This window comes from Vipera berus, assembly GCF_964194415.1.
Source record: "Vipera berus genome assembly, chromosome: 1".
Classification (NCBI taxonomy): domain Eukaryota; kingdom Metazoa; phylum Chordata; class Lepidosauria; order Squamata; family Viperidae; genus Vipera; species Vipera berus.
Window position 1 is genome coordinate 278,914,342 of NC_138202.1, and position 288,358 is coordinate 279,202,699.

Consider the following 288,358-nt stretch of genomic DNA (forward strand, 5'->3'; position numbering starts at 1 on the left):
GGTCAGTATTCCAAAGGGCAGTGGAGTGGAGAAAAGGAAAACATAGTGCAGTCATGTGATTTCCAGCTTAGTGACCACTTCACTGTATGCCCCAATTGTGTTTACTACACCGACTACTTGTAGTCTCTAAATGGACAGAGAAAACACCAAAAGTTTCTATCAAATTTTAGTAGTGTAGTTGGGGCTGACTTCAAGAACTTTGAAACAAGAGACTCAGGGCTGCATACAATCTCATTACCATCTCAAACAAAAAGAAAAAAGCAAGCTTTATTTTTAGATTTATATGAACATTGCAACAGAATTGTGTAATACAAATTAGTGGTATTTATAGGTTCTTTAATGTTAGCCATCAATATAGGTTTATAGGTTCTTTAATGTTAATGATCAACTCTGTATTGAATGTGTTTTGTAATCATTGTGTCATTTATATTAAGGGTCGTTATTGAACTATGGTAGTTTACAACTCTGAAAAATTAGTAATATGTCAACATATTTTATATCACTATAACAGGCTTTTGATAAAAGCATAAAAATTCAAACCATGCTAACAGGAATAATTAGCATAACAAATGAACAGAATCCTGTTTAAAGCATTCAAAGTCAAATCAATAGATTTCAACAGCCTCAGATGATTTGATTAATTTCACTTACAGTACACTCTTGCATTTCTTGTTCTTTAGTTGCTAGTCGCATCACCAAGATATTTTCCCTTCGAGCTGATTCGTGTTGTTGCTGCTTCAGTTTTTCTTCGGATTCTCTCAATCCGGTTACATCATTGGCTAGTGTTAAAAAAGGAAGCAATTACAAGGTTTATTACCAGAAACCATCAAAATAGTAAGACAAAAAGATAAGCAGTAAAATACAAATGGTATCTAAACAAAACGAAGACAAAATAATGTGAATCATAAATATATTCCCTTTTGGAAGGAAATATAAGAAAGATATAGCTTCTATGATAGCACAGGTAAGACCACAACAAAATTCAGCTTATGACTATTTTCTACTGGCCTTTTAACAGTTCACAAAAGAACTGTAGATAACACAGTGTTTCCTTGGAAAGAAGACCGGGTCTTATTTGTTTTCTTTGCTATCAAAAGAGGCACCAGGCCTTATTTTCCGGGGGTATCTTTTATACTCACCTCTGGCACTCACAGTCCCACCCAGCCAGTCCACTTCTTCTGGGGCCAAAGGAGTAGCTTCATTCTGCAGCTGCATTCCGGCCTGCATTTTGCAATCAGCCGAGAACGAGCTAGGGATTCAATCCAGAGCTCGGTTCTGCAAGACCTCTGCAGCCGAGAACCGAGCTATGGATTCATCCATAGCTCAGTTCTCGGCTGCAGTGACTTTCCAGAAAAACCTTTGACTGAGAAATGTAGGTCTGGTTGCAGAAGATGCCACAGAAGAAGTGGGCCAGCGAGGCAAGGCCTGGCTGCTAGGTAACTGGGTGTGGGGCATGTGGGGCAGCTCCATCCCCCCCACCCTAGCTTGATTTTTAGGTATGCCTTGCCCCAAAACTAGGGCTTATTTTTGGGGTAGGGCTATTAGGCCCACCCCCAAAAATCAAGCTAGGGCTTATTTTCGGGGAAACACGGTAATAGTAGAATAACAATGCATACATGTTATATGAGTCTGTCGTAATCCTACTTTTCAGTCCTAATGTCATAAAGTCACCTGCAAATTTATGATGATAAATCTTTTACACCCATGGGAAAAAAGCAGCTTCTTCCATTTTAAAGGGAACAACAAATAAACTATGCAGGGTCCTTATTGACAGTGTACTCTCTCTCACGGGTTACAACTGTAATAGGTTTCTGTTACATATAGATCATTGTATGACAGGCATATCCAAACCGTGGCCCTGGGCAATTGGCCCCACAAGATCATCAATGTTGTGTTTATATACATTAACTATATATTTCATATGTGGTCCAGGACAATTCTTCCTCACTCAGTGCAACCCAGGCAAGCCAAGGACATGCCTATTGTATGAAAATGGAAGAGCTACAAACTACAATCTGCTCATTTGCACCTATCAATTCTACATCAAGCACAAAAGCATCAATAATACATGCTGCCAGAATTTTCTTCTACTTGCATTTTACTTTGAGTTTTGTCAGTCGATTCATATTAAGGAACAGGAAACAACTTTCTTTGGTACAGAAAATAGTAATCTGTCAAACTTTAGAGGCATTGCATGGCTACGAACACAGCTATCTGTCAGTCCCTAATTATTGTTTCCAGTATTAATCCCAGGGCACAAATGAAACCAATGTTTTCTCCCTAGAGGGATAGTTCTGGGACAAGGATGAATAACTTAAAATAACCTAAACTCAAAAATATATCACAGCTTAACAATCTAATTATTCTATGAAGGTTTCTTGTTGAAAGTAGTTAAATCATAAGTAAACAAGTTTGATTATCCAAAGAAAAACAACATAGTCCTAAAGTCTGTAGATGCTCTAGACTGTTTAACAATTAGATTATCTTATGTATTGTTTACATACTAAATTTGTCTGTACAAGAACATGTCACTGCTCTTGTCCAATAAGAAACATATAGAAGCCAAGTAGTAATATAAAAGTTGCCCTATATCAATTTAAGAATTAAAAAGTGAAATATAAATCATGCTTAATTTTTTATTTTATTTATTTTATTTCCATTTATATCCCGCCCTTCTCCGAAGACTCAGGGCGGCTTACAAGCTTAGCAGTAGCCTTCATTCTATGTATATGCCTGCTTATTAGGGCTTTCACACACACCCCAAGCGGCATTATTACAAAGTCAGCTTCATTGCCCCCAACAATCTGGGTCCTCATTTTACCTACCTCGGAAGGATGGAAGGCTGAGTCAACCTTGAGCCTGGTGGGATGCGAACCTGCACTAATTGCAGGCAGCTGGTGTTACTTAAGGAGGCATTAGCCCACTACTCCACCAAGGCTCTTGGCTCTTTAATGAAAATACATGTATTACAACACATTTAAAATGTACTATAAAGCAAGCAGTGCTTTCATGGATACATTATAAGGAAATGACTATCCAAAAGGGATAATCCAAAAAAGCTTCAACTATAAAATAATGAAATTTTAAAACATGCTACCTTTAACACGTGGTTTCACTTTACAATTATCACAAAACAGGTGGTAAAATCAGTTCAATTATCTGAACTACTGTGTACACATCTATCACATGTCAACTAAGAAAATATTTATGCCAATATCTGAAATTCACAAAGCTCTGCCTCAATAAATGTATTGAGTAACATGGTTTGGGTTTTGTTTTTTACACATACTAGTGAACTGAACAATATTACAGAAAAAATATCTGGCCTAATAATGAATATGAGGACCCAGATTGTTGGGGGCAGCAAGCTGACTTTGTAATAATGCCGCTTGGGAGGGGGCCGAAAGCCCTAATAAGCAGGCATATACATAGAATGAAGGCTATTGCTAAGCACATTGATTTGTGCTTTAAATTGTAAGCCGCCCTGAGTCTTCAGAGAAGGGCGGGATATAAATGGGATTAAAAAAAATATGTCCAAGGGAAAGCCTTCCATCATTTCTTATCACTAATCACTGATTCAGTGTAAAAACTTTAATGTATCATTAGAGATTCAGTACAGGTAGCCCTCAATTTATAACCACAATCTGAACCAAAACATTTTTAACAAAGCAGTGCAGTCATTAAGTTATGCATCAAGTGGCCACATCTGATTTTGCAACCTTTTTTGTCAGTCATTAAGTGAATCACCTGTGATGGTTAAGTGAGAGACATCAAGTAACTGCAATTTGTGACCTACCTCCAGTCCCACATTGACTATCATTGTCAGAAGCTAGCCGGAAAGATCACAAATGATCAAGTGACCGGAGAATGACATGATTCGTAAATATGCAACAGTTGCCACGCACTGCAATCTCAGTAACATGACTGCGAGGATAGTGCAATGGTTCTAAATGCAAGGACCTTTCCTAAGTCACTTTTTTCAGCAGTCACAGCTTTGAACAGCCACTAAACAAAGGGTTGTTAAGTGAGGACTACTTGTATCAGTTTTATGCTAGATACTTGTATCTCCTTTTCCCAGTAAGTTTTTTTAAAAAATTTGCACAAATAGCTCAGATATTAACTTCTCATCACTGATTCTTTTGTGTGTGATTCTAAATTAGCTTTAGGAAAAACTATTAACCAATTACTTTGAAAAATAAAGATTAGCTAGAAACAACTTACTACAACTTGCTTCAATATATACTGATGTATTAGTATATAATCTTCCTCAAGCAGGTGATAAATATTAAGTTCCCAATTTGTGAATTAATAGGTTCAAACTTACTTAAAAATGTATAAACGTAGGAATATATTTTGGTTGCTATGCCCATAGGTCGTCCAATAATTCACTTCCCAAAAACCCAATTTTTTATTATTACTATTTTTCAAAAAATATGGCAGGATCTAATTATATATTCAGTTGATTTTCAACTTACAGTTTAGATCGGTGTATTTCCCCTCAAGAGCTTGCACGTATGCTTCATACTGCTTCCATCTAACGAAGAAAAACATTTCTGAATTGCATATATGATAAATAGCAGTATATGATTAAACCCACCTTACAGCTTTCATTAAATTCTTTTAATTACTTATCATTATAATGTATGTATACCCAAGAACACCCTAAGTAGCTACAGGAAACATACCAACAAGTCTCTATTTCAAATTGTGGTCTGCTTTTAAAAATAATCCTTTCTTTTGGTGAATTTGCACATCATCTTAAGCCAAAAACAAACTATATAATTACCTTAATGTGTGAGCCAATGCAGAGGCAATATTGTTTGAACAGGTTTACAGTTAACTGTAATAATTTTTATTTTTTTTCAGTATTTTCATCTCTGGCTAAAATACAGATATACATACTCATCACACCATTCTTTTTCAGGGGATAAGAAACATAATGGAAAATGCAGAAAAGAAGTAAAGGAAAAGGAAAATAAAGACATAACTGAAAATCAAGATAAATATGGCCTACAACAAAATCATATACCTTATCTCCCCATACTTTTTTATCCTTGCAAACTATATTTAATAGATTTCAATGGCTCAGTGAAATTGTTAACTGTTTTCAATCACCTATTAGAGCAGAAGATGGGGCAAAAATAATTCTATAAACCAGGGTCCCCAACCCCCAGACTGGTCTGTGGTCTCTTAGGAACCGGGCTGCACAGCTGGAGGTAAGTGGCAAGCAAGCAAAAGCGAAACCATCCTCCCCCAGCCCATGGAAAAATTGTCTTCCACAAAACTGGTCCCTAGTGTCAAAAAGATTGGGGATGCTGCTATAAACAACTGGCTCAAGATCACTAAATTGAAAATTGAATTGAGGTTTTTCTCATGCTTGTTTAGCCCAACCCAAATATATATTACATGCACATACTTGTACCTTCAAACTAATTTCAGATATGCAAAGAAAAAAGTATTCCTACACCTGCATTAAATCACTTGTTTTGGCTGAGTGCAATGTGCAAATCTAACCACTGTGCTTTCCAAATTATCATGCATGAGATAAATCATTATGTGTTATATAAATCCAGATTAATAAAAACAATAGCCTAGTGCAAGATGTGGACCCTATACCCTTTAAATGGGTAAAGATTTGACTGAATAATCCTTTTGTCCTGGTGACTTTATACACTTCCACGTAGTGTTGTTTAGCAAGTGACTTGTCACTGACTTCTTCCAAGTTGTCTTTTTCAAAGTCTTCATCTAACAATAGCTCTTAGCTCTCCTGGCAGTCTTCAATTCAAATATTAATCAGGTGAATTATCAAGCACTTCAGATTTGATTTAGAAGAGGTGCTTCAAAATATTCTTGTTTTCACGCCTGTACTTCAAAAGCCTCCATACAGCAATTGTACAAACTCATAAAACACAGCTGCTTTAACACATTGCAGAATGACTCTATATTTGTGAATTCACATTTCAAAAGACCTCTTTTAAACTGAATCTTATGAACACTGATTTTTTTTTAAGATAAGCCAAAAATGGCTAGGGCCACTTATGATCAAAAGAGTAGGGGTTTGGATCAAACTGCAGGTAATTCTTGCTTAATGACCATTTGTTCAGTGACCATTCAAAATTATGACAGTGCTGAGCAAACGGACTAATGAGCTGTACCTGATGTTATGGTTATTATAGTGCCTCTGTGGTCACATGATTGTAATCTAGGCTCTTGGTAACCTGTTCACATTTACAACTGGTTGCCAAGCACCTCACAACCATTTGATCGCCATTTGCAAACTTCTGTGATAGCTTCCCCAGAAAGTCAACGGAGAAGCTGGCAGGGAAAGGCACTACTGCCTGCTAAGAGAACTCCCCCTGGATTCTGGGCACCGGCTAAAAAAGGTCTGCCTTGAGATCCAAACAAGGTTTCAGAGAATTTGCAACCAGACCAAAGAAATCAGAGGATGCCCTCATCTTTCTAAGTTGTCTGCAAACAGTCTCTTTTGAGAGTGAAAGGGCTGCTCACCAAACAGATTCAGACCCATATGGGGAAAGTCCCTCTGGTGGGCAGCTCTTTTTGAGTACAAATGGGCTGTCTGCAAGAGAATTTTGACTCTGCCTGGCCAGATTCCCCCCAGCAGCCAGCTATTTAACAGCAGGGTCACCTCCCTCCAGCAGGCAGCTTTCTCTCTACCCAGATCACTTAATGACCACAACTGGGAGTGCTGTCTTTGAGCGAAGCAGGCACATGATGTCTTGCTTAATGACTTCACTCAATGATTAAAGATTCTAGCTTCAATTGTGGTCATAAGTCAAGGACTACCTATAAATAATGGGATACTTACTTTTCCTCTTTTTGAAATTCTCTTTGAATCTCAATATATCACAAACTATAAAATTTGGCATTTTAAGCCTTTAATTTCCCCAAAAGTCTGGTTTAGCTTAATTAAACTTAACATTTTCATACTCAAAAATGGTTACTATTAGTCCTCCTTATACAATAAGCTATTGTGAAGATCCAAATTATTCTATGTAAGATTTGAGAAATGCATTTTTGCTATTATGAGATAGATCATTATTTTACCTTAAGATCAATTCTTCTCTAGGTAGAACCTTGAAGTCTGTTTCACTGAGACGGGCCTGTATAAAAATAATTTCATTGAATTATTCCATCTAGCACTGACAAAGGAAAAGTAATAGTAGAGTACATGTTTCCAGATTACCTTCTTTGGAAGTGGTTCTTCATTAGTCATTGTGAACTCTGTAGAAGAAATAACACTATTATTATTTTACCCTTACAAATGTAACTAAATCTGTATATACCTTAAAGTACAAAAGTTCCAATCAGTTTGAGTACATGTAGTACATTTTTATAATAGGTTTGGAAAATAGTAAACTTTAATTTCAACAATTCATGTACAGCCATTTTAACTCTTGAGAAATGTATCAGTTAAGCTCTATTGAGCTTTATATTGTAAAATATGTTCTTTTGTGGATAATGAAGACATTTATTTTCAACAATAATAAACATTTAAATCATTTTTGAGAATGCATGAATATACATGAAAGCTCACTACTGTTTGTATAATACAGATTCATGCAGTTACAGATAACTCTGTCCCACTAGATTTATGGTTTTTGCCATTTCAGGAAGTAATCAACCCACCATCATATTTATTGACTTTCAAATATTAGTATTTTTCTGCACCATACAGGCAATTCAATAGTAAAAACGAATATTTTTCACAACTAGTAGAAAGATGTCTGTATTGTTTATAACATGGGCAAATATATAAATGTTTTAAATAAATATATACTAGAGAAAATATTTTGCTCAAAGTTTTAGAACATTGATAATTGTAATGATCAGCATCAGACCAGAACTCTGAAACCTTAGTTTTAACCAGATGAGGCAGTCACTATTTTTCAGGTTGATCTATTTCACAGGACTGTTGCAAAGATGAAAGAATGGCAACAAGCATGCAGCAACTAACAATTGTTTTATATAATGCCATATAAATTCACTCTGAATAATGCTTTACTTAAATTATCAGCGAGGAAATAATTTTTAGAAATGGCAAAAAACAAAAACATCCCTAAGCATAATTTTATATACAGAACCCAATCGAACTTACTCCCAAGTAGAAATACAACCTTATAAGAAAGCAGTTGTATAAGTCTCAATTCCTCAATAGATCAATGTAGGGTTTTTTGGCAACACTACAGAACTGGCTTACTTTCTCACAGGATGTTTGACTTCCCAGTCTACCCTCAGCCCTGACTGTAATTTTCCATCCAAATGAGTTCTATTTTAAAGGTTTTCCCCCCACCTTAAGGATCAGCCACAGCTCACTGCTTTTTTTTTAACAAAAATTTGATCAACCCATACTTTCCATAATTTGTTTCAAACTAATTACAATAACAAACTGTGTAATTGTTTATATTCAGTAGTTTATTGAATTTTTCTTTTCTCTATTGAAAATAAACATCTATTTTCATATCAGATGACTTCTAATTCTATAATAATTGTCTTCTCTTTGCATGCTAAGATGTATTTAGAACAGATTTAGGGACTTTAGAAATTGAGATATTGTTCTGCATACTGCATTCATCTCTTATGTACAACCCTAAAATGTAAGAACATGATCTGACATTAAAGTTGTATCTATAACAGCCTCAAAAATGCAAGATTTCTCAAGTAGAATAGAAATTATGTTTTGTTAGACATTATGCTATAGGAAACTGCCGAATTATTAATAGAACAGAGCATTTAAGATGAAATGTTTTTCTCAATCTCTTTATTGAAATTAAATTAACTAAGTCAATTTTTGCTTATTTCAGAAAAGTGAATTTTAAGTAGCATGTTATTTCCAAGTATATCACTACCAATTACAATAATTTTTAGTGAAAAATATGTTTTTCTTTCCTCATAATTACTGGACTGAAATAGATATAATAGCAACTATGGTTAAAAAACTTATCAATATGAACTGTTTTACAAATACCTCATATCATATAAACCTGGCTATATAATCTGAAAAAGAATGCAATCTTGCTCTTAATACATTGATTTGTACTCTGGGCAGAGGCACCACCAATATATTAACTCTGTAATGAACAGCTTGGTCAATACAATAACTACCTTTCTACATGATGGGGCATGCAACTAATTTTTACATGGGCAGTTTATTCATAGCCAACTGGATCACAACTGCATGTAACATATTCTTTGCAATGTAGCACATCAATGATGATAATTCTAAGCAACCTGTAGAATGAACAAAAATACTGTGTCTGATCTATGTACATATTCCAGTCTTCTCCAACTTGGGTCTTCTGCAAGTGTACTGGTCTACAATTTCTATTTCTACCAATTACAGGATATGCTGAAACAGATGATTTATAATTTAACATAGGAAGAGGAAATCATTTTAAAGAGTCATATGCTATGTGGAAAATAACCAATCACATCTTAAAGCTTTATACAACTTTTGTCTGCACAGTGGCAAAACTGCCAAGCAAGTAAAACTAATAAAATCTATAGTCAGTTTAAGGTTTTAAGGGTAAACCAAACTAGGTTTTCCTCCTGAATCACCATTAACTTCCTAACAAAATATAGCAAATTAACCTATTTTATTGAAAAGGATTGTTAAACCACAAAAATATCGACAAACTTTTCAATATTTTGTAAAATACTGACAAACTTCATTTTTGCAAGCTAAGGTCGTCTTCAAAACACAAGCACGTCACGCACAGTCCAATTCAACCCACATACTCCGAATACTTCGACGCTCCCGTAAATTATCACTTTATAATTTTTAAACGAACACGCAGAAACGTTGCATTTACATTTATACTTCAAGCTTCTCAGACAATATCTTTTTTTTTTTTAAAAAAAAAGCACGCGTTTCGAACTGTTCTGCAAGCGAAGAATACACTGCTTTAGCCCCTCCTCGACTTATGGCCGTCTCTAGGTAAACAAATCGGATTCTTCCCGAAAATCAAGGTGGCCTGTCTAAAAACGGGCCTGCGGGAGGATGGCGGCGAACACGGGCCGAGGCGGGCGGACGACAAGCAAGGAAGATGCTACAGGCGTGGCGACGTCCGACCCCCACGAAGGGCTGCCGCAAGAGCCGTGTGGCCCGATTCCCCCGATGCACATCAGACGGCCTTCCAAATCTCTTCCTTCGTTCATTCCGGCGCAGAGCTGCGGTCTTTCCTTAAGGCTGGAGTTGGCGGCGGCTCGCGCGGGAAGAGGAAGAGGAGGAGGAGGAGTAGGCCATCACTCACCTCCCGCCGATGGCGGCGCCAAGGCGTCGTGTCCGTAGAGCTCCAGCTACTTCCAAGGAGGGTCTCTCCCGTCGCAGCGAATAAAACTAGAACCACCGCCCCGAAACGGTCACCATCGCCGCCGCCGCCACATTCCGCTTCCCGCCCGCTCTATTATTCCGCTGCTTCGGCTGCGCTACAAAATGGCGCCCGAGAGGGAAATGAGAAAAGCCGCCTCGCCCCTTCGTCGACTGCCGCCTCGTCCCAGCCAGAAGGCAGCGCCACCGCAGCGCCGAGCCAACCGCTGCCACTCAACTCCCCGGCCCCTCCCCCACACGACTGCCGCCGCCCGCGCGCCCCCTCGCTCCCACCCTCGCGCCTCCTCCTCCTCCTCCTCCTCCTCCTCCTCCTCTCTTACCGGCCCAGCCAGCAACTGACTCCGCAGCAGGCGCTGCGGCGCTCGCTCGGCGTCGGGACTACGCTTCTCCGCTTGCTTCTTTTCAGCCCCCCCCTCCTCCTCCCACCGCCGCGCGCGGACGGCGCTTCCTTCGTTTGCTTTCTGTGGGGACGAACAGCCGTTGAGCGGGAAAAGGGAGAGAATAATTAATGGGGGGGGGGTTTGGGTGGGGGGGGAAACAGGGTAAGGAGACGCCAAACGGTCAAGTCGGTTTACTCCTCCGTCTGTCAGGATGCGCAGTTGCAAAGCATGCTGGGTAGGTAGGGGGGGGGGGTCGGCGGAAGGATTCGAAATCATACTATATAACCACCTGCAAGAGTGAGGCTGCTTTTGGCGGAAGGAGACTTCGGACGAAATGAGAAGAAAGAGCGTCGAATCTTCCACGTCTGCTTTCCGAGTCGCGTGTGGATTTTGCAAGATGGTTCAGTGATTGCGGTTCGACTCTCCTAAGGCCCCGTTTAATATTGCGCAGAATGCAGAACTATCTAAAACAGTTAACCTGAAATTGGTGCAAAGCTTGCTTTTCCCTGCGTAGGAGCGACCCCTTTTTCAAGATTACCGATTTGTTTGTAATTGAGAATTTGGCATGTTTTTTGTAGAAAACTGTTAGCGAAGAGTTTCAGAAATGATCAATTGTTCGTACGAGTCATTACAAAATATTTTTTTTTCTACAGGATATGGTGGACAGTGCTGCATCAGTAGTGTGAGTAAGGTGGAGGAACTGAGATTAACTGGATTTATTGTGCTAAAACATACTGGTAAAAAGTGTTTCTGAAACACCGACAGCAAGGTGCGCACAACGTAGTAAACCAAGGGATTTTGACAGGCGAGCTTTGACGGGAGGGTGGTAACTTGTAGAAGAGGTCGTATTTTTTTTTTTAGCTGATAAGGTTGAGTAAATAAAGCAGCGGTGCTTTTAAAGTTTCTGTTTTTCTGGAGAAGCCTTCAGCACCGCTAGGGGGACAGCAAAGGTTGAGATTTTTTTATAATTGTATATATATACTCGTTTTATTCCAGGTAACGATATAGCAAAATATAAGAAGCCCCTTGTAGTGTACCGTATAATTCACATTATTAGTTATTTTTGCAATTTTTATTTTTATTTATTATATAAAATACAAAAAAATAGAAATAGGAAATTAAGGAGGGAAAAGGAGAGGGGAAGAGAAGGTGTGAGGTACAAGGGGGAGAAAAAAGATGTTGACTTCCTACTCTTTACTACAGTACTAAATAAAAACACTCCAGCCTCAACTTTTTTTATATACATTAATATATAACTAGCCATTTCTATAATGACAAATCTATCAACTAAACCAAAGACAAAAGTTTCATATATTTTTTTTCATCACAAGCACAAAATCCAGAAGTGATATCCAGAAGTGATATCCATGAAAAGTATGCTCAAATATATTCTCCTCTTTGAATAGAATGATCAACTTAACCATTCCTGTTTTATCTTCCTTGCTGTGGAAATAGTATATATTTCTATTTGCACCTAATAATCTTTGTAATTCACATTATTCTGACAGAAGAATCAGTCCAAATCATTCAATTTTATAAAATTAGGGATTCAAAATACCTTCAGTATGGTCAACACAGAAATACCCAAAATCTTATTGATCTAAATTAAAGATCTTCTCAAGTAGGCTTAGCAGATGTAAAATACAAAAATTTAGACTATCACTAATTAGCAGTGAACAGATTTTGCTTCCTGTATTTTTCACTGTCAACTAATAATTGTCTAGATTTTTATATTTTAGATGCAGTAGCTGAATGCCACCTGAATATAGTACAAGACTATAGCATTGCTTTGAAACTCAAGTACTACAGTGTCTCCCTACCTAGTTAGTATAAATACTATTATGTCACAGTAAATTAACTCATATAATAATTATGATGATGAAGTTGTAAGGGACCTTGGAGGTCATCTAGTCCAACCCTCTGCTCAGGCAGGAAACCCTATACCAGTTATAGTGAACCTTTTAGAGACTGAGTGCCCAAACTGCAACCCCAAACCCACTTATTTATCGCAAAGTGCCAGGGCTGCATCAACATTGTGGTGCCCTCGGGGGCATGGCCCACTAGGTGGGTGTGGCTACAATCATGGTAGACTGGGTGGGCGTGGTTATATTTGTTGCTTGGGGGATGCCTGTGGGGGCCGGGCAGGGTTGGGGGAGATCCAGGGGGTCTCTGGCAGGTGGGGCAGTGGGCAGGAGGCTCATCCTGCAGAGTGAGATGAGGCAAAGGGCATGGCATTGCAGCGGGGCAAGATGAGGCAGGGGCCGGGGCGGCTGCTATCTGACACCATCAACCCCCACACAAAGAGGCCAGAGAGCGCATAGGGGCCGACAGTTTCCATCAGCAGCCACAGCCTGCCAGCCTCTCGACTGATGCACTCTGGGGCTCCGCTGCCAATACCGGGCCAGCCCTCCAGCAGCAGGCGGAATAGGGGAGGGGGGATGCACGTGATGCAGGTCGCTGGATGCGTGTATTCCATCCCATCTGCTTGCAGTTGGAGAGCAGGTCGCTGCTGGTCATCTCCTCGCCCCCCTCACCGAACTTGGCCTTGGCCCATGCATGGAGCCTGTTCCCCTCATGCACCTGACACACCTTGATTCTGCCTCTGTCAGCAGCTTGTGCAGATCCATTAGGCTGCTGCCACCATCCAGACTGCCTGGCCTACCCAGCACAAAGGAGGCAAAACAGCCGGCTAGCAAGCTTGAGGTGGTAGAGCACGCCCACGCCCAACAAGCCAAAGACCACCCCAAGCGGGGAAAGCCAGATCCCCGTTGGTGCCATAGCCCCCCAGTCCCAGCTAGGGTTCTGTGCCTCCCCCACCAATCAATGCTGGGCCTGGGCGGCCATGACGCCAATGGGGACCTGGCTTTCCCTGCTCGGGGTGGCCTTTTGCCTGCTGGCCCTGGGTGTGCTCTACCACCTCTACGCAGGGCTTGCTAGCCGACCACTTCACCTCCTTCATGCTGGGCGGGCCTGCAGCTCTGGGCAGCAGCCTAATGGACCTGTGGAACAGCTGGCAGCCACGGTAGGTACAGAGGTGTGTGAGAGGAATGCGCTCCACCTGCGGGCCAAGGGCAAGACCCTTCAGTGGGCTGAGGAGATGGCCAGTGGTGACCAGCTCTCCAATCAAAAAGAGATGGGACAGAGTAGGCATATCCTGCGATCCACATCACGTGCTGCAAGAAAACAACCAAGTTCAAAGCACTAAAGACCCCACAGTTTAACCCTGAGCTACAAACATTGTCTTCTGTTAGTACTAGCATTCCTGTGTTCACCATCAAATGCAAACTGCAAAGACACACAGACAAAAAACAGAAACAACAAAGATGCCGCAACTGAAGCAGACTCGTTTTCAGCTGCTTCTGCTTCCCATGATTGGATCTGGGAGACAAAAAGGAAAATAATTTTTCTCCCTAGTTCTGATGTATGCAGTGCAATAAGTGAGATGATTACAAAGCTATAACCATGAAACACACAGTTTAAAAAGGTTAGTAAACCAGCAATCTTTTTGAACTGAATGCCAATGAAGACAAAAGTGTTTAGGACACACAAAGATCATAATGTAATTAATTCAATCAGCAGCCATATAATAGGCAGTGAAAGTATAAACTATATGATTTTAAAAAATGGAAAGAGGTTAATCTTTGTTTTATCAACTGTCATGAATATACTTTGGAATATTCTGAATGTTGTACGTCTTTGGACATCAGTATTGTAACTGCTGATGTAAGATACGATTATTTGAACAAGAAGAGTCTACAGTTGCACTCTAATTCATCAATGCTATTAGTCTTATCTAGTCCTTAATAGGTACACACTGTGAATTTTCAACATTTTGCTGGAATTCAGTTCAAAAAGATTGCTGGTTTACTAATCTTTTTAAACTGTGTTTCATAACATGACTAGGAATTAATCCCTTATTTGATGTATGGCAATTGTTTCTAGCAGTGACATGTCATGACATCTTTATACTTTAGAACATAAATTTCCTGCTTTAAAAAATCCTGTAGAATCAATAATATTATATACTGCAAATTGAGACTTTTTAAGTTGAATGATATTCCTTTATTTAAGGCCTGTTTTCTCAACAAACTGAAGTACATAGAGGAGAAATAATTTGAGCTACTATATACTGTAATAGTTTCAACATGTTCATCTTATGGTAACCAGAATCTATTATAATTTAAATACCTGAGAATAAAAACTTTGTTGTGAAATATAGAGAATGGTTTGCCTGATAAGTGTTGGTATAGTTGGGTTAGATTGATATGGAGACAGCTGTATCATTTATTTTTATGGTTGTAGCTTTGTAATCATCTCACTTATTACACTGCATACATCAGAACTAGGGAGAAAAGTGATTTTCCTTTTTGTCTCCCAGATCCAATCATGGGAAGAAGAAGCAGCTCAAAACGAGTCTGCTTCAGTTGCGGCATCTTTCTTGTTTTTCTTTTTTGTTTATATATTTTTGCAGTTTGCATTTGAGAGTGGAACAGGAATGCTAGTACTAACAGAAGACAATGTTTGTAGCTCAGGGTTAAACTGTGGGGTCTTTAGTGCTCTGAGTTTGGTTGTTTTCTTGCAGATGTTTCTTTGGGTAATGAGAGCTCAGGGCAGTGCAGAATATAAGAAACCAGCATGGCTGCACAAAGATCTCTCAGACAAACTGAAAGACAAAAAGGAAAACTACAAAAAATGGAAAGAGGGACACATACTGTAACTAAGGCTGATTATCAGCAGACAGCCAGAACATGCAAAGACAAAGTCAGGAAAGCAAAGGCTCAGAATGAACAAAGACTTTCTACAGAAATCAAGGAGAATAATAAAAAGAAGTTTCTTTCAACATATTAACAACAAGAAAAAAATCAAGGAAACTGTAGGTCCACTAAAGAGAGAAGATGGTGGCAAGGAAGTAACAGGCAATAGGGAGAAAGCAGACAACTCATTCTTTGCATCAGTCTTCTTCACACAAAAATTATAGTCCAACATACCAGAAAAACTACTGCAAAAAAACTAGAAACAAAAATTAGAATAAGAAAATGGTAAGAGAACACCTATTCAACCTTGATGAATATAAATCACCCTGACCCAACAGATTACATCCCAAAGTTCTGAAGGAGCTGGCAGATGTTATCTCAGAACCATTGCACCATATCTTTCAAAACTGCTGGAGCACCGGAGAAGTACTTGAGGATTGGAAAAGGGCCGATGTGGTTCCCATTTTCAAGAAAGAAAAAAAACAGACCCAGGAAACTACAGACCAATCAGTCTAACATCAATACCTGATGTAAGGTCCCAGTCCCTTACTTGGATTTAGGTATCATATCAATCTAATCAGATAATCCCAGCGGAGACTCCTTGATCAATCAGCACTTTATTTGATCAAATTAAGCAGCTGGGTGGCATACAATCTGGAACGCTAGCTGAGTTACGTCCAGAAGTGCCACACCTTAGAAAGTTAGTAGCATTGCTTTATAAACTTTGTTAGCCAATGAAAATAAGACAACAGAGCCATTACATCATAAGGAAGACATCAACCATTCCTGTACACTCCCTTATTCCCTCCTTCAGTACATTGCATCCATGTACATGTTTCCCACGCTTGCATGAGATTTCCCTGGTGCAAAAGCCGATTACAGAAAGAAAGAAAGCAACATTTAGACTAAACAATTTCCCTTTATTCCAGTTACAGAACCCTTCACTGGGAAGATCCTGGAAAAGATAACAAAAAAAAACAGCTGCAAACAACTAGAAGAAAACAAAGTTATAATTGGTAGCCAGCACAGGTTTGTTAAAAACAGATCATGCCAAACCAAACTTATTTCATTCTTTGATAAAGTGACTAAATTAGTAGACCAGCAAAACATTGTGGACATAGCAGACTCAGATTTCAGTAAGGCATTTGACCACAATCTACTGCTTGGTAAACTGGAAAAAGGTGGACTCTAGTTGTATCAGTATCCTTCATCAATGCTACAAGTCTAATCTAATCCTTAATAGGGACACACTGTGATTGTTTTTAACATTTTGCTGGCATTCAGTTCAAAAAGGTTGCTGATTTACTAACCTTTTTAAACTGTATGTCTGATGACATGATTAGGAATTCATCCTTATTTGTTGTATGGCAATTGTTTCTAGCAGTGACATGTCATGACATGTTTATACTTTAGAACACAGGTGTCAAACTTGCCATGTCATGTGACGTGTCGCAACGTATCACAACTTTTTTTGCATTGCTGGAGCTGGGGTTAGCGCAGCCTCCCTATGATGCAACTGGCCCGTGGGCTGGCAGTTTGACACCCGTGCTTTCGAACGTAAATTTCCTCCTTTCAAAAAATCCTGTACAATCTATACTGCAAATTGAGACTTAAGTTGAAAGATATTCATTTATTTAAGGCCTGTTTTGTCAGCAAACTGAAGTACATAGAGGAGAAATAATCTGAGCTGCTATATAATAGTTTCGACATGTTCATCCTATGGTAACCAGAATTAATTATAATTTAAATATCTATGAGTAAGAACTTTCTTGTGAAATACAGAGAATGGTTTGCCTGATACGTGCTGGCTTAGTTGGGCTTAGATTATTATTACTATTACTACTACTACTACTACTACTACTACCACTATTATTATTATTATTATTATTATTATTATTATTATTATTATTATTATTATTATTATTATTATTATTGTATTGTATTATATTCAGTGGTGGGATTTAAATATGTGAACAACCGATTCTCTGTGTAGATGTTGCTTCCAGAAGTCCATTCTGGGCCTGAATCCCACCACTGATTATATTATATTATTATAGCTTAATATGGAGACATATTAAGGTGCCGGGAGCGAGGATGTGCAGCCTCTTGGGCTCCGGCTGGTGTACCTGAATGCCAGGTCCGTGGTTAATAAGGCTCCCCTTGTGCGGGATTTGGTGGAGGGTGAGCATGCGGACCTGGCTTGTATCACTGAGACCTGGTTGGGTCCAGAGGGTGGGGTCCCTTTGGTTGATCTTTGCCCACCAGGTTTCCGAGCGCTACACCGGCCTCAGGCTCAAGGTAGGGGCGGGGGAGTGGCGGTAGTTATCAGGGAGACCTTATGTCCGCGGGAGACCACCGTTCCTCAGATAGTCAGGTGTGAGTCTCTCTTTTTGAGGTTTGGTCCGGGGGCGCAGTTGGGCTTGCTGCTGGTGTACGTTTCGCCTAGTCACACAGCGGCAGCCCTGCCTGAGCTACTCGATGTCCTCTCCGGTTTGGTGATTGAGTTCCCCAAACTTTTAGTTTTGGGTGACTTCAATCTACCATCCCTGGGAGGGTCATCTGAGTTAGCCCGGGAGTTCATGGCTTCCATGATGGCCATGGACCTGACGCAGGTAATTTCTGAACCTACTCATGAGGGAGGCCACACCCTTGACCTGGTTTTTTTATCTGGACGGTGGTTGGATGATCTTGGTGGGGGCTCTCCATTTATTATGCCCCTGTCATGGACCGATCATCACCTCCTGTGGCTGGTCTTCCGTTTTGCCACCCCCCGCCGTGGGGATGCAGAACCAATTAGATGGTACCACCCCAGGAGCTTAATGGACCCTGACGGGTTCCAGGCAGCGCTGGGATCCCCACCTGCCTCTGTCGCTCACAACTCGGCGGATGCCTTAGTGGAAGCCTGGGAAAGGGCAGCCACTGAGGCACTGGACCGAGTTGTACCCTTGCGGCCCCTGACCCGGTGCAGATCCCAATGAGCTCCATGGTTTTCCGCGGAGCTCCGGGAGATGAAGCGTCGGAAACGGGGCCTAGAGAGCCACTGGAGGTCCAGCCGATCCGAATCCGACCGGTTGCGGTTAAGAACCTATATTAGGTCTTATCTCGCAGCGATGAGGGCGGCGAGGTGTAATTACTTCTCTGCCCTCATCGCGTCCGCAGATAATCGCCCAGCCGCCCTGTTTAGGGTGACTCGCTCCCTCCTTAATCAGGAGGTGAGGGAGGATCCCTTGCAGGGTCGCGCCGAGGAGTTTGGTCAACATCTGTCGGATAAAATCGCTCGGATTCGGACCGGTTTGGACTCCAGCTGGGCGGAGTCTGACGATCAGGACACGGGCGGTCTTGTCAATGTTATCTGGGAGGAGTTTGATTCTGTGACCCCTGATGAAGTGGACAGGATTATGGGGAGGTTGAGCTCCACCACATGTTTATTGGATCCGTGCCCTTCTTGGCTGGTTTATGCAGCTAGGGAGAGGACACAAGGCTGGTTCCAGGCGGTTATATCTGCTTCTTTGAGTGAGGGTAATTTCCCCACCGTCTTGAAGGAGGCGGTGGTGAGACCCCTCCTCAAGAAGCCTGCCTTGGACCCAGCTGTGTTGAACAACTTTCGCCCAGTCTCCAACCTTCGCTTTCTTGCGAAGGTTGTTGAGAGTGTGGCGCATCAGCTCCCTCTGGTCCTGGATGAAGCGGATTATCTGGACCCGTACCAATCGGGTTTCAGGCCCGGGTACAGCACGGAGACGGCATTGGTCGCTCTGGTGAATGATCTCTGGAGGGCCCGGGACAAGGGATATTCCTCTGTCCTAGTCCTATTAGACCTCTCGGCGGCTTTCGATACCATCGACCATGGTATCCTGCTGCGGCGTCTCAGGGGATTGGGAGTGGGAGGCACAGTTCTTCGGTGGTTCTCCTCCTATCTCCTGGGACGTTCACAGTCGGTGTTGGCAGGGGGGCAGAGATCGGCCCCTAGGTCTCTCGTTTGTGGAGTTCCTCAGGGGTCGGTCCTCTCGCCTCTCCTGTTCAACATCTACATGAAACCGCTGGGTGAGATCATTCGTGGTTTTGGAGTTGGGTATCATCAATATGCCGATGATACCCAACTTTTTATTTCGACCCCAAACCACCCCAGTGATGCCCTCGCTGTGATGTCCCATTGCCTGGAGGCGGTTCGGGTCTGGATGGGGAGGAACAGACTTCAACTCAACCCTGACAAGACTGAGTGGCTGTACATTCCGGCATCCCGGGACATTCAAAATGTTCCATCGCTTTTTATGGGGGGTGAGTCTTTACCCCCCGTGGATAGGGCTCGCAACTTGGGAGTCCTCCTAGATTCACGGCTTACCTTAGAAGATCATATAGTAGCCGTGACTAGGGGGGCTTTTGCTCAGGTTCGCCTGGTGCATCAGTTGCGGCCCTATCTAGACCGGGATGCCCTGTGTACGGTCACTCATGCGCTCGTGACCTCTCGTCTTGACTATTGCAATGCTCTCTACATGGGGCTTCCCTTGAAGACCACTCGGAGGCTCCAGCTGGTGCAGAATGCGGCCGCGAGAGTTGTCTTGGGAGTTTCCCGGTACTCCCATGTTACACCTTTGCTCCGCGAGCTGCATTGGTTACCAGTTGTCTTCCGGGTGAGGTTCAAGGTCTTAGTGATGGTTTTTAAGTCCTTAAATGGCTTGGGTCCAGAATACCTCGGGGACCACCTGCTGCCGGCGTCGACTCCCCTCCGCCCTGTGCGTTCCCACAGAGAGGGCCTCCTCAGGGTGCCTCCGGTCAGAGAATGTCGGCTGGTGGCCCCCAGGGGGAGGGCCTTCTCTGTGGGCGCCCCGGCTCTGTGGAATCAACTGCCGGTTGAGCTCCGGATGGCACCGGATCTCCGCTCCTTCCGGCGCGGGTTAAAGACCCATTTATTCGATCAAGCTGGCCTGGCCTGATGGGTAGTTAACTTAGGGTTTTAATATTTGTATATTCTTTTTGTTTTATTTTGGGCAATAATTTAATTCTTTTTTAATTTTTGTACTTTTGTATTTTTTATTATATGCCCTGTTCACCACCCTGAGTCCTTCAGGAGAAGGGTGGTATAAAAAATTTAATAAACTTAAACTTAAACTTAAACTTAATATGGAGACATATCATATCATTTCTTTTTATGGTTGTAGCTTTGTAATCATCTTACTTATTGTACTGAATACATCAGAACTAGGGAGAAAAGTGATTTTCCTTTTTCTCTCCCAGATCCAATCACGGGAAGCAGAAGCAGCTGAAAATGAGTCTGCTTCAGTTGCGGCATCTTTGTTGTTTCTGTTTTTTGTCTGTGTGTTTTTACAGTTTGCATTTGAGGGTGAAACAGAAATACTAATACTAACAGAAGACAATGTTTGTAGCTCAGGGTTAAACTGTGGGGTCTTTAGTGCTCTGAGTTTGGTTGTTCTCTTGCAGATGTTTCTTTGGGTAATGAGAGCTCAGGGCAGTGAGGAAGGCTCAACCTTTCTCTGTCTTACGCATAGTATCTTTGACTCTGAATGGGCTACCTCATTTTTTAAAATTAAAATAAAAGTGGAAAAAACAGGCGGAACATGTCAGTGCTAGGTGGCCAATGAGCACAGAGGTCACTGCTATGCCAACCAACAATAAAGGTTGTTGGTGCACTACAGCCAAGTGTGGTCTGCTGTCGTGGCTAGTATACAGTTGTAAGAAAAAGTATGTGAACCCTTTGGGATTATGTGGAGTTTTGCATGAATTGGCCATAAAATGCGCTCTAAACATCATGTAAGTCACAACAATAGAAAAACACAGTCTGCTTAAAATAATACTACACAAACATTAGCTGTTGTCATGTTTTAATTGAACATAAGATGGAAACATTCACAGTGCAGGGTGGAAAAAGTATGTGAACCTTTGGACTTAATAACTGGTTGACCCTCCTTTGGCAGCAATAACCTCAACCAAACGTTTCCTGTAGTTGCAGATCAGACCTGCACAACGATCTGGAGTTATTTTGGACCACTCCTCTGCACAAAACTGTTTCAGTGTAGCAATATTCTTGGGATGTCCGATGTGAATCGCTCTCTTAAGGTCATGCCACAGCATTTCAATCGGGTTGAGGTCAGGACTCTGACTGGACCACTCCAGAAGGCGTATTCTGTTCTGTTTTGTTGAATTACTTGTATGCTTTGGGTCATTGTCCTGTTGCATCACCCATCCTCTGCGGAGCTTCAGTTGGCGGACAGATGGTCGTACATTTTTCTGCAAAATGTCCTGATAAACTCTGGAATTCATTTTCCCATCAATGACAACAATCCGTCCAGGCCCTGAGGCAGCAAAGCAGCCCCAAACCATGATGCTCCCTCCGCCATGTTTTACGGTGGGGATGAGGTTTTGATGTTGGTGTGCTGTGCCTTTTTTTCTCCACACATAGTGTTGTGTGTTTTTCCCAAACAACTCAATTTTGGTTTCATCTGTCCACAGTATATTTTGCCAGTAGTGCTGTGAAACATCCAGGTGCTCTTTTGCAAACTTCAAACGTGCTGCAATATTTTTTTTGGTCAGCAATGGCTTCCTCCGTGGTGTCCTCCCATGTACTCCATTCTTGTTTAATGTTTTCCTCACTGTAGATGTGTCAACAAAAATGTTAGCATGTGCCAGAGATTTCTGTAGGTCTTTAGCTGACACTCTAGGATTCTTCTTTACCTCATTAAGCATTATGCACTGTGCTCTTGCAGTCATTTTTACAGGACGACCACGCCTAGGCAGAGTAGCAACAGTGCTAAACTTTCTCCATTTGTAGACAGTCTGTCTTACCGTGGACACATGAACATCAAGGCTTTTGGAGATACTTTTGTAACCCTTTCCAGCTTCATGCAAGTCAACAATTCTTGATCGTAGGTCTCCTGAGAGCTCTTTTCTGCGAGGCATGGTTCACATCAGACAGTGCTTCTTGAGACCAGTAAACCCAAAACAGGTGTGTGTTTTTAAAGGGCAGGACGGCTGTCAGCGACACATCCAATATCATCACACTGATTGGAGTCAAGGTTGGCTCACTCCTGGCTCCAATTAGCTCTTGGAGCAGTCATTAGGCTAGGGGTTCACATACTTTTTCCACCCTGCACTGTGAATGTTTCCATCTTATGTTCAATTAAAACATGACAACAGCTGTTTGTGTAGTATTATTTTAAGCAGACTGTGTTTTTCTATTGTTGTGACTTACATGACGTTTAGAGCTCATTTTATGGCCAATTCATGCAAAACTCCACGTAATCCCAAAGGGTTCACATGATTTATTTTAAGACAGATTTCATATTGTGCTCATTACCATTTAATACCTTACCATGGTATTTATCTGGTTAGCTGCTCTTTATTACTGTATTCTCTGGACAACCAGTGACCCTTTGGCTTAATAACCCTTTGTCAAGAGTTATTTCCTTATCAGATTCCTCAATGCTTTCAACAGTGGCAGAGCGCTCAAGCTGCTGGCCGAACATCAGAGCACTATACAAAAATGGATGGAAGCATGGAGTAGCTATACCTCCCAAGATATTTCTGAGCATATTAATCCTAATAATATACCTCCAGGATTTAATCTACCCCGACACATATGGGTGACATACAATAGAATTAGAACGACTCATGGGGTGTGTGCCGATTCTCTGTATAAATGGGGAAAGACACCTTCAGCACAATGTGATTGCGGGGCTCCCCGACAGACTATCCAACACATAGTGAGGGAATGCACTAATATTTATTTATTTATTTTTGGGACTTATATGCCGCCCTATCTCCCGAAGGACTCAGGGCGGCTAACAGCAATAAAAACAACAATACAAAAGTTAAAAAAATTTAAAAAACAGCCCCCAAAAATTAATTACACAGTTAAAAATTAAAACTTTTTCAAAACCCATCATCAATCCAGGTCAGCCTGATGGAAAAGGAAAGTTTTGAGGTCGTGGCGAAAGGACCGAAGGTCCGGGGCCATCCGAAGCTCAAGGGGGAGTTGGTTCCAAAGGGCTGGCGCTCCCACAGAGAAGGCCCTCCCCCTGGGGGTCACCAGCCAACATTGTCTGGCCGACGGCACCCTGAGGAGGCCCTCTCTGTGTGAGCGCACTGGGCGATGGGAAGTCGTCCCCGGCAGCAGACAGTCCTGCAGATATCCCAGGCCTAAGCCATGTAGGGCTTTCAAGGTAAGTACCAGCACCTTAAATCTCGAAGATACCCAGGAGATTTTAAGGACTTCCTCTGCGTAACAACGGCAGCTACTGACTGGATCTCCAAACTCGACATTAAACTCTGAAATGTTATTTCTGTTTTCCTCTTAGGTTTTATAATTGCTTCTTTTTTTAAAAAAAGTGTTTTAACTGTTCTAACTTGTAAATATGAAGTGCTTTTAATTCTGTGTGTGACCAGCCATACGCTAAATAAATAAATAAGAGCTTCTAATATACTTGAAAAATTCTTTAAAATTCAGGGAGATACTCAAAGATGTATCTGCCTTGAGAATAGCCCACATTGAACTGTATAGCACAGTCAAACAATAGAAGCTGATCACAAGAAATGTTTTATGCCGTTTTGTGTTGTCATAAAGTACTTTATAATTTTCATCTCATGAAATTTTTATAACATTTGCCAAACCTCTGTACCACAGGAGTCATATGTCCTGTATTTTGGACACATTCTGTACGTTATCTCATTTGTAGTGCCTTGATTAAAAATCAAGTACCTTGATTAAAAAGAAGCTTCTGGGATGAGAAGTGAAACGTCTTCAAAGAAAACAACAACAACAAGAAAGTCCAGTTGCCTCATGAAAAATGTTTTACCCTATGATGCACCAATTTGCCCAGTTCAGGTTTATAGACACATGAGTAAATGCTCCATTTCACTATGGGACTGAATTGTGATTGTTGCCTGTAAAGTTAAAACTACGGTACAAACCTCTGAATTTCTCTGCCAATACAAAAGCCTGGTTGGCTAGGTGTTTCTGTCACGTGACGACGATCACCCTTTCGGTCTACTCTAGCCATCCTAGTCAAAGTAAGAGATGGGCGGGGCCCAGGGTAATCAATGAGATATTTTAGGGTGTGCATCAATGAGATATTTTAGGGTGAGTATAACAGAGGCGCTGGGAAGTTTGCCCAGAGAAAAGGAGCGACGGGACTTCTACTACCTTGAGGCATCATGAATTGCGAGGACGAGGACGTTGTTTTCGTTGCTGCTGCAAGGACCCCGATCGGTGAGTAGAAACTATTCCCGGAGCTATTTCATGCCTCGATCTCGCATTGCTCTGAAACGCGCGTTTTCATGGACCGACGTTACGCTTGCTCCCAACCTTGAGTGGTCCATTCATTCTGATGCCTGCGGGAAATTTGCCTTCGCCCATTCCCCCCCCCCTCCCCCGTCTATGCTGCCTGTTAGGGGAGGAAATTCTGTACTTTTTTCCTGCTCGTGGCAGAAAGAGAAGAAAATGAGCCGAGGTAGTAGGATTGTGGTAGGAATTGTACTACGGATGTCCCGCGAGAGGGCTAGAGAACTCTAGAACTCCGAGGGCGAGGATGTATGTAGGGCTTTGTTACCTGCTTACTTAACTGTTAAGAAGTATTTGGATAACAGATTGGAAATGGACACCCTGTCTAACGCTATGTCTGGAAATCCGACTGAGTTTAAACAAGATTGAAATGTAGCTACTCTATGCAAAATAGCAGGCTAAATCGTTCTTCTAACCTATTTTCTTACCGCTCAATGCTACACTGACATTCCTTCAATCTGTCCTCCACAAAGCTCGAGCTGGCTTCGCATCTTTGTTTCTTGGCTCCCTTATTTGTCTGCAGTCGAGATATTTCAAAGGGTGGAAGTCACAGCAGAAAAAGGCTCTTTTCCTGGACCCCGCCAGCCAGAATTTCTTGGCTGACGGGCGGGGTCTGCTGCCTTCTGATGGCATGGGTACAGTTGGCCAATTCTTTTGGCCTTTTATATTTCATAAGACCTTTCCTAGGGTTTTGTATGTTAAGATTTTTTTTAAAAAAAATCTGAAATCAGGTTCTTAAACAACTATGTAAGACATCGAGGTTAGATATATGAATAATTCTTGAGTATATTTAACAAAACAATGGAGTCTCTTGTACGCATAATTAAAAGTTAGACTGCCCAGGTTTTTCTAATTGAAAGAGCTGCAAATAAATTTTATTCGTTCAAATAGTTTGAGTCCTATTTAGCATAAGGATGTAAGAAATAGATACACAAAATGCATTTATTGAACTTTACTAGGTATGACAACTGGAATAGTGTTCTCCCTATTAAAGCCTTCTACTGTAGGATGATAAATGAATCTAGTGGTTCTGTTTAATTTTTGGCATAGAACTGACTTATGTATATATAAAAAGGTATAGGTAAAGGTAAAGGTTCCCCCGCACATGCGTGCTAGTTGTTTCAGACTCTAGGGGCCAGTGCTCATCTCTGTTTCAAAGCCGAAGAGCCAGCGCTTGTCCAAGGACATCTCCGTGGTCATGTGGCCGGCATGACTAGATGCCAAAGGCACACGGAACACTGTTACCTCCCCACTATAGTGGTCCCTATTTTTCTACTTGCATTTTTACGTGCTTTTGAACTGCTAGGTTGGCAGAAGCTGGGACGAGTAACAGGCGCTCACTCTGTTACGCGGCACTCGGGATTCGACCCGCCAAACTGCCGACCTTCTGATTGACAAGCTCAGAGTCCTAACCCACTGAGCCACCATGTCCCTTTAAAAAGGTATACACTACACATAATTATACATAACTCTGGAAGACCAAGAAAATGCTACCATATTTGAAGAATCAGGTCTTGACAGTACATTAGACCAGATAATAAAATAAAATGCCAGGCTTTTAATGAACAATATAGATATAACTTAAGCCCCAAGTATACCCATAAAAATATAATATTTGTTTACTTTCCTAGAATTGTAATCTGTATTTGTTACCTAGAATGCTTAAAAGAAGAATAGAATAAAAGGAAAGATGGAATAGAGTAAAATTAAACATCTATTTCTGATTTTTATCTTTTATCTAGGATCCTTCAATGGTGCCTTGTCAACCCTGCACGCCCATGAATTGGCTTCAGTAGTCATTAAAGAATTGTTGGAGAGGACAAAAATTGATCCTAAAGAAATATCTGAAGTTATACTTGGACAGGTATTGGCAGCAGGTATGAACTTGATGAAGCATTTATCCAGGATTTTGATGTGGCCTCTTCTGTTCATTTTTGTAATGCAGAAATTACACACACGTACACACAAAATGAATTTTACTTATTATAAATTGTACTTTCTTCCCATATATTCTAGGTCTCACACAATTCTGGGTGTGTTAAATCAGCAATGTGTCAGTCTGTTCTATCTGCCTGTATTCTTGCCCCTACTTTTACTGCTTTGCATCCCATTAGTCTTTTTCTCCTCAGCCTTCTCCAGTTTCTTGACATGAATATGCTTCTCTATGAGAGTCAGTATGGTGTAGTGATTAAGGTGCTGCGCTAAGAGTGAGGAGATCTAACTGATCCAGTCCTCAGAAACAGAAACTATTTGGCTGATTTTGATCATAAAACGTGGGCAAATTCCTATGAATGCAGACAGCCCTTGGAATAAACTTCACATTCCCATTACACTGAAGGTTAAAAGCAAAAAACCAAAACAATACACTGCCTTCACCTGTGCACAGCAGTGTTGAAATATAGCCCAAAGACAATGAAGGTCAGCCTAAGAGAATTCAGAATAAAAGTAACTTGTAAAATTAAGACATGGGCATTGTAAGGAAGAGTCAAACATTCATTTTTACAAAGCAGTGCCTAGAAACAAGAGTCGGGTTATTAATTTAAAACTCAAACTGGTTATGAGTAACGTTACAGGCAAATAACATGGGCACCTGTCTGGCACTAAGAGGTGAGGTAGGAGAATGAGCTGAAAGAATTTAGCATGGTTGTCCCTGTGTGCTTATGTCTGCAGGTGCTGGCCAGAATCCTGCTCGACAGGCCAGTGTCAGGGCAGGGATTCCATATGAGATACCAGCTTGGAGTTGTCAAATGATCTGCGGATCAGGCCTGAAAGCCGTATGTCTCGGGGCTCAGTCTATTATGACAGGAGATTCCAGTATTGTGGTGGCTGGTGGAATGGAAAACATGAGCAAGGTGAGGCTGCTTGATGTTCATAGAGGTTAAGGCTTGCTGCTTCTAGAAAGGTTATGCCGTAAAGGCACGGAAGAATGATTTCCATGGGTGAATTACTGCATTAAACAGTACACAAGCTGCACATTAGGCGTTTATCAAGGGTGACTTCTATCTCGCCAGCTACATTCCCAATCAGTAAGAGGTTGGGCTTCAGTGGACTGAGGCTGAACAGAATTGGGCCATGTCCAGCCCCTCACTGATTTGAGATACTTATTGGCACAGAAGCTTAAGCCAGGGTTATTAAACCACAGTTTGCTAAACAGAGCATGGCTCGATGCCAAAAACAAATCATATATGAACATCACCAATATCCAAACCTTCGAGTGATGAAATTGCTATGAATACAACTCTGGAGATCAATCAATCAATTTATTATTACAGCCAAAGGCCAACACATAAATTAAACATTCAAACACTGGAGATCAAGTAATCCTGCTTTGCGAGGTTACTTCCTGATTCATGCAAGGTACAAAAGCAAATCTGGAATAAACCAGGATATTTTTGGATTAAGATATAAGGACATATTTTGGTGGGTTTATAAAGCTTCTTGAAGTTTAAAAAGTTTATAAAACATGGTGCAATTTTTTTTAAAAAAACCCCACAGCCATGTTATTTCTTCAGAAGGATTATCACTTTGCGCTAAATAGTTTAGCACTTCATGCTCCCACCAAAGGAAGTAATAATACATAGGGTTAGGGTTTTATATATATAAAAATCATTGCATGCATACACAAACATACACATACACAAACACAATCAGCAAAGAAGAGATACTGCTGTTTGGCATTCCTTCATGCTGATGGCATTTGGAAGTTGGACATTTCATCTTTGAATGGGACAATGACTTCTGAAACTTCCATGGCAGAGGCCGAACTGTTCTTCTGATCCCTTTGTGTCACTGTTGCTTCTGATAAAAAATAGCAGGGAGATTATTGTGCATATAGTGGGTGTGTATACTTCTTTGCACTGGATATGCCACTAATCTTAAAGTGAAATATTCTTCAGCTCATTTCAAGCCTTCACCTTCCTCTCAGCTCGAATCCAACAATATAAACACAAGGTGGAGAACCACCTAGCAGACAACAACCCAAAGCAAGTGTGGCAGGGACTGCAGCACCTAACCAACCATAAGGGCAACATGAGGAACATGGTTAATACCGATGCCTTGTTGGCAGAGGAGCTGAATATCTTCTTCGCTCGCTATGAGGTGAAAAGACCAGACCCCGTAACCTTTGCTGGCCGGCCTTCTGATTCTCAGCCACTCACCTTGTAGGAACATCAAGTGAAAGCTGTATTGGAGGCTGTGAATCCCAGCAAAGCTGCAGGCCCAGATGGGGATAGTGGTTAAGAATTGTGTCGATCAATTAGCAGGGGTTCTGACAAGGATCTTTAACATCTCCTTGCAAACAGCCTGTGTACCATCATGCCTGAAAGCAGCTACCATTGTCCCAGTCCCGAAGAAAACAACAATTGAGTGCCTGAATGACTATAGACCTGTTGCATTGACGACTGTAGTGATGAAATACTTTGAAAGACTGGTTCTCCAACATCTTAGGAAATGCCTCCCACCGGACTTCAACAAACATCAGTTTGCCTACAGGGGGAATAGGTTGACAGATGATGCCATAGCTACTGCTCTACATTCTATAGCAAGCCATCTGGAGAAACCTGGAAGCTATGTCAGGATGCTTTTCATTGATTATAGCTCGGCTTTCATCCTTATGAAAAAGCTGACTGACTTGAATTTTTCCCCCTCCGTCTGCAATTGGATTAAAGACTTTCTAAGGGACTGGCTACAAACAGTGAGGGTCAGGTCTGTTTCTTCCACCCCCTTGAAGCTTTACACGCGCTCGCCACAGGGCTGCGTGCTTAGCCCCTACCTGTACTCACTGTACACATACGATGGTGCATCGTCTGACCCATCCACTGCGATCATTAAGTTCACAGATGATACCACCGTAGTGGGTCTTATTACAGGTGGAGATGAGACAGCACACGGGGGAGGTACAAAAACTATCCCTATGGTGTTTAGAGAACAACTTGCACCTGAACATCGGCAAGACAAAGGAGATGGTGCTAGACTGCTGGAGGAAAAGAGAGGAACCTGCCCCACTACATCGGGGGGGGGGGCTGTGTGGAAAGAGTTTCTTCCTTTAAATTCCTGGGAGTCTACCTCTGTGAAGATCTTACCTGGAAAGTCAGTACAACCCAGCTGGCCAGAAAGGTCCAACAGAGACTCTACTTCCTCAGGGTCTTGTGGAAGAACAGGGTAGAACAATGGCTAATGACCTTCTTTTACCAGTCTACTATAGAGAGCATCCTCTCGTACTCCATTGTGGTTTGGTATGCTGGTTTGACAGCCGCGAATAGGAAAGCATTACAGAGGGTGGTGAGCACAGCACAAGACATTGTAGGCTGTCCCCTGACACCACTGGATGACATCGCCAGGGCTCGCTGCCTTGGAAGAGTGAGGAAAATTCTCAGGGACAACTCACACCCTGGTCGGTACCTCTTTACTCTCCTACCATCGGGTAGGAGATACAGGAGTATAGCCAGCCATACCAACAGGCTGAAGAACAGCTTTCATCCATGGGCTGTCAGGCTCTTGAACGGGAAATAACTTTATGTATGATTGACTTGCGAGGCTGGTGTGTTGTGCAATTAGCTCACATGGTGTAACAAGATGGTGGGTTTGTTGTCACTGTGAGCTGTGGTGGTGGGGGCACGAAGGGAGGCTCAGCCAATCTCAATGTATACAGGTTGTACTTTGACAATAAAGGTTCATTCATTCAAGCAATATGGAAGCTTCTTTTTTCTTACTCTTTCGCCTTCATACATATCGTGTGATTCTTCTACTGGGTAATATCGGGGATCGAAGCCAAGACCTCATGCGTACAAAGCATGTGCTCTACAACTGAGTTGAGATTGCTTCTGTATATTAGATTTACTAATGGCAGTTGAACAGAGAGTCATACAGTGAGAATGGGCACTCCAGAGATTATTTCTATCCAGTTGCAACGAAATTTGCTTTCAATGTTCTAAATGGATCAAAAAAATTTTTTTCCCCAGGCTCCTCATGTCATTCATCTGCGTGGTGGGGTGAAGATGGGGGAAGCCTCTTTGCGAGACAGTCTTATCGTAGATGGCTTGACAGATGCTTTCTACTGTTATCACATGGGTGTTACAGGTAAGCCACGTGGAAATAGCTTTTTCAAAAAGGTTAGATGAAAGCGTGTCCCAACTTGATTTCATCAAAAAAAGGAAGAGTGGACAGAAAGCAAACATTACAAGGATGAGAGGAAAACTGGTACGAACGTGTGAATATTTAGTTGAGGGTGAGCATGCGGACCTGGCTTGCATCACGGAGACTTGGTTGGGCTCAGAGGGTGGGGTCCCTTTGGTTGACCTCTGCCCACCAGGCTTCCGGGTGCTACACCGGCCACGAGCTCATGGTAGGGGTGGGGGAGTGGCGGTTACTATTAGGGAGACCTTATGTCCGCGGGAGTCCACCGTTTCTCAGATAGTCGGGTGTGAGTCTCTCTTTGTGAGATTTGGTTCTGGGGCGCAGTTGGGCTTGCTGCTGGTGTACATTTCGCCTAGTCGCACAGCGGCAGCCCTGCCCGAGCTGCTCGATATCCTCTCGGGTTTGGTGGTTGAGTTTCCCAAACTTATAGTTTTGGGAGACTTCAATCTACCATCCCTGGGAGGTTCATCTGAGCTAGCTCGGGAGTTCATGGCTTCCATGACGGCCATGGACCTGACGCAAGTAATTTCAGAACCAACTCATGAGGGAGGCCACACCCTTGACCTGATTTTTTTATCTAGACGGTGGTTGGATGATCTTGGTGGGGGCTCTCCATTTATTATGCCCCTGTCATGGACCGATCATCATCTCCTGCGGCTGGTCTTCCGTTTTGCCACCCCCCGCCGTGGGGACATGGAACCAATTAGATGGTACCGCCCCAGACGCTTAATGGATCCTGATAGTTTCCAAGCGGCGCTGGGGTCCCCACCTGCCTCCATTGCTCACAGCTCGGCGGATGCCTTGGTGGAAGCCTGGGAAAGGGCAGCCACTGAGGCACTTGACCGGGTTGTACCCTTGCGGCCCCTGACCCGGCGCAGATCCCAGCGAGCTCCATGGTTCTCCGCGGAGCTCCGGGAGATGAAGCGTCGGAAACGGGGCCTAGAGAGCTGTTGGAGGTCTAGCTGATCCGAACCCGACCGGTTGCGGTTAAGAATCTATATTAGGTCTTATCTCGCAGCGATGAGGGTGGCGAGGTGTAATTCTCCACCCTCATCGCGTCCGCAGATAATCGCCCGGCCGCCCTGTTTAGGGTGACTCGCTCACTTCTTAATCAGGAGGTGAGGGAGGATCCCTTGCAGGGTCGTTCCGAGGAATTTAGTCAACATCTGTCGGATAAAATCGCTCGGATTCGGACCGGTTTGGACTCCAACTGGGCAGAGTCAGGCGATCAGGACACGGGCGGTCTTGTCAACGTTACCTGGGAAGAGTTTGACTCTGTGACCCCTGATGAAGTGGACAGGATTATGGGGAGGCTGAGCTCCTCCACATGTTTTTTGGACCCGTGCCCTTCCTGGCTGGTTTATGCAGCTAGGGAGAGGACACGAGGCTGGCTCCAGGCGGTTATATCTGCTTCCTTGAGTGAGGGCTATTTCCCCACCGTCTTGAAGGAGGCGGTGGTGAGACCTCTCCTCAAGAAGCCTGCCTTGGACCCGGCTGTTTTGAACAACTTTCGTCCAGTCTCCAACCTTCGCTTTCTTGCGAAGGTTGTCGAGAGTGTGGTGGCGCATCAGCTTCCTCTGGTCCTGGATGAAGCGGATTATCTGGACCCCTACCAATTGGGTTTCAGGCCCGGGTACAGCACGGAGACGGCATTGGTCGCTCTGGTGAATGATCTCTGGAGGGCTCGGGACAGGGGATATTCCTCTGTCCTAGTCCTATTAGACCTCTCGGCGGCTTTCGATACCATCGACCATGGTATCTTGCTGCGGCGTCTCAGGGGATTGGGAGTGGGAGGCACAGTTCTTCAGTGGTTCTCCTCCTATCTCCTGGGACGCTCGCAGTCGGTGTTGGCAGGGGGGCAGAGATCGGCCCCTAGGTCTCTCGTTTGTGGAGTTCCTCAGGGGTCAGTTCTCTCGCCTCTCCTGTTCAACATCTATATGAAACCGCTGGGTGAGATCATTCGTGGTTTTGGAGTTGGGTATCATCAATATGCCGATGATACCCAACTTTTCTTTTCGACCCCAAACCACCCCAGTGATGCCCTCGCTGTGATGTCCCGTTGCCTGGAGGCGGTTCGGGTCTGGATGGGGAGGAACAGACTTCAACTCAACCCTGACAAGACTGAGTGGCTGTGCATTCCGGCATCCCGGGACATTCAAAATGTTCCATCTCTTTCTATGGGGGGTGAGCTTCTACCCCCCGTGGATAGGGCTCGCAACTTGGGAGTCCTCCTAGATTCACGGCTTACCCTGGAAGATCATATAGTGGCCGTGACTAGGGGGGCTTTCGCCCAGGTTCGCCTGGTGCGCCAGTTGCGGCCCTATCTGGACCGGGATGCCCTGTGCACGGTCACTCATGCGCTCGTGACCTCTCGCCTTGACTACTGTAATGCTCTCTACATGGGGCTTCCCTTGAAGACCACTCGGAGGCTCCAACTGGTACAGAATGCGGCTGCGAGAGTTGTCTTGGGAGTTTCCCGGTACTCCCATGTTACACCTTTGCTCCGCGAGCTGCATTGGTTACCAGTTGTCTTCCGGGTGAGGTTCAAGGTCTTGGTTATGATCTTTAAGTCCTTACATGGCATGGGTCCGGGTTACCTCAGGGACCACCTGCTGCCGGCGTCAACTCCCCTCCGCCCTGTGCGTTCCCACAGAGAGGGCCTCCTCAGGGTGCCTCCAGTCAGGGAATGCCGACTGGCGGCCCCCAGGGGGAGAGCCTTCTCTGTGGGCGCTCCGGCATTATGGAACCAACTGCCGGTGGAGCTCCGGATGGCATCAGACCTCCGAACTTTCCGTCGTGGCCTGAAGACCCACTTATTTGAATTAGCTGGTCTGGCCTGACGGGGGATTATGGGTTTTAAATTGCTGTTTTAGAATTGTATTATTGTTTTTAACTGGGCATTGATTTAATCTTTTTTAACTTTTGTATTGTTATTTATATATGCCCTGTGAACCGCCCTGAGTCCCTAGGGAGAAGGGCGGTATACAAATTAAATAAAACTGAAACTGAAAACTGAATATTACGTGCTGGAAACAATGTATTCTCTCTCAGTATTTGAAGATTCAGAGTAATAAATGTAATAAGTATACAATAACTGCATTGTGATTAAAGTATCTACTGTATTTTTTAATTGTTTCAGCTGAAAATGTGGCCAAACGATGGAAGGTCAGTCGAGAAGAACAAGACCAGCAGGCTGTAATGTCTCAAAATAAGGCTGAAAATGCCCAGAAGGGTGGATATTTTAATAAAGAGATTGTACCCGTTTCTGTACCTTCTAGAAAAGGTCAGTGAGCAGTTTGACATACTGGACAAGGGACTGGGACCTGTTTCTAAGTATTATGACCCACTTTTGTATTCATTTTTATTTGCTTCAATTCTTCCTCCCTCATAAATTAGAATTGTTGTATTGGGAAAGGGACACTTAGTAACCTCAAGAGTAATTACTTAGTCTTTACTGCTAGATGAAGATAATTTATGAATGTAACCATTGTGTCCTGCCAGTTAATAACTATCTAGATTTTGGAAAGAGAAGTATAATTACAGATCTGGAAAAAATGTCATCTAATATTCATTGCTGCCACAGTGTCAATTTTGAAGTGGTTCATAGATTGAACCAGTTTCTTCCTGATAGAATACCATGTATTTTTGTAAAAAAAAATGTATTACCGGTAATTTAATAGTAATTTAAAGAATAATCCCCCTGAATTTTAGAATTTCTTGTGAATTAATTTCAAGACATACTAAATCAATGTTTGGGCCCTTATTATGAGTTTAATATATTTTTCTACGCTGTATTTTTTTTAATAGTGATCTATTGAATAAATCACAGCAGATGAACTTTACATCTTATGCTAAGCCAAAATCAACCAAACAACATAAACTGGGTTCATACTGTATCTAAAGCCCAACGTAGAACTCTGTGACTTAATATATTGCTGCCACATTGTCAATTTTGAAGTGGTTCATAGATTAAACCAGTTACTTCCTGATACACTAATGTGTATTTTTTTAAAAAAAAATTGTATTAATTTAATAGTAATTTAAAGAATAATCCCGCTGAACTTTAGAATTTCTCGTGAGTTAATTTCAAGACGTACTAAGGCAATTTTGGAGACCTTATTATGAGTTTAATATATTTTTCTATGTTAAAGTTTGTTTAATAGTGATCTGTTGAATAAATCACAGGAGACAAACTTTACATCTTATCCTGAGCCAAAATCAGCCAAGCAAAATAGATTATTAGGTTCATACTGTACTTAAACCCCAAAGTAGAACTCCTATGTCAAGTTCCGGCTGAGAAGCCCAACGAAGCAAAACACCAGAGGCACTGCGTTCTGTAACGTTAACTTTATTAGGCATTAGCAAACCGGTACGATAGAATTAAAGCTATCTCTGAGAAAATGGTGGGAAGCAGTTAATTAAAAGAATGAAACTTGCCCTTCCCCCTCTGACAGTTCAGGTCACATTGTACAATATATCTTCCAGTAATTATTATGAGAAATATACTTTAGTTCGTCAAAACAACTCTTCAACAGTTTCCGCTCTCGCGTTGATAAAGGAACACCTGTGGATTCAAAAACTCTTGCACAGTTGGCAAGCTAGAAGCATGCAGCAATCCTAAGGACAGCAGGTTTCGTAACTTGACGCTCTATGGTTTAACGCATGAACTCAGTTTATCACTTCTAGACTAGAACACAAGGAATGAAGAAAATTGTAGTCACTGAAAAGTTGGCTAATAGTCATTGTCATACAAAGAGAAAAATAAGTATAATATTAATATTTTTAATAAGAAGAAGCATATAGTATATAGCTTGTGAACTGGACATTAGAGGTTCCAGGATAAAATGCTACTGCAGATGACTCTTCTACAATTGTTTATTGAAGGGCAATGCATTTTTAAAAAAATAAAAAAATAAAAGTTTATTAAAAGTGTTAACGAATAAAATGTAAGAAAATAGAAAAATAAAGAAGTAGAAAAGAAAAAGTCAAGGGAATAAGGTTAGGTGTGCAGAAAAGGAAAAACAGATGGAAAATTATGACTTCCCACTTTCTTTGCTAGAGGTACAAACGTAACATACTGTAACCTCTAAGACTAACAGTAACACACAGTACTTCTATAATCATGAACAGTTCTAATTGTCAAATGCCAAAATCAAAGTTTCATTTGTCTTGGGTTTCAAGCAAAAAAATCTAAAAGTGGTTTCCAAGTGGAAACAAAGCTAGATAAGAGTCTTGTCTTTGATCAAAGTGTTTTGCCATCTCCGCCAATTCCATTCATTTCACCATCAATTCTTCCGTTTGCAGGTATCTGTGTGTCCTTCCATCCCCGTGCATACAAAAGTCTTACTGATAAATAAAAACAGACCCATTTTTTTCAAAGCGTTTATCTATCAAGCCTAAAAAAAATTTCTGATTTCAATTGTGCATTTATTCCAAGAATTCTCTGAATACATATTTCATCCCAGTATTTCTTAGCCTTTTTACATTTCTACCAAAGATGATAAAACTGCTAGTTACATTTCCAACGTATGTTTGCCACACCCTTATACATCTCTGACAGTTTATCAAATGTTAAATACCATCGGTAAGGACAGTGTGTATCTTTGAAAAAAAGCATGAGAACTAGAATTTCTAATAGGAAAATTGTACTTTTCCTTTTTTGCACCAAGTATAAAATGGCTGCTGCTGAAATTCTTGTTTTTGACAGGTCCCACAGAAGTTAAAGTAGATGAGCATCCTCGCCATGGGTGCAACATAGAAACAGTGGCAAAGCTGAAACCTTGCTTTGTAACCGATGGGACAGGAACTCTGACTGCAGGAAATGCCTCAGGTTGGTTTGTTGAGCAATGTAAAGATAGGCCATAAAATCATCTATTCCAGTTTTAGCAATCTAACTTTATTTCACTTGGATGAAGGGGGGGGAGACATTTTTCTAATTCAATTAATATAGTTTGAATTTAATGGAAGAAACATGAATTATTGGAGTGTGGTGTTGTGATTAAGGTCTTGGATGAAGAATGCAGAGGAAGAATGCAAGTAGATTTAACTAAAGCAAAAACAAAAAAAAACCATGCAAATTTATACCTAATTCTAAGACCATCTTCCTCAAAATGGGGGGGAAAGGAGAAGAAGGAGAAGGAGAAGGAGAAGGAGAAGAAGAAGAAGAAGAAGAAGAAGAAGAAGAAGAAGAAGAAGAAGAAGAAGAAGAAGAAGAAGAAGAAGAAGAAGAAACAACTGTGCTACTGATCATTAACTACAATTGCAAAAATTTTGATTCTGGTACTATCTACTCTTCAATTAAATATGAACTTTTTAAAAAGCATCTATATATCCAACCTAAAAAGTTAATATATTTTTTTTCTCTTCAGGTATAAGTGACGGGGCTGCTGCTGTAATTCTTATGAAAAAATCAGAAGCAGTTAAGCGAAATCTCACTCCTTTGGCACGGATCGTGTCTTCAGCTCAAGCTGGTATTGATCCTGCATTTATGGCGATAGTACTCATCACGACAATAAGAAAAGCTGTAAGTAGGAACAGTGTCCATTCACTGAATTAAAGCATTAATTCTGAAAATTAAATTGTTTTTTAAGCATAGTATATTCATACCATAATATGTATAACCTGTCCCAATCCTGATGAATTATGATAGCTTTACTAATGTTTCATTAACTCTCTGTTACTGAATTTTTCCAGGTATTTTTTTTCCTGCATATTAAATTGTGTGTGTGTGATTGTGCATGGTCACCTATGCTTTTGTGGAAAGAAAACAATTGCATCCATCATTAGTGAAGATTGAACACTCAAGAGTTAATTGAATTGTGCATTTTTTCATAGCTATAGAAGGGGATGAATCCAGCATCAGTGGAGACATTGGAATTGTATGCATTTGTGGGCTTATCCTGTGTGTGTTGTTAAATTTGAGATTAGAGTTTATTTCAGCACGATATCTTAAATACTGATTTGAGCATCATTGTTTATTAGAAATGAACATTGTGTTTGTAACCAGAATCTCATTTATCTATTAAGTATTACAAATATATATTTTGGGGGGGGGGAATAGAACTTTCTAACAGAATTCAGCCATGATTTTTTTAACCGTGTTAATTGAACAAGCTTCTTGATCTTCTGTAGGTTGAAAAAGCTGGTTGGACATTGGATCAGGTGGATCTGTATGAAATCAATGAAGCTTTTGCTAGTGTAGGTGTTATAATACCAAAAGAACTAAAACTGAACCCAGAAAAGGTATGTTCAACATTGCCATAAAAACACAATTACTGCAAATCTGTTTGTTTATAGCCTGGAATGCATATGCTGCTCCAGATGAATAGGGCACGGAAATATATTTTGTTTGATGCAAACCTGCAATATTTGCTAGGTGGGATGGGAAGGGTAACATTCAAAGCAGTTTGTCATCTGAAATAATTTGCAGGATATCAATTTGAGGAAACTTGACAAATAATGTAGATGGGGGATTCCTTCCAGTGCCAAGAGGTACTTCAGTGATTAAGAGCTTATCTTTCTTTGCTGTGATCCAGAACCTCTGAGTCTTATGTTCACTTTTAAAAAATCATCTTGTTAAATGCAAAGATGTATAATTAGGTACTCAGTGATGCTAGTATTCAAATAAAATTTCGTTGACTTTGGGGGGGGGAGAAAGTTGAGCTGTATACTTCTAGAAGCACTTCACAATGAAAATAACAAACCACCATGGCTGCACAAAGATCTCTCAGACAAACTGAAAGACAAAAAGGACAAGCACAAACAATGGAAAGAGGGACACATACTGTAACTAAGGCTGATTATCAGCAGACAGCCAGAACATGCAAAGGCGAAGTCAGGAAAGCAAAGGCTCAGAAAGAACAAAGATTTGCAACAGAAATCGAGGATAATAAAAAAAGTTTCAACATATTAACAACAAGAAAAAAGTCAAGGAAACTGTAAGTCCGCTAAAGAGAGAAGATGGCAAGGAAGTAACAGGCAATAGGGAGAAAGCAGAGCTGCTTAACTCCTTCTTTGCATCAGTCCTCACAGAAAAAGAAATAGCCCAACATACCAGATAAACTACCGTATTTTCCGGCGTATAAGACGACTGGGCGTATAAGACGACCCCCTACATTTCCTGTTAAATTATAGGGTTTGGGCTATACTCGCTGTATAAGACTACACCTCTTCCAACGCACACCAAATAAAAATTAAAAAACATCAGATTTGATTTTAATATGGTAATTTTAATTCAAATGCTTATGACATGCAGGTGCTTAGTAGGAAAACTGTCACTTATAAACATAAGGCTGTTTGTCATCAAACATGTAAACATAAAACAGTGCAAGTGGATTAAATAATAATAATAATAATAATAATAATAATAATAATAATAATAATAATAATAATAATAATAATAATAATAATAATAAGAAGAAGAAGAATAAGAAAAATAAAAAGGAAAAGGAAAAGAAGAAGTAGTAGTTGGAGGGGACCTTGGAGGTCATCTAGTCCAACCCCCTGCAAAGGCAGGAAACCCTATACCATTTCAGACAAATGGCTGTCCAGTCTCTTCTTAAAAACTTCCAGTGTTGGAGCATTCACTGCTTCTGGAGGCAGGTTGTTCCACTGGTTAATTGTTCTAATTGTCAGGAAGTTTCTCCTTAGTTCTAGGTTGCTTCTCTCCTTGATTAGTTTCCATCCGTTACTACTTGTCCTGCTTTCAGGTGCTTTGGAGAATAGCTTGACTCCCTCTTCTTTGTGGCAGCCCCTGATTCCAGCAACCATTCCTTATTTTCCTAATTCATTTTTTCACTTTTCCTAATTCACTCTAAAGCTTTCCCTGCGCAGAGCCTTAAGTAACACCAGCTGCCTGCAATTATTGCAGGTTTGCATCCCACCAGGCTCAAGGTTGACTCAGCTTTCCATCCTTCCAAGGTAGGTAAAATGAGGACCCAGATTGTTGGGGGCAATAAGCTGACTTTGTAATAATGCTGCTTGGGGTGTGTGTGAAAGCCCTTTTAAACAGGCATATACACAGAATGAAGGCTATTGCTAAGCACATTGATTTGTGCTTTAAATTGTAAGCCACCCTGAGTCTTCGGAGAAGGGCAGGATATAAATGGGATTTTAAAAAAAAAGAGAGAGAGAGATCCGCTCCAGGTTTTCCAGCCAGCCCGCCTAGTTCCTGAGTCAAATGTGTCCTTAGAGCTAAGCTGCTGCTCTGGCTGCTGGCTTCCCCACCTGCCTTTCAAGTTGGGATATACTACAGCTGGCCTTCAACTTTAGAAGAAAAGACGCCCAGACCCCAGCCTGTAAAAAATCACAGACTGCAGCTTCTTCTCCAATTGGTCCCGCTTTCCCTGCGCAGACTAAATGGGAGATCCGCTCCAGGTTTTCCAGCCAGCCCTGTCCCTAAATTTTCTGTATAAGACGACCCCTGACTTTTGAGAAGATTTTCATGGGTTAAAAAGTAGTCTTATACGCCGGAAACTACGGTACTGCAAAAAACTAGAAACAGCAATTAAAATAAGCAGGAAAATAGTAAGAGAACACCTATCCAACCATGACAAATATAAATCATCCTGACCAGACAGATTACATCCCAGAGTTCTGAAGGAGCTGGCAGATGTTATTTCAGAACCATTGCACCATATCTTTCAAAAATCCTGGAGCACCGGGGAAGTACCTGAGGATTGGCAAAGGGCTGATGTCCCCATCTTCAAGAAAGGAAGAAAAACAGACCCAGGAAACTACAGACCGATCAGTCTAACATCAATACCTGAGAAGATCCTGGAAAAGATAACAAAAAAAACCAGATCTGCAAACAACTAGAAGCAAACAAAGTTATAACTGCTAGTCTGCACGGGTTTGTTAAAAACAGATCATGCCAAACCAAGCGTATTTCATTCTTTGATAAAGTGACTAAATTAGTAGACCAGCGAAACGATGTGGACATAGTGTACTTAGATTTCAGTGAGGCATTTGACAAAGTAGACCACAATCTACTGCTTGGTAAGCTAGAAAATGGTGGAATAGATAACATCACCACCAGATGGCTTTATAGCTGGCTGACAAACCGTACTTAAGAGTACTACATCCACATGGAGAGAAGTAAGCAGTGGGGTACCACAAGGCTCCATCTTAGGGTCAGTAAGCTTCAATACCTGGAGACTAAAGCATATGATGAAGGGCTGCAGGACTTGGGTTTGGCTAGTCTAAAGAAAAGAAGAAATAGGGGTGATATGATAGCAGTATTCCAGTATTTGAGGGGCTGCCACAAAGAAGAGGGGGTCAAATTATTCTCCAAAGCACCAGAGGGTGGGAGAAGAAACAACGGTTTGAAACTGATCAAAGAGAGAAGCAACCTGGAATTAAAAGAGAAACTTCCTAACAGTGAGGACAATTAACCAGTGGAACAGCTTGCCTTCAGAAATCATGGGCACTCCAACACTGGAGGTTTTTAAGAAGAGACTAGATAGTCACTTGTCTGAGATGGTATAGGTCCTCCTGCTTGAGCAGGCGGCCAGACTAGAAGACCACCAGGGTCCCTTCCAGCTCTATTCTATTTTATATCTGGGCATTTCAGTCCAAAAAGGATATCAAAAAATTAAAGCAAGTTCAGAGAACAAACGTCTACGTGGAACAATTGAAGGAACTGAATATATTTAGGCTGTAGAAGAGAAAACTGAATGAATGTATGGTAAGAATCTTACCTAAAGGACTGTCCTACAAAGGATTGGATTGGTTCTCCATTTCCCCAGAGGCGGGATCAGAATCAGTGGGTTGTAAGTCCTGGTTAATATTCGGGCTGGATATCAGAATGATTTGTCTGACAGTAAAAGCTATTAACAGCAAGTTTACTTCATTAAATAGTATTCATCCTTTCTCTGGAGGTTCTCTGGTGGTCCATTTACTCCAAGTGCATTAGCAGATTCTACAACTGAACAGTATTATTGCACTGCAAGATATATTACCTTCCTGATAATTTTGGATCTCTCATCATTCAGACATAACTGATTTACCTAGAACTGCCAAAAATTATGATCACCATTTTATGCTAGCTCCAGAGCGTAGGGGAGCAGTAAAGTTGGAGGTCCCTGGAGAACGTTCCTTCCACAAATTTGGTGGTTGGGGATAAAAACTGTATAGCCAAATAGGAGGTGCTTGCTTAAAAAAATGCTAAGAAAATGTAAAGGTATATTTGAAGTAGAATCAGGCAAGCGTGTTGTGTAAGTAATGGCTCAATCAGAGACACACTTTCCTCTGATCGCAACGTAAAAATGAGTCTTGCCCACTTCACTATAAAACCTATTGTCAGAGGTTTCCAATCCTTGATCTAAAGATTAAGTCCCAAAATAGGAAAGGAAGATTTCTACATTTAACAGATACTTCTGATGTATTATTTGTTTGTTTTATTTATTTTGGCAGATTAACATTGAAGGTGGGGCTGTTGCCCTTGGCCACCCCCTTGGAGCATCTGGGTGTCGAATCCTTGTTACACTTCTGCACTCACTAGAACGAACAGGTGGAAAACGAGGAGTTGCGGCTTTATGTGTAGGAGGAGGAATGGGCATAGCTATGTGTGTAGAAAGATAAAAGGAAACTTTTCTTTGATTTTGTACTACTTTGTAACATGATTCATCTTTATTAGTAAGTAATAAAGAAACAATATTAGGCAATACTGTACTTATTTCTTGATACTAGGTAAGATCTAAGCATCCTGCTGTCAGTTTAAATAGAACTTTCTTCAACAACCTACTTGGGACTTTCTTGCCTCAGATTCCTCATGAAGAGAAGGGATCCACTGAATCTTTTAAAAGCAGAAGGCAGCTGATACATAGCATTCACACCAACCCTAATACCTGCAGATAACTTCATCCTGCCTTTGAGAAAAACAGCCATTATAACTTTTCCCCCCTTCTGCAATTCTAGCATAAAGCTACGGCCACAGTTTGTGTGTACACAGAGGAGGCTTTTTGTATTCTGCTTCATTATTCTCTGTCGCACAATACTTAACAAGAAACGCACCAAAGGCTAAGTGTTTGGCTGCAATTTGACTTACTGCTGAAGCCTTCAGGTTTTCTCCAACCTCCTCCCCTTTTACATTCTGCGTTATGATACTGATGCAAATACAAAATATGGCCATATTTCATTTATTTTCTAGTCATGCAGAAGCCTTACAGCTCGCTTTCATCAACAAACTAGTTACTACAGACTTGAGAGCATTTCACAGGAATAGGCAAATAAAAATTCACTTAGTTTTCAATTGCTCCAGATTGAACTGCGTCTTCATAGCATCCTCCTTTTTCACCTTTACTTTCAGGGTGCAACTTAATAAGATCATCAATTCGAAGAATAGTAATTGCTGCTTCTGTTGCAAACTTTAAACTCTTTGTTTTGACTATAGTAGTAACAATCCTTTCTTTCCATTGGTGAAGGGGAAAATCTGTCCTAACAAAGCACTGTTGGCTTCATTCTTTACTTGCTCATAAACACCTGCTTGCATCTAGGTCCAAAGCCACCTTTCCAGCTGCTTGTTTTGGGGGGCAGATAACAGCACTCCACCACCATAGTATTCTCAGTGAAAGGGCTCTCTATCTGTTCCTCATGACTGACAGGAGAGGTCATCAATATTTGAAAAATGATATGTGGGCCATCAATATTTGAAAAAATGCTATATTGATTAAAGAAAAAATGCATTGAGTGATACTTTGAAACTTAATTGTAAAAGTTAACAGGCAAATTTTATACAATTGCTCATTTGAAGTGCTTCAGTAGGTCTTACTTGCAAGCAAGACGATATCCACTAATGACAGAAGTCGGACGTATTTTCTGTTTCACCAATTCATCTGCATTTTTCAAAAGTTCTGCAGCAACAATTACCTATGAAAGAGAACACTTAATTTAAAACTACTCTGCGAAAGTTATGCCCTTGATACAAACAGTAAAAAAAAACCCACATAAACTTTCACTCCAGCAAATGAAAGACATTCTTGGAAAACTTACAAATTGCATTTATAATCACAAATTAATCAGAAGTTGAGATAGGATGAACCCACCAAGACAAAAAAATAATCTGAAAATAATTTTGCCCCATTGAAGACAAGGAAGCACACAGGCCTTTAGCTGACGTTTTAGATGCTGTTGACTGCAACTAAAAGTCTGAGCCAGAATAGCCAAGGACATTGGCATGTACTTGCAAAAATATCCCCAGGGGACCTCTCTTGGGAAGACTACCCTAGAGTTACCTCGGGAGCCTAAGAACATTTTCTGGATTTAAATTCTTGCATCACAAACTATTTAATCCAACATTAGAGTTTAAAATTTAATTTAATAATTTAATAATTTAATTTGTATACCGCCCTTCTCCCGAAGGACTCAGGGCGGTGAACAGGGCAATACACTATAAACATAGAATACAAAAATTAAAAAGCCATTAAACATTATGCCCATAAAATTAATACATATTAAAATTAAAACTATTTATAAAAACCCAGCCCCATCCCATCAGACCAGGCCAGCTTGTTCGAAAAAGGAAGTTTTGAGATCGCGCCGGAAGGAGCAAAGGTCGGGGGCCATCCGGAGCTCAACCGGTAAGCGGTTCCAAAGGTCTGGCGCGCCCACAGAGAACGCCCTCCCCCTGGGGGTCACCAATCGGCATTCTTTAATCGGCGGCACCCTGAGGAGGCCCTCTCTGTGGGAGCGCACTGGACGGAGGGAAGTTGACGCCGACCGCAGGTGTTGCCATAGGTAATCCGGCCCCATGCCATGAAGGGCTTTGTAAGTCATCACTAACACCTTGAACCTCACCCGGAGAGCAACCGGTAGCCAATGCAACTCGCGGAGCAAAGGTGTAACATGGGAGTATCGGGAAACTCCCAAGACAAAATGATTACTTGTCCTCAGTAATTGGGACCAGGGACACTGTCACTAAGTAATGTGGTCATAAAAGCACACTTGCATGACCATGCCAACTTACAAAGCCATTTCCAGCTGCAGTTATAGGCGAATCCCATCCAGTTGCAGCGTCACAGTCCGGTGATCACCATTTGCAATCTCCTGCTGACTTTTCCTTTGATTGTGCTTGTTGGAAGCCAGCAATAAAGATCATAAATGATGATCATCTAACTCTAGAATCTGTGACCATTGTAATTGTGAGTCAGTTGCCAAGCACCCAAATCATGATCACATGATGACAGGGGACACTGTGATGGTCACAACTTCAAGAACTGGCCATAACATCTTGTTCAGCATCATCATATCTTCAACAGTCACTGAACAAATGCTTTATTGTATATAATTGTTCTATATTATGTTCTGGCAAATGCTGTCTAACCCACATTTTCCTATCTCACCAAGTATTAGGGTGTGGTCTACTTTATCAAATGCCTTACTGAAGCCCAAGTAAAAAAAAAATTTTTAATCCCATTTATATCCCGCCCTTCTCTGAAGACTCAGGGCGGCTTACAATCTAAAGCACAAATCAATGTGCTTAGCAATAGCCTTCATTCTATGTATATGCCTGCTTATTAGGGCTTTCGGGGGCCCCCCAAGCGGCATTATTACAAAGTCAGCTTATTGCCCCCAACAATCTGGGTCCTCATTTTACCTACCTCAGAAGGATGGAAGGCTGAGTCAACCTTGAGCCTGGTGGGACGCAAACCTGCACTAATTGCAGGCAGCTGGTGTTATTTAAGGAGGCATTAACCCACTGCTCCATCAAGGCTCTTTTATATCCACAGCATCCCTCTGGTCCACTAATTTTGTCATCTGGTCAAAGATTTGTGTGGCATGACCTCAAGACTTGGCTCTTTGAGCTCTCTGGCCCAGGCTGAGAATTTTTAACTGGGGTTTTTATTTTCAGGGATAATTTAATCTTTTTAATTGTTTTTTAACTTTTGTATTTTGTATTGGTGTGATTTTAAAATGCCCTGTAAACCGCCCTGAGTCCTTCGGGAAAGGGCGGTATATAAATCTAATAAAATAAAATAAAATAAAATAAAATTTTTGACAAACTCATGTTGGCTTTTGGTAATGACTTTGTTTGCCTCTAGGTGTTCGCTGAATCGTTACTTGATTCTCTTTTCCAGAATCTTCTCAGGTATTGAGATCAGGCTGATAGATCTTAAGTTTCCTGGATCCATTTTTCCCTTTTTTGAAGATGGGAACTACATCAGCTCTTTTCTAGTCCTCTGGTAGTTCCCCAGTGCTCCAGGATCTTTGAAAGATATAGTTCAGTGGCTCTGAGATCACATCTGCCAGTTCCTTCAGAACCTTGGGGTGTAATCCATCTGGTCCTGGTGATTTGAACTTGTCTAAGGTGGACAGGTGCTCACTTACCATTTTCTTGCCTATCTTGTTTTTTACAGTACTGTTTTTGATAGGTTGGACTGTTTTTTCCCTTTGTGTAAAGATGGATACAAAAAAACAAGTAGTTCTACTTCCTCCCTGTTGCTTGTTACCTTCTTTCCACTTTCCCACAATCATTTCCTTAACCTTTTTCTTGTTCTTTACATGTTGAAAGAAAATTTTGTTGTTATTTTTGACTTTTGTTACAAGCCTTAGTTCCTTTTGAGTAGGCTCGGGCTATTTGCTGATATTCTGCCTTAGTTATGTGCCCCTCTTTCCACTTTTTATACTTGTCCTTTTTGTCTTTCAATTTATCAGTGTTCTTTATGCACCCATGCTGGTTTGTTTTGAGAGCTGTTATTTTTCTTCTCCGTTGGTATTGTGCTAGACAGGGCTTTTATAATCTCACTTGTCAAAATTTCCCAAGCTTCTTGAGTTGTTTTCCCCTTGAGGATTCTCATCCATGGAATCCTTCCCAAGCTCTGTTTGTTGAAATTAGCTCTCTTAAAGTCCAAGTTTTTAGTTTGACTGTGTTCTATTGTTTGTGCTTGCATAATGTTGAATTCCAATATTGCATGATCACTTCCCCCACAAGGTTCTATCATTTCATCTCGGTTAGTGAGAATTAGGTCCAATATGGCTGATCCCCTAGTTCCCTTTTCTACTTTTTGAGAGACAAAATTGTCTGCTAGGTTTGTCAGAAATCTGTTTGATCTTCCACTTGGTGCAGAGTTTGTCTCCAGTTGATTCCAGGGTAATTAAAGTCCCCCATTACTATTGTGAAGTGCTTCCTACATACCTTAGTTAACTGACTACCAAAAAGTTCATCTATTTCCTCTGTTTGGTTGGGTGCCAATGTCATTCCCCCGCTTATATTGACCCAAATGCATTCAAGACAGTTTTCATGTTTGTTATGCTGTATTTCTGTAGAGATGTAGTTATTTCTTATATAGAGAGAGAGCAACTCTGCCTCTTCTTTTATTTGGTCTGTTTCTTTTAAATAATTTAAATCCTTCTAGCTGTGTGTTCCATTTGTGGGTTTCATCCCACCAAGTTTTCGTAATGGCAAAAATATCATATCTGCCCTCCTTTACCTGAATTTCTAATTCATGCAGTTTATTCGGTTTATTCATTCTGCACAGAGAATACATCTTTTTGGGACAGATCGTTAGTGCCAAGATGTACAATAGCATCCACATCACAGTCCTTGCTGGCATTCTTGACTATTTTAAAAATATGCTTCTTGTCCCTACTGGCAGTAGCACCTGGATAGGCCCATACATACGACAGAAGTAGTCCCATCTCCAATTTCTTTCTCTTGCAACTCTGCTAGTTCACACAGTACTTTTGCAGCAGGATGCTCTACATCCAATGATAGTTGCACCATCATTAGCAATGGCCACATCCTAATATTCCAAATACACAAAAATCATTCATGTACTCTAATATAGATTAGGACCACGGAATATAATAATTGCCTTTCAATTAGTGATGTATTTAGCTATTTAACAATCATATATCTAACAATCCACCTGTGCTATTAAATGATAGCTGGTTTTTTTTTTTTTTGCATAATGTATACCCTAAAAACCATGGTTTTATCAATGGGCTTGGTGACTATAAGTGGAGACAGAGCCAATCAAGTGGATGATTTGATTGTGTTGTTGATGCTGTGGGGGGTGGGAGTGGAGGGGGTTATATGGTGGGTTTTTTAAATTTTGTAAGCCATCCAGAGCCACCTATGTTGAGATGGGTGGCTATATAAATTTATTAAAATAAATAAACATGTAAGATCCTCCTGTCCTTATTAAGGTCTAGAATTAATATTTAGTTTCATCCCACCTGTATTATTTTTATAAATAACATACCTAATCCTCCTTCCTCTTCCTATTTTCCATACAACCACCAAACCGTGAAATGGGTTGGGCTGACTGGGACTGGCCCAAACTGACAGAAAATATTTTCCCGATATGGAAACATCAGTGTGAAAGCACCTCTTTCAAACGGAAGCCAAAGAAGCATCTCTCTTTCCCTGCAGCAAAGGAAAAGAGAGGGAGGGGAGCATGCATGCCAACTCTGGCTAAAAAGTTGACCAAAAGTTTCTTTTTATTTCATTCTATTTATCCTGCTTTTCTTTATTCTGTTTCTATTTCTCTCTCTCTTTTTTTGGAATACAAAATTAAAAAATAAATACTGACTTGGTGAGGCAGTCCAAAACCTGCTACCAAGGCTTTTTTGCTATTCTGGAGCAAAAGAAGAGGCTACTAGTTTGGCCATTTGTGAGAAGATTTCTGAGTATCCTAGGCTACTTTTTTGACACCTGTGTGAAGACTACATATACATAGAGGAAGGGGTAAGGGATTTTTTTTCTTCTTTCCCAGATTAGGGAGACGTAAAGAGGAATGTTGGGGTGAAGAAAAATCCTTCCTATCCATCCTCCCATCATATTACTTAGCTACCTTGAATAGAAAGAAGCTGATATTCATTCATTTATTCATGTATGATTAGCATAAATTGTGTTTCTGAAACACTGACAGCTAGGTTCGCACAATGTAGTAAGTCAAGGGATTTTGACAGGTGAGTTTTGACAGGAGGGGTTCTAAACACTTGTAGGAGGGGTTGTAATAGCCTCAATAGCCTACACCCCAAAATACAATTCACCATGGAAACAGAAGCTAACAATCAACTTCCCTTCCTTGATGTCTTAGTCTACAAGAAATCCAACGGTTCCCTAGGACACACTATCTACCATAAAAAAAACACACAAACCGCTATCTGAACGCACTCTCACACCACCACCCAGCACAGATCAACTCCGTAGCCAAGACACTCATCTCCAGAACAAAACACCTAGCTGACAAAAAACACCTAAAAACCGAACTACACACTCTCACTAATGTACTAACAGCCAATGGATTCCAAAGAAACACGATTACCAACTTAATCCGAAGAGAGACACCCACAAAAACCCAAGACAGAGAACAAGAAAATGGCAAAGCCCTCCTCCCATACTTAAAAGGGACCACAGACAGAATCAGCAAGATCCTCCAAAAACACAACATCAAAACAGCATTCTACACAGACAGAAAAATATCCACCATCCTAAGAAACCCCAAAGACATAATTGGGTTAGAAAACCAAGGAGTATACGAAATCCCATGCACCACCTGCCCCACCACATACATCGGACAGACCAACAGAAGAATAAGTGCACGCATTGAAGAGCACAAAAACTCACTCAGAAAGGGAGAACAAACTTCATCCCTGGTCCAACACTTTGAAGCCACAGGACATGAAATTGATTTTAAAAAAACCAAAACTATCGCCAAAATAGAACATTTTAACAACAGAATAATCAGAGAAGCCATTGAGATAGAAAAACGCCCCCACAGCATGAACAAACGAGATGATACCTCTCGCCTACCAGCCATTTGGAAACCTGCCTTGATTGACAGACGAGTCCCAACCACCAAGAATGATACCAGACCCAAACTCATGATAACATCACATGACATCACCACCACACAACCATTCAAAAAGCAAATCCGAACCCACAATGATAACGACGCACAACCACAAAACAGAAACCTAACTACAGCTGCAACATCAGCCACTTTAAACCCCTCCAAACCACACAATAAGCAAACTGACACCCACTATAAAAACATGGCACCACCACAAACACGAAGCCGAACAAAAGCAGCACAACTCACCAGCTCAGGTCTAAGGCTGGCAGCTGAGACCAGCCCATCCACTCAAAACACACCCCCACCCAATCAGAACACCCCCACCATTCAAAACACACTCCCACCCAATCAGAGCACACCTCCACCCACAGAACACACCCGCTCTGGCAGTTTAAAAAAGAGGAACACACAGCCACTACCACATGCTTCTCCCAGAAGAAGGAAGCTGAAGCCACCAGCCTGATGATGACGGATGGGATTCCGTCGAAACGTTGCTCCTACACCTTCAATTCTACGTGGGGAAAAACCCGAATGACCAAAGATCCACACACACACACACACATATATATATCCATACATATACATATATACATATATGCATATATACATACAGTCAGGTCCAGAAATATTGGGACATCGACACAATTCTAACATCTTTGGCTCTATACACCACCACAATGGATTTGGAATGAAACAAACACAATGTGCTTTAACTGCAGACTGTCAGCTTTAATTTGAGGGTATTTACATCCAACTCAGGTGAACGGTGTAGGAATTACAACAGTTGGCATATATGCCTCCCACTTGGTAAGGGACCAATAGTAATGGGACAGAATAATAATCATAAATCAAACTTTCCCTTTTTAATACTTGGTTGCAAATCCTTTGCAGACAATCACAGCCTGAAGTCTGGAACACATAGACATCACCAGACGCTGGGTTTCATCCCTGGTGATGCTCTGCCAGGCCTCTACTGCAACTATCTTCAGTTCCTGCTTGTTCTTGGGGCATTTTCCCTTCAGTTTTGTCTACAGCAAGTGAAATGCATGCTCAATGGGATTCAGGTCAGGTGATTGACTTGGCCATTGCATAACATTCTACTTCTGTCCCTTCATAAACTCTTTGGTTGCTTTTGCAGTATGCTTTGGGTCATTGTCCATCTGCACTGTGAAGCGCCGTCCAATGAGTTCTGTAGCATTTGGCTGAATGTGAGCAGATAATATTGCCCGAAACACGTCAGACTTCATCCTGCTGCTTTTGTCAGCAGTCACATCATCAATAGATACAAGAGAACCAGTTCCATTGGCAGCCATACATGCCCACGCCATGACACTACCACCACCATGCTTCACTGATGAGGTGGTATGCTTAGGATCATGAGCAGTTCCTTTCCTTCTCCATACGCTTCTCTTCCCATCACTCTGGTACAAGTTGATCTTGGTCTCATCTGTCCATAGGATGTTGTTCCAGAACTGTGAAGGCTTTTTTAGATGTCGTTTGGCAAACTCTAATCTGGCCTTCCTGTTTTTGAGGCTCATCAATGGTTTACATCTTGTGGTGAACCCTCTGTATTCACTCTGGTGAAGTCTTCTCTTGATTGTTGACTTTGACACATATACACCTACCTCCTAGAGAGTGTTCTTGATCTGGCCAACTGTTGTGAAGGGTGTTTTCTTCACCAGGGAAAGAATTCTTCGGTCATCCACCACAGTTGTTTTCCGTGGTCTCCCGGGTCTTTTGGTGTTGCTGAGCTCACCGGTGCATTCCTTCTTTTTGAGAATGTTCCAAACAGTTGTTTTGGCCATGCCTAATGTTCTTGCTATCTCTCTGATGGGTTTGTTTTGTTTCTTCAGCCTAATGATGGCTTACTTCACTGATAGTGACAGCTCTTTGGATCTCATCTTGAGAGTTGACAGCAACAGATTCCAAATGCAAATAGCACACTTGAAATGAACTCTGGGCCTTTTATCTGCACATTGTAATTGGGGTAATGACGGAATATCACACACCTGGCCATGGAACAGCTGAGAAGCCAATTGTCCCATTACTATTGGTCCCTTACCAAGTGGGAGGCACATATGCCAACTGTTGTAATTCCTACACCGTTCACCTGAGTTGGATGTAAATACCCTCAAGTTAAAGCTGACAGTCTGCAGTTAAAGCACATTGTGTTTGTTTCAAAATGCTTGTTAACTATTTAGATTACCTTGCTAGGCCCCAAACATGGGACAAATCTTTATTTCCTGTGTCAGCCTAACCTGAAGGCCATCGACAGGCAGTAGTCACACCGGTGACAGCTCATATTTGTGTAATTTTTTTTTAAATTGCTAACAAAGAATTAAGGGAGACTGATATGTATATATATATATATATATATTTATTTATTTATTTATTTATTTAGTTGCATTTATATACCGCCCTATTCCCTGAGGACTCAGGGCGGTTTACAGGGAATTAAAAATCCACATATAAAAGTTAAAAAACCAATTAAAAAATATTAAATTACCCTGTATACATTAAAACCCGAATTAAAAATTTCTCCTCAGCCTGGGCCTGAGAGCTCAAAGAGCCAGGTCTTCAGGCCCCGGCGGAATGATCGGAGGTCGGGGGCAGTCCTCAGCTCCACCGGCAGCTGGTTCCAGAGGGCAGGCGCTCCCTGGAAACATATATATATGTTTCAAATGTTAACTATTTAGTTTACCTTGCTAGGCCCCAAACATGGGGCAAATCTTTATTTCCTGTTTTCAGCCTATCTTGAAGGCTATCAAACAGGCAGTAGTCACACCGGACAATTCATATATTTGTGTAAAATTTACTAACAAAGAATTAAAGGGAAACTGAGATGCATTTCTGACTCCTTAGTCGTCTTCAGCCAGCTATACCCTTCTGAGATTCGAACCTGGGCTGATTTGCCCCATGTTTGGGGCCTAGCAAGGTAAACTAAATAGTTAACATTTGAAACATATCTTCCCTTGCAGAAAAAAAGCTAACAGAGCGAGAGGGACCTTGTGGCTTAGAGGCAAATAACACTGCCTTGTATGCAATCAGCCCAGGTTCGAATCTCAGAAGGGTATAGCTGGCTGAAGACGACTAAGGAGTCAGAAATGCATCTCAGTTTCCCTTTAATTCTTTGTTAGTAAATTTTACACAAATATATGAATTGTCCGGTGTGACTACTGCCTGTTTGATAGCCTTCAAGATAGGCTGAAAACAGGAAATAAAGATTTGCCCCATGTTTGGGGCCTAGCAAGGTAAACTAAATAGTTAACATTTGAAACATATCTTCCCTTGCAGAAAAAAAGCTAACAGAGCGAGAGGGACCTTGTGGCTTAGAGGCAAATAACACTGCCTTGTATGCAATCAGCCCAGGTTCGAATCTCAGAAGGGTATAGCTGGCTGAAGACGACTAAGGAGTCAGAAATGCATCTCAGTTTCCCTTTAATTCTTTGTTAGTAAATTTTACACACACACACACACACACACACACATATATATATATATATATATATATATATATATATATATATATATATATATATATATATATATATATATATATATATATATAAGCTGATGAGGTTGAGTAAGCAAAGCAGCGGTGCTTTTAAAGTTTCTGTTTTTCTGGAGAAGCCTGCAGCACCGGTTGGGGAACAGGAAAGGTTGAGATTTTTTATAATTCTACATACTCGTTTTATCATTCCAGGTGACGATGCAGCAAAATATAAGAAGCCTCTTGCAGTGTACCATATAATTCACATTATGACTTTTGACAGAAGAAGCAGTCCAAATTATTCAGTTTTATAAAATTAGGGGTTCCAAATACTTTCAGTGTGGTCAGTATAGAAATACCCCAAATCCTATTGATCTAAATTAAAGACCTTCTCAAGGAGGGTTAGCAGGTGTAAAATACAAAATCTAGACTATTACTAAGTAGCAATTAAGAGATTTAGTGTATTTTTTTCCACTGTCAGCTAATGATTGTCCAGATATTTATATTCTAGATGCAATAGCTGGTTGACACCTGAGTATAGTACAAGACTGTAGCATTGCTTTCTTCTGGAAATACACAAGGATATTCCTCCTTTTAAACATGCCTATCTATTTATTTTCCCTTATTTTTACAAGCACCTTTCTTCAAGTTCTGAATTCCACATTTCTAAAATCAAACCTTTGTGTGTGGTGTGTGTGTTTAGGCTATAAAGAGCAAACTTTGAAACTCAAGTACTGTAATGTCTCCCTACCTAGTTAGTATAAATACTATTACATAACCGTAAATTAACTCATTTAATTGCTTACTCAAAATCAATGTGAAAAAATAAAATTGGAAGCTTCTTCAATACATTATTTAAATTAGGTTATTTATTTCCAAGTAAGCAGTTAATAATTTAGTTTATATCTACTGTAATGGCTAAACTACCATGAGTTTGGTGTAGTTTACAGCATAGTGTGTGAACTCATCCAGTATAACTTGTAAACCTTGGTTTATGCCTTAGGCCTTTTCCAACAACCAGAGCTCCCCCCAACAAAGTGTGCTCCACCTATCCTTAAAGGGATAGAAAACTATTGCTGGAATGAAATTGGCTGCTCACATTGCCTATTTTTATTGTACTTTTTGTCTTGAAAATATAAATAAATAGATAAATAGAATAAATAGAATTAGAATACATGTAAAATATACATGTAATTCAGTTCAAATGAAAAGCTCAGTCATATACTAAATGTCACTAGGGCTATTAAATTTTCTTAACAATTTTCACAGGAGCATGCTATATTAAATTACACAAACCTAAAAGGGAAAAGTAAATATTACATTTGGATAGCAATGTTTCCATGTATAAGTACAAATTTATTACCTAAATTTTAATTTTATAATGCTTTTAATGTGAAGTTCCTGGATTATTTCATGAAAAGATGAAAATCAGTTTCATCTTTTAATAACCCAAAACTATTGTTTTGTTACAAAACAATAAAAATATCATTTACTATTCCCTATGTTTCTATAAAATGCAATTAAAACACTGAAAATCATATTAAATATGTTTAATACTATTTATGAAGAGAGGAAACCAATCAAGACAAAAGTGGTTAGGACACACAAAGATCATAATGTACCCCTGCTGGGCAATGCAACCCCATTCAGAACCAATGATAGAAAATTCCAAGATCTAAGGAGACCTAGAATCCACAGCCGCTCGGCTTACAAGGGTTGAGTTTAAGCCGAGTTCTCCTTACCCATGCTCCCATAGACTCCAAATACTGAAAAGAACTTTGTTGACGTCATTTCGTTGGCCAGGTTTAGAGACATACCACTAAGTATTACCAGCTTTACTTGAGTTCCCATAAGTGATGGGACTTAGTATGTCATGATATCACATCTCCCCTTTTGTGTTGTTGCAACAGACTTCCTAAAGGATCAGAAAGTTAGGTTCTATGCTATGAATAACAGTGCTATATAACAGGTAGTGAAAGTATAATCTATATGATTTTAAAAAAATGGAAAGAGGGTACCGTATATACTTGAGTATAAGCCGACTCGAGTATAAGCCGAGACCCCCCAATTTCACCCCCAAAAACTGGGAAAAGTTGTTGACTCGAGTATAAGCCGATCCGCCGTTCTGCAAGCCTCCGCCGCCGGCGGAGGCTGGATCCGCGCTCTGCAAGCCTCTGCCGCCAGCAGAGGCTCGATCCGCCATTTTGCAAGCCTGAATACACAGGAATACCCTGTGTGGCCGCGGCTCTCGGGGAAGCCCTGGCTGTCCGCTTCCTCGCTCCACGCTGCCATTCGGGGCCCGCGCGTTCCCCGGGCAAATCGCGGCGCCCAGCAGGCGAGGAAACACGCCCGCTCCAGTCGCCCCCCCTTCCCTCAGGAGACGCGAAGCAAGTGACCGCCCGGAGCTTACCGAGGACTTGCTTCGGTGCTTCCAGGATCGCGCGCACCTCTCCCAAGCCGCCGCCGTCCGGAGACCTGCCGAAGTTTGGGGAGGTTTGGGGAGGTGCGCGCGCACCTCCCCAAACCTCCCCAAACGTCGGCAGGTCTCCGTTCCTCCGCACAGACCTGCCGACGTTTGGGGAGGTTTGGGCGCCTCCCCAAACCTCCCCAAACGTCGGCAGGTCTCCGTTCCTCCCGCCGACGTTTGGGGAGGTTTGGGCACCTCCCCAAACCTCCCCAGGTCTCCGTTCCTCCGCGCAGACCTGCCGACGTTTGGGGAGGTTTGGGCGCCTCCCCAAACCTCCCCAGGTCTCCGTTCCTCCTGCCGACGTTTGGGGAGGTTTGGGCGCCTCCCCAAACCTCCCCAGGTCTCCGTTCCTCCGCGCAGACCTGCCGACGTTTGGGGAGGTTTGGGCGCCTCCCCAAACCTCCCCAGGTCTCCGTTCCTCCTGCCGACGTTTGGGGAGGTTTGGGCACCTCCCCAAACCTCCCCAGGTCTCCGTTCCTCCGCGCAGACCTGCCGACGTTTGGGGAGGTTTGGGCGCCTCCCCAAACCTCCCCAGGTCTCCGTTCCTCCTGCCGACGTTTGGGGAGGTTTGGGCGCCTCCCCAAACCTCCCCAGGTCTCCGTTCCTCCGCGCAGACCTGCCGACGTTTGGGGAGGTTTGGGCGCCTCCCCAAACCTCCCCAAACGTCGGCAGGTCTCCGTTCCTCCTGCCGACGTTTGGGGAGGTTTGGGCACCTCCCCAAACCTCCCCAGGTCTCCGTTCCTCCTGCCGACGTTTGGGGAGGTTTGGGGAGGCGCCCAAACCTCCCCAAACGTCGGCAGGTCTGCGCGGAGGAACGGAGACCTGGGGAGGTTTGGGGAGGTGCCCAAACCTCCCCAAACGTCGGCAGGAGGAACGGAGACCTGCCGACGTTTGGGGAGGTTTGGGGAGGCGCCCAAACCTCCCCAAACATCGGCAGGAGGAACGGAGACCTGCCGACGTTTGGGGAGGTTTTGGGAGGCGCCCAAACCTCCCCAAACGTCGGCAGGTCTGCGCGGAGGAACGGAGACCTGGGGAGGTTTGGGGAGGTGCCCAAACCTCCCCAAACGTCGGCAGGAGGAACGGAGACCTGGGGAGGTTTGGGGAGGCGCCCAAACCTCCCCAAACGTCGGCAGGAGGAACGGAGACCTGGGGAGGTTTGGGGAGGCGCCCAAACCTCCCCAAACGTCGGCAGGTCTGCGCGGAGGAACGGAGACCTGGGGAGGTTTGGGGAGGTGCCCAAACCTCCCCAAACGTCGGCAGGAGGAACGGAGACCTGGGGAGGTTTGGGGAGGCGCCCAAACCTCCCCAAATGTCGGCAGGAGGAACGGAGACCTGGGGAGGTTTGGGGAGGCGCCCAAACCTCCCCAAACGTCGGCAGGTCTGCGCGGAGGAACGGAGACCTGGGGAGGTTTGGGGAGGTGCCCAAACCTCCCCAAACGTCGGCAGGAGGAACGGAGACCTGCCGACGTTTGGGGAGGTTTGGGGAGGCGCCCAAACCTCCCCAAACGTCGGCAGGTCTGCGCGGAGGAACGGAGACCTGGGGAGGTTTGGGGAGGTGCCCAAACCTCCCCAAACGTCGGCAGGAGGAACGGAGACCTGCCGACGTTTGGGGAGGTTTGGGGAGGCGCCCAAACCTCCCCAAACGTCGGCAGGTCTGCGCAGAGGAACGGAGACCTGGGGAGGTTTGGGGAGGCGCCCAAACCTCCCCAAACGTCGGCAGGAGGAACGGAGACCTGGGGAGGTTTGGGGAGGCGCCCAAACCTCCCCAAACGTCGGCAGGTCTGCGCAGAGGAACGGAGACCTGGGGAGGTGCCCAAACCTCCCCAAACGTCGGCAGGAGGAACGGAGACCTGCCGACGTTTGGGGAGGTTTGAGGAGGCGCCCAAACCTCCCCAAACGTCGGCAGGTCTGCGCGGAGGAACGGAGACCTGGGGAGGTTTGGGGAGGCGCCCAAACCTCCCCAAACGTCGGCAGGAGGAACGGAGACCTGCCGACGTTTGGGGAGGTTTGGGGAGGCGCCCAAACCTCCCCAAACGTCGGCAGGTCTCCGTTCCTCCGCGCCCTGCCTGCCTGCTTCTTTCCGCTGCGGAAAGAAGCAGGCAGGCAGGGCGCGGAGGAACGGAGACCTGCCGACGTTTGGGGAGGTTTGGGGAGGTGCGCGCGCACCTCCCCAAACCTCCCCAAACTTCGGCAGGTCTCGGACGGCGGTGGCTTGGGAGAGGTGCGCGCGATCCCGGAAGCACCAAAGCCTCGGCCGCGCACAAGTCCTCGGTAAGTTTTTTAGTTGACTGGAGTATAAGCCGAAGTGGAATTTTTCAGCCCAAAAAGTGGGCTGAAAAATTCGGCTTATACTCAAGTATATACGGTAATCTTTCTTTAATCAACTGTCACGAATGTACTTTGGAATATTCGGAATGTTGTACCTCTTTGGACGTCAATATTGTAACTGCTGATGTAAGATGCGATAATTTGAATAAGAAGAATCTGCAGTTGCACTCCAGTTCATCAATGCTATTAGTCTTCTCTACTGTGATTGTTTCAACATTTTGCTGGCATTCAGTTCAAAAAGGTTGCTGATTTACTAACCTTTTTAAACTGTGTGTTTAGATGACATGACTAGAAATTCATTCCTTATTTGGTGTATGGCAATTGTTTCTGGCAGTGACGTGTTATGAGAACTTTATACTTTAGAACAGGGGTCAGCAACCTGAAACAGTGAAAGAGCCACTCAGAACCGGTTCCCTCACAAAAGGAAAAACTGGGAGCCTCAAAAAATGTGTGTGCATGCGCGTATATGCGCACATGCGCAGAACAGGGTTTCACTGAAGAGTGGAGCCAAGGCGAGATATGCACCTACCCTGCATATTTGAATTGATTGGTTGAAATTTTTTAGTCCCACTTTTTTTTTTTTGGACTGCACATGGCAGAGGACTGGGAGCCGCAGGAGATGGGTGAAAGAGCCGCATGCGGCTCCGGAGCCGCGGGTTGCAGACCTGTGCTTTAGAACATACATTTCCTCCTTTAAAAAAATCCTGCACTACGGCCAAGTGTAGTTTGTTTTCGTGGCTACTACAGCTTTGAAGGATAAGTACTGTAATTATTAGTGTACAACCATGTCTTAGTTGCTCTTATTTTGATGCATTATCAATATCACTGACCTCCTTGAACATCCACCATATAATCCTGCTAACCTAAAAAAAACCCTCCAGTTGATTATTAAATTTGCTTATGTCATTAAGTGGACTTTAATTCATGCTATAGAATTAGTCCTCAACTTTCAACCATTCATTTCATCACCATTCAAAGTAACAGTGGAACAGAAAAGAGTGACATGGCCGGTTCTCACACTTATGACCACTGCAGCATCCCCACAGTCACATGCTTGGCAACGACCATGTATTTACAATGCTTGCAGCATCCTGAGATTATAATCTGCAACTTTCCTAGGGAGCTTCTAACAATGGGGGAAGCCGTAATTGCTTAATGAACACATTTCACTTAACAACTATAGTGATTTGCTTAACCGTGGCAAAAAAGTTATAAAAAGGGGATATGACTCTCTTAACTGCCTTGCTTAGAAATAGAAATTTTGGACTCAATTGTGGTCATAAAACGAGGACTACCTGTAAAAAACCTTAAAGTGGCCTTAAATGGAGAATTAGCCATGTGCACAGATCCTTTGAATTGCAAAAAGTCTGAAGCATTAAGAGAACTTTTGAATTCAAGAGTAATCCCAGGATATATAATTTGTGGCAACCACAAATCCTAATGTAATTTTTAACAAGTTCACTCAGGATTTCAGTGTGATGCACCAATTGACCCAGTTCAAGTTTATAGAGTAGATGTTCCAAAATTTCACTATGGGACAGAATTATGATTGTTGCCTGTAAAGCAACTTTACATTTCTGATATGTTAAAAGTACCGTACAAACCTCTGAATTTCACTGCGAATATAAAAGCCTTGTTGCCTATATGTTCCTTGGAGTTGATCTGGCACATCTGAAGGGCATCAAGTTGAAGAAGACTGCCCTAAAATTCTACATATCTTGTTCAACATGTCGAAAATTAGTGTAATTCCAGAAATGTTGCTGTGTGGCATTTAGCAACCAAAATAAGGCTTTTATGGGGCCTTACAGAGGTTGGGTTAAAAGGTGGGACCCAAACAGATCCAGGGATTTATGTGTAAATCTGAGGGCAAGAGACAAAAAGCTGCAATTAAACTTGGAGGGGGGAAAAGATGTGACCCTCAAAATAACTGTGATATCTGTAAAGAAAGTCCAAATACGGTAAGTTAGGCAATTTGGTCTTACTCTTTTGGAGGGAGACTCCAGCATAAAATACAGGAGGGAGGAAAACTGGTACCAACCTTCAGGACGATTTTGTGATAACGCATTTCATATTGATAGATATTAACTCCTCGTGCTTTCTCCTAGGGAAAGAGCTCCCATTATCATATTATTATTATTATTATGTAAAATGAGGACCCAGATTGTTGGGGGCAATTAAGCTGACTTTGTAATAATGCCGCTTGGGGGGGTGTGAAAGCCCTAATAAGCAGGCATATACATAGAATGAAGGCTACTGCTAAGCTTGTAAGCCGCCCTGAGTCTTCGGAGAAGGGCGGGATATAAATGTAATAATAATAATAATTAATAACAATTATTATTATTATTATTATTATTATTATTATTATTATTATTATTATTATTATTACAGTGACCGTAACGAATAAATAGGTTTTCATAGCTGCCGGCGTAGAACCCGCAGTATCGGCGCCGAAAGGGATGGAAAGGCCGGCCTTCTCCTCTCGATTGTCTCCGATTGAAAAGTCCTCCATCAGCCATAACCCAGTTTCTATCACGTGACGACGACCGCCCTTTCGGACTCCAGCCCTCTCCCAGGCAAAGAAAGAGGTGGGCGGAGCCCGGAGTAACCAATCAGGACTAGGGTGCCCATCGCTGCCTGGCTATAAGGGAGGCGCGAGGCTGTTTGCCCAGAGCAAAGGAGCGACGGGTCTTTTACTACCTTGAGGCATCATGGATTGCGGGGACGAGGCCGTTGTTTTCGTTGCTGCTGCAAGGACCCCGGTCGGTGAGTAGAAACTACTACCGGTGCTATTTCGTGCCTCGATCTCGCATTGCTCTAAAACGGGCGTTTTCATGGACCGACGTTACGCTTGCTCCCAACCTTGAGTGGTCCATTCATTCTGATGCCTGCGGGAAATTTGCCTTCGCCCATTTCCCCCCCTCCCCCGTCTATGCTGCCTGTTAAGGGAGGAAATCTTGCACTATTTCCTTCCCATGGCAGAAAGGTAAGAAAATGAGCCGAGGTAGTAGGATTGTGGTAGGAATTGTACTACGGATGTCCCGCGAGAGAGCGAGAGAACTCTAGAACTGCGAGGGCGAGGATGTATGTAGTAGGGCTTTGTTACCTGCTCACTTAACTGTTAAGAACTATTCGGATAGCAGATTGGAAACGGACACCGCTGTCTAACGGTGTGTCTGGAAATCCGACTGAGTTTAAGAAGATTGAAATTTAGCTACTCTATGCCCAAATAGCGGGCTAAATTGTTCTTCTAACCCATTTGCTTACCCCTCGACGCTACACTTCAATCTGTCCTCCACAAAGCTCGTGCTAGCTTGGCATCTTTGTTTCTTGGCTCCCTTATTTGTCTGCAGTCGAGATTCATTAGGCGAACAGTTTGACACACGGGAAATGATTAGCAGAGCGAGTGTTGGAATCTGTGTTTGCCACTCGCTAAGCTCCATGTTAACGTTGGGTGTAAGTTGCCCATTTGGTTTATTTATCAAATGTGTACACCTCACCTAAGTGCCTCTAGACGGCTTACAATATATATATATATATATAAGGTTAATGCTAGTACGGGAGGATAAACGATATAAAAAACGAATCCCCTCTTGTTTGGCCCGTTGGCTTATTCACAGCAAGTTGCTTTGTTTGTTTTTTGCGTAGTACCGAAGGCTCCTCCCTCGCCTGTACTTTCCTTGCAATGATTGGGCAATGAGTTATAGAGCCACCGCGTGAAGATGCGCCGTGATTGCCTGGCGACTCTTGCTCAAGAGTCCCTCGTCCTCTGATTGGCGTTTGGTCGGTAGAACCAGGACTCTGGTCGCCGGCTCTCGTTTCCTTCCATTAATAAAATCAACTCCTTTGGTCTTGCAGCGCAAAGAAAAACAGTGAAGAGCATCTCGTCAGCCTTGGAGCCCTGGCTTCCAAACACGGCCTCGCATCTTAGCTTGGGTTTTGGTCCCCGGCCTCTTTGATCCTTCTTTCCTCTTCTGATTAGTTATTCCACGTTTTTATTTATTATATTTATTTGCCGCCCATCTCACTGTCAAGTGACTACGGGTGGCTTACGCTATCAAAACAATAATATAAAAACAATTACAGCATTAAAACAATTAAGCATGATAAATGCTTTAAAAAACGAGAACGTAGAAAGTAAACAAAACTGGATAAAAGGGACGTAAATGGGGTGAGGGTGGGGCTTTCTCCTAATCTAGGAAACAATTCCAGAATAGGATGCCCCCATTGGGCCACCAAGCCAGTTGGCAGAACCAGGTTTCCAGTTCCTTTCAGGAGGGCAAGACGGGAGCAGACCTCACCTTGACTGATGCAATATTTCAAAAGGTGGAAATCACTTGGTCTGCAGCCTGCCACTTCTGATGGAGTAGGTGCAGTTGGTCAATCCTATGGGGCTTTTATATTTCATAAGGCTTTTCCTAGAGTTTTGTATAAGAATTAAAAAAAAACCTCCTTAAATCAGCTTCTTAAACAACTACGTAAGACATGTAGTTAATTGCATTTGCACTTAATCCTTGTATACAATCAATGTCCTGTTATTGCTTTTTTTCAAGCTTTAATTTCCCATCAGTATTCAGAGTAACACTATTACTTATGATTTCCAAGTATTTTATGTTTAGGTGACCAAAGGTTTCCCTTATCTCAACTTCTCCTTTTTTCCCTTTTCATACCAAACTCTAATATTCTCGTTACACATCTATTTAATTATAATATTGCTCTGTTTTCTAAAAGTTATCTATTTTCCACCATGTTAAGTGATCTAATTGATAATACAGTATCCCCTAATAAATCAAAACCCATTATAGGTTCAGTAATATACATAATTTTTTAGTTTAAGTCTAATATTAGAACATCAAATACTTCCTCTCTCTTTCCAATAATATCTGTTATCTCATATTGGGCAAACACAATTCTTATTTTCAACTAAGTAGAAACATCTTCCTTACATTTATCGATAATTTTTAGCCTATACATATCTTGATTGTGTTTGCACTTAATGTCCTTGTATAAACAATATCCTGTTATTGCTTTTCCCCAAAAAAACATTTAATTTCCTATCAAATATTCAAGAAAACACTATTATGATTTTCAAGTACTTTATATTTAGGTGACCAGAAGCTTCCCTTATCTCAACTTCTCCCTTTTTCCCTTTTCATACCAAAGTTTAATATTCTATTTACACATCTTATCTATCTAATTATAATATTACTCTATTTTCTAAAAGTTATCTATTTTCCACCATATTCAACCATCCAATTGGTAATATAATATCTCCTGTAATAAATCAACACCATTATTTTCTTCAGCCTTAGTCTGGCTTTCTTCCTTTGCCAGCTAGCCTTCCATGTCAGTGCCTTTGAAACATCAAATAGTTCTCCCTCTATTTTTATATATATTATCTGGAATAAGAAAGACCATTTGGCTAAAGGTTTTTTTGGAAGAACAAGCCCATTGTTATTCATTAAGCTGCCTCCCTGTTACTCCAATTTCCCACAGTTATCCTGATAACTTTATCTTCCATTCAATCCGTTCTTCTTCCTTTTCCTCAAATATATTCTGATTTCTTGATTTGTAAAAAGTCTTTTCCATTTTCAATGTTGTCTCTCCATTTTCTGATTTTTCAGTTGGCTAGGTCTGTTGGTCAGTTGGGTCCTCTGTCTTAGCGTTTAATTGTTCCAATTTTCCTTTTGTTTTCTGCATTGTTTTTCTAATTGAAAAAGCTGTAAATAAAATGTATTTGTTCTAATAGTCCGAGGTCTATTTAGCACAAGGATGTAAGAAATAGATACACAAAATGCATTTATTGAAGTTTACTAGGTATGACAACTGGAATAGTGTTTTCCCTATTACAGCCTTGTACTGAAGACTGATTTCTGATTCATAAATTAATCTAGTGGTTCTGTTTAATTTTGGGGATAATAGCAGCATAGAACTGACATGTATATGTGTGTGTGTATGTGTGTATGTATGTATGTGTATGTATATATGTGTATGTATATATATATATATATGTATGTATGTATGTATGTATGTTAAATGCTTGTTAACTATTTAGATTACCGTATTTTCCGGCGTATAAGACGACTTTTTAACCCATGAAAATCACCTCAAAAGTTGGGGGGGTCGTCTTATACGCCGAGTCGTCTTATACGCCGGAAAAATACCTCTCGGATCTTTTCTCTTTTCTGCTGGGCGGCAGGATCGCTGGGTGAATGGAGGTAGGCATGGCGACCCGTGGTAAAGCGGCTGACGGCAAATGGGTGATGGAGGGCAAACTCCCGTTAGCTTCTGGGGCGGCTACTGCAGCTGCCGCCGTTGCTCTCTCTAGGACTGGCCATGCTAGCGCCTCCAATGCTGGCTGTCAGGTCCCCGATGAGAGGAGGGGCAGGCAGTCCCCAGAGGCGCCCCGCTCGACCGTAGGAAGGGAGCACCTTTGCTCCCGCCGAGGCACCGCCTGACTCGCGCCGCCCAGAACAATTGCTTGCCCGGTCACGGAGTGCAGAACTGAGAGCAGCAGCGCACCAGGCGAGAGAGCTCAGAGAAAAGAAGGCGAGGCGCCCATTTGGTGGGGAAGGAGCAAAGCGGGGCAAATCACAGAGCAGGCGAAGCAGAGAAACGTTACAGGGAAAAGGGGGCGGGGTTTAAAAGGCAAGGCGGGCGGGACGTGGAGACGTTCTGCAGTTAGAAGTAACGAAGGAGCCTCCGGGCGCTTTTTGGATCGGATTGTGCAAACTGAGCGTGCCGCTACAGTCCTCGTGTTTCCCAGGGTTGCCTGTCATGCCAGAGGTATTCCCTGTAGCCCCAGATTCTTTAGCTCCCCACTTTCCTTAATTCGGGCGAATTTTGTGCTCTGTGGAGAAACATTAATACGCAAATGCCGTTTGTTTAACCGCGCAAAACTCGGGGGAAACCTTGGTATTTGGGAACGGAAAGGCTTAAGCCTTTTCATTTCTGTTTTATGCACGGGCTGGGAGGGTCACGAAGTTTGCCTCTTTTATTTTAGCAACATCGTGGCACTTATAAAAAAGGGTACTAACGCTAAACGAGTTGTTAATATGCAGATTGTGTGCCAGGAAGTGAAATATTGAGTTATTAGCCCAAACCCTATAATTTAACATGAAAAGTAGGGGGTCGTCTTATACGCCGGGTCGCCTTATACGCTGGAAAGTACGGTACCTTGCTAGGCCCCAAACATGGGACAAATCTTTATTTCCTGTTTCAGTATTTGTGTAATCTTTTTTTTGGATTGCTAACAAAGAATTAAGGGAGACTGATAATGCATTTCAAACTTACTTGTTCTCATCAGTCAGCCATACCCTTCTGAGATTCGAACCTGGGCTGATTGCACATTAGGCAGTTGTTTTAACCTCTAGGCCACAGGCTCTTTCTCACTTTGTTAGCTGAGAAGCAAGGGAGATATGTGTTAAATGTTTGTTAAGTATTTAGATTACCTTGCTAGGCCCCAAACATGGGACAAATCTTTATTTCCTGTTTCAGCCTAACCCAAGGCTATCCACAGGCAGTGGTCACAGTAGTGACAGCTCATATTTGTGTAATATATATATATATATATATATATATATATATATATATATATATATATATATATATATATATATATATATATATATATATATATATATATATATATATATATATATATATATATATATGGCAAACAAATATATATATATGTATAGGTATACACTACACATAACTATACATAACTCTGGAAGACCAAGAAAATGCTACCATATTTGAAGAATCAGGTCTTGACAGTACATTAGACCAGATAATAAAATAAAATGCCAGGCTTTTAATGAACAATATAGATATAACTTAAGCCCCAAGTATACCCATATAAATATAATATTTGTTTATTTCCCTAGAATTGTAATCTGTATTTGTTACCTAGAATGCTTAAAAGAAGAATAGAATAAAAGGAAAGATGGAATAGAGTAAAATTAAACATCTATTTCTGATTTTTATCTTTTATCTAGGATCCTTCAATGGTGCCTTGTCAACCCTGCACGCCCATGAATTGGCTTCAGTAGTCATTAAAGAATTGTTGGAGAGGACAAAAATTGATCCTAAAGAAATATCTGAAGTTATACTTGGACAGGTATTGGCAGCAGGTATGAACTTGATGAAGCATTTATCCAGGATTTTGATGTGGCCTCTTCTGTTCATTTTTGTAATGCAGAAATTACACGTACACACAAAATGAATTTTACTTATTATAAATTGTACTTTCTTCCCATATATTCTAGGTCTCACACAATTCTGGGTGTGTTAAATCAGCAATGTGTCAGTCTGTTCTATCTGCCTGTATTCTTGCCCCTACTTTTATTGCTTTGCATCCCATTAGTCTTTTTCTCCTCAGCCTTCTCCAGTTTCTTGACATGAATATGCTTCTCTATGAGAGTCAGTATGGTGTAGTGATTAAGGTGCTGCGCTAAGAGTGAGGAGATCTAACTGATCCAGTCCTCAGAAACAGAAACTATTTGGCTGATTTTGATCATAAAACGTGGGCAGGTTCCTATGAATGCAGACAGCCCTTGGAATAAACTTCACATTCACATTACACTGAAGGTTAAAAGCAAAAAACCAAAACAATACACTGCCTTCACCTGTGCACAGCAGTGTTGAAATATAGCCCAAAGACAATGAAGGTCAGTCTAAGAGAATTCAGAATAAAAGTAACTTGTAAAATTAAGACATGGGCATTGTAAGGAAGAGTCAAACATTCATTTTTACAAAGCAGTGCCTAGAAACAAGAGTCGGGTTATTAATTTAAAACTCAAACTGGTTATGAGTAACGTTACAGGCAGATAACATGGGCACCTGTCTGGCACTAAGAGGTGAGGTAGGAGAATGAGCTGAAAGAATTTAGCATGGTTGTCCCTGTGTGCTTATGTCTGCAGGTGCTGGCCAGAATCCTGCTCGACAGGCCAGTGTCGGGGCAGGGATTCCATATGAGATACCAGCTTGGAGTTGTCAAATGATCTGCGGATCAGGCCTGAAAGCCGTATGTCTCGGGGCTCAGTCTATTATGACAGGAGATTCCAGTATTGTGGTGGCTGGTGGAATGGAAAACATGAGCAAGGTAAGGCTGCTTGATGTTCATAGAGGTTAAGGCTTGCTGCTTCTAGAAAGGTTATGTCGTAAAGGCACGGAAGAATGATTTCCATGGGTGAATTACTGCATTAAACAGTACACAAGCTGCATATTAGGCGTTTATCAAGGGTGGCTTCTATCTCGCCAGCTACATTCCCAACCAGTAAGAGGTTGGGCTTCAGTGGACTGAGGCTTGACAGAATTGGGCCATGTCCAGCCCCTCACTGATTTGAGATACTTATTGGCACACAAGCTTAAGCCAGGGTTATTAAACCACAGTTTGCTAAACAGAGCATGGCTCGATGCCAAAAACAAATCATATATGAACATCACCAATATCCAAACCTTTGAGTGATGAAATTGAGTGGCTCATGTAATTGCTATGAATACAACACGAGATCAATCAATTTATTATTACAGCCAAAGGCCAACACATAAATTAAACATTCAAACACTGGAGATCAAGTAATCCTGCTTTGCAAGGTTACTTTCTGATTCATGCAAGGTACAAAAGCCAAATCTGGAATAAACCAGGATTGTTTTGGATTAAGATATAAGGACATATTTTTGTGGGTTTATAAAGCTTCTTAAAAAGTTTATAAAACATGGTGCAAGGTTGTGTTTTTTTAAAAACAACACCACCACCATGTTATTTTTTCAGAAGGATTAGTACTTTGCACTAAATAAACTGCTTAGCACTTCATGCTCCCGCCAAAGGAAGGAACAACCTAGGGCTTTAGATTAGCTGCTATTCATGCCAGAATGTCCATAAAAACCAGTAGAGCAAGAATAAAATAATTTTACAGGAAAAACAGGTTGTTGCTAAACCTTGGAGAGAAACTAAGTTGAAATAGACACAAGTAGTCATTTTTCGGGGGGAGAGGGGGATTGTGCAGCTGTGGTTTAAATGACACTGGATAACTAAGATGCAGCCTGTTTGCTGTGGTCTTATTGTTTTAAAATAACCAGAGTTATTCGAACCATGGTTTATAGTGAAATGAACCTATCCATTCTGTCCCTTGACTTTATAGTTTATATGAGTAGAAGAAGTAGGGAAAGCACTTTGGCCAGAGAGAAAGATAGCTGAACAGAGTCTATTTAATGTACGTGTCTGTGTGAATGTACATAGGGTTAGGGTTAGTTTTATATATATAAAAATCATTGCATGCATACACAAACATAAAGATACACAAACATGCACATACACAAACACAATCAGCAAAGAAGAGATACTACTGTTTTGCATTCCTTCATGCTGATGGCATTTGGATGTTGGCCTGAGATTTCATCTTTGAATGGGACAATGACTTCTGAAACTTCCATGGCAGAGGCCGAACTGTTCTTCTGATCCTTTTGTCTCACTGTTGCTTCTGATAAAAAATAGCAGGGAGATTATTGTGCATATAGTGGGTGTGTATACTTCTTTGCACTGGATATGCCACTAATCTTAAAGTGAAATATTCTTCAGCTCATTTCAAGCCTTCACCTTCCTCTCAGCTCGAATCCAACAATATAAACATAAGGTGGAGAACCACCTAACAGACACCAACCCAAAGCAAGTGTGGCAGGGACTGCAGCACCTAACCAACCATAAGGACAACATGAGGAACACGGTTAATACCGATGCCTCGTTGGCAGAGGAGCTGAATATCTTTTTCACTCGCTACGAGGTGAAAAGACCAGACCCCGTAACCTTTGCTGGCCGGCCTTCTGATTCTCAGTCACTCACTCTGTATGAACATCAAGTGAAAGCTGTATTGAAGGCTGTGAATCCCAGCAAAGCCGCAGGCCCAGATGGGGTGCTGGGGATAGTGGTTAAGAATTGTGCCGATCAATTAGCAGGGGTCCTGACAAGGATCTTTAACATCTCTTTGCAAACGGCCTGTGTACCATCATGCTTGAAAGCAGCTACCATTGTCCCAGTCCCAAAGAAAACAGCAATTGAGTGCCTGAGTGACTATAGACCTGTCACATTAACGTCTGTAGTGATGAAATGCTTCGAAAGACTGGTCCTCCAACATCTTAGGACATGCCTCCCACCAGACTTCAACAAACATCAGTTTGCCTACAGGGGGAATAGGTCGACCGACAATGCCATAGCTACTGCTCTACATTCTGTAGCAAGCCATCTGGAGAAACTTGGAAGCTATGTCAGGATGCTTTTCTTTGATTATAGCTCGGCTTTCAACACTATTCTGCCGAGCATCCTTATTAAAAAGCTGACTGACTTGAATTTTTCCCCCTCCATCTGCAATTGGATTAAAGACTTTCTAAGGGACTGGCTACAGGGTCGGGTCTGTTTCTTCCACCCCCCTGAAGCTTTGCACGGGCTCGCCACAGGGCTGCGTGCTTAGCCCCTACCTGTACTCACTGTACACATACGATGGTGCATCGTCTGACCCATCCACTGCGATCATTAAGTTCGCAGATGATACCACCGTAGTGGCTCTTATTACAGGTGGAGATGAGACAGCACACGGGGAGGTACAAAAACTATCCCTATGGTGTTTAGAGAACAACTTGCACCTGAACATCGGCAAGACAAAGGAGATGGTGCTAGACGTCTGGAGGAAAAGAGAGGAACCTGCCCCACTCTACATCGGGGGGGGGGGGCTGTGTGGAAAGAGTTTCTTCCTTTAAATTCCTGGGAGTCTACCAGAAAGGCCCAACAGAGGCTTCACTTTCTCAGGGTCTTGCGGAAGAACAGGGTAGAACAATGGCTAATGACCTTCTTTTATCCGTCTACTATAGTAGACGGATAAAAGTATATAGTAGTATAAAAGCTATAGTAGTATAGCGTCCTCTTGTACTGCATTGTGGTTTGGTATGCTGGTCTGACAGTCGCGAATAGGAAAGCATTACAGAGGGTAGTGAGCACAGCACAAGACATTGTGGGCTGTCCCACAGTATGGAAGCTTCTTTTTTCTTACACTCTTTCGCCTTCATACATATCGTGTGATTCTTCTACTGGGTAATATCGGGGATCGAAGCCGAGACCTCATGCGTACAAAGCATGTGCTCTACAACTGAGTTGAGATTGCTTCTGTATATTAGATTTACTAATGGCAGTTGAACAGAAGAGTCATACAGTGGGAATGGGCACTCCAGAGATTATTTCTATCCAGTTGCAATGAAATTTGCTTTCAATGTTCTAAATGGATCAAAATGCTTTTTTCCCCCAGGCTCCTCATGTCATTCATCTGCGTGGTGGGGTGAAGATGGGGGAAGCCTCCTTGCGAGACAGTATTATCGTAGATGGCTTGACAGATGCTTTCTACTGTTATCACATGGGTGTTACAGGTAAGCCACGTGGAAATAGCTTTTTCAAAAAGGTTAGATGAAAGCATGTCCCTACTTGATTTCACCAAAAAAAGGGAAGAGTGGACAGAAAGCAAAAATTACAAGGATGAGAGGAAAACTGGTACGAACGTGCTGGAAACAATGTATTCTCTCTCAGTATTTGAAGATTCAGAGTAATAAATGTAATAAGTATACAATAACTGCATTGTGATGCATTGTGATTAAAGTATCTACTGTATTTTTTAATTGTTTCAGCTGAAAATGTGGCCAAACGATGGAAGGTCAGTCGAGAAGAACAAGACCAGCAGGCTGTAATGTCTCAAAATAAGGCTGAAAATGCCCAGAAGGGTGGATATTTTAATAAAGAGATTGTACCTGTTTCTGTACCTTCTAGAAAAGGTCAGTGAGCAGTTTGACATACTGGACAAGGGACTGGGACCTGTTTCTAAGTATTATGACCCACTTTTGTATTCCTTTTTATTTGCTTCAATTCTTCCTCATAAATTAGAATAATTGGTGTATTGGGAAAGGAAGGGACACTTAGTAACCTCAAGAGTAATTACTTAGTCTTTACTGCTAGATGAAGATAATTTATGAATGTAACCATTGTGTCCTGCCAGTTAATAACCATCTAGATTTTGGAAAGAGAAGTATAATTACAGATCTGCAAAAAATGTCATCTAATATTCATTGCTGCCACAGTGTCAATTTTGAAGTGGTTCATAGATTGAACCAGTTTCTTCCTGATAGAATACCATGTATTTTTGTAAAAAAAAATGTATTACCGGTAATTTAATAGTAATTTAAAGAATAATCTCCCTGAATTTTATTTTATTTTATTTTTTATTTATTTTTATTAAATTTATATACCACCCTTTCCCGAAGGACTCAGGGCGGTTTACAGGGTATTTTAAAATCAAAACAATACAAAGTACAAAAGTTAAAAAACAATTAAAAAGATTAAATTATCCCTGAAAATAAAAACCCCAGTTAAAAATTCTCAGCCTGGGCCGGAGAGCTCAAAGAGCCAGGTCTTCAGGTCCCAGCGGAATGATCGAAGGTCGGGGGCAGTCCTAAGCTCCACGGGCAGCTGGTTCCAGAGGGCAGGCTCACCCACAGAGAAGGCCCTCTCCCTGGGTGTTATCCGCCGGCAATCTTTTACCGGCGGCACCCTGAGAAGACCCTCCCTATGTGAGCACACTGGACAAAGGGAACTTGATGCTGGCAGCAGGTGTTCCCTCAAATAACCCGGACCCAAGCCATTCAGGGCTTTATAGGTCATCACCAGCACCTTGAATCTCACCCAGAGGGCAACCGGAAGCCAATGCAGCTCGCGGAGTAGAGGTGTTACATGGGAGTATCGGAAACCCCCATCACAACTCGCGCGGCCGCATTCTGCACCAGTTGAAGCCTCTGAGTGGTCCTCAAGGGCAGCCCCATGTAGAGAGCGTTGCAGTAGTCTAAACGGGAGGTCACGAGCGCATGAGTGACTGTGTGTAGGGCATCTCGGTCCAGGTAGGGTCGCAACTGGCGCACCAGGCGAACCTGGGCAAAAGCCCCCCTGGTCACGGCTCCTATATGGTCTTCAAAATTGAGCTGTGAATCCAGGAGGACGCCCAAGTTGTGAGCCCTATCAACGGGGGGTAACACCTCACCCCCCATCGTTAGAGGTGGAATAATTTGGTTAACCCAAGATGCCGATATGCACAGCCACTCAGTCTTGGCAGGATTGAAATGAAGCCTGTTTCTCCCCATCCAGACCTGAACCGCCTCCAGGCAACGGGACATCACGGCGAGGGCATCGCTGGGTTGGTTTGGGGTGGAGAAAAAAAGTTGGGTATCATTAGCGTACTGATGATGCCCCACCCCGAAACCACGAATGACCTCACCAAGCGGCTTCATGTAGATGTTGAACAGGAGGGGCGAGAGAACCGACCCCTGAGGGACTCCGCAAACGAGGGGCCTCGGGGTGGATCTCTGCCCTCCTGTGAACACCGACGGCGAGCGGCCCAGGAGATAGGAGAACCACCGTAAAACGGTGCCTCCCACTCCCAGCCCCCTGAGATGCCGCAGTAGGATACCATGGTCGATGGTATCGAAAGCCGCTGAGAGATCTAATAGGACTAGGACGGAGGAACAACCCCTGTCCTGAGCCCGCCAGAGATTACTCACCAGCGTGACCAATGCCGTCTCCGTGCTGTGCCCTGGCCTGAAACCCGATTGGTACGGGTCCAGATAATCAGTTTCCTCCAGGAACAGAGGAAGCTGATGCGCCACCACACTCTCAACAACCTTCGCCAAAAAGCGAAGGTTGGAGACTGGACGATAGTTATTTAAAACAGCCGGGTCCAGGGCAGGCTTTTTGAGGAGGGGTCTCACCACCGCCTCCTTCAAGGCGGGGGGGAAGACACCCTCCTTCAAAGAAGCAGTTATTACTGCCTGGAACCAGCCTCGTGTCCCCTTCCAGGCCGCATAAACCAGCCAGGAGGGGCACGGATCCAACAAACAGGTGGTGGAGCTCAGCCTCCCCATGATCCTGTCCACATCATCAGGGGAAACAGGGTCGAACTCAGTCCAGATGACATGCTCAAGACCGTCCGATTCCTCCGCGTCAGACTCCGCCCAGTCAGAGTCCAAGCCGGCCCGGATCTGAGCGATTTTGTCCGTCAGATGATGACTAAACTCCTCGGCCCGTCCCTGTAAGGGATCCTCCCTCACCTCCTGGTTAAGAAGGGAGCGAGTCACCCTAAACAGGGCGGCCGGGCGATTATCTGCAGACACGATGAGGGCGGTGAAGTAATTGGCCCTCGCCGTCCTTATCGCATCAAGATAAGACCTTATAAAGGTTCTTAACTGCAATCGGTCAGATTCGGAACGGCTGGACCTCCAACCACTCTCTAGACCCTGTCTCCGACGCTTCATCTCCCGGAGCTCCACAGAAAACCATGGAGCCCAACGGGATCTGCGCTGGGTCAGAGGTTGCAAGGGTACAACAAAGTTGAGTGCCTCAGTGGCCGCCTTTTCCCAGGCATCCACCAAGGCATCAACTGGGCTGTGAGTGAGGGCGATGGGTATAGACCCAAGCGTCATCTGGAACCGTTCAGGGTCCATTAGGCGCCTCGGGCGGAACCATCTAGTTGGTTCCGCCGCCCAGCAGCGGGGGGTGGCATAACGGAAGACCAGCCACAGGAGATGATGATCGGACCATATCAGGGGGGTAACAACCGGTAAACCCCCTCCCAAATCATCCATCCACTGTCCAGACAGGAACACCAGGTCGAGAGTGTGTCCCCCCACATGAGTCGGGCCTTGAATTACCTGGGTCAGGTCCATGGCCGTCATGGAAGCCATGAACTCCCGGGCTAGCTCCGATGACCCTCCCAGGGAAGCCAGGTTGAAGTCACCAAGCACTATGAGCCTGGGAAACTCCACCGCCAACCCTGAGAGGGTGTCGAGCAGCTCGGGCAGAGCTGTTGCCACACAGCTGGGCGTAAGCAACAAGCTCATCTGAACCCGAGAACCACATCTCAGGAGGAGGGACTCACTCCCGCCAATCTGGACAATGGTGGTCTCCCGCGGGCATAAAGTCTCCCTGATAACCACCGCCACCCCGCCGCCCCTACCCTGAGTCCGTGGCTGGTGTAGCACACGGAAACCTGGGGGGGCATAACTCGATCAGAGTGACCCCTCCCTCCGAGCCCAACCAGGTTTCCGTAATGCATGCCAGATCCGCTCGTTCCTCGATCAAGTCATGAATGAGGGGAGCCTTATTGGCAACGGATCTGGCATTAAGGTAAACCAGCCGGAGCTCAGGGGCCTGATCACCCTCACCCCCGGGCAAAAGGGTGCTAACTGGAGGGTCGGAGCACGTCACCGCTCGCAAGCAGCGGGGGCGCGATCCCGGATGTCGATACAGCCCTCCGTGCACACACCTACTGCCATTCCCTATCGTCGTGGGGATTTGAAGCCCCACCCCAACACATCCAGAACCAGCCACCTCTAACCCACGCCCCGACCCGCCGGGACCCCAAACCGGCCCGGACTGAGTGCCGGTTAGTAATCCCCTCCCCCCCTCACCCTCCCTAACCTTTTAAAATAACCGGCTAAAAAGAGAATCAGAGGCCTCTTAAAACGTCTCCGCTTGAGGCCCCTGTCTAAGCCCAATTTTAGAATTTCTTGTGAATTAATTTCAAGACATACTAAATCAATGTTTGGGACCTTATTATGAGTTTAATATATTTTTGTACGCTGTAGTTTTTTTTAATAGTGATCTATTGAATAAATCACAGCAGATGAACTTTACATCTTATGCTAAGCCAAAATCAACCAAACAACATAAATTGGGTTCATACTGTATCTAAAGCCCAACGTAGAACTCTATGACTTGATATATAAACTCAGTTCATCACTCCTAGGCTAGAATACATGTAATTAAGGAATGTGGGAAACTGCAGTCACTGAAAAGTTCTAATAGTCATTGTCATACAAAGGGAGAAATAAGCATAATATTACTACTTTTTAATAATAAGAAGCATATAGTTTATAGCTTGTGAACTGGACGTTAGAATTCCAGGATAAAATGCCACTGCAGATGACTCTTCTACAACTCTATTGAAGGGCAGTGCATTTTTAAAAAAAAATGAAACGTTTACGTTTCATAAGAATAAAATGTAAGAAAATAGAAATATAAAGAAGTCGTAAAGAAAAAGTCAAGAAGGGATCAGGACTAGGAGTGCAGAAAAGGAAAAGAAAATAGGAAAAAAAATAACTTCCCACTGTCTTTAGTAGAGGCACAAAAATAACATACAGTAACCTTTTACTCTAAGATCAACGGTAACACAATATTTCTATAGTCATAAACAGTTCTAATTGTCAAATACCAAAATCAAAGTTTCATTTGTTTTGAATTCAAGCAAAAAATCAAAAAGTGTTTTCCAAGTGGAAACAAAGCTAGAGTCTTCTCTTTAATCAAAGTATTTTTTTTTTGTTTCCACCAATTCCATTCATTTCACCATCGATTCTTCCGTTGTGGGAATCTGTAAGTGCTTCCATTCCTGTACATACAAAAGTCTTGCTGATGTTATCATAAATAAAAACAGACCCTTTTTTCCCCAAGACGTTTAATCTATCAAGCCTAAAAAAAAATCTCTGGTTTCATTTGTGGATTCCAGTATTGCTGTGCCTTTTTCCATTTCTTCCAAAGATGATAAAAATGTACCTTCAGGCTGATTACATTTCCAACATATGTTTGACACATCCTTATGCATCTTGACAGTTTATCAGATGTTAAATACCATCGGTAAGGGCAGTACATATCTTTGGAAAAAGCAAAAGGGGCTGCTGCTGAAATTCTTGTTTTTGACAGGTCCCACAGAAGTTAAAGCAGATGAGCATCCTCGCCATGGGTGCAACATAGAAACAGTGGCAAAGTTGAAACCTTGCTTCGTAACCGATGGGATAGGAACTGTGACTGCAGGAAATGCCTCAGGTGCGTTTGTTGAGCAATTTAAAGATAAGCCATAAAATCATCTGTTCTGGTTTTAGCAATCAGGAAGGAAAGAAAGAAAGAAAAAACCGTGCTAGTGATCATTAACTACAACTGGAAAAGTATTGATTCTGGTACTGCCTACATATCCTCCTGTTAAATATGAACTTTACACTCTTTAAAAAGCTATAAGGTAAAGGTAAAGGTTCCCCTGCACATGCATGCTAGTCGTTTCTGACTCTAGGGGCCGGTGCTCATCTCCGTTTCAAAGCCAAAGAGCCAGCGCTTGTCTGAGGACGTCTCCGTGGTCATGTGGCCGGCATGACTAGACGCCAAAGGCGCACAGAACGCTGTTACCTTCCCACCATAGTGGTCCCTATTTTTCTACTTGCATTTTTACGTGCTTTCGAACTGCTAGGTTGGCAGAAGCTGGGACAAGTAACAGGCGCTCACTCTGTTACGCGGCACTCAGGATTCGACCCACCAAACTGCCAACCTTCTGATCGACAAGCTCAGCGTCCTAACCCACTGAGCCACCACGTCCGTTAAAAAGCTATATATCTAGCCAAAAAATGTTTCAGAGGTAAGCAGTGTTAGCTTAAAGGAGTAGATATTTTCTGGGGGAAATTTCTTTTCCTTTCATGCCTCATCCTGGCCAAATCTAAAAATTTCCACTGGAAATTACTGCTTTATGATGGATACGTCCATGAAGATAAAGCTGGGCAAAACTGATATATCTGGAGGTATCAAGCTTTGTTAGATACTTTAAAGCTAGGTTTAGTTCTTTTTCTCTTCAGGTATAAACGATGGTGCTGCTGCTGTAATTCTTATGAAAAAATCAGAAGCGATTAAACGAAATCTCACTCCTTTGGCATGGATCGTGTCTTCGGCTCAAGTTGGTGTTGATCCTTCAGTTATGGGAATAGCACCCATCACGGCCATAAGAAAAGCTGTAAGCAGGGAAGAGGGTCCATTCCACTGAATTAGTGTTAATTCTGAAAATTAAACTCTTTTTAAAGCCTAGTATATTCATATCATATGTATAACCCGTCCCAATCCTGATGAATTATGGTAGCTGTGCTAATAAATGTTTCATTAACTGTTACTGAGTTTTTCCAGGGTTTTTTTTTTGGATATTAAATGTGCGTGTACGCACTTGCATATGTGCACACACTTTTGTGGAAAGAAAACAAGTGCATTGGTCATTAGTGAAGATTGAACACTCAAGAGTTAATTGAATTGAGCATTTTTTTCATAGCTATAGGACGGGATGACGCCAACATCATGCATTTGTGGGCCTATCCCCGTATGCGTGCTTAAATTAGAGATTAGTTTATTTCAGTACCATATCTTACTGATTTGAGCGTCAAATTTTTTATTAGAAATGAACGTCGTATTTGTAATCAGCCTCATTTATCTCTTTTATTACAAATAATTATATTTGGCAGGGGGGGGATAGAACGCATTTTCTAACAGAATTCAGCCATGATTTTTAGCCATGTTAATTGAACAAGCTTGTTGGTCTTTTGTAGGTTGAAAAAGCTGGTTGGACATTGGATCAAGTGGATCTGTATGAAATTAATGAAGCTTTTGCTGCTCTAGGTGTCGCAATAAGAAAAGAACTAAAATTGAAACCAGAAAAGGTATGTTCAACATTGCCATAAAAGCACAATACCTGAAATATTGTAAATCTGTTTGTTTATAGCCTAGAATGCATATTCTGCTCCAGATGAATAGGGCACGGAAATATATTTTGCTTGATGCAAGCCTGAAATATTTGCTAGATGGGATGGGTAACATTCAAAGTAGTTTGTCATCTGAAATAATTTGCAGCGTATCTATTTGAGGAAATTTGACAAACTATATAAATGGGGAATTCCTTCCAGTGCAAATTAGTACTTCAGTGATTACGAGCTTATCTTTCTCTCTGCAGTGATCCATAACCTCTCTAAATCTTGTTCACTTTTTAAAAAAATGCTTTTTAAATGCAGACATATTGAACATAAGATATAACTTGGCACTCAGTGATGCTAGTATTGAAATAAAATTTCATTGACCTTTGGAAACAAAACTTACGTTGAGTTGTACATCTCTAGTAGCTGTCCACAGGGAATATATTTAGGCACTGCAGTCCAAAAAGGACATCAAAAAATTAAAGTTCAGAGAACAAAGTTCTACGTTGAACGATTGAAGGAATTGGATATATTTAGGCTGTAGAAGAGAAGACTGAAGTGTATGGAAAGAATCTTACCTAAAGGGCTGTCCTACAAAGGATTAGATTGGTTCTCCATTTCCCCAGGGGGCGAGATCAGAATCAGTGAGTTGTACGTCCTGGTTAATATTCAGGCTGGATATCAGTGATTTCTCTGACAGTAAAAGCTATTAACCATTTACTTCGTAAAATAGAATTCCTCCTTTCTCTGGTGGTCCATTTACTTCAAGTGCATTAGTAGATTCTGCAACTGAACAGTATTATTGCACTGCAGGAATTCCCTCATCATGCAAACATGACTGATTTACCTAGAACAGGGCTTTTCAAACTTTTCACCCATTGTAGCACTTTTAGGATATGGCAACATCCGAGTACCACCAGTCGCCTAGCAAGGTGTCAATAACGTGATGACCAAAAAAAAAAAAAAAAGGAAAAGTGATGTACAGGTAGTCTTTGACTTACAACAGTTCACTTACTGTTCGAAGTTACAATGGCACTGAAAAAAAAAGTGCCTTCCAAGCCACAGCTGAGCAAGACACCTGCCTGCCCACCTGGCGGCGCTCTTTCTCCTGTCCGAAGTTTTCACTGTTGTGAGCATTTCTGTTGAGGATTGGCAGTGGGGGTGGGGGTGTTTGGTTTTTATTTCCCCCATCTGCTGGATGGTTGAAGCAGGTTTTGGTCACTTCACATGACCCTGGGACACTCTGACCGTCATAAATATGAATCAGTTGCCAAGTAGCTGAATGTAAATCACAAGACCCTGGAGATGCTGCACCATTCCAGCTGATTGGCGCTTCTTCTGGGCTCAGAAGTGCCAGGATCAGCACCGAGCTCCAGCTGGAGCCTGGTGCTGATCTTGGTGCTTCCACTGAGCCCCGACAGCCCCGAAAGTGCTGATCCTGGCGCTTCCGCTGAGCCCTGCAGCTCCAGCCATCTCTTGCTTAAGCTTGTGCAGTGCTGCCACCGGTTCAGCTCATTCCCCTTCCCCGCTATTTCTCTAGGATGTTCACGTACCACCTGCCAGGTGCCAATGTACCATAGGTGGTACCCGTACCACTGGTTGAAAAGCCATGACCTAGAACTGCAAGAAGTTATGATCACCATTTTATGCTAGCTCCAGTACTTCGTAGGAGAGCAGTAAAGTTTGAGGTCCCAGCAGAACGTTCCTTCCACAGATTTGGTGGCTGGGGATAAAAACTGAATAGCCAAATAGGAGGTGCTTGCTTTTAAAATGCTAAGAAAATTTAAAGGTATGTTTGAAGTAGAAGCAGGCAAGTGTGTGTGTAAATAATGGCTCAATCACACACTTTCCTCTGATCTCAATGTGAAAAGTCTTGCTCACTTCATTATAAAATCTATTGTCAGAGGTTTCCAATCCAGTCTAAACATTAGGTTCCAAAATAAGAAAGGAAGATTCCTACATTTAACAGATACTTCTGATGTATTGTTTTATTTATTTTGGCAGATTAACATTGAAGGTGGGGCTGTTGCCCTTGGCCACCCCCTTGGAGCATCTGGGTGTCGAATCCTTGTTACACTTCTGCACTCACTAGAACGAACAGGTGGAAAACGAGGAGTTGCGGCTTTATGTATAGGAGGAGGAATGGGCATAGCTATGTGTGTAGAAAGATAAAGGAAACTTTTCTTGTGATGTTGTACTAATTTGTAACATGACTCATCTTTATTAGTAAGTAATAAAGAAACAATATTAGGCAATACTGTACCTATTTCTTGATACTAGGCAAGATCTAAGCATCCTGCTGTCAGTTTAAACAGAACTTTCTGCAGCAAACTACTTGGTCTCTTCATGCCTCAGATTCCTCATGAAGACAAGGGATCCACTGAATATTTTAAAAGCAGAAGGCAGCTGATACATAGCATTCACACCAACCCTAATATTAACACGTGCAGGTAACTTCATCCTGCCTTTGAGAAAAACAGCCATTATAAATTTTTCCCCCTTCTCCAATACTAGCATAAAGCTACGACCACAGTTTGTGTGTACACAAAGGAGGGTTTTTGTATTCTGCTTCATTATTCTGTCGCAAAATACTTAACAAGAAACGCACCAAAGGCTAAGTGTTTGGCTGCAATTTGACTTACTGCTGAAGCCTTCAGGTTTTCTCCAACCTCTTCCCCTTTACATTCTGCGTTATGATACTGATGCAAATACAAAATATGGCCATATTTCATTTATTTTCTAGTTATTCAGAAGCCTGACAGCTCGCTTTCATCAACAAACTAGTTACTACAGACTTGAGAGCATTTCACAGGAATAGGCAAATAAAAATTCATTTAGTTTTCAATTGCTCCAGATTGAACTGCGTCTTCATAGCATCCTCCTTTTTCACCTTTACTTTCAGGGTGCAACTTAATAAGATCATCAATTCGAAGAATAGTAATTGCTGCTTCTGTTGCAAACTTTAAACTCTTTGTTTTGACTATAGTAGGCTCATATACACCAGCTTGCTTATTGTCACGTGGTTTCCCATTGATTAAATCAAGACCGATCCTTCAAAAAAAGAGAAATACTTTTAAATAAGAATGTACGTTTCAAATGTCTGTTATTCTCAAACCCTAAACCTGAAGCAAGAAATCAACTTTCCAACATCGAATGCAACAGAAGTTAAATAGTACCTAGTAGTTATCTCTGCAATACCCAACCATTTTATTATATATTTTATTGCTTAAAATTTATATGCTGCCCATCTCACTGATAAAGCAACTCTGGAGGCTTTCAAAATGGTAAGGGAAAGTTTGTTCCAGAACATACCGTATATACTTGAGTATAAGCCGAATTTTTCAGCCCACTTTTTGGGCTGAAAAATTCCACTTCGGCTTATACTCCAGTCAACAAAAAAACTTACCGAGGACTTGTGCGCGGCCGAGGCTTTGGTGCTTCCGGGATCGCGCGCACCTCTCCCAAGCCACCGCCGTCCGAGACCTGCCGAAGTTTGGGGAGGTTTGGGGAGGTGCGCGCGCACCTCCCCAAACCTCCCCAAACGTCGGCAGGTCTCCGTTCCTCCTGCCGACGTTTGGGGAGGTTTGGGCGCCTCCCCAAACGTCGGCAGGTCTCCGTTCCTCCTGCCGACGTTTGGGGAGGTTTGGGCGCCTCCCCAAACCTCCCCAGGTCTCCGTTCCTCCGCGCAGACCTGCCAACGTTTGGGGAGGTTTGGGCGCCTCCCCAAACCTCCCCAGGTCTCCGTTCCTCCGCGCAGACCTGACGTTTGGGGAGGTTTGGGCGCCTCCCCAAACCTCCCCAAACGTCGGCAGGTCTCCGTTCCTCGGCGCCCTGCCTGCCTGCTTCTTTCCGCAGCGGAAAGAAGCAGGCAGGCAGGGCGCGGAGGTCCGGAGACCTGCCGTTTGGGGAGGTGCGCGCGCACCTCCCCAAACTTCGGCAGGTCTCCGGACGGCGGCGGCTTGGGAGAGGTGCGCGCGATCCTGGAAGCACCGAAGCCTCGGCCGCGCGCAAGTCCTCGGTAAGCTCCGGGCGGTCACTTGCTTCGCGTCTCCTGAGGGAAGGGGGGCGACTGGAGCGGGCGTGTTTCCTCGCCTGCTGGGCGCCGCGATTTGCCCGGGGAACGCGCGGGCCCCGAATGGCAGCGTGGAGCGAGGAAGCGGACAGCCAGGGCTTCCCCGAGAGCCGCGGCCACACAGGGTATTCCTGTGTATTCAGGCTTGCAAAATGGCGGATCGAGCCTCTGCTGGCGGCAGAGGCTTGCAGAGCGCGGATCCAGCCTCCGCCGGCGGCGGAGGCTTGCAGAACGGCGGATCGGCTTATACTCGAGTCAACAACTTTTCCCAGTTTTTGGGGGGTGAAATTGGGGGTCTCGGCTTATACTCGAGTCGGCTTATACTCAAGTATATACGGTAACTAACCACTTCCAGTTTGGGGGATAACTTCTAGGAAATTGCCAGTCCATGCACTGAATTAGACAAGTGTTATCCAGAAAGAAACCAGAACATTCTGGAATTATCAAAAACACTCCACATCTGAAAATCTAGGTTTTGCATATCCAAAATATATACACAACACTCCCATTTCTTCTAATAAAGTGATAAGTCACCTATAGAAGACCACTTAATTTAAACACATTCTGTATACAAGCATCTTAAAATAAGCATCATTTTGGGTTAGGATGCTGAATGTTAATGCCCAGTTCTGTTTCATTCAACAAGATTAAGCAAAAATGCATAAAGCAAATCAATATTCTGACACTGCCATCAATTCTATGCACACTTACCACTTCAAATTTTTGCGATCTGGATTCACTTGAGCTTCATTGTGAAATGCTCTGAGCTTTGCAACAAGGTCTATAGCATCTTGAGCAGCATTAACTGCTAATGTATTTGGAATAACTAGAAGAGATCTTGCAAATTCTGCTATAGCAAGCTGCTCCCGTGATCCCTAATTGAAACAAGAAAAATTCTATTAATATTTATGTTAATATATGATAAAATAATGGAGAACGGCAATGAAACTACACTTGCTGGATGTGCTAAAATAAAGACTGAATAGCCACCAAGGATAAAGCTTTAATATGATCTGCAGCAAGCAGGAAATAAGACTTGTTAAATAGCTCCCGCCAGTCCTTTTCATATACAGGTAGCACTGAATGTTAATATAAGTCTGATTTCCTACGAAAAACATAATTTAAACTTTAGTTAACTAAAAACTTACCATGCTAGTTGCGTAATTTTCTAGATAAATAGAAAGTGCTGCTTCAACCGCACCACCTCCAGGTACAACAGACTTTGACTCTAGTATTCTTTTGACCACACAAAGAGCATCATGCAAAGACCTCTCCATTTCATCACACATGAAGTCATTTGCTCCTCGTAATATAATGGCAGCTGAGGTCCGTGCCTTAGTACTGTTTCAGAAAGAGAGAGAATTTTTTTTCCTTGTGAAATAATTATCAAACTATAAATCTCTAACCTTGAGGGTAGGGAAATGCTAGAATTCTGTTTGTCCAAAGTTCATCAACCAAGTCAAGACATTTACTGTCTCAACATTTATAGGGGGACTAAAAGTAATTTATCCCACGCGTATAACTGCTCATACAATTTGAAAATAGCATGGCAGCAATTAAATGGGAAATACTTTCAAAGGTTGCAACAAAATGCATCCATTCCAAATTATACAATGTAGGTATTTTCTTACTTTTTAATCAAAATCAATTCGTCATCACAAATTCGTTCTTGAACCACCTCTTCTGCTTGTCCCAGCATTGATGCTTCAAAAGTTTCTTCACCTTCCAGATTTGCCAGATTAGAACAAACAGTGGCTAATACAAAGTAAAGATTTGATAAATCATCACAATTTTATATATCTATATCTACTAGCCTGAAGGAATATTAACAATAGCAATCATCTACATAATTAAGCTCTGTTTGACAAGACAAACATGATTATATTTAGAGATGTCTAATTACCTCCAGAAGCCTTAGCAATGCGTTTAAGGTCTTTCTTCAAAACTCTGCGTACTGCCATAGCACCAGCATCCCCGAAGTACTTCAGACACATATCATCAATGCCCCCAGTGGTCAAAATAACATTTGCTCCTGTAGCCAAGATCTTCTGAATTTTTTCTTTAGTGATGTCAGCCTCTCTGCATAAGAAAGTACACACTGAGTAAACAGAACTATAAACTTAAATTCAAGAAAATCACAAAAGTTTTTAATTAATAATTGGAAAGTATGTCAAAATAATGCTTTAATCATGCCTTCCTCAAAATTCCAATGTAGATGAAATCTCTGCATTGTTACACTGGATCATTAATTTCCAAAACTAATTAAAGGAAGACACTTCAGGATATTACCAGTAAAAAAAAAGAGATTACTAACTTTTAAAAATGCATTTACCAGGCAAAGAGGAAAGAGCTTAACCAGATCTTGCAAATTACAGATTAATGTAGCTATTGGATATAGAAAGAATAATATTTTGACAGAATACTGTTATATTGCTTGTCAAAATTTGTATTTAAGGGACTTCCGGTGGCGACGCGACGCTGAAAGACAGCCGTTTTTGGGCTGCCCGCTCCGCAGCTGTGTTTTTCCATCGTAAACAGCGTCGATCAGCTGTTTAGATGGATTTGAAGCCCCCTCCTCGGGAGAAGAGGAGGGGGTGAGGCCCCAGGTAGGGGTTGAGCTTTCCGGGCCGCCTGAGCTGAGAGCTTGGGCGGCTGAAGGATGAGCCCCCCCAAAGCCTGGGTTGCTCCGAGCTGCGCAGTGCCTCTGCTCTGGGATTTTTGGAGCAGAGCCAGGCGTTAGCAACCACCCCTGCCAAAAGGAAATACTTTTGATTATCAAGATGCAGGCAGAGCGGTACAGGAGGTCAAGGTGAAGTGGACTCTTTATTTTTACTCTCTAGCTCAATGGATTTATAGCTTTAAAGTGAAAGTGCGTAATAAGTGAAAGTGGGGGAAGATGGCGGCTAAAACTTCTAAAGCTCTTCGGAATGCGGGGTCTTCCCTGGTGCAAGAGACCTCATTGCAAGCTTTGCTTCCTCCTGCATCTCCCCCGGTATTGACGCTTAAGGATTTACAAGACGCTCTTGGAAAGCATGCACAATTGATGTCTGATATGATGGATGAAAAGTTGAAAAAGCTGGAGGAGAAAATGGAGAAATTGGAGAAGAAGATGGAAGAGAAGCTGAGAGCAATGAGGGTGGACATCTTGTCTATGGTTGAATCCGTAGCTGAATGTGTGCTACAGCTGGATATAAAAGTGGAGGACCTCAGTCAAAAGAACTCTATATTAGAAGCAAAGGTATTAGAAAATGAAAATATAAGGGATAAAATGGACGAAGAATTGAGCCTTGTTCAGTATAATCAGATGCAGTATGCTATTAGAATTAGGGGTTTAAAGGAGAATGGTAAAGAAGATTTAAAGCAGCTGATTTCTGAGGCTCTGGAAGGGGTACTGGGCCAGTCAGCATCTGAAATTGAGGGAAATATGGACAAAGTTTTTCGTGTAAATTCATGGATTGCAAGACAGAGGAAGTTACCCAGAGATGTGGTGGTCTATTTTACAAAGAGAGTAATTAGAGATGAAGTCATTCAAGCTGCTTATGATACTAATTTGGTAGTGGCTGAGCAAGAAGTTTTGGTTTTAAAAGAGATCCCTCCGAAGATCCTAAGGAGAAGGAAAGATTTTGCATTTCTAGTACAGGAACTTAAGAAACGTGATATTAAGTTTAGATGGGAGATTCCAGTTGGATTGGTGGCGACGCACGAAGGTAAAAGACATCGTTTGGTTACTGTGGCGCAGGCACGTGATTTTTATAGTAATGTGTTAAAAGCAACCCCCCTATCATTTTTGGAAGCTGCAAAAGGATACGGTGTGGGAAAGCTTCAAGATGTTGCAGATAGACAGACAGAGGACAATGGTGTTGGAGGGGATCAAGTCACAGTCTCATCGGTTGCTGCAGGAGGCCAGAAGATGACGCGTGCCGCCCTAAGAAGAGCGAGACGAGAGCAAGAGCAAGACCAGCAGAAAGTTATGGAATCTTCAAAGTGTGCTTACAGTGAAGATATGGGAGGAGAGCGGTCTAAAGAAGTTTTGGGGGTCATGACAGAGGTGCTCCAAAAGTTTTGGGGAGTTAAGATTGCTGATTAAATTTTTAGATTAGAATGTCAATGGAGTAAAATTATTATAGAGGAGAAAGAAAGTTTTTTTTAATATTCTACACAATTTAAGATTGATGTTATTTGCTTGCTAGAAAAGTATATTAGGGTTATGGACTTAAAGTATGTGTTGAACTAAGAATGGGTATGTAAGCTCCTAATTAACAACAAGTTGTCTTAGAGATTGCCTAAATCTTTTTTTATATACTCTTTTTATTTGAACTTTTATTTGAACTTAAGGATGATTTGGAACTGCGAGACATTTGGCGTGATACATGCAAGAACTGTTTTTGATCATAGTTTAGTTTGGTCGGAGATTATTAAGATTAACAGAGATAGGCGTTTTTGGCGCGTAACTGAGAATTTGTTTGGAAATTAGAGAAAGGTGGGAGAATGCAAATAGCAGGTGAAAGTTTTTTTTCCTTTTCTTTTTTTTTTTGAAATTAATATGAATAAGGACTGGGATTAAGAAAATTTATTTTGAGTAAAGCTCTTTTTCTGTTTTCCTCTTTTTCTTTTCTACTTTATTTGTAATATTAATATTGTTTGTACTCATTTTATATGAGCTAGAGAGAGATAGAATTTATAGTTTATTGTTAACATAGGGGTGTTTATGTTTGTTTTTCGATTTTGTGCCCTGTATTTAGCTCTGGGAAGTCGGGGGGGGAGGAGGGAGTGGGGGAGAGGGATAGGGAGGGTTGGATAGGGGTGGGGGAGGGGGGGATTAAAGTCAAAATGTATTGTAAAACTTTTTAAATAAAAAAAAATTTGTATTTAAGATGCCATTCTCTTAATACGCGTGGGACAAATGATGGAAATGTACAGATTTGTTTATATTTCCTATTTCAAAACTCATTTTAGTTTAAAAAAAGGTCTTTATAGAATACCTCTGTCTAATCTGATCCAGTTTTTCTGGGTCTGTGATTACCACCTGAACACCAAGCTTCATTTTAGTTTTCTGTAGGCTGAAATCAAGGCATGCAATTTTGGCGTTAACTATTCTCTTAGGCATACCTAAAAGAAAAAGAAATGCTCTTACAATTCCATATAATGCATTTAAAAACACAGTGATACCTTTTTTTCGTAAGTATCCCTTGGTTTGCTTCTCCTATTGACTTTAATAAGTATAGTTTATGAAAACTAACTGTATATACTTTCACAAATGGGAAAGAGGTCCCACTCCATTATAAACAGTGAGGCCAAACTAAATAATCCATCTTAAAATATTTGAAATTCACCAAAGCTTCCAAGTTTTTGAAGGAATACCATTGCATACATCAAATGCATCGTACTTCCCCTTGATTACTACCAAAATGAGAAGTTAACTTTCTGAGAGATCGTCAAACCACCCTCTTTAATATTAATCTTGCACAATCATCAATATTCTTATGTCAATTTACGGAAAATTCTCTTTCCAAAGAGATGTATAAAACAATTATTTTTCTTGTGGAGACAAAAACTTCCCCCATATCCTTTGGGGAGAGTACATTTATAACCAAGAATTTGTGTGTTCCATTCTGAATATTATCACCTTTCTCTGTCTTTTAAATATTACTTTCTACCCTGATCTTTTCAGGCAATTTAGGAGGGAAAAGCTAGAGTGAGTAATATAATGTTAAACTGAGTTAAGTTAAAGATAAACTGAGTGATATAATGGAACTCCACTTATACCTAACTGAAGTTTCATACCTTACCCTGATAGGGAAAATAGAGACCTAATTTAGGAAAGTCATCTCCATTCAAGCAAAGGGGAAGGAAACTCAATCTGAAGATACTTGCCTCAACTATATTACAAATGTGTAAAATAATTCCAACCTCTATGTCTTCTAGCCGGCTTATCAGTCAAAAAGACCATTTCCAAAAAAAATGTTTACATACAGATATAAAATTGCAATAACTTTTAAAATTGCATCCATGTTCTATTTTATTGGGGGGAACTGATCTTACCTTGGGATCCCACAACACAGTTTAATGCATAGCCATTTACAAGAATACTCTCTTTCTGACTGCGACCATGTGCCTTCAAAACATTGATAGAGCTGATAGGATAATGTGGTTGTCCCTTTTGGTCTGTGTATTTTACTGCAAGTACAGCATCTACTACCATATTGGCAAAGAAGTCACTGTCACTACAAGAACACTGTTAAGGTTAACATAGGTGAATACATGAAATGTAAATCCCCTCACACCACTGAGAATTACAAATGGTAATAAAAATGCCATTTTTTCTTCAGAAATTAGATACTTCAGTCAGTACCTGATTTCTACACAATACCAGTTCCTAATTTACTCTGTGAAAGGATACACTCCTATGATTTTGGATGACATTGATGTTTTTGCTGCATTAATAAGACAGTCTTTGCCCAGCTCATCTGAGTTAATAACCAAATTTTCATTGATGTAACGAACTGCCTCCCTGTTGGGGAAAAGAATTTTCATGGAATAGTCAGAATTCAAAACGAATGTTTTCAACTTAGAAATGTTGATTAAAGTGAATATAAATAGGAGTGTGCAAAACTTAGTATTTCAGGGAAAAACAGGAGTTCTATTTTCTTCCAGATTCTATTGTTCTGGCTATTCTGGTGAGTAGACCAACTATTTACTTCTGGAGTTTTTCAGAAGAAAAGAACCAGAATGTTCTGTCCCCCGAACAGTAAGTTGTGTACAGATTAGAAAAATAAAATATGTCAAATTTACTTTTTCAATGGCCCTGAATTTATTTCTATGCTAATATTTTAAAACATATTACTAAACATTTAAAAATCTAATTTTTTAAACATAGCATATTATATCTATATTGCACTTAATCATTAAACATATAAGCTTTGAAATTTAAAAGTTTCATGGACAGTTATTATAGATCAATTCTATATTCTAACCAAAGCCCTGACAAGATTGATAAAATATTAAAACATTAAATATAAATTGAACCAAAATTAAGTAAATTAAAAACCAGGACCAAAATACTGTGGGGTAGAGTTATAGTTATATAAAGACAAATATTTGTTTGGTCAAAAGCCATAAATGGGGACAGTATAAAAATTGTTCCCTGTCAATAGACCATTGTTGGCTATCTTGCCCCCAAGCGCTTATGTTTTACTGAATCACAACTGGGGTATAGGTAGCACAAAGAGTTTTAACAAATCTCAAACATCATGACAGTAACAATCCTCTTTCCATTGAAGGGGAAAATCTATACCAGGGGTCTTCACTTGGCCCTTTTATGACTTGTGGACTTCAACTACCAGAATTCCTCAGCCAGGCTGCCTGGCTGAGGAATTCTGGGAGTTGAAGTCCACAAGTCATAAAAGGGCCAAGTTTGAAGACCCCTGATCTATACTGACAAAGCAATGTTGATTTCATCTTTTACTTGCTCACTCATAAACACCTGCTTGCATCTAGGTCCAAAACCACCTTTCCAGCTGCTTGTTTTTGGGGGCAGATAAAGCATTCCACCACCATAGTACTCTCAGTGAAAGGGCTCTATCTGTTCCTCATGACTGACAGGAGAGGTCATCAATATTTGAAAAGTGATATGTGGGCCATCAATATTTGAAAAATGCTATAATGATTAAAGAAAAAATGAATTGGGTGATACTTTGAAACTTAATTGTAAAAGTTAACAGGCAAATTTTATACAATTGCTCATTTGAAGTGCTTCAGTAGGTCTTACTTGCAAGCAAGACGATATCCACTAATGACAGAAGTCGGATGTATTTTCTGTTTCACCAATTCATCTGCATTTTTCAAAAGTTCTGCAGCAACAATTACCTATGAAAAAGAACATTTAATTTAAAACTACTCTGTGAAAGTTATGCCCTTGATACAAACAGTAAAAAAAACAAACTACATAAACTTTCACTCCAGCAAATGAAAGACATTCTTGGAAAACTTACAAATTGCATTTGCTTCAAGAGGCAGTGATATTCAACTTTCTCTAACATTCGGTCCAAGCTACAGGTGTATAGAACTTTTTGTTTTGAGTACTGTTGAGCCTGAAGCTGTGCAGAACATCTCATTTTGAGCATTACTGGAAATTTTCAACATTGAAAGTGTTATATCATATTCTCTACGATCATGGAATATAATCACAAATTAATCAGAAGTCAAGGAGATAGGACGAACCCAAGAAGACAAAAAAATAATCTGAAAATTTTTTTGCCCCATTGAAGACAAGGAAGCACACAGGCCTTTAGCTGACGTTTTAGATGCTGTTGACTGCAACTAAAAGTCTGAGCCAGAATAGCCAAGGACATTGGCATGTACTTGCAAAAATATCCCCAGGGGACCTCTCTTGGGAAGACTACCCTAGAGTTACCTCGGGAGCCTAAGAACATTTTCTGGATTTAAATTCTTGCATCACAAACTATTTAATCCAACATTAGAGTTTAAAATGATTATTTGTCCTCAATTTTGCATTTCTTTTAGCAGGGTGGCAAGATTAATAAGAAAGCTCTAGCTATAGACAAGAAATTAAAATGTTAGTTGCTCACATGTCACAATTCAACTGTAATGTTGATTACATCACAATTAGACAAATACATGCCTTCTTTTTCTGAAAGTAGCCCTTGGTTAGCTATAGTAAATGGGACCAGGGACGCTGTCACTAAGTGATGTGGTCATAAAAGCACATTTGCATGACCATGCCAACTTAAAAAGCCATTTCCAGCTGCAGTTATTAGGGGAATCCCATGCAGTTGCAGCATCACAGTCCCGTGATCACCATTTGCGATCTCCTGACGACTTCTCCATTGATTGTGCTTGTTGTAAGCCAGCAATGAAGATCATAAATGATGACCATCTAACTCCAAAACCCTGTGACCATTGTAATTGTGAGTCAGTTGTCAAGCACCCAAATCGTGATCACATGATGGCAGGGGACAGTGATGGTCACAACTTCAAGAACTGGCCATAACTTCTTGTTCAGCATCATCATATCTTCAACAGTCACTGAACAAATGCTTTAGGACTACCTTTATAGAATTAAAATTGTTCTATGTTCTGCCACTTCATATAGGAAAAAGATAATTGTTAGGTCTTCTCCTTCAGACTTTGGCAGTTATTCCTTTATCCCATCAGCATAGCCATTTATTTTGTAGAGAAAATAAATGGTAGTTAAATGGGAAAGTTTTTGTTTCATTTTTTTAGAGGGAAACTTAAGTAGCCTTGAAAATGGAATTAGAATTGTATCTTCTCTGAGGATACATCATATTATTTCTTCCTATCCAAGTGAGACTGTATTTTAACTGAAGACAGTGCCAGAGCTAATTATCCTGTTTTGGTACAATAAGTTAGTGTTTGCCATTAATAAAAGGGGCAGAGGTTAATTTCACATACTTGCATTTTAAAATGTAAGTTTTAAATACTAATAACGCTACTTCAATGTTGATATGCCCATACATACCACAGAAGTAGTCCCATCTCCAACTTCTTTGTCTTGCAATTCTGCTAGTTCACACAGTACTTTTGCAGCAGGATGCTCTACCTCCAACAGCTTCAGAATAGTTGCACCATCATTAGTAATGGTCACATCCTAATAGTCCAAATACACAAAAATCATTCATGCAGCTTAATACTGATTGGGATCACAAAATAACTGCCTTTCAATTAGTGATGTATTTAGCTATTTAACCATCATATATCTAACAATCCAGTTGTAGGTGCTACTAAATGATAGCTACTTTTCTGCATAATGTATACCCTAAAAACCATCGTTTTGTCAATGGGCCTGGTGACTATAAATGGATACAGAGCCAATCAAGTGGCTGATTTGATTGTGTTGTTGATGCTGTGGGGGGTGGGAGTAGAGAGGGTTATATGGTGGGTTTTTAAAATTTTGTAAGCTATCCAGAGCTACCTATGTGTTGGATGGCTATATAAATTTATTAAAATAAATAAATGTGTAAGAATAAGCTATTGTCCTTATTAAGGTCTAGAATTAATATTTAGTTTCATCCTGCCCGTATTTTTATAAATAACATATTTAATCCTCCTTCCTCTTCCTATTTTCCATAAAACCAACCACCTGTGAAGTGGGTTGGGCTGACTGTAACTAGCCCAAAGTAACAGAAAATATTTTCCTGATATGGAATCATCAGTGTGAAACTATCAAACTGAAGCCAAAGCAGCATCTCTCTTTTCCTTTAGCAAAGGAATAGAAGTGAAGCTGGAAGGGACTTTGGAGGTCTTCTAGTCCAGCCCCCTGCTTGAGCAGGAGAACCAATACCATTTCAGACACGTGACTGTCTAGTCTCTTCTTAAAAATCTCCACTCATGGAGCGCCCACGATTTCTGAAGGAAGCTGTTCCACTGATTAATCGTCCTCGCTGTTTGGAAGTTTCTCCTTAATTCCAGGTTGCTTCTCTCTTTGGTCAGTTTCCAACCATTGCTTCTTGTCCTGCCCTCTGGTGCTTTGGAGAATAGTTTGATGCCCTTTTCTTTGTGGCAGCCCCTCAAATACTGGAATACTTCTATCATGCTATCTTTGGCTAAAAGGTTTTTTTATTTCATTCTATTTATCCTGTTTTTGTTCTGTTTCTATTTCTGTTTCTATTTATTTTAGAAATACAAAATTTAAAATAAATGTTGACTTAGTGAGGCAGTCCAAAAACTGCTACCAAGATTTTTTTTTTTTTGCTATTCCTACAGCAAAAGAAGCTATAATTTTGGTTATTTGTGAAAAGATTTCCGAGTATTCTAAACTACCTTCTCTGACATCTGTGTGAAGACTACATATACACAGAAGTAGGGGTAAAGGGTTTTTTTCTTCTTTCCCAGATTAGGGAGACGTGAATAGAATCTTGGGGTGGAGAAAAATCCTACCTATCCATCTCTCACCATATTAGTTAGCTACCTTGAATATAATGATTGTTCAGCTTTCTTCTTTTAAAATTAAGACAAATTATGTTCTATTGGTAGTTTCAAAAAGGAAGATCTACTTACACCAATGTCATCCACCAGCATTTTATCCAAGCCAACCGGACCCAGTGAACTCTTTACAATATTGGCAATTGAAGCAGCAGCTGTAACTGTTTTAACAAAACAGATATTTTTTTCTTCACAAACAGAATTGTTCCCTAAAATTTTAACTGATGCAATTCAAGTGCTAAATATATGCTTTTAAATATTTTTAAAAATAGCAAATAGCTTTGGGCAATAAAATTGGCAATTACTTTGTTTAGGGTTTAACAGCATAAATTTACATACACAAATGTATTTTGTAGTTGAATTTCAAAACAGACTATGCTGTAACTTACACTAAGCAGACGTTTTATACACAGGCCAGAGTTTGTGAACCAGCCATTCAGCTTATTATCAAAACTTAGACCATTATGAAGACTTTTGTGCATAATTAACTTCAGGTTCTTTGCATCAGCTACTAACAAAGGAACAACATGATTCAGTCTTAAAAATGTCAGACTTGTCTTTGTAATGCTTTGTTCTGCCATTTCATATAGAAAGAAGCTGATATTCATTCTTCTCCATCAGACTGTGACAGACATTTATTTATCCCATAAGGATTATCTCTTATTTTGTAGTGCAAATAAGAGTCAGTACAATGGGACATAACATCTAGCAATTTCTTCTAGAACTATTTTAATAAGAGAAATGTATGGCAATCTAGTACACAGGTGTCAAACTTGCTGAATCATATTTTTTGCATTGCCAGAGCTGGGGTGGGTGCAGCCTCCGTATTATGCGACAGATCCACAGGCCGGCAGTTTAATACCCCTGATCTAGTAGATTGAAATATAACAGCATTTTTTTTTAAAAAAATCTCTCATATATAGTTGGATTATGAAAATCTATTTTTAAATGTCTCTTAACACTGAAACAAGAGGCACATAAATGCATATCACCATAGGATCCAGAGTAAAAGAGACGGCATTTATGTTTTCTTCTCTAACGTGTTACTAATCAGTAAAGCAGTCTTGTAGTACAGCTGGACTCTTGGTAACCACATGGAAACATGGTTTGCTTAACACCACAAAAGTGGTTGCTGTCTCCCTAAACCTTCAAACTTTAACTTCAATACAATACTGAATAAACTGCAATACAATACTGAATAATACAATAATCAAAACTGAATCCAATACAATTTATTTTCTACGACAGCCTGCTCTGCATATATTTCTTGCAGGAGCAGAAAGAGACATGGATATTTAAATAGAAACTGTGGTAACCCTCTTTACAGGACTGTTATGTCTTTGAAATGTCTTCCAGAAATTGAGACGTTTAATTTAAACACCTCTAACTTCAAGAGAAGAACTAACATTCTTCACGAGAGATTTTGATGGAACGTAAAGGAAAAAATCTCATTCTGAAAAAATTACGGTGTAACAGTTAAGGACCAAAATGTTTCGGCTCTCAAGCTTACTTTTAAATAGCTGAACATATTCGGTCTGTTTTCTATAGCAATTTTAAAACGCTCATAGATAACCACGGATAACCTATCTTTCCCCTAGAGACCACTGCATCCAGATGGGATTAACAACGCTGCTTCTCAACTGCCAGTGTACTTTATAAGGGAAGCGATCCAGGCTCTAAACCCCGGTCAGTAAACTAACCAATTCACACGGGGCGTGACTGAAGTTCTCCCACGTGAGAATCAAGAGATAACATAGCAGCAGCCCTGCCTGAGCTTCTCGATGTCCTCTCTGGGTTGGTGATTGAGTTCCCGAAACTTATAGTTTTGGGGGACTTCAATCTACCATCGCTGGGAGGATCATCTGAGTTGGCTCGGGAGTTCATGGCTTCCATGACGGCCATGGACCTGACGCAAGTAATTTCGGGACCGACTCATGAGGGAGGTCACACTCTTGACTTAGTTTTCTTATCTGGACGGTGGTTAGATGATCTTGGTGGGGGCTCCCCAATTGTTATGCCCCTGTCATGGACCGATCATCATCTCCTGCGGCTGGTCTTCCATTTTGCCACCCCCCGCCATGGGAGTGTGGAACCAATTAAATGGTACCGCCCCAGACGCTTAATGGATCCCCAGAGGTTCCAGGCGGCGCTGGGGTCCCCACCTGCCTCCCTTGCTCACAGCTCGGCAGATGCCCTAGTGGAAGCCTGGGAAAGGGCAGCCACTGAGGCCCTTGACCGAGTTGTACCCCTGCGGCCCCTGACCCGGTGCAGATCCCGTCGAGCTCCATGGTTTTCCGCGGAGCTCCGGGAGATGAAGCGTCGGAGACGGGGCCTAGAGAGTGATTGGAGATCCAGCCGATCCGAACCCGACCGATTGCGACTAAGAACCTACACTAGGTCTTATCTCGCTGCGATAAGGGAGGCGAGGTCTAACCACTTCGCCACCCTTATCGCGTCCGCAGATAATCGCCCGGCCGCCCTGTTTAGGGTGACTCGCTCCCTCCTGAATCAGGAGGTGAGGGAGGAACCCTTGCAGGGTCGTGCCGAGGAGTTTAACCAGCATCTGTCGGACAAAATCGCTCGGATTCGGACCGGTTTGGACTCTGACTGGGCAGAGTCTGTCAAGCAGGACGCGGGCGGTCTTGTCGATATCACCTGGGAGGAGTTTGATTCTGTGACTCCGGAGGAAGTGGACAGGATCATGGGGAGGCTGAGCACCACCACATGTTTATTGGACCCGTGCCCTTCCTGGCTGGTCTATGCAGCCCGGGAGAGGACACGCAGCTGGTTCCAGGCAGTTATATCGGCTTCTCTGAGTGAGGGTAGCTTCCCCGCCGTCTTGAAAGAGGCGGTGGTGAGGCCTCTCCTCAAGAAGCCTGCCTTGGACCCAGCTGTATTGAACAACTTTCGTCCTGTCTCCAACCTTCGCTTTCTTGCGAAGGTTGTTGAGAGTGTGGTGGCACATCAGCTCCCTCTGGTCCTGGATGAAGCGGATTATCTAGACCCGTACCAATCGGGTTTCAGGCCCGGGTACAGCACGGAGACGGCATTGGTCGCGCTGGTGAATGATCTCTGGAGGGCTCGGGACAGGGGGCATTCCTCTGTTCTGGTCCTGTTAGACCTCTCAGCGGCTTTCGATACCATCGACCATGGTATCTTGCTGCGGCGTCTCAGGGGATTGGGAGTGGGAGGCACAGTTTTACAGTGGTTCTCCTCCTATCTCCAGGGACGCTCGCAGTCGGTGTTGGCAGGAGGGCAGAGGTCGACCGCGAGGTTTCTCATTTGTGGAGTTCCTCAGGGGTCGGTCCTCTCGCCTCTCCTGTTCAACATCTACATGAAACCGCTGGGTGAGATCATTCGTGGTTTTGGAGTTGGGTATCATCAGTATGCTGATGATACCCAGCTTTTCCTTTCGACCCCAAACCACCCCAGTGATGCCCTCAACGTGATGTCCCGTTGCCTGGAGGCGGTTCGGGTCTGGATGGGGAGGAACAGACTTCAACTCAACCCCGACAAGACCGAGTGGCTTTGCATACCTTCATCCCGGGTTTATTCGGACATTCCACCTCTTACTATGGGGGGTGAATTATTACCCCCCGTAGATAGGGCTCGCAACTTGGGAGTCCTCCTAGATTCACGGCTCACCCTGGAAGACCATATAATGGCTGTGACTAGGGGGGCTTTCGCCCAGGTTCGCCAGTTGCGACCCTATCTAAGCCGGGATGATCTATGCACGGTCACTCATGCGCTCGTGACCTCTCGACTTGACTACTGCAACGCTCTCTACATGGGGCTGCCCTTGAGGACCACCCGGAAGCTCCAACTGGTACAGAATGCAGCCGCGAGAGTTGTGTTGGGAGTCTCCCGATACTCCCACGTTACACCTCTGCTCCGTGAGCTGCATTGGTTACCAGTTGCCTTCCGGGTGAGATTCAAGGTACTAGTAATGGTATTCAAAGCCCTACATGGCAGGGGTCCGGAGTACCTGAGGGAACACCTGCTGCCGGCATCGACTTCCCTCCGCCCTGTGCGTTCCCACAGAGAGGGCCTCCTCAGGGTGCCTCCGGTCAGAGAATGTCGACTGGTGGCCCCCAGGGGGAGATCCTTCTCTGTGGGCACCCCGGAGCTATGGAATCAGCTCCCGGTTGAGCTCCGGACGGCGCCCGACCTTCGCTCCTTTCGCCGCGAGCTAAAAACATACTTTTTTGAACAAGCTGGCCTGGCCTGATGAGGGGATCAAGGGGGGGTGGGGGGGGTTTGCTATTGCTATTTATTAGGTTTTAAATATCTATTTTAGTATGTGGGCATTTATTTAATTTAGTTTTAACTTTTGTAATTTGTATTTTTATTCTTGCCCTGTTCACCGCCCTGAGTCCTGCGGGAGAAGGGCGGTATAGAAATATTATTAAATAAATAAATAAATAAATAAATAAATAAATAAATAAATAAATAAACTGGATGTCAGTCAGTTGCAGCGCAGACAGCATCTCAGGCAGTTATCTCAGGCCTTACGTCGTGGAGCACAACCACAACTGGGCAGCCAAGGGCCGTACGGCTCCTAAAAAGCGGCCCCTCTTTCCTCATCCTCGCCCGCAACTTAAAAAAAAGGCGCCGGCGCCGCCACCCTTCTTCCCTTTGGGGGGGTTAGGAAAACACGTGCCGCCGGTCGGCAACCACCGCTTTGCTTCCGCGGGGCCGACTTCGCACCCAGACCGGCTCATCCTGCTCGCGAAACCGCGAGTTCAAAAGACAGCATGGCCGGCCCTGGTCGAGGCCCGCGCCCACGCGCCGCCGACGGCCACCTGACCGTTAACTCTCCGGTGACTCCCGACCGTGCCGGGTTAAAAAGCCTGAGGGAAAAAAAAAAGCTTTTTGAGTTTACCGTTTTGCGTCCGGACGTTGTCGCCGGTGGTCCGCTCCCCAAAGACCGTCAAAGGCCCCTCCAGCGCCATTTTCCCGGACAAAAGAGACCAAGGCGGCAACGCGCTCGAGCCTGCAGGGATTGCGGACGGCGAGGCAAGGCCTTCTGGGTAGCTCCGCCCCTCGGCGATAAGCCTTATCGACCAATGAAACGCGAATCGGCTGTCGTAAAAACTAGCGTGACATAGAAAAAAGAAACGAACTCTCCAGCTCGGCCCGTTGGGTCTTTGAAGACGATTGGCGACCGGGCCACAAATGACCCACCCTTTTTTCCGCGGGACGACCAATGAGAACAGACGGGTGGGTCAATGTGTTCTAGAAGATTCTATTGCGGATTAGAGTAGTCGCTTCCTTCAAGTAGGGTGTTAAGGGCTGCGGCTAGCTTACGGGGTTCGTCGTTTCAAAAAGAAACACAAATGAAAAGAATGGTCCATAAAAGGAATGATCAACGACGTCTTTGTTCCTTATAACAGCCGATCAAACTAGATTTAAGATTCCGTTCCGCAAAGGCTTTTTAAAACACTGAACCAGTACATAAAGGTTACATAAAGTACGCGATCACGTGGTCTTTTTCCAAAGCAAGGTTGCACCGGATATAAATTAAGTGCTTCCTTTGAATCTCAAACTCACCTAAATAGAGAGACAAAAAAGGAAAAGCGGCATCCCAACAATTACACACTCATTTGTAGATGCTGCTTAGAGATCCCCAAGCGTTTATTAGTCTGATATTTGAATGTTTGCAATTTCGGTTATTCTTGGAGAAGTTGTAAGATCGTATAGACTAGCAATAGCACTCAGACTTGTATACCGCTTCACAGTGTTTTACAGCCCTCTAAGCGGTTTACAGAATCAGCATATTGCCCCCAACAATCTGGGTCCTCATTTTACCGACCTCAGAAGGATGGGAGGCTGAGTCAATCTGTTCACTTCCAATCGTATACAGATGTATACAGGACTACAGAGCCAGCTTTTTCTGACTCAGAATTGCTCCCCGGTTAAGATAACACAAAGGGACGCGGTGGCTCAGTGGGTTAGGATGCTGAGCTTGTAGATCGGCAGTTTGGCGGGTCGAATCCCAAGTGCCGCGTAGCAGAGTGAGCGCCTGTTACTCGTCCCAGCTTCTGCCAACCTAGCAGTTCGAAAGCACATAAAAATGCAAGTAGAAAAATAGGGACCACTACGGTGGGAAGGTAACAGCGTTCCGTGCGCCTTTGGCGTCTAGTCATGCCGGCCACATGACCACGGAGACGTCCTCGGACAAATGCTGGCTCTTCAGCTTTGAAATGGAGATGAGCACTGGCCCCTAGAGTTGGAAATGACTAGCACGCATGTGCGGGGGAAACTTTACCTTTACTTTAAGATAACACTGGATGATTTTCTAATACTGAAAAAAAGTATGCTGGCTATCTCAACAGGTAAAGGTAAAGGTAAAGGTAAAGTTTCCCCCGCACATGCGTGCTAGTCATTTCCGACTCTAGGGGCCGGTGCTCATCTCCGTTTCAAAGCCGAAGAGCCAGCGCTTGTCTGAGGACGTCTCCGTGGTCATGTGGCCGGCATGACTAGACGCCAAAGGCACACGGAACGCTGTTACCTTCCCACCGTAGTGGTCCCTATTTTTCTACTTGCATTTTTACGTGCTTTCGAACTGCTAGGTTGGCAGAAGCTGGGACGAGTAACAGGCGCTTACTCTGTTACGCGGCACTTGGGATTCGACCTGCCAAACTGCCGACCTTCTGATCGACAAGCTCAGCGTCCTAACCCACTGAGCCACCGCGTCCCTATCTCAACAGGACCACTCTCTTGATATTGCAAATTAAGGAAGATGAAATGGAAACAAACGTTTTATAAGTTCTGAACTGTCATCTTCATCATTATGATTATTGAGAACCAGTTCGGGGTAGTGGTTAAGACATCAGGCTCAAAACCATAGGTTCTGCCTTAGGCAAAAAGCCAGCTGGGTGATCCTGGGCCAATAAAACGTCATGTTCGGTAGGAACGATACTGGTTATTATTACATTGTATTATTCTCCAAAGCTCCTGAAAGCAGATCAAGAAGTAAAGGATGGATTGATAGTAACGAATTCATCCACGTTTTGGTGCAAGGTCTCTTGTTTACACTTCAATTTTACTTTTTTTTTAGAAGCCTCTATATACCTGTAAAACTTGCTGTTGAACACCATGCTTACATCTAGAGATGTCCATGAAAATATGTTGAGCTTTTTTATTTCCTTAAACGTATCCTTCGCATAAAACAAAGAACATATTTAAGGACATTTCTGGTGCACAGAAGAGGGGAAACAGGATAGGAAAACATTGCTATAGCAGTGGTAAAGTTCCCGATTTAAAAATCAAAAAGTTTTCCATTCCTCTATAGCAACGTTTTTCAAATATGCCGGCTGGGCAATTCTGAGAATTAAAATCCTCGTACCTTAAAGTCGCCAAGTTTGAAAAACACTGCTCTACAGTTAACAAATCTATAGCCACGTTCATCCGCATGGTTATTGGCTTATAGGGCCATTCTAGAGGAAATGAAGCGGATTAATATGAAGTTGACCAATCAGGCTTTCGATTTTGGGTGTGGGTGTGGGTGTGTGGGTGAGGACGGAAAGAGACCATGGGAAAATTAGTTCCGTAGAGGAAAAGATGGCGCCCCCCAGTTTCTTGTAGGTCCGGTTAGGTCCCTTCCTGTAATTTCCCAGACGTGATGGCGTTCAGGAGGTTGACTCTGCCGCTGAGCAGGGCGGCCAAGACATTCCGGGAAGCCGAGCACGGTAGAGAGTCTTCAAAATTCAGATTTTTGATGGAGAAGCATGAGTCTTTAATACGACATTCAGAAAGGCAGGGAGAGAGAAGGAAACTGAACGGTTAAGCCAGCGAGAGGTTTTCTAACTCTTTTTGCGTGGGTCTTTTTTTTGGTACAGCAACTTTATTTTTTTGAGGTTGAATCCGAACAGCGGATTCTAAACCTGCCCTCTCGGAAGCAGATCCCTTTCAAAATCTGCGCAAGCATGCAGCTCCTGCGATTATCAAAATATTTTGACAAGCCGCTATCCTTAGCCTTTTGCTCTCCGGATGGTTTTAATTTGAATTGCAGGCAAAATGCTGAATAAAATTATGATAGTTGTACTTTGGAGAGCACTCAGTTGTTTTGCTGTAGGTGGTGTTGGGATTATACTGTACTATAGCCAATCTAGAAATGAACATTTTGCAGTTAAACATTTAAGGGACATCTTTGCAGCCTTTCTAAACCACAAATTAGAAACGATGTGCCAGGTATTCTTTAATGAATGGAAATATAAAATGTTTTAAATAAGATTCAGCTTGCTTAAATTAACAATATTAAGCATTTTTATCTGTTTTCCTTATTTCCATTTCACCATCAGTCTCTGACTATAGTACATTTTCATTTATATATTATACTGGTAATCTTTTGGGTGTACATGGTTGTTTTATAGGTCCTTTAAGCATACGTTTGTTTTTCTTTATTTTCTTGCAGGAGTTAAATTTAATTCTTCTGTTCCCAATTCCATACCTCTTCCTGATGAAGTGGATACAAAAGAAAATGAGATTGTTGCTCCTGAATTCACAAATAGAAACCCGCATAATTTAGAAAGATTGGCTATAGCAAGAAAGGATCTAGGTTGGAAAACCTCATGGCCAAAACGGGATTATTGGTACAGGTAAATTAGAAAAATGCAAAATAACCAATGTTCAATAATATAGAACTTCACATTACTTGTGAAGAATTAATTTTTATCAAATATTTCTTCTATTCTGAAGAAGGCAATTATGTTGTCAGTGATATTGATGTTGTCAGCCTCAATCTTTTCTATCCTAGTGTTGATATGAATCTGCAGGAGTTCCAATTTGCTTTTTGATTTCAAATTCCCAATATTGATATTTGAGATGCTTTGACTACTAGTTATAGATCCTCCTCCATTATTGTTGTTGTTGTTGTTATTAAATTTAATATTGGGCCCAATGCCCAGTGATTCTGGATGGTTTACAACTAATTTAAAACATGAAAAGGACAATAATAAACACAAGAAATGAAAGGGTAGAGATGGCAGAATAACAAACAAGCTGGAAACAAAAGCAAACAAACCAGGATAAAAGGAGGCTTCAATAATCTTTTTACCAAAGGCTTGGATGAAGAGCCTGGTCCCTTGGAAACACCAGCAGGATGGGGACCATTCGAATCTCAGGGGTAATCTCAGAGAACAGGTGCTATGACAAAGAACGGTCACTTCCAGAGTATTAATGGATGGCATTGTTTAACTGAAGGACAGATACTATGGGAGACAGATGAACCCACTAGTAACCAGGGCCTATGTAGGGCTTTATAGGTAATGAATAGTACTTGAATCGTACCTGGAAGCAAACTGGCCACCAATGCAGCTCATGAAGCAGAGTTATTATGTGGGCCTACTGAGATATACTCATCATTGTTTGGATAACTGCATTTCATTAGTTGAAACTTCTGGATGATCTTCAGGGGCACCTCCATTATAGAGCGTATTGCAGTAATCAAGCCATGAGATGACCAGGGCATGAGTGACAGTCTGAAGAGCTATTGTATACTAGTCCTCTATCTGTTTGAATTATATAGTTCCCTACTCTTTTTCTGCCTACGTATTGACAGCAATGCCTTGTGTGAACATAGCAAGTTATGGAGCAACTCATATAGGAAGCTAATGTACTGTATTTTTAATTCACTGGGCACTTCTGCATTTGTTTTATGGTTCTCTACCTGTGGTCTATGGACCTCTGGGAGGGCTGTGATGTTATCACAGAGGGTCCACAAAAGCTTGAAGAAATGTTATGATTTAAATCTTGAGTTAAGTCTTGGGGGACCATGGCCATGATCCGTGGCAACAAAAGGTGTTTAAAGGGGGCCCATGGTGAAGAAAAGGTTGAGAACCACTGTTATAGTGCAAAACATACAATATTTTCACAGCCTGTGGCACCTGCCATAGCATGGAATGTGGTGTAGTATAGGTAGTCCTCGACTTATGACCACAATTGAACCCAAAATTTATGTTGCTAAATGAGAAATTGGTTGTGAGTTTTGCCCCATTTTACGACCTTTCTTGCCACATTTGTTAAGTGAATCATTGCAGCTGTTAAGTTAGTAACATTTTGTTGTTGTTGTTGTTAGTTGCGAAGTCGTGTCCGACCCATCGCGACCCTATGGACAACGTTCCTCCAGGCCTTCCTGTCCTCTACCATCTTCTGGAGTCCATTTAAGCTCACGCCTACTGCTTCAGTGACTCCATCCAGCCACCTCATTCTCTGTCGTCCCCTTCTTCTATTGCCCTCAATCTTTCCCAGCATTAGGCTCTTCTCCAGTGAGTCCTTCCTTCTCATTAGGTGGCCAAAGTATTTGAGTTTTAGCTTCAGGATCTGGCCTTCTAAAGAGCAGTTAGGGTTGATCTCCTCTAGGACTGACCGGTTTGATCGCCTTGCAGTCCAAGGGACTCGCAGGAGTCTTCTCCAGCACCAGAGTTCAAAGGCTTCAATTCTTTGGCGCTCAGCCTTTCTTGGCTACAGTCCCCATCTGCAGTGATCTTGGAGCCCAGGAAAATAAAATCTGTCACTACCTCCATTTCTTCCCCATCTATTTGCCAGGAATTGAGAGGGCCAGATGCCATGATCTTGGTTTTCTTAATGTTTAGTTTCAACCCAAGTTTTGCACTCTCCTTCTTCACTCGCAACAAGAGGCTCTTTAGTTCCTCTTCACTTTCTGCCATTAGAGTGGTATCATCTGCATATCTTAGGCTGTTGATGTTTCTTCCGGCAATCTTAATTCCAACTTTTGATTCATCTAGCCCTGCCTTTCTCATGATGTGCTCTGCATATAAGTTAAATAGGCAAGGCGACAGTATACAGCCTTGCCGGACTCCTTTCCCAATTTTGAACCAATCAGTGGTTCCGTGTCCAGTTCTCACTGTTGCTTCTTGGCCCGCATATAGGTTTCTCAAGAGACAAATAAGATGGTCTGGTATGCCCATCTATTTAAGGACTTGCCACAGTTTGTTATGATCCACACAATCAAAGGCTTTAGCATAGTCAATGAAGCAGAAGTAGATGTTTTTCTGGAACTCTCTAGCTTTCTCCATGATCCAGCGTATGTTAGCAATTTGATCTCTAGTTCCTCTGCCTCTTCGAAATCCTGCCTGTACTTCTGGTAGTTCTCGATCCACATACTGCTGGAGTCTAGCTTGTAGAATTTTAAGCATAACTTTACTAGCATGTGAAATGAGTGCTATGGTGCAATAGTTTGAACATTCTTTGGCACTGCCTTTCTTTGGAATTGGAATGTAAACTGATCTTTTCCAATCCTGTGGCCACTGTTGAGTTTTCCAAATTTGCTGGCAAATTGAGTGTAGCACTTTTACTGCATCGTCTTTTAAGATTTTGAATAGCTCAGCTGGAATACTGTCACCTCCACTAGCTTTGTTGTTGCTCAGCTTTTCTAAGGCCCACTTCACTTCACATTCTAGGATGTCTGGCTCGAGGTCAGTGACCACCTCATTGCGATTGTCAGGGACGTTAAGCTCATTCTTGTATAGTTCTTCTGTGTAATTTTGCCATCTCTTCTTAATCTCTTCTGCCTCTGTTAGGTCCCTGCCATTTTGGTCCTTTATCATGTCCATTTTTGCATGAAACGTTCCTTTCATCTCTCCAATTTTCTTGAAAAGATCTCTGGTCCTCCCTATTCTATTGTTTTCTTCTATTTCTTTGCACTGTTCATTTAAGAAGGCATTCTTATCTCTTCTAGCTATTCTTTGGAATTCTGCATTTAATTGGGCATATCTTTCTTTTTCTCCCTTGCCTTTCGCTTCCCTCCTTTCCTCAGCTATTTGCAAAGCTTCCTCAGACAGCCATTTTGCTTTCTTGCATTTCTTTTTCTTTGGGATGGTTTTGGTTGCTACCTGTTGTACAATGTTGCGAACCTCTGTCCATAGTTCTTCAGGCACTCTGTCTATCAGATCTAATTCCTTAAATCTATTTGTCACCTCTACTGTATATTGAGCAGGGATATGATTTAATTCATACCTGACTGGCCTAGCGCTTTTCCCTACTTTCTTTAATTTAAGCCTAAACTTTGCAACAAGAAGCTCATGGTCTGAGCCACAGTCAGCTCCTGGTCTTGTTTTTACTGACTGTATAGAGCTTCTCCATCTTTGGCTGCAGAGCATATAGTCAATCTGATTTCTGTGTTGTCCGTCTGGTGATGTCCATGTGTAAAGCCGTCTCTTGGGTTGTTGGAAAAGAGTGTTTGCTATGACCATCGTATTCTCTTGACAAAATTCTATCAGCCTGTGCCCTGCTTCATTTTGTACTCCAAGGCCAAACTTGCCTGTTATTCCAGTTATCTTTTGGCTTCCTACTTTAGCATTCCAATCCCCCATGACGATAAGGACATCATTTTTGGGTGTTAGTTCTATAAGGTGCTGTAGGGCTTCATAGAACCGGTCAATTTCATCCTCTTCAGCACCGGTGGTTGGGGCATAGACTTGGACTACTGTGATATTGAATGGTTTGCCTTGGATTCGAACTGAGATCATTCTGTCATTTTGAGGATTGTATCCCAGTATTGCTTTTCCTACTTTTTTATTGACTATGAAGGCTACTCCATTTCTTCTGAGGGATTCTTGTCCGTAGTAGTATACCTGATGGTCATCTGAATTAAATTCACCCATTCCTGTCCATTTTAGTTCGCTGATACCTAAGATGTCGATGTTTAGTCTTGTCATCTCTTGTTTGACCACGTCCAGCTTTCCTTGATTCATGGATCTTACATTCCAGGTTCCTATGGAGAAAAAATCTTTACAGCATCGGACTTTCCTTTCACCACCAGACATATCCACAGCTGAGCGTCCTTTCGGCTTTGGCCCAGTCGCTTCATTCTTTCTGGCGCTACTAGTACTAGCCCTCTGCTCTTCCCCAGTAGCATATTGGACGCCTTCCGACCTGAGGGGCTCATCTTTCAGCGTCATATCGTTTTGCCTTTTGGTACTGTCCATAGGGTTTTCATGGCAAAGATACTGGAGTGGTTTGCCATTTCCTTCTCCAGTGGATCACGTTTTGTCAGAACTCTCTGCTATGACCTTTCCGTCTTGGGTGGCCCTGCACGGCATAGCTCATAGCTTCATTGAATTACACAAGCCCCTTTGCCACGACAAGGCAGTAATCCATGAAGGGATTAGTAACATAGTTACATAGTTGTTAGTGAATCTGGCTTCCCCGTTGACTTTGCTTGCCAGAAGGTTGGAAAAAGTAACTGCATGACCCTGGGACACTGCAACTGTCATAAATATGAACTAGTTGCCAAGCATCCAAATTTTGATCACGTGACTATGGGGATGCTGCACTGGTCGTAAGTATGAAAAATATTCGTAAGTCACTTTTTCAGTACTGTTGTAACTTTGAATGGTCACTAAACAAACTGTTGTAAGTTGAGGACTACCTGAATTCCTGTTTCATTATAGTGTGCATTTGTAGACATACTTCAAGACTATATAGTTTGTTTAAAGTAAATTTGCTGGTACTTGAGATTACCTACAGCCTGTAATAGTCCACTTGTTATTTCAGCCATAGTGTTTTGAAGTTATAGTTATTTTCTTGAATCTTTTAAATTCTGTTTCTGATTATGCCCTCTTTGTAGATTCACTAATAGGATATCTATGGTTGGAAAATATAATTTAGGGAAAATATTATTATGCTAAAAATGTAAAAATAAAGGTTTGTTGTTTTGGGGGGATCTACTAGGGGGATCTACTAAGGGACGTGGTGGCTCAGTGGGTTAGGACGCTGAGCTTGTCGATCAGAAGGTCGGCAGTTTGGCGGGTCGAATCCCGAGTGCCACGTAACAGAGTGAGCGCCTGTTACTCGTCCCAGCTTCTGCCAACCTAGCAGTTCGAAAGCACGTAAAAAATGCAAGTAGAAAAATAGGGACCACTCCGGTGGGAAGGTAACAGCGTTCCGTGCGCCTTTGGCGTCTAGTCATGCCGGCCATATGACCACGGAGACGTCCTCGGACAAACACTGGCTCTTCAGCTTTGAAACGGAGATGAGCACCGGCCCCTAGAGTTGGAAATGACTAGCACGCATGTGCAGGGGAACCTTTACCTTTACCTTTACTAGAGCAAAGAGACTTGGAGCTCACTTGAGTATCTACCATCACAGAAGTTTCTGCAGGAAATCCTTTACTTAGTGGCCCTTCCCATTTATTCTAGAGCAGACATGTCAAACTCGCGACGTCATGTGACATCGCATGACGTATCAGAGCTTTTCCCCATAGCCGGCAATGGGGTGGGTGCGGTTTTGTTGCGACGCATCCAGCCCGTGGGCCGGCAGTTTGACACCCCTGTTCTAGAGGAATGATTTTTTTCATCGGTACAGCATATACTGTATGCATGCATGTATGAATCTATTTGTAATGTTTTTTGTGCCATTCAGTTGCCAAAAAATGTAAATAGTTTACATCCATCAACACATGGAATTAAAATCAATAAAACAAAATGAGCAAGTATTCTAGAATTTAACCTTTGATATGCAACCTGGAAGGGATAGATTAGTATTCAAATCCCTCAAATGTTATCTTGGAAAGCCATATATGTTTAACTCTATGAAAGCCCAATAGGAGGGTTGTGGTCCAGGTATCCAGAGACAGGCTGTTTCACATAAACGAGGCCATTGTTGAGAGAACTCAACTATGGCGACTGTGCAAATTGCATTTTCTCAGAGATGAACCTTTCATTCAAGATAACATAGTACACATCCTAATACAGACTTTTTTCCATTTATAATGTTTGAAAAGTGAGAACAAAATGATACAAATAATCTGAGATGTGTATAATTTCAAATATGAGACATAAGATTTACAAGTACAGAACTATAGGAATTTTGTTATTGCGGGTGAATTTCATAAAAAAAACATTTTGTTTTTCATATCAAACAATTCAGGTTACGATTTGAAAAAACCCAAAAACATGTGGAAGGCTACATTGAACATTGCAGCGGTCATATTGTAGTCTCTGCTTCCACTCGTGAGTGGGCTATTAAGAAGCATCTTTATAAAACAACTGGTGTGGCAGCATGTGAGAATGTGGGGCGTGTATTAGCACAACGTTGTCTTGAAGCTGGAATCAACTTTGTGGATGACAAGGCTACAATTCCATGGGAAAAACGTGGTGAAGGGGCAAGTTGATTTTGTTTTTCTTACTTTGGTTGCTACTTACCCTACATTTTATGTTCTTGACCACAATATTTTGCCGCTTACTTATAGTATGGTTTATGGCCAAAGCATTAAAAATATAAATATCAATGAATGTTTTGTCAGAGTTGGCATGTACTCTTAACATGAGAACTGCATTATTTGGGAGGAGAAGGGAATTTTAAGAGAACTGTAATATACTGTGAATGCTGAAAGTACTAATAGAACTGAGGAAATTAACAGTTATGTCTTTCTTTTTAAATGAAAATAGCTGAAACGTTTCAAACAGGCTATGACTGAAGGTGGTGTTCAACTGACAGAACTTGAAAGAATTTATAATAAATATGGTGACAAGCTGCCCAAGGAAGTACAGCCTCAGAATCCTGCAGTTCCATCCTTGGAGGACAGTCAATCACACATCGCTCTTAATACATAATACTGTTTAATCTTTTTATATTAAATAAAAATCCAACAGATGTACAACTGCTGGTGACAGTTTTTTGTTTGCTTTCTTGTTTTCATAAAATATTTATTATAACGGCATAAAACAATAACCTGTTCTAGGTGGTTCCCTAGCCAATGTGTCTATACTGTCTCTTTTTTTAAAAAAAGCCAACATTGTTATTTCTCTTTAACAATAAATGATAGGTCTGGTGTGCATTCACCTGCAGTAACAATAGGCTCTATTATTTCCTTTTGCATTTTACAATAAACCACTCGACTGTGATGAATTATTTCTTTTAATGATAGAAACAGTTGTTTTGTTGCAAATATGTATATATCAGATTTCTTTTGACAGTGTTTAAAACTTGTTGGTCCACAAAAGTGATTAATATATTATGATCTACTTAATGGAAAACATTGGAAGCTGGTGTTCCAAAATTCATTCTGGACCTTCAGCCACATGGGATTAATTAAATTTTAGCAGTCTGGTACATTTTCTGCTGACTCTGGAAGCTTCTTAATGGGTTTCATCTCTGTAATAGAAGCTTGATTAGGACTATCAGTATGCTTGCTCTGCAATATCTTCCATTTGTCTCTTTTCTAGCAAACCTCATAAACAAAAGATAAGAGATATTTGGCATAAAGAAAAGAGGTTTTATTTGTATTATAACCACAGCACCAAACTACTATTCTCTTGTTCTTTAGGAAAAAAAAATCTCATAGCTATTTGCCTAGATTGGTCATTGTTACCATGGCTTTCTGGTCTACTAGAGAAGATACCATTTGAGAGGCCTTAATCATTCCTGCAACTAGAGAAGTCAATTAAAGAAAAAAAATACATATGATTTTAACTCATTCTCAATGAATGCGTGGACACAATATATTCAGCAAGATACTGCATTAAGCCAAGGAAGTGCAGTTTTTATTTTTATTTATTATATATTGCTAAGCACATTGATTTGTGCTTAGATTGTAAGGCGGCCTGAGTCTTCGGAGAAGGGCGGGATATAAATGGGATTAAAATAAAAAAAATAAAAAAATATTTTGTTTTCTTTCAGTAAGGTAGTTAAACAGCCCTAAGAGTACAAAAGGGGAAACAACCTGCAGGTATATATTAACGGTCCAGAGTCGCTAGGAGTCATGTGGCATGTAAACATTAGTAATCTTAAGTCTTATTATATAAATGCTATCGAACTCGGAAGCCAAAACGACCCCATTTATATAATCGTGTTAATTTCTAAATAGCAGATCTGCACTTTAGCCAATAATCGTTCCAACTGTAAAAAGAGTGGCTCCTCAGCCCCTTATAATCACTGAGGGAAACTAAGCACTCTAATAGCACCCCAAAGGTTGCTTTGCTAGCTAGAGGAATAACGAAAAGCACCGATGGCCGGATTCAGACAATCATTTTTTTTTAAGCGATCGAGGAACGCAGATGCTCAGGGAAAGTCTTAAAAATGCCGAGCGAGGGAAGAGGGCGGGCTAGCAAGCGAGGCGGGGTCCCGCCCCCTTTAGCCTCCCAGGAGAAGCGGGCAGGAGTTGGCGGGCCCCGCGGAGAGAAAGCAGCCAGGGCGGGATGGATGTGGGGGCCGCGCAGTTTCCAGAAATGTTGCCTCGGTTAGAGGAGCTTGTCCTTGGCTGCGACTTTGTGGGTGAGGCAGGGGCGTGATATGGAAGGCGAACCTTCCTCATCTTTATAGGTTAACTACGAAAGAGGACCGCCCTGTTGTTCACGCACGTCTACCCTTATGCGTGCTAACTCGGGTCTCAGCTGTTATATGAATGGCGCCTGCCTCCTTAAACTTTGGGAGGTGTTTTAAATGGAGAAAGCTGTTATTGACAACCCCCCCCCAAAAAAAAATAATTGCTGGATCTACTTCAGGGGCTTACCAGGATCTGCTTACTGTAGATGGGGGACTGGATCACTGATTGGATTCCCACTTGGCCAGTGGTGGGATTCAGCCAGTCCGCACCACTCCGGCAGAACCGGTAGTTAATTTTTTTGTTGTTGCCCAGGCCCAGAATGGACTTCTGGAAGTGGCATCCACAGAGAGAATTGGTTGTTCACATGTTTGAATCCCACCACTGCGACTTGGCCCTTTGGATGACTCCAGGGTGGCTTATGGAGCCAAAAGATGATATATGAAATAGAAAATAAAATAGCCAGCCAGTGTAATTTATACATCTTGATTTTGTAAATCATACAGCTGTGGCTTGTTAAATAGCTGATGGAGCAAACCATGGTTTAGTATATGATCACAATCATCTCAACCTACTTTACAGGGTTGTGGTAAGAAGGATATAAGGAGAGGATTGTAAGCAAGTGTGATGAGTTTTATGAAAATAGGTATCCATATGTTGCTGTACATTATGCCTTCTGATTTTGGAAAGGTCATAATTTATACTCGAGAAATCATTGCAGAGCTCTTTTATTTCCATCCTAGCCAATACGGGATTTTGAGAGTTGTAGCAAGATCAGTACAGTATTTCCCTAACAGTGTTTTAAGCATTTAATTCTAAGAAAGCTTCCAGGATTATGCTAAATGAGTATGGTGATACTTTGTGCAAGAGGAGCAAAAACACTGCCTTGAATTTCATAGTTTAAAAATAAGTTATTTCCAGGGCAAATGTGTTTCTCCAAATTTGTAAAGTTTGCATTTAGTATTCCCCAGTTAAATAAATTCTTTAGTCATGTTTTTTTCCATAGTGAGATTATTTGAAGAACTTGGATCTGGCACCCTTCTTTCTCTATGGCATTCCATATCTGAATCTTATGCTTGATAGTAGAAGTGTTGCTAATATTTAAAATTGACTTATAAAGACATAGTATCAATACTTAGCACTAGCAAATATGTGAACACAAGAATTTGGTCCAACTGATATAAAGCACATTGAAGAATATATTAAATGCATTACTATAGAATATGATAGGTGAGAAGATACTGCAGATGATGGACAAAATCTGTATGTGCATTAAAATATTTGTAACTGAAAGCACTTTATTGAACAATCAAATGTATACATCTCTCAAGTTTACAAAAATCAGATCTAAATTACTTCATAATTTGGAACAAGTTAGAAGGCTGTTATAGTAGTGGGTAATCTTTTGGCTTTTTACTTCCTCTTAGCACCTTTCTTTCAACTTCACTTCAATTTCATACTCTCAGAGTGATGAGAAAGTTATTGAAATGGGGGAAGCTAAAAAATCTTATGCTTTCAAAAACTAGGATTGCAGCTGTAAGTATCTTGCACAATAGATCGTGAAGAAATCCCTCAATCCCTGTTTTAAAGTTTAGGAGCATGTTAACTACTACATCTATATATTTTCAACTCAATATATTCAATATGAATTGTTATGAATAGCATAAAAACCTAGATATGTAAGATATGTGAATTAAATAAAACTTTGTATCCATCCTGTAATAATAGTGAAAGGCACATGTTCTGTCTTTTGCAGGCCTTGATATGGAATTCACAGGTTTGCATTCTGACAGGCAGCCTAGGTAAGCTTGTTGAAATAAATATATTTCCTAGTGATGTCCCCATAAACAGACATGTCAAATCCGTGATGTCATGTGACGTTGCGCTACGTATCGGAGCTTTTTCTCCATTGCCGGCAATAGGGTGGGTGCGGTTTCCTGATGACACATCCGACCTGCGGGCCGACAGTTTGACACTCCTGCCATAGAAGTTAGGAACATGATGAACAACATGGAAATCCTTCATATTTTTCTTTTCCCCAGTCTCTTTGATTTACCTGCTGAGTGGTATCGGAAAGCCAGACAGAGTGTTCAGCGGTTTACAGTGAATCAACTTGGTGAGCTCTTCTAGTTTCTAAAAGATAGGTTTTAAGGTAGCTTAAAATGTTGGAGTCGAAATTTAGAAATAGTGTCTGAAACAAAATCCCTTTCAAGGTCACCTTAATTTCTCAAAACCTTTTTTTGTTTTTATCTTAAAAGAATACCTATTATGTAGATTTTCCCAAATGTATTAAAGAAACTGAGAGGAAAATTTTGCTATCTGCAGTATAAGAGTGTATGAATGAGCAATTCCTGTAAAGGCTCATGGTAGACCAACCAACCCCACACCCACCCAAGATGTTGATTCACAAATCTCTTACACATAAGACCAACACATTTGCTCCCAAATAGAACATATCTGATGATATATACAAAGGGGGCTGATCCACAATCCATCCCTGAAGATGCTAGTTAACACAGAAGTTGGAAAAACACAAACAAAGGAGACCCTGTGGTCAGCATATTGCTGCACGTGCAACTGCATTTTTTCTTCTTTTAGGTTTGTCCATATTTTGCAAGGGGATGTCAAATGAGTAAGTAAATTGTTTTATTGTCAATTATATTTACCTGATGGTAACTTTTGGGTCTTCCCTGCCAGTTAGTCAGCCTTAGTTATTTTGGTTAATTTTTATAGGTATATCGTGCATTCATATAACTTCTTCCTATTCCCTGCCACATTTGGCCAAATGGATTCTGAGTTCTCCTGCAAAGCATCTAGTGTTCAGTTCCTGTCTCATTATGGCTTTGACTATAACAAGGTATATTTTATGTTGTTTAATAGAGTGGAAAGGACTTTAAGTAGGAAAGAAACTAGATTTGGATTTTGCCCTTAAAATGCTTTTGAAACGCAGTAATAATAAAATATATTTTCAACATTTCATTTCCACTTGAACGAGATAGTTAATTTTTATCACTGTCAGTATCTGAGGGCCCCTTGAATTGCTTCATTCTTTATGTGAGGTCAGAGCAGGGGTCCTGTCTCAGGAGGGAGAAGATCCAGCATTTGATCAAGATTCCTCAGTAGGATTTGTAACTGGCCAGTTTCCCAGAAAGATGTCTGGAAGTTGAGTTATGGCAACTGGACTTCTTCTTTTTTTTGCTTTGAAGTATTTCATTGCTTATCCAAGTAGCTTCTTCTTCAAACTGAAGAAGCTATTTGGATAAGCAATGAAACGTTTAAAACTAAAAAAGAAAAGTCCATTTGTCATGAAACTACCTAGATGACTGAGAATCTTCATCAACATTTTCCCCCCAAAGACCATGGTGAATGTAGGGTAGAGGTTGGTATGGAATGGAAAGGTTAGCACGGTAGATAAGAGATTTTAAGGATTGCAAGTCTACTAATTGTCCATCATTCTAACTAAGTAGAATAATTTAGACCAGCCTTTTTGACTGGTATATATATACACAATTTTATGCTGTTGTGATCTATTGTGAAAATGATTTCTTCCTCCACCCTTTTTGTCAATCCACAGCTTGCAGCACTTGAGTTTATCAGATTACTTGACCGTAGGATGAACAGTGCTTATTAACTGTGGTTGATAAATAGTTCATTTTTTGTTTTTTTAATCTTGAATTTTTAATGAATACCTTATGATTTAATGTATGAATATGTCCATGTAGTTATTAGAAGCGAAGTTAAGAGAACCTTTACTTTTCTTGACTAACCCTAGTACATGATTTTCTTTTAAGTCTGGAGAAAACAATCTTGATGCCTGAATTTCATACTATGTAGCACTATTTATTTGCCTTTAGTTTCTTAAAGATGGAATCCCTTATATGAATGAAACACAAGAGAAGAAACTTCAACATCTGTTATCTGGTAATTGGATGGTCCAAAGGTAAACCTCTTCCACACTATGGTTTCTATACTAATGTTGGGTGTGGTTTTTTTTCTTCTGTGTTTCTTTATGCACTTAAGTAATTGGAGCGACAGGATTCTGTTCTTACAACAGTGGCTGTCAACCAATGGCACTCTCCAAGAACCGAAATTCAGAAATAGTCTTAAGTGAGACTTTTTAAGTCACTGAAAATCTTTAAAATGTGAATGATTAACATGAGGCCTCTAAACATACAGAAATCCTTCTTTGAAAAATTTTGTTTATATTCTATGAGATGCAGGTTCTTTGGTAGAATTATTGGTGGGCCTTAGGATAAATTAAAAAGCAATTCCTTAATAGATACAAGACCATCACCTTAATTTCAGACACTTTTTCCTCATAGTCTTCTTTATTTGTCCTCCATTCTTCCTGAATTTTTGTTTGTGTTCCTTCTCACATGTCTGTGGCCATTTTGCTTCTCTAGTCTTGTGAGCTGTTGTCCTTTATTTAACTTCAAATTCATAGCATCTGTTCTTCTCATCTTCAGTGTATGTTTTATGCTGCATTAGGCAGTTCACTACTCACATATTTCCCACTCCTTATCTATATGCTACCTGCTCTGTCCTCCTTTTTGTTACAATTTCCTAGAGGTGGATTCAATTTTCTCCATGGCAGATACATAGCATTTTTATTCAAGAAAAGTAATCGGGCTACTAATGAAGATTGTGAAGCATTTGTGAAGGCATTTTGTTGTATGAACATTGGTATCTAGCTTACCATTCTATCTGACCACTAAATGTATGGTCATTATAGGGCATAATTTGTTATTTGTTTGGTTTCTAGAAAGCATCTTACTGAGAAGCTGGACCTTTCTAGAGATTTACTGTTGATAACTAAAGTTAATTTTCTGAGAAGCTGAAGGTACTGGAAAGGCTGAGTTAGAGAATAGTATCATTCAATTTTCTTACTCTGTTTACTGTAGTTTTGATAAAGACAAAGTGAAAAAAGTGATTGATCAAGTAACTTGTTGGATATCCTCAGCAGAAGAGGAAGATTCTGTGGTTCTGCATGATATATATGGTATGAATTAATTAAGATCCTTTCATTTTTTAAAATTATTTATTGGTGCCTTGAAAATCTTTTTTATATTCTTTTAGGGAGCAGTATTCAATTTAAAGGGGATAATTATAGTTTCAAACCATTCGAACAATATGTAATAAAGACTTTTGCAGATTGATTTGCTTTATGGTATGCCTTGCAAAGATAATAATCTTCTTATAACTATCACCCCAATCAAATTCAAATTTATCATTATAATTCTTGATAGCATCTTTGTAGTTCTTCTTCCACCACCTGTCTTTCAGCGACTGCCTCAGCTGGCTTCCTATCCCAACTCTAGACTGTGAGACAAACATATTTCAGAGATAAAAATTAAAAAAGTTTTTAATTTATTTTTATTAATTTATTAGTATATTATATTAATATAAATTAATTTAATTTATATCTGTAAAGCCACTTTGTGGGCATAGAGCATGCAAATGGGTTAAAGGATTCAGTCCTTCCCCCACACAGCCCATTAGGAATTAGACCATAAGAGAGAAACAAATATCTTTATTTTTTAAAAGGAAGGAAAGATAAAATGTAAACATAATTTAAAGTTAAATATTTTTTTTTTAAAAATTAGAAATTTAGGAAAACAAAAAACATCCCTAACAGAAATAGAATATTCTGGGTAGACCACAAGTTGATTTTGGTCTGGAATAAGGAAAGAGAATATTGCAGTTCCCAAGGATACTCTATTGCAAACAATTTGGTCCTGGGACCTCTTTGCATTCTTAAAAATGATTGAGGAGCCCAGAGAGCTTTGGTTTATTTCCATTAGATCTATCAATATTTACTGTGTTTACTGAGAATTTTAAATTATTTATTTACTTATTTGACTTTGCAAACCACCTGAAAGGTCTTGAAAGGGTCTTGGGGATCCCCAGTGATCCTCAGACCACACTTTGAGAAGTACTAGCCTGGAGAAAGCAAGGATTTATTTTGGATATGCCTTCAGAATGCATAAATATAGGAATTATTTTAAGTGGTACAGAGAAATAAAAAATGTTCAGACTTTAGCACAACACAGGAATATAAGCCAAGAATGTGGTATAGATTCCTGGCTAAAACATATTAACCATTTCTACAGAAACAAAATCCCTTTTTATCTTGAATTCTCTTTTTCTTTGCTTTCAAATTTGAAATAGGCTGTGGGGGAATGGCAAACTCTCTCTTCCTTCCCAGCCTTGATTCAGAGACTTTTCTGATATTTTGTCCATTTCTCTTTCAAAACTCAATTTCTTTTTCTCCAAGTCGGTGGTGGTGGGTGATTGTTTTAATGTGCATGACAGAATTTTTTTCCTTCATGGGTGTGTATATTGGTAGCATAGTATAATAATAATAAAGTTGGAAGGGACCTTGGAGATCATCTAGTCCAACCCCCTGAGAGACTCTATTACAGGGAGCTATACCTATTAATATGTGTGTAATACAAGGACTTGATAGGTAGATAAAAATGCCAACTCTAAACATCTGGCTAGCTATGCAACCAACCATAAGAATTACAAAGCACAAAGACCTGCAAATAGAAGTAGAGCAATTATGGCAAAAGAAAGCAAAAATATTCAGTAGTAATAGGCACTTTGGGTGCAATCCCAAAACATCTGGAGCACCACTTTAACACCATTGGCATTGACAAAATCGCCGTCAGTCAATTGCAAAAGGTAGCTTTACTGTGATACATTGGCCTATCCTAGGGCCTTAGAAAGGACTCAATGGGGTGAATAAAAATGCCAGATCCAGTCTAAACATTTGGTTGATTGTGTGACCAATCATAATAATATACTGAAAAAAAGGATAAGAAAATGTGTATGAATCTCATTTCTATTGGTATGAGTGTTTCTTGTGTTCTTATTTGTGTTTCTTATGTTGTGTTAACATTTTTCTTTGGTGCTTTCTCATCTCTCAGTTGTATGACTGCGATCAGTTGCTCACTAAAATGCTTTAATGCAAGGCTGAAAAACCTTTTTAGCCACAGAAAAATATATTGTAATTATACTATTTTCAACTTTCCATTATGCTATTTGTCTTCTACTTTGTCTTATAGGCTTTCAAGTGATTGAACTACAGCTCATTCTAAGAAAAGCTTTTCCAGATATTTGGACTATTCCTTTGGAAGATGAAAAAGTGAGTTTAATATTGTAGGATATTGAGGTAAGATTGATATATGTATTAATATTCTCAAAATCAATCTGTTCCTGCCATTGAACAGGTTTCCATGTTTGTTACTTTGAGATTTCTGACAAACGTTTAGCTGGGATTATACAAAAGTAATTGTTAAATTAGGCTTGACGTATCACTGGGCACAGAACAAAATTGGCTTGTGATGTAGCCTTGGAAATTACATAAATTGCTTCTCTATTAGCGGCTTATGCTATATGTAAGGCATGGGCATACATGGAGTTACATTTAGATTCTGCCTAATTGTTAAGGAACAATACTTTTAAGGAAATATCCACTTACAAATAATTCTAGAAATTGTATTAGGAGTTTTTTTTTAAAATAACAAATGTTATTATGGAATGTTAAATGAATAAGTGTTATTGGAAAATTAAGTGAAAATACTGAATATTGAAACAATCAACTATTTGAAATATACAAGAATAATAAAGGGAGTGATTGTCTTAAGAGAAAATTTGCAGTATAATTTTATAAAGAGTTTTTGGGACCCATGTCATTGGACAAATGAAACTTGATTTAACCATGATACCAACTAGCATGAAATGAAAACAGATAAGTGGAACAGGGAAAGAAGGATTGAAGAAGAGTAGAAAGTAATGTAATTTGCCATGGAGGTATTGTTTTCACATAACAGACAAATGTGTTTTGAAAATTAAAAAGACTGAGTGTATTAAAACATTTACCCAGGCAGATGTAATGAAAGAATGAGTTACTGACAGCTACCGTTCTTATTTCTTAGTTGATGGTGAAAAAGATGAATCCACAATACCGCTGGGTCCTGGAAAACACTGCTTTCGATCCATGTCAAAGAGAACAAATTCTTTTTTCCGCAAGGGGCTTCACCAATATTTTTCAGACACTTGTGAAAGCTAAGAAGGTAAAGCCCAGTTTTCTGTTAGAAAGTTCATTCATTATATAAACCTGACCTATGAAATATTTATTATTTGTCGCCTATCTCGCCCTGGGGATACTCCAGATGGCTTACAACAATAAAAAGGAAGAAATGAAGTGAGTGACAACAAAACAGAAATAATAGAACGATGAATAAACAGTGAAAAAGAAAACAGTGAGAATACATCCATATGATAACCAAAAAAGATGGACATGTGGGGAGCAGAGAGCAAGAGGGGAGGAAGGTGGAGTCTGTCATCAAGCCAGCAGTTGCCTCCAGTCCGGAACTCCCCCATTGGGTCTCCAGGCAGAGCCAGGCTCTTGTGGAAGAATAGGAGGGTGGGGTCAGAGCTTACCCTAGAACAGGGGTAGGCAATTTTGGCTCTTTTATGACTTGTGGACTTCAACTCCCAGAATTCCTGAGTCAGCATGGCTGGTTGAGGAATTCTGGGTATTGAAGTCCACAAGTCATAAAAGAGCCAAGGTTGCCTACCCCTGCCCTAGAAGGTAGGATGTTCCAAAGGGTGGGTCCTCCAGCAGAGAAGGCTGTTCTTCTGGATACTGATAGTCAGAGTTCTTTGAGCGATGGGACCCATAGTAGGCCTTCTCTGCTGGCATGAGTAGGATGGGTTTGTCCTAGCAGGAACTATATTCACATATGTAGGACACATACATTCCACATGATTTAGAATAATCTTGAAATCTTGTTTGTGAAATTGCTGGATCTCACGTTTTGTTTGTGGAAATTATCTTTCAGTCTGAATGCATTGTTAAGTGCCACATTCTCTAGTCATGGTGTTTCCACGATGTGCAAAATTATTGTTGTTATGTGAAACTATAACAGGAGTGGACAGGCTTTCCTGGCTAAAACCTACAATTGACCTTTACATGGTATTCCAAAGGTCACGCTCTAGAAAGGGTGGACAAAAGTTAAAAAGTTTCTTTTATTTACATTTAAAATTAATTTAAATTTTGCATGCCTATAGGTCTGTTTTTTATGGAATTATTTTTCCTTCTATCAGATTGAAATTTGGTAGTGACGTTTAAAGTAAGTCACTCCAAAAGATTGGTGTTCTTGGGCTGAATGCAACCCTGGGGCTTCCGTTGCACACACTTTTACTTTACAGGCAATTTTCAAGTATCATTAGTTGCATATTGTTAAGGCAAATGATTAGCCTGTTTATGATAGTATAAGTAGTCCTCGACTTACAGCCACTTATTTAGTGACTGTTCAAAGTTACAACACCACTGAAAAAGTGATTTATGACCCATCGCAGCACTCCTCCTCCCCCCCCCCATGGCCCTATGAGCAAAATTCAGGCGCTTGGCAACCAACAGGTATTTATGATGGCTGCAGCATCCCAGGGTCATGTGACCACCATTTGCAACCTTCCCAACTGGCATCTGACCAGCAGAGTCAGTGGGAGAAGCTGGATTGGCTTAACGGCTGTGCGATTCACTTAACAAGCGCAGTGTTTCGTTTAATAACCACTGCAAACAAGGTTGGACTAGCATTGATGATGTTACCTAGTTTGGGTAATGAACTAGGAAGGAAACAAAACCAAACGCAGAAAGCCCCAAGGAGCCCTTCAAACAAGGTCCTAACATTGGGTGTGATTCACTTAATCACCCACTTGATTAGCAATGGAAATTCTGGTCCTGATTATGATATTAAGTTGAGCATTACCCGTAATTAGGACTGGCAGCTCAGTTGCTAAGTAACGTGGTCACGTAGCAGAAAATCTCACGACCACAAGTGGGCTTTCAGCCTTATTTTCCCCTTTGGTCATTAAGTGAAGCAGTGTGGTTGCTAAGCATAAAATCACATGATCACAACTTACGATTTCATTTATGTTCTTGCACTAACCTGCTTCATTTCCGTTGCTTTGTTTATGTTCTGCACTACCTGCTTGTTGGAAGCAAAAATACAAGTGAGTACTGGTCACACGATTGAGGGATATTACGGTCATAAATGCATGCCAGCTTCAGAGCAGCTGAATGGTGATCACATGACCGTGGGGCATTGAAATGGTTGTAAATGCAAGGATTGGTTACAAAAACAATTTTTTTTAGCACCGTCGTAACTTTGATCAGTTGTACGAGGCAGTTGATAAGCAAGGACTACCTGTAAATACAATGCTTTTTTTTCCTAATTCACTGGTAAAAAAGACAGAATTCTTATGTCTTAAACATCATTCATAATAAGTATATATGGGCCCTAAGTCACGTATCTAGCAATCTCTCAGTTGTGATGGAGTTGATTTGAATGCATTTCCAAATATATAATTATATACAGTAGCAACGTAAGGCTTAAGATGGGAGCCTTCCTGATTTCAAATGCGTATTCCAAGGTCAAAGCTGCTTGCAAAAACGAAAACTAAACTACAAGCTTCTTCTATCCAGCACGATTGTACATAGGATGTCTCTTACATGCTTGCTAAGTATTCCAAAGCAGAGAGAGGCTTGCCTACAAGGTGTATCCCGTTGCATTTGAATTAATGCTTTTTTTTGTTTTTAGAAAAAAGAATTCTGAAAGCTGACACCAATTTGATCACACATAAATCAGTCTGTTTCTGGGTCTGGAAAGTTGCCCCTCTGCAAAGCATAGCCCTGGCAAGCAAATTGCGCTTAGTGTTTTTAAAGGAGCAGCGCAGAACCGCAATGAGATGCTGACAATCTTACAGAGTTTTGCTTTGTTTCGTTTTTGTTTCCGCTCTCTGTAGCCGCTGGTGGGACACAATATGCTGTTGGATCTTCTCTATCTACATGAGAAATTTTACAGACCCCTTCCTGGTAAAGCCATTTCGAATAGCAGTCGTGTAGGATCTAGTGTATCCCTCTTTCAGCTCCAAGCAATTGCTCTTGATCTTTGCTATTAGGAAAGAACTGGTACAGTTTGGTCTCTTGCAAGTTTAATGACATTAGCTTAATAAATTTACAAGCAAGCATTAGAGATAGTCCTCCACTTATAACCATAATGGAGTCTGCCCGTTTTTGTCATACGCCTCGGTGGTCGCAAAGCAGGTCACCCACATGACCAATCCAATTTTACAACCCCTTTTTTTTAAAGAAATCACCACAGTTGTTAAGTGAACCCATTGTTCTCTATGGCAGCACCCCCCAATATTTTGGGTGCCAGGGACTGGTTCTGTGGAAGGTGGTTTTTCCATGGCCTGGGGAGGGGGGAGGCATGGTTTTGCATGCTGCCTGGGTCCTGCGTGAGTATGGATGGGCTCCGTTCATTTGTGTGGACCAGTTCTTGGAGGGCCACGGACCAGTGCCAGTCCACAGCCTAGGTTGGGGACCCCTGTTCTGTGGCATGTTTTTGCTGAAAACTAGAAGTAAATAAATGCAGGCCGGTTGCTGACCATGTGCCTTATGGAGGGCGGCCTTTGGAATTTCAGAACCAAGTCCTAATTTCCTTTAGGGGGGGCTCCTTCGTAACTTTGAACAGCCATTAATTGACCGATTGTAAGTCGAGGACTACCTGTAATTTGTTCTCCCTCCTTTTTCCCATTTTTTTTTACTTAACGATTTTCAGAAAAGTATGAAGAATTCAAAGATAACCTTCACTTTCTGTTTCCTGTGCTTTTGGATACGAAGAACATTTCCAAAGCCACGTGGAAGGTAATTTTCATTCTCTAGCACAATTAATTAAAAATGTTCCAGCTTGTTTTCACCTGCAGTTCTTTCTTCCTCTCAAAGTGAGGGACTATAGTTCAGTTCTTCCGTTTTTTTAAAAAAGTATGCTTAATTTCCCAGATTAAATAGCTGAAGGATCTCAGTTTGAGGCTGGGGGAAAAACAACAACAACAACACTTGTATGAGGCAATAAAGTGCCATTGGCATAAAGTGAATGGTTCTGGACTATTAGACTAAACAGATCAAGCTCTGTCACTTTTATATTACGTTTTCTTTCAAATTAAATATTTTAATTTATTCAAATAAATGAGCATATAGTCATTTCCCCCTTTTAATAAAAATCAAGGAAGTCTCCTGTTCGTTTTTTCATTGTTCAGCATTTCTTAGAGGAACAGTGATCCCAGAGTTCAGTAGAAGTGATAGATGGCAAGACTTGCCGGCCTCTGATCCTTTTCCTCATAAGGTTTATGAACCCAGTGCTGGGGGAACCTCAAGAAAGTGTTGGCAGGTTCCCTGTGAACCTGAGTACTACATTTATTAAAAGTTGTATACTTTAAGGCTGAGCAAATAGAAACTTCTTTTTTTGAAAATTAATGGGAAGCATGTAACCACTGGCTCGGCTCAAGAGTGACAGTGCTTATACCCCAGTTTGAGGGCTGCTTTGTAAGTTCCGCACACTGATCTCAACAGCGTGGGCTGCTAAGATCATTGTTAATACTTATCCTCATTGCAGAAACAGGAGTAGAGCTGTCCTTTCTTGAGTTTCAGCGTAGGATCCTATTTTCTCAGGTTTCCAGTTTTTGGGAGGGGCAGCTGATGAAGATGAGATGCGTTTTCAGAGGAACTAGTATAAACATACGTTAAATCAGTTCTGGGGCATGTAAATACCAAGCTTATTTAAGGGTCTTGTGTTTAGAGTATAGAAAATTTAATAGTAAAATGGGTTATAATCTTATTTTCCTCATAGGAAAACAAAGGTAAGAGGGGAAGACCCCGAGGACCGTATTATTAGAAAATTCCGGAACACAGTGGGTTTCACACCTTCCATCTGGCTTCCATATTCTTACTGTCTTGCCAATTGATTCATATCCACGGGACCCTAATGCTTTTTGTTTCTTTTTTCCCCCTTTAACACAGGAATTTAAGTTTCCTCAAGTTTCTTATCTTTTGGAGTTGTATGAAATGCTGTGCAGGTCAGCCACTTGCCTCTTTCTTGAACTCTTTCCTGTTTAATCACTAAATATATGATTGGTAATCTTAATAACTATTTCATTTCATTGAATTCTAGTAAAAATTCCCAGGAATCAAATGGTGTTTTATTTTCGTACTCTATCTTCACTGTTTCCTTCATTTAGACGTAACTAAAGGGCATGTTGCTCAGTTTGACATTTGAAAGAGGAATAAAAAAAAACAATGTTTTGCCCAAAAGTCTTGTGGTTCTCAGTAAAGTAGTCCTTTCAAGCAGCAGATTTTAGGATAACATTAAAGTCAATCCATCTATAGAATTTGCTGATGTCATGGTCATAAATCTATAGACTGTAGACAGTCAAAAGGATGACCTTGATGGAGACAACGGTTGCAGAATCCCAGATTTGGGGGCTGGGGGCAATAAAGTCTCAGCCAGGCATCCGTCCAGACATACACACAAACTTCACATGATAGACAAAATAGGATTGAGCAGAACATGTTCACACTTGCAAGATTGTGTTACTGTAGTCAATTTTAATAAAAGTAGTTTTAGGCCTACATAGTGCTTGTTTCTTATTCTGTTCTACTTTATAGGATTGACTTATGCATAGTTTCTAACAATAGAAATTTTATATAAATGGTGTGGTTAAGAAGTTACAGGAGAGTATAAAATAGCAGTATGAGGTCTTTACATCTGACTACTGGAGGCCTATTCTAGAAATTCTAGTCCCACTCAATTTCTCCGTTTCAAAGGAGCCACATGAGTGGAAGTGGAAGAGGAGAGAAGAAGGGAAGGGATTGAACCCCTCATGAAAAGAAAGTTGCTATGGTGCAGCAGTAGAATTTCATTGGGAGACAGATGACTTCCCCAAAGCCCAACCTAAAATATTGTCCCAACCATTGGGGGGAAGGAGGGTGAGTCTTAGGCCTGATTAGCAGAATGGATACACATATACTATACATTCACTCATTCAGCTGGTCTTTCCTTGCTTCAATTTATAAAAAAGTCCACCTAGGTTTTTGTTTTTTTTGAAGAAAAGCCAGAGAATGAAGATTATTAGTACTGTCAGAAAGAAACATGCAGGGACTAAAAATTATTTCTCCCTCTTAACAGTGTTGTGAGTCCAACCGACCAGCTTTGTCCAGAGATCTTTCACTCAGATGATTGCCTCAGATACGGTACGTCTGGTTTGGAAGGAAACTCTTATCACGGGTAAACCATTATCACTGGTAAATCTAAAGAATGTCCTTGGCTTAGTTTGAAAGAGATTTTTCATAGTCTTGAAGAAAAGATCATATTAATAGGCATAAATTTGAGAGCTGTCACACTGTTCAGTTGGCTTCATTGGAGGAGACACTCAGGTATGCTTTGAAAGAGAGTATCAGCTACCCTTCTGTTCTTTACAGAATTATCTGTTCTGTGGCTGTCTTACTCCTTATCTATAAGGAATAGCAAGGTCAACTTAATAGAGTGTGACTATTACCTACTTCCTCTTTTTTAAATAATAATTTTATTAATGATTATAATTATAAAAGTAAAAAAAAAACCTAAACAGTAAAAAGTAGAATACACAGAAAAGAAAGGAAAATGAAAAATAGAAAAGCAAAAAAGTAAAAATATAGTAAAGAAAAAGAAAAAAACTTATAAAGAAGTGACTTTCCACTTTTATCACAACAAATATGAATACTATCACCTCCTCTTAAATATAACAAATATTTTCTTCCCTTTATTATTTATAGATTTGCTTATCAACATTTCTCTTTTAATCTTTTTAACCATTTTCACTCTATGAATTACATTTATAAACTTTACTTTAACCAAATAAACCAACTTTATATTCCTTATTTTCAATTCTAACAATCTTACTCTTCAGTCCATTCAGATAATTTTGCAAAACTTTGTTTCATTTTTTTCTTTGTCCCTTGTCACCAGATTTTTTTTTTGTAAATCCATTGTAAAGAAATTATTTTGGTTACTCTCTTGGTTTCTGGTTCATATATCCTTTCTAATTATTAAAATATCAACCGGCTTCTTTTATATGTCTAGTGTAACATCTTTTTCCATGTCATTCTTGTAACCTGTCATTTATAAATTCACTTTTAACTCAGTGTTGCTCTTCTCAGATAAAACCTGTTACTCCTTCATAACCTCTTTTAGACATGATCTCGCCTTCAAGGCAGATGTCTCTGTTGGCACTATTAATATTAATTTCTAAGTCATTTTTCAAAAATATCCTTCAGTATTTCTGATGCTAGACTATTTTGCTTCATTCAGTAATTGTAAGTCGAGTTTGTGTTCTTCTCCTTTACTGGTAATCTTTAGTTTCCTTTAGTATCCAATTTTTAAAATCTTATTTTAAAAAAAATCTAAACAAAAGCAATTTTTTTCCTGAGAAAGATTCTTTACAATTAATTCTTAAAACCTTTTTTCGAATTTATCTGGGCCCTTAGTCCTTCTGTGACTTTTTAAATTCAAAGTTACAATCGCTTGTTTGGCTGTTTATTTTTTTTTAAGTTCTTAAACTTGTAGTTAAAACTTTGTTTTGCTAAGGATAAAAGAAAACTCACCCAGTGCTGTCAGATGCATTGTTTCTAAGGTTTCTAATGCTTGAAAAGCAGCTAATACAACAATTTCTGAAAGCGATTAGAAAAGGAAGTATGCCTTCTTTTGCTTCTTTTCAAAGACACTGTCTGTTGATTTGAACCAGATGGCTCTGCCCTTGTCTCTCAGAGCTCTAAAACCCACCAGATTGAGGTTTTGAGGTCTTCTCAAAAGGAGTAGCTGTCTGCAGCTCTTGTGGGTGATCTCAAGTCAATTCCTTGTTTTGAAGAGGTTTCAAAGAGCTGATCAACTTGAGAGATCTTCACTTTGCAGTGGCATTGGTCCCCTTTTAACAGAGCCATCTTCTGTCTGCCATTTCTTCTTCTGGGAGTCCAGAATATTGCCTGCTTTCTCACGGAGTTCTCCTTTGATCTGATTACCAAGTACCAAACCAAAACTGCCAGCGGAGCATATGATCTTGGATCCTGATTTTAGATTGTAATAAAATTCTTGCGTAGCAATACCGATATCACTCATATTCCACCCTATTGTGGTTTATAGCACTCTCCGAGCATTTTACAACGTCTGCATATTGCCCCCAAGAATCTGGGTTCTCATTTTATTGACCACAGAAGGATGGAAGGCTGAGTCAACCTTGAGCCGGTCAGAATTGAACTCCTGGCAGTGGGATGCAGAGTTAGGCTGCACTACTGCATTTTAACCCCTGGGCCAACATCATTTTTATGTGTTTTTTTTTAAAAAGTAGGATGAGAATAACAATAGAAAAGTTAAAATGAAAACTTTAGATTGTTTGTGTAATAAAGTGTCAGGAAACTATCTGGGAAGCTTTACCTTTTCTCTGCATTTAAAACCTTTCAGCTACAAATAAATGTCCTCACGAGGCCGGCTATGATGCATTCCTCTGTGGAGCAGGTATGTGCTTTATCTTTATATCTAATGTATTCCTTTTTTTAGGCTTTGTCCAATTCCAGATATGAACTAACCAAGGGGTGGGAAACTGGTGGCTTTACAGTTATAGCAATAGCAATAGCACTTGCTATATATACTGCTCCACAGTGCTTTTACAGCCCTCTCTCTAAGTGGTTTACAGAGTCAGCATATTGCCCCCCAACAATCTGGGTCCTCATTTTACTGACTTTGGAAGGATGGAAGGCTGAGTCAACCTTGAGCTGGTGAGACTCAAATGGCTGGCAGTTGGCAGAATTAGCCTGCATTCTAACCACTGTGTCACCACAGCTCTTTATAGAATTATGCTGTCCACTTGTTCAGATGCAACCAAGTAGCTTCTGTCCGATTTTCTGTTATAGAAAGGAAAACTTCAGCATAGTTAGAGCTTTCGCTTTGCAGCTTTTGCCTTCATAAAGGATGTATGGCTATATTAACATGTAGGCTGATATGAGAAGGATGTCTGGATCCTGACCTTCACAGCTCATGAGTATATAAAATCTGTAAATGTTCATATGTTGCTAGTGAAATTCCATGGATAACTCATTTTTTTAAAATAGATTTCTATGCTTTTCCTCTGAAAGTAAATTCCCCACTGGTAATCCCCAGATTTCCATTTGCAGACAGTCCTCATTTAGTTATCCTTCTTGGAACTGAAATTTCTGTTGCTAGTTGAAGCGGTTTCTTAGGTGAAACATCCCCTGACTGCACCACTTCGCAATGGTACAGTAGTTCTGGGAATCCCTTTGCTTGATAAAGTGAGGTCTATACTGTTCTTACGAAAAGACCTCACACTTCTCCAGTCGAGGCAGCTGCTGCCATTTGCAATGCTTTGTGTGCCTCAGCAGCAGAAGTAAGAAGGTGGCAAAGGTCAGTGAGGGGCAGCAGGAGTAGGTTTCAGAGGAGTGCAGGGTGGGCAAAAGGCTACAGATGGAGTGAGATAGGTAAGTACAGAGAATTAAAGTGCACGCTGTAGTCAGAAATAATTACACAAATTTTGGAGCCATGTTGGTGCAGTGGTTAGAATGCAGTATGGCAGGCTGACTCTGCCCAATGCCAGGAGTTTGATCCTGACCGGCTCAAGGTTGACTCAGCCTTCCATCCTTCCGAGGTCGGTAAAATGACCCAGATTGTTGACGGCAATATGCTGAGTCTGCAAACTGCTTAGAGAGGGCTGTAAAGCGCTATGAAAGCTGTATATAAGTGCTCTTGCTATGTGATCACTTAGAGGCATTGCAACAGCCGTAGCTTTGAGGTCCAGTCATGACTAACTTTGAATGGTTGCTGAATTAATGCTCATTTAGCAAAGACCACTTGTATAATTCTTTGTCTATGTTTTTTTTAAGTAAATGAAACAGTAATATTTGTGTCTCATGCAAGAGCACATGTTTCAGTCCTTTGTAAATTCTTACCTATGGAACCAGTCATAATTGTACTACTGTAGTTTTTGCAGATGGGAATACCTGAAGGGCTAGTTAGTTGGGTGCCCTCAAGACAGACTCACTTCTGAGTGATTGGGCCAATCCTTGTCACCTCCATCTGTCTCCAGCAAATCTGTACTTGTTCCAAAGGCCCAAAGCTCTTCCAAAGCTCTTAATACTTTGTATGAAATATGGTAGGGGAAGATCATTCTCTTTTCACTTAACAGTTTTCACATTTATTTTTCCAGTCATAACACTAATAGTAACTAACAATTGGTATAACTGTATATACATCCTTTCTTCTAGTTCTTCTTAAAATAGCTCATTTGCTCCTTTGCAGAAAAACTGGGTAAGTAACAGTTTGGCTTTTCAATGATAGATGTGAATGGCAATAATTTTCTTTACTGAATACTGCTTCGTGTAGAAGTTGAAGAACATCTATATAACTGATAAATATTCTAAAAGTTAGAATTTTAAGAGAGCTGATTTACATTTGCTAACCCTACCAAATTACTTATACAGTGGTTAAAAAAATTCACAACACCAAATGTCATATTCTTCACTGAGGGAAGTTTAAAAGAATTCATTTTATGGCAGGAGACAAAAATCCTAAGTAACTTTTAGGATTTGAATTAATGATAACTATTCAAGAGGCAGCCTTGGAATTTTGGATCGTTGATTGTTGAATCAGTATGTTTGTTTGCTGTGGATAAAGGATAAATTTCTTCATATTTGTACTACGCATGAAATGATACATATTTTTCTGGTACAGTCGGTAGGTATTGTAGGTTTGGAAAAAGGACATGAATAAATCAACTGAGGTTACAGAAAAATGGAGCAATGTTTGTGTACGGGAAAGGTTACAGTGTTGGAGGTAGTTTTGTTTGAAAAAGAAGCATTAAGCTTGGATTTGATCGTTCAAAAACTACAAAAAAAAAAGAAAAGAAACCGAAGAAGGAATACTGGAATATTGTATATGATGATTATTAGGCTAAAAAAGGTGCAAATTGTCTATTTTTCTTCCTTTTTTTTCAAAGAACAAATATTTTAAGCCGGACAAAAAGCACTAAATGGAAATTTGGCATTCATACACTGCAGTCATGATATCTTTGTCCAATGCAACTTTGTAAAATTATTAACAACTCACCTTATTTCATTTCATTTAGTGATCAAACAGCAGCACCCACTTTTTCTCAGTACCTTGATGTCTTAGCTGCATATGTGAATCAGGTGAACTTGATTCGAGGCGGAGTTCAGAAAATTGTGAGTATGACAAGAGACAAGCTAGCAGCAGGCTGGGGCGAGCAGCTTCAGATTTCCCTTGGAATGGGCAGGGCTAACCTTTTGAACCCTGTTTCCTTGGGGAAGGGGGTTTGGAATTAATGTAGTAAATCTTTCATTAAGGCACTAGTTGTATTCCTTAAATTCCCCCACCTCCCATCCCCAAATTGGATTGCATATTTTATCCCTTAGAGCCATTTTAAAATCAAAAAAATTAAGAACAAAAGGTCCCTCTATTTTAGATTGGCTGCCACAATGATGCCACAGCATCACAAGCAATGTCCTCTGAGAGTCTTCAGTCAGAGTACAGAGGCTGAGTTACGGTCGCCCTCTATCCCAGGCAGAAAAAGGCTGCTCTTCCGTCATCTGCTAAAATCCTAAGGGATTGGTCTATGACAGGGCTGGGTAACTATGGCCCTTTTATGGTCTGTGAACTTCAACTCCCAGAATTCCCAAGCCAGCCATGTTGGCGCAAGAATTCTGGGAGTTGAAGTTCACCGATCGCAAAAGGGTCATAGTTCCCCATCCCTGGCTTATGTAGTGGGCCTCAGGGAGAAGGAGTTTGGGGGCAGGAAGCTTGTTATAGCTACACAGTGAAAGGCTGGGATGTTTAAAAGCAGAATTTGAAAAAAGAAACATTAAAACTATTACTTCTCCACATCATCAATTGCTTATACCAGATTCCTCTCACACTCGCCCTTTTTTCTATTGGGTAGTGAAGAAACATGATTTTTATAGCCAGGGGAGCCTACCTTTTATCTTACAGAGCTTGTGCCTGTTGTGGGAGGAATTGTGAAATTAAGGATCTCTCTCTCTCTTCCCCTGCTTCTTTCTCTTTCTCCCTATATAGGCAAGGAGTTAAAACAGGATCATTTATTAAGATAGTGTTATGGGCAGCATACATGTTGTTCATATCATAGGAAGAAAGTAAATAAGTAAAGGTGCTGGTGATGACCTATAAAGCCCTAAATGGCTTGGGTCCGGGATATCTGAGGGAACACCTGCTGCCGGCATCAAGTTCCCTTCGTCCAGTGCGCTCCCACAGGGAGGGTCTTCTCAGGGTGCCACCGGTAAGAGATTGCCGGCGGACGACACCCAGGGATAGGGCCTTCTCAGTGGGGGCGCCTGCCCTTTGGAACCAGCTGCCAGTGGAGCTTAGGACTGCCCCCGACCTCCGTTCATTCCGCCGGGACCTGAAGACTTGGCTCTTCGAGCTCTCTGGCCCAGGCTGATGATTAATTTTATTTTAACTGGGGTTTTATTTGTGCAGGGACAAATATAATTTTTTTTAAATTTGTTTTTAACTTTTGTATCTTGGTTTTTTTTAATCACCCTGTAAACCGCCCTGAGTCCTTCGGGAAAGGGCGGTATATAAATGTAATAAAATAAATAAAAATAAAATAAATAAATAAATAAATGTCCAGCTTTTCTGATTAATAATAATCATCAGCACAATAATAAAGGTAGTTGACTACATGTCCTAGTTTGCAACATTTGACTAAACATTTTGCCCTAGTCCTTATGCATAGAGAAACATTCTTCATCTCAAATAGATCTAATTTAATCTCCAGGGTCTTTTGAGTAAATTTGTTTCCAGGGACCCACCTAAAATAGACTATCATGAAGTTTGGGAACACCATTAATTTCCAATGTTGACAACGGTCTGTTTTCTCTAAATATGGGCATCTGAGCAGCATGCAGTTGTGTTTTTTTACCTTCTCACTGTTTTCTTTGTCATTTTTATCCCCCCACTCTCTTGTCATGGAGGTTTTTTTTCCTCCACTCCCTCTTTTTTTTGAGTTTTAATGTGGCTGGACAGAAGTTCAGCATGCAGCAGTATACGATACCTTACGTGAAGGAAAAGAGGGAAGTGATGGCAGAAGACTCCTGTCTTGCTGTGAGGTCTTGGTGTTTAAATATATTAAGCAATTCCATTATGTAACTTTTTTAAAAACAGTAAGGATTAAATTACAGTCTGGAATTCAGTGGGAAATAGGCTACATTGCCATCCTTAATTACAGACTCGTGCGATTAGTCGTCATTTATCTCTAAAAGCAAATTTCCTTTAAAAATTCATATGATTAGCCCCATACTGAACTTATATTCCAAGAGCATTGATTCTTAATGAATGTGATTGTTTCACATTTACATTTCATGTTTTCAGGACTACAGTCTGCCAAGTGTGTTTTTACTTATCCTGAATATCAAATCCAGGATTCCCAACCATGTAGCATTATTGAAGAGAATAAAGATTCTGCTTTAGTAATAGAAACCCCAGGGCAAGGAATTGGAATATAGCTTATCTTCAAGGTCTTTTCCAACTGTTGCAGTCTGTGATGGTATGATGCCTTTGAGTTGTACTCAGTTCTTGGTGGTTTTCCGGATCAGGCCGTGCAATTTGTTTTGCAGCAATATTGCCCACCCTTCTGAAGCTACCAAGCTTTAAAAAACAAGTACCACCTGGATTTCTAGAGAGATTTTTAATGCCAATCGGATAACATTGAAATCTTGCCAAAGTAATTCTCCAGATTAACCTATACCTAGTGCAGGGGTAGGCAAACCTCGTCTCTTTTATGACTCAGTATTACCTTCTTCCCAAATGTTTTTTTTTAATGTTCCTTTCTAAACTGTAGCTCTGGAATTTCCTACTTTTTTTCCATGCAAGTATTGACCAACATTTCCTTTAGATCAGCCAAGGTCAACTGGACTTAGATTTTGCCATCAAAATGTTACTAGTATATTTAATAAGCAAGGCAGTATTTAAAGGATATGCTCATAGCTGGGGTTTTTTTTTTTTAAAAAAATTTACGTTAATTCTAAGATCCCATCACCACACAGCGTGTATCTCTTTTGTATAAAATGCCATAATATTTCAATTCATAGTCTGAAACATCTTTCTGGTGCTCTCAGTAACTGAAAATTTGTTATTTCCTCAGAATTTTTCTGGCGTGGATGACCTAACAACACGTCCTCCCCTCCTATTAGCCACTGTGAAGGGGTGGCGTGGGGTAACTGAAGAGCAGATTCATCAAGAGTTGAGGACTTTCTGCAGGTTTGATGTCCGTCGGCTAAGAGTGAACCAGTTTCTCCTGCTCGCCAATAATTTTAAAGAGTATGTGATTAAAATCCAATTGCCCCTGAATCTGCAACTTTCTGACTGTATGGGCTATCAGCCTATGGAGCAGGCTGCCGACTGTATGTTCACTTTTGATACGGATTTTCAGAGTTGGATGATCATCTATCAGTGAGGCTCTAGTGGATCATGCATTGAGCATGAGGTTGAATTAGATAATTTCTAAGATCCTTTCCTACTTTATGATTTTATGAGTAATATTTTCTTTCTTCCCAAACAATATAAGAATTAACCTGTCAAACATATTTGAAAGATGGATAAATCTTAAAATTGTCTTTACATGCTCAAACATCTTAGGACTATTCCCCTTATTTTTTTGTTTTCTTTAAATGGTCTCACTTTCTAGTTATGTACTATCTGGAACTTATCTAAAAATTTAAATAGTTCAAATTCCATTAGTTTTCTGACTTTTTGTTTCCTCTCAACCCCTGCTTCTGCTTACGTTTCTCTTTTCCCATCTCAAAACAAAACTTTTTTCTAGCTTCAAAGAATAAGAAAAATTATTGATAATTTCTCAACAATTCTGAGTCTTTCTTTTGCAGCTATTTCCTCCTTCGTCAGTGGTTTAAAGATTGGTTGAGGAAATCATGGGTTATGTGCCAGAATGGACAGGTTCATAAATCTATTAAGGCAAAACTGAATCAAGCATATTATATGCTAGCACCCTGCTTGGGCTTTTAATTTTTAATCCTAAAAACAAAATAGGGAGATGAAGATGGGCTTAAAGGAAATGAGATGTTTTGCGGGAGAAGACAAGAAATTGCTGTGGGTTTGTTCCTCCTGGTCTTTTGCTTTGGCCTAGAAAGAACAGTTAAAAGAGCCTTGGTGGAGCAGTGGGCTAATGCCTCCTTAAGTAACACCAGCTGCCTGCAATTAGTGCAGGTTCGAGTCCCACCAGGCTCAAGGTTGACTCAGCCTTCCATCCTTCCGAGGTAGGTAAAATGAGGACCCAGATTGTTGGGGGCAATAAGCTGACTTTGTAATAATGCCGCTTGGGGGGGGGACAAAAGCCCTAATAAGCAGGCATATACATAGAATGAAGGCTATTGCTAAGCACATTGAGTTGTGCTTTAGATTGTAAGCTGCCCTGAGTCTTCGGAGAAGGGCGGGATATAAATGGGATTAAAAAAAAAGGAAAAGGTGGAAGCTTGAGGGAAAGAAAGGTGAAGTCTTCTTTTCCTTAGGACAAAGGGCTATCATATAAACCCTCTGAGCTGTGAGAATGTGAGTAAGCATGTTCTGGTAGGGTTACATGGGTGGCTATAGACTTCTTCTGGCTAAGAGTGGGACTTATTTTGTAGGCAAGAGGAACACTAGCTGAGGCAACAGTTTCCCAGCATTGATTAGTGCCTGCTTCTTTTGGTAGCAAAACTATCATTTGGTTGTATGAAGCATTCTTCTTTGCTGTATATTAGCCAGCAAGCTGAGTTTCCTCTTCAAATTATTCTTACAGCATCAGGATAGTTCTGAAAGCATATAAGGCCCATCCTAACCTACAGATTTCCGTGTATCACCGTTGGAAGCATTCTCCACGAGTGGCTAGCTTCCTACAGTAAGTAAGCTTGACTTTATGCTACCTTTTGGAATGGCCATTTACAAAAAATTAATCTGAATTCAGTCTGGGTCTTGAAATGCAGAAATCTACCCCTGCTTAATTGCTTGAGTTGTTGCATTCTGCATCTGGCTGCAGCTGCTCAACTGGAAGCACATTCTTCAAGAGAAGTGTGCTACATTTGTCTGGCATGATTACTTTCCACTGCTCTCTATTGGCCAAGCATCAATCTTCAAAATATGAATGATTAAAAGCTTGTTCAGTATCGCCCAGATTCACATTCTCAGCTGTGCATCCCATTGGAGATAGAACAGCTACGTACACTAGTATGGCATACACTTGCCCAATTGCCTTTTCTGCCAGCTGGAACTTATGAGATAATTCTCAAACTATGTGTAACTGTTAAGTTTCCATCCTGGATAGCATCATTCAGGGGCTTAATTATTCAAGATGTTGAATTGATATATTGAAAACACTTCCATCTTCGAAATTGCACTGTTTGTGGAATACAGTTGGGAGCTTACCAGTGCAAAACCTGTCGGTCCTTAGCCTTAATGAAGTACAGTGCTTGAAACCATGGGAAGGTAGAACAGAATCAGGGTTGAAAGAGTGCAGAATTTATTTTAAATTTTATTGATAATGCACTCTTAAGCATGGTTCCGGCCACTTTCTAATGGTTCAATGAATATACAGCCATATTTCCTCTGGAATAAGAAATGCAGTTCTCATCATCTCTGGCCTCCACAGTTGCACAGGCCGAGGCTGAAGTGAGCTGTATTCCCACATACTTGGAAGAATCTGCTAGAGGAAGGCAGATATAGGTGATAAACTCTTTTTATATATGTATTCATTTTATTTTGCTACTTCAAGTATTGAAGACAAAGGCTGAGCAAGTAGAGAATCTGAGAAAGATTCTCAGGATTAACAGGATTGTGATAACTGGATACTGTATTCCATTATAACTGGCTTTATTTAAAATTGTTTACTTAATATGACTTAATATATTTGAAAGATTTTTATGCTATAAGCTACTTTGGGAATTATCTGATTTTATACAATAACTAAAGCATGGAATATCTAAATCAGGGGTGTCAAACTGCCAGCCCACGTGCCGGACGCATCATCTGGAAGCCACGCCCACCCCATTGCCAGCAATGGCAAAAAGGCTCTGATACGTTGCGCGATGTCACATGACGTTGCGAGTTTGACATGTCTGATCTAAACCATTGTGTAATGCCCTTGTAATTAAATTGCCCATTTTGAATGATAAAGTCGAGTGAAACTGAATCTATGGCAGATAGAACTAAGCTTTTTAACTCTTGATGTTGTTTGACATAAATTGCATTTGTGTTTATATTTTTATGCCCTTTCAGAATATGTGGCATTGTGGCTTCTTGGTCTCTGCTGGCTTTCTTGCTTGGAGGCTCTTATAGTTGTCGTGTGTAACAGCTCATCCACGAGAAATGTTTGGTTTCTTTTTCTCTCAATGTAAGCTGTACAATAATAGATTAAAACACATTGCAATGATCCCAAAATTGTGTGGTTCCTAATATGGAAAGAAGAATAGGAAAGGAGAACTTGTTCAAATAGGATGCAGTGAAAATCAAACTTCTTTATTATGAAAAAAAAATACAGAAGAATGGAAAAGAGTAATGGGACAGATATGGTGGATTTTCTTAAAGCGTAAGTATTGCACAAAATATTTTGTGCTTGCTGCTTGTATACAATCTTTTCAATGGGGATATGAAGCTTCCTGGGCAGTTCATCTAGAGAATCCAAAATAATTTAATGTATAAACTACACAAATAGATGTTAAATTCTCTATTTGATGCCAAAAATAGATGCTAACTCTATTTGATGCCAAAAAGTTAATCGTAGTAGTAGTTCATTGTTCTGCAGAAGGATATGCCCAAACACTAGACCATCCCACCTTGCTTAAAGAAAAATTCTAAATTTAATTTAGAAATATAATAGTTTTCCCCCTTCTAGGTATATAGTAAAACTTTTATGTCCTTGCTTTGAACTTTTTTTTAAAAAAATGCTGTGAATATACTTGTAACAGTGCATTACAACTATACAAAAAGAAACATAGAAAAAAGAGACAATAATTCAGAACATAAAGTGTGTGTAATTTAACAGTCTTATTAACTCAGGACTGGGTATAGGGGCAGTATGTAAAATTGTATTAAAAATACACTTATGTAATCAGTTCTCTTTGATAGCCCCAGAAGCTATGTCTTCTTCCCATTGTTCCTTCTGGCCTCTTGAGCTGAATGGGATTCAGGACCCAAGGGATGACAAATCAGGTTTCAATAGTTTTTAGTTCCCATGTAGAAAAAAAATGGAAAAATTAATTTAATATGCACCTAAGTGGATAAAAGATTAAAAGTGGATAAAAGTTATAATTTGCGTAGTTCACAGACACATATGACTCATATTTACTGGGAATTGTTCTTTCATAGAACTTCCAGTGAGGACATGGTGACCTAGGCACCTGTCAGTTAGCAGTGATGGCATTCAGTGGAGATTGGCAGCCAGGGGTAGATCTTGGCCACCATATTCTCTCTGGAGAAAGTAGAGATTGTGAGATCATCCACATGTACCCTGGACAGCAACTCCTCCTAGGTAGACTGCGGGAACTGAGGTTTTTGCAGTTGGCTGGTGATTCAAGTAGCTGAGAGCTGAAAGATCCATCTAACTTCATAGTTGTAATGTGGCCTAAATGGGCATGCAGTTTGGCTAAGCCTCATTTCTTCATCACTTTTGGTCATGTGGCCAGCATGACTATATGCTGAAGCACACAGAACACTGTGTTAATCTTCCCACCAAAATGATATCTATCTCCTTGCATTTGCATGCTTTCAAACTCCTAGGTAGGCAGAAACTGGAGCCAGTAACTGGAGCTCATCCCGTTGTTGGTGCTTGGGTCTCGAACCTGGGCTGTCAGCTTCTGGGTAAGGATTGAAGTAGCCTTTTTTTTGCCTTTAAAGCGAAATAACTTACGTGAAGCTGTCTGATGTCTTCATAACTTTTCACAAGTGGCCTGTTGGATTTGGTTGGCCCTATAAATCCATCAAACAATGTCACAGTATCCAGTTTCACGATAATTGAACATGGCATCTGAGGAACACCTTTTAAAAGGAAGAAGTGCAACAAGTTCTCCAAATATTTTTACCTTCATCTAGCCACTTGTAAGTGAAAGTCAAAAAATATCAAGATAGCAACTACAATCGTGCAATCTATTTCCCCTTTATGGTTGTTACAACACATGTCAAAAAGGGGTGGGGCTTCAGTTACATGGTCACAACTGCCATTTTAACTTCATTAATTACCACGACCCCTTGCAGACATTCCTACTCCTGTTTCTTTCATCTTTATGGTAGAATCTCCTCCCCCCGCTTGTTTTAGTAAAATGGCAGAGATGAAAGGTACTGCCCTCATTTGGGTTACATCATTAAACTGTCTTGTGAAGTATTTGAGTATTCTGTCTCCTTCAGTCTTTCCAGAAATAATTACCCAATACCAGATTTTTTTTCTTTAGATTTTTTTCCTGTCAGGTGAAGAATTGTTTTTAATTCTACCAGTTAATTTTTATGCTTCTTTTTTTAAAAAAAAATAGGCACTGCATTGGTTATCATTTGCTGGTTTTATCCTTTTATTTGGCAAATTTCTACTATTTTGTGTTTTTTTTAAGTTTACATCATCAGAACCTTTCAGTACAATGTCATCCTAGGTATAAAATTTCAAATAAAAAGTTTATGACATTAACATACAAAATCCAAAAAGTTTGGAGATTTTTTTCCCCTTTGGGAAAACCTGTCCCATGTGTTCTAATTAGGTTAAAGTCCTTTAAAGCAGTACATTGTATTCTAAAGATAAACAATTGTGCTTTCTCAATGTAGGTAACTCAGAGTCAAGATACATCACTTCGTACCTATCAGAATCTTCCAGAAGGAAATGAGGGTTAAATACTGTGAACATAAACCTCTGTCAGTCTTTAGGGATATACAAATGCCAGTATATTTCCATCTGTAGATTTTTTTTTCTTTCCACTCCTTTTGGCTTCCTTTGACTTCACAGCTTTCTCTTCTCCTTCCTCTGTTCCTTCCTTCCAATCTTCCATGTGTAGAGGCAGTCTACAGTTGCTTGTCCTTCCTTTCTTTAGGGCTCTTGGTCTTACGGTTCATAAGCACAACAAAATCTTTGTAAAATTAAAATTCTTTCCTCAGAGGAACCTCTCTTTCCTGGCCACCAACCTCTTTATACTGATTTTTTGTATGGCAGAAATAGACAAGGGGTTGTGAGCCAAATAAAGCATTTGGCTGATTTAATTAATGGACCTGGGTGATATATAATAAATGAACTGTTTTGGAACTGGAATTGTAAGTCAGTCGTGTATTCTTCTATGGGTATTTCTTTGGCTCATTTGGAAAACTGTTCTTGCTGCATTTATGTTCCTTCCACCACAGTTCCTTCATCTTTCAAAGCTCTCTCAAGAAAAACGTCAAGAGGATCAAAGCTTCTTCTCAGAAAGCCTCCAATAATAAAATACACATACGGGTTGACACTACTGCTTATGGCGTCAAATAATACCGCCACTGAAAATGTTGGTACGTGTACTGCATCAAACCAAAATTCAATAAAATTAAAAATTTTAACCGATACATCAAATACAAGAAAAAGAACAACAGTAGCCGTAATAGAGATATCAAGTGTTGCTGGGGGAGTTTGCTGGGGTTTTTTCTGCCTTCGGATAAAAATAGCCAAGGTGCAAAAGACCATGATGGGAATAAAGATCAGGAACTCAAGAAATATTTGAAATAGGTTTATGATTCTGCACTGTAAAGTATTTTCATCCAAATATATGTAGAACCTTGGATAGCAAGCGAAGTATTCCAAGAGCGATACTAGGCCAGAAAATACCCACAATGTGCTCACGAGAAAAAATGAAATATGCTCTGGCCGATGACATTGATACCAGGTAAAGAAAAAAACAGCTAAATACCTTTCAAAGCAGAGAGCTGTTAGAATATAGAAGCTGGAATTGTATCCAATTCCGTATATCAGTTCTATTATATAGGACACAGATGCATTGACAAGACTTGGTTTTAAAAATAGCATAAAATAAACATATAGATAGATTAGAATACCAAGATCGGCAATACTTATATTTAGGACATATACGGTAAACCTGGTCTTCTTAATTTTAAAGGAAAGAAAAAAAATAACCACTAGGTTTCCAAATATTCCCAAAATAGTGATGGGAATAGCAATGAGGATCATTGCTTATGTCAGTGTGCTGTGCTTTCTGTGCCACTTCAGTCTCATTTTCATTCGCTGGGTCAGCATATATGGAATATTGCTAATCTGTTCCGACACAACACTGTTCACATGTTTTGAAATTCTTCTCAACCTGTCAAAAGCAAACACAGTTTCTTGTCATTATGTTATGGGCTCTGTTCACGCAGATTTATTGCTAAGCACATTGATTTGTGCTTTAAATTGTAAGCCGCCCTGAGTCTTCGGAGAAGGGCGGGATATAAATGGGATTAAAATAAAATAAAAAAAAATAAGATATCTAATGGGATTTTGCATTGAGCTGTGGTGGCACAGTGCTTAGAATGCAGTACTGCAGGCTACTTCTGCTGACTGCCAGCTGCCAGCAGTTTGGCAGTTCGATTCTCCCTGGCTCAAGGTTGACTCAGCCTTCCATCCTTCCAAGATCAGTTAAAATGAAGACCCAGATTGTTGGTGGCAATAGGCTGGCTCTGTAAACCGCTTAGGAAGGGTTGGAAAGTACTGTGAAGAGGTATATAAGTCTAAGTGCTATTGCTAGTGCTATTGCTGGTGCTGGTGATGACCTATAAAACCCTAATTGGCATGGGTCTGGATTATTTACGGGAGCACCTGCTGCCGGCGTCAACTTCCCATCGCCCCGTGCGCTCCCACAGAGAGGGTCTCCTCAGGGTGCCGTCGGTCAGGGAGTGCCGGCTGGCAGCCCCCAGGGGGAGAGCATTCTCTGTGGGCGCGCCTGCCCTCTGGAATCAGCTGCCTGTGGAGCTCCGGATGGCTCCCGACCTTTGCTCTTTTCGCCGTGACCTGAAAACCTGGTTATTCGAGCTTGCCGGCCTGGACTGAGGGATTGGGGTTTTCAATTCCATAATTTAATTTATTTTGTTTGGGGCTAAATTTAATTTAATCTATTTTTAACTTTTGTATGTCATATTTTAATTGCCCTGTACACCGCCCTGAGTCCCTCGGGAGAAGGGCGGTATATAAATCTAATAAATAAAATAAATATTTGCAAAAAGAAAATCCGCAAACCATATTTTTTTCACATGTTACACAAAACTACAAGCAATCTTCAATAAACAACCACAAGTGGAATTGGCAATTTTGGTTGCTGAGCTGAATGAAAATGCAACTGTTCTTACAATCTTACTTCAGCTTTGCTTTGACCTGAAAAGTCATAAATGTGAGGATTGGCCATAAACATTTTCATCATCGTTGTAAATACAAACGGTCACTCTCTGAGGCAATCGCTAAACCAGAACTATTGTGTCATGTTACATGATTATTACTATTTCTTCGTTCACCTAACAATAGGGAAAGGGAATTTAAATTGATTATTTATTTATCCAAATTTCTACATAATCCTCCAAATTGTTTGCCTGGTGATGAGATGATTGATCAAATATAGAAATCATTTTTACTATAATTAGAAGTGAACGGGATCAAGTCTATTTTGTAACACGTTTTATCTAAATCAACAAATGTGTGTTAAAGTCTTTTTCTTAGTAAAATGGCTTTTCCAGAACAAAATTACAACATGCAAGGACGCCTTTTCATAAGTGGCCACTTCAGTATACAATAATACTATGTGAACCAGTGCTGCATTCTAAATACAATATCTAGATTTGTGCCTAAATGTTAAAGGTTTTATGCCCAATGATTCCCACATGAACAAGGCAATCAGCAAACAGGTGCTACAGATTCTAGAGATCAGATTGCTCATAACAATTTCTGTGCTGGACTGGGGCCTGATAGTAATTGAAATGGTTCTAGATACCTCTTTAATTACTGATAAGGTAAGTAACCAGTAATCCTTTAGGTATTATTAACTGGCAGTATCAGCAAAGGGAAGGGATGCTGGGAGATGTAGTTTAGCAACATTGGAAGGACTACAGGGTCTCCATTCTTACACTGTCTATGCTGGAACTGTCCACAGTCACCTATTAAGATACTGATTATGTAAAATAACTTGTATTGGAGCTTATCAGTATCTACTTGAAGAGACTACTTATCCAGTCACCTGCAGATCAAACTCTAACTCTGCCTCTCTGAAGCCAATAGCAAACAGGTTAAGAAAGACAGGTGAGGTCAACACATTAACCTTATTTCTGGAGAAAACACAGAAGAGAAAAGATGATTTTCATTTGCCTCAGTTCCAAACTTCCTTCCAGCTATTATAAGGACTATTCTTTTGGTGCTGTGATCTCTTTAACGGTGTGATCACTGGTTAAATATTCTTACAAATTACAGAATACATTATACAAGATTATGTTCACAAATCCCTAGAATGCCTCTTAAATAGACACTTCTTGTAGTTAATAAATTTGTCTATCAAATTAGATAGAAAAGTAAATGCTACCGTGGTTATGACCCCATATTTTTTCAACTGTCTTTGATCAAGTTTCTGGTTCATCATAAACATCTAATTCTATGACCAGGTGCCTATGATGATGTATGGACCAAGCAACAGAATGAGAATCCCATGACCTCACAGCAACTGTTAACCATAGTTTAATTGTGCTCAAAAAGAGTATCATCCTGAATCTGTTTCATTGTGAATTTTGTCTTGGTTTGAGGACAGAGTCCATCTTAATTTCCCAATAGGAATAGGTGATCTATAAAGTAAAAGAGGCAGGCCCACCATGACTTATGTTTATCATTTTTAAGGGGCATCTTCTCTGGCAGCTCAGAAACCAGAGATAACTGGAAAGAAATCACAAATAAATTAGTATGTAGTATTAAATTATAGCTTGGAATCCGTGGAGTAGTCTCATTTTAGTATTGTTGGATTGTATATATTACTCCATTTTTCTTCTAATTAGAATTTATTTTAATGTGCATTGTTTTATATGCAATTTCTCCCAATACACGAAGCTTTCTGGGTTATCTTTCTACATTTGCACCTTTTAATGAGAAATGATAGTGATTTATATGATTTATAATCACTACGGGTTGTCTGCCCCACAGGTGAATCAATTTTTCCCATTTTGATCCAATTGAAAACCATGGCAGATTTTCTTGACGCTCCAAAGCACAGTAGTTAATTATAGTGCCCTCGTCCATGTAGCTACCTACTGAATTTTATTCCATTTGAATTGCTAAATAGTATCATCATAGATTGCAATGTTTTTTCAATACTGTTTCATTATGTTGCCTATCTTACTCTGTACACCGCCCCGAGTCCCTCGGGAGAAGGGTGGTTTATAAAAACAAACAAATAAATAAATAAATAAATAAGTTTATGCTCCTTTATTTGTTTCCTTCTGATGAGGACAAATACCCCATCCCAAACCTGAGAAAAACGAACATACCGTAAGCAAATATATGCATAAAATTTCCAAGACTATTTCCATTCTATTTCCAAGAATGCTTTTAGGCTCCATAGAATATCTATCATTTGAAAATAAAATTGTCAGCTTGCCTTCTCTCTCAAACCCATTGAGGAATGCTGTTTTGTGCTTTCTTCTCAAGGAGCGCCTGTAAGGAATCAAGCATGGGTGATCCTTACCTCCATGCTGTGCCGGAAGCCAATAATTATCAGTTTTTTTAAAGATTCTGTTACGTTTCATAGAAACAAATCTGCGCTTTGAAACGTGAGGTTCAGATCCCACCTATCATTCTTGACCAGTTATTTATCTCTCAAGCTTACCAGGACAACTTTTGTGAAATGGCTCCTGGAGTAGAAGACTGGGTTCCACTTAACATTTTGAACTCGGAAATACTTTTGCCTTGCTCTTGAATGCTTGTAGTTTGCCTTCTGTTTTTCAAAGAAACATGTTTACAAGGATAGTCATTTTTTGAATGGGCAAGTCCCCTTTTTTTCCGAATGGACCTACAACAAAGTAAGATTCCAGATGATGGCTTTTGACACTAGCCCAAAATGATTGGGAATCCCAGAGACCCTGGATGCTGCTTTCAAATGATCATCATTCAATTTGTACTTTTACAGCAGAGTACTTAGCTAGAGTTCTTTTTTAAAAATAAAAATAAAAATGAGCATCTCTGAATCCTCATTTTTATGTGCTTCTAATACAGGTAGCCCTCAACTTTCGACCACAATTGAGCCCAAAATTTCTGCTGCTAAGTGAGAAAGTTGTTAAGTGAATTTTGCCCCATCTTATGACCTTTCTTGCCATAATTGCTAAGTGAATCACTGCAGTTGTTAAGTTAGTGACAAGGTTGTTAAGTGAATCTGGCTTCCCTATTGGCTTTGCTTGTCAGAAAAATCGCAAAAGGTGGTCACGTGAGCCTGGAACCCTGCAACCGTCACAAACGTGAACCAGTTGCCCGGCATCCAAATTGTGATCACGTGATTGTGGGGCATGCTGCAATGGACGTACGTGTGAAAAGTGGTCATCGGTCACTTTTTTCAGTGACATTGTAACTTTGAATGGTCACTAAGTGAACTGTTGTAAGTCGAGGACTCCCTGTATTTTGGCATTAGGGGTACTGCCTAAACTTTCTCTTCTGTAGAATTTTCATTGAATGATCAACTCTTAAGAGGTCCCTGGTTCATTCTGTGGTGGCTCAGCTGATGACTGCATAGGCATTGCCCCCTCCGTTCCCAAAGAACAGTACAAATTGGCATGAAATATGCATGTAGCTATATATTACATATATGTTTTATACGCCTGCACAATATAATTTTCATGCTGAGAATACCATACCAAGGTGATTTGTTCACCTGCCCCATTTACTATCCTGCTCTTGTTGTTGAGGAGCAATTTGAGGTCTCTGTTTTTGCTTCTTGCGGTTCTTTTTAAAAAACCATCCTGAACTAGATCACCTTCTGATGGAAGACTTTCTTTTGCAAGATAAAATACCCGTCCGCTTTACAGGTTGGTCACCTTTGCCTCCTGCATGAAGTTTGGCTGGAGCGCTTTGAATTTGTACCAGCTGATCTCCTTATCTCTGCTCATTGCCAAGAATGAGGGCTTGGTATGTTACGGGGGCAACGCACAGAATACACAGTCATACACTAGAAGTCAGTAACAGTGCATACAATATTTGTAAAGAATTTATTTTTCAGCAGAGAATGCACGTCCATTTTCTTCTATGCATGCAGTTGTTGATTTTTTCAGTTTGGGTTTGATTTTACAATCACGGCTGTTGTCTGATAAAGCTGTTCCAAGAAATGCCCAGGATATCTTCATTTTTGGCTTCTTCCAACACCCAACAATGAGATATATCAAAGGACTGGCAGAGCTGATGATAGACTCGAACAGCGTGCAAATGTTACCCAGAATATATCCATCTATGCTGTTGACCCAATACATTGAGATCCTGGCTAAGTTAAGTGGTACACTCAACATCAGGAAGAGAAGAACTGTAGCTACGATGATGACGTCTAGTCTCAGTGGAGGAGCTTCCTCTTGTCTCACATGAGTTCTAATCCATATGCCCAAAGAAAAAAATATCATACTTGGAATAAAAATTGTTTGGGTGATGATTTGTATTATGGTTGATGTTGTACAACTGTCAATGTCACTGAAGTGTATTTCTATTATTGGAGAGCAAACATAGTGGCTCACAATTGATACCAGGGAGGTGAGCCCCCACAAGAAAAAAGACACAATGGCTGAGAAATTCATGGGCCGAAACTGTTTATACCAAATGGGGAAAAAGTGAATGCACCATCTTTCAGCAGCGATAGCCGTAAAGATATAAAAGTCGACTTGATGACTGCTTACATGCAAAATATGGAAGACATGGTGATACATTAAACTGAAATTCAGTGGTCTAAAAAACATAATATACTCAAAAATGGTGCTGAAGGCCATAATGTTATTAGCAGCTGCCACACACACAAAATACAGGCTTAATTTAATCTTGAGCTTGCAGCAAAGGAGCCAAAGAATAATTGAATTTCCTATGAACCCCAAAATGCAGATTGGAAGACAGATGATTAGTACTTTTTGTTCTAAATTGTATTCCTCTGTAGCAAGAAAGCGGGAAGACAAGGGACTTTCCTGTGCCTCCATGTTGCTATTAAAATGTTTCACACTTTTTCTCAGCCTGTCAAATCAAACACAATTATTAACAGGTGGGAAACTTTGAACAAAATCACCTTTAAGATAAAAAGATGCTTTGACTGGGAAGAGCCAGCCTACTGAATACCATAACATCAAGGATTTGTTACCCCTCTTTGAGAAAACAGATGAACACCTTATGTTCTTTACCATTTTACTTTCTTCCATTCCAAGGCACAATATTCCACATGGCATGATAGTGCTCAGAAGAATCCCTAAATATTGACCTCTACAGTTTGTAATAACTTGAGTTAATTCTAGCTTCACTTCAGTTTTCAGCAAAAGAAAGGATAGAATAGGTGATCAGTCGTTGTATCAATATGGTATGCCACATGCTAACAGCACAATTTCAGCCACTGTGGCGCATTGGGTCAATGTAGCCTATGTGCCATCAAAGCCCAATTTTACTCCCAAGTTTGTGCAAACTAGAAACTATCAATATGATGTTACCTATATCCCACCAACTAAATGCTGTATCCTGATATAGTACTCAGAATATGACTTTAAGTGAACTATTTTTTAAGTCGGTATTGAGAGATATTGTACAATCTCATAAGTTACACAGGTAATTCTCTGTTAACAATGGCAATGAGGACTGGAATTGCCATCAATAAATGGCACAGGTCTAAAGCACAACAACATGCCCATGCTACTTAGTGCCAGCAATTCCAGCAATCCCAGTTGGCATCATTAAGTGAGGACTTTGTGACGGCAACTTCCAATCTGTTGGCTTCCCGATTGATTTGCCTGTGGGAAGCCAGCAGGGAAGATGGCAAATAGCTATCATATGACTGTGGTATGCTGTGATGGCCAGAATTCTGAGGACCAGTCATAACTCATTTGTTCAGCCCCATCCTAATTTTGAATTATTGCTTTAACAAGTGATTGTTAAACAAGACCATCTGTGGGGTCCTTGATGCTCTCTGAGCTTGGTTGTTTTCTTGCCAATGTAGCACTGATGACGTTACCCAGTTTGGTAATAAATGTCTGCAAGAAAACAACCAAGCTCAGAGAGCACCAAGAACCCCTCATTTCAACCCCGATGTCCAAATATTCTCTTCCAAAAGACCATTTGTGTTTGTCTTTTTCATCACATTCATCTGAGGTGAATTCTTCAGTCAATAGTATGGGAAAAGAAATGCCTCTTTTCCTTTGCTTTATTTTGGAAGATGGGCAAGAGGTCTAATGTACAAAATTTCATTTCACCAAGCAGCAAGATACATTCCTAATTATTACCTGAGGATTGCAGCATAATTTGTAATAAACACTATTCTAACTAAGGATGCATTATCTTAATTTTCAGCACTGAATTTTTTTTTCAGGGCACTTGGGGAGTGGGGGCAAGAACAAAAAGCATATTGCAAAAAACAAAACCAATCATACGTGGTTGCCAGGCAAGGAAGAAAGATAATTAAATATCTTTATGTAAAAAGTGAAAGCACTTTTTCTGCCTCCTAAAGCTTGCTTCCCAGAATGGATAAGCGATAATTTACAATATTATGTAACTAGATCACAGCCTACATAGCGTCAATTACTTCTGGATGAGAAAAAAAATTGTTTTCAGTGTATAAAATATCAGTAGGCAAGAAACATTTCCCAGGATTAAAGTGGTAGTACATAAAGTGAAGATTGGAGAAATAGATTGTAGAGCGGCAAGAGTATCTGATGAGGCGTAGCAAGGGGAAAATAGGATTGATCACAATTGATAGGGCAGAGATGAATAAGCCGGAGATAGGAAGACGGGTGGGATGCTTTCTTCCATTGAGTTGGCAAGCATGAGAAACATCATCCTATGGCCCTTATGAATGGCACTTGACTGATCTTCCAACACCACTGTTTTCCAAAGCCATAAGAAACTGGCCAAACCTCTACCTCAAATCATCTGTTGTTTTCTCATTTGAACATCAGTCTCAGTTAACTAACCCTTTAAAAAAAAAGAAGTTGTGGCTAATCCATAGTGTTTGGGTCTAAACCTTTGGCATGGTTATTACACCTCTTTCCAGAAGAGTGCCATTAAATTTCCTCAGGCTTTATTTTTGTTTTTCGTATCTCAGATGTGATGCATTCATTTCCTGTAGATCGATGAACAATCAATCCATTGACTGGATATTCTCAGGAGATACAAATCATATACTACAGTGTATTTTTGGCTGATCCTTACAAGCATCTTAATCAGTCACTTAATAATGCCGTGGCAAGAAATGCAGGTTTTAAAAGTTTAACGTAAGTATCTGTTAAACAAAATAATCAATACTAACATCAGATTCCGGTTCTCCTTTTAGTCTTCATTGATCAATCTTCTGTTTTTCACATTGCAATATAATTCTGCCAAGATAGAGCTGGCTCCACAATTATGATGTGTTCCTTGTGTAACAAATGGAATACTAGAATCTCGTGACCTCAGAGCAGTTGTTATTAACAGTATGATAAGGTTCACAATAGAATCACTTGAGACCTACGTATTTTAATCTAGCTTCAGTTTTCAGAGTCTGTCTTGTAGATGAATTGTTGTGCAGAAGAAATATATCTACTTTTTAAAAAGTCTTTAGAATACATTTTGATTTTGTCAACAAAAGAATCTTTTGGTCAGCCTGATTAGAATGGTGGTGAAGGACAAAACTTCCACCTTTGGCAGTGTTCTAGAGTATGACACCAAGACATTAATACTTGTTTGTTTGTTTACAAACGGCGAACATATCCAACACACTTTCCTATTTTCCCCACAACCACCCTGTTGGTGGGTTGTACTGAGAGAGTGACTGGCCTAAGGTCACCCAGCTGGCTTTCATGGCTAAGGCAGGACTTGAACTCATGGTCTCCCGCTTTTTAGCCTGGTACCTCAATCACTTTCTGTAAGAACTTTACCCTACTTTGGTGGGTGCTGTTTTCTCCCACAGCTCTAAGTATCAAATCAAATTATTACGGATCATGTCCAGAGCTTTAAATATCTACATTAAACTGTCATGCAGAGATTTGCAACACCTTGCATTCCATATACAGTGGATATAAGTTTTATTTTTATTTTCCCTTCTTATTTTTTTTGTATTCCTATGCCATGAGTTCTGTGGCTAGCAATCAAATTTTTTATAAAAAGAAAACAAACCTACCTCCCACCAAAAAATAGCAAGCTAACCCAGACACAGGAAAATATACAAAGTCCTGTGTTTGGCCGATGTATCCCAACATTTCATACCATGCCTTCCTCTTCGGCTAGATGGAAAAACCAAGTCTTAATTGCTCTCCTGAAATTCAGAAGGGGATAGCATAGGGGCAGCTGACTATCCTGGTATAGCCATCTTAGTGTGTTTCTTGTTGGTCGCTACATCTCAAGTTGACAGCTTTGGTTGCACTTAAAATATTAATAGCCTTATTCCCAACATTTCCTCCCTCAGATTACAGAGCAGAAAACAAGTTCTCTGCCTCTACTTTAATAGCCATCTCAGAATGATTTAAAAACCACAGGCTAAGGCTTCTCCTGTTCCATTATACTCCCTGGGCAATTGGAATACATTCACAGTTCTTAACGTACTTGCCGTCTTATCAGGTGGAAAAGGATTGAATGTTGGAGAGAGACTGGCAGACCTAGGGGAGCAGAGAATTATAGTCTAGAACAGAGTTTCCCAACCTTTCTGGCTTTGTAGACCGGTGTGTGTGTGTGTGTGTGTGTGTGTGTGTGTGTGCCCGTCGCTCGTGTAAAGGCAGTGTGCACACGCAATCACCTACTTGCACAAGGGATGCACGTGCTCACCTGCCACTTCCACAGCCCAGTTCCGAACTTCTCAAGACCTAATGGCCACGGCCTGGGGGTTGGGGACCCCAGTCTAGAATCCTTGTACGGGCACAAGAGGGTGAAGTCCAACCTCACCTTGAATGCCATTGAACCTTATCTAGTCTTACCCAGGTGCAAACAATCAGTTGGAAGAGATTCCCGCATTTAAGCATGAGTAATGTCAGCTAATTGAATTCTTCACGTGCAGACCTGGATGTTCCCACCTGACACTGATAGATGTAATAGTATGTGTGGATAACATTGGAGATGAGGGAAAGAGATGCTGCATAGGAAATGATCAGACAATGGATTAATGGGTCAGAGGAAGGAGCAGGAAAGACCCGCCCTAATTGATCAGGTGGTTAAAAGTGGCAGGGGTAATTTTGTACCTTGAGATTTGCAAGATTCTGTTAATGTAGCCTTAAAGCAGATTTAGCTGATCTAGTCATTTCCTGTCTTGTTTGCCTGGAAAGGCTGAAAATAGCTCAATTTACAACATTTTAGAATCAAAACTTTTAGGTCATATATCGTATAGAAAGGGGATTCTATGGGATCACATTGACAAACTTCTATTTGGTTTATAACAATCCTGTATAAAGATCATTGATTTTATCTTTCAAAACTTCAGTTATCTTACTCACTGCTAGTCATAAGTTGTACCATAATTTCCCCACCACCACTTATTCTAATGTTTAATAGAGCCTTAAATATTATCTAAGATAACTGAAAGTCCATCCATCGAAGATTAAATGCAAGTCTTTTTGATGTGGCGGTCCCTGTGTCTTGAAATCGTCTAAGGAATTCATTATTCATAAGATATCATTCCTATAATACAGTGGTATATGCTGTTTTATCTGAATCTATTCTTGAGGAGTAATGACTTTTTATCCATTTGTGTATTGGTTAATGCCTTATTGACAGTGTAACAGGCAGAACAAAGAGTTTAAGAGTGTTTCAAGTGGCTTTTAGCTTTAGTGTACTCAATAAATGTATTTTCTTAACTGAATCAATGAAGAAATTGGATTTATTGAATAAGGATTCTTCTATTCTATTCTATTCTATTCTATTCTATTCTATTCTATTCTATTCTATTCTATTCTATTCTATTCTATTCTATTCTATTCTATTCTATTCTATTCTATTCTATTATTCTATTCTCTGGCATTACCCTGCACATAGCATTCTTAGTGTTTCTATGTTTTCAGAAAGATGTGATGGAGGCAGCCTCTTCTAGGTGTTCTCTTTTGTCATTCTTTTTCTTGAAGTATACAATATAGAAAACACACATCTATTTGTAGAGCCATTTCCTATTCATAGGAGAAATTAACCCAGCTATAAAGGCCACACATGATGAAATGGTACAGGTAAATAGTGCTAGTTTTATTTTTAGCGAAACAATATAAACAGTCCATCTTGTATGGTTGCCGTGTAGATCATACCTTTTGATCATGCTTTTTTAAGGCATTTTCCCTGTCAGAATGGTCCTTACAATTATAAAATCTTCAAATCCCATTTTTTAAAACACAAGCTTGATTCCCCTAAAGGCATAAGGTAGTAAATTTAGTTAGAAGTAGCAAACAGTAAATATATCTGCAATGTGCCTTTATGGAATGAAAAAGTTTCATAAGATGTCTTTATATCTTTTTCATTTCTGATGCCCAAATCCCTTTGTGAACAACTATAGCTAACTGGTGTCTGGAGCATCTGTGCTTTCTTTGTCATTCAAAGCTCTCTCAAGCAACTTATACATAGGTTCTGCGGTCTTCTGTCTTTGCTGATTTCCAACGAAGAAATAGACCAAAGGATTGATGCTGGTCTTGATGGAGTCAAACAGCAGCGAGAGTTGAAATAGAGTTGGTTCACGAAGAATGTTAACCCAGCTGCTTATAAAACCAAGAGTTTGAAATGTAAAAATACAAATAAGAGAAAGAGCAACCATGATTGTGAGGGTGATATCAAGTCTCGATTTGGTCCTCGGCTTTGCAATTTTCCGCATTCTGATAAAAAGAGACAAAGCGAAAAAGGACATGATGGGGAAAAAAAACAGAAGCTGAGCAATAAATTCAAATATTAAAGCCCCATCACATAAAGAATTGCCTGAATAGAGGTATGGAAGCAACTTTGGGTAGCAGGCGACATATAGTATCAGGGCAATTAGGGAAGACCAGACCCATATTATGCAGCATAGATTTGTTGTGAGATGCTTTGGACGGTGATTTTGATAATAGAGTGGGAAAGAGACCATAAAATACCTTTCAACACACATAACTGTTAGTAAACAAATGCTGGCATTGCTTGACAATAAATTAATATTCTCCATTGCACGTGAAAAATAATAACTGATATAAAATGATGTCAGAAATACAATAAACACTATAAGGAAGTAAGCAGCCAGCATAAAGTCAGCTACTAACAAATTGAGAACATAAACTATGAATGTTGTCTTCTTCACCTTGCTGCAGAGAAGCCAAAAGACAGTTGCATTCCCAATCAATCCCCAGAAACAGATTGGAATGGATAAAGCTGCCACCATTTCCAGGAAAAATCCTTTGCTGCCTATCCGTGGCCAATTGTCTAGCTGTGTGTGATTTTTTTTCATTGTAATAGTGTGGGAAAGCAAGGTAGTTGCTTCTGTCATGTTGACATAGCCAGTGTTCAATAATTCTTCTCAAATCTGTCAAAATTAAACACAATTCTCATTATTAAGCCACTGACATATTTTACAGAAGTAAGAAACACTCAAAAGTATCCCTTGTCTGGCAATAATACTATCATTGTGTTGTTTTCACAGAGATTTATTGTAAGATAAGTGCTAACTGGAATGTATGCTGACATACAGTCTGTTTTTTGGAGTCAGAATATAGGTTTATGTTAAGATTTTAATAGGCCCCAGGGTGCTATTCTGTCTTCTGGAAATGTACTATGGCTTATCTATTATAACACTATTAATAGCATAATAATTTCACTGGAAATGCTACATTGGTGTTGTCCTTTGTCAAGCCTATTTTGCCAAAACCTGCTCCCAACAGCGTGCAGAATGCTACAAACATACATTTTTATGCATTTTGGTCACCAGCCCATTCTGAACAGATTTAGTGATAACTGAATCTACACGGCCCATTTCCCATCAATTATTAATTTCTTTTTTAAAGTCAGGAGATGCTAACATCTTTAAAACCTTATCTCGTGTATTTCTGTTATTCCCAACTAACATTTCAAGATGTGAGGCGCAATTAATGTTCAGTTAGAGGGAATCTTGCACAAAAAAACAGCCCTTTGGGACACCGCATTACTCAGGGCAAGCATTTAGGCTGAAAAATCAGCTGTACTCAGGAAACCAACGTCTATATGGTTTACATTTAGGTCACAGCAACCCCTGTTCAAGAAGAATAAAGCCAGAATTCAATCAGACTGTATCATATTTTAAGCTGAAAGGAATTGCAAGGCCCTGATAGGAACAAGGATCCAAGTGAGAGAAGAGGAAACAGTGGCCTCAAACTGTGAAGCCAGAAAAAAGGCAGAATGATTCTGGAAATTTTCCTGGCACAAGAGTTTCTGGAGGACAGGCTACTGAGGGGCTTCCCTTGCCATCTCTTTTGTAAAGTTACCCATTTTTTTCTGCATCATGGGGACTCCAACTCTGGCACTGCAAACCAGACTTGCTTTTGGAAAGATGTCAGAAGGCACAGACGTGTACGCCTATTATAGTTTGGTGTTCTCAGGAGAAAAATAAGGTAAAACATAAAAAATAACATACTACTGCAACGTGCTCTATACGGAGTTACCCTGAAAGAGTATTCAAAAGCTCCAACTGTATAGAATGCAGTGGCACGGACAGTTCTGGAAGTCGTTAAGAGTAGCCTGTGTAACACTTGCTATTATGTGAGCTGAATTACTTGGCAGTTTATTTCCAGGTCCAATTCAAGGTGTTGGTTATCATGTTTAAAGCCCTTCATAGCACAGGGTCCAGGTTATTTGAGGAACTGTCTCACCCCATTGGAATTGGTTTGCCCTACTCACTCCATCAGAAGAGCCCTTCTATGGAGTCCCATTGGCCAAGGAATTTTGGCTAGTAGAGTCAAGGAAAAAAGCATTCTCTGCTGTGGCCCATGACCTCTGGAACATCTTGCCACTGGAGGTGAGATCTACCTTCACACTTTTGGCCTTCTGGAAGGGCCTTAAATATGGCTCTGCAGGTTGGCTTTAGGCCCCAGTAGGGGTGCACTATACTGGAAGTTGTTGGTTGAGTGAGAGTCAAAAAAATCTGCCCTGTACCATTCATGCTGTTGGTCTTTAACCTCTATTTAATTGTTGTCAGTTTCAATGCTTTCACATTTATACTTTATGCCATTGTAAGCTGGCTTGAATAGCGGTCTTTCCAGCAACACAGACCAGTAGCGGCTGTGGCGGTGGAGGGGAGGGGGATGGTTTCACCCATGCAACCTATTCCTATGCATGCACAAATAGAGCATTACATACTTGCCTACCGCTTGCACAAACCAGTTTCCAATGGGCTGCAGACCGGTACTGATCTGCAGACCAGGGGTTGGGTACCTCTGGCCTAGAGTCACTTTGGTTAGTGAGGCAGGCAGCATAAAAATTTAATAAATAAATAAAATATCTAATTCTCCAGAAGGATGAACTTGGCAACTTCCCAGTCATTGTTTGAATTGCCTCCATGATTCCTCTCCATTTTTTCTTTTCACCTTTGTTACTACCTTGCTTATTTTCTTCTCAGAAGCTTGATACTGACAAAGTGTGAACAACTTTGGTGATATGTTGCAGCACAGCCAAGGTGTATGAGAACCTTATGACCTCACAGTGGTTCTCAATTCCGCTGTGATGGCATTTTCAAAGTTATCATTAATCTATTGTCTGGGGGCTTGAAGGTCAGTAGATTTCAGCAGTTAGCAGATGAGCTGGACCTAAAAGGCAAGATTTTAATTTTCTGAACAGTTCCCCCCCCCCCATTATTCCATTAATCTGTGGGATTTCTTTTTTCTGACAATGAGATTGCAAAATAGAAGTGTATCTGTATAGTGTCTCAATATTTGTGCACTGACTGATTATAAACCACAATAAAACTGAAGTTGAACTTTCTCATGGTTTCAGAACTTAATAGTAAGATGGGATGGGAATTCCTTGTTTGAACTTTCTTGCGTGATTCTATACAGTTACATTATTTAGTCTAAAAAATGTATTATTACATTCATATTCTACCTTTCCTCCAGGAGTTCAATCTCTAGTCTAGGTAATATTCTTGCCTCCAGTTAATCTCCATAACAAACCTATAGAGTAAATTGGCTGAAAGGTACCAGCTGAAAGATACAAGGATGAATTCCAGAGCACTTGACACAGAGCTTGCAGGTGTGCTGCGTGCATCTGCATGCAAAAATTTGAACACCCTGGATCAAGCAAATACAAGCCTAGTTGTTACCAATTGCTATTTTAACTCCTGCCTTTCCATATTTTTTTCCAGAACCAATTATTTTCCTTGTTGCAACATTAAGATATTTTGTAGGACAGTGATTATAATTTTCAGATAACAAAATAAAGAAACTGGTAATGACTCTTTCCTTGTTTTCTTATTCCCTTTGTCATTTTATCCTATTATACAGATTGCACGTAATTTAAAGATTCTTGAGTAATTCTACAAAAAGAAGACAATAAATAATCCAAAGGATATTTAGCTCTGTTTTTCAGTTCCTATTTCATGAATACTGGCTGAGACTTGCTCTAAAGAATCTTGATATTCCACTTACAGGTAATCCTCAGATTACAACAGTTCAAAGTTACATCACTGAAAAAAGTTGACTTATGATCATTTTCCACACTTACAACCATTGCAGCATCCTCATGGTCCTGTGACCAAAATTTGGATGCTTTGGAAAACAGGTTCATATTTATGACTGTCACAGTGTTCTGAGGTCATTGAACAACTTTTGTGACCTTCTGACAAAGTCAATAGGTAAGCCAGATTCACTTAACAAATGGGTTATTAACTTAACAACTGCAGTGATTCATTTAACAACTGTGGCAAGAAAAGTGGTCAAATGAGGCAAAACTCACTTAACAAATGTCTCGCTTAGCAACATAAATTTTGGGCTCAGTTGTGGTTGTAAGTGGAGGACTATCTTTAATTGTAAAAAGGCTTGACCATACAGTGGGAGACCTCTGGCTTCTGCCCAAAAGAGAAAAGGCACTTGGTAAATATGGAAAAAAGAGAAATAGAATAGGCAGGATAGAAAACTAGGGCAGGCATGTCAAACTCATGACGTCACGTGATGTTGCGCGACGTATCGCGACTTTTTCCCCATTGCCAGCAATGGGGAAGACACGGTTTTGTCGTGATGCATCCGACCCGCGGGCCAGCAGTTTGACATGCCTGAACTAGGGGAAAAGCCAGAATGCTACATTCCAGGAGTGCTTAAATGACAATAGATTGGATGGTGAAGAAAAGCCAACAACAGACAGGCAGAACAACTTCTTCATTCCTAGTCAGTTATGGACAATCTGAGATTCACTAAAGTTAATGCTAGTTTCTGTGGTATTCTTTTTTTTAAAAAAATATATATATACACAAAAAAGTATCTACCGGTAACTTGACAATGTATAGTTACAAGCTGATCATTTTTACCACTGAAAAAATACACTGTTCTTATCTATAGCAAGAAGGTGCTTACAGTATTTCCAAGAAATACACTGGATCTGAAAGAGCAAAATCTGTGCAAGTTACTCCTAATCTGCCAGGTGCAAAAAATCAGGACCACACATTAAACTCCAGTTAAGTTGATTTACTGCTCATGACTGTGCACAATAATGTGGGCAAATAAGATCAGCACTAAATTGGCACTAGATAAGAGCTAAGAGAATTCAAAGGGGGGGGGGGTTGGTGAGGTGAACTTGGATCACTTGTTGGAACATAATGACTCCAGCTGATTCCTATCTTGACTCTGCTCCCAGACTCTGCCTCCTCTTCTCTTACAGTCTTCTCTTTGAACAACGCTTTGAACAATCAGTTCAATCAGCCCTTCAAAGTAGACCAGTCAAGAAAGAGGCCCAGGGGTTCCAGGAATGCTATGCTATGGCATTTAGGGCATGTTAATTTTAAAACGCCATCCAAAACCTTCAGTTCCCCTTTTTAAGGTCAACAAGGACGAGGTGTGTCTTTTCTTGGTCTTTTTATCATGCTTTCAACAATCCTGGAGTCGAATAATTGTTTTACTAGCCTTACTCCTCTTTTCAATGCCAGAGCTAAAATCCTCTGTAGTATGGAATTTAAACCATATTAAGTTGTTAAATCCAATTCAAATCCAAAAACATACGCATGTATTGATGCAAATCAGTTTGAAATCTTATCACATATCCAAATTGTCCACAAGTCTAACTATGAATCAACTCTTGCCTCAGCCCACTTGAGGAGAGTCATTGGTTGAAGTTTTTCTTGGTGATATTTAGTGAGAAATGAAATAAAACCAGGGAATCCACCAATTGCTTTCCTTACTATCTCCATTCTATCTGCATGGACAGTACCATTTGCTGGCCTCACTACTAAGGCAGAATAGGGACTGGTCATCAAGGCTGCTCAAAGATCAGGTGTTGTTGTGTTTTTTATGTAGCCTTGAGGCACAGCCCTAAGTAAACGATTTGAGATGTGTTGTTTGTAGAAGAGGGTAAGCATAGTATAGAAATTTGTAGGTACATTAGAAGTAATGAGCAAAGCCAAACTTTATGCAATAAATGTAATCCATTTATTCTGGAACTCAAGGCAATAACAAATGGCATAATTTTTGATTAGCATCCCTTTGGTACAATCTTCTTGAATAAGTTCCTCCCTACCTTTCTGTTGTTCCATCATCCAACAAAGCTCTCTCAAGTAATGTTTGGAAAGGTTTTTCACAATCAGTCTTTGTCTTTAAATAGCCAACTATCAGGTAGACATAGGGGTTCCCACTGCTGTCAATGGCATCAAGAAAATGAAGAATGAGAAAGAGAATTGGAATATGGATTTTTGGAACCCAACGGGCTATGATTTCAATAATCCTCACCGAAGCAGCAAAGATAAGAAACAGAAGAACTGTGGCCACTATAGTGATATCAAGTCTTCTCAGAGGAGTTTCCTGGGATACACTCAGCATTCTTGTGAAAATAAGATATGTAGAAAAGACCATGATGGGAAGAAAAACGAGGAGGTTGATTATTACTCTGGCCATTTTTGTAGGCTCACAATGCTGATTAGTTTCCATAAGTAATGTATCAGTCTCCAAGTAGCAAGAATAATATAATATGATGGCTAGCAGGCCAGATAAGCCCCACAAAATGGTACACATGATTTCTGAGAAATGCTTGGGCCGATGAAGTTGATACCAGGCTGGAAAAAAAACCATGACATATCTTTCAGCAGTGATAGCTGTTAGCACATAGGTCTTGGCGTTGAATCCAAATGCATGTGCCAGCTCCATTATATTTAATGAATATAGACTGATAGGAACAGCTTTCAAAAATAAAACAAAAACAATAACATAGTAGATGAGTACAACAAAATCAGCCACTACCAAATTTAGGAAATACACAGTAAAGTTAGTTTTCTTGATTGAGCAGCAGAGAAGGCAGAAGATAATTGCATTCCCAAGTAATCCTAAAATGCAGATTGGAATTGAAACTACCATAATTGCTTTTTGCAAAGAGTATCCAGTTTCCAGTTCTGTTGCAACATATTTATGTTGTCCAATAGTATGGAAAGACAAAGAGTATGTTTCTGCCATCTTGCAGCTATCAGTTGATCCTTTTCAATCTGCCAAAAATCAAGCACAAAAAGTATTAGTGCAATGCGGCAAAGTATGTAGTTAGGAAAACTTCGATGAATCAGCTTTTCAGATAGGAATGCTTGTTTGAGTGTCCCCACAAGATTGGCTAGAAAAATCTCACCTAATCGACTTCCCTCCGCCCTGTGCGTTCCCACAGAGAGGGCCTGCTCAGGGTGCCACCGGTCAGAGAATGTCGACTGGTGGCCCCCAGGGGGAGATCCTTCTCTGTGGACGCCCCGGAGCTATGGAATCAGCTACCGGTTGAGCTCCGGACGGCGCCCGATCTTCGCTCCTTTCGCCGCGAGCTAAAAACATATTTTTTTGAACAAGCTGGCCTGGCCTGATGAGGGGATTGGGGGGGGGTTGTTATTGTTATTTTATTGGGTTTTTAAGATGTATTTTAGTATATGGGCATTTATTTAATCTTGTTTTAACTTTTGTAATCTTGTATTTTTATTCTTGCCCTGTTCACCGCCCTGAGTCCTTCGGGAGAAGGGCGGTATAGAAATATTATTAAATTAAATAAATTAAATTAAAATTAATCATCATCATACTTTGGCTGAATGTTTTGTACTGGATCTTCATTTAGAAGGCACACAGATAATGCTTACAAAAGATGGTATGACCTTTACAATTTAGCAGTAAGGTAGAGCATAGATCAGTGATGGCGAACCTTTTAGAGACCAAGTGCCCAAAAAACCTGACCCTAACCCCGCTCTGCCCCCACCTGTTCCGCCCCAACCCCCGGCCAACCCTGTCCTGCCTGCCTGCAGGGCCACCCACTGCCTCCACGGCCTGCCGCAGATTGCCCAGGCAACCCAGCAGCACCATGGCAGCCATGCCTGGTGCCCGCACACCACAGCATCAACTGTGCGCAATGGGGTGCAAGGGCAGAGTCTCGTCCCTGCTGCCCGGCTGCCATGTCCTTGGCTGCGCGCTCAGGGCTTTCCTCCAGGGGGTTGCTGGTGAGGAGAGGGCTATGGGGTGAGGTGGGGCTGGGGCAACGGCACACGTGCTCACAGAGGGCTCTGAGTGCCGCCTGTGGCACAGGTGCCATAGGTTTGCCACCCCTGGCATAGATGTTCCATGACTTTACCAGGAAGTGTCCCTGCAGTTTTATGGCAAGATTTCAGAAGGGATTTGCCCTTGTCTCCTTGGACTGAGAGGGAGACTGGCAGAAGGTCATCCAACTTGACTTGTGCCTAAGGCAGGACTAGAACTCATAGTCTTCTACTTTCCAGTCTGTGCCTTAAATGTTACCCCAAACTAGCTCCATTAAAATATATTAATCAATCAAACAAACAAAAAAACTATATAAAAACACAGATCCAAATAAAAAGATTTTCGCATGAGTAGGGTGGGAGAATAGAGTGGGACCTAGTCTGATGTCCCTTAGGAAGGTGTTGCAAAATCTGAAAAGCTAGTTAAACCGTTCCCTGTTGGAAGGACACCTCCTAAAAGCCTTAATGCCCAGTCTGGCATGTATATAGAAAAGTTATTTTTCAAGTAGTTTAATCCAGGAGTGGGCAAACTTTCTGAAATTTGGGGACCACATGGGTTGCTTGGCCAGCAATTCTGAGAGCTGAATCCACACGTCTTAAAGTTGCTAAAGTTGAGAAATACTGTGCTAGAGGCTGGCACCAGCTTTCTGCATGTTTTTTTTTTCGTATTAAAAAAAATCTTTTTAAATTCAAGCGGGTAGAATTTGGTACCAGCGCAGTTTAGCATTTTTGAGATCTGTAGCTGCAGTATTTGATAATAAACTATCATCCATGTTACTTGGAGATTAAATAGGACACACGATTAGCAAAGCGTAAATTGGGAATTATGACATTTTCATCTTAATAAGAACTTATGAGGCAAAGAACACATCAATTCAGATACACAACTGACAATAACTTGGATCCTTCCCTTACAGGGAAGATTAATTATCATTTGTGGAAATAGCTGTAATCCAGTGGAGATTCCTGCTAATAGGCGGGGGCAGATGATTTTCTAGTTTCTCCTTGCCTTGATAATTTCTCCTGTGCCTCCCTCTCAGCCTTCTAGAGAGATCTACAACAGAGATACAGATTTTAATGGTCACCAGGGACAAATGTGGGAGAGACAATTAGTGTTATGCCCAGTTAAGCAGAGACCTAAGATGCTGTGTGTTCTGTGATGAACATATATTTGATGTTAGTATTCCAGGATACTTGGATGCTTCATGGATAATTTGTCTCTGATTCATTCATGTAATAAATAATAATATTCCTGGGTTGAGTTTCCTATGCCATCTTTAAATTGCAGTGTAATAGGCTGATTATTTATGACCAAACTTGATGATATTGTTAAGCTGCACAAACTTTTGGATTCTACCATTGGATTGTTCTCCCCATCACAGAACTTCTAATTAATCCCCCCATTAATGCTTAAGCTTTCAGAAAACCTATCCAGAACTTGTTTCATTTTCCTGGAGATCAAATAATTTCAAATGTTCCTTCCTTTCTGAATGACAGACCTGATGTGAAATTTCACATGTTCATGCTAGTTTAAAAAAGAAATTGCAGAAACTTATCTAAAAACTACTTTCTTCCCCACTGAAATTAAAGGCAGTCCTCACTTAATAATGGTATTTGGGACCAGCAACTCCATTACTAAGCAACACGGTCTTAAAGCTGATGTCACACGACCATGCCAACTTAACACAGCAGTGGTGATAGTCCCAGTTGAAGTCTGTAGGTGAATCCTGCACAGTTAACAATTCACTGGGCCACATGATCCCCATTTGTGACCTCCTGCTGGCTTCCCCTTTGCTTTGTCAGAAGCAAGCAGAGAAGATTGCAAACAGCAATTATATGGCCTTGGGACATTGCGACATAATTGTGAGCTGGTTGCTCAGTGCCCAAAGTCAGATCCCATGACTCTAGGGATGTTGCAGTGGGCTCAACTGTCAGGACCCATTATAAGTTACCCTTGTTTAGCACCACCATAATCTCGAATGGATGTTCAGCAATGGTTTTTCAATTAGGATTGCCTATATCTACAGTTAATATTATAATGAAAGACCCATCCTTTGGAGCATCTGTGAGGGCAGAGAGTAAGAGTTGAGATGGTGCCTATGACCATAAAATCAAAACTCCCATGTGGCAGATTACATTAAAATTGGAATGAGGGCTTTGGTTTCACAGTTGTGGCCCCTATCTAATTTTTCTGACATCCTCTCTTCCCCACAGATGCCCTACGAGAACAGGAAGTACACAAGATGCAATCAGTTCATGGTCAGGATGCTATTGAGGACAAATTGGGTTTTTTTTTAATTACATATCAGTCATCTCAGAATAGAAAGAATTCTCACTTAGAATTAAGACAAGAGGTGTAGAGATTCATACTTCTAGTAACATGAAAAATAAAAAATAGTGTTTCTTTAAGGGTAGTAATGCAAAATTTGAGGGCACCGTTTGTTCCTGGCATATTCATTGCAATTATGAGTTAGGAGGCTATGTGAATAGGGAAACAAGATTTGTTAGTTCCTTAGAGTTCTAATCTAATCTAATCTAGAAAGGAGGGAAAACAAACAAAAATGGTCAAATATATGGTCATAAGTATTTTGTTTCTCAGGAATGCTGCCTCTTAGTTGTTTGTGGCTTGTTCGACAATGTGGGACACAGTCATTAGGAGATGGTCTGTTCACAGTCCTGCAGACCCCCTCTATATTAAGAAGTTAACTCTATTCCAGAAGGCATATTTGATTGCTACCAGTTCTATTTTTTTCTGGGTAGATGACTAAATCCATCTACCGTATATCTAACTGGTGGTTTAGGAACTTGTAACTTTTTTTTTTAATTTTAATTCCATTTATATCCCGCCCTTCTCCGAAGACTCAGGGCGGCTTACAAGCTTAGCAGTAGCCTTCATTCTATGTATATGCCTGCTTATTAGGGCTTTTGCCCCCCCCCCCAGCGGCATTATTACAAAGTCAGCTTATTGCCCCCAACAATCTGGGTCCTCATTTTACCTACCTCGGAAGGATGGAAGGCTGAGTCAACCTTGAGCCTGATGGGATGCGAACCTGCACTAATTGCAGGCAGCTGGTGTTACTTAAGGAGGCATTAGCCCACTGCTCCACCAAGGCTCTTCCATAACTTAATCAAGGAAGAGTCTCTAAATTATGTATCATCCAATACATTCCAAATGTGTCAACTTTCTATTGATGAAAATTAAGATTTTCATCCCTTTCATCTGTTACTTCATTTCCCTTTCAATAATCGTATGCTCAGTTATGATAGCTGGCAATTTAGCCATGATGGAGTGTTATTATAATAAAGCCACGATGATGTGGCCAATGACAACAACAACATCATTATCAATTTGGTAAGAACAGCAGCTAACTACAAAACTAAATTTTACCGTTACTGCACTCCAGTTCCCCTTCAGTCTTTTCTGATTATGCTTCTGCCTCCATATGAAGCTTTACTGCTTGCTGCAAAAGTATGGCCAACTACATGATAATGGGGGGTCCTGTGTAATAAACAGAAGATGATATTTTCATGACCTCATAGAAACTCTTAGCTGCTATGTTGCAAAGTTCACTTTGTCCTTCATATCAATTGAGGTCTAACTTCATGATTTTGGCTGAAGTCTCATTTGATCACTATGATAGATGAACTATTCTTAGAGTCAAAAAGAGCATTGGGGGTTTTTGTTTTTTTTTGCTGATAGACCTCATTTTCTCAGCAATTTTTGATGTTACCAGCTGTGAGTTTCTGCTGGGATGGCTTGGAAGCCATGAAAACAAAGATCATGAAATCGCAGTGATTCTGTTCCTTCCAGATGGGAAGATTCTATAACAATCGACTCTCTTTGAATTCTTCACTTTAAATAGGTTGCTTCTTTTATGAATTTTGGGTTTCATTAATGGAAATGAATAACATGAGACTCAAGGTAGAAATAAATTAACCCCACAAACCCATAGATGGCCAATATGTCTGTTTTGGATGGGGTCGTTGGAGGACCATATTAAGATGAGAAATACCCCAAATCCAGCATTATTGCTGGATGCCAGAAGAAAGTCATGGCTAGAAGTGTTACTCCATTAAATTTTAATCACTCCCACTTTATAGAAGAATCTGATGAGACTGCCTCTGTGGTGATGGTTATGGAAGGTCTAAAATAATAAAAGTGGCGGTGGTGACTTACTTTCTTATACCTTCCCCTTGCAGGCATGCCTACTTTTACCACAGTTTGGAATTTTCATTGGTTCGTAACCCAGTAGCCTATTTTGTTTTTCTTCTGTGCCATCATGCCAATTCTTGGAGATTGCCTGGACCAGTTCTTACAATTTTCTTGGCAAGACTTTTAGAAGTGCTTGCAATTGCCTCCTTTCTAGGGCTGAGAGAAAGTCACTGGCCCAAGGTCACTCAAGTGGCTCTTGTGCCTAAGGCAGGACTAGAATTCATGGCTTTCTGGTTTCTAGGCAGATGCTTTGGCCACTACATTAAACCGGTTCTCAGCCTAATTTTAATGAAGTATAAAGTATAATGTCAATTTTATTATGGGCTCAAATTCAAGCTATCCAAATGGGCTCATTTTAGATCATTAAGAGTTTGTTCTTTTCCCTGTCTTTGATGAAAATTATCCTGTTTTGATTAGTAGATCCATTTATATTAACATTTACCAAAAAACAGAAGTTGGTTGGGAGATTGCCTTGAAGAAGGAATGCAGAAACTGTTGAGGTCAATTTAGCCATAGGAAGGATGAGGGGCGAAAAAACCCCCATGAGATAACTCTGCCTTGATTATGTATGCATAAGAGGGAATAGAAGAAAACTCTTAATAGGCTTTGGAGATTATAAGTTATAGCAATAGTACACCTTATATCGTCTGTTCCTTGACCTGCCCCACCTTGAGAGGTTGACAATATTTGATATAATATCATGTGTTTGATATCATCGTGCTACATGTAATGTCACTTGCACTCCTCTCAAGCACATTCCTACTTCTAGAAGTTGGAATATCCAGCTCATGTGGTAGATGTGCATGGAGAGCAGCAAAAATGACACCATGTAGGACTTATACCCAAAACATGTTTAAGTCATCAGCCACTAACCAAGCTGAATTACCTTACTAGTGATTCTGACAGCACATGATCACATTAACTTAGCTGTGAACTTGGTAGCTTGTGTTTTGGATCCATGCCTCTATTGGCTGGTTAAGGCTTCCAAGAAAGTGACATGGTTGGGTGTATGAGGGGGCTGATATCTATTTTAGGGAAGGGCTGGTTCTGTCAGGCTGCAAGGTGGTGGTGAAAAGCCCCCTTCTCTAACCAACTGTGTTGAATTACTTTTGTTTTTGACTCTTGATGGGGTAGCACTTACGGAGGCAGAATTGATGTACAATTTGAAGATCTTCCTGGATTTGTTGCTCCTGCTCAAGAAGCAGCTGGCAGCTGTGGCTAGGATATATCTTGTGTATCAATCACACTCAATTTTGCACTTGGATCACCTGCCCAGGATCACTCATGCCTTGGTCACTTTCAAGTTGGACTATTGCAATTTGTTCTGCATGAGACTGTCTTTGGACACCTCCTGGAAATTACAGTTGGTCCACAATATAGCATTTGGCATGGTAATAGACACCCCTCAGTTTGCCAATAATATACCATTGCTGTGTGAGCTGAATTGGCTTCCAGTTTCTTTCTTGGTGGAATTCAAAGTACTATGGTAGTTATCACCTTTAAAGCCGGGACATTTGAAGAACTTCCTCTCTTTGAGGGTATCTGCCCACTGAAAACAATATGCAATGAAGAAGTGTATGAGAAGAAAGCGCCTGTTACTCGTCCCAGCTTCTGCCAACCTAGCAGTTCGAAAGCACGTAAAAATGCAAGGAGAAAAATAGGGACCACTACGGTGGGAAGGTAACAGCCTTCCGTGCGCCTTTGGCGTCTAGTCATGCCGGCCACATGACCACGGAGACGTCCTCGGACAAGCACTGGCTCTTCAGCTTTGAAACGGAGATGAGCACCGGCCCCTAGAGTCAGAAACGACTAGCACGCATCTGCGGGGGAACCTTTACCTTTTATATATACACATACACGTACACACACACACACATATATACATATACGTACATACACACACACATACACATATATATACACACACACATATACATATACAAACATACACACACACACTTTATACATGTTGTTTATCTACAAAAAATTAAATTAAGCAACGCTAAACTTTATTTACAAAAAATTAAATTACCGGTAAGCAACGCTAAACTTATTATAATTCAAACAATAGAAGAAAACACCAGGGAAGAAATAATCTCAAAGAAGAAGATGTCCCCTGCCAACTATTGTGCAGCTAACAAGGTCCTGCAGAGCTGAATAGCAGAAACAAATTAGCTGTTGGACAATCACATCTCTTGCTCTCTGCCAAGTGTTAGGGCAGTGATCAGGTGCCCAGAATTGGTTCTTTTGGATTCATAGACAATAAGCATACCAATAAATAAAGGGATTTTAAACTTTATTATTAGCTCAAGCAAACAGATTTAATACATAATGTAAAAAGCATACATACCAAGTAAGATGATGCCCAAATCTCTTAAAAGTTGCCAGGAGCTCCTTAATAACAATACCAGAGATACCCCAAGGAAGCTCAGTTTCCAGAGTATCCAATGCTAGGTTCTATGCAGAGGCTCCCAACAAATAACCCAAAGTTTGTTTAATCAAAATTTGGCACCATGATTTCATGGCTCTGCTGTGGTCAGTAGACTATAAGACCTGGCCTTGACTAGGTGGCACATGACTCTAGGATGAGAATTGAAAATCAGACTTTCACAGTAAGAGAGGTTTGCAGCTATGTAAAGGTTTTCTTCTCCCCACCTATTCAGTAAGCCAGAGTAAAAACCAAGCTGGTTAGTTCAGAATGAGCTCTAACCTTCTATGCTTTTTTTTAATGTAAAGGAGAAATCAAAATATGTCACTAAACTCCTCAAAATAACAATGATCTTCCACATTGCCACTATGTTTTCTTCACCGGCAACAAAAATGATCAGAAACAGGCAAATCTAGGTAAACTGGCTAATAATCAAGATAAGCCCAGATTGACATCCCCATTATTTTCAGGACATTGTAAGCAAAAGTAGGGTTGCAGCAGATATCTTGCTGCCCTTTCAGGATTGTAGAAAAATGTCATTTTCTTCTTCTCTGAATCAAATAATGCAGTTCTACTTTCCTCTTTTAGATCTGTCTGGAATCGTGGAAATGATGTTTTTAAAACTCAATAAACAATACTGAGAGGGCAAATGCTGAGAAAGAAGTTGTGGCAAGTGCTCAGTGGTGGGATTCAAATATGTGAACAACCGGTTCTCTGTGTGGATGCCGCTTCTGGAAGTCCATCTGGGCCTGGGCAACAAAAAATTAGCTACCGGTTCTGCTGAAGTGGTGTGAACCGGCTGAATCCCACCACTGCAAGGGCTGGAGAGTGACAAGTGGGAAAGGTGCTTGCTTTCAGATTGTATGGGCCTTGATGCTCTGATAGGATAATGTTGGATTAAAGAGGTATAGTGGCATGGCTGAACCCATAGAGTGGAAAGGAGGCCTTTTTTATATATCTGGAGTTCAGGTGTAAAGATCAAAGAAAAAGACACATTGTCAATGAAGAAAAGTTATACCTGTGCTTATATCTACCTTTACACAGGGGGAGTTGCAGGAAGCAAGGGGATAGGAAGCCAAGATAATCATTACATATATATCCCAGGATATTATATTTGACCATGAGTCACATTGAGTATGTATTACATCCCCTCGATTCCATCTGTAATTATTCCCCACTTGAAATGCAATCCGTTGTTTCCTAACCTTGTCCTCATCTTCTGCAGATGTTCCTAAACATATTCAGGTATTATTTTCTTCTTTCCTACAAAATAAAATGTCCTCTTAAGAAAATCAGTATCCACAAACACCTCTGACTATAATGTCACAAATGCCATTACTTTTTAGCAATATTGGAATTGAAGAGAGAGTTGTGTGGGTCCTTCTTTCTCTACAGCTACAGTAAGAGAAGCTGATTAAAGCTTATTGCAAACTGTTATTTTGCTGTTTTCAAAATGTCAGCTCCATTTTCTTTGCAAGAAAATAAAGAACAGGGACATAACATGTGACATTCAACAAGAAACAAACAAACCAAAATAAATTGCATAATGCAAAAGAAGTTTGCACATGGACACAATTAGAGCTTTGGCCAATGTGTCCATTGCGTATTGAAGGTCCAAGAGACTTCTGAAGTTAATTTGCCAAAAAAAAAAAATCAAGGTCATTGAGAAAAGCTCTCAGCTACAAACAATAATTGTTGATTACCTAAAAAGCCAATCAAAGTAAAATTATATATCCTAGTAAAGGTAAGAAAATGAAAAAAATAATCAGGCTGCAGGTAGAGAGGTGGTGTGGTTACAGATAAGGAAATCTGCCCTGGCAAATCATCATTCTGGAACATGTTAGAGAACTGACTTCTTCGTAAGCAGCCTTTTGAATGAATCAATCACTTTTCACCAAAAGGATCTGTCGAAAGCTGCTTTTCGTGGGTATGAGTGTTCATGCCACTTGTTTACTGCTTGTATGATCCAAGGTTTCATCATTGCAGGATCTATAGATCACTACATGCAAAGGGTCCTTAGAATGCCGCTCTTTCTGTCTCCCAACAAAAAAGTAAACAAAAGGATTGAGGCTGCTGTTGATTAAATTAAGCAAGAAAAAGCAATTAATGATGGTCCAATTTAAGTACATTGTTGGTTGCATGTATTGCATCAGACATAGGATCTTGTGAGGCACGGCCAAGATAAGAAACAGAATGACTGTGATAACAATAGTACGATAAAACCGAGCTGGAGATTTTGACTGTGGGTATCTAGATAATTTGATAAACAGGCTGAAACTACAAAAGACCATAACTGGCAAAAATAGCATGAAAACGATGACAATGAATATATTTGCCGGGTGTGAACCTCTGAAAGTGGTGTATTCCTGCCAACATATATAGTCTATTCCCACCATGATACAAGAGAGGGCCCACAGGACCGCACATAGTATGGTGGAAAGATGCTTTGGCCGATTAAAACGATAGCAGAGAGGGAAATAAATGGCCACATACCTCTCCACGCTAATTGCTGTCAACAGGAAAAAACTGGTATTGAATCCAAAAAAAGTCAAGCTATCAAATACCAAATAGAAATTCAAATCCAAAAAAGTGTTTTCCGAGGTAACTAGATGAATAACAAAGTATATGATGTGACAGAAGAGGACACTGAAATCAGCAATAGCTAAATTTAGCACATATACTGTGTATTTAGTCTTTTTGATTCTACAACAGAGAAACCAGAAGATAGCTCCATTGCTGAAAAGTCCCAAAGCAAGGATGGGTAGAGTAACGTATAACAATATTTTCAGACTGTCATCTTCTCGGAATAAATCATGGGTGTCATTTTTCTTGGCTTCGTGAACAGTAGGAGAGGCCTCTGTGATCAAGGCATGTATGGAGTGGCCAGTATTTTTCTCTTCCCTGTAAAAATAAGAAAGAACCCCACAATTATTAAGACTTGTCAAACTTTGGATTGCAAATAAAAGGATTTGGAAAGATCCATCTAACCAGAAAGGCTTCCGAGTCAATTCTCTCCTTGATTCCCTGTAACATTCGTGTCAACACTACATGAGTAAAAAGGTAAAGGTTCCCCCGCACATGCATGCTAGTCGTTTCTGACTCTAGGGGCTGGTGCTCATCTCCGTTTCAAAGCCAAAGAGCCAGCGCTTGTCCGAGGACATCTCCATGGTCATGTGGCTGGCATGACTAGATGCCAAAGGCGCACGGAACGCTGTTACCTTCCCACTGTAGTGGTCCCTATTTTTCTACTTGCATTTTTACGTGCTTTCGAACTGCTAGGTTGGCAGAAGCTGGGATGAGTAACAGGCGCTCACTCTGCTACGCGGCACTTGGGATTCGACCTGCCAAACTGCTGACCCCTTCTGATCGACAAGCTCAGCGTCCTAACCCACTGAGCCCCCGCATCCCTTTTACTACATGAGTAGGTGTAGTGAAATATTTCCACACTTTAGCAGATAAATTGTTTGCGAAATTTTTACTCAAGCGGTCTTTTTTCCTTAGTATTTGCAGCATATGAGTCCATCCCACCTACCTGCTCTTTTCTTCTTTTTGATTTCCAGTTTTAACAAGTTCGGAGAAATGTAATAGTTTGACCATGAGCCAATTGCAAGCTCTGCAGTAAGAAAACAGATTGCCTTATTTGTGCCATACTGTATTCCCTCCCACCCTCCCTCCCTCCTCTGTGTCTGGGTGCAGCTATTGCAGCTGGCAGCTGAACAAAGGGAAAGGTCACTTTGGCAAAACAAACTACAGCACAATACTTTTGGCTCTTTGTGGCACCTGCATGTGACCTGTTTCTCTTTCCACCCTATTCCTTTTCCTGTTCTTTCTTAATCCGTAAGCCTGTTTGCATGGAATATCTTGTTTTCTTAACAGCTCTCATCTCGGTTGCACTGAATGCATTTCTTTTCCCGAAATACACACGGGACAGGAAAAAAAATTCCCATGCATTTTTCCCCTCTGAGTTCTCATTCCCTTTTACAGCTAATCTTTCAAGCAAGAAGAGAGTTGCAAACAGTCCTCATGAGCACAGTGAGGTGTTCTTAAACTGGTTACCTCTGTTTGCAAGGCACAACTGCTTCGGTTTCTTCTAAGCTGGACTAAATAGACTGCGACCAGGAAGCTGATGGCCGTGGGTGTGCCACTCAAAACCAAGAGCTCTTTGCAGAAAGATAGCTGGTAACCTGGGATTTCCTGAAATCCCTGAACCAAAAATCCAATAACCCAGCTGGTTCAGAGGCACCTTAACACTGTTGAAGGGGAACCCTTCAATGAACCCTCTATGAAATATTTGCAGGATCTGCCTGATCATGGAAGGCTAGTTCAGCGTAAGACAAATCTAGTGTTGTTTGGTGTTAAAAATAACGAACACAAATCCCACATCTGGTTGGATGTAGGTGATTGCAGTAGACACTATCCCCCCCCCGCCCCCATCCCCTGACTCAGTTGTGACATGCAGATATGGCCACTTAGTTATTAAGAAATCTCCAACATGGTTGAATGTCCTGTTTTGGATTATACCTCATCTTTCTAGAAATCTATAGTTTTCCAGATTTACTAGGTTTCAACAAAATCCCAAAGGAAGGCAACATAAAGGAATACCTTCTTTTTTTTTAGTAATGGTGCCATTAATGTAAGCTTGCTCTTGGAAAAGTTGTAGAAATTTTCTCCTTCTCTAGAAATTGCCTATCTACCCATTTGGTACAGGTTTGGCAAGGGGATTTCAGTCCAGCTCTTGCTGAAATATTTGCCTGATCTTCAAGGCTCAAATAGCAATCCCATCTGTCATAAAAATTCATGTGCTCTACTGAAATGTACATTATATTTCCCAATAGGGGAGAGCCCTAGGTTTGATGGCAGGCATATGCGCCTTTGCTGTTCAGCCCAAAAAAGGGAAAAGATTCTTCCATTTCTAATTTTTTCAAAATCTTAGCTGAGAAATGTTTTAAGATGAGAAACCCATGACCCCAAAATGAAGGGCAATATTCAAAGGTTTTGTAGGGATTCTAACACTCCTCAATCTGGGATCTACTTATCACAGGAGACTAGTCTCTAAATTTGGAGCGACACGGGAAATTTAATAAAAGGAGTAAAAGCATTGCAGAAGGGAAAAAATGAAAATGAAGAAAACACATGTAGGGAACATACTTAGTAGCTGGAGTACTGCCTACATCTGCAGAGAACATATTTCCCAACATTCCTAACAAGCCTTTTTAATTTCAAAACTTAGTTCGTAAATCTATATCCATAATTCTAGTGCAATTCTGTTAGTAAATTAGAAAGACTAATATTGCACTGAGTTGTGTAGGTGGGGCAAATCTTTATTATTATTATTATTAATTTTATTTGTATACCACCCTTCTCCCGAAGGACTCAGGGCGGTGAACAGGGCAGTATATGTTAAAAGACAAAATACAAAAATTAAAAGAGATTAAACAAAATGCCCACAACTCTTACAATAAGTTAAAACACATTAAAATAAGTTAAAACACATTAATAAAAACCAACCCCATCCCATCAGGCCAGGCCAGCTTGTTCGAAGAGGTAAGTCTTTAGATCGCGCCGGAAGGAGCGGAGGTCGGGCGCCATCCGGAGCTCAACCGGAAGATGGTTCCATAAATCCAGCGCGCCCACAGAGAATGCCCTCCCCCTGGGGGCCACCAGTCGACATTCTTTGACCGGTGGCACCCTGAGGAGGCCCTCTCTGTGGGAGCGAACTGGGCGGAGGGAAGTTGATGCCGGCCGCAGGTGCTCCCTAAGGTATTCCGGACCCATGCCATGTAGGGCTTTGTATGTCATTACCAACACCTTGAATCTCACCCGGAAGACAACTGGAAGCCAATGCAGCTCGCGGAGCAGAGGTGTAACATGGGAGTATCGGGAAACTCCCAACACAACTCTCGCGGCTGCATTCTGTACCAGTTGGAGCCTCCGAGTGGTCTTCAATGGCAGCCCCATGTAGAGAGCGTTGCAGTAGTCCAAACGAGAGGTCATGAGCACGTGAGTGACCGTACGTAAGGCATCCCGGTCTAGATAGGGCCGCAACTGGCGCACCAGGCAGACCTGGGCGAAGGCCCCCCTAGTCACAGCTACTATATGGTCTTCTAAAGAAAGCTGTGAATCTAGGAGGACTCCCAAGTTGCGAGCCCTATCTACGGGGGGTAATAACTCACCCCCCATAGAAAGAGATGGGATATCCTGAATATCCCGAGATGCCGGTATGCACAGCCACTCAGTCTTGTCAGGGTTGAGTTGAAGCCTGTTCCTCCCCATCCAGACTCGAACCGCCTCCAGGCAGCGGGACATCACGTCAAGGGCATCACTGGGGTGGTTTGGGGTCGAAATGAAAAGCTGGGTATCATCAGCATACTGATGATACCCAACTCCAAAACCACGAATGATCTCACCCAGCGGTTTCATGTAGATGTTGAACAGGAGAGGAGAGGACCGACCCCTGAGGGACTCCACAAGCGAGAGGCCTCGAGGTCGACCTCTGCCCCCCTGCCAACACCGACTGCGAACGTCCCAGGAGATAGGAGGAGAACCACTGAAAAACCGTGCCTCCCACTCCCAATCCCCTGAGACGCCGCAGCAAGATACCATGGTCGATGGTATCAAAAGCCGCTGAGAGGTCTAATAGGACTAGGACAGAGGAATATCCCCTGTCCCGAGCCCTCCAGAGATCATTCACCAGCGCGACCAATGCTGTCTCTGTGCTGTACCCGGGCCTGAAGCCCGATTGGTACGGGTCTAGATAATCCGCTTCATCCAGAACCAGAGGGAGCTGATGCGCCACCACGCTCTCAACAACCTTCGCAAGAAAGCGAAGGCTGGAGACCGGACAAAAATTATTTAACACAGCTGGGTCCAAGGCAGGCTTCTTGAGGAGAGGTCTCACCACCGCCTCCTTCAAGGCGGTGGGGAAACTAACCTCACTCAAAGAGGCAGATATAACCGCCTGGAACCAGCCTCGTGTCCCCTCCCGGGCTGCATAAACCAGCCAGGAAGGGCACGGGTCCAATAAACATGTGGTGGAGCTCAGCCTCCCCATAATCCTGTCCACTTCCTCCGGAGTTACAGGATCAAACTCCTCCCAGATAACATTGACAAGACCACCCGTGTCCTGATCGTCGGACTCTGCCCAGCCGGAGTTCAAACCGGTCTGAATCCGAGCAATTTTGTCCAACAGATGTTGACTAAACTCCTTGGCATGCCCCTGCAAGGGTTCCTCACTCACCTCCTGATTAAGGAGGGAGCGGGTCACCCTAAACAGGGCGGCCGGGCGATTATCTGCGGACGCGATAAGGGTAGCGAAGTAATTAGACCTCGCCACTCTTATCGCCACGAGATAAGACCTAATATGGGTTCTTAGTCGCAATCGGTCGGATTAAGATCGGCTGGATCTCCAACCGCTCTCTAGGCCCCGTCTCCGACGCTTCATCTCCCGGAGCTAATCCTTTGATTACTTAACATTGAAGCTCAGAGACAGAGCATCCCTAGAATCTCTCAACAGGGCTGAGAAAGACCTTCACTAAATTCCTCAAGAACTGCTGCCAGGAACTCTGGAATATCAAAGGCGCTGAAACCCCACCTTGTTCCCCAAAAGTGCTACTGAAGTTTGGAGTCAACTTTAGTCTCTTGCCTGGCCCTTTTCATCAGCCAAGCGAAGCAAGGTTCCAGTGCAAAAGTGCAGAGTAAGATCATAGAGACCTTTGCCTATACCAGGGATAGGCAACCTCGGCTCTTTTATGACTCATGGACTTCAACTCTCAGAATTCCTGAGTCAGCAGGAATTCTGGGAGTTGAAGTCCATGAGTCATAAAAGAGCCGAGGTTGCCTATTCCCTGGCCTAGACAGTACTTCCACAGGGTCAACAACTTCCCAGAAAACATCTGAAGGAACCCCTGTAATTGATTCAGTGGCTCTTTTTACCAGGTTCAAAGAAAGTCCAACCACTGCCAATAGGCATGCAATCAAAACTGCATGCGGGATTTCTAATGGCAGAATAGAGGCCAAGTTCTATAAGCAGATGCAATGGGTAGGGTGATGGGGAAAGGATAGGCAAGTATGCAGACACATTGTTAAGGATTGTTGTGCAGAGATCTCCTTGTGCTACCAAAGAATTGCACAGACAAGGAAGGGTACTGAGAGCAGTAAGAGTCACACAGTAACCACAAGAGTACACTGAGTTGTAAAAGCAAAAAGTATTTTACTTTGAGGTGGTGTAAGAACAAAAATGCACGGTCAAAAATAAACAATCCAGGTCATACACAATAGCAACAGTCCAAGGAGTACAAAGTCTTCTTACCGGTCCAGAGGTCAATACACAGTTGTACAGGTTTATCACAGTAGTAAACCAACAGTACAGCAAAACAGAGCAAAAACAGTAATAGTAGAGAGAGCAGTGAATTCAGAGAGAGAGAAGCTAGTTCCTAGCTCTCTCTTATGGCCATGAGAACACTTACACACCTATTGGCCAATTAACATCTTAAAGTCACAACATCATGGTTAATATATTTTCAACCCAACATTGTAGGCTATCACCATATGCCTAACACACATACTTAACAACTACTTCTGCAAACTAAAATTATATTTATAGTTACAGTATTTCTCATGGAAGTAATTAACATCTTAGTTCAAGCTTTTTCCTGCTGACTCCTGGTCTGGCCTTTCTAAATTACTTTCTGATGAAAGGGATCTGATTCTGATGAAAAGGATCACAGAATAAGGAAATGGTTGAAGGACTTGGAGGTCTCTGTTTCAGGTTTCCATTCAGCCTTGGGGGCCCATTGGCTCCCTGGGGGCTAGTCTGTCCCTTTCTCAGCCTCATCTCACCTCACACCTCTTTTTGCTGTGAGAATGAAATGTGGAAAGCCTCATGTAAGTCAGCTTTTACGTTCATTTAAAAAAAGGTAGAACATAGATTCAAGGTGCTGGTGATGACCTATAAAGCCCTAAATGGCATGGGTCAGGATTACTTACGGGAGCACCTGCTGCTGGCATCAACTTCCCTTCATCCAGTGCGCTCCCACAGAGAGGGCCTCCTCAGGGTGCCATCGGTCAGAGAGTGTCGGCTGGCGGCCCCCAGGGGGAAGGCGTTCTCTGTGGGCGCGCCAGACCTTTGGAATCATTTACCGGTTGAGCTCCGGATGGCTCCTGACCTTCGCTCTTTCCGCCGTGACCTGAAAACTCACCTATTTGAACAAGCCGGCTTGGTCTGATGGGTTTGGGGTATTTTAATTGTAATTTAATTAACTTTTTTACTGCAATTGGGCTATTCTATTTAATTCTCATTTTAACTTTTGTATATTGTATTTCTATTGCATTTTATTGCCCTGTACACCACCCTGAGTCCTTTGGGACAAGGGCGGTATAGTAAATAAATAAATAAATAAATAAATAAATAAATAAATAAATAAATAAATAAATAAATAAATAAATAAATAAATAAATATGTATGTATGTGAAGTGCAATTTAAGAAAAGTGAGAGACGAAATAACATTTTAAAAAAGCTAAAGGGCTCATGAGATGAGTTTATACATTCAGTGTATTTCTTAGGCAATCCTGAAAAGGAAGGTAAAGCCTCCAGAGGACAAATTCATGCCAATGTTCATCTTGCATGGAACAGCGCATTGCCAGGCAAACACAGGTGCTGTCAGTATGTTAATGGGCATTTCTGGATTTCTCAAAATATATAACTGAAAGTTGGAAAGAGCTCTCTTTTTTTTGCACTAAGGCATACTTTGTTTTTCAGCTAAAGGTAAAGGTAAAGGTAAAGGTTCCCCCGCACATGTGTGCTAGTCGTTTCCGACTCTAGGGGCCGGTGCTCATCTCCGTTTCAAAGCCGAAGAGCCAGCGCTTGTCCGAGGACGTCTCCGTGGTCATGTGGCCGGCATGACTAGATGCCAAAGGCGCACGGAACGCTGTTACCTTCCCACCAGCTATAATTTGCTAAATAGGCCAACATGGGCTGGGTTCAACATTACATATCACTAAGCCATAAACAATGGTTAACACAACAAGGTCTAATCCCAAATAACCCGTATTATAGCTTCGCTCAATGTGTGAACTGAGCTTCTGGTTAAATGGGTATATCTGGGAGACTGATTATTCTAGTTTGCCCCAAAAATAAACTGCAGACATTGTTCCTTTTTGTTATTCTCTTACATTTTCCATAATGGCTCATACAGAATTTTTTTAAAAAGTGAATCAATGAAGTAAGCATTTCCCCAAAGGATATTCTCAGATGAATTAATTAGCTCCCTTGTCCTCTAAGAGGAGAGAGTAAGGGAGGGAGGGAGGGAATGGGGGGGGGGAGATTCTTCTTTTCTTTCCAAAAAGAAGAAAATATGAGGTAACAGAGGCAGAATTTATGTAAATACTGAGGTGTGCATTTGAATAAGGATAGAATGAAGTGAGAGAATGTTATCCACAGTACAGGTACCTAAAACCATATAGCAACAAGAATGAGAAAATCCTTAACTTGTGAATGAAGAATAGCTATGGACAAGATACTGCAAAGAAATACTGTTCTATGGGCCATGATAAAATGAAAATCCAAAATCCATAGAAGCAACACCTTTATGAAGTCAACTGAAGTGTTACAAAAAGGTAAAAATTTAGAGTTTCCAAAAATGTCTCCATCAGTCAAGACAGTTAAAAGCAGGGGAGAAAAAGGAATCAGAACAGATTTTCCTAGTCATGGAGCTATACCAATGTACGTTCTTTGTGGGGCAAGATACCAATTGGATCTTAGCAGATACTGAATCTATTACACAAGGGTCTTTCCTAAACTATTCAGATAGGAATAGTATTTTTAACTCATCAGTTTTTGGAAATAAAGCTACCCCCAATATAGGGAGTTCTCAATCACATCTTGGAACTTTCAATCAATTTTATATTTTCTCATATCCCCAGATGGGTTGAACAATAAACACAATGAAAAGAAAAAGAGCTGAAATAATAAATTTCTTATTTTGCACAATTGCCTCCCGCTTTATATTTTTCTCCTTTTATGCTTTGAAGAACTCACATTATCTGATGGTGTGGCATTATTTCTTGTCAGAAAAATAGATCTTCATAAATATAAGACTTTATATTACAGGTTTCTGAAATTCTGTACTTGCTATTTTGTTAATACACATACTGATATAACAGGGAAGAAAATAAATAAATAAATAACTGCAATAGCAGAAATACAGGAAGACCGTGCAAGAATAGAAAAATGTGTAAGAAGGTGGTACAAGAACAGACCAAAGAGAGCATTTTCTGTTAGGAATAAGTCAGGCTATACTTTGGACACTAAAACACTTAATCATCAAATGAATATAATATTACTTACCCTTCATTATCTGCTGTAAAGTTCTGAAACATTTCTTTTCTAGAGAGTCAAGTGCAAACTTATGATCTTACCAAATGGTGACAGAAAGAAAATAAAAGTTTAGCTAGCAGCAGAATGAAGACATTACTCACACATCTTTATCTGCTCACAATTTGACAAATGGCCAGTGCTGGTCTTTATTTGTCAGTGCTCAGCAGAGCGAGTTTGGCAATGAAGAAAACTCATGAAATCATATGGGAAGAGGAAGAAACAAAACTCTTTTTTTTCTTAAGCTAGTTCACATCAGGCACTTGCTGACAGACACATGATAGCTTTTATGTGAACTCTCTAGGTACCAGAAATATTATGCATGTATACCCCCTAGATACATTTTGCATCAAGAATAATGGGCTAATAACGGGAATAACAATAGAAAGGATTGAGAACTTAAATCTGAGTAAGATCTATAGGATTGACTATTTTTTCACATGATACACTATAGAGAATTACTTGCAGTAGTAGAGTAGGGTAGGGTAGGGTAGGGTAGGGTAGAGTAGACTTTATTGGCCAAGTGTGATTGGACACACAAGGAATTTGTCTCCAGTGCATAAGCTCTCATTGTACATACAAACAACAAAGTAATATCATATGTAATCTGCAGTGAGATACAGAAAATAAAAGCATCAAAACTATTGGAGAGCATTTTACCCAGGCTGCCATCGGTGGTACCATCCTGAGCCATATCTAGTAATGGCCTCTTGAACCTGCAAATTAGTTAACTGTTGCAGCATTTACAGAGAATCAACCATAGTTATTCACAGGGAGGGGGTAATAAAAAATTCAAGATGGCAATTTTGACTGTGCAATTAAAAATTGGCATTTTTAACATGCATCATGCATGTGATACATGTAAAAAAACAGCTTTAATTTTGCAACTGTGGCCACCATCTCAAAATGTTGACCAGCTCCATCCATGGGTGCTCCTAGGACCAGCTGTTCTGTTCCATATTCTGATCCAAGGTAAAAAGCACCCAAAATTGATCAAACATCCTGAGTGAGAATGGGACATAAACCTGTGTCAGTCAGTGGAAGAATGGGGTCTTCTCCATTCTTACTTTCTTTTTTCCACAGAAAATGGAAAATGGAGGAGAAAAGTGAGACAGAATTCCTTATCAATTTCAATCACTTTCACTGACTTTTTTGAGCATATATCTTATCATAGCTCATCTTTTTTGTTCTCCTCCTTTAAAAAGTCTAGTGGAATGGCCTTCTCAGGGCCTGGGAAAGAAAATGGCACCTCGTACAATATTGCAGGTTCAGAATCTCTGCACATTCCTCTTTTATGAGGGAAGTGAGTAGTTATTGCCTGTCATGAACCAGGTCTCATTTGAACCCGATTCTGAAGAAGCTGCTCCAGCTGAACCAGTGGAATGTCAACCTCAGAAGAAACCAAGACAGAATCAACCAAGGCTTATCAAATACAGGAACCACCAGAACAGCTGGAGAAGTCAGAAGATGATGTACACAGTCTTCAAATCGTCAAGCGCGATGAGCAGAAGAGTAAAGGCACTTTTAAGGTGACACTTTACCAAGCAAGGAACTGACTGCCTTAACTGAAGTTAAATGGTTGCAGGTTCACTTAAGAGGCAATCATAAGCCATATTTTTCTCCTGGAAGAAACTGTCTGCTTTCTTTTGTTTGGTGTATCACTCCTGTATATTCTGCTTGGACAAAGAAACCTTTAAACTCTGACTTTTCAACAGGTTGATTAATCTGATTTGATTCTTTCCATTTTGGATTGCATTTTGATTACTCTTCTGCATATTCCTGTGGAAAGTGAAATTACTTGGGCAAGGTTTATCTGCAAGAGACTCTGAGTTGTGCTCTTTTGCTTGTCTGCTATTTACTCAGCGTTGATTAAACTGCTACCATCACCTTGCCAACTGTATGACATACCCCTCCCCATTTCATCAACAAGCAAAAGAATTAAGGGATCTTGCTTCTAAAGAATTTAGAAATAATTGGTTAAAATAAATGCACAATATTCAGCTGCTAGGAATTCTGCAATCTAATCTCCTTTCTCCCTTTCAATCAATTTGTTTAACAAGGTTGTAAACTTCAGTTTTGATAGCTATAAGACACTGCAGAGGACTTGTCATTTGACTTGTCAATTCTTCCCTGACAATGGAAACTAGTTTTTCTGTGTTCCAGCTCACCCACTGGAAACAGCTAAACCAGTTTGTTCATGTGTGCCTTTGAGGTAGTTTTTGACTCCCAGTGACTGTTTGCACTAGTCCCTGCAGATTTTGTGACAAGATTTTTCAGAAGTGGTTTGTCATTGTCTTCTTCCTATAGATCAGTGGTGGTGAACCTTTTTGAGACCGAGTGCCCAAACTGCAACCCGAAATCCACTTATGCATTGCTTGGTACCAGGGGCGTGGCCACCGAGTGGACAATGCTCCAGCGACCAGATCTGGGCATCGAAGGCCTGCAAAATCTGCCGTGGGGGGGGGGAGCAAAATCGCTCTGCAGCCCTAGATCTAGGGAGCAGAAGCATTTTGCAGGCCTCCGATGCCCAGATTGGGCCGCTGGAGCATCGTAAAATGATGGCCGGGGGGTAGAGCAGAAGCGTTTTGCAGGCCTCCGATGCCCGGATCAGGCCTCTGGAGCATCGTAAAATCACCCCACGGCCATGGATGTGAACTCCAGAAGCTTTGAAAATGCTTCTGCTGCCCAGATTGGCTGTGGGGGGAGGGGTGTGGCCACTGAGTGGACAATGCTCCAGTGACCAGATCTAGGCATCGGAGGCCTGCAAAATCTGCCATGGTGGGGGAGCAAAATCACTCTGCAGCCCTAGATCTGGGCAGCAGAAGCATTTTTCAGGCCTCCGATGCCCGGATCGGGCTGCTGGAGCATCGTAAAATGATGGGCTGGGGCGGGGCACGAAATTGCTCTGGAGGCTTACCTGGACTTGTGCTGCAGCTGCCTCCACCATCTAGCCTGGATCCGCCCAGCTCTTGCAGCTGCTCCCTGACTCTCAGTGCAGAGAGAAAGAGAGCAAGAGCTCAGGAACACGTGGAAAGGGGGAGGGGCAGCCTGACCCCGCCACCCTCTTGGGTGATGGCACGCGTGCCCACAGGGATGGCTCCACGTGCCACCTGTGGCACGCGTGCCATAGGTTTGCCACCCCTGCTATAGATGAAAGAGACTGACTGGCCCAAGGTCCCCCAGCTAATTTTGTGCCTAGACTAGAACTCAGTCTCTTTGTTTCTCACCTGATGCCTTATCTACTAACCTATCTCTAAACCAGTTGCCAATACCTTATTTCTACCCCATCAACTAATAAATGGGCAGATTGATGAATTTACAAATGTTATTATTCAGATGTTGCTCAACTTGGTCAACAAGAGCAACTGATGAGGGCAACAGGATTCATCTTTTGTTGTTCCTAATTCATGGTCCATGCTATTTCACTCCCCGGGATCATTATCAGACAAGGGAGGATGGATCTCCAGACCTTCTAAAGCCTTTCAACATTCAGTGTGAATTATACTTTTCGTTGAAACCTATTGAGTTTTTCACAGGTTGTATTTGAATGACATTTATTCTTGGATTCTTCATACTTATAAAATAAGCAGTTCCTATAATAGGCACCAATGAACCCATGATAAAAGTACAAAAACCATATATTATGTGGAGGTTTAAGCAATGCTTTGGAAATTTGTGCCAGAACTGATAATTCAAAAATTTATACCAAGGAACATGCAGGAGTTCATTATAGAGTTTAAAATGTATTCCAGGGATGAATTGCCTTTAGATGATCATTTTTGTGTTTAATGAACTGAGAAATGAACTCATTCACCAAGACACCACAGATAATTTACCTGAATTATTTCAATGGCATGTAACTATAGTAAGTTGGAACAGCTGAGATGCATGGGGGGGTAGGGGGTGGGAAGAGATTTTGTACCTCTTCTGTGCTCGTTCTCTTTTCCCACCAATTTTGTGTGATTTCTATGGTAGAACCTCTGAAGCTTGGAGCTAATAAGCCTCCTTCCTTAGTTACAAAATACCAAAGATGCTCCCTTGATTAATTTATTTGTGTTTTAAACTGCTTTAGATACATAATTCTTGCAGATTATTTTACAGTAATAAAAGCATTCACAATGCAACAATAAACAAAAATTGTGAATATCATGCATACTTATAGTTTATGCGTGTACTGTAGCAATATAAGGTACTTTGTACTATCTTGCTCTGCTAAACTTTGTTTCACAAATCAGCTACAAAGTATCATATACTGTATATGAAATCAAGAATCTGGTAGACTTTTGTCATCACCAGCATCTGCACCTGCTTTTTATCAAGAAAAAAGATGGCTCTCAAAAAATGGTTCATTAATTCAGACTGTTGAACTCTGTAAACTTTTAAAGTTCTCTTCTCACTCTGATCTGGAAAAACTAAAAAAAAGGTTTTTTTAAAAAAATAAAATAAAATAAAATTGGATTTATTAAATTGGATTTGCGGAGGGAACCTTACAATTTAACTTGGACAAAGGAGAGACATTAATATTTAATATCCTTTGACACATGTTGTGGAGCTTTGAACATATAGCAATGCTTTTTGGTTTTTCAAATTGTCTCTTGATATTTTATGGGGCATTCTAGACTCCTGCATATTAAGACAAGGGTTTGATTTCTTTCTAGACATAGAGCATAGGAATTGGCCTTGAGGAACAGAAATAAGAGCTACAATAGTCAATATGCAATAGTCAGCTAAAGGGAGCCTGAGACAACAACATATGTGTAATTGACTTGGGTCCCTCTCTAGTTCATACAGGGATAAAGGGAGAGATGGGGGAAGCACATTTAGTCTTGTAAGATTCTGTTACTATTACTTTATAGTAAAAGTAGTACTGACTTATGTGGCATTGACTTCCAAGCCAATTTACATTGAAGGGTTGACACAGTGAGCCAGTTGCCCACATGTGTCAGGAATGTTTGGAAAATACTATCTATACATGACCTGCATGGTTTTTTTTAAGTGCTTTTGCCCTCCCAACTCTGAGTTATTTAGGCCAAAGAATTTCTTAAGAAGGAATTAAGACGGACTCTGCTGAAGTAAATTCCATCCTACACTGATAGTCTCCATGAAATGTCAAAGATGAACAGCATTTTTGGAGATTTTTAAACTTTCTCATGGGTTTTGTATTGGAGTTTGCAGGACTGCATTAGAAGTTTCAATTTACAGAGAAAGGAACTCTTGTTTAAGTAAAGTTTTGAAGCTTAGGAAGCATTCTAGAATTTGAAACATTGTCCTTTGTGCAGTGAATTATCATTTTATTGTGCAAAAGGATGGCTTGAACTTTGCACTGAGTGCTGTTCTCCGTACTATTTTTGCCTTGCACTTTTAATTTCAGCTGCTTTCACATGCTGAATGGAAGTGTTTTTAATAAGATGTTTTGAATGAAGTAGTATTGCCCATGCAGGTTGCTTTCCAATTCTGCAAATATTTTTGGAAGGGTCAGCACACCCCATTTAATTCCAGACTGATTGTAAGAACCCAGAACAGAACCCAGAATTCTGGGAGATTGTGTTGATCAGCTATGTAAACCTTTAATAAGTTGAGCTGACAACTATATTAAAGAGACAACTCTGTTGAAGCTCTGAATCAATAAACCTATGCAATTCTTGTATGGTATTATATTGCTTTCTGTAATGGCTGCATTCACTGGGGTCAACATCCTGAGAAGCAGTAAACAAATTCTGTACACTTTCCTGCTTGCAACATATCCAGTTGCCAAGTTTTTTATAACCTAAGTTCCCCCTTTACTGTTTCAGTGGATAAGGTTAATAAACTCTGCAAGAATCTAGCTTTCTTGATTGCAAGCAGTTCCTATGACTTCAGACCTAGTGTATTTTGCCATTCCTGTTTTTTTCCAGGAACAAATGGCAGACTAGAATAACCAGGGCTTTTTTTCTCATTGAGCGCTCAGAACGGAGTTCCGGCACCTTTTTTGGATGGAACCTTGTAGGGTAGGCAAGGCGGGTTGTATAACATGTGTGAGTTCCGGCACCTTTTTCTTTTACAAAAAAAGCACTGAGAATAACCAACAGAGTATGAGCTGAACCAGTGGCAGCACCGCACAAGCCTGAGCAAGAGATGACTGGAGCTGCAGGGCTGTCAGGGTTCAGTGGAAGCACCAGGATCAGCGCTTCTTCAGGACTGTCAGGGCTCAGTGGAAGTGCCAGGATCAGCGCCAGGCTGCAGCTGGAGCTCGGTGCTGATCCCAGTGCTTCTGCTGAGCCCAGAAGAAGCGCTGATCAGCTGGAAAGCAGCACTGGGCACATCTGCTGAGCCCAAAAGAAGCACCGATCAGCTGGAATGTTGCAGGATCCCCAGGGTCTTGTGATTTACATTCAGATGCTTGGCAACTGATTCATATTTATGACAGTCATACTGTCATGTGAAGTGACCAAAACCTGCTGCAACCACCCAGCAGAGGGGGGGGGGAATAAAAACCAAACACCCCACCCCCACTGCCAATCCTCAACAGAAATGCTCACAACAATGAAAACCTCAGACAGGAGGAAGAGCACCGCCGGGCAGGCAGGCAGGCAGATGTCTTGCTCGGCTGTGGCGTGGGGGGCACTTTTTTCAGTGCCATTGTAACTTCAAACAGTCACTAAGCAAACTGTTGTAAGTCGAGGACTACCTGTACTTCATCACGTTTTTCCTTTTTTTTTTGGTCATCACGTTTTTGACACCTTGCTAGGCGACTGGTGGTACTCGGATGTTGCCATATCCTAAAAGTGGTACAATGGGTAAATAGGTTGAAAAGCCCTGGTATTCGTCTGCTGTCCTTCCTTTGGCTCAACAACGGGACTCCACTTGTATTTTCATCACTCCACCTGTCATGCCATCATGTCGTTCGATGGGAAAGCGAGTCAGCTCTTTCATACATTTATTCATCCAGCGTAAAGATGGTAAAAGGTTAACTCGTTCAGCTAACCTGCGTCGTTGTTCATGTCTCCTCAATGTTTGGTATGGTGGCAGTATCTCCATGTGTTGGTTGAATGGCAACTGGACAGCCAAGCCTCTTTTAGTAAAAGGCACTTTTGGTGGAATCTTGGACAATGAACTCAAGCCCGGCAAAATCAAAAGTGTGGTCGTTCTCAGTTATGTGTGCCCCTACCTGGGAATGTTGCTCCTGACGTCTGACCGCCAAAACATGCTCATGGATTCTGGTCTTGAGACGTTTGGCAGTTTCCCCAACATAGTTGCAATGACAGTCGTTGCAATTGATTTTATAGACCATGGATGATGTCGCCTGTGGATAGTGGTTCTTTAGGGCACATTATCCTAGCGCATAGGGCTTGATTAGGCTCTCTTCTTAAAAACTTCCAGTGTTAAAGTGCCCACAACCTCTGTGTGTAAGTTGCTACTCTGATTAATTGTTCTGTCAGGAAATTTCTCCTTAGTTCTAAGTTGCTTCTCTCCTTGATTAGTTTCCATCTGTTGCTTCTTGTTCAGCCTTCAGGTGCTTTGGAGAATAGACTGACCCCCTCTTCTTTGTGGCAATCACTTAGATATTGGAACATTACTATCAAGTCACACTTAGTCCTTCTTTTCATTCAACTAGACATACCCAATTCCTGCAACCGTTCTTCGTATGTTTTAGCTTTCAGTCCCCTAATAATTTTTGTTGCTCTTCTCTGCACTGTTTCTAGAGTCTCAACATTTTTTTTATATCGTGGTGACCAAAACTTGATGCAATTTACCATCAAATGCGTTTTATTCTAAGAACAATTGTATTAAAATGGATTTAATTACTTATACCAATATGATTTATCCAGATTCAGAAAACAGATTAAAAGTACAACAGGAATTTCACAATGAAGTAATTTATCATGGTAACTGTATTTACAAATAACTGGAAAAATAAAGTGATTTCAAAAAACAAGGGGAAAAGATTGAGAAGAATTGACAGAATTTGAAATATTTTTACAGTCTCCTGGAAGGGCTGTAGTTTGCCACCAATTTTTCATGGAATTTTTATGAAAAACATACAGCCTTTTCCTAGTATATCCCTTGACTTCATGATAATTTTTTTCCTTTGTAAGCCTTTTTATTCTTGAACAAAGTCAAGAATGGCAGAGCTCAGTGAAAGCATTCTATGAGGTTAAATGGAAAGTCTCACAAATGTATAAGATTCCTAGCTAAGCATCCTGAAATTTGGAAATACCACAACTCTAATATTGGAAAAATTCTCAAGTTGGGAACTCATAAAACCAGCTATTCTGAAATGTGTATAACAGTACAGTATTTTTTTTGTTGAGAAACTCATATGGATGTTTTCTGCTGACAAATTTCAATATACAGTATGGAAAAATGCAGGGTGCCTAATCTGTGTTTGCATAAACAGCTAACTAGATGGCCACCACTAAAAGGCATTATAGGGCATTGAAATGATTCTCGGAAAAGAAATACCTTCTAACAATTTGTCTGCAACGTTGATATTCCCCCCCCAAAAAAAATGCTCAGCCCACATCATCTTTATGATTTTTTTAAGAACTTCCAGGCAGTTAGATCTGTTATTTTATGTTTGCTCCATGTTCCTGTAAGCCGGTATTGTATAGGTATACATGTTTTCCATAATATTCAGACAAGAGGCAAAAAAGGGCACAGATGTGTACAAATGTTGCTTGCCCAATTGTTTCCTATTTGCAGAATGCTGCCACAAAAATGTAATTATCACGAAACACCACATTGCTTGCATCATAGCATATTAGTAAAGGTAAAGGTTCCCCCGCACATACGTGCTAGTCGTTTCCAACTCTACGGGCCGGTGCTCATCTCCGTTTCAAAGCCAAAGAGCCAGCGCTTGTCCGAGGACGTCTCCGTAGTCATGTGGCCGGCATGACTAGACGCCAAAGGCGCACAGAACGCTGTTACCTTCCCACCGTAGTGGTCCCTATTTTTCTACTTGCATTTTTACGTGCTTTCGAACTGCTAGGTTCGCAGAAGCATATTAGACCGAAGCAAAAAAAATGCACTGGCAAGGATGAGAGAGCCCAAAATTTACATATTTATTAATTATACTGTAATTGAATGCATTGTGAGGATGTTTATATAAACTGTATATCTTTTGTTTATACACTTCAAAGGCCAAAAAGAAGCAAATGGTATTACAACTTAGCATGTTATCCAAATAGATTTATACATCACAAGCGTTATGCAAATAGTACCAAACCACGATATCCTATGCATTTATGTAATGTCTAGGTTCAGTGCAGGAAAAACCCCTAAACTGATAAAATCGTATATTAAAATATCCATTTGTGATCACATGGACAAGAATCACCTGAGGAATGCGACTGGCTGGACCTTTTCACACAGCACATAATTTATTCTGCTACTTGTTAAATTTGTTTTCCGCCCATCTCCCTATGGGGCTACAATTCAGCTAGCTGAAATACACGATGACCGCCACTAACTTGGATGGTGTTTAACTTTGTAAAAGATAGTTCAAACCACTAATAAATTTGAAGCACCTCGTTGGGGGCAACATCCCTACAAATAGCAATTACAGGAGGGAGTTGTGTTTGCACCTCCCTCTGGGATATCCCAGAGGAATCTTGACGGGCCACCCTAAGAACACAAAAGACCGACCTAAATTGGGCTAGCAATAATCCAGCAGTGTTCCTAATTTCAAAGTACGTTCAATCTGCACCATCTTTTTAAGTAACAAGAAGCGAGATGCGCCTTCGGCAGAGGACACCGCTCTCTGGAGCGATGGCTGAAGCTCTCGTTAAGCCCGTGGCTCGGCCCCGCTATAAAGAGACGGCCGCCTTGCAGGCATCAATTAGCCCAGGGGTAGGCAGCCTCTGCTGGAGAAGACTCCTGCGAGTTCCTTGGACTGCAAGGCGATCAAACCGGTCAGTCCTAGAGGAGATCAACCCTGACTGCTCTTTAGAAGGCCAGATCCTGAAGCTAAAACTCAAATACTTTGGCCACCTAATGAGAAGGAAGGAGTCACTGGAGAAGAGCCTAATGCTGGGAAAGATTGAGGGCAATAGAAGAAGGGGACGACAGAGAATGAGGTGGCTGGATGGAGTCACTGAAGCAGTAGGTGTGAGCTTAAATGGACTCCAGAAGATGGTAGAGGACAGGAAGGCCTGGAGGAACATTGTCCATAGGGTCGCGATGGGTCGGACACGACTTCGCAACTAACAACAACAGGCAGCCTCGGCTCTTTTCTGACTCGTGGACTTCAACTCCCAGAATTCCTGAGCCAGCCAAGCTGGCTCAGGAATTCTGGGAGTTGAAGTCCACGAGTCAGAAAAGAGCCGAGGTTTGCCTACCCCTGAATTAGCCCTGTCCCAGCCGAGGCAAGCGGGAAGATTTTCCTTCTAACCCGGACTACTACCGACGATGCTACCTAGGTGTGGGGGGTAACAGAATGTCTGCCAGGAAGAAGAAAAAAAAACAAACAAACCCTCCCCCTCCCCAAACTCAGACAGCACCAAGGACCCCCCCCCCTCATTTCAACCCTGAGCACAAACAAACAAAAGGTTCTCCTTTATTGGGACCCTCCTGAGAAAAACAGGCCGCCAGGCCAATCAAAAGCCGCGCCCAGGCGAGGCAGCCCGGGGCGGGCGGGGCGGGGGTGGGGCGCCCATTCGCCAAGAAGCCCGAGCAGGCGCCGCCCCTCTCCCGATTGCGCCACCTGCTTGCTCCCCGCTGCCGTCACCCTCGCGCCTCGCCTCGCCTCACATGACCGGGAGCACGTGACCAGGCCCCAGTCGGGTCTGTCAGGTGAACGGCGTTGCGCGGAGGGAGGGAGGGAGGGAGTCACATGACTCTTCCTCCAGGGCGCTTTCTGGCTTTCTGCTCGCTCATGTTAGCCGAGTAGCCTTTCGCGGAGCCTTTTTTCCCCCCTCGGCCTGCCATGGGGCGCGCCGCCTTCGCCGCAGCGTGCGGGGCTGCTGCGCTCGGGCTCCGGCTCCGCTGGCTGCCTTCCCTCTTCTTGCTTCTCCTCCCGGGCCAGAAGGGAGACCTCCCCACCACCGTAGCGGCCCAGGACGCCTTCAATTACCAGGATCTATGCCGGTAAATGCCAGCCCCTCCCTTCCAACGCCGCTTTTTGCTAGGGAGAGCTGCAGCTCCCCCAGGAACCTTTGAGTAGGAAAGGTTTGGGAAGGAATTGTCCCGGGTTGTGGCCGGGTGCCCTCGTAGTTTCCTCTTTTGGCGAGCAACAGGGACGTGTTGAAGCTGAAATATACATTTGCGCGACTTCCTTAAAGAGGGCTTTCGCCTTTAGATTTCCAAGTGCTTTTCCTGCGCTTCCTCTGATTTTTTTTACCCCATGGTTCAAAGAGGAACTGCGATTTTTAAAAAAAGTGAACAACGTTGGCGTTTCAGATAACCCAGCATCATCTTCTTCAACTTGGGTTTCCCCGAAAAGCTCGCTGCATGTCATTTACTATCGTATGCTAGTTTGGAGGCAGGAATTTTAGTTTCCCTGAGGGTGAACGGCTGCAATCATTTGTGTTGTGTTGTGTTGTCTCCTAAACTTTTCTTAAGGTAAAATTCCTAAGCTTAAGAAAAAGTTCTGGAACGTGTTTGCGTAATATTTCTCTTATTAAATGCTGTTGCAGAATGCAGTTAATTTCTTTGTTCAGATTTCCTCCGTAAGTGTACCAACAAACATTGTTTTGTGGCTAGAGATCAGAGGTGTTGAACAATCTTTAAATATAGGGGCTATTGTGAACCTAAAGAGCAAGAAAAACCTGTTCGTTTCCCAAGATAGGCAACCGAAAAGAGATTGGGGTGAAAGAAAATAACTTTCACATAAGGGAATGAACTGGTTTTTAATACTTCCTGCTGGGACCTCTTGGATTGCAGATAAATGGCTCCCAGTTCAATGTGTATGCAATATGTTAAGTTATGGTTGGTTTAACCAATTTAATACATGGGTTTTTACAACATGCTAAGCCATGTGAGAACCATAAAAATAATTTACATAATTAAGCATGTTATGTGAACCAGGCATATATGTAATATAACAGATATGTTAAGGTGAAAGATTAACTGAAGTTGCTCTATAGTACTACAGTACACCAGTATTTGGCTATATAGCTTAAATAGTTGTTTAAAATGAGCAACAGTTCTTCAGAGGGATAGACTGGAAATTTTCTCAACTTTTCCTGATGATGCTAAGAATACATGCACTCTCCACAATTTTTTTCTGGAAGGCATCATTCCAGACTCTGGTTAGTTTAGTTAGGATATATAGCTAGTTTACATGCTCCGTACTACGGTAGTACATTCACCAAAGACATAACTCTAGGATTTGGTATCACCTCTGTTATTTTGGTATGCTGTAAAAGCTTGAAGAATAAGTAATATTAAATCTCTGCCTCCTCAGTGTACAGTCTAAGGCAGGGGTAGGCAACCTCGGCTCTTTTATGACTCATGGACTTCAACTCCCAGAATTCCTGAGCCAGCTGGCTCAGGAATTCTGGGAGTTGAAGTCCATGAGTCATAAAAGAGCCGAGGTTGCCTACCCCTGGTCTAAGGCAATACCAAAGAAATTATACTCAATGTATAGAAGAACAATGTCAGCAAACAAAGAAGTGTAGTGATATGCAGGCTCTCTTGTTTTTAACTGAGTCAGTTAATGGTAATAGTTTCTTTTAAATGGTATCTCCTCTGTGATATCTTCTATTCCTTCTTGCTTTATTACAGAATTTGTAAGCTCAGTTGTGATTGTAAGCCAAGGACTACGTATATTGGCATTTTATCTGTGCCAAGATTTTTAAAAAGTTTTAAAATTGTGGGTGAGGGCACTAGTTGTTTCAAAACTGCTATATGTACCGTAGTAGGTTTAGTCAGTTTGGCTATTGTTGGGAGTTGTAATTCAGCAAAAGGTTATTAATTCTCAATTCTACATTCTCATCTGTCTCGAATGTAATATATTATGGGACACATTATTATTGCCTGTAGTTAAAAAACCATTATATTTACACCAGTAACCAATTTTCCCATCATTCTGTGTACCTGCTTCTAAGTAAGGCAGTATTTAAAATGTAAATTTCACCACACATTTGATTGTCAAATTTTATTTTTTTTGAAATATCAGGCTGTGTGACAAAATGACAAATTTAGGTCTTAGATTTGATTAAGCATGGCTTAATTGAATCTGCAGCAAATACAGCCTTTATTTTAGAAATATTTTGTTGCAATGGTTAAGCTCCAAGGCTAGAAACTGGGAGATCCTGTATTCTAGTCCTGTCTTAGGGCACAAAACCAGGCATGTTGTCTCAGCTCTAGGATGAAGGCCATGGCAAACCAGTTTTAAACATTTTGCCTAGTCCCTGACTAAGGACTAGTCAGGACTAGAAAATTGCCAGGAGCCAAGATTGACTTGGAGGCACCAAAAACATGCCATCACTTTTATTTACAAATCATACTGAGTGAACCTTCATAATGCCCAAATCCATAAACAAGTAAGCCACATTTTAGCTTAGTTTGTTGTGTTTATCCAGTATTGTCATCACAGAAGACTTATTTGTACACAGAGGAAGTAAGTAGTCCCATTTTCAAATCAACTACTTATGTATTGTCAGCTGACTTATCTCTTCAGTTGTGCTTGAATGTCCCATAATGCTATTGATGCCTCAATAATATATTGGCTGCTATTTAGCTTAGCTACCTTGGAAGACTATGTAATAACTGAAAAATTGCTTAGTTAATACATGTGATGATGTTTTCAAGATAGTTATTTTGACTTTAAAATCGTTAATTTTATATTCTCTATTTATATAACATTAATCTAGGGGGCAATCAATCTTCCTGATACTGTTATCCCCCAAAGTAGCAAAATGAATTTGTGCAACCTTCCATCATTAATCCATCAATTGGATTGGGCAAGAAATACACCATTTTTTAAAAAATCAGATTTCATTTGATAAATTCATTACAGTAGTGGTATAACTTGTTTGGGGATGGTGAAAACATCCTATTGAAGCCTGATTTGAAAACTTCAGGTGCTGGTTGCATGCAGTATGCTAAGCCTGATTCAGACCAACTACATAATGGCTTATATACGTATGAATTTGGTCATTGTATAATCATCATCAAGGTTCATTTGCCAAAGTGAATACTCGCTTTCTTTCATAAATTTGACAAACACATCTTTGTTCTGAGCTGGAAGGGAAGTAAAATATCTTCATAGTTTTGATAAGTTTTTAAAGTGCTTTTAGTATCTTGCAAACAATACATGGCATGCTCAAGGAAAGCCTTCTGAGATTAGAACTACAGAACAGACCATTGGGGGGGCGGGGGGGGGCTGTGCATACCCTGAAAAGGTATTTCAAGCTCAGGAGAGGAGTTAACAGCTGAGCAGCATGAGATCAGTGATTAAAACTATCCTTGGAAGATACAAGAGTTTCCTATTGTCACTTCTTCTCATCCAAACATAGAATGAATTTGCAGCAACCTGACAAATTAACAAATATGTTTTTGTATGTAGCACAGTTATCAAAACTTGCTAATTGAATATATTTTTCTAATAAGAGTTAAATACGATTATTTTTTTGTTAGAGTGCCATAGAAGCCCTGCAAATAAATAAGTAAATAGTAATACTTCACAGGTAGTCCTGGACTTATGATCCATCATTTAATGACTGTTTGAATTTACAACAGTGTGGAAAGGGAGGTTTTATAGTCTGTAAAGCACTTTCAGCCATTGTAAAATGTCATGCCACTCCCACTCACCTCCAGTCGTGTGATGAAGATCTGAGTGCTTGGCAACCTCTTCACACTTAAGACCGGTTGCCAAGCCCTCCCAGTGATTTGACCGCCATTTGCAAACTTCTCTGGCTTCCCTAGAAAGTCAGTGGGGAAGTTGGCATGGAAAATTGAAAGCTGCCACCTCCTGCCAAAGGATTTCACCTCTCTTCAGTGAGCATATATGGAAATCCTTTGCTGCAGAAACAAAGAGCAGGGAGGAAATGGGAACTCCTTTGCTGGGCTGAAGAAACAAAGCATGGATTGCAAAGATCTGAGTTTCATTTCTCCAGCCCAGTGCAGGAGTTCCCTTTCATGCATGGAGGGGAGGGGAACTTCTGTGTTGGGATGGACAAACAAAATAATTCAGAAATCCAAGCTCCATTCCTGCACCTCACCGCAGGTCTTCCGTTCTGCACACACAGGAGAGCTGTCTGCCCTCCTTTGGCAGGCAGTTCTTTTATTCCATCTACTTAAGGACTGCAAATGGAAGAGTTGAGATTGCAGTCGTTAAGCAAAGTGGTCATGTAGGCATCTCATGTAACAACCGCTTTACTCAACAACCAAGGTTCTAATCTCAATTTTGGTCATAAGTTGACTATCTGTAAAAAAAAAGACCCATGTGTCTGACCAAACCCTTAATTTTTATGGATAGGATGATCTCGTCATGTTATAAAATTGACTTGAATTAGAGGATAATCTCAGTGAGGACAGAAAGACCACATTTTGTAATATTAAACAGTTCTTTCTTTGTGTACTTTAAGACATCCTGGTTGAGTGACAGTCACATGACTGAGAACAAAGCGCAGAAAATTTTTTAAGTACGGTATAGTTCACAGCAGTTAGCTCCAATGTTTGAATCAGTTTTTGTGGTTGTGATTCATCTAGTTAGCTGTCTAGGCCTATAGCTGAATCATTTAAAATGTTTTCCTCTCTGCAGGGGTTTCTTATGGAAAAAATGGTGCCCATATTATTTGAGGGCCAAAGGATTTATTTACAGATATTATGGAAAGTTTATGCCTAACCACATAGCAGATAAACAACATTAGGGAAATATTTTTTGAGAAGAATGTAGGCATTTCAAAAAATGTATGCAGTGAAAAAACATTAACTGGTACCTGTTTTTATGAAGGTAGTAAGCGGATAGCTCTTTTTTTATCAAGCACTTGGAGCATAATTGGTGATTAATTAGAAACCAGGTGGAGATTTGAGGGGTCCTTGGTGCTCTCTGAGCTTGCTTGTTTTCTTGCAGATGTTTCATTACCCAAACTAGGTAACATCATTAGTGCTACTGCTAAGCTTGTAAGCCGCCCTGAGTCTTCGGAGAAGGGCAGGATATAAATGGAATTAAAAAAAAATTAAAAAAATAAAAGGAGTGCTGTTTGCTGTCAGTTTATATTCTAGTGGCTTGCCTGTCGCTGTCCGTGAGGGGTGGTCTTAGAGATTCTTTGATTGGGGTGTTTTCTGTTGGCTTCTTTGGTAGTTTCTTTTTCTTTTTTATTGAAAAGTTTTAAAATACATTTTAAAAACATAAACTCCCTCCCTCCCCCTCCCCCCCACTTCCCCTCCCTCCCCCCCTCCGACTTCCCAGAGCTGAATACAGGGTGTTAACTTTTACAAACTTAAGCTAAAATATGCTAACTAACTAAAAAAAAACCACTTTAAATTCTATCGCACTTTAACTCCCCTTAAACATAACTAAATAACTAAATAATAATAACTAAATAATAATACATCTTATAATACTAATGCTCATTCATACGCTAAATGAAACTTTTTAGTCCCATATTTATCCATCTTCACCATTCCAAAATATATCTCTGTTGCGATTGTTCTTTCAAATATGCTGAGATTTTTGCCATTTCTGCCAGGTTTGAAATTTTTAAAGTCCACTCTTCTATCATAGGCAGGTCCTCCTTCTTCCAATATTGAGATACCAAAAGTCTTGCTGCCATTATTAAATTCAACATCAATTTGGTTTCTATAGCAGTACAATCTGTAATAATACCCAACAGAAATAACTGTGGAGAAAACCTTATCTTTTTCTTAAATATTTTCTGCATATTCCACCAAATTTTAATCCAAAAAGCTTTAACTTTTTTGCAAGTCCACCATATATGATAATATGTTGCATCATCACAACCACACCTCCTACATTTAGGCTGATAATTTGGATACATACATGCTAATTTTTTAGGATCTAAATGCCATCTATAAAACATTTTATAAAAATTCTCTCTTAAATTTTGTGCCTGTGTGAATTTTACATTTCTGACCCAAATTTTCCCCCAAACATCCATCGTTATTGGTTCTTGAATATTCTGGGCCCATTTTATCATACAATCTTTAACAAGTTCCATTTCTGAATCTATTTCTATCAATGCATTATATATCCTTCTTATATGTGCAGGACTTTGATCTCTAATTTGTTTTACCAAATTTTCATCAGTTGTCAAAATACCAATTTTCTGGTCTTCTTTGCATCTAGCTTGTAACTGCCCATACTGAAACCAGGTCTGAACTATTTTTTCTTCTTTTAAAATATTAAACGACTTTAATTGCCATACATTCCTTTCCATTCTAAGAATTTCTTTATATGTAGTCACATGTTTAAATCCCACACTTATATTTTCTATTGCGTGTTTAGGTATTGCCCAAATTGGTATTTTATAATTATATCGATATTTTTTCCAAACTCGCAACAGAGCATACCTTAATATATGAGTCTTAAAAATATTATCCACCTTCTTATCATACAACAAATATGCATGCCAACCATATAATAAATCACATCCCTCAATATTCAATAATCTTCATTGTGTTAAATTAAACCAATCACTAATTGATGATAAAACCGCAGCCTCATAATATAATTTAAAATTGGGCATTTTAAGACCACCTCTTTCACGTATATCTTGCATTATCTTAAGTTTTACTCTCGGTCTTTTCCCTGCCCAAACAAATTTATTAATAGCTTTCTGCCATTCTTCCAAATCTGAGTCTTTTTTAAGTATAGGTATCATTTGAAACAAGAATAAAAATTTTGGTAAGACATTCATTTTCACTGTTGCAATTCTTCCCAATAAAGACAATTGTAATTTTCTCCAACTATCTAACTCTGTTTGTACTTTTAACCATAACAATTCATAATTATTTTTATATAATTTCACATTTGAAACTGAAATATATACCCCTAAATATTTAATCTTTTTAACAATTTCAAATCCTGTTAATTTTCCTAGGACTTCCTTTTGTTCTATAGTCATATTTTTAGACAGTATTTTAGTTTTTTGCCTATTTATCTTAAATCCAGAAACTTTTCCATATTGCAAAATTATCTCCATCAAATCTAAAACCGACAGAGTTGGTTGACTTAAAGTAATAACCAAGTCATCTGCAAACGCCCTTAATCTATAATCTTGATCTTTTATTTTAATTCCCTTTATCTTATTTGAATCACGTATCTTGATCAATAATATTTCCAACGTTAAAACAACAAAGGTGACAACGGACATCCCTGTCTTGTACCCTTTTCAATTTTACAAGCTTCTGTTAAACTACCATTAATTATTATTTGGGCTGTTTGTTTTTGATATATTGCCCTAATAGGTTGTAAAAACCTATCACCAAACTCCATCTTCTCCAATACTTTAAATAAAAATTGCCAATTCAATTGATCAAAAGCCTTTTCGGCATCCAAAAAGATCAGCGCTGCGGGGACTTGATTATTTCTTTCCAAAAATTCTAATTTACAATATGTCTCACATTATTTTTCATTTGTCTACCACTTATAAATCCTGTTTGATCACTATGAATCATTTGCTGCATAACCTTCATTAATCTATTTGCTAAAATTTTAGCAAATATCTTATAATCAGTATTTAAAAGCGATATTGGTCTGTAATTTTTAGTTTGAGTAAGATCTTGATCTTCCTTTGGAATTAACGTTCCACGAAGGAGGCACTCCTCCTCCAGACTGAATTGTTCTAAATAATTCTTTTAGAGGTTCCACCATTTCTATTTGTAAGTTTTTATAATAAATGGCTGTTAAAACATCTGTTCCAGGTGCCTTACCCAATTTTAATTGTTTAATTGCTAAAATAATTTCTTCAACAGTTATCAATTGATTCATTCCTTCCCTTTGCTCTTGTGTCACACCTTACTTCTTTGGTAGTTTCTTGATTGGGATATTGTTTGCTTGATTGTTGGTCTGATGTTAACCTTGGTGTTAATCTATGCTGATCTGGGTGCTGATTGCTGGTGGAGAGGTGCTTGGGTCTTTTGTTCCTTTTTGGGCTGGGTGATAGTCTCTTTTGCTAGTCTATATAGGTGGTGTTAATGTCTGTGGTATGCCTCTATTGATGGCTCATTTGTCAGAGTGCCAGGCTTTTAGAAATTCCCTGGCATTTTTGGACTTGGCTTGGCCTAGGATAGTCACATTTTCCCAATTGAAACTACGGTTAAATCTGTCTATATGTTGTTTTAAGTAAAGAATTTTCATCACGTCTTCTGACTGCTGGTTGGTGTTCATGGATTTATACAATTTAAGTATTTGTTATGCAGTTTATCTAGTTCAAATGCTATAACTGCTCCCGATCCTATCACTCAGTTTGGAGGAATTAACTGTGATTCCTAGGTCACTAACATTTTTAAAAAAGAAGCTGAATTACTTATGCAAATTCAGGAATCTTTTAAAATGTCTTCTGCTAAAATAATGGAAATTGCTGTCAAGTCTATGAAATTAGATTTGTATGACTACAAAATCAAAATATTTTGCTTTGTATATATCAGACATGTCAAACTCGCGATGTCACGTGACGTCGCACAACGTATCGGAGCCGTTTCGCCATTGCTGGCAATGGGGTGGGCGCGGCTTCTGGATGACGCATCTGGCCTGTGGGCTGGCAGTTTGATACCCCTGGTATATATGATACCTCAAAATGTTTAATGGGTTGATTATAACCCTTCCTGTGGTCACTTAGGTGTTGAAATTTGGTTTGTTTTTGTCCTAAGAAGTGTCTCATTTGGGTTTATAACAATGGGATTAGTAATTTGACTCCTAATGAATTGTTGTGTGAAATGTTTATGTTTTTAACTATCTTTCCAATATTCAAGGTATCTTCAAGGTATCAAGTGCAATGGCTTTGGAGGAGTTAGTTTCATAGCATAATTTTCCAGACTCCTCCTTTTTGTTTTTATTATTAGGATGATTATGAATATTAATGTTATATTATTACTTTTTAAATGTATATATACTTTATGTTAAAACACAGAATATATAAGCACAGTATTAACAATGAGCAGGTCAGGGTGGATGAAAAAGTTGCTGACTTGAAGATATGTTTGACAGCAGTAGTCTATGTTGAAACAGTTATTTGTGGAGTTTGTTTAAAACATAGCAATCATGATTTCCCTCCTTTTTTTCAGTTACACATGGGAAGCTGTTGATCCTGATAAAGTGCATTATAAAATAAATCCCTGTGGTCATGCAGGAGATTGTGGGGAATCCAGTGCCATTTGTGCCCATGATCTAAAGCAACAGTTATCGTTCTCAGTAGGTAAGTCTAAAGGTTTGTCTGCTCCCTGGATTAAAAATGCCAAATGTCATCTGTTCAGCTTCTGTTTTTTATAAATATTAATGCCGAAGGCTTGTTGTTTTAAAAGAGCCTTGGTGGAGCAGTGGGCTGATGCCTCCTTAAGTAACACCAGCTGCCTGCAATTAGTGCAGGTTCGAGTCCCACCAGGCTCAAGGTTGACTCAGCCTTCCATCCTTCCGAGGTAGGTAAAATGAGGACCCAGATTGTTGGGGGCAATTAAGCTGACTTTGTAATAATGCCACTTGGGGTATGTGTGAAAGCCCTAATAAGCAGGCATATACATAGAATGAAGGCTACTGCTAAGCACATTGATTTGTGCTTTAGATTGTAAGCCGTCCTGAGTCTTTGGAGAAAGGCAGGATATAAATGGGATTAAAAAAAACCAGTTTAAAATTTATATAAAAGGTATCTATATAAATATCTTTCACATTTTCTTTTCGGTTAAATGGAATGACACGAAATGCTCTAAAATAAGAAGTAGTAAACAAAGAAATGAAAGGTATGATACAAGAAAAAAAGGAAAGGACTACAGGTCCTTATGACCATAATTGGATTGGAATTTCGGTTGTTGAATGAAATGGTTGTTAAGCAAGATGCCTTTGTGACCACTTCACTCAACTACCACAATCCTGGCACTCCAGTGTGCGGTTGTTAAGTGATATTCCAGGTTGTGAAGTAGACAGAGTAAAGCACATTGATTTGTGCCTTAAATTGTAAGCCGCCCTGAGTCTTCGGAGAAGGGCGGGATATAAATGGGATTAAAAAAAAATCAGCTGCCTATCTTGTAGCAGGCGGTTTTGAGAGTGAAAAGGCTGCCTGCTGGAGAATTTGAGCTCCTTGTGGAATTGAAACCTTCCAGGCAGGTGGCTCTTTGAGAGTGGAAAAGGCTGCGTGCCAGAGGGTTTGAGCTCTGCATGGAGCTGAAATCCATCCAGTAGGCAGCTCTTCCAGCCAGCCTGCAGAGATAATAGGGAGTCCTCTTGGCAGGTGGCAGGAGCTTTCAGTCTTGATCGTTCAACAGTGAGACACTGCTGAAGAGGGCACAGCAGTGCCTGCATTTTCTGCATTGCGTGAGAAAAGCTCATCTTCCTTCCCCTGTCCGTACCGCTTTCTACAGAGGGATGATTGAGAATATCTTGTCATATTACATTACTGTCTGATTTGGAAGCATCACTGCTTCAGACAGGAAGCCAGTGCAGAGAATGGTGAAGATGGTAGAAAAAATTAATGATAGTTCACTCTATCTTTTCTTTTTATTAAAGAGTTTTACAAAAACAAGATTTTACAATACATCCCCAAATCCCACCCACCCCAAACCACCCCCCTTCCCCCCCACTTCCCAGAGCTAAATACAGGGTTATAGTTATAACAATCATATTCTAACTAAAGATTATCCATAATATAAAATTAACCAAATTCATAATGTGCTTTAACTCCCCTTTAACATAGATACATACAAAGTACTAACACTAAAATTAATAACAATATCCCTCTAAAATCTACTCATAAGCTAAATGGAACTTTTTAGTCCCATATTTATTCTGAATATAATCTATCCATCTCCTCCAAACTGAAATATATCTTTCTTGTGAATGATCCTTCAAATAAGCAGAAATCTTAGACATTTCTGCAAGATTCGAAATTTTAAACACCCATTCTTCTATAGTAGGCAAACTATCCTTCTTCCAGTATTGTCCCACCAGTAACCGTGCTGCTGTTATCAAAAGTTCACTCTATCCTTGACATAGCACATAAGCGATACTTGAGCAAGGTTGGGATGGTACACATCCTCTTCACAACCTGTTTTCCTTGTTACCTGGGAGGAGGCTTCGTGGTATCCAAAGCAGAATATCCAGATTCAGTTTTGTTCCATATAACATCAATTTTATGAACTATCAAGTTTCCTCTTTCCGCTGTATACTCCAAATGGACAGTGATTAATATTTATATGTGTGTGTGTGTGTGTGTGTGTGTGTGTTTGTGTGTATGTGTGGTGTTTTATGTATTTGTATGGGTAGATACTTGCTTTTGAGGCAACAATTTCATTTTTAATGTGAGCCAATGTGCTCATAGTAAAAAATAACAATAAATGTGATCTTATTCCTTGCTGGCTTTCCCATTGATTTTCTGGGGATGCTAGCAAAGAAGATTGCAAATGGTGAACATATGAACATGGGAAGTGGGGAACTGCTTAGAAGTGCAAATTGATTGTCAAATACCCTGATCTGAATCACATGACCATAGGAGATCTACAGTGTTTTGTGATAGTCAGATGTGCGGTATACGAGGAAAAGGTTTGTTTCCGAGGCCATTAATTTGAACCAACATTAACCAAACAGTCGTAAGTTGAGGACTACCTGTACATTTACTTTATACCAGCATCATTAATAATACCTCCATTTTGTTTTGTCCTTGCCAACTGTCTTTGCCTTGCTTCATTGATAAATGCTTTAAACAACGAAAGAGTCATGATACACCCTCCAAAAGTTCCACAAAACTTTTTGTTACTCAAGGCTATTCACTTTACAGTCATACCTCGGCATTTGACTGCTTCAAAATTTGTTGAATTCAGTATTTGATGCCTTTTGAAGTGGAAACCTTGTTCCAGCACTCATCTTTCTCTCAGTTGTCAACATGCAGTGAAGAATATGTTGATGTCGACTGCTTCATGACTCACTATTTCTTCTGGCTGAAATAGCGGGTCACATGGTTTTCTCGGTACCCGTAGGTCTTAGTATTCGGCACATCTTTCAGACTGAATTAAGGACAGGGACCAAGGTGCCATTGTAGTATGCACTTTCTCTTTAAATCAACAAATATACAATTAATTTTCTTTCTTCAGTTCATACATTTCCCAGTGACGATGAAAGAGTCTGGTCCTGTCTGGTATAAAAACGTATTTGTACTTACTGACTTTGGCTGATTGTTATGTCTCATACCTTTCAAGTCAAAATTCTGCCAAACACCTTCAGTTCACAAGCACAATTAATAAACTAATTGCCTTGACTTTTTTCATTGACTCTTGCTAACTTTCCCTTTATATAGGGGAAACAAGATATTCTTGTAGATGTTACACATTTTTCTCTGTTACGTTGTCATATCTGCAGCTTAAAAATTTCTCACATCCTAAAGACATGACTTTGTTTTGCAACTTTTTCTTCTTGGATTTGGATTTGGATTGGTTGCAAAAGTAATATTTGACATATTGTTATTTCTAAAGTTTCTAAAACTTTTAAACTGCTGTGCTGTCATCATCACAATTCATTTCATCATATTTATTTCAGTTAAGTTTCATTCTACTGGAGACTTCATCTTCACTCACTTTGAGAATAATATGTTACTTCAGTAACATGTTCGTGTTCTTTCTACTTTTTTAATCTTTACAATTGTTTGTTGCATTCAGTTGCTTCCTGTGCATCTATTCTTTCTATCTATATACATCCTCATTTTTTGCAACAGTAATTTTCATATACACATTATTCCAGAAACATCCTTTTCTATTCTGCTCATTATTGTTGTTATTGTTCCATATTTCTGTAGTACTCAGCAATTTGTTTTTGTTCCGAGCACCTACCATCTTCATTGTTTTAATTTATAAATTTTCATACATAGCTTGTATATTCCCTTTGTATAATCCTTTAATCCTTCCCTCTAATTGTTTCACTTCTCCAATATCCAATCTTGCCCAAGATTGACTCTTGATAGTGCCAAATAATGGCTTTTTTTGCATTCAGAACTGTTCTAGTTTTATTTTATTTTTTAAGCTTTTCTTAGTACTGTATGTCTCTTGATTTGCACTTATTCCTTTCCGATGTGAACATGTGAATAGACTTGTGCTTAAACCTTATGTTCCAGACAAATTTTTTTCAATCCAAATACCTGTCACTATTTTTATTCACTAAGTCGGTCACCCATTCAATTTTTATAAACTGAACTCTCTTGTCTCTCATCCATTTTACATCAGCTAATGGAATAATTTTCCCCCTGGAATCTAATACATTTAAAATTTGCATAATCTGTTCCAGAACTCATATTTGGTCCGTCCCTTTTCATTCCTCTGAAGATATTGATGCATCCAGTTATTCTAATTCACAAAATGAAACCTTTTCATTCAAACCTATTACAGGTGGTCCTCAACTTACAACCGCAATTGACCCCAAAATTTGTTGCTAAATGAGAAATTTGTTAAGTGAGTTTTCCCTATTTTACAACTTTCCTTGCCACATTTGTTAAGTGAATCACTGCAGTTGTTAAATTAGTAACACTGTTGTTAAGTGAATCTGGCTTTCCCATTGACTTTGTGTATCAGAAAGTCACAAAAGCTGATCATACATCCCCGGGACATTGCAACCATCATAAATATGAATCAGTTGATACATGACCATGGGGATGCTGCAATGGTTGTAAGTCTGAAAAATGGTCATAAATCACTTTTTTCAGTGCCGTTGTAACTTTGAACGGTCACTAATGAACTGTTGTAAGTCGAGAACTACCTGTACATCATATCCCTTTCTCTTAATTTTATAGATATACAATAATTCTTTTTTTCTTTTATTTCATTTATGGATTCATGGTCTTTGCTACTGACTCCTTATATTTCAAATTGCTTTTTTGTGTGCCATGGTCATCACTTTATGAGACAATAAATGAGATGTGCTGCCCATCATGACTTAGGGTAAATTAAGATTCTCAAATAATATGTTTTAATAAGTTGGGGAAAGGTGCTTGTCTTAGTAGTACTTGTACCATATACAGCATTCTCTCTTAATGATAAGAACCACACTGATTGGATTGGTTTGGCTCATACATCACAAGTAGAATCAAAGCCCATTTTTTACTCTAAGCTCTTGTGTTTTGTTATGTGCAAGTTATGATATATAGTTTAGAAATTATCTCGTGAGCTAGCACCCTATGGCTTTTATCCTATCAGCTTGGAAGTATGTAGAGTGTACTTTTTGACAGATGATCAAAATGAAACCTGAGTTATCTTAGTAGGCTCTACTTCTCCATGACTCCAGGTATAGTCCACAATATTGTTATGCCAAATATATTTGGAGAGTTCCCGGTTAAGAAAAGTTGGGTTAAAATTAAACGTTTCTCTCATTTATACATGTTTGGATTCCTTGTGTACAATGTAATAGATCTCAGAGGTCAGTTTCTGTGTTTGCCAGGAAGAAATAATTTCTTTACAGTATATTTAATCAGGCAGGATATGTAAATAGTCTGTCCAAGGCTTTGCACGATTCTGCTATGGTCTTTGTTCTATTAGAGAACCTTATTTGAATTAGCAAGATTTTCTGCTAATACCTCAATCCCCATGATCTGGTTAACCCAGGGATTTGGGTAAGTTATTTCTCTTTCCTCCTCAGAATCAGCAGGAGAAAGTGACCGCTTAATAGATTAATAAATTCTAATCACCACCATACGCTCATTAAGTGGATTTCTGCCATTCATTCTTTAAAATGATTGCGTTGGTGCCAAGTAAAGTCATGATTTTTTTTTTGGGTGCCCCGAGTCATTGTTGACTCCTGGCCATTACCTTGGTAAGGTTTTTTTAGAGGTGATTTGCCATTGCCTCCTTTCTAGGACTGAGAGAGTGTGATTGACCCAAGGCAGTCTCCTGGTTTCTAGCCTAGTGCCTTAACCACTGCAGCACATTGGATCACTAATTATGAATAAGAAATAACTAAAACCCAGAATAAAACAATTAGGTTTGTGTGAAAGAATGCCAGCAGGACAAGGAGAAGGAATGCTTTATAATAAAATTATGTATAAATACTTCAACGAGGGACATACACTCAAAATCACATTTTAATTCAGCCAAGTAAAAGTATAACGGGTGACTCTTCATCTGAATCCCATAGGCTTTTGTTTTTGATTTTTTTTGGTATGACCTGGATAACTGGTACAATGTAACTGCTGGTAATGACCTATAAAGCTCTAAATGGCTTGGGTCCGGATTATCTAAGGGAACACCTGCTGCCGGCATCAACTTCCCATCGTCCTGTGCGCTCCCACAGGGAGGGCCTTCTTAGGGTACTGCCGGTCAATGAATGCCGGCGGGTTATTCCCAGGGGAAGGGTGTTCTCTGTGGGCGCGCCGGCCCTTTGGAGCCAACTTCCCACGGAGCTTAGGACTGCCCCCGACCTTCGCTCATTTCGCAGGGACTTGAAAACCTGGTTTTTTGAGCTGTCTGGCCCAGACTGAGGGGTTTTAATTATTTATTAATGGGGTTTTAGTTTAAATTCAGGGACTTAATTTAATCTTAGTTTTAATCGTTTTTAACTTTGTATGTTATGTATTTTTAATTTTTCCCTGTAAACCGCCGTGAGTCCTACGGGAATAGGGCGTTATACAAGTTTAAATAAATAAATAAATAATAAATAAAAAACTTTTTGAAAAGAGCTTTCAATTTGAAGCTGGATCTCTGTAAGAATGACCAGCACATTTTCTGACTTAGGTTACACAATATAATCTGTTCTTGTGTGAAGACATTCCAGGATGAGCCTACTAAATGGAGAGGCTATTCCTAAAAACTAGTTCAATAATATACCAACTGAATTGGGCTTTTGAGAAGAAGCAGGGGTAGAGCTGTGCAGCTTGATATTTTTAGTCTATGTGGAATGCTACTCTACCAGTGATGGTCTGAACCTTTCCCTATATTGGTGTAATAAAATAGTATGTTAAGGTGTGCCAAACTAGTTAAAGATCTGCCCTAACTGCTCACAGGTTTCTATTCCTCATTATATGATTGCCATTCTGTATGGGAGTATTTGTCTTGTTTGTTTATAAAATGGGAGTGTTATATTTTCTCTTGTGCTTTTCTTAATTGCTTCAACATCTCTTACGGACATATGTTAAACTTTACAAAAGAAAAAAGCTAACACACTCCTCATCTGGCACTCAAATGTTTGAAGCTCCAACTTTGCTAATTTTACAGAATCTAAAATAAAACTCAACAGGATTTTCATCGACCCAAAGTGGAAAGACTCCGACTTCTTAACATTTTCCTTTTTAAACTTAAGTCAAATATTCATGAACTCAACAAGCTTTCCTAATTAACAGATAAGCTATTATTATCAATTTGTACTAAAAATGCCCTGGCCTATGAGATGCAGTTTTGCTAATTTTTTAAATATGCATGTTGAAATGTCATTTTTAAATGAATTTATTTATGTCCCTTAGATTAATACCACACCTAGACCACTTAGGTGTCTTGTCAGGTCTGATAAGAGGGGTGTGTTCCAGATCCCATATATATTTTAAGGTGCTATCTTATGGGACCCTGGAACTGTATCTTTTCTTGTTGCCTTCTGGAACACCATAAAACACCAGACCACCTGAAATTAAGTTGACCCCAAACTGTGTTGGCTTTTCAGAAAGCTGTTAAGACCTGGCTATTTTCCTGGCGTGGGGTTGGGAATTTAGCTGAGCCTAGGTATGCTGGTTGTTGGTTTCCTTGGTTGCCACAACACATTGTTTGTTCTCATCTTTAATTTTTATTTTACTAGTGGTACAGTTTTAGATTTTTTTTATCTGTCCAGAGTCACATTTGTGAGGTGGGCAGCTGGTCCCCAAAGATTGCAGTATCTTTATCTGCATTCTGGGAGTGTCAGACAAACTGTTTTACAGCTGCTGAATAGCTGCATTGAAGCCATTGTATTTAGGAGGTGAAGAAAAATAATCTGAAAACCTGGGTCCATACCATCATCACTACTGCAAGCCCATCCTTGAATTTGAAGTAACTGCTGAAAGTAGAAAGTAGAAAGCAAGCAGGAATTGGTGTGGTAATACCAGTGAGCAGTCTGTGGCAAAAGCAATGTGAGCAGCATCATTAATTATGAAAACATTATCTTGCCAAATGTATCCTCTCAGCCCAGTCTTTATAGCTGATAAATAATAGGCTCAGAAAAGGAATGAGTTGCTTCGCTATTAAGACTTTAGTACAAGCCCCCTGCCCATGCCGGCCAACCAGTGTTTTAAAAAAATTAAAAAATATTCTAAAGCAGACATGTCAAACTCACGACGTCACGTGACATTGCGCAACGTATCAGGACAGTTTTGCCATTGCCAGCAATGGGGTGAGCGCGGCTTCCCGATGACACATCCGGCCTGCGGGCCAGCAGTTTGACACCCCTATTCTAAAGCATTCCAAAAGTTTTATCTGATAAGTATGATGAATTTCTCGTCAAGGCTGTAATTACAATAATTGTGCACTCTTGCTCCATTTCTGAGATTTGGCATTTATTCCTATGTTGGCAAAGATTTCTGTATATAAGGTTGGCTCCCTCTCTAAATATGCCAAAAGGATGTTGTCTAAAGGTTGGTGCTTGTCTGTCAAAGAGACAGCTGCTGAAATATTATTGGAAAAAAAGTATATTTTGTCTCTCTCAATGACTTTAAAACTGCTGATTTCAGGGAATCATTTCTTCATGATTTTCTGCAAAGCCTTTGGGGATCTTCTCAGACAAATAATACTGGATGTTGATATAATCTCACATCAGCTGCAGGTACATTCAGATAAAGTTGCAGAACACAGATGAAATCTTAAAGTGATGTGAGAAAAAAAAATCTGTATTGAAATATATGCAATACTAGTATTGGGCTTTTCTCAGCTGAAACTAAAAGTAGAACCTTTAGAGACAAATTGTTGATAAATACGTTTAACATCCCTTTTTGTAGCATAAGCAAGATCATGTTCCTCTTCTTCCAACCTGCACCGGTGCAGTTGTCTGGAGGTTTCATATTTTGGGACAAGAGAAATGATTACCAGATGCCTTTTATTGTAACAGACTAGACTGGTCTAAGGATGCTTTTAACCTTACCAGAACTGAGCTTTATGATACACCTTCCCTCTCTATTTCCTCCTTTCTCTCTCCCCCCCCCTCAAGGAAGAACCTGATGCTTCTTCACTCTCTTTTTCATGTCTATATCAATATAGGTAAATGTAAAGGTTCCCCTGCACATGCGTGCTAGTCGTTTCCGACTCTAGGGGCCGGTGCTCATCTCCGTTTCAAAGCCGAAGAGCGAGCGCTTGTCCGAGGACGTTTCCGTGGTCATGTGGCCGGCATGACTAGACGCCAAAGGCGCACGGAATGCTGTTACCTTCCCACCGGAGTGGTCCCTATTTTTCTACTTGCATTTTTTACGTGCTTTCGAACTGCTAGGTTGGCAGAAGCTGGGACAAGTAACAGGCACTCAACTCGGGATTTGACCCGCCAAACTGCCAACCATTTGATCGACAAGTTCAGCGTTCTAACCCACTGAGCCACTGCGTCCCTTGTTATATCAATATAGAGAGGCACATATTTAAGTTGCATTGAACTATTTGCTCTAAGTTAGAAGGCCAGTTATAAGAGAAAAAAAAGCCCTATTCACATTCAAAGATGTTGCTGAAAGCATGCCCTTAGTTTTGATCAACTTTTATACACTTTAAAAATTGAGTCCCTAGATATCTTAGTTAAGGAAATTAAAAGTAGATACTGAGAAATTAAAACAAGTTTTTGTTTGTTATGCAATCAGTATGTTATTAACCAATCTAAAAGGATTTGTGATAAATATATTATTCATAGCATAAAACATAGTAACCGCAGTTTGTATCATGTTCTCTTTTATGTGAGAACTAAGAATGACCTGTATTTGCATCCATGTATATATCTGAATTGGTTTGCTCCAGCATGCCTCACATTGTAACTTTTTCTCTTTGGAAAAACATCTTGAAATATCAGAAATCTTGAAGATACAGTCATGGCCGAAATTGTTGGCACCCCAGAAATTTTTTCCAGAAAATCAAGTATTTCTCACAGAAAAGTATTGCAGGAACACATGTTTTGCTATACACAGGTTTATTCCCTTTGTGTGTATTGGAACACCACAAAAAAGGGAGGAAAAAAAGCAAATTGGACATAATGTCAAACAAAACTCCAAAAATAGGCCGGACAAAATTATTGGCACCCTTTCAAAATTGTGGGTAAACAAGATTGTTTCAAGCATGTGATGCTCCTTTAAACTCACCTGGGGCAAGTAACAGGTGTGGGCAATATAAAAATCACACCTGAAAGCAGATAAAAAGGAGAGAAGTTCACTTAGTCTTTGCATTGCGTGTCTGTGTGTGCCACGCTAAGTATGGACAACAGAAAGAGGAGAAGAGAACTGTCTGAGGACTTGAGAACCAAAATTGTGGACAAATATCAACAATCTCAAGGTTACAAGTCCATCTCCAGAGATCTAGATTTGCCTTTGTCCACAGTGCGCAACATTATCAAGAAGTTTGCAACCACACGCAATAGAAAACATAAATGTTGGTTTCAAACATGACGTGACTACGTATAAGGAGATTTTAAGCTTGGAAAGAAGTGTATGGTGTTTAAAATCGTATAATTTCTTGCGAGATGAGAAGATTGTTCAAACCTGGTTTCAATATACTCAATTACGGGCCAGGTGGAAAGAAGATCAGAAAACTGGTTTTGCAATGACTGATGAAAATTTGATAAAGCAAATTAGAAATCAGGGTCCAGCACATATCAAACGGATATATCTTGCATTGATTGAAATTGATTCAGAAACAGAACTGGTTAAAGACTGTATGATAAAATGGGCCCAGATCATTCAAGAAGTTATTACAATGGATACGTGGGAAAAGATCTGGGTGAGGAACGTAAAATTTACACAAGCTCAAAACTTAAGAGAGAACTTTTATAAAATGTTTTATAGATGGCATTTAGATCCTAAAAAGCTTGCAAGTATGTATCCGAACTATCAGCCAAAATGCTGGAGGTGTGGTGGTGAAGATGCAACATATTTTCACATATGGTGGACTTGTAAAAAGGTCAAGGCTTTTTGGATAAAAATTTGGTGGAATATGCAGAAGATCTTCAAGCAAAAGATAAAGTTTTGTCCGCAATTCTTTTTGTTGGGTATAATTACAGATGCTACTGTTGTGGACACTAAGTTGATGTTAAATTTGGTTACAGCAGCAAGACTTTTAATAGGTCAGTATTGGAAGAAGGAGGAACTGCCGACTATAGAAGAATGGACTTTAAAGGTTTCTGACCTGGCAGAAATGGCAAAGATTTCGGCTTATTTGAAAGATCATTCGCAAGAACGTTATATTATGGAGTGGAAAAAATGGATTGAATATATCCAGAAGAAATACGGGACTAAAAAGTTTCACTTAGCATTTGAATAAGTCTTCCTTTCTATTTTTTCCCCTCTCTATATGAAATATTAGTATTGCTTGTAGTTATCTTATATGAGCTAGAGAGTGATAGATTTAAGAATTTATTGTTGGTAGCATATGGATGTTTATGATTGTTCTTTGTTTTTATACCCTGTACTTAGCTCTGGGAAGTCGGGGGGGGGGGAGGGGGGAAAGGGGGGGAGGGGTAGGGAGGGATAGGTAGGGGAGGGGGAGGGGGGATTGTTAAAGATAAAATGTATTTTAAAACTTTTCAATAAAAAAAAAAAGTTTGCAACCCATGGCACTGTAGCGAATCTCCCTGGTCGTGGACAGAAGAGAAAAATTGATGAAAGGTTGCAACGCAGGATAGTCCGGATGGTGGATAAGCAGCCCCAAACAAGTTCCAAAGGAATGCAAGCTGTCCTGCAGGCTCAGGGAGCATCAGTGTTAGCGCAAACTATCCGTCGACATTTAAATGAAATGAAACGCTATGGCAGGAGACCCAGGAGGACCCCACTGCTGACACAGAGACATAAAAATGCAAGATTACAGTTTGCCAAAATGTACTTGAGTAAGCCAAAATCCTTCTGGGAAAACGTCTTGTGGACAAATGAGGCCAAGATAGAGCTTTTTGGTAAAGCACATCATTCTACTGTTTACCGAAAACGAAATGAGGCCTACAAAGAAAAGAACACAGTACGTACAGTGAAATGTGGTGGAGGTTCAATGATGTTTTTGGGTTGTTTTGCTGCCTCTGGCACTGGGTGCCTTGAATGTGTGCAAGGCATCATGAAATCTGAGGATTACCAAAGGATTTTGGGTCGCACTGTAGAGCCCAGTGTCAGAAAGCTGGGTTTGCGTCCGAGATCTTGGGTCTTCCAGCAGGACAATGACCCCAAACATATGTCAAAAAGCACCCAGAAATGGATGGCAAGAAAGCGCTGGAGAGTTCTGAAGTGGCCAGCAATGAGTCCAGATCTGAATCCCATTGAACACCTGTGGAGATATCTTAAAATTGCTGTTGGGAAAAGGTGCCCTTCCAATAAGAGAGACCTGGAGCAGTTTGCAAAGGAAGAGTGGTCCAAAATTCCGGGTGAGAGGTGTAAGAAGCTTATTGATGGTTATAGGAAGCGACTGATTTCAGTTATTTTTTCCAAAGGGTGTGCAACCAAATATTAAGTTAAGGGTGCCAATAATTTTGTCCGGCCCATTTTTGGAGTTTTGTTTGACATTATGTCCAATTTGCTTTTTTCCCCTCCCTTTTTTGTTGTGTTCCAATACACACAAAGGGAATAAACCTGTGTATAGCAAAACATGTGTTCCTGCAATACTTTTCTGTGAGAAATACTTGATTTTCTGGAAAAATTTCTGGGGTGCCAACAATTTCGGCCATGACTGTATGTGAGGAGAATTTCTATACTGAAATATATGCAATACTACAGGTAGTCTTTGACTTATGACCAGTAACTGTTTGAAGTTATGACTCACCCAAAAAAGCAGAGTTTCAACCTGAATTTGAAGTTTGGTTGGGCTCCCTCCATGGTCATGTCTGAAATTTGGATGCATTTATTGCCATTTTCCAACACCACATTTTGCAGTGTTGAAAACCGTGCTGGATTTCTGGTTTTCAGCAAACCGTGCCTCTAGCAAACCATTGGTTTGCTTAATGACTGCCATATTCGCTTAACAAGTCCACAAAAAATGATAAAATCGGGTCTTTCACCTGACCAACTCATCTTGCAGCCATCACAATATAGGATGCAGCCTCCATTATGGTTGTACGTTGAGGACAACCTGTAGTGTTAGACTAGATAAGTAGAAACCTTTATGGACAACTTGTTGATAAGTAAGTATACTGCAAGAGCAAAGAATGCAACTATGTATCATTCGAGCAACTGCTAAATTTAAAATACCATCCATATTCATAGCACAAACAAGATCATGTTCTTGTGCCTCTTTTTCCCACCTGCACAGGTGCAGTTGTTTGGATGTGTCATAATTTTGAACAGGAGAAATGATTGCCAGATGTCTTTTATTGTAACAGACTACGCTGCTCTGAGGCTGTTTACTTCTAACTTTGTCAGAACGTGGCCTTAAACCAGCCTTCTCTATTTCCTTCTTTCCTCCATCCCTTATTTTTTTTAAAAATAATGTGTCTCCTTTCCCTTTTCTTTGGATGTGCAACAGTTGAAGGCTATGTTGCTCTTTTACTGTCCAGGGAACTTTGAAATAATTTCTATCCTTATTGAAACAGCAAAGACCTGAATTTCAGATTTTCACATTTTGCTTTTCACTGAGATAATAAAGATAGATGGTTGAATAAATGTATGTATTCACAAACATACATATGTGGGATGGGTGGCATGTAGATTTAATCACTTAATTAAACACACATGCATTTAAGCTGCATTGAACTACAGATTGTCCTCCACTTAAGAGCACAATGGGGCCCAGACACTTGGTCATTCAGCAAGACATCACATGACGTCTTCGCTCAATGGCAGCAATCCTGGCACTCCCAACTCGATTGTTAAGTGACCGCATAGGTTGTTAAGCAGAGGGACTGGGCCTTCCATCACATCTCCCTGCCCTGCTAGTGAGCATGATCACAAAAACAAAGGGAGTCAGTAGCCTCTTTGCCAGGTTTGAGGTTTGTTCTTTCATTGTGCCGAGGGATTTCTCTGGGAAGGCTCAGAACACTGGCATTGGCTAGCTTTTCCCTTCCCTTCCCTTCCCTTCCCTTCCCTTCCCTTCCCTTCCCTTCCCTTCCCTTCCCTTCCCTTCCCTTCCCTTCCCTTCCCTTCCCTTCCCTAAGAAAAAACATAACAAAGGCCATCATTCTGAGTCTTTCTGAGTGATGTTTGGAGGGAGAAATGCTAGTATCCTTTTGGGATATTATATCAATGTGTATAAGTAGGTTTATGGGGAAATCTGACAAATGGGTTGGTAGGATGGGATTTAAAATTATAGTTCTTGAGTGCTCAGGTGATTTTCCTAAATAGATTATGTGCCATCCATGACAGTCTGTCCCTAACTGGTCTTCCAGCCGTGCACCCTTCATCATTGAATCCATTTGCTTTGCTGCTGACTTTCTCCTCGTTTTTTCCTTCCACCTTTCCCAGCATTACAGCCTTTTCTAGAGAACTAAATCTTCACATAATACAGTCAGGGTAGGATAATTTGAGCCGGGCCATTTGTGCCTTGAGTGGATTGATTTGTTTAATGGCATGGGTTTGTGTTTTTTTTTGGCTGCCTATATTATTCACAAGAGTCTTTTTCAAAACCAGTGTTCAAAAGTGTCTGTACTCTTTCTATTCTGCTTTTCTGCAGTCCATTCCAATATCACACTTTTTATTTCTGCATTTGAAGAGGGGGCTATTCTAGATGAATTTAACTTGAGGATAAGCTCAATTGAAACTCGTTCATCATGACTTAAAGTGGACCTGTACAAGATTGTACTGTAGTTCTTTGAGGGCCACTTTCTTGGCAAGTATCCTTGGGACACGGTGGCTCAGTGGGTTAGGACGCTGAGCTTGTTGATCAGAAGATCGGCAGTTTGGCGGGTCGAATCCTGAGTGCCACGTAGCAGAGTGAGCACCTGTTACTCGTCCCAGCTTCTGCCAACCTAGCAGTTCGAAAGCACATAAAAATGCAAGTAGAAAAATAGGGACCACTCTGGTGGGAAGGTAACAGCATTCCGTGCACCTTTGGCGTGTAGTCATGCCGGTCACGTGACCACGGAGACGTCCTCGGACAAGCGCTGGCTCTTTGGCTTTGAAACGGAGATGAGCACCGGCCCCTAGAGTTGGAAACGACTAGCACACATGTGCGGGGAACCTTTACCTTTACCTTATCCTTGGCCTATGTTTATGTGTGTTTCAAATGTTTCTTTGGACTTTGATAAAAAGCTTATAATCACATTGCTTTGCCACCCTGCTTAGAACATTTGTGTACTTATCTGTGTAAGGTTTTGGACCCCATATCATTTGTTTGATTAATGTCCCTTTTCCTGGTTCATGGAAAATGTTGCATTTCTGCTACAATTCTATATCTTTTTTTTTAATAATTACTTGAATTGACAGTATCAGTTATGGTTTTATCAAGGCATATGTAAAATTTATTTGGATATGTTATAGGCCCAAAGGAAAGTTTGGAAATTGTATGAAGAGCTTGTTAATGTTATTTACTTCTCCATTTTGATAACTATTCACATATACTGGGCATACGTTTCTTGCCTAGATATATGCTTGGTGGTATTTGGTATTTATAATCTGTTTGGTTTTCCGCAGACTTCTCTTCTATGCTCTGTTGGTGTGAGATTTTTGTGGGTTTTAATGTGTAACTCATAATTGGAAATCACCTTTTGAGATTAATGTATGCTCTTTTTGTTTTAGGGGAATCTTCACAGATAAGAAGGTCTAATTTACTCTTGGAATTCAACACTACACAAACTTGTTCTAAGGGAAGTAAACACACATGGCAAAGTAACATCAATTTCTATTGTGGGAAGACTTTGGTTAGTATGTTACTGCTGAAAATTTTATTTCTAAATAGGCAATAATTATTTTTAATTATTAAGTACTGATAAACTGTCCCAGTCCTGATAGAAGAATTATGTTTGTCCTAGAATGTATCTGCATGTTCCAGCTTTACAAATTGTTTTTATCTATTTTCCCAAATGAAAGGGAAATATCAAATTGGCCAGATTATATAAAACTAGCACTTCTTAAAAATTATGATAAAGAAATCTGCCATTCAACTTATGTGCTTGATATTAAGTAAAATAAACATACTTTATTTTAGGCATTTCATTATATTTCTATTTTCATGCAAGTTTCTTTACCAGAACATCTTAAAATCATTATTTATATATTTATTAAATTTGTATACTTTATATACTTATTAAATTTGTATACATCTGCCTGATAGAGGGACTCTGGATGGCTTACAAAACAGTACGGTGCTATTAAAGATAAAAATTCTTGGTATTTAATTTTGTAGTGTCTAGGTTCTGAAATGTTAATTTTGTTTTATTCTCCCTGTTATTTTAATTCATGGGTGAATTTTCTCACTCAAGAGTTGATATATATCTGGGTAAAAGTAGTTTCTTGCTTGGAAATGTAAATTGTATTAACCAGTAGAATTTATTTTAAACTTGTTTGCTATTAGGTTTTATAAATATAAATTGATCAGTATTGTGCATCACTTTTTTCTTAATCAGGGTTCCCCAGAATTTGTGACTTCATTTGAGTGTGTTCATTACTTTGAATGGAGAACATTCCTTGCATGCAAGAAGAACTTATTTACATCAGCTGAAGAGGTAACACAAATTCTATTTGGACATAAACTAAAATATCATCGTATGCAGGTTGACTGAGAAGTCAGTCCACTAGATTCACTGGGCCTAATAGGTTAACTAAGCAATGCATCCTCACTTTATTATTTTCTTACCAATTCAGGGCTCCAAAATGATCATCTCATATTGTTTACGACAAGTGATATTAAATGCCATGTATTGTTAGAGTCAAAAAGTTATCTGTTTCTGGTTTGAACTACCGTATTTTCTGGCGTATAAGACGACTGGGCGTATAAGACGACCCCCCAACTTTTGAGATGATTTTCAAGATTTTTCGTCTTATACGCCGGAAAATCAGTGAGCCCGGGAAGGCACGCCCTCCCCTCTCACTGTGGAGGAAGCAGGGCAGGCTGGCGTCTGGCAGGAGCCGGCAGGGCAGTCCTGCGCACGCGCGCGCTCCCCAGCTGTTAAGGAGCACTGTTAAGACCCGACGCTCTTCCCTCTTGAGGCAGCATCCCCGAGGACTCCTTAGGAGCCGGGGAGCGATGCTGCCTCAAGAGGGAAGAGCGTTGGGCGGGAGCCGGCAGGGCAGTCCTGCGCACGCGCGCGCTCCCCAGCTCCTAAGGAGTGCTCCTTAACAGCTGGGGAGCGCGCGTGTGCGCAGGACTGCCCTGCCGGCTCCCGCCAGACGCCAGCCTGCCCTGCTTCCTCCACAGTGAGAGGGGAGGGCGTGCCTTCCCAGGCTCGCTGATTTTCCGGCGTATAAGACGACTGGGCATATAAGACGACCCCCCAACTTTTGAGATGATTTTCATGGGTTAAAAAGTCGTCTTATACGCCGGAAAATACGGTATCTACTGGTTTTTGGATCTAGCAATAAAGATGCAGGCATTAAGTTTAAGGCCTCCCTGCTTATCTGCACCAGGGATTAAGTAACTTGTGGAATCCTTTTGACTGAGGTGAGGCATTGGTTAGTTTTGCTTCTAGGTATTATTGTATGATTCAGTGGAGCTTAATTCAGGCAACTGAGTTAGTCTTCCTTTTCATGGAATCCAAATTAAAACAAAAAAGTGAAGATAATTTATTATTCTCTTCTAGTGCTGCTTATATAATTTTTAGTTAAATATTCCGCAGTGTGTGAAAGAAGTTGATATTTTGTAAACTTTGAGAACACATTTTTATATTTTGAATATGGCTTTGTCTCAGTAGACTATGTATTGAATTGAGTACATTCTTTCTTGCATACACTCATGTCCCCCTTCCATTCTTGCTGTTGCTTGCTTAGTCTCCTAGAACAGAGTTCCCCAACCTTTTTGGCTTTGTGGACTAATTGGGGAAGGGGGGAGAAGAAAGGGAATGATTTCGCACGAGTGCCAGGCAAGCATGCATGCACACGTTGCTCCATTTACGTGAATGGCAGCACATGTGTCTGCCGGTCATGCAATTGGAGTGCACTTGCTGGACTACTGTTTGCAGAAGTGGGGGTGCGCATGCGCACACTCGCCTGCCACTTCTGCGGCCTGGTTCCAAAAGGCTCAAGGCCTAGTAGTGGGCCATGGCCTGGGTGTTGGGAACCCCTGTCCTAGAAAACTGCTGGGCAAGCAGGCAATCAATTACATGGCAAGAGTAAAATAACAACCCAGATGCGAACATAGCAGCTCCTTTTTACAATTTACCATGTGTGTATCAAGGAAGTTATGGATTCTGATGGCCCTTCCAGAATACTGGAGGTTTGATTAGACTGTTCTGTATATACTTACTAAATACTCTGGTTTTGATCTGCTCAAGTTGTGAGAAATAGTAACTTTCAATGAGTGCGCATTCTCATCAGTACCACAAGATGGAAGCATAATATCTTTATTCGTTCTGCATGTTGAAAAATAGGACCAGGTTAAAGTGCTTCTGTTTGAAACATAGAATGACAGGTGGAATGCCAATAATGACCCAATATTGTATATAATCTTACTTTCAAGACACTTATGTTTTAAATTTCTAGGTGCCTTGCTACATATTTGATAAAAATCTGAAGAAGCGTGATTTAAATCCATTGATTAAGACTTCTGGTGGATACTTGATAGACGACTCAGATGATGATTCGCAGTTATACATCAACATCTGTAGAAACATAGGTATGAAACCCAACTAAATAATGGGTGATTTTCTCTAATCTCCATAAGGCAAGACATTTTCTACATCTAAAATTTTACTATGCTTCCCTTTACGATGAAAGACATAAAGTATTAGTGCTTTTATTTGAACCATGTTGCCAGATTCCTAAACCATGTTCTCCATTTTATTTAATACCTCTGTTTTATTCAACATTCAGATATTTATTTACCATTAATATTTATGAGACTTTCCAATTTTTAAAAATATACTGTAAATTTCCTTTTGTATCTGTGGCTTTGCAGAATCTGCTAATCAACTCTCCCACTTTTCTGACATTTTCCCCATAACTTTTTTCTAAGTATTAGATAATGTTTATGCCTATTTATCTTGGATATTTTGATTGTTGAATAATCCATAGTTCAGTATATCTTATTGGTACTACCTTATTCCATTTTAGGTGTCAATAATAGTGAGATCTTCCTTAAATATGTGGGGAAAAATGTCTGAACTCAAGATTTTCTCAAACTGTTGTTTGTAGGGTTATTAGACTGCCTTATGGAAATATTAGGCAATAGTTTAAATATAATTTTATGGGAAAATCACAACTTCAGTTATATAAAATATTTAAGAACATATATTAAAGTTGCAGTGGCTCAGTGGGTTAGGATGCTGAGTTTATCGATCAGAAGGTCGGCAGTTTGGCGGGTCGAATCCCGAGTGCCGCGTAACAGAGTGAGCGCCTGTTACTTGTCTCAGCTTCTGCCAACCTAGCAGTTCGAAAGCACATAAAAATGCAAGTAGAAAAATAGGGACCACTACGGTGGGAAGGTAACAGCATTCTGTGAGCCTTTGGCGTCTAGTCATACCGGCCACAGGACCACGGAGACGTCCTCGGATAAGCGCTGGCTCTTCGGCTTTGAAACAGAGATGAGCACCGGCCCCTAGAGTTGGAAATGACTAGCACGCATGTGCGGGGGAACCTTTACCTTTTTATAGCTTCCTTTGAAAATACCATTTTTATGACTGTAAGATATGACTTTGGTGCATTACCGGTAAGTTATTTTTAAAAGCTGTGAAAACTACTTTGAGGCATTAAAAATGAGTGTAATCTTACATAATACTGCATGTAAAGACTGGATAAACATATTTGCCTTATTTCTGGAACTTCTGATCAAGGTATCTCTGTAACACCGATATCTCTTCACTTACATAAATTTCTTAAATGTTCTTGCCCGCTTTGCCACTTTAGTATCTATTGCATATAAAGTTGAATCTTGATTGCCATAGTTCTGATTTATAACTTGGCTAAATAGCCTGTCCCTTCTATTTTTTTTATTGTTTTGGAAGATGTGACTAAAGAACTTATATTTGATTTCATTTAAGCAAACCTTTAGAAACTTTAACTGAGGAACATATTTATACATCAGTAATACATAGGTTGTTACTCATCATTGCTTCAACAGGAAGGTCATCAGGTGAAACTAGCAGTTGTCCTGAGGACAGTGCAGCTTGTTTGGTGAAGGATGGTCATGCATTTGATCTGGGCCATACTAAAGGATTACTAAAACAACTTGATAAAGACAGGTATGGCTGAAGTCTTTGAGCGATCCTTGAAAGTCATCAGCATGTCAGTGCTGTTCATAGTGAATAAGGTTGAAAGAATGTAACTATAAAGTTTTTTTAAAAAATCCTATTTATATCCCGCCCTTCTCCGAAGACTCAGGGCGGCTTACACTCTAAGATGCACAAATCAATGTGCTTAGCAATAGCCTTCATTCTATGTATATGCCTGCTTATTAGGGCTTTTGCCCCCCCCCCCAGCGGCATTATTACAAAGTCAGCTTATTGCCCCCAACAATCTGGGTCCTCATTTTACCTACCTCGGAAGGATGGAAGGCTGAGTCAACCTTGAGCAAAGGTTCAAATATTAATGTAAAGTTTAGTCCTTACATGTTCCTGCTACCACTAGGAATTGTATTGAGAGTTGAATTATATGTCCTTTGTTTAATTTACAACAGTTTTAAAATTAGTCTATTTTTGTATGTTTGTGGAGCACACAAAAAAAGAACTTTTTATTAGAGGTTGGCCTAGAATCACTAACATTGCTTTCATAGGTACAGTATTCTTAATTTTGTTCCTAATTGTGTATTATATTTTTTGCTGAATTCACTGAATTTATAGCTGTTGTTCCCACCACATTATTTACTTTTGCCTCTGCAGCAAATTTCAACAAATAATTTTTCTGAAGTGCGCAGCATCTCCCTGGAAATAACTTAATTACTATTTTATTTTTTGTGTCTATATATATTGCCTTGGGGGGGGGGCTAAATGATTATGCAATGATACTGATAGAATTAGTGTAGTATTAACCTGGAAAAACAATACACATGATTTGAGTCATCTTGTAAAAGTAACAATTTGAAATTATTATGACACCATTATTCTAGATCAGGGCTTTTCAACCTTTTCACCCATTGTACCACTTTTAGGATATGGCAACATCCAAGTACCGCTAGTTGCCTAGCAAGGTGTCAAAAACTTGACCAAAAAAAAAGGAAAAAAGTGATGAAGTACAGGTAGTCCTTGACTTATAACAGTTCGCTTAGTGACTGTTCGAAGTTACAATGGCACTGAAAAAAGTGCCCCCTCCCTCAAGCCACAGCTGAGCAAGACACCTGCCTGCCTGCCTGGTGGCGCTCTTCCTTCTGTCCGAGGTTTTCATTGTTGTGAGCATTTCTGTTGAGGATTGGCAGTGGGGGCGGGTATTTGGTTTTTATTCCCCCCCCCTCTGCTGGGTGGTTGCAGCAGGTTTTGGTCATTCACATGACCCTGGGACACTGTGCCCATCATAAATATGAATCAGTTGCCAAGCATCTGAATGTAAATCACAAGACCCTGGGGATGCTGCAATATTCCAGCTGATAGGCGCTTCTTCTGGGCTCAGAAGCGCCAGGATCAGCGCCGAGCTCCAATTGGAGCCTAGTGCTGATCCTGGTGCTTCTGCTGAGTCCTGACAGGCCTGCAACTCCAGCCATCTTTCGCTCAGGCTTGTGTAGTGCTGCCACTGGTTCAGCTCATTCCCCTCCCCCGCTACCACTTTCCTAAGATGGTCGCGTACCACCTGCCAGGTGCCAATGTACCACAGGTGGTACCCGTACCATTGGTTGAAAAGCCCTGCTGTAGATTCTACTTGTGCAATCGTTCACTCCTCCAATTTGGTATCTTGCAGATAAGTTTGAATTCCAGTTCCTTAGATTTCCTAGCCCTCTTGTTTGTTAATTGTTACATTCCAACTACACATTGCGAACTTTGCTTTGTGTGAATCTCCCAGTACTGTAGTTATTTTTTCATGTTTATGGTTTTTTTTAATTTTTTCAGGTTTCAACTGAGATACGAAAAAGAAAACAGCAATGTAAAAGAGAGACCAGACTTTTGTGGTAGCCATGACCCAGCAGTTACAATTACTTTTGTATGTCCAGAGGGAAGGCAAAGAGAGGTAATCAACAATTTTCTATGGTGGATGTTGAGAGCTGTTACTTGACTGGGAAAGCCAATGGATCATAGCAGTAACTGTGAGAGGGATCTTGGAGTCCTAGTGTACAATCACTTAAATATGAGCCAGCAGTGTGCTGCAGTTGCCAAAAAAGCCAGCACAGTGCTAGGCTGCATTAACAGACAGATAGAATCAAGATCGCATGAAATATTAATACCACTTTACAATGTCTTGGTAAGGCCACAATTGGAATACTGCATCCAGTTTTGGTCACCACGATATAAAAAAGATGTTGAGACTCTAGAAAGAGTACGGAGAAGAGCAACAAAGATGATTAGGGGACTGGAGGCTAAAACATATAAGGAACGGTTGCTGGAATTGGGTATGTCTAGTTTAATGAAGAGAAGGACAAGGGGTGAGATGATAGCAGTGTTCCAATATCTCAGGGGCCGCCACAAAGAAGAGGGAGTCAAGCTATTCTCCAAAACACCTGAAGGCAGGACAAGAAGCAACGGGTGGAAACTAGTCAAGGAGAGAAGCAACCTAGAACTAAGGAGAAACTTCCTCACAGAACAATTAATCAGTGGAACAACCTGCCTCCAGAAGCGGTGAATGCTCCAACACTGGAAGTTTTTAAGAAGAGACTGACAGCCATTTGTCTGAAATGGTATAGGGCTTTCTGCCTGAGCAGGGGGTTGGACTATAAGACCTCCAAGGTCCCTTCCAACTTTATTATTATTATTATTATTAAATAGCATTAACTCAAAATAAATGTACCAGCATACTTCAATTTTACAGGGCCAAGTCGAGATATTCTATTTCCTAAAAAGTAAATATCATGGCCATTCTTTCTCATACTTCTTTAACTGCCCAATCAAAGTTCAGTATCAAGCCCTGACAACAAAAATACTGTCTTAATGAATTAAATTACTACAATTTCTGTACCTTCAAAATCACCTATGTTGACCCTTTCATTGAGGCATTAAGAACTTTGTCATAATTCATGCTATCTAAACTGTGGACAATTTTTGATAACTACAACCATGGTTTTCCATTGATTGAGGATCGCATTGAACAAGGATGTTTGTAGGTTTGGGGAGGTTTTTTATGGTATTCTGTCAAGTTGATAATTGATTATTTGGATGATTAAAAATCAGAAATAAAAGTTACTTTTGTATTCTGAAATCTGAATGACCGCAGTAAAGGATTTCAGGCTATATGTAAGTTTTTCCATCCCTAAATCAAGGCAGATGTTTTTGACCAAGTATTGCACTTTTCCCCCCCTTTTGTTGTTTTCATTTATGGTCGGCTTCTAAAGATTGCTAGAGGCATGCAGTAAAGTCATAGAAGTGGATAGGCTAAAATGTTTAGGCAGTTTTTCTATTTTGAGTGGATGGATGCTTTAGTTAAAAACAGAAAAAACTACATAAATTCTTCCAAAACTTTAATAATCTTTTTTAGGGTGATATTTGTAAAGTGGGAAAAGCATTACATTTTACTGTTGAAAACTGCATTTTTTTTTCTGGTAGATTTTGGTAGTATGGTCCTTCAATTGCTGGAGACAACAAAAGTGGTTCGTAAGAGGGCTTATGCACAACATGAAACAGTTTGTCATCTTCACTCTTGTGCCTCCCCCCCACCCAAGTTTAGGCTATTGAAAATTCAGAACCTAATAGCTAGAAATACAGAGCAGTATATAGCAAGCAGAGAGCCATTTGAAACTAAACTACTGTATTTTATAATAAATAGTTCATATACATTCTATTGGAAAATTTCAGAATCCAAATTTGATTTTGTATCAGAAAACTTCATCCAGGTCTTGCTCTAGCACATCTTTGTCTTCCCTGCCAGTTAGAGGCTATCATTAAGTATGCATGAAAGACAGTTTGAAGTGGGAAAGAGAGAAGACTATATGTGTGACATCACTATTTTTTAAAATTGGTAAACAGGAAAAGTCTTTATAGAGCAGGTAGGCTAGAGTAGATTGGAGGAAAAAAAATGAAATCATACAGCCAGTTGTTCTACTTTATGATGCAAGAAAAGACCACCTTGACACTGAAATGGCATTTCTTTGGCTGAGTTTTGGTAAATGTTAAATAATACGTTTTAGCAACATTTATGACACATGTAGGGTGATATTAAAATGAGAAATTGTGTTACTATTCCCTAGTTCTGGAGACTTGTATTGGACTTGTGAGCTTATGTTTAGGGGTGGATAAATTGAGGTTCTACGATCTGATAGGTTGTTTTTTTAATATAGGATACAAATCCTACGCTCACTGCTCAAAGCAATTGCCGCTATGAGATTGAATGGGTTACTGAGTCAGCTTGTCCCAGAGACTACCTGGAGAGTCATAATTGTACTCTGAGCAGTGAACAACATGGTATTTATGTGGATCTGACACCTCTTATGCAATCCCCAGGTAACTCTCCTATTTCCCTTACAGTGTGTGTGCAACAAGGTATTTTGTACAAGTAAAACCAGCAGTTATAGCAGAAAAAGACAATTTTCAAATTCTGGTATAGATGTATGGTACAAAATGTTATATAAGCAATGTTTTGCTCTTGAAAATGAATCAGATGATACATAGATACATAAATGAAGTCATCATAGATGGGATTGTACTATTTTGAAGGTTATCTGTTTTGAATGTATTTTTATGCGTGGGAAGAGTTAACTTGCTTTTTGCCAAAAATACAGTATTTATTAAGGCATTAAAATGAAAGCAACAAGTAACTCAACAGATGGAAGTTACAAAACTTGCTAATAGACCTGGTCTTTACAATAAGTGCTCTAAAAACTAATGCTCTAGCAGTTTAGAAATCAGTGTAATGAACAAATCTGATCAAACAACAGTGGAAGTAACATTATGTAGCCACTGCTCTAACAATCACAGAAACATGTTTTCCTTTTTTGGTTGTATCTGATGAGGATGATGATCACATAAGCTTAAAGATGCTAAAACATAAAAAGGCAGAATGAAATAGAAGCAAAACTGAAAACATTATAAAGAGAAAAATTTCTCTATTCCTTTTGTTTCGTTTGTTTTAAGGAGAAAAGCTAGGTCACAGATATTTTCACTGATTTATCAACTTCATGGAATTTCATAATGCTAGATGCAGTATGCTTTCAGTTTAATCCCTTCAGAACTGGGATATGGAGTAAAATCTAGAAAATTTGTTAGGAAACACTTGTTTTGAATCAGGATGAAATGGAGAAAATTATAAATCTCTAAAGTGTCGTTTCATGAAATGAAATTTGTCTTGCAAAATCCTGCATCTGAATAATTGGGTAAATTTAGAAAATGGTAAGAAGAGCATCACTTGTGGCACACAGACAGATAATAACAATGCTATACAGTGACCATATAAGTATTTTGGTGTCTTAAGTATATATTAGGGACGCGGTGGCTGAGTGGGTTAGGACGCTGAGCTTGTCGATCAGAAGGTCGGCAGTTTGGCGGGTCGAATCCTGAGTGCCACATAACAGAGTGAGCGCCTGTTACTCGTCCCAGCTTCTGCCAACCTAGCAGTTCGAAAGCACGTAAAAAATGCAAGTAGAAAAATAGGGACCACTACGGTGGGAAGGTAACAGCGTTCCGTGCGCCTTTGGCGTTTAGTCATGCCGGCCACATGACCACGGAGACGTCCTCGGACAAGCGCTGGCTCTTCGGCTTTGAAACGGAGATGAGCACCGGCCCCTAGAGTCGGAAACGACTAGCACGCATGTGCGGGGGAACCTTTACCTAAGTATATATTTCCATTTGTATGATCATTTGAGTATTTCAGATTTGTGGATTTCAATCATATTCTCTTTAGGTGATGTGTCACCATATCTTGCAAAAGATAAAGAGTATGACTATTATCTGAATGTATGCGGGAAAGTAACTGGTGGTGCTTGTACGGATAAGGATGTGTCTTCATGCCAAGTTAAATCTGAAAAAACTCAGCAGAAAGTGGCAGGAAGATTTACCAATCAAACTCTCAGGTTAGTACTATTCCAGAAATGTTAATATGAGGTGTTTTTTTTTAGAAAAAAATCTGTGATGTTGCCCCAGGATATTTTGTTTGGTGTCAGAGAAAAATAGTTTTTATTTCTGAAACAAGATATTTTTTTCACAACATAAAACGCTGTGTGGGTAGTCCTCAGGTTTTGACTAGTCGCAATCATACAAAGTTTTGATGTCACTGTGATGCTTACTACTGGTTCTTCAAATTCTGTCTGTTGTGACATCCAATAAAAAAAATTAAGTAGAATTGCATTATTATTATTTTTTGAAATCAGATTTGCTGATGGAGACCTTATTCTGACGTATCCAGGAGGAGATAGTTGTAGTTCGGGTTTCCAGAGAATGACAGTCATAAATTTTGAATGCAATCAAACTGCAGGTAATCTACCAATCTGGTTGTCAATGGATTAATTTGAGCAATATTGTTCTGTTGGAGAAACTGCTGATACTTTTTTTTTAAAAAAATAAAAATTTATATAGAAACATTTTATATAGAAAACTAGATATTCATTTCATTTCATTTCATTACTAACCATGTCATTTAAAGAGAGACCTTATACGATAAAATAAGTTGTGGCTTATTTGGTAAATGAATGCACTAAACAAATTATGGTTAAGTGTGGTATGTGAACTCCAGTATTAGTTGCAGTATTAACGCCTTTTTATTTCAACACATGATGGATTGTTTTAGGGTTAGGCTATGGAAATGGATGCCCTGTATATATTTGACTTTAAGTTTTTAATTGAATTATTGAATCTCTTGAATTATTTGGGATGACTGGATTTTGTTATTCTTATGTTTGATTGTGTGTCATAAGCCTAAATGTGAATATCTTAATGGACAATATCAGTACTTTAATTTGGTACCTTTTTATATGTTTCCTGTTACATTGTAAAACTTTTTAATCTGAATGTTTCTGGTATTTTTGTGAATTTATTAAAGATAATAATGGCAAAGGGCATCCAGAATTTAATGGTGAGACAGACTGTTCATATTTTTTCACCTGGCAAACCAAATATGCCTGTGTTGGAGAAGAAGAAGGTTTGCCTTGCATGGTTTCAGATAAGAAGAAAAAGTATGACTTGACACGACTGATTCGTCATTCTGGTATGAAACTTTTAAATAATCTATTGTCTGCTTAATTGTTTTAAATCTCTAGTTGATATATAACTGGTTGTCTGAAATGCTGTCCTAAACATAACATATTCTTGTCAAATATACTGGGTGAATAGTAGAATATTGATGATTTCCCAAAGATAAAAGGATTTATGTTTGCAGACATTAGTAGAAAAGCTCTGTGTTTTAGTCTTTTGAACATAATGCAGAATGCACTTTACTCAGTGAACTTGGTGAATTTTTGTGGTTGCAGATGTGCAGTGCAAAGGTGATACTCCAACAAATTCATGTCACAGTGGTGTCATCTATGGTGCTAGCATAACATTTTAAGACAACTTTTAAGGCATATTCAATCCAGCCCTCTGTGTCAGATGTTGGCCAATCACATCCATTAGACATAAGGCAGTTGTCCTCTTCCATTGTTCTAGGGCATGCTGCCTTGGAAATTTGCTGTAATCCTGCAGATCGCAACAAGTACTGGGTTTGATTTTTGTGTTAGGCCTAGAAACACTATGGATTAAGTGTGCTCCCAAGTTGACCTCCTGGAGGGGAAGACCTTCATACCCTTTGATATATGTTATATATATGCCTTGTTTAGGGTGACTCACTCACTTCTTAATCAGGAGGTGAGGGAGGATCCCTTGCAGGGTCGTGCCGAGGAATTTAGTCAACATCTGTCGGATAAAATCGCTCGGATTCGGACCGGTTTGGACTCCAGCTGGGCAGAGTCAGGCGATCAGGACACGGGCGGTCTTGTCAATGTTACCTGGGAAGAGTTTGATTCTGTGACCCCTGATGAAGTGGACAGGATTATGGGGAGGCTGAGCTCCTCCACATGTTTGTTGGACCCGTGCCCTTCCTGGCTGGTTTATGCAGCTAGGGAGAGGACACGAGGCTGGCTCCAGGCGGTTATATCTGCTTCTTTGCGTGAGGGTTATTTCCCCACCGTCTTGAAGGAGGCAGTGGTGAGACCTCTCCTCAAGAAGCCTGCCTTGGACCCAGCTGTTTTGAACAACTTTCGTCCAGTCTCCAACCTTCGCTTTCTTGCGAAGGTTGTCGAGAGTGTGGTGGCGGATTATCTGGACCCCTACCAATCGGGTTTCAGGCCCGGGTACAGCACGGAGACGGCATTGGTCGCTCTGGTGAATGATCTCTGGAGGGCTCGGGATAGGGGATATTCCTCTGTCCTAGTCCTATTAGACCTCTCGGCGGCTTTCGATACCATCGACCATGGTATCCTGCTGCGGCGTCTCAGGGGATTGGGAGTGGGAGGCACAGTTCTTCAGTGGTTCTCCTCCTATCTCCTGGGACGCTCGCAGTCGGTGTTGGCAGGGGGGCAGAGATCGGCCCCTAGGTCTCTCGTTTGTGGAGTTCCTCAGGGGTCGGTTCTCTCGCCTCTCCTGTTCAACATCTACATGAAACCGCTGGGTGAGATCATTCGTGGTTTTGGAGTTGGGTATCATCAATATGCTGATGATACCCAACTTTTCTTTTCGACCCCAAACCACCCCAGTGATGCCCTTGCTGTGATGTCCCGTTGCCTGGAGGCGGTTCGGGTCTGGATGGGGAGGAACAGACTTCAACTCAACCCTGACAAGACTGAGTGGCTGTACATTCCGGCATCCCGGGACATTCAAAATGTTCCATCTCTTTCTATGGGGGGTGAGCTCTTACCCCCCGTGGATAGGGCTCGCAACTTGGGAGTCCTCCTAGATTCACGGCTTACCCTGGAAGATCATATAGTGGCCGTGACTAGGGGGGGCTTTCGCCCAGGTTCGCCTGGTGCGCCAGTTGCGGCCCTATCTGAACCGGGATGCCCTGTGTACGGTCACTCATGCGCTCGTGACCTCTCGCCTTGACTACTGTAATGCTCTCTACATGGGGCTTCCCTTGAAGACCACTCGGAGGCTCCAACTGGTACAGAATGCGGCCGCGAGAGTTGTCTTGGGAGTTTCCCGGTACTCCCATGTTACACCTTTGCTCCGCGAGCTGCATTGGTTACCAGTTGTCTTTCGGGTGAGGTTCAAGGTTTTGGTTACGATCTTTAAGTCCCTACATGGCATGGGTCCGGGATACCTCAGGGACCACCTGCTGCCGGCATCAACTCCCCTCCGCCCTGTGCGTTCCCACAGAGAGGGCCTCCTCAGGGTGCCGCCAGTCAAGGAATGCCGACTGGTGGCCCCCAGGGGGAGGGCCTTCTCTGTGGGCGCTCCGGCATTATGGAACCAACTGCCGGTGGAGCTCCGGACGGCATCAGACCTCCGAACTTTCCGTCGTGGCCTGAAGACCCACCTATTTGAAATGGCTGGTCTGGCCTGACGGGGGATTATGGGTTTTAATTTGTCATTTTAGATTTGTATTACTGTTTTAACTGGGCATGGGTTTAATCTTTTTTAATTTTTGTATTGTCTTTTTTATATATGCCCTGTGAACCGCCCTGAGTCCCTACCAAGGAGAAGGGCGGTATACAAATTAAATAAAACTTAAACTTAAACTTAAACTTATGATTTTCATTAAATTGTTGTATGGTTTTACATTATACACAAATGACACTTTTGTAGTGGTTTTTGAATAGTCCAGTGGTGTTAATTAGCTACAGGCTCTGGTATATCATTAGTATATTTTGACTTGACCACATTTGTATATCTCTCTTTTGCATTCCTTTTTTTGAATCTTGTTCCTGAGTTTTAAAATAGTCTTACATTAACTAAACTTAACTGTCATTTTGGGTGGGGAATTAAGTGTGGATTGTTAGATAATGTGGCATTAGAAAGCAAGCAGGCAGCATATAGCTATGGTAGAAACTAGGAGAGAGAAGTATGAAGAGTTACTATGAGTTGTATTATTGTAAATTGGATATACTACATTTCTTATTGCTTACTTTTCTATTTCTTTGTTTTACAATTGCTTGCTCTCTTTCTGCAATGTTTATAATTGTTTACCCCAAAGGGAAATAACACGATGGATATGTTTTAATGTTTTAATCTGAAATATGTCATCTTAATTCTAGAATCAGAGGAGAATTGGGAAGCTGTAGATATCAATCCCGTAGAAGCAAAAAAGAAACGCTTCTTTATAAATGTCTGTCACAAGGTACTCCAGAAAAAAGAAGCAATGCACTGTGCCAAAGATGCATCAGTTTGCTCTGTTGGTGAGTAGGGTTCTAAACCCAGCCCCTCTCTTAATAAAAGCTAAGTTGCATTTATTTCATAGAACAATACTCATTTAAGTCTGCAGGACAAAGTGTCTGCTCTAGAACTTGCCCTCCCAGTTCCTCTGTTTCGTACGTTTCTTTTCAATTCTCATGTCTCAAATTTTAAGGTGGTATCTGCATTAAAATTACAACGGACCTTGGATTTAGGAAACTCTTCTTAACATTCTAGAAGATTGGATAAATCCTTAAATTCTAAGGCTGGTTATAAAAATGGTAGCTATCCATCTCCTAAGAGTTGAGAAAATAAGGACAGAAAATTTAGAAGTATAGGACTGTGAAAGTGAATTATAAGACATTTGTTCTTGCTACGCTTTATATGTAATGTTCCCTGAAGAGCATCTGTTGGAGGAGGCTATGCCATGAATCTTAATAATAATCATCTTCCCTCTTCTTCTTCTTTTTTTTTGTCCACTTGTATTTTCAATAGTTGTACTTATTTTTTACATTATTTCTGTGCTGCCCCAGTCACATAGCTCTGGGAAGCATACAATTTACATAAACAAACTATTAAATACATAATTGCAATAAAATAAATAATAAAATAAATAAACCAAGTAAGAGTAGCACTCATAAGTGTATAGTTTTAATTTATTTTCTAAATGTCACTAGAAAGGGGTCATTCATAAAGGGTAGCTATTCCCTAGGATTGGGGCAGCAATAGAAGAAAAGGCATATTTCCTGGTTCCATTCTTGAGTTTCATTTTGCATAGGAATATGTATGCCAGTGAAGGGATGCGGTGGCTCAGTGGGTTAGGACGCTGAGCTTGTTGATCAGAAGGTCGGCAGTTTGGCGGGTCGAATCCCGAGTGCCGCGTAACTGTTACTTGTCCCAGCTTCTGCCAACCTAGCAGTTTGAAAGCACGTAAAAATGCAAGTAGAAAAATAGGGACCACTATGGTGGGAAGCATTCTGTGCGCCTTTGGCGTCTAGTCATGCTGGCCACATGACCACAGAGACGTCCTCGGACAAGCACTGGCTCTCCGGCTTTGAAACGGAGATGAGCACCGGCCCCTAGAGTTGGAAACGATTAGCACACATGTGCGGGGGAACCTTTACCTTTACCGTATGCCAGATGGAAGCCAAAAATTGCGGCAATTTAATTATGATTTAGCTTTTGATTTACATGGGTATATACACCTTATAATGCCCTTGGTCTTTTGGTGAATCCACAGCATAAACAGAACAATCTTTAGTTGTTTATTATAACAGACTTTTTAAATAATGTTTGAATCCCTTCACTTTATAATCTATTCCATCTGACAGCTATATTGAATATTTTATTTTGTATACAATCCTGCAGTCAACTTGCACTAACCCTCCAGTTTGGGAATGAAGGCCTTTTCTGTGAAAGCAGGGATTCATAGTTTTCATATTGCATTGCTTTTTAGATAAAAACAATAATACAAGAAATCTTGGGACTTTCATGTCTTCTCCCAGAAAGGTTGGAGAAAATATTGAGCTTCATTATTCAGGGGGAGACGAATGTGCGCTCAATAAAAAAATTGAAACAAATATAATCCTTATTTGTAAACCAGGTGAGTGATGTGATTTCATTATTAAATCTTAAATATCTGACCTTTATATAAAATAGTATACTCTGTAGTAATTGTATTTTTTTTTATAAGCTTTGATTTTTGAGTCTTTACCACTACAAAGTATTTTTTTAAAATTATTTTTGTGTGCAGAATATTACAGCATTCAGGTCTTCCTCTACAAAGCTTGGATATAGCATATATAGTGGTGCTTAAAAGTTTTGAATTTTTGAATCTTCAATATTTCTGTATAAATACAGACTTAAAACATGATCGGTTTTCTACACAAGTACTAAAACTAGGTAGAGAAAACAAATGTGTGGAAAGAAAGAAAGAAAGTCAAATAGGAATTTGTTACTGTTTATATTTTATTGGACGTGGAAAATACTCTCTGACTGAAGAAATATAAACTGATTAAATAACTGATCCACATATCTGATCAGATAATCTGGGAAGTTCTGTTACTGTGTTCTTGAAGATGAGTGACTATTCAGATCAGTATTGTTCTGTTGATAGGTGATCTGGAAAGCGCTCCCCTTTTGATTAATTATGGATATGATGGGTGCTTGTTTGAATTTGAATGGCATACTGCTGCTGCCTGCGTCCTGTCTAAAACAAAAGGAGACCACTGCAAAGTTTCAGATCTTCAAGCTGGTATGTAGCTAAACAGAACCTGTGATGGGGAATTCAGATTTCCTTTTTTGCACTTAACATTTTGTGTCAGCTAGCACTGTTGTTATCTTCGTGCCAAGATTAAGTCTAAGATTATACATACTTAGAAATGATTATTACATATTTTTCTTCTTGTGAAGACTGTCTTATACACATTAACAACTTTTTATTAAAGAAGGCTTTTTTAAATTCCTACTTAGGAGTTTCCTTCGACCTATCGCCACTAATGAAGGAATCTTTCTCCATAATCACAAGTGACTATACTTTCTATATTAGTATTTGTGGCTCTTTGTCAAATAAGCTTTGTGGGTCAGAGTCTGCAGCATGTCAAGTAAAGAAAAAGTAAGTATTATGTGCATGCCTCCTGAATCTCCATTTTATGGGACATTTGATGGCCTTTACATACTTTTTGTCCTTACTGTAGATTAGGAAATTATCTAGGGCAGGGCTCAAAGAATGAAATAACCAAAATGTCGTTGTGAATAGGGCTGTTGCTTTACTTGCTCTGCATAAATTTGGCCGTCACAACTCTAGTGAATTGAGTCTTTTCATCAGGGCCCTTTTTCTCTAACCCCAAGGCCAAATTCGGGAAGATTTGGCCCAGGATTACTGATGACATGCAAATAAAAGTATGTTGTATCTTCAAAATGAGTTGGTTGCTTTAGCTGAGTGATTATGAGGTGGTGAAAAAGATTAATTACATTTTGGGATATCATTTTGTGTTTTGTTGGGTTGCTTACATGACATTGAGGTTTTAGTTTATACACCGAGGGAAAAAAGTATTTGATCCCCTGCTGATTTTGTACGGCTACTGACAAAGAAATGATCAGTCTATAATTTTAATGGTAGGTTTATTTTAACAGCGAGAGACAGAATAACAAAAAAAATATATCCAGAAAAATGCATTTCAAAAAAGTTATAAATTGATTTGCATTTTAATGAGTGAAATAAGTATTTGATCCCCTATCAATCAGCAAGATTTCTGGCTCCCAGATGTCTTTTATGCAGGTAACAAACTGAGATTAGGAGCACTCTCTTAAAAGGAGCGCTCCTAATCTCAGCTTGTTACCTGTATAAAAGACACCTGTCCACAGAAGCAAGCAATCAGATTCCAAACTCTCCGCCATGACCAGGATCAAAGAGTTGTCCAAGGATGTCAGGGACAAGATTGTAGACGTACACAAGCTCTAGGACAGTTGTTCCAATCACAAGTGATCAATCCTGAGGAGCTGTTCCATTACGTGAATTGGCATGAACTTCTGATCAATACTTGACCTGAGCTCCTAATTTTATTGGGTGGCTATAAATTTTTGCTAGCATGTGGCCTTAACAATTTGCCTTCTATATAAAATATGGATTATTGTTGATTGTGATTGGAAAATATAACCCAAACAGTCATGAGTGTATCTTGGATTAGTAACATAGCACAGTGGGACAAACCACAGTACAGAAAGTTGATTCATAAGATTGAAATAAATCAAGAAATATATATGTGACAGTTGCATTTGCTTTTGTAACAAAGCTTAGTTTTTGGGAAGATGACATTATACTGGAACATTTAAAGCAAACTTACATGAATTACATTAATGTATAATTCTAGTGGCCAAGATTCCTGGAATCTTGGGATGCCCAGTTCTCAGCTGTCCTATTATGATGGAATTATTCAGCTAAACTATCAAAATGGCACACCCTACAACAATGCGCAGCATACAACACGGTCTACCCATATAACATTCCTGTGTGATCGTAATGCGAACATGAGTGTACCAGAGTATCAGGTAGGAGCTGACTAAGAACAATTTCCTTTAATTCTGTCCTTGCACTGCATGTTTAATTCAAGCCTTTGAAAGGCTAACAAAATGGTAATTAATTCACCAAATTTAGTTTTTGAGTGCTATAGAGGGGGAATTTTAATTCCATAAGCCTTATATGTCTTGGTGGTTGATCTTTGTAGATTGCCTAGAAATCATCAAGGCATTGGCTCTGATGTTAATTTTAGATATTTTCATATAATTTTTATCCTTTGGGGTGAAGTACACATTTTAGCTTTAAAGTAGTCTGTTCTGGGTCCCCTTGCCAACCCATTCATAAAATTGACACATGGGCATCTCCAGTTACACAATGCCAATTTACCAGAATGCTTAACTACCAACTTCTGTAACCACTCCTGATACAGAATATTTCATCCTATTCCAACTTACCTGTTTTTTTTAAAAAAAATCTGGGCAGGTTATTATATTTCTAGGCAAAGTACTCTTCCATTTTTTTTTATTTTTCAAAGGAGCCTATATGGCTTATTGGGGGCTCTGAGAAACTTTTAGAAGTAGAGACAATGTTGGAATCTGGCACTTTACTGTGTACCATGAAAGTTTTGTGTTTTAACTTTACAGTCATAAATCTTCAATAGAATTTTTTTTACTTTTTAAAACTTGAATGAATGAACCTTTATTGTCAAAGTACAACCATGTATACATTGAGATTGGCTGAGCCTCCCTTCGTGCCCCCACCCCCAACTCACAGTGACACAAACCATCTTATTATACCATGTGAGCTAATTGCACAACGCACCGGCCTCGCAAGTCAATCATGCATAAAAGTTTATAAAATTATTTCCCGTTCAAAAGCCTAACAGAATAAAAGCTATTCTTCAGCCTGTTGGTATGGCTGGCTATACTCCTATATCTCCTACCCGATGGTAGGAGGGTAAAGAGATACCGTCCAGGGTGTGAGTCATCCCTTTAATAGTTTCAGTTATCTGAGAGGAGGAACTCAGTGAGCAGTAAAAGGAGATGACTTCATTGTTGTCCTAGGCACTGCATTGAGGAATCTGTAGTTAAACACACACATACTGAAAGTTCTTGTTTAGGGCCTGTTGCTTCTAATTGCAAGTATAAATATAGATTCTATTGAACGTTCTGGTGGAAAAGCCTGAATCTATAAAAGCAAAAAATCTGTGTCTGTAACCTGAAATGTCTCGTTTTGAATTGTCATAATATTGATATGCTATATTTCCAATCCTTTTTTTTTTTGCTTTCTGGTAACTTAGGAGGAAGACAGTTTCACATACAACTTCAAGTTGTATACTCAGTATGCTTGTCCAGAAATACCTACTGAATGTGTTGTAACAGATCCTAAAACCATGGAACAATACGATCTGTCAAGGTAAACAAGAAAACAGAAGTTCTGCATGTAAATTCTAAATATGCGGAAGAACTCTCAGCCATTTTTTCCAAGCCAAAAAACTTTATATTTTAATCTTAATACTACTTTTGCATTGATCAGCAGTGCTGTCATTATGCTTAACTATCAGAGAATAAGTTTGTTATGGAAAAATAGCTTATTACCTTACAACTCCTAAAGGCTGTCCATGTATAGTTTTAATTGTTCATCCATCAGTATGGATGTTTCTGAGGTGGATAAGTTGTATTAAATCTTATTTTCTCAATACTGTGTTTTAAATAAACTGTATAATTTTTAGTGTACTTCTATGCTTATCTCAGGGAAATACATGAATACAATTATTTCTGTCTTATTTCTGAATACATTTTTGCCAACTATAATGTTTGTTTTTTATTTTTAAAAACTGACATATTTAAAGGCTTAATAATTTCTGGTCTATTTTTAGTTTATCGTTATTTGGCAATGTAAAAGAAAACTGGTTTGCAATGGACAACTCGGGAGAGAATGTTCACAGAAAGTACTACATTAATGTCTGCCGACCTTTGAACCCCATCCCAGGATGTGACAGAAGAGCATCCATTTGTGAAATGACGTTTAAAAAGGGTGAGAGTGTAAGTATATCCATTCCATAGAGAGACAAGATCAAAACTAACTTTGGAGTTCTCCTTTGTATTCCTGGGTATTTATACAATAAAGGTAGTCCCCAAGGTACGAACCTAATGGAGCCTGGCCATTAGGCTCATAAGTAAAAAAAAAACCTCATCAAATGAATCAGACTCAATTTTACAAATTTTTAAAATCAGATTCATTAATTAAATCAAATGGGTTCTTAATGAACGAAGATCTAACTATTTCCTCAGATAACTGCCATGTTAACTGAACTGAGAGGGCTTCCTGCCAGCCGCCGATCAGCTGTTTCCTGCTCAGGAACTAAATTGCCTCCAAGCAGGGCTTAGAGCCATTGCATTTACTTTTTTTAAAAAAAAACACCAACTGCTGCTAGCTAGCTCAAGCGTCTTCATCTAGCTGTGGGGGTGGGCGGGTGGGGTGGGGTGGGGCGTTGCTTTTAAAAAAACCAACTTGCCACTAATTAGCTTAAGAGTCTCCAGCCAGGCATCCAGAGGGAGCTGCGGGGATTAATTTGCAGAACTCTCGGCTTACAATAGTAACAGAGATGGAAGGGATCTTGAGGTCACCTAGTCTAACCCACGGCTCTAATAAGAGAGTATTTCTGATAAATGCCTATCCAGTCTCTTCTTAAAAGCTTCTGGTGATGGGGCACCCACAACTTCTGGAGGCAATTTAAATTTAAAACCTACAGTTTAGTTTATGAGCTACAACCATTATTAGCACATGACCGAAATTTCTCAGTTAAGAGGTCCTGTACCGCCTCCAAGCCATGGTTTGATAAGGATTGCGTAGAAGCCAAGAAAGCCCTTAACTTGGTATACAAGGAGTACAAAAGCGAGACTGGATATGGCAATAAAGCAATTCTTAAACCGTTACACTCAAAAAACAATTCAAGCAATTGATTGCATTCAAGAAGAGACAAAACACAAGGTCTTCCTGGGAACAGCTCATCGTGGCAGCAAAGCAAAAGAACTCCTCCTTATTTTGGCGTCTAATAGCTTGCCACTCAGAAAGAATCTATACCCCATTAGACTGTGATATATCTCCTATAACCCCTCCAGCGAGAGTACAAGGTCTATAATGAAGGATTTACCTGAGTGGCCTCCAGTTTCAGAGTCTGAAATTAAATCCCTCATTGGCCAACTCAGGATCGGGAAGCTTCCAGGAGCTGACTTCATTTCGGCCGAATTACTAAAGAATAATATGGAATGGTGGATACCCGTCCTGGCAGCGCTATTCACCTATATTGATTCCACCGGCCATGTCCCAGAGGATTGGGGCTTGGCAATTGTGGTCCCAATTTATAAAAAGGGAAAGGGAAAGATCACCCTGCCAAATACAGACCAATAAGTCTGCTAAATGTAATCAGCAAACTCTATGCCATACATACACCTTCAAGATAAATTAAAGGAGTGGCTGGATCTTGAGAACCTGATTGCCAAAGAACAAGCCGTGTTTAGAGAGGGGAGAGGCACCATAGATCAGTGCTTAGTTCTTCATCATTTGATTGAAAAATATGCGTCAGATAGACCTGTATCATTATACGCTACCTTTATAAATCTTAAGGCAGCTTTTGACAAGGTTACAAGGACTAAGCTACAGGAGAAGCTGGAAGCTGCCTCAGTTGATCACAGATTCCTCCATCTGTTATGTCCCTTACATACCAAAACATCCCTCAAGGTGAGGTGTAATATGCAAGGTTCTCTCTAGAGGTCAGTTGAAACTCAAAAGGGGGTTAAATGGGTGCATTTTGGCCCTCTTGCTCTTCAATTTTTACATAAATGATATGATAAAATGGTTAAATAATCCAAACTACCACCCCGCAAAAATAAGTGACCGAAGCATTGCTCTGGTGCTCTATGCAGATGACACTGTGATTCTCTCCAGGACTCCAGTTGGCCTTAAAAGAGCCTTGCAAGCCCTTGTCCAGTATTGCAGATATAATAAACTGGACATAAATTATGAGAAAACAAAGGTTATGGCTTTTTGCAAAAAGGCCGAAATGGTACTCATGGTATTTAAATAGCCACAAAATAGAGCAGGTAACCTAAGTACCTAGGGGTGGTCATCCATGCCACTGGGTCACAAAAAGCCCATGGAGAATTCGTGGCTGCCTCTGGCCAACGATCAGTGAATGCCATTCTTAAATTTTTCCACACAAAGGGAGGACATTAAGCTCTTTCTGGCCAAGTCACTAGCACAGCTTCTCTACGGAACCTTGCTCGGATGCTCAGCTTTGTGTTTTACACCACTGGAAAGAGTTCAATCCAAATTTATCAGAACAATTCTCTAGATGCCACGCTGTGTCCCAAACGCACTTCTGCGCCTGGAGACAGGATTGATAAAAATCTAAGCAAGAATCTGTATAGCTTCCTTAAACATCTGGCTAAGGCTTAATTGCTTTCTGCAAGGCCTTGCTCCATTAATTCTTCAAGATAAATTCTCCTCTTCATGGATCAAGGCAGTCGAGTCCAACTTTGCCAAACTAGGCTTCTCGCCAGCCTCAGTTCTCAAATTGGACTATGACTAAGCAAAACAAACCTTGTGTTAAAGGATAGAGGACATTGAGAGGAAAGCAGACTTAGGTATGGCTCCGCTTTTTCTGGCTCCAGACTCTTGTTAGATATGTGGTTACACCTGCCAGCTATCTTAGTCAGTTAGAGTCAGTAAACCACCAGAAAGCATTCTCGCTTGCACAGTGCCATGCATTTCCATCGGCCGTCCTGTATGGCAAATATAAAAAGACACCATTGGCAGAAAGTCTCTGCTCCTGTGGCTCAGGAGAGTTGGAGACCATTGGACACATACACCTTCGATGTTCCTTCTATAGAGGTATTCGAAAAAAACACATCCTCCCCATAATTGATAGGTATCCTTTGTTGTTCAAAAAGTATTTATCTCCAGTGGCTGCTTAAGGACGAGCAGGCAGTGATCACTGCGTTGGTGGCTAGATTCTGTGCAGCAGCATTGGGGATTCGCCAGAAACATAAACATTTTTGATCTTTTTAATAATCTTTCATAATTCATTTTATTATGTGTTTTAATCCAGCATTAGACTATAAAAAATAAAATTAAAAAAACCCTACAGTAATATATGTTAATTTCCAAAATAAAAGCTCAATAGTTTGCAACTTGCAGTATTTAAAAAGCAGAACAGTTGCCAAAGTGCTTGCAAACTATAGAATAACAAAAAATTTTTTTTTTAAAAAAAAAAATACAGAAGTAATTGTAGCACTCGAGCCCAGGCAGTAGCAGATTGCAGCAAAAGCAAAAACCGGTGCTGGCTTGACTCTTGTTTGGCCATGTGACCAGGGACAAAAAAACCCCAACCCAACCCTTCCTGCTTCTCGTACCCCGAAATGGCCCAGGCAAGTCATAGAGATAAAAATGGCCGCCGCTGCAGTAGAAACTGAAATCAGGTCGCATGGCTACAGAGGCCTCTGGTGGGCAATTTTAAATTTCTAATGTAAATACTCTTTTTCTAAATTAATTCGTTTTTGTGAAAACTCGCTAAATAAGTGCTCCTACCTGGGGGATTACATGTATATGGGTAAGCTTTGGAGAATTTTTATAATCTTTACAGAAAGAATTGTGCATATTTTTATTGTATTATTTTAAATATTGTTTTTCTTATAAATGCCTTTGCTTTAGAAAGATTTCGTTCCTCTCATTTCAGGCTGGCTCTTCTAAAATTTCCAATAGTAACCTTGGGATAGCCTTGCAAAGTCCCGTTTTTGAAGGACATGGTAGAATCCTTTTAAATTATACCGGTGGCTCTCTGTGCGTAAGGGCAGATGATGACAAGTCAGAAGCCTCTTTCTCAAGCCTCATCCATCTTGTTTGTGCCAAGGGCCTTCTTGTAAGTTTCTGATGGGTTATTTATTTATTTATTAAATTTTTAATGATGTCTATCTCCCCTAACTCTGGGTAGCTGGCATCATTTTTGCACTGTAGCTTCATACTGTTATAGAATTTGACCACCACTATATAAAAGTAGAAAACACGCTATAGATGAATTCTTTGATTCCTGTTGTCATATTTTATATATTTATTTATTTTAAAAATTTATATAGCCACCCATCTCACAAAACAAGTGACTCTGGGTAGCATACAATAAATCTAAATAACAATAAAACACAGATACCAGCTGTTACTATTAAAAACATTAAAGACCATAAAAGTTCAGCTAAAAATGGATGAAAAAGTGTCAATAATAATAGAGCCATCTTACTAGTTCGCTAGTTTTCTGGGATTTCCAGACTTGGTGCCAAGCTAACGTCTTGGAGAATATTCCACAGTGTGGATGCCAGAGCCGAGAAAGTTGCCACCTAGGGTCCTCTACTAAATCCGGTGGGACAGAAAGATGTAATAGGGAAGAGACAGCCCTCAAATGACCCAGTCTCATGCCATGTAAGGATTTAAAGCTTGAATTGGACCGGGGGGAAAAACTGGCAACCAGTGCAGCTTTTGGAGCAGAGGTGGAGCAAGTGTTCTATGAGGAACTCACGTAACTGTCCACGCTGCTGCATTTTGCACTAGGTGAAGTTTCCAGGTACTCTTCAAGGGCAGCCTGCTGTAGAGCATATTAAAATATTACAACTCGGAGGTGACTAGGGATGAGAGAGTGTGAAGAGAACCCCTTGATCTAGGAATGAGCACAACTGATGCACTATACAGTGCTGTGTGAAGGCCCTTCTAGCCACGACTGCCACCTGCTTGTTGGTAAGAGCTGTGAGTTGTGAGTCCAGGAGGACCCCCAGATTGCACATGTCTACTTCGGGCAGTGTAATTCCACTGAGCACCAAAGATGATTTAGCGATAAAATGTAAATGGATTTTACACTTGTTCAGTTGGAGTAGAATGAATAATCATTATATCATAATAGTCCAAAATATGCTTTGAAACTTTTGTGACTCATTTCATCTTCATCTAGCAGAAGTATCCTTCAAGAGTGGAAATAAAGCGCAACCAAAGAAGCCCTAGAATTTTCAGAAGTATAGAAAACTCAAAGCACCTTAACATGGAACTCATATACCTAGTTATTACAGTATGCTAAATAAGGTTGGAAAATCAGAACAAAGGGACATAGGATGGAGCATCCAGTTAATTAATTTAATTAATTAAATTAGGATTAATTTAGCTTTTCTATCACAGATTATAGTATTAAAAGTGACATAAGTGCAGGGTAAACTATTTTAGGTTTTTGTATTTCTTTCCTAAGTAGAAGTGATGGTTGAGCAAGTTCTGTGTTTTAGAGCAGGGGTCTCCAAGCCCTGGTCCATGGACCAGCACCAGGCCACAGCATGCCAGAAACTAGGCCGCACAAACAAGTGAAGTCACATCCATGAGAAACCACACCCCCTCTAGTCCACGGAAAAACCTCTCTCCACGGAACTGGTCCCTGATGTCCAAAATGCCGCTGGGGGGGGGGGCGAAAGCCCTAATAAGCAGGCATATACATAGAATGAAGGCTATTTCTAAGCACATTGATTTGCGCTTTAGATTGTAAGCCGCCCTGAATCTTCGGAGAAGGGCGGGATATAAATGGGATTTATATTTTAGAGGACAGTTGAGTGCATTCTGCTTAGTCTGTAGCCATGCTATTTTCTAGTTGCCTGGGTACTAATCAGGTCCAACTCTGCTTAGTTTTTCAGTAGTGCTCAGATTGAAACAATGACCTCTTTCATATTTACTTTCCTCTCTTTCAAAGCAATTTCAAAATTGACGTGTTATCCTCCCACAGGTTTGTTCTAAAATTGGCAAAAAAATTATGTGTGTTCATTTTAATATATTCCTAGTCTTAACATTGGGACCTGTTATATTTCCAGAATAGCAGCCCGAGATTTTTAGAGATGAAAGACTGTGTTGCAACTTTTCTGTGGGAAACTGAAGCTGCCTGTCCAGTCACCACTACACATGGAGAGTCTCAGGTAAGAGCAGAAAAGGCTCATACTTCCATGCTGTGTGTAAAGATGGATTATAAGGATTCATAAATATAAATGTGAATCCTCATAATCCATCTTTTGCTTATTGATCTGAAATTCAGTCTGAGAAAGCTTGCATGCATGCTATAGGTGAAAATCTTGTTTCAGCTGCCTATTCCTTCTTCTCCTTTCCAAAAAATAATTCTAGATTTCCATTTTTACCCAGCAACTCATTATTAATTTTTAGTACAAAGAAAGGCTTCTGGGAGATGACTAAGACAGTAGAGGCAAGCAGTTGAAGCAAGCAAATTTACAAGGAGCTCTAAATAGGATACTGATGTTAGAGTTCACTTTTATTCAACTTCTTACAATATCTTTTTTTAAATCAGATTTTCCTAGATCATTCTCTTAAAGAACTTATTGGGGCAAACCTTAAAGTCTGTTTTTTTCAAAACTTCCAAGGAAGATGTGAGACACAAATAGCATAGCCCTAAAACCTTGTATATGATTCATCAAACAAGATTTGGGACTAACACTGCTATAGATAGAGGGCACTTTTGTAAATATTAGTACCGTATATACTTGAGTATAAGCCGAATTTTTCAGCCCACTTTTTGGGCTGAAAAATTCCACTTCGGCTTATACTCCAGTCAACAAAAAAACTTACCGAGGACTTGTGCGCGGCCGAGGCTTTGGTGCTTCCGGGATCGCCCGCACCTCTCCCAAGCCACCGCCGTCCGAGACCTGCCGAAGTTTGGGGAGGTTTGGGGAGGTGCGCGCGCACCTCCCCAAACTCCGCGCCTTGCCTGCCTGCTTCTTTCCGCAGCGGAAAGAAGCAGGCAGGCAGGGCGCGGAGGAACGGAGACTTGCCGACGTTTGGGGAGGTTTGGGCGCCTCCCCAAACCTCGGCAGGTCTCCGTTCCTCCGCGCAGACCTGCCGACGTTTGGGGAGGTTTGGGCGCCTCCCCAAACCTCGGCAGGTCTCCGTTCCTCCTGCCGACCTTTGGGGAGGTTTGGGCGCCTCCCCAAACCTCCCCAAACCTCGGCAGGTCTCCGTTCCTCCTGCCGACCTTTGGGGAGGTTTGGGCGCCTCCCCAAACCTCCCCAAACCTCGGCAGGTCTCCGTTCCTCCTGCCGACCTTTGGGGAGGTTTGGGCGCCTCCCCAAACGTCCCCAAACCTCGGCAGGTCTCCGTTCCTGTTTGGGGAGGTTTGGGCGCCTCCCCAAACCTCCCCAAACCTCGGCAGGTCTCCGTTCCTCCGCGCAGACCTGCCGACCTTTGGGGAGGTTTGGGCGCCTCCCCAAACGTCCCCAAACCTCGGCAGGTCTCCGTTCCTGTTTGGGGAGGTTTGGGCGCCTCCCCAAACCTCCCCAAACCTCGGCAGGTCTCCGTTCCTCCGCGCAGACCTGCCGACGTTTGGGGAGGTTTGGGCGCCTCCCCAAACCTCCCCAAACCTCGGCAGGTCTCCGTTCTTCCTGCCGACCTTTGGGGAGGTTTGGGCGCCTCCCCAAACCTCCCCAAACCTCGGCAGCTCTCCGTTCCTCCGCGCAGACCTGCCGACCTTTGGGGAGGTTTGGGCGCCTCCCCAAACGTCCCCAAACCTCGGCAGGTCTCCGTTCCTGTTTGGGGAGGTTTGGGCGCCTCCCCAAACCTCCCCAAACCTCGGCAGGTCTCCGTTCCTCCGCGCAGACCTGCCGACCTTTGGGGAGGTTTGGGCGCCTCCCCAAACGTCCCCAAACCTCGGCAGGTCTCCGTTCCTCCGCGCAGACCTGCCGACCTTTGGGGAGGTTTGGGCGCCTCCCCAAACGTCCCCAAACCTCGGCAGGTCTCCGTTCCTGTTTGGGGAGGTTTGGGCGCCTCCCCAAACCTCCCCAAACCTCGGCAGGTCTCCGTTCCTCCGCGCAGACCTGCCGACCTTTGGGGAGGTTTGGGCGCCTCCCCAAACGTCCCCAAACCTCGGCAGGTCTCCGTTCCTGTTTGGGGAGGTTTGGGCGCCTCCCCAAACCTCCCCAAACCTCGGCAGGTCTCCGTTCCTCCGCGCAGACCTGCCGACCTTTGGGGAGGTTTGGGCGCCTCCCCAAACGTCCCCAAACCTCGGCAGGTCTCCGTTCCTGTTTGGGGAGGTTTGGGCGCCTCCCCAAACCTCCCCAAACCTCGGCAGGTCTCCGTTCCTCCGCGCAGACCTGCCGACCTTTGGGGAGGTTTGGGCGCCTCCCCAAACGTCCCCAAACCTCGGCAGGTCTCCGTTCCTCCGCGCAGACCTGCCGACCTTTGGGGAGGTTTGGGCGCCTCCCCAAACGTCCCCAAACCTCGGCAGGTCTCCGTTCCTGTTTGGGGAGGTTTGGGCGCCTCCCCAAACCTCCCCAAACCTCGGCAGGTCTCCGTTCCTCCGCGCAGACCTGCCGACCTTTGGGGAGGTTTGGGCGCCTCCCCAAACGTCCCCAAACCTCGGCAGGTCTCCGTTCCTGTTTGGGGAGGTTTGGGCGCCTCCCCAAACCTCCCCAAACCTCGGCAGGTCTCCGTTCCTCCGCGCAGACCTGCCGACCTTTGGGGAGGTTTGGGCGCCTCCCCAAACGTCCCCAAACCTCGGCAGGTCTCCGTTCCTGTTTGGGGAGGTTTGGGCGCCTCCCCAAACGTCCCCAAACCTCGGCAGGTCTCCGTTCCTCCGCGCAGACCTGCCGACCTTTGGGGAGGTTTGGGCGCCTCCCCAAACGTCCCCAAACCTCGGCAGGTCTCCGTTCCTGTTTGGGGAGGTTTGGGCGCCTCCCCAAACCTCCCCAAACCTCGGCAGGTCTCCGTTCCTCCGCGCAGACCTGCCGACCTTTGGGGAGGTTTGGGCGCCTCCCCAAACGTCCCCAAACCTCGGCAGGTCTCCGTTCCTGTTTGGGGAGGTTTGGGCGCCTCCCCAAACCTCCCCAAACCTCGGCAGGTCTCCGTTCCTCCGCGCAGACCTGCCGACCTTTGGGGAGGTTTGGGCGCCTCCCCAAACGTCCCCAAACCTCGGCAGGTCTCCGTTCCTGTTTGGGGAGGTTTGGGCGCCTCCCCAAACCTCCCCAAACCTCGGCAGGTCTCCGTTCCTCCGCGCAGACCTGCCGACGTTTGGGGAGGTTTGGGCGCCTCCCCAAACCTCCCCAAACCTCGGCAGGTCTCCGTTCCTGTTTGGGGAGGTTTGGGCGCCTCCCCAAACCTCCCCAAACCTCGGCAGGTCTCCGTTCCTCCGCGCAGACCTGCCGACCTTTGGGGAGGTTTGGGCGCCTCCCCAAACGTCCCCAAACCTCGGCAGGTCTCCGTTCCTGTTTGGGGAGGTTTGGGCGCCTCCCCAAACGTCCCCAAACCTCGGCAGGTCTCCGTTCCTCCGCGCAGACCTGCCGACCTTTGGGGAGGTTTGGGCGCCTCCCCAAACGTCCCCAAACCTCGGCAGGTCTCCGTTCCTGTTTGGGGAGGTTTGGGCGCCTCCCCAAACCTCCCCAAACCTCGGCAGGTCTCCGTTCCTCCGCGCAGACCTGCCGACCTTTGGGGAGGTTTGGGCGCCTCCCCAAACGTCCCCAAACCTCGGCAGGTCTCCGTTCCTGTTTGGGGAGGTTTGGGCGCCTCCCCAAACCTCCCCAAACCTCGGCAGGTCTCCGTTCCTCCGCGCAGACCTGCCGACCTTTGGGGAGGTTTGGGCGCCTCCCCAAACGTCCCCAAACCTCGGCAGGTCTCCGTTCCTGTTTGGGGAGGTTTGGGCGCCTCCCCAAACCTCCCCAAACCTCGGCAGGTCTCCGTTCCTCCGCGCAGACCTGCCGACGTTTGGGGAGGTTTGGGCGCCTCCCCAAACCTCCCCAAACCTCGGCAGGTCTCCGTTCCTGTTTGGGGAGGTTTGGGCGCCTCCCCAAACCTCCCCAAACCTCGGCAGGTCTCCGTTCCTCCGCGCAGACCTGCCGACCTTTGGGGAGGTTTGGGCGCCTCCCCAAACCTCCCCAAACCTCGGCAGGTCTCCGTTCTTCCTGCCGACCTTTGGGGAGGTTTGGGCGCCTCCCCAAACCTCCCCAAACCTCGGCAGGTCTGCGCGGAGGAACGGAGACCTGCCGAGGTTTGGGGAGGTTTGGGGAGGCGCCCAAACCTCCCCAAACAGGAACGGAGACCTGCCGAGGTTTGGGGAGGTTTGGGGAGGCGCCCAAACCTCCCCAAACGTCGGCAGGTCTGCGCGGAGGAACGGAGACCTGCCGAGGTTTGGGGAGGTTTGGGGAGGCGCCCAAACCTCCCCAAACAGGAACGGAGACCTGCCGAGGTTTGGGGACGTTTGGGGAGGCGCCCAAACCTCCCCAAAGGTCGGCAGGTCTGCGCGGAGGAACGGAGACCTGCCGAGGTTTGGGGAGGTTTGGGGAGGCGCCCAAACCTCCCCAAACAGGAACGGAGACCTGCCGAGGTTTGGGGACGTTTGGGGAGGCGCCCAAACCTCCCCAAAGGTCGGCAGGTCTGCGCGGAGGAACGGAGACCTGCCGAGGTTTGGGGAGGTTTGGGGAGGCGCCCAAACCTCCCCAAACAGGAACGGAGACCTGCCGAGGTTTGGGGACGTTTGGGGAGGCGCCCAAACCTCCCCAAAGGTCGGCAGGTCTGCGCGGAGGAACGGAGACCTGCCGAGGTTTGGGGACGTTTGGGGAGGCGCCCAAACCTCCCCAAAGGTCGGCAGGTCTGCGCGGAGGAACGGAGACCTGCCGAGGTTTGGGGACGTTTGGGGAGGCGCCCAAACCTCCCCAAACAGGAACGGAGACCTGCCGAGGTTTGGGGAGGTTTGGGGAGGCGCCCAAACCTCCCCAAAGGTCGGCAGGTCTGCGCGGAGGAACGGAGACCTGCCGAGGTTTGGGGAGGTTTGGGGAGGCGCCCAAACCTCCCCAAACAGGAACGGAGACCTGCCGAGGTTTGGGGAGGTTTGGGGAGGCGCCCAAACCTCCCCAAACAGGAACGGAGACCTGCCGAGGTTTGGGGACGTTTGGGGAGGCGCCCAAACCTCCCCAAAGGTCGGCAGGTCTGCGCGGAGGAACGGAGACCTGCCGAGGTTTGGGGAGGTTTGGGGAGGCGCCCAAACCTCCCCAAACAGGAACGGAGACCTGCCGAGGTTTGGGGACGTTTGGGGAGGCGCCCAAACCTCCCCAAAGGTCGGCAGGAGGAACGGAGACCTGCCGACGAGCCTTGGCCACACAGGGTATTCCTGTGTATTCAGGCTTGCAAAATGGCGGATCGAGCCTCTGCTGGCGGCAGAGGCTTGCAGAACGGCGGATCGGCTTATACTCGAGTCAATAACTTTTTCCAGTTTTGGGGGGTGAAATTGGGGGTCTCGGCTTATACTCGAGTCGGCTTATACTCAAGTATATACGGTAATTTTACTTTATTTGATATCCTTTGACTTTCAACAAGATAAATATTTTGAATATAAATAGCTTTGAATTTACCTGTAGATAATCATAACAATATGGTAGATACTACCTCCTTGACTTTTTATTTCTAAGGCTGCAAATGTTTTTAAGTTTATGAATTGTGTCTTTTCCTGCAGAGCTGCTCTGTAAAAGACCCAAACACTGGATTTCTATATAACCTGGAACCATTAGCTTTGGAAAAAGCATACATTGTTGAAGGAATTAAAAAGAGCTACATGGTAATAATTTTCATTTCTGAGTTCTTGTCATTTTTCTGAAGTGAATTAATAAATTGGTTTGCTTTCTTGAGGGAAGTATAAAAAGCACTCAGAACCACATCTTGTGTATTGTGAAAAGAATTCCTGATAATAGTAATGTTAATAAACAGCAAATAAATATACTGTGAGCTACATATTGGGAAAAGCTTTAGCCCAAGAACTGAACAAATGATTTATATGCAGGATTTAGTAGTTAAAAGTAAAATACAGATCATTTAAATCCTGAAAGGCTGCTATGAAACAGAACAGAAAATACTGAGTTATCAGTTAGATGATTTAGATGGGCTAGTTAGATGGGTAAAAGGCAGCTTCCAGGGCGGTTACTGTGGAATTAGAATTTTTCATGTCAAACTCAAAGCCTACATTTATATTCTGTATCACTTTGGCTAAGCTAAGTAAAGATACATGAGTGTGGTCTTGATAATTATGTGCATCAAATAGTAGAAACGTAACATATATTGATTGTGTTCAATCTCTTAGGTAAGTATTTGTAGACCAGCCAAGGAATGTGGGCCTATTCCTGGTATTGAAGTTGATGATTCAATTGGTGGATGTGAAACAGAAGACCTACAACATGTTCGCTTGGTGAAACTGAACAAAACTCTTCATTTGTCTACAGAAGGATACCTATCACTTACTTATACAGGTAAAGTGAGTGTGGCTTACATTGTACGGTAAATGCTTGCCTTCCAGTATAGTCACTACATGTTTTCAAGAGATAATATTTAGTCATTATACAGTGCTCATCCCCTCAGGCTTTCTTCTGCAGTTCCTAGAGCTCATATCTAAAGAAACACCTATTATTTTTAATTCAAAGGAAAGTAGAGTCCATGTACAATGTACAGCTTGTTCGCTATTACCGTAGAAACTGTATATGCTTGCCCATCTTCTGAATCCACAGACAAAAATGTTTAATGCTTCTTCAGATTCCTGTAAAAAAAGAGAGATTGGAGCTTAAAAATCTGGAGATGTGGAATTCAAGATATATAAGAAAGCCTAATAAAAGAGATTGTAGAAAATGTTCATTGCTTACAGGGTATAATTTATCTCCATCACACTTTAATATTTGCTCTTTGTTTAACCTATAATAGTGAATGTATCTTGATTCAGTCATGGAAATATTTTATTTTTAAAAAAATACACGATGAACCTGGGTGAAAGTCTTTCCCTTGTCATCCCTGAAAACCACCATATTTTTCTCTTCATTGAACTGTATTGTTCTTGTGGAGTTTTTTTGCTCTTTACTGTCCGATGTTCCAATGTGTGCAGATTTAAAGGAACAGTATATATATAGTATTCCTTGTTGAGCAACCACTTGCTCAGTGACTGAAGTTATGATGGTCCTGAACAAAGAGATTTATGCCTAACCATTGTAGTTGTGGCTGTTATAGTATCCTCAAGGTCATGTGATAGCAGTTTGAATGTTTGGCAACTGGCTCACAATTACAGCCTTGCAGTATCCCTAACATGATTGCTGTTTGCTGACTTTATTACTAGTTTCTGACAAGCAAATTCAATAGGGAAATCAGCAGGAGGTTGCAGATGACAATTCTGCGATGTTACGCCTAAGTGGGATTTGCCTAAAAACAGCAACTCAGACTTAGCAATGGAATTCCCAGCTCCAAGTACAGGAGTAAACCACTAACTGAAAAGAGTTGGAGAATACTTTATCTTGATGTTTTATTTTCATGTTTCAGGGCCCAATGACAATTTCATCATTACTTTTACTTGTAATCAGTCCTATCCTGGAGAACTCAAATTTGTACATGAAGAAATGAATTCTGCACAAAATATTCATAATACTTACTTTAAGTTCTACACAGCCTTAGCCTGCCCACCTGCTCCAGTTGATTGCCAAGTCACTGGTGAGTAAACTAGAATAGGTAAATTTTCCATCTCTATTACTAAGTGCTTTTATATATGTTTTCCCCTTACAATCAAATAGTAAGTGATGAAATTTCAGAGTTAATACTAATAATAATAAAGTTGGAAGGGACCTTGTAGGTTATCTAGTCCAACCCCCTGCTCAGGCAGGAAACACTATATCATTTCAGACAATTGGCTGTCAGTCTCTCCTTTAAAACTTCCAGTGTTGGAGCATTTACAGCTTCTGGAGGCAGGTTGTTCCACTGTGTCAGGAAGTTTCTCCTTAGTTCTAGGTTGCTTCTCACTTTGGTTAGTTTCCATCCATTGCTTCTTGTCTTGCCTTCAGGCGCTTTGGAGAATAGCTTGACTCCCTCTTCCTTGTGGCAGCCCCTGAGATATTGGAACCCTGCTATCATGTCACCCCTTGTCCTTCTCTTCATTAAACCAGACATACCCAATTCCAGCAACCGTTCCTTGTATGTTTTAGCCTCCAGTCCCCTAATCATCTTTGTTGCTCTTCTCTGTACTCTAGTTTCTACAGTCTCAACATCTTTTTTACATCGTGGTGACCAAAACTGGATGCAGTATTCCAAGTGTGGCCTTACCAAGGCATTGTAAAGTGGTATTAACACTTCATGTGATCTTCATTCTATCCATCTGTTAATGGAGCCTAGCACTGTGTTGGCTTTTTTGGCAGTTGCAGCACACTGCTGGCTCATATTTAAGTGATTGTCCACTAGGACTCCAAGATCCCTCTCACAGTTACTACTATTGAGCAAGGTACCACCTATACTATACCTGTGCATTTGGTTTTTCTTGCCTACATGTAGAACCTTATTTTTTTCACCATTGAATTTAATTTTGTTAGATAGCGGCCAATGTTCAAGTCTGTCAAGATTTTTCTGTATCTTAAGCCTATCTTCTGGAGTGCTAGCTATTACTGCCAGCTTGGTGTCATCTGCAAATTTGATGAGTTCCCCATCTATCCCCTCATCCAAATAATTGATGAAGATGTTGAAGCACACTGGGCCCAGAACAGAACCCTGTTCTGATTTAAGGGGATCTGTGTTATTTTCTAAAATCCAAAGATCCTTCCATTGGAACCTGGTTTAAAAGATTTAGAAATTCTGAGCCCACATTCATTACTCTTCCATAGAAGGCATTAACTGTTTTTTAAACAAACCAGCATAATCTTTGATTTTTGAGGTGCTAGTCATCTTGTTCTTGTTCTATTTAATAATTATTTTTGATTAAGCTATAAACTGTTCCTTTTGCCTAAGGTACTGTAGTGGTTTTCTTTTTCTTGTAAATTAAGTTAAGAAAGAAGAAACATTTAAGTGGTTTTTGTTGACTTAATACTGAAAAGGTATTTTTAAGTGAAAGTTTGATAGATAGATAGATAGATAGATAGATAGATAGATAGATAGATAGATAGATAGATAGATAGATATAGAGACAGAGACAGAGACAGATAGATAGATAGTTGTCTTTTACATACAGTGCAACTCCATCTCCTCTTTTATGGGGTCTGGTTTTTTTGAACAGTTTGTATCCTCCTATCAGTATGTTCCAGTCATGGGTTTCATCCCACCAAGTTTCAGTAATTCCAGCTATATCATATCTACCTTCATGTAGTAATAATTCATGCTTTTTCTATTTGTTCCCCAAACTTTGAGCATTTGTGTATAGGCATTTGAGATCTTTATGCCTGACTCTAGGTATGCTTCCTATGTTTCCTATTTGAAGTTTGAGATTGTCTTCTTTCCCATCCCTCCTTACTTCATTATTTGATTTGTTTTCTAGGGTTTGCTTGCAGTTAGGATCTGGAGATCCTAAAGATTGGTCACCTCCCCCCTCGATTTTAGTTTAAAGCCCTCCTGATAAGTTGAGCTGGTCATTTTCTGAAAACATTCTTCCCAGTTTTTGTGAGGTGTTGCTCATCTCTTGCTTAAAGTCCATCATGGAGGTAGTGCAGACCATGGTCCAGGAATCCAAAGTTCTTTTGGCGACACCAACCCTTTAGCCCAAGCATGTCAAACACGCAATGTCACGTGACGTTGCGCAATGTATCATGACTTTTTCCCCATTGCCGTCAATGGGGTAGGCACGGTTTCAGAGTGATGCATCTGGCCCGTGGGCCGACAGTTTGACATGCCTGCTAGCCAGTGGTTCACTTCTAGAATCCTTTATTCTCTTAACTGGATGTTGACCTTTCATTGGCAGTACAGATGAAAAAACTACTTGTGCACCTAACTCCTTAACTTTCTTGCCTAGCTGCTCGTAATCACTCAATATTGTTTTCAGATTCATTTTCGTGTCATTCATCCCTACGTGTAACAGAAGAAAAGGGTAGTAATCTCTGGGTTTTATTATTTTGGTTAGGGATTTCTTGAGGTATGCTTGAATGTTTTGAAATAAAAATACTGGGAAGTTATATATAATAGTAAAGCACCCAACCTTTATTTGTAGAATCTTCTGATTTCATAATGCATATTTTGTTTTAATATTATTTTATTACTTTGCTCTTCAAATGTCAGGCTTGGATGACTAACCTCTTGGAAATTGGGGTCTGACTTGGATAAGGAGGATTTGATTTAATCAAGCATTTCCAGTTCCTGCTTGTGTTTTCAGATTCTGATGGCAATGAATATGATCTGAGTGACTTGAGCAGAGATCACGAACCCTGGATTGCCCTGGATACAACAGCAGATGCCAAAAAAAGAACTTTCTATCTCAATGTTTGCAGGCCACTTCCCTACATACCAGGATGTTCAGGTAAGTATCTTAGGTTACCTAATGATGCAGAGTTGACCTACCAGTGCTTAGAACACAAATGGGTAGACTTAGTTGAACAGACTACAGTGATAAGGTTCGTACAATAAACTGAGCCAGGAATCTGCATCCTGTTACTCATGAGCTGCAAGCTTCTCCCCCCCCTCCTTGTAATTTTGTAATAATCTCTGTGGGCGTGCCTGCCCTTTGGAATGATTTACCGGTGGAACTTCGGACCGCCCCCGATCTGCGTACATTTCGCCGGGATCTGAAAACTTGGTTTTTTGATCTATCAGGCCTGGACTGAAGGGGTTTTAGCTTTTAATATTGTTTTAATTGTTGGGCTTATGTAATTTAATCTATTTTAATTTATACTATTTTTATATCATATTTTATGTTGCCCTGTAAACCGCCCTGAGTCCTTCGGGAATAGGGTGGTATAAAAATTTAATTAATTAAATAAAATAAATAAATAAATAAATTTTGTTACTCTTGATTGATTGATTGATTATGTACCATCAAGTCACTGTCAATTCTTAGTGACCATATAGATAAATTTTCTCCATGATGATCAGCCCTCAACCTGGTCTTTCATGTCTTCCAATGATGCTCTCATCATCACTTTGACTGAATCCATCCACCTTGCTGGTGGTCCTTCTCTCCTTCCTTTTTCTTTCACCTTTCCCAGCATTGTGGTGACTTCATTTGCCTATCATGTTGATCAAAACTAAACAAACCAGTTTGGCACGTTTCTGTATATAAACCTGTCAGTAGTTTATCTTTTTAAGGACCTTCAAATGATTTAAAAAATTGACTGAACTATTTCTAAAAGCCTTTTTAATCCGACTTTTATTCTTCTATCTTTGTCACATTGAATTTTAATGCTAGAATATATATTATGATAGAGGAGAATAGCAATTATCGGTTTGATGCTTGGTTAGTGTAAAGATAGAAATAATAGTTTTAAACCAATTTTAATTTTGTTTTACAGAAAAACAACTGTAAAAATAAAGGAAGTAAAGAAAAATCCTTGTGTCAGTCAGCAAGGACGTATTGAGTTTAAATTTTACTAACATATCAGTCCAGATATGATTAACTTAAGAAAAGGAGAAAAGAATGTTAAATTACTTTTGAGCTCCTTTTGAAAAGAATTAATGCAATCCTTTTGGGAAACATAAATATGTATTTTGAAATGTGTCTTTTGGCTGTAGCTGGTGTACTAGGAGCTTGTGTGAAATATGCTGATAAAAGCCAGAATCTTGGTGTCATTCAAATAAGTCCTCAGGCTGCCACAGATGGATCCCTTACTATTGTGTATTTAAATGGAGACAAATGCAAAGATAAACAACAGTACTCAACACGGATAATTTTCCAGTGTGATCAAGCTATGGTAAGTTCATGTATAGCAGTGTTTTTCAAACTTGGCAACTTTAAGATGTGTGGAATTCCAGAATTCCACAGCCAGCCTACCATACATCTTAAACTTGCCATGTTTGAAAAACACTATGTACGGTATAAGCAAATTCTACTATTTCATGATCTAGATGCCATAACATGACTGCTTTTTGCAACCTTGCAGGCTGGTATTATCTTTGCCATTCATATCCTTTTCCAACTTGTCTGTACTTTTGCAGGACTAGTGTGTGTGGAAGCTTAGGAATTCTGTTCCTTTAAAAATATATATCAAATAATTGTGCATAGGTGCATTTTTCAAGGCTTTTCATTTCTTCTAGCCTCAAAGGCTTTGACTGGAAGAAACTGAGTGCACAGCTGCACATTATTTCTTTCCCAGATGGCTCCTTGGGATACTGTCAGAGATTCCTTAGAGAAGTTTTTAACACCTTTCCCCCCCCCACCCTCCAATACACCTGTAGAGAATCAGGGACTCCAAAAGTAGTAACATATTGTACCTATGTCATATGATTGTATGTAGTTGATTTGGGTGGAATAGCTTCACAAATGTTCCTCTTCTAAAGGTGTAGAAATATATTTAGAGGAACTAGTCAATGGATGCTTCCTATTTGAAATCACGGTTGCAAAAAAAAGGGATACTAAATTTAAAGTAAAATGAAAGGCTCTGTTTTTTTCCATTATTTAAAAATGACTATTTCATATTGATTATTCCATATCATTCAGTTTTCCATTTTTCCACTTCAGAGAGAGCCTCAGGAGATGAGGCAATATGGGTTGATGAGAAATTTATTTATTTTGGCTTAAAAGGTTTTAAGTTTTGTTTGATGTACTTGCCTGACCAGTTCAGAATCTTAGCCAGCCTTCCTTCCTTCCTTCCTTCCTTTGCTCCCTTGCTCCTGACAGAAAAAAATTGGTGGTGTGATCTACAGGGGCAGTATGGCTAAGAGTTGCAATTCAAATCACTTGCTTAATTATTATTGTTTACTCTGAATTTGAATGAAGTTGGAGCTAAGCTAACAGGGAGAGGGAAGAATGAAGAAAAACAACATAGGAAAGATTGGTAGAGACAATGTAGACAGTATACACATAGGTATATAGATACGTGTTTGAAAACCTGGCTCTTGTGTAGCAGTACTGATTAGTTCTCTTGTTGAGTATAAAATGATAGTCAAAAATGAAATTCTCAGGTTCCCAGTTTCTTTTTTGACAAATGAGATTTGAACGGAATAATGGCCAGTGAATCATAAAATGGTGATTCAGTAGCATATAAGGGAATCAGAAGTTCATTCATGCATGCATGAAACCTGTCAAACTTTTCATCTTTATGTTTAGGAATCACCAGTGTTTCAATATGAAAAGGACTGTGAGTTTGTGTTTCTCTGGAGAACACTAGCAGCTTGCCCTGTGCACAGAGCAGAAGGTAAATATGAAGACTTAAAATAAGTTTTGTTCTTCAACCTCTATAGCTAAAGCCCATGAATAAGTTTATATTTAATATGAAAGAAGAAAGGCAGGTTTTATCTTGAACATAAATTCCCCGTGTATATCCAGTTCTTTCCTAATTCGTGTATATGGCAGAAGTCTTAACTTCCAAATATTTCATATAGGGAGCGGGTTAGGATGCTGAGCCTGTCAATCAGAAGGTTGGCAGTTTGGCGGGTCGAATCCCGAGTGCCGTGTAGCAGAGTGAGCGCCTCTTACTTGTCCCAGCTTCTGCCAACCTAGCAGTTCTAAAGCACGTAAAAATGCAAGTAGAAAAATAGGGACCACTACGGTGGGAAGGTAACAGCGTTCCGTGCGCCTTTGGCGTCTAGTCATGCCGGCCGCATGACCACGGAGACGTCCTCGGACAAGCGCTGGCTTTTTGGCTTTGAAACGGAGATGAGCACCGGCTCCTAGAGTCGGAAATGACTAGCATGCATGTGCGGGGGAACCTTTACCTTTACCTTATGATTACACATATACACCCTATCTCCAAAAATTGTTATCAAGTTACAGCTGCTAATATTAACTATTTTTAAATTTAATGTGAATTAAATAAAAAGTTTGTTATTGACTTAATTCTACCATTTACTTCTTGGAATGGGGGCCTTCTGTATTTGTTATAGGCCAGAGATGGGTTTTGGTCCAGAAGAGATGGTCTCACTTTTTGTATGTATGTGTGATGCTATGTAACATGTTCAGGAAAGAGAAGGTGCAGGTGTTTTTGGAACAGAAATCTTGTGAAACTAAACGATTGTAAGAGATGTAACATTTCCATAAATTTTAATTATATAAAATATATAGGAAAATGGGAGGATTTGTGAAGAAAAATGAAATACATAAAATATTTAATTTTTAATTCTCTTTAGAAGTGTAAAGCCATTTTTTACATTTTATATTATTCTTTAGTTTGCTTTTTAGTGATATGCTTTATCTGTATAGTTCCTCAGTGAGAACATAAAAAAACAACAATAGTCATTAATGGAAGGTAATGGAAAGGAAGTTGCTAATGGATGGGCTGATGCCCAGGCATGCAAATGTGAAGTGGAGAAAGTGGGGCGGGATGCACCAGACCTTCACTACTTGCCCCATAAGACCTGCCTGTTCAATCTGGTCATGGTCAAAGCGTTGAATAATCAAACTATTCCAAATTTTAGTTCAGACAGGCTGCATCATACCTAGAATGGTTCAGCTGTCAGAGTAGCTGGGATTTGGGTGGCATATAAATTTAATAATTATTATTTCTGAGGCACAGTATAGCATTAGCACTTAGACTTATATACTGCCCCACAGGGCTTTACAGCAGTCTCCTGGCAGATTACAATGTCAACGTATTGCCCCCAACAATCTGGGTCCTCATTCCACCAATCTCAGCAGGATGGAAGGCTGAGGCAACCTTGCACCCATCAGAATCGAACTCCAGGCTGTGGGCACAGTTAACCTGCTATGCTGCATTCAAATTACTGTACCACAGGGCCCCATATTTCTTTGGGGCATGGCACGTAACAGATTTTGCTTTTGATACTTGTGCTAGATAATCTATTACTGTGAAAGTAATTTTCATGACAGCCAATTTGTACGTTGGAATTTCTGTTTAAAGAAATAATTTGCTGAAATACAGTTAAGTGATTGTCTTAAATAAATAACTGTACGTCATTCTACAGCATTAGATTATCATTTTTTCCCTTGTGGTTTTGGGTTTTTTTAAGGTGAGAACTGTCAAGTGAAAGATCCAAGATATAGTTATGTATATAACTTGTCACCACTTCGTGGGAATGATATTAAAGTCAGCACCGAAGAATATGACTACTACTTTAGAATCTGCGATAGACTAACAACAGATTGCAAACAATCAAGCAACAGTGGAAATATGGTGTCATCATGTCAAATTAAAAAACAAGAGCCACATGATAAAAAAATAGCAGGTAAGGTCATTCTCAGATTTGTTGCCTTGATTTGCTATCCAAGCAAATGCCTTCATGGAGCTTTTCTTTGATACTACTCTAGGTAGCTTGAGATTTAGTTGTAGTGGTTGTGTAATTCTGCTTCCACAACCACAAGTCCTCTGGCTGTGCTAATAATTGCATGTGATTACAGTTGGAGGCCAACTAAAGATGAGGTTTTTACTGCTGATGTTAATTACTACTGTTAATATCCTTTCCCTCTATACCAGACATGTCAAACTTGCGACGTCACGCGACTTTCCCCCATTGCCAGCAATGGGGTGGGCGCGGTTTCAGTATGATGCGTCTGGCCCCTGGGCCGGCAGTTTGACATGCCTGCTCTGTACCTTCACCGAATTTTAAATTCATCTGAAAGCCCTGTGGAATTCTTGACTTCTGTACATTTTTATAAACATGCAGGTATGTGTGTGTATGTATACACACACAAATGCATATACTTGTCAGTTTATATATCTTCTGTATATGCTTTTATTTGCTAATTTTTATCTTTACATCTAATGCCACTAGGTGATTTCCATTCTCTTTTTGTGTGATAAAAGTAAAGGTAATTAGAACACAGGCAAGGTGTCTGGACACTCTGCAGCAGAACTGTAAGCTGCCCAGAGTCATTGAGTCATTGAGATATGGATGGCTGTAGAAGTGGAATGAATGAATGAATGAATGAATGAATGAATGAATGAATGAATGAATGAAACAAACCCCTCCATGTGGATATCCCCTTGATATAGTGGAGGGGCTTGTGTGTTCTGTTAAGGTTGAGAGCTGGAGGTATACCACCAGAAGATATACCAGACGAGTTACCCAACAGAAGAGCCAGACTAAGAGTATCCACAAATGAATATGTACCATAAATTCCAAAAGCCACAGTGATAATCCCCAGTCATTGTAAATTGTGGGATTTGTGGTCCAAAGCAAAGACTGTCTGCCTCCAGATTACAGAATAGTGAGAAACTGATTGAGGCCGCTTTTGGAAAAGGTGAAAGAAAAAGGCCCTAGAGAGTGCTCTGTGTTTATGTATTCTCTATGTTTGTAATGAATGGATATGTGTTTGGCTTATCTTGAACAAGTGATATGCAGGCAGTAGTTTGTGTGATTGCTCAACTTAATGTAAAGACTAGCATTGGAATTTTTTGTAGGATGTGTGCTGGTGATTAAAGCTGAATTGTTAAACTTCCATTCTCTTCTCCCAGAAACATAACTATATTAGTCTTTTAATACAACTCTTAAGAACCTTCTTCCAGCAAAGGCTAGCTCATTCTCTCTCCACACACATATACTTAAAAACTTTAAATTTTCAATAAGTTTCTCTTCAGTATTTTGTCATATACATTTCTGTAACTAGGTTTGCAGACTGAAAAACTGACATATGAAAATGGATTACTTAAGATAAACTACACTGATGGGGACATATGTCACAAGGTGTATAAGAGATCAACAGCCATATTTTTCTACTGTGATCCTAATCCTAATTTGCAGGTAAGGAAACTTGGGAATTTTAATATGTTCTAAAATAATTAAGTGTGGCTTGGCAGTTCTCTAAAGAAGCTCTGTATAGACCAACCACAAAAAATTAAATGCAGTGAGAGATTACAGTTACATAATCCTGATAGTTGCCTGTTAGATAAAATGTTTATTAAGGACAAAGATGTATACTGAGTCCTTAAATGCAAATGATTAAGGGCAGTCCCTTTTTTATTTCATTGTATCAGAAGGGAAAATGTTAAATATATGTAGTTTCACTATTTAGTTAATTCCATTTTAGTTTTAATTAAGTTTAAAGAAAATCACATGTAGCTTTTGTCCAGGCCTAACCCTAACTCCATCCATAGCTTTGTCCTGTGCAGTGCTTGTCTTAAAGAATTACCCTGTTTGAAGGGCATAGGATGTATAAATTCTTGCCATATCATTGTCATTTCTTTTTCACTAATTTTGTGCTGCAGTAGCTGTCACTTATTTAAATCTGTTCTGATCATTTTATTGAAGCAAGCCTAATAAGTGTGGCATGGAAATAAAAAAAAACATTAAAACTTGCAATAGTTTAAAGCTGGCATGTCCAACCTGGCTCACTGGTCGCATGTAGCCCTGAATAGCTAGTAACACAGCCCCACAAGATCATAAACTTTTAATATATTAAATATATTGTATATTTTATATATGGTCCAGTTCAATTCCTCTTCACTCAGGATGGCCCAGGCAAGTCAAAAGGTTGGATATGCCTGTCAAAGGATTGGTTCATTTGATAGTAGATTGCTAAAACTTTCTATGTTTACAGTGAGAAGAGTCAAGCCCATTTTTTCTGGCCTTGCCTCATTTCTTCCACCCCAATAGACTTCAGTCTTGGGATTACTGCCTTGAGCAAAAGAGCTTGAGGACCGATTTCCAAATGTCCATCCATGGTTTAATATTTTTTTAGCTATGGTGTTTGTCTGGTCTATAATATGCAACAGGGTTTTTTAATCTGTTTCCATAGCCAGTATTTCTGAAGGAAACCGAAGATTGCACCTATATGTTCGAATGGCATACTCCTTTTGCCTGCCCACCTTCCAAATCTGTTGAATGCTCCTATAAGTAAGTTGTCTTTCCCCAGAGTGTTTTTAGGATTTTCTGCTTTATTGGTCTATTGTTGCTTAATCCATACTAGATATTATTTGCTGTGACATTCTGAGAACATGAGTTTTCCTCTTCTGTAACTACATAACAAGAGCCTTATTTGTACATGAGCAGCATTTGAGTGCTGTCTAATAGTGTGACCTAACTCAAACAAAAGAGGAATTAATTAAAGTAGTAATATTGAAAAATAGAGACAAATGCTGGTATACGTTTAAGTCTTTTCTTGCAATATTCCCATATGCCTGTCAGGGTTGCAGGCTAAGATTAATATTATGAAATTTTACATTTTCTTGTGCAGGCAGCTGTGCTTTCCAAGAAACTGGGGACAAAACTTGGGTTTGGGATCCCAGTCTATTTTAGCCTTAGTGCGCCAGTGTGTAGTTTGGGTGATGGGGAACGTTGGATGTCAGTAGTCACATTAGAATTGCAGTTAGAGAGGAATTCAAAAGAATTGTGCATACATTCAAAATGTGTGAATGTAAATATAATTGCTTTGAACATTTGACTTGGATTTTTGTAATAGAAGTTGTCTACATCTTGCATGTATTTACTCTGTTCGTTTAACTTTTTTTTTTGTTCCTTTTGTAGAGATAGTGCTGGCAATTCCTATGATCTCTCTCCTCTGATCCAACAAAAGAAAAACTGGGAGGCTATTTCCAAGACTAGCTCTTCACAGAAATACTATATCAATGTCTGTAGATCATTAGTACCTCATCTAGGAGCTGGTAAGAATTGGGGGGAGTGCTATTTACTGAGAAGTTTCGCAGGAAATTTTGGAGAAAAGTTTGAATGTGCCACCAGATTCTGAACAAAATAATTCAGTTTCTTTGTGGGGAGTCATTTTGCTCAAATTAAATCTAGCCTTTTATGTCTGATTTGCTATCTGGTTGTTTTGTTTTTTGGTAAATAGGAAATATTCCCATCTGTGTAAATGAATAAATTCTCATTATCAGTTATACAAATCTGGACAATGACACAATGGCCAGCAGATTGTAAGAGCTTGGTGCCAGGCTATTGGGTCAGGCTAGGGCAGGGGTGGGCAACCTTGGCTCTTTTATGACTCATGGACTTCAACTCCCAGAATTCCTGAGTCAGCATAGCTGACTCAGGAATTCTGGGAGTTGAAGTCCATGAGTCATAAAAGAGCCAAGGTTGCCTACCCCTGGGCTAGGGCTTCCTGGGACAGCTGCAGCTGGGTCTGAGATGGGATGGCTGCAGCTTTGTGCCAGGTTGCAAGGGCAGCTGACACTCCCAGAGCCATGATGCCCCCAAGAAGCCTCTGAGTTGAGTGGCTCTGGGGCTCTTTGCCATACCACAAGGCAAAGTGCAGGGCAGCCAGAAGAGCAAAAATGGTGGAAATGGGGATAGTTGAAGGGGAGGCATTCCCTTACCTTGCAAAAATTGAGGCTTGGGCTGGGAAGGGACCAAGCCTAGAATGACTTGGATATGGTGGGTCCTTGGCTAATGATGGCAATGGGGGTGGGGGGTGGGTGGGTAACCAAGATTGCTGTTGCTAAGTGATGTAGTCACATAACATTGCACTTTATGACTGCATCACTTAGCAATCTAAATTCTGGTCCAAATTATTGGTGTAACTCGAGGACTACCTGTGTGCTGAGTATGTATTAAGGGAAGTTGAAATGGAAAAAAAAAGAACATGGTTTTAAAACTGGACGAAGAAACATCGCTAGCTTGCACTATGCTGATGACATTAACTTGATAACTGAAAATGCAGAGGATCTGTAAGCTTAGTAATAAAATTGAAAAGCCAAATGGAAAAAGTGATTAATTTAAATATAAAGATAGAACAATAAATGCTAACAGGTAGAACAACCAACTTTAAAGTTAGCAGTAAAGATACTGATGTGGCGGATAGCTTCCGCCTTCTAGGTTCAACCATCAGTAGTAAAGTAGTAAGCAGTCAAGGAATACATCACAGAGTAGCACTTGTTACTGTAGCCATGAAGATTCTGGAAAAGACATTCCTTTGTTTAAATTTATTGGCCACCCAACTACTCACCATTCAGATGTGGTGATGTGTCAATTCAGAATTGTGCAAGCCAGGGAGATGGGTGGGGGTGGGGGTTGGGGTGCTGCTTTTACCCTGCAGTTGGTTGCAAGGGCAAATGACCACCAGTATGCTGCAGCAGGCATCATTTTGGAACCAGGTTGTAACAAGATTTTGAAGGGTTCTCCTTAACTACAAACAGTTGCTGAGCAGTGACTTCATCTATATAAAAATCTTATCTATAAAAAGGATTGTCTCATCATGAAGTAACCTCTTTTTTTTGCCAGATCCAGATTTTTTTTTATTTTTAAAAATGCTATTTCTTTAATGTACCCTTTCTGTGCGTATATGTATCCATACTAAATTATTTTTGTTTTCTTACTGGAATTTTTGTTTGTTTGTTCCGTATTTAGATTTTTGTCCCCCAGATACTGCAGCCTGCTTAATGAATGGTTCTAAGTATATAAGCTTAGGTGAAGTGGCTGAGGGGCTGAAATGGGAAAATGGTATTTTTGTTCTTAAATATATAAATGGTGAGAAGTGTGAAGACCATATCCGGAACAAATCTGCAACCATCCATTTCAAATGTGATGAAAGGAAAGGTGTAAGTATGTTTCTTTTACTGAGGGCTCAATGAAAACACTTCATAGATTCCTGTTAAAATAATGGTCATAGAATTAGAATCCTAGTTTTTATTTGGATCTCATTTTCATAAATTTTCATAAATCATTTTTTGATTTCTTAGGAGGAAGAAGTTATTTAGCTACAGCTATTTGGGTATGGTAGCAAGATAGCAGATAACCAGCACTGACTCATTATGTAGAGAGAGAAAAAAGTGAAATTTTCTGGTTCATAAAACTCTTACAAGTAACGATAAGCAAACAGGTATCTTCCAGAAATTTAGACCGCTACTTCCAAAATTCCTGACTGCTGGTTATATTGATGGGAATAACGGTTCAAAGTCTGTGGAGATCATGCCCATACCTATCTTAAATGTAAATTCACTAGCATTATCCAGTTAATATTAGTCACAGTTTTTATGTGACCTCTGAAAAAAGATGAACTGATCCCAGCTTGCCATGTTTCATTATTTTTCTAAGTGGAAAAGTTGTTTCTTGACTACTGAGAAAACCATTGTTTATCATCTCATATTCTCCTTTTTTTATCTCCCAGAATTCCAATCCAGAACTGGTAACAGCCCATATGGATTGTGAATATAATTTTATGTGGTATACAGCTGCTGCATGTCCTCTGAAAAGCAATGTGCACAATAATTGCACTGTGTCTAACCCTCGTACAGGTAATATTTTTCTCTAAATGCGGGCTGACGAGATGTAACAAGTAGAGTTGACATCTAATGCCGTAGAAATGTCTCAGAGTGTGGTGCAAGCAGTTCATGCTAGAAAATCCTCAATATTTTTCAAGGTGTTACTGAACTGAAGCAGTTTGCCCTGAAGGAGTAGGGCACAATTCCCATATAGTGATACAAGATCCTGATCACTATATGAATCTGACACGGTGATTTGCTTTCTCTCTGGCATATTGCATGTTGGTTGCATGAATAAATTTGGGAGATATTCATTGAGACCCATAGGAAGCTCTGACAACATTCATTGACAAAGTTAGACAAAAGATTAAGAAATGCAAAAGAAAGCAAGTGCTTTTTCACAGAACTAAACTTCGTTAGCTTCCCATCTAGAAAAAATATGCTTTTTCCTATCCTGTAATTCTGTTAGAATAATCCCCGTATTCCTCATTTTTACCAGCAAGGAAGTTGCCCTCTGGTCTTCATACCCATACTCCTGTTGGTATTTTTTAGCTCCACTTTCTCTCCATATTTGGTAAATGCTGCTTTCCTTTCCCTATATATATATATTGTTCTGTAGTTTTTTTGTTGAGAATATCTAGAACTAGTGTGTGTCTGACTTATAACAACAATACCCATATTAATCAATATTCTCTTTTAATGAAGTGAATTACTGCTTTGTTATTTTTTATGTGTTAAAATCTTTTCCTTTTAACTTGACTGAGATGTACGTATCCCATTTCTCATAAATAACAATTCCCTTTATGGTAATGGTGCTCATTTTTTCTTCTCCAAATAATGAATTGATTACAGCTGTGTAAAATGTTCAGATGTGTGCTTTATAGATTAAAGTACTTCCTTGAAGCTACTTGCACTGCAATATAGCTACTGCTGTGTGAAGAGTGAAGCAAAAGGATCAGAGCTCCAGCAATTTACACATTTAAATGTCCATTGAGAGTTCTCTTTTTCTCACTTTTTTTAAAAAAACCTTGGAAGTATTTGCTATTTTATCAGATTGCAGGAAAACAGGCACACCGTATAATTTCAAAGGGAGCTTGCATAGAGGAAAAGGGCAATGTTGTCATTCACAATTGCAACTTTTGCAGCATCCAGTGGCTATGTGATCCACCATTTGTAACTTTCCTACCGGCTTCCCACAAGCAAAGAGAATGGGGAAGCTGGAAGGAGGTTGCAAGTCACTATAGCTAGTTGTTCCCACTCCTGCCATTTTTTCAGACACTGCCCACTTAATACTCCACAGTGCTTGCTCACACTCCTTAGTGCCCATCTATGATGCCCACCTACCTGCATACGTATCACCTGGCCCATCATAGCTCTTGGCCTGCTTGCCTTGTTTCCTGCCTCTTTCTATTGGTCCTTGCTGTCACTAAGTAATGCAGTCATGTGACATCATGCTTTAAAACTGGATTGGATAGTGATGGAAAGTTCAGTCCTAACTGTCATCATGACTCTCTATGGACACTGGTAAAGAATAAAAGCCATAACCCATTATTATATGAATATTTTTATCTATTGTTTGACTACAGTAACAGGATGGCTTTGGGTCTCATTCTGTGGACCTTATTGTTATACTGAGATGCAAATCATCACCCCATATGCCCTTATGTTTATGGTCCATGTTAAAATTCTGTGGGTATTTATTTATATACCATATTTATTATTTTTATAAATAATATGTCAAAAGTCCTGAATGTATGACTTTTAGACTGGTTTTGAACTTTTGATGTCCTTCCTTCTCGTGGAGTCAGCTTATTGAGCGTCTTGATTGTTTTAATAAAAAAATATTCTCCATAGTAATATTCCTTTTTTTCTCCTTTCTCTGTTTTCTTCCAGGTCATCTCTTTGACCTTAATCCTTTAAAGAGACAGGCTGGCTACACTCTCTTAGATTTTGTGAACCAGAGAACGCTCCAGTTGAGTGTGTGTGATGAACCTAAAAGTTCATGCGGTGGAGACACTGGTAAATTTTGACTTGCTGAGATGCTGATAGTGAACCCAGCTTCATAGGATGGAAAGAGATTGTTGTGATACTTTATTTTCTTAAACCTATCTTACTGTTGATATGTGACGTACCAGTAGTAATGTAGTAAAGTACATTTCAATAAAAATGTAGGACAGTATCTGGATAATGATGCGTGCTCTTCTCCCCGGGGTAAGCTTTTCCCAGTGTATCCAATTTATCAGCCACTTTCTACATTCTGTACAGGTAGGTCTCAATTAGTGCATTAATGAATCTCACAAAAGGGTCATGTTATTTGAATTCACACTATTCAAAGTGATTTTTCTATGAGAAGTAGGGCAGTTGGTTCCAGCTCAGTGGAAATAGGCAGTTTTAAAAATCAATGTAATTTTTATATGTTTGTTAATGAAATACTGTGTAACAGTAAAAAAGGATAAGCCTACATTCAAAGTGTATCTATTATCTCTTATATTCTGTTGTTCTTCAAAAAGTTTACACAAAAAACAATTGGTGTCTGAAACCCCAACAGCAGCTGTCCATGTACTAGACCTAACTGCACATATGCTAGCCTTGAGCTAATTGAATTCTGGCTTGAATTAAACGTGACTTGGTATCAGTTTATAAATTAAACTAAATCAAATTTTGCACTGTTCAAACTTGCATTAATAGTGATCTACGTATAACTTTTTTTTAAAAAAAAAATAAAGGATACCAGTGAAACCTGCTACATATCTCAGATTACCTAGTTTCCAAAATTTACCTGGGATAGCAGTAAAATGATTATTGGATAATATGCATGCTATATTTTGCAAGCAAGACCATTATGCCATACTTGAAGAGCCACTCATTATATTGTTAACAGGATGAGATACAAGAGGAAAAAGGCGCATGTTCACTTCATACCATGCTGTGGAATGGATCTGGTGAAGGCATTGTCCCGTCTATTTGATATTAAGAAGCTTACATAGCCTCTTGTTAGGCATTGTAAGCCTTGATAATATGCTAGTGTGCTACCCACTTTATATCGAGGAAGTAAATTTGAAAGAACAAAACTATATTAGGACTACTTAGTGAATCATTGAGCAGCTTGATCCTAGCACTAAAGAACAGATAATTCTCTTTTTAAACAAAATGTTGAAAGCACACCTTGTTCTGGATTTATTAATAAGAGTAGCATACTCCCTACTAATTGTATTGAACCTAACATTTCTTCTGTCCAAAAACAAGGAAACAGGAAAAAAACAAACAGACTAGCATTGTTCTGTTAAATCTGTTAATAGGAGTTTGTGTCACGGATGGCCATCAGCGATCAATTAATGCTGGGCGACTAAGCAAAGCATTAACCTATGAAGATGGATTTTTGAAACTTGTCTACAAAGAAGGCGAATCCTGTCCTGCAGATCCTGATTTGAAGTATATGAGCTATTTCACCTTTGTGTGCAGATTGGATGCTGGCCCTGGCAGCCAGCCGGCTCTCCTTTCTTTTGATGAGAAAACATGCACTTATTTTTTCTCTTGGCATACTGTTTTAGCCTGTGAAGAAGAAAGAGTGGTAAGCAAATTGTCTATTTTATTAACTTAATTTTAATCTAAAATGACCTGGTTATTTTAAGATTAAAAAAAAAGTTTAAATCTTCTAGTTTTGGAAAAAAAGTTGTTGAAGTAAAATAAGCTATTCCTATTGAGCATAAAAGAGGTAATATAGTATTTATGAGATCACTTGAAATTTCTGTCAAAAAGACATCCAACTCTAGTACAGAACACCCCAGAAGACAAACTCAGGATCCAAAAAGATCTTGACAAACTTGAACAATGAGCTCTATCCAACAAAATGAATTTCAGTGTTGAGAAAGGCAAAGTTTTACATTTAGGCAGGAAAAATCAAAGGTACAAGTACAGATTAGGCAAGACCTGGCTCAAAAACAGTAACTGTGAGAGGGACCTTGGAGTCCTAGTAGACGATCACTTGACTATGAGCCAGCAGTGTGCAGCCGCCGCCAAAAAAGCTAATACAATCCTGGGTTGTATAAACAGAGGCAAAGAATCAAGATCACACAAAACCCTAGTAAGACATCTGGAAAACCGCAGCCAATTTTGGTCACCATATCACAACTTTGGGAAAAATTCAGAGAAGAGCAACTAAGATGATCAAAGGCTAAAATGTGAAGAACGGGTGCAGGACTTGGGTTTGGCTAGTCTAAAGAAAAGAAATGATAGCAGTATTCCAGCATTTGAGGGGCTGCCACAAAGAAGAGGAGTTCACATTATTCACAAAAGCACCAGAGGGCAGGACAAGAAACAGTGGCTGGAAACTGATCAAAGAGAGAAGCAACCTGGAATTAAGGAGAAACTTCCTGACAGTGAGGACAATTAACCAGTGGAACAGCTTGCCTCCAGAAATTGTGGGTGCTCCATCACTGGAGACTTTTCAGAAGAGGCTAGACAGTCATTTGTTTGAGATGGTATAGGTTCTCCTGCTTGAGCAGGGGGTTGGACTAGAAGACCTCCAAGGTCCCTTCCAGCTCTATTCTATTCTACCCTAATGATTAACAACCCAACAACTGCACTTGGAATTTTGAAAAACAGTTAAATTTCATCTTAGCCAGAATAATTGGAGGAGGAGGAGATAGAACAAATTCATTTATGAGTTTAATGAGATGAGGCTGAAGAAGAGAGCACAGAATCTCACAACTAAGTCCCTGAATAGCATCCTGTCTGTATTTAGTCTCTGTGTTGTAACTAGTATGCGCAGAAAATTCCAGCAACTGGTTTGGTGTAGTCCATGTCCAAACCAAAATATTCACATATGTGTATTGTTTGGTTTTGCAGTCAGGCTACTTTATCCAGGGCAGATGGAATTTAAGGGGGGGAAAAATGAAGGACAACTTGAAGGGAGGAAGGAAAGGTGTTGGGAAGAATGGGAAGTCTGGAGGTATGAGATATACTGGGATATCAGCAACAGGTGACGGGAGAGGAAGGAAGGAGATGAAGGGCAGGTGAGCTGTTTTTGTATGCCGTGCTGGAACATAAATGTTTGAAATTAGGGAATGGGAGGAAATGAGGGGAATAGTGGGTTATGCCGTGGTTGCCCAGTAGTTAGAATGCAGTATTGCAAGCTAACTGCTCACAGGCAGGACTTCAGTCCTGACAGGCTCAAGGTTGACTCAGCCTTTCATCATTCCGAGGTCGGTAAAATGAAGATCCAGATTGTTGGGGGCAATACGCTGACATTTTAAAATGCTCAGAGAGTAGTGTAAAGCACTATGCAGCAGTATATAAGTCTAGGTGCTATTGCTATGCCATGCTGAAAGCTGCTGAAGGTAAGTGGTGACATACATCCATTTTTCCCTTATTCACCCAATGCAGATTCATCTGTAAACCTTCACAACCAAAACATTCTGGATATTTTTTTCCTCTTTTAATAATTTTATTAAAAGTTTGTAAAAAGAGAAAAGCTCATACACTAACAAGAAAAAAATCAAGTGGAAAGCTAAAAATATGAGAAAGTAAAAAAAGTTTTTTTAAAAAAAGATTGCAAATTAATTATTTCTAATCTTCTTAGCAGTTAACATTTACAAGTTGACTCTCTGTTGTTTCTGTGCAGATATTTCCTTACTTGGCTAGGCAACATCTTCGGTGCTGGAAAGGAACAGTTTATATATACCATGTTTCCCTGAAAATAAGACCTATCCCGAAAATAAGCTCTAGCTTGATTTTTATGTGTGTGCCTAATATAAGCCCTACCCCCCAAAATAAGCCCTAGTTAAGACCCCACCCACTCCATCCCACCATCTGGTTGCACGAAGTGGGGCGAGGCACATGTGTAAAAAATCAAGCTAGGGTGGTGTGTGTGTGTGTGTGTGTGTGTGTGTGTGTGTGTAGCTGCCCCACACACCCCGCACCCACTTACCTCAGGACGTGTTGCTTCCTGGCCTCCTTTTCGCTGGCAGAGGACTTTCCTGAAGAAGTGGGCCAGCAGTGGCCACATGGGCTTCTGCTGGACGAGGCGAGACAGGGTGAAAAATAAGACCCCCTGAAAATAATAATAATTAATAATTAAAATAATAATAATTAAAATAATAATAATAATAATAATAATAATAATAATAATAATAATAATATAGTTTATTTTCTATACCGCCCTTTTCCCGAAGGACTCAGGGCGGTGTACAAGGCAATAAATACAATAAAAAATACAGTGTACAAAAGTTAAGATAGAATTAAATATTAAGCCCAATTACAATAAAATTAATTAAAATTAATATTAAAATTCCCAAACCCATTAGACCAGGCCAGCTGATTCGAATAAATAAGTTTTTAGATCACGGCGGAAGGAGCGATGGTCAGGAGCCGTCTGGAGCTCAACCGGTAAACGGTTCCAATGGTCTGGCGCGCCCACAGAGAACGCCCTCCCCCTGGGGGTCGTCAGTCGACACTCTCTGACCGACAGCACCCTGAGGAGGCCCTCTCTGTGGGAGCGCACTGGACGAAGGGAAGTTGATGCCGGTAGCAGGTGCTCCCGTAAGTAAATTTGGTGTAAGTAAAGACCTAATGTCTCCTTTGGAGGCCAAAAAAGATATAAGACTAGGTCTTATTTTCAGGGAAACATAGTAGTAGCCTGCCCTCTCAGTGTTGGTGATGTTTTCTCCTTCATAGTTCCTTAATAATAACAGTAATAATACAAGACAACCTTTTCTTTTTTTAAAAAAAGTTCCTACTGTAATAAATTCTTCCCCCCCCAATTTTTATAAATGAAAAATGCGTGTCCTTTTTTCTAATATGTGTCTGTCACATAGCTCATAATCGTTGTTTCTACTGATCTGTGAATTTTCTCTCCCCGGCCCACAGGCAGAATGCTCAGTTACCAATGGCAGCAGAACAATTGACCTTTCCCCTTTAATCCATTGGACAAGTGCCTATGAGATATTTGATGACTTTTCTGACCAGAATCCAGATTTCTATATAAATATTTGCCAACCTTTAAATTCCATCATCAAGTGTCCAGCTGGAGTAGCTGTGTGCATGATCCCACTTAATGGCTCTCCTGTAGTAAGTATTATTATCAGCATGTAGCAAATTCTCCTCTTTTTCACAACAGGATATTAGAATGAGTACCTGATATACCTAATAAGCTGGTTTAGTACAGTAATGTATTATTTAAGAGCCCAGTTCTTTGGAGACTTCATGTTCTCCAAACAATTGTTTGGAAAAGTAATTTCAGCATTTGACATAGTATAAAACATTGAAAGGAGGAGGGACAAATATCTGTTCCTACTTCACTTTGGGACACATCCACTGTCATAAAGTCGTGCCAAATTTCAGGAAACATTTCATTTGTTTTCAAACCATATCATGGAAAATCTCTTTAAAAATGGGCAAGTTCTACAACCTTAGGGCAAGTAAAGATTATGTAATTATTCATTAAAGCAGTCCAACTTCTTTCAGTCTTCAATACAAACAGGAAGAAACATTTTGACTGCTTTTAAGCAGCTTACTTATTTAAAACTAACACGATTTTGAAAGCAGAACAAGTCAAACCAAGTCAGACTACTTGAAATGTATAGTTTCTGATTCTTTGGGCCATTTTATGCTAAATGGATAGTAATTTCAGATAGAGAAGCACATTGATCTTGCTTATGTTTTTCGCAGTACTAATGTAAATATTTTGAGTACATTGGAACAAAATGTAATTGGAATCATATCTCTCATCATATGAGAAATACGTTTACAATAAAAATGGATGGACCTCTTCTAATTCATTCATTCTGTCCCCTACTGTAACATATATTATCATAACTTGTATCTAGATTGAAGCGATTATTTCCTAGTGGATGCTGAAGCTTCAGTTTCATTTTGGGGTCAATCTGGTTAATTTTATATTATATTTAATTAGGATATTGGTCGAATCACAGCACCTCCTCAGCTCAACAGTGCAACAAATGAAGTTAATATTGCCTTCAACAGTACCACTCCTTGTCCAGAAGATAAAAATCTCAACTATTCTTCACTTATTGTGTTTCACTGCAACAGAGGAACGAATCTGGTAATCATAGTTTTATTTTGCTTGTTGACAAAAACTTACAAGTGTTTACAAATTAAGAAAAGGTTGAAAAAGGGGACATCCAAACAGCTGGTTTAACCTTGTCCAGTCTGTGAGTTGGCAGAAAACTTGAGACAAAAGATTTGCTCTGTTTGCATAGCCAATTCCTACTCTGCTTCATTAATGAGACTGGTGAATGATGTTGTCTGCTGCCAGGAAAGTTAATAAGGTGGGTTTCCTAGTGGCAGAGTAGACATTTTTCAATTGCTTTCCTCTTGGAATGAGAGTAGGACTCTATAGAAGGTGGAGTGTTTTGAAAGATGACTAGAAAAGTAGGTTTATGGAAACTGATGTATGGAGTAGAGGTGTGTGTGTGTGTGTGTGGGGGGGCTTTCTTCTCCTGCTTTACCAGAAAGTCCATACCTTTCTTGTGCCTCACTTATGGTGCCAGATCCATGGGGTAGATTAGGCACATAGATAAAGGAGGGTTAAGGTGGGGTTAAAGGTGGAGGGGTGAGTCTCTCTTAATTGGAAGCCCCTGTTCAATCAACAAATCACTTGTATCTACTTGGAGAGGTTACTACGTATCCTTCCCTTTCAAATTCCCCCTTGCTACAAGAAGACTCTTGAGAACAACATCTACCCACCCATAGGTGACCACACCAGACAAAACCAAACAATGGGTGCTGGACAGACTCTTCCCCTCATGCATCATTATTTACCACTGAAGGACTCGGACTGAAGGGATAGCATAGCTTGTGTTGGGAGAAGATTGAAAACACTATTTTCCATGTTGGATCAGTACATTCCAAAGTTAGCTGACCTCATCTTTGATTTGGAGACACATTATGCAGGTGTGTCCTTGTAGAATGGTTAGAGAGGCATGACATTGCTAATAAATGTGCAAGGTTCCTTAACTGCAAATTAAATAATCTCACCCATCAAAAAAGTTTTCAATTTTCTGGTTAGTAAAATAGAAATATTTTGCAACAGAATCCATGATGAGGGGGAAATGTATAATTTTCTGCTTTTGCCAATTATCAAAGCACTTCTTCATTCCACTTTTTAACTAAATGAGGAGAAGTGGAAAAAGAATGAATTTTGAAGGCTGAAAGGGAATATTTGGGTTGTGCACATAACCTGATATCAAACCCTTCTCTGATACAAGCAAATTATTATTTTTTAATTGTCTTAGGTTTGTATAATAAGCATGTGATCTGCAAACACATACCTCAGTTCTCTCCAGAAAGTCAGCATGAAGCAACAGAAGTTGGGACATGAACTTATTCATTTGTTGTTGTAGAAATTTTTGAAGCTTGATTATTTCCAGTGTCATCAACCTCAGTCACAGCAGGCAAAACCAAGATAATATAATTAAAAACAGATGGGTTTATTTAACTTCAGTGTGTGTTTAATTTTCAGTCATTTAGCTTTCTTACTGAGACATCTGATTCTCAACTATTTTATTCCCTTGTTTGTTTGTTGGTAACAGGGGAAGCCCAGAATGATAGAAAAGTCCGGCTGCGAATATATATTTGAATGGAGTACCCCAGTGGTGTGCCCTGATGAAGAAAATGTTTTGGGCTGCTCTGTAATTGATGAACAATTACACTATGCTTTCAACCTGTCAAGCCTTGCAGGGAAGCCCTATAAGGTGATTGTGTTGCTGTGGCTAGTAAGGGGAAGCGTTGATGCTGTTCTGACATGAAAAAAGTGGAATTGGTCTGTTGCAGACCAGATGATCACAGCTTAGCGATAAAATATATGCTTTTAGTACCATCACAAATCACATTTTCTGGAATAAGGTAAAAAGGGAATTGGATTGCAGCACAGTGGCAGATTTTATGTCTATCAAATTATATTGTCAATGAAAACGTCTCTCGAGGGACTGAGCTGCATTTCTCATATTTCCTCTCCAAAAATATATGCCGTTGAGAGTAGTGGTTAAGGTGTTGGGAGTGGAATCCAACAGCCGCGTGGAGTTCATGTTGAGTTAGTCATTATTGTTCAGGCCAAAATATGTCAAGAATCCCCCGTGGACAACCAATTTGAGTTTCTCTAGGAAAATGGGATGTACACATTACAATAAAATGTAATAAAACGTGCTCATCGTACAAAGATTTCTTTTTCTGTTAAGACATGGGCCTAAAAAATTATGCAAATAATAATAGATGCACTAATCACCAATAGATGACTAAATACCATCAAAGGCATTCCTAGAACCGTTTTCACCTATGAATGTACGAGATGAAATTCTGGTAACGGTTGGAAATGTTACAAGCATCATATTTACAGGGGTGTTTTGGAAAGCGAGCAAAGCACACCTCTGAACCTGCTGCTTAAAGTGAACATCCTCTGGAAGAGCCATTCTGAGACCCTCTCCATCTTGTCTTGCATAATCTGGTGAAGCCCTTGGCATGGCCATATTGAGCTTTTAAAAATATTTAGCATTTTCTCCGATTCCATTTGCAGATCTTTAATGGTATACTTTTGCCTGTCCGAATAGGTTCCTTCTGGACGCAGGAGCTACCATCTAGGGGTGTGTTCAGAAGCGGCAGATATACCTCAAGGAAAATGCAAAGATGCTGCAGTTTGTCTTATCTCTGGCAATAGTGCTGTCTCGTTTGGCAACAAAAAAGAAGTACAGTTGGACTACAGGCATCAAGATGAAGCTGTTTTCTTGCAGTATAAGGGTGGTGATAAATGTCCTCCAGGTATGAGATTTGCAAGGAATTTGCCCATTACTTTGAAAATTACACCATTGCATGCTTAGAATCTTGATTCATCAGCTTTTAGGTTTAAGATAAGTAACCGTATTTCTTTAACTTACTCATCTCATTTAAGGAAGGTTAACATTCAAGGCTACTCGGGCTAAATTCACCCCTATAGTTTTCATTGAGTGATTTTGAGATTGTACTTTGTCGAGTGATCATATACATTAACTCAGAGGTCCCCAATCTTTTGGGCACCAGGGACCGGTTCTGTGGAGAGAGGTTTTTCCATGGGCCAGAGGGGGTGTGGTTTTGTGTGCTGCCTGCATCCCACGGATGAAGCTTTGCTTGTTTGTGCAGATCAGTTGCTGGCATGCCACGGATCGGTACCGGTCCACAGACCGGGGGTTGGGGACCCCTACATTAACCTATGTACCATTCTGGACTATCTAATTATAAGAGGTGAAAGGGAGGAAGAGATGCATAATACAAGTGCTTTCATGGATGTATAAATACATGTATCTTGACGTTTTATCTTGTAAAATGCTGTTTTGGGCTTGCATCTTGGGTTTTTATAAATAGTTTTAATTTTAATATGTATTAATTATTACGGGCATAATGGTTTAATCACTTTTTAATTTTTGTATTCTGTTTTTTATTGTGTATTGCCCTGTTCACCGCCCTGAGTCCTTCGGGAGAAGGGCGGTATACAAATTAAATTATTAAATTATTATTAAATCTTGTTCCTCTTTGTATGATGTTGTTTTGCGAGGAGAGCTGACATATGCAGAAGCATTCCAGCTGAAAGTGGCAGAGAGTGATGATCTTTGGGACCATCTCAGTTCATTGTAAAATAAACTTTATATAGAAAAATGATGGCTAACAGCAGTTACATAAATTGTTATTTGGAACTTGGCCTTTCTTAATTCTGAGTGCCACTGACAAGCCACTTCTGTGCTAAGTTTTGGGTCAAGAAATATTTACATTTCACTGTTTATATTTCGTTAAATATTTCATTGTGCTTTTCTTTTACTTAACAGTAACTGAAAAGGGTGAGCTTTGTGTCTTCCCTTTCCAGTACAATGGGAAAAGTTACGACAAGTGCACTGCGGATGAACGAGACCGTCCATGGTGTGCCACAACTGATAACTTGGGAAGAGACCAAAAATGGGGATTCTGTGTAAATGGTAAGCAAGGAAATCAAACTCTGCTGCACAGCATGAAGCGTTAAGATGCATAGCTGAACTAGTGATATCTGGTGGCTTTGAGATAAAATGACAGCTGCTGAAAAGAAATTTTTTATTTATTTATTTATTTTTATTTTAATTCCATTTATATCCCGCCCTTCTCCGAAGACTCAGGGCGGCTTACAAGCTTAGCAGTAGCCTTCATTCTATGTATATGCCTGCTTATTAGGGCTTTCACACACACACACACCAAGTGGCATTATTACAAAGTCAGCTTATTGCCCCCAACAATCTGGGTCCTCATTTTACCTACCTCGGAAGGATGGAGGCTGAGTCAACCTTGAGCCTGGTGGGATGCGAACCTGCACTAATTGCAGGCAGCTGGTGTTACTTAAGGAGGCATTAGCCCACTGCTCCACCAAGGCTCTTAAAATCCAATCAGGATACAGGTAGTTCTCGACCGACGATCACAACTGAGCCCAACCTTTCTGTTGCTAATTGAGACAGTTTTTGGGGTGAGTTTTGCCCCATTTTATAACCCTTCTCGCCACATTTGCTAAGTGAATCTGCAGTTATTAAATTGTTGTTAATGCTGCAGTTGTTAAATTAGTAACACAGTTGTAAAGTGAATCTGGCTTCCCCATTGACTGCTTGTCAGAAGGTGGCAAAAGGTGATCGGTCACGTGACTCCCCCAGGATACTACAACCGTCATAAATAGTAGCCAGTTGCCAAAGGTCCAAATTTTGATCACGTAGCCATGGGGATGCTGCAATGGTCATAAGTGTGAAAAATGGTCATAAGTCACTTTTTTCAATGCCGAGGAAGTGCCGTTGTCGCTAAGTGGTCACTAAGCAAATGGTTGTAAGTTGAGGATCACCTGCCATTTGTATTGCCGCACATAAGGTGTTGTTACGTAATAGAAATAAAATCAATCTTGCTATGAATTAGAGTAAATACGGACAGTAAATATCACAATGTCTGTATTTGGATAGCATATGTTTATCCATAATTGGGAGCGTCATTCAGGTAGAACTGGCCATTAACCCAGCCTGTGGATGAATTACCTTGATTTATGACTGCAGTTGAGCCCAGAATTATGGTCTGTGTTGTGCTGGTTGTTAAGTGGGCCATCACATGATCTGCCAGAACCTCTGTATCATCAGAGTCATAAGTACCTTTCTTGGAGTCTGTTGTAACTTCAAACAGTTGTAAAGTCCTTGACCATGATTGGGTTTCCTGGCTGGGGCCAGGAAAAATAGAAGCCTCATGCAGGTTAACTAACCCCCTATCAGAGTCCTTCGTGTTTTCTTGAAGAATAAAATGTGACCGAATTTTAAGATTGGGGATTCCAAATATGTTTGAATACTTGGAAATCAATAAGGCTTAGCTTATTTTAGATACATTTTAAAACGAGAACTTTGTAGTTTTAAGATTGGGGATTCCAAATATGTTTGAATACTTGGAAATCAATAAGACTTAGCTTTTTTAGATACATTTTAAAACGAGACCTTTGTAGTTTTAAGATTGGGGATTCCAAATATGTTTGAATACTTGGAAATCAATAAGACTTAGCTTATTTTAGATACATTTTAAAACGAGAACTTTGTAGTTTTAAGATTGGGGATTCCAAATATGTTTGAATACTTGGAAATCAATAAGACTTAGCTTATTTTAGATACATTTTAAAACGAGAACTTTGTAGTTTTAAGATTGGGGATTCCAAATATGTTTGAATACTTGGAAATCAATAAGACTTAGCTTATTTTAGATATATTTTAAAACGAGAACTTTGTAGGAAATATACAAAATTGCTTTGCATTCTGAAACCTCCCTGCTTCCCAAATTCACTATGTCCCTTTTCATATTGTAATAGATGACCTTATTTCCTTTGAATTGGAGCATAATAATTCCAGCTCTGATCGCTAACTCAAGATAGCTGATAGGCCTAGACTTACATAGTTTTGTCCAAATATAACACCCACTGTACCAACCTGGACCATATGAACATTAGAAGGCAAAGACAGATTACGGCTAAGTTTATTTATTAACAACTTTCCTACAGAATTTAATCCATGGATTTACAGTCTGCTTATAAGCTTTTGTTTGTATCTTGCAGAAGCTGGACAGCGTGAATCTACTATTATTTTTAAATGTGATGAAAATGCTAATAACGGAAGTCCTCAGCTGTTGAGTGAGACCCTTGGCTGCGCTGTCACATTTGAATGGAGGACACAACTTGTATGTCCTCCAAGGAAAATGGAATGCAAGTTTATTCAGAAGCACAAAACCTATGATTTGAGAATACTTTCCTCCCTCACTGGCTCATGGGTCTTTGCAGACAAGGGCAGCTCGTGAGTGTGCTTTGGAACTCTGAAGGAAAATGAACTTACCAGTTTGTTATTCATTGCTAGTGTGTGGCTAATCATTCTTCCAAGTGTGTATGTTGCAATTCTGGCACGATTGCCTAAGTCTCAGGAAAGTGACTAAGACTAGGCAGTGCTTAAATCAAGTTTTGTAGTCCTGTGCTTTCAGTCAGGGAAATGATTGACGGGAAAGTGTACATCAAAGGGAAATGAGGGGTGCTTACTAAATAAAAGGGGGTACATCTTTACTAGAAATATTTGATCAGTCAGCATTGCTCCGTTGAATAACCTACAATCATTGGAATATTGGTTTTAGACTGACTATCACCTAAGACAGGGGTAGGCAACCTCGGCTGTTTTATGACTCATGGACTTCAACTCCCAGAATTCCTGAGCCAGCTATGCTGGCTCAGGAATTCTGGGAGTTGAAGTCCATGAGTCATAAAACAGCCGAGGTTGCCTACCCCTGACCTAAGAAATGGCCAAAATTCTAAAAAGATCTTTGAAGATTAATATAGAAGAACTTTTGGAAAATTCTTTCAGTCAAGTTACCTTACATAAACTGGTTGTCTTAGATAAGACATGTCAAGCTCATGATGCATGTGATGTCGCGCAACGTATCAGAGCTTTTTCGCCATTGCCGGCAATGGGGTGTGTGCAGCTTCCGGATGATGCGTCCAGCCCGTGGGCCGGCAGTTTGACACCCCTGTCTTAGATAGATAACGTACCGCTTCATGTTCTTGGAAATTAAAAAGAATGTAAGATGGTTCTTCTTGAGGTCCTCTATTGATTGCTTTAAAAAAACTGTTTGAAAGGTAGAGTATTGATGTTTTAAATCATTATTAAACTGACAAGAGGTCTGCTGAAATTACTCTCTTTTTCTCCTTGGATTTAGTTACTACATGAACCTTTGTCAGAAAGTCCACGAAGGACCGTCAGGCTGCCCTGACAGGGCGAGTGTTTGCCGACGAAATCAGAATGGTGCTGTCCAAGTTCTGGGATTGGTTCATACGCAAAAACTTAATGTTACAGGTATGTCTGTCTGTGTCATGTTCCCTGCTATTTTATGCAGGGGGAAGTGAGAGTTGCTATTCTAGCCTTGATTTGTTAACAGATTTATTTATTATTTGCCTTGCACCCTTTTGTACTGCCTGTGCAAACAAATCCGGGTGATATATCGTAAAATCATGATAAAACAATTAAGTTGGTCCTACATTATTAAAAAAAATAATATATAAGTAAAAGCAGAATTGTTAGTTTTCCAAGTCAGCGTGTCCCATTGTTCATTTGATAGGAGCCAAATGTTCGGTAAAAAAATGATAAGATTTTTAGTGCCATTCAGGATGCCAGAATGGAGCTGAGTACACTTTTTGGGGACAGACTGTTTCACCTAGTGGAAAAAACCATAGAGAGAGTTTATTTTCTAGTCTGTGTCCATATCCTTTTCAGGGAAAGGATCTTAAGCAGATACTCAGGGGGTCTTCAAACTGGCTGAGAAATTCTGAGACTTGTGGACTTCAACTCCCAGAATTCCTCAGCCAGGCACGCTGGCTGAGGAATTCTGGGAGTTGAAGTCCACAAGTCATAAAAGGGCCAAGTTTGAAGACTCCTGCTGTAGATGTTTGTAGATGATGAGTGGGTAAGGGGGGTCCCTAATGTGACCTGATCACTCCTTAAATAGTCTTATGGTGATAACCAGCACTTAAAACGAGGCCAGGAAGACTATTGGTGGCAGCTGCAAGATATGTGTTGATCTGCAACAGTGGATTCCACTCTTGAGTTATCCTTAGTTTTAGTTTTGTTTTCTAATTTCATTAGGGTTACATGATCTCATTTGCATATGGATGCATGAAAAAACCCTAATGCTGATACCTGTTATCCATTACATCCATGTAATTCCACTTAAATAAAGTGATGTTCTACTAGTATGAGACTGTAGATGTGGAAATAGAAAGAAATCTCCTGATGCTCAGTGGGTCAGCTATTCTTTATAATTCAAACAGTTGTTGGAATAAAATATTTTTAATTTTGCAAATTAAATTGATACCAATCTATGAAATCAAGATATGGACAGATGTATATATCCCAGTTATAAAATATTAGCCTTTGAAGATATACCCAATCATTTTTGATGGAGGAGATATTACTAATGCCAAGTCATAAAGAAAGAAATTTAATTAAAAATGAATTTTAACTAAAATTTAATTAAAATAGCATCCAGTTAAATTCATTTGGGGCTTCACAGCATTGCTTTAGATTCAGATAATCTCATTTTGCTTTTAATAAAACCTGGTGTTTTATTTCAGGTGACAAAGTTCTTGTCAGCTACTCCAATGGTCATGAATGTCCTCAGAGGAACAAAAAGGCAACAACAGTCATAGAGTTGAAATGTGGAAAAACTGTTGGGTTGCCAAGATTCAACAGGTAAGCACATGGGTGATTTGGTTTTTATAGCATAACAAAGGGCACCTCAGCTTTTATCAAGGTATATATTATGCACATGGCATCATTCAGGCTTTAGGGTAGCTTTCTTCAATTTAGTGTGTTCAGGAACTCCTAATGAACCACAATGTGGCCATACAAATGAAGTCAATAAAATGGATGAATGAGTAAATGTTGAGAAAGACCACTATGTGGCATGAAAGAATGACCTACACTAATCACCAAATTAAATAGTAGAAATAAAATATTTTTATGCTAAAGGTACCAATGAAAATGGAATCTATATTCCAGTCTAGTTTTGGTTCTAATTCTTCCATTTTTAGCGTATGAATCGCTGTATCTGCTGAAAGACAGCTGCAGATTTTGAACTGATTGATGTAACTTTTACATGTGCACAAACACACTTATATATCCTCCTTAATATGGAAAAAATAAGAGAGAGGGTTCCCCCCCTTTTCTTGACAGCATGCGTATTTTAAGGTCAAATTTTCTAAAGGTTTACATTGGATTACTAAATAAAGCCATCTGTTCTAAATGGGTGATTTATAAACCTTTGCCTCTTATGTATATTGAGGAGTGTTGAAGTAATTCTTTAAAACTGAAACTCTTTACATAATTGCATGCTGATTTACATAGCAGAAAAAGAATTGAATAAACAAAATTGGCTAGGTTCACAAAAAAACATTAAATTAAAAACTAGAATGACCAGAATGGAACTTGGGATAATGTATGCTTGATTTAAGTTCAGTGAAATGTGTAAATCCAACCATCACATCCACGTGATAGTAAAAATATATAGTTACTTTCATTTCTCTACCTCTTAGTCTTTATTTTCATGCCGTTTCTGCCTCTGTTGGTAAGTTAATTTCCCAAATGCTTCCTCTTAGGATTGATGAAGAAAACTGTGCCTATTATATTACCTGGGAAACTCGGGCTGCTTGTGCTGTGAAACCTCAAGAAGTAAAGATAGAGAATGGCACAGTTATAAATCCAGAGACAGGGAAGAATTTCAGTTTGGGTAATATTTATTACAAGTAAGTTATTTTTTTTAATACTTAGACCAGGAGAAGACTCTTAATAATCAGCCTTCTAGTTGCCAATTGCTTAGTGAAAAACTAGTAGATGATCTGAAACTGAGCAAAATGTCTATCTACCACTTCTAGTAATGTGAAGTTTCAGGTCACAACCATCAGTCTGGATTTTTTTAATTGATGCAATAACTTTTAAATCTGGATAGAGGTGCTGACAGCTTTATAAGAAGAGTTGTTTAAGTATTAAAGTTTGGTATATGGTGTATTGGTTAATACATTTCTTAAGCGATTAATTTTGCATGTGTATGGCTTATTTATGTCAGCTAAATAGATAATTCTACTGTTACATAGTTAGATAAGTGTGTATATTGAAAAACAAATTGCATTTTCTCACAGAGACAGATTCATCTTAATTTGCTGGAATGGAAGTAAATTCTGCTCCGGCAGGCACAGCAGCAAATTTATGTATATGTGGTAGATTGATGCAAGAGATATGTGGTAGATTTTTCAACCTTTAGGAAAGTACTTATTGTAGACATATTATAAAACTATGATAAATATATAATTTAAAATTTATCCCTATCATTTAAATGTATCTCTATCCCTATCATTAAAAGTAACATCTAGTTCCAGAATGAAGGATATGTGAATGGTTTTCATAATAGTGAAGATGGGTACAGGTAGTCCTCGACGTATGACCACAATTGAGCTGAAAATTTCCATTGCAATGCAAGACTGTGGTTAAATGGGTTTTGTGCCATTTTACAAACTTTTTGCCCCAATTGTTAAAGGAACCACTGCAGCTGTTAAGTTAATAGCACTGCTTTCAGGTTAATCTGCCTTCCCCATTGACTGCTTGTTAGCAGATCACAAAAGGTGATCGTGTGACCCTGGGATGCTCAACTGTCATAAGAGTTGCCAGGCATCCAAATTTTGATAACATGACCTTAGCGATGTTGCAATGGTTGTGGCAGTAAGTGTGAAAAACAGCCATAAGTCACTTTTTTCAGTGCTGTTGTAACTTTGAATGGTCACTAAACAAATGGTTGTAAGTTGGGGACTAGCATTTAGGTAAAAGAAAAATTGAGGAATTATAGATTACTTGGAAATGGGTGAGAAAAGTCCTTTGCTAGATGGATCTAAACTTGGAAATTTTAGGTGAATTAAAATAGATTCCTTTGAATAGAGAATAGTAGTAATTAGCTAGTTGTAAAGTTTTTTTGTCTTAGCTCTGCTTATTTCTGTATCCTTACTTTATATATGTGTGTATATTATGTATTTTTATTTTAAATTCTTTTGTTCCAGATTATACAATGCATCAGGAGATTTAAGAACAAACGGTGACAGATATATTTATGAGATTCAGCTTTCTGCTATCACTGCTTCAAAGAATCCAGAATGCATGGGAGCAAACATCTGTCAGGTTAAAATATCGGATACACGTATTCGTAGAGTTGGGTCATCAAAAAGTGCTCATTATTATATTCAAGGTAAGTAATTACTTGCTAGTGATGATGACAACCTGAGTTATGCGCAGAATAGAAATCCAAACCAAACAAATTGCATTGGAAGCTCCGTTGAACTGTTCCAGTCTTCACTAAAAATGAAATCGAGAATGTTTTGTTTATTCCTAGTTTCTTCTAAATCATCTATTGAAATTCAGAGAGATTCCAAAGTGATTTTACTGAGCAAGAAGGGCCAGACTTGCCCTGTTGTGTCTATCCACCACCATCGCCACCCACCCCCATTTCTTGCTGATGTATCAGTCCCAGAATGCAACCAAGTCCCAATAATCAGATATCTTACCCAAAGGCCCATCCTCAGTCTTCCCAGTGTATTTTCTTCTTACCGTTTTTGCTGCCCTTCAGTTATAACAACAACAAAAAAAGGCTACACCTGGTCATTCAAACACAGTCCAAGGCAGCTGCTCCAATCCTTTAGGCGGAGTTTCTTTAAAAGCCAGGTTTTTATGGCTAAAGTCTGATTTTGGGAGATGTTTTTTTTTCCATTCTCCTCTCCCCCTCCCAACAATTCTGTTCAGAAGGACAGAGCCTTGGTGGAGCAGTGGGCTAATGCCTCCTTAAGTAACATCAGCTGCCTGCAATTAGTGCAGGTTCGCATCCCACCAGGCTCAAGGTTGACTCAGCCTTCCATCCTTCCGAGGTAGGTAAAATGAGGACCCAGATTGTTGGGGGCAATTAAGCTGACTTTGTAATAATGCCGCTTGGGGGGTGTATGAAAGCCCTAATAAGCAGGCATATACATAGAATGAAGGCTACTGCTAAGCTTGTAAGCCTCCCTGAGTCTTCGGAGAAGGGCGGGATATAAATGGAATTAAAATAAAAAATAAAAAAAATCTTTGTGTATCCCAAAGGAAACAATCACATACAATTGAGGTGGGGAAAAAACAACTAGTCTACAGAAGCTGTTTTGTGGCTAGAATTATTTGGGCATAAATCTACCCAGTAACTTTTGTATAAGCGGGAGAGAGAGTGTGTTATGTTTCCCCCTTAGTGCTCCTCTATCACCTTTCTATTGCATTTCCAAGTTAAAAGAACAACCGAAAAGACAATACTAAATAATAGAAAAGCAGGGTGAAGAGTAAGTTGGTGGATATAAAGTTTTTTTTCCCCTCACTCCATTTTCTCTTGGTTTCTGAGAGGAGAATGGTTGAAAAAGAAAATCATTTTTTATATATAGAGATCCCTTTTTTTTGTTTTCCTAAACTAGATAGCTAGAGAGCAAAGGTAGGGGAAAAAAAATCAACCTTTGTGTTCTGACCTCTTTTCCTTCCAGTCATTACACAAATGGAAACTTAATGTGCAAATTTCCCAGCTCACCTCTGTGAGAGGCGAGAAGGAAACGGAAGGAATAACATTATTTACTAAGTAGGAATTTAGTAACTGCAGTAACTTTTCTGTATAAATAAGAACAAGTAGTCCTTGCTTAGCAACTGCTAAATGACCGGTTATGATGGCGCTGAAAAAAAATAATTTTGTGACTAATACCCACATTTACAACCTTGATGTGATTGCCTTTACAGTTAGCATTCCTTGTTCTGTGCTTGATCTTTCTCCCCTCCTGCATGCAGACCAGAGAACGTGGAGAAGAAGGGAGTAAGGCACATAATAGGGAATGTACTTAGAAAGAAATGCAAGGGGGGAGTTGACGAAAAATAATAGTCAAGCGCAGGAAAAGTTGCCTACAGAAATTGATTGGGTTTCCTCCCCTCCCCCCCCACCCCAGTTGCTTGTTTAAGCAATCTCCTCTGAAAAAAATGATCATTTAATAGGCAATCTCTTCTGTGTTTTGTCCCATTTTTCTCTCCTTCTTCCCTCTGGCAGAGAAAGAGATTGGAGAGGAAGGATTTACAAGAGAATAAGCAGGCACACAATGGGGAGTAGACCAGTTATAGTATCTTTAGTAACCTACAAGACTGAAAGTACATTTCTTCTCTGTCACCTTAACAGCCCAAGAAACTAGGAATGTGCCTTCTGAGATGTCCACAAAATGTAACAACCAACAATTGATTGTGATTTTTTTTAATGTTTTCTTCCTTTGCAGATGATGTTTTGGATCTTGTGTTCTTCTCTGACTCCAAATGTGGCAGAGATACCAACAAATCTGTCTCCTCAACTATTGTCTTCCACTGTGATAAAGACGCTGAAGAAGGCATCCCAAAATTTCTTCATGAATCAATGGACTGCCAGTACCTATTCACCTGGTACACCTCGGCAGTTTGCCAGTTGGTGTAAGTAAATTTCATAAGAATAATTCTTAATGATTAATTCTTACTCCTACAGAAAATATCTCTCTCTCTCTCTCTCTCTCTCTCTCTCTCTCTCTCTCTCTCTCTCTCTCTCTCTCTCTCTCCTCTCCCTCCCTCCCTCCCTCTCCCTCTCCCTCTCCCTCTCCCTCTCCCTCTCCCTCTCTCATGGATGTGGCATGCCAAAACCGTACCCACCCCAGCTCTGGCAATGGGGAAAAAGTCAAGATATGTCGCGACATGTCACGTGATGGGTTTGTCGCCCCTGATTTAATGGATGTTGCCTTTTCCAGTTATTTGACCCAAATGTGACCATGAAGAATAAAGTGGAATGTAACATACAAAACATGAATTCAAATAGTTGTCATTCAGAGTTGTGTATACAGCAATAACCTTAGCAGCCTTGTTGACTTGGAGAATTGAATAGATAACTGACTATAGCTATATTGGGGGGGAAACAGTGCTGGGAAATTTTGCTTGTTTGGTTGGAAGTTGATTAATCTGCTCTGAAATTGGAGGATTAAAATAATTATTTTTTTAAATGACTTATAATACATGGTTGTTAATTATTTCCAACTACAACCTTCACCGCTTGTTTCAGAATAGGGGTAATTTAGCAAAGTTTGTGGATATCATTGAATTTAATTAGCTAAAAGTCTGCAAGTGTCATTTATGAACGGTGCCCAGGAAATGCAATAGAAATGTGTACTCAGAATGAGGCTAACTTGTCTCCTCTGCACCAAACCTTTCCAAGGATCAGAGAAAGCCATTCTAGTCTGCAACAGAATAGAGAGAATAAGTAATACGTGGAGGGCCCCTTTTGCAGAGCAGATGATATTTTCTGAATTCAAACTCCCATTTCTTGAATCATTTGCAGAAGCTCTGAAACAACAAATGATGGAAACTATGTGGAAGATTTTCCTAAAGGCCTTTCAGGAAGAAGCCAAGCAGTTGGAGCATTATTGAGTTTACTCCTTGTGATTCTCACAGCTTGTCTTGTGATCCTGTTACTTTACAAAAAAGAAAGAAGGTAGGACCGAAAAGAATGCTCAGATGTTTGCTTTTGCAATGCCTCCCCAATGCAACATTTTGGAAAAGTTTTAGTGTCCTTGAAAACAACATGTCAAACACCCATAAAACTGTGCTAGAGCTGTTTCTTCATTAAACATTTTACTATTCTTATAGGATAGTAGCAATACCAATAGCACTTAGACTTATATACTGCTTCACAGTACTTTAAAGCCCTCTCTAAGCGGTTTACAAATTCCAGCCTATTGCCCCCAACAATCTGGGTCCTCATTTTACTGACCTCAGAAAGATGGAAGGCTGAGTCAACCTTGGGCCGGTGAGATTCAAACTGCTGAACTGCTGGCAATCAGCAGTCAGCAGAATTAGCCTGCAATAACTACTGCACCAACGTAGTTCTAGTAGCAGCACACAACAAATAATACTGGCCAATATTCTGAGAGGAGTCCACACGTCTTTTTTTTTTAATCAAGCAAAAGTATTTTTGAAAGAGCTAATGTTTACAGACATCTTTGGAGATTGTTATTGAATTCAAAACTTTGCTATAGTAGCATCTTTTCCCCACTTTTGTCATCCACTGTAACCAAACTGCCTCCTGCCTCTAGTTTGCTATCAGGGTCCTCTTCAAAGCCTGTGTGCTTGCTTCTCTCCCCCCCCCCCCAATTTTTTAAAAAATGGTATCCCTCTTTTTCCAGTTTCATTTGCAACTTGATAATAGCTTGTTTTATTGAGAAGATACGGAAACTTGTAGATGTTACCTCAGAATATAAAGTGTGTAACATTAATTTTTTATTTCATAGAGAATCTATGAAGCAGAAGATAGTCAATTGCTGTCGGAGATCATCAAATGTTTCTTACAAATACACTAAGGTATTTTATAAGTGCATCAAATATTCTGCTTATAGCTCTATATTGTAGTCATAACTATACTGTGTGCAGAGCTATAGCCTGTTTAAAAGCAGTGCTACAGTACTTAATTACACATAAGCATGAAGTATAAATAACTGGATGAATTTTACAAACTAAAAATAAAATCTGTCATACGTTCACTAAGGATTATTTATTGATAGCTTTCAGTTTTCTCCTATGCAGTATTTGGAAGAACTGTATATAAAAGTGTTTCCATTCATTCAAAGCTTCATGTTTGAACAGTTGGGGGAAAATATTGAAAGCGTGGCTGTGTGTCATTTCAAAGGAATAAGTGCCAAATGGAGAAGCAGCCAGAGGTGTAGAAGCTTCCAGTTTATTTCTCTAGATCACTTTGTGGAACTGGTGGCCCCTAGGGCATGGGTAGGCAACCTCGGCTCTTTTGTGACTCATGGACTTCAACTCCCAGAATTCCTGAGTCAGCTATGCTGACTCAGGAATTCTGGGAGTTGAAGTCCATGAGTCATAAAAGAGCCGAGGTTGCCTACCCCTGCCCTAGGGTATTTCTAAACTATAAACATAAGCCATCCTATCAGTGTCCATGCCAAGTTCTTAGAAGATATACTTAGCAAGCAAAGGCAACAGCTTTCTCATCCTGTCCGTAGAAAACAACTAAACTCTTTTCTGTAGGAACAAAGCTGCTAGTATTTAATCAAATAATGTGGTGCGTGAAACTTTGGGAATCCTTTTGAATTTTCATTATTTCTGCCTAGATTTGATGTAAAACACAATCTGTTTTCCATACAAATCCTAAAACCAGATAAAGAAAACCCAATTAAATAAATAAGCCGAAAACATACTTCTTTATTTATTGAGAGAAATGATTCAAAGCTATTTATTTGTGTTTGGCAAAAGTATGTGAACCTTTGCTTTCAGTAACTGGTATGCTTTCCTTGGGTAGAAATAACTGCAACTAAACATTTTTGATAGCTGTTGATCAGTCCTGAGGAATTTTAGTCCATTCGTTCATACAGAATAGCTTTAATGCAGAAATGTTAGTGGGCTTGCTCGCATGAACTGCTCTCTCAGGTTCTTCCACAACATTTCTATTAGATTAAGGTCTGGACTTTGACTTGGCCATTTCAATACATTAACTTTCTTTTTATTTAATCATTTTTTGGTTTTATGACTTGTGTGTTTTTGAGCAGTTGTAATGACTGCATGATCCACTTTCTCTTAAGTTTCAATTCTGGGACACATATCCTGTCATTTTGGCCATACAATAATTCAGAATTCATAGTACCATCAATAATGGCATCCTAGACAAAAGGCAGCAAAGCAGGCCCAAACCATGATATTGCCATCACCATGTTTCACAGATGAGACAAGGTTCTTAAGGTGGAATGCAGTGTTTGCCTTTCACCAACAGAATGTTTTTCTTCCAAGGCAAAAAAAATAAATCTGTTTTGGTCTCATCCGTCCACAGAACATTCTTCCAAAACTTTCAGGTCTTTTGCAAAGTATAGATGGGCAGCAGTATTCTTTTTGGAGAGTAGTGACTTTCTCCTTGCAATCCTGCACACCATTATTCTTCCATTTGTTCTCCTCATGATGGTTTCACAACGCTGACATTTAACAATGAAAAAGAGATCCTCCGTTTCTAAAACATTATCCTTTGAGAGCTCCCAGTGTATTACACACCTTACTCTTGGTGTGACCTTAGTGGATCAAACACACCTGGGGAAGGTAAGTATAGAGTTGAGTTGCCTCCATTTGTACACAATCTGCCTTACTGGATGGATGGAGTCCAAACCCTTTGGAAATAGCCTTGTTGTAATCTTTTCTAGCCTGGTGAGAATCAACCATTTTTCAGAGGACTTCAGAAGTGTCCACGGTTCAAGCCATGACATATTTCCATGTACCTATGTTGTATAGATTAGACCTAGATAGTGGATACCCAGAATTCTGTTCTTTAAGGAAAGACTTCCCACATTCACATCTGATTGCCATCACTCTGATTTCCCCTTCAAATGAACCTATATTCCTAGAGCTTCACATACTTTTTTCACACAGAAATGTGTAGTTTTGGATAATTTTCTTCCAACAGATACATGAGCAAGTATAGTAAAACTCACTTGTTTAATTGGGCTTTCTTTATCTAGTTTCATGACGTGTGATGAATACATCATGTTTTAGGTCATATTTTCACATTCAGAGGGGTTCACAGATTTTTGAGCACCACTGAAGTGCTCCATAAAGCACTGTGTTCTTTGCTCAAGGATCCATATAACCTCAGCAGATGCTTTTCAAGACCTCAGGCAAAGGTTTTCCTGTTGTTCCTGATTCTCTCTAGTAAAAGAATTGAACGTATTTTGCTGAACTATAGTTCTCCAAACTCAGGTGTACCTTGGTTTTCAGTAAACTGAATGAATTTCTTTTTTAATACCATTCACTACTTGTGTGCCCTTGGACTTAACAGATAAATACTGAAGAAGTAAATGAGAATGAAACAGAATGGCTCATGGAAGAATTAGCGGCACCAAATCACAGCTCCGGAAATGAAACACACATAAATGGCCACGTATCACGAAAGGCAGCCATGTCAGATACCCTCATGTCCCTTCCGGTGGATGACATGGACAGTGAGGATGAAGTATTGACAATACCAGAAGTGAAGATTCATTCAGCCAGAGATGTTGATTCAAGAGACTTGAGCAGCACTAGAAGGCCTTATCATAACAAAGCTCATAAGTTTTCAAGCAGTGGTAAAACTGCTCTGCCTAACGGAAGGAAGAATAGCAAAACCAGCCCTGTTTTTGGTCAAGAAGATCTAAAGAACTCCATGAACACTGCGTCATACCATGATGATAGCGATGAGGACTTGTTGAACGTTTAACCTGCAATTGTGCCTAATTAAAATTCCATATGTGTGTATATATATATATATATATATATATATTAAATATATTAAGGTGGGACAGCAAAACACTTCCAACCAAAAATGAAGACTTGAGTTGCAGATGTCATTAGCAAGGGATTGTTTCAAGGGAAGGATAGGAAGGTCAGTCCTAATTGTTTACAATGATTGGTGGCGGCTGGGTTTCTAGCATTCAGTGAATGAAATAAAGGTAATTCTTTTCAGCTAGAACACTCACACATATCCCTTGGGAAGGTTTTAGAAACTGTATCGTATTTTACAATGATGGGCTCAAATCTAAATGAAGTCCTTTCCGCTTCATTGTGAGACTTGCATTTTAACACTCTTTATATTTATTGCTCTCACTACTCAGGTTCACTGGAAAAAAAAAGTTAGGCAATGTGTTCTTCCTGCAGGCAGGGTTTTTTCTTCTGTAGATTCATCCATCTCATTAGGTTGGGTTTCTTTGGTGTACATCTTGGAGCTGGTCTGTATCTTGAATTCGCCTGTATATTTGATTGCTGTAATCTTATTCTATTAAAATAATTTGTTTTGATTTGAAAAATGTTTTAGCTGGAAGGTATAAATCCTATAGCTTTAGCCTTGAGCAGTGGCTGTCCTATGCATGTTAAGTCTGTTTTTTGGTACCAGTCATATAATGTTCATCAGTGTTTATAAAAGTGTTGGTATAGCAACCCAATGCTATCCTTCAACATTAGCTGGGCAAAAAATAATAGAGTATGCCCTTTCCCAAAGACCCTTTCAGGTTAGATATTAATGCTTGTAGCTTTTTCTCTTCAACTGTTGTTGTGATGAAAAAACACATGTACCATTTTCGAATGCTGTCTCATCAGAAGCTTAAATGAATTTTTTCCTTCTTGGGAAATTGCCAACTAATTCCAAATCAAACTATAGTATCAGCTTTATTTCCCTGCAAATTTTTATCGCTGCTTTAAAGTCACAGGCTTGCAGAACAGAGGTACACTAAGGTTTTGGTACTAGGTGCATTTCCTTTGAAAGGTAAAACTCTTTGGATATCATCACTGAATTCCTTGATCATTGTTATATGCTGCAACAATTAACCATAAAGGAAAGGTGGAACAAGTTGTTCTTGCAGTATTTAGCATCTTAGTGCTTTTTAAGAGGCTCATGGATAACACATGAGTTTCTAAGAACTGTGCACCAGTATTTAGGCTGACCAGAGGCTCTTCCTTCATTCCTTGTCTTGTTCATGTTGGAGTACTTAAGATTGGCTTCCACTTGGTACCTGGATTTGATGTAACAAAGTGTTAAAGAATTTCAATAAATAAAAGCTAAATTATGTTTCTGTAAGAATCTGTGGGGTACATTTTTTTCATGCCTTTACATGTCTATTATATTGGGTTTTCAAACAAGCAAGGGCCAAACCTTTACAAAGTCCTTAATGCAGAATTTAAATAGCTTACAAAACACCGATGGTGAACCATGAAGATGTTAAAATGGGTGAAAGAGAGATCATACGAAAAGGCTCATGTCAAATACTGATATGGCAAAGATGTCGGAAGGTTGTCAGCATAAAATTTTAGTAAAATGTTGGAACTTCTCAAGTTATATGAAGGTCACTAAGGTAGAACTTAGA

The 288,358-nt window shown here is 40.5% G+C and overlaps 8 protein-coding genes across 12 annotated transcripts in view; 5 read left to right on the forward strand and 3 right to left on the reverse strand.

Annotated features, from left to right (window-relative positions):
- WTAP (WT1 associated protein) overlaps window positions 1-10,877 on the reverse strand; it is a 20,908-nt gene extending 10,031 nt beyond the window's left edge. Inside the window, exons 1-5 of one of the 3 annotated variants that reach the window (XM_081315245.1) lie at window positions 10,669-10,877; window positions 7,205-7,242; window positions 7,066-7,121; window positions 4,476-4,534; window positions 652-779 (exon numbers count right to left, since the gene is read on the reverse strand). In XM_081315245.1, the coding sequence (XP_081171371.1) occupies window positions 652-779; window positions 4,476-4,534; window positions 7,066-7,121; window positions 7,205-7,234 (273 nt within the window). In that variant the 5' untranslated portion in view covers window positions 7,235-7,242; window positions 10,669-10,877. Of the gene's footprint in view, window positions 1-651; window positions 780-4,475; window positions 4,535-7,065; window positions 7,122-7,204; window positions 7,243-9,123; window positions 9,143-10,271; window positions 10,495-10,668 lie in introns of those variants that run through there. The other 2 variants (XM_081315243.1, XM_081315244.1) reach the window with 2 other exon arrangements.
- Window positions 10,878-24,486: 13,609 nt separating this feature from the next.
- Window positions 24,487-42,572, forward strand: LOC308660785 (acetyl-CoA acetyltransferase, cytosolic-like). Of its 2 annotated transcripts, XM_081315385.1 has the most exons (10): window positions 24,487-24,702; window positions 26,517-26,651; window positions 27,445-27,626; window positions 30,735-30,852; window positions 34,049-34,192; window positions 36,617-36,739; window positions 37,278-37,432; window positions 38,041-38,151; window positions 39,728-39,828; window positions 42,322-42,572. In XM_081315385.1, exons 1-10 carry the CDS (start codon window positions 24,648-24,650, stop codon window positions 42,407-42,409), a joined length of 1,212 nt encoding a protein of 403 aa, XP_081171511.1. In that variant the 5' UTR covers window positions 24,487-24,647; the 3' UTR covers window positions 42,410-42,572. The 2 variants fall into 2 exon arrangements, with proteins under 2 accessions (XP_081171511.1, XP_081171512.1); XM_081315386.1 differs by lacking the exon at window positions 39,728-39,828 and having other exon boundaries at window positions 24,538-24,702.
- An 18,056-nt stretch (window positions 42,573-60,628) lies between these two features.
- Window positions 60,629-79,797, forward strand: LOC308660353 (acetyl-CoA acetyltransferase, cytosolic-like). The gene is made up of 9 exons (XM_081314688.1): window positions 60,629-60,757; window positions 65,992-66,126; window positions 66,916-67,097; window positions 70,291-70,408; window positions 70,664-70,807; window positions 75,774-75,896; window positions 76,691-76,845; window positions 77,426-77,536; window positions 79,571-79,797. Exons 1-9 carry the CDS (start codon window positions 60,703-60,705, stop codon window positions 79,736-79,738), a joined length of 1,191 nt encoding a protein of 396 aa, XP_081170814.1. The 5' UTR covers window positions 60,629-60,702; the 3' UTR covers window positions 79,739-79,797.
- Window positions 79,768-97,710, reverse strand: TCP1 (t-complex 1). Of its 2 annotated transcripts, XM_081314686.1 has the most exons (12): window positions 97,483-97,710; window positions 92,676-92,761; window positions 91,138-91,266; window positions 89,407-89,504; window positions 88,039-88,149; window positions 87,681-87,862; window positions 86,621-86,747; window positions 83,542-83,717; window positions 83,270-83,393; window positions 82,787-82,979; window positions 82,350-82,513; window positions 79,768-80,617 (listed from the first exon to the last, which is right to left on the reverse strand). In XM_081314686.1, exons 1-12 carry the CDS (start codon window positions 97,550-97,552, stop codon window positions 80,401-80,403), a joined length of 1,677 nt encoding a protein of 558 aa, XP_081170812.1. In that variant the 5' UTR covers window positions 97,553-97,710; the 3' UTR covers window positions 79,768-80,400. The 2 variants fall into 2 exon arrangements, with proteins under 2 accessions (XP_081170812.1, XP_081170813.1); XM_081314687.1 differs by lacking the exons at window positions 91,138-91,266; window positions 92,676-92,761; window positions 97,483-97,710 and adding an exon at window positions 89,630-89,938 and having other exon boundaries at window positions 79,817-80,617.
- A 2,427-nt stretch (window positions 97,711-100,137) lies between these two features.
- Window positions 100,138-108,398, forward strand: MRPL18 (mitochondrial ribosomal protein L18). The gene is made up of 4 exons (XM_081313857.1): window positions 100,138-100,291; window positions 101,017-101,200; window positions 107,493-107,727; window positions 108,014-108,398. Exons 1-4 carry the CDS (start codon window positions 100,225-100,227, stop codon window positions 108,176-108,178), a joined length of 651 nt encoding a protein of 216 aa, XP_081169983.1. The 5' UTR covers window positions 100,138-100,224; the 3' UTR covers window positions 108,179-108,398.
- Window positions 108,399-109,747: 1,349 nt separating this feature from the next.
- Window positions 109,748-135,150, forward strand: PNLDC1 (PARN like ribonuclease domain containing exonuclease 1; the record flags this gene model as incomplete). The annotated part of the gene is made up of 19 exons (XM_081314003.1): window positions 109,748-109,838; window positions 111,644-111,689; window positions 111,930-112,003; window positions 112,486-112,519; window positions 112,621-112,744; window positions 113,742-113,827; window positions 114,789-114,886; window positions 116,955-117,034; window positions 117,828-117,965; window positions 120,703-120,772; window positions 121,521-121,606; window positions 122,759-122,814; window positions 123,924-123,988; window positions 126,231-126,284; window positions 128,045-128,087; window positions 128,905-129,001; window positions 131,956-132,131; window positions 133,606-133,704; window positions 135,078-135,150. Exons 1-19 carry the CDS (start codon window positions 109,763-109,765, stop codon window positions 135,148-135,150), a joined length of 1,575 nt encoding a protein of 524 aa, XP_081170129.1. The 5' UTR covers window positions 109,748-109,762.
- A 21,479-nt stretch (window positions 135,151-156,629) lies between these two features.
- MAS1 (MAS1 proto-oncogene, G protein-coupled receptor) lies at window positions 156,630-157,559 on the reverse strand (the record flags this gene model as incomplete). Its single annotated transcript, XM_081312543.1, has 1 exon — window positions 156,630-157,559. The coding sequence occupies one exon, from the start codon at window positions 157,557-157,559 to the stop codon at window positions 156,630-156,632; it is 930 nt and encodes a 309-aa protein (XP_081168669.1).
- A 29,878-nt stretch (window positions 157,560-187,437) lies between these two features.
- IGF2R (insulin like growth factor 2 receptor) lies at window positions 187,438-288,069 on the forward strand. The gene is made up of 48 exons (XM_081338775.1): window positions 187,438-187,679; window positions 196,788-196,918; window positions 212,531-212,652; window positions 213,358-213,456; window positions 215,429-215,561; window positions 217,005-217,125; window positions 218,920-219,037; window positions 221,295-221,457; window positions 222,854-223,022; window positions 223,320-223,423; window positions 223,988-224,152; window positions 227,172-227,312; window positions 228,764-228,910; window positions 229,424-229,561; window positions 229,780-229,921; window positions 231,180-231,357; window positions 232,626-232,741; window positions 233,205-233,370; window positions 237,066-237,248; window positions 239,218-239,319; window positions 244,848-244,949; window positions 245,469-245,634; window positions 246,686-246,853; window positions 249,486-249,629; window positions 250,838-251,016; window positions 252,372-252,459; window positions 254,231-254,446; window positions 255,828-255,961; window positions 256,956-257,053; window positions 257,684-257,820; window positions 259,517-259,707; window positions 260,277-260,403; window positions 262,264-262,389; window positions 263,670-263,941; window positions 267,238-267,438; window positions 268,283-268,432; window positions 269,922-270,083; window positions 270,936-271,143; window positions 272,181-272,327; window positions 274,445-274,679; window positions 275,587-275,723; window positions 276,998-277,115; window positions 278,021-278,167; window positions 279,470-279,654; window positions 281,729-281,915; window positions 282,808-282,960; window positions 283,757-283,826; window positions 286,303-288,069. The coding sequence occupies exons 1-48, from the start codon at window positions 187,519-187,521 to the stop codon at window positions 286,717-286,719; spliced, it is 7,464 nt and encodes a 2,487-aa protein (XP_081194901.1). The 5' UTR covers window positions 187,438-187,518; the 3' UTR covers window positions 286,720-288,069.
- The last annotated feature ends 289 nt before the right edge of the window (window positions 288,070-288,358 follow it).

Bases quoted from the DNA above. Each gene is read 5' to 3' on its own strand.
- LOC308660785 (XM_081315385.1), top strand. From the start codon at position 24,648: ATGAATTGCGAGGACGAGGACGTTGTTTTCGTTGCTGCTGCAAGGACC. The intron at 30,853-34,048 runs GTAAGCCACGTG...TAATTGTTTCAG, and splicing joins TTATCACATGGGTGTTACAG to CTGAAAATGTGGCCAAACGA. The intron at 36,740-37,277 runs GTTGGTTTGTTG...TTTTCTCTTCAG, and splicing joins GACTGCAGGAAATGCCTCAG to GTATAAGTGACGGGGCTGCT.
- LOC308660353 (XM_081314688.1), top strand. From the start codon at position 60,703: ATGGATTGCGGGGACGAGGCCGTTGTTTTCGTTGCTGCTGCAAGGACC. The intron at 67,098-70,290 runs GTAAGGCTGCTT...TTTTTCCCCCAG, and splicing joins GAATGGAAAACATGAGCAAG to GCTCCTCATGTCATTCATCT. The intron at 70,409-70,663 runs GTAAGCCACGTG...TAATTGTTTCAG, and splicing joins TTATCACATGGGTGTTACAG to CTGAAAATGTGGCCAAACGA.
- TCP1 (XM_081314686.1), bottom strand. From the start codon at position 97,552: ATGGCGCTGGAGGGGCCTTTGACGGTCTTTGGGGAGCGGACCACCGGC. The intron at 91,267-92,675 runs GTAAGTAGATCT...TTGGACTATTAG, and splicing joins TGCTGGTGGATGACATTGGT to GATGTGACCATTACTAATGA. The intron at 89,505-91,137 runs GTATGTATGGGC...TCTTTTTCATAG, and splicing joins GAGATGGGACTACTTCTGTG to GTAATTGTTGCTGCAGAACT.
- MRPL18 (XM_081313857.1), top strand. From the start codon at position 100,225: ATGGCGTTCAGGAGGTTGACTCTGCCGCTGAGCAGGGCGGCCAAGACA. The intron at 100,292-101,016 runs GTAGAGAGTCTT...ATTTTCTTGCAG, and splicing joins ATTCCGGGAAGCCGAGCACG to GAGTTAAATTTAATTCTTCT. The intron at 101,201-107,492 runs GTAAATTAGAAA...CAAACAATTCAG, and splicing joins AAACGGGATTATTGGTACAG to GTTACGATTTGAAAAAACCC.
- IGF2R (XM_081338775.1), top strand. From the start codon at position 187,519: ATGGGGCGCGCCGCCTTCGCCGCAGCGTGCGGGGCTGCTGCGCTCGGG. The intron at 223,424-223,987 runs GTAATCTACCAA...AATTTATTAAAG, and splicing joins TGAATGCAATCAAACTGCAG to ATAATAATGGCAAAGGGCAT. The intron at 278,168-279,469 runs GTAAGTTATTTT...CTTTTGTTCCAG, and splicing joins TTGGGTAATATTTATTACAA to ATTATACAATGCATCAGGAG.